Raw genomic sequence first — 288,358 nt, forward strand, 5'->3', positions numbered from 1 at the left:
AACTATGTACTATGTAGCCACTGTGCTGTGAATGGAGCTTGCAAAATGAGGTGGGGAGCACTGACATTGCTTTGCACACCACAGGCTTCATAATCACTGCACACTTGTCACACTCAATTTATAATACAGCCTCATCAATAATAAATTAATTTTAGCTAACAATAGTTGTTTATTTTATAAACTTAAAAATTAGTTATTTTTCAGAAGTAATACATTATAGAGGCAAATGTATTAAAAAATATCCAGCTTTGAATATTTTCCCTACTTTTTCAAATAGTGTTTTCAAACATAGTTTTGGTTGATCCTTCTCCATCTTCTCCTCTCCACCATCTCCCTGCCCCTCAACTCCACCTAAACCTTTCCACTTCGAGTAGTTCCCACTTCACTTTTATGTCGCATGTGCTCTACTACTCATTTTCACCTGTCTTCCTTTAGCCTTTTGGTCTCCACTCAGAAGCCAGTTTCTAGTTTTCAGGCCTCTACTCATACTCACAGATAAACACACGTATATAAAAGGCAGAAGCTAGGATTGGCATTTGAAAGAGAACACGTGTCTTTCTGAGCCAGGGTTACTTAATATAATTTTTTACAGTTTTATCCATTTTCCTGCAAACTTCAGAAATTCATTTTTCCTAACATTTAATTTTTAAAAATCTTTTTTGTGTGTTTCTCTCTCTCTCTCTCTCTCTGTATATATATATATATATATATATATATATATATATATATATTATTGACATCCTCTATACTTAAAGACAATAAACCATGATATTTCTCTCCTCTCCCCTACTTTCTCCTTCATAACTCTGCTCTCTATCATATCCCCTCCCTCTCTCCATTAGTCTCTCTTTTAATTTGATGTCATTACCATTTTTTTCCTATTATGAGGGTCTTCTATAGGTATTGCTAGGCATTACGAGGTCATGGATAATGAGGCCAATTTCTGTCCAGACAGTTGCATGTAAGAAGGTACCCTTCCTTTGACTTTTATAGTCTTTCTGCTACCTCCTTTTTGCCACCGAGGAACCTGAGCCTTGGAGGGTGTGATAGAGATGTTTCAGTGCTGGACACTCCTCCATCCCTTCTTCTCAGCACTATCATGCCTTTTGGGTCATCCTAGTGGACACCACTGTCTGAAAAGAGAAACTTCTCTAACCAGAAGTGAGAGTAGCATTAATATATGAATATAAACTTGAAGTGTAGTACTTTCAGAGCAATTTGGTGAGCATAATATATGCATTTATCCAGACAAGAGCAGGTTTTATACCCCTAAAAGCTCATGACCTCCCCTGCCATAGGCTTTTGATTAGGTTTTCAGTACCAGGCATGTATTCCCTCCCATAGAGTGGGCCTTTAGTCCAATTAGACAGCAGCTGGTTTCCCCAGAGCAGTCATGCCACTATTGCACTCATTTGTTCATTTGGCCTGTCTGGCCAAACTTGAGGCTGCCAGTGTTTACTGTTTTCACCACTGAAGACTTCTGTCTCCCATAAGGCTGCATACAGTGTAGGTTTTCCAGCTTCCAGTTGGCTGGTCTATAGGGAGAAGGTTTTCTGCTCAGCACCAGCTTGATTTCTCAGTGACTTTGCCACTCAAGCATATAAAGTCTTCAGCAATAGGGTCTTACCATCTTTTTCTCATGGGACAGCAAGGGCCTTGGCAATAGCCTGTAATGTTTTGGAGGCAACAGGGACCTCTCTGGACAACTCACTGGAAGGTATCCCATCCCTGGCACTAAAAATTTTCTAATAAAAATCTATGGCTTTTGGATGTGCCATTATTCAAGAAAGTAGGTTTTCATATGTCTTATTCAGAATACCTTGAATTTTGATTGACCTTCCCCTTTGCCCTTCTTTTACACAATTTCTTTCCCTGGCCTCGCTTAGGCCTTTCCCCTCCTTGTAATCGGTTCTTCTACTTACATATATACAATCTTTCTTATTTTTTCATAATAATGACTTTAAACATAATCACATTATATAGTTTTCTACAATCTTTCTTTATGCCCTTATTGCTCTTATTCTATGTACTTCTTTTCTTTTTCTCTCTCTCCCTCTCTTTATTTCTCCCTTCCTCCCTTCTTTCCTTTCTTTTTGTTTTGTTTTCATTTGAGACAGAGCCTCATTCTGTGGTCCAGACTGGCCTGGAACTTACTCTTCAGTGCAAACTGGTGTCAGGAACATCATTTATGTCCTTTGAGATAGGGTCTCCCAATGTCATGGAGCTTACCAATTAGGCTAAAGTTGGTCAGCCCACCCTAGGGATCCTTCTGTCTTTGCCTCTACCACTATGAGATTATAATTGCATGCCAACCCAATTGGCATTTTTATGTGTGTGCTGAGGATTTAACTTGGTATTCATAATTATGAGGCAAGTACTGCACCAACTGAACTATCTGCCCAATCACCTATTAAAATTTAATTTATAATATAAAATATTCTCAAATGAGCAACCATCACTATCTATTTGTTCTATCATGCCTTGGCCCATGTAGTTGGGGATTTTCTCATATTAGCACCAAGAAGTTAAATCACATAATCCCTTATCTCAACACCAGATTCTAACCAATAAATATAACTCTAGAGCCTTATTGTTTTTTACATAGGAGAAAATTGCACTATTTTCATAGATGTGTACATTTCTTGCATTTAGGTCTAAAGAAACTGTTCTATTTCCTGCAAGTTGGAGCTGCATTTGTAACATGACATGTAATTCTTATGATCAAAAAATAAATACTACTGCAAAAAAAAACCCCAAATCATAAAAAGACAGTCATAATTTTAACATCTGAGAAGAAGCTAATTTCACCTAGGCCTGAAAGAAAAACTTTGACAAGGTAAATACGTATTTACCTGGTATACAGATTTTCCTTTTTATTTCATTTTAAAACTTATTTGCTTTTTTATTTTTAACCTTTTTGTTTGAAACTAAGACACAGGAGCTGGAGGTGCATCTCAGTGGCATCACATGTGGGCCCCTGGGTCCAAGACTTAGCACCTAAAACCTCTAAGATACCAAGAGAGAAATGCACACGTTAGCTTAGGCCACATAGGATCAGGGTCACCAGTGCTACTATTGTATAGCCCCAAATCTTAACTTGCTGTCCAGGGGAAAGGACAGCATATGGAGCTACTGTTTCTATGGCAGCACCACTTAAAATATCAGCCCAAGGCTATTTTGTAACTAAGCTTCCTATTCTATATATAAGTAGAAGGAGTCAAAAATATTGAATAGTAATTACATACCACCATAACATTGTTATTTATTATCATTAGTAAGTATTAGGTACTATATGAAATTATATGTGCTACACGTTAAAATTTATTTATTTGAAAGAGAGAGGGACAGAGGGAAAGTGAGGACATGCCAGGGCCTTCAGCCACTGCATACAAATTCCGGATGCATGTACCCTCTTGTACATTTGACTTGCATGGGTCCTGGGAATTGATGTGGGTCCATTGGCTTTGTAAGCAAGCACCTTAAGTGCTAAGCCATCTCCCCAGCCCTGTGCTACACTTTTATATGACTGGCTGACAGTAGATTTTTTTACACTGGCTGTACCACACACAAGTAATGTGTTGTGGTTTGAATGTAAAACATCTATAGCTTCATTTGTTTGTGAATAAGCCTCATATTTTTGAGAGAGAGAGAGAGAGAGAGAGAGAGAGAATGGTGCACCAGGGCCTCCAGCCACTGCAAATGAACTCATGTGCCACCATGTGCATCTGGATTTTGTGGGTACTGGGGAATAGAACCTGGGTCTTTAGGCTTCACAGGCAAGTACCTTAACTTCTAAGCCATCACTCCAGTCCAGGTCTTGGGATTTTATAATCCAGCCCCACTTGCCAGTGTCAGCGAGCTACATCTTGCTGCTACTTCCCAGATGATGTGACACTTAGCTGTCTGTTCTTGTCCTGGTTTCCCCACCCTGATGAAACTTCTCCTTTAGACTGTAAGCTGGGAAACCTTTTCCTTCCATCTGCTTCTGTTTCAGTGTTTTATCCCAGCAATGAGATACAATGGCTAACCTGTTTATGGCAATAGGTGTATATGTTTTTTTGTGTATGTGTACACATACATGTGTGTTGTAATTACCTTCTTTTTGTCAGAACAAAGCACACAAACAAATGAAGCTGATGGGACGAAAGAGTTTTCATTTTACTCTTGTTTTACAGACTTGACAGGAAGCTTCATGATGGCAGGGAAAGATGGTAGAGCAGAGGCTGGACATTATCCCCTTGCCAACATCAGGTGGACAACACCAGTAGGAGCATGAGCTAATTACTCTGGCAAGGGAGAGCTGGATATTGCATCCAAAAGATGCCTCCAACAATACACCTCTCCTAGCAAGACTCCACCTCCCAAATTACCATCATCTGAGAATAAAATATTCAGAACACATAAGTTTATGGGGGACACCTAATCTAAACTACTACAATGTGACAAAGTGTACATGTTGAGATCAGAGGACAGTTTTGAGCTTCTGTCCTTCCTTATCACCTTTTGTGAGGGAAGGTCTCCTTTACTGCTGTGTTTACTAGGCTAGCTGGTCCATGAGCTCCCAGGGCAGTTTCCCTGTCTTTGACACCCTTTTCATCCTATGAGTGCTGGATTACAGACATTAGTACTATAGCATCTGGCTCTCTGTGGGTTCTGGTGATAGAAACTCAGTACTCATGCTTGCATGACAAGCATTTTATCCCATGAATCATCTCCACAGCCTCTCTGTGGTGTGTGTGTGTGTGTGTGTGTGTGTGTGTGTGTGTGTGTGTGTGTGTGTTAGAATGAGTAATAATAAAAGATACAGCTTCTGTAGCCAGGAGAATTTCTACTATCTCTTTCATTTTCTTTATTTCTATTCTTGCTAGAGCTTTATTCTGGGTATAGTAAGTGGGTGTCATTGTATTGTAATGGTCTTTTGTGACTTGCTGTCTATTCTTTATTTGAACCTGAGGTTAAAGACCTTGTTGTGACATTCCTAAAGCCTGGTGATCAATCCCACTATAGATGCCTTAGGCTCATTCATTACTTTAAAAATTTTGTCATTGAGGCTTATTCTTCAGTTATAATATTGGCTGGTTAAATATATTTTGTATCCTTTTTATTCTTCAAGTCAAAACTAAATGCAATACTTCTGTGATGTATTATCTGATATTAAATGTTTTTACTTTTTCTTCTTTTATGTGTTCCTTTATTTTTATTTATTTGCAAGGATAGAGAAAAAGGGGGTTAAGAATCAAGAAAGAGAGAGAAATGGAGAATAGCCATGCCAGGGCCTCCTCCTGCTGTAAACAAACATCAGATACATGCACCACCTTGTACAGCTGGCTTTATGTGGACATTAGGGAACTGAACCCAGGCTGTCAGACTTTTCAAGCAAGTGCCCCACCTGCTGAGCCATCTCTAAGGCCCTGGGTTCCTTTTTTTGGGACAAGATTTTACTTTATAGTCCAGGCTGGCCTCAGATTTGTGGTAATCCTCTTGCTTCAACCTTTGGAGTGTTGAAATTACAAGATTTAGGCACCATATCCATTTCACTGTTTTTAAAAATATTATGTATTTTCATGTATGTGCATGTGTTTGCTCACACATGTATGCATGTGCACCAGGGTCTCTTGCCTCTGTGAACAGACACCACATGATTTTGCAACCTTTTGAATCTGGCTTTATATGCATGGATTAGAATTGAACTCAGGCTGGCAGGTGTTGCACACAAGTGCCTTTAGCTGCAGAGCCATCTTTCCAGTACTCCATTTTAAGCAACAAGGTTTCCTTTTAAGATTATTCTTTAGCATCACAGTGGTATCTTCTGTGGTGAGTACACCACCAGAGGGGTTTGATCTTCTATGGTAAATATAACACTAGTAGTCACACACACAAATTGTCATCAAGAGAATGATGTGGTTGAATATCTTTTCTATTCTCTGCTCCTTCTCCAATTCAAACTTCTCATCTTCACATACTTTTCAGCAGGAGCTGCTTGGAGAGAGGTTGACCTCACTAGCATATCCCTATTTTCCTTGCAGGTTAGTAAATACTTTTTAAATGAGAAATGAAAGCATGGATGGAGTATAGGGATGCTTGACTCTTAATACATCAGGAGTTTTATGCTACTTGATTTTTGCCAAAGTTTTCCTTTCTAGTCCCTTTCCTTTGGAATTAACCTGTTTTCCATATCTTGTTGTGATATTTTCAGTTATTTTTACTGTATTTTCATTTTAATTTTGAATATTCCCATAACTTATAATATTATAAGTTATAATATAAAGTCCCATAACTTATGTTATAAATTTATAAGCATATAATAATATTTCTCCCAGTGTTTAACTCCTAAGATATCTCCTTTAGCTTATTACCAAGCCTCCCAGAGGTTATTTTCAATTCTGTTACTTATTGTGTATGCATATATATGTACAGGTATATATGTGCATATATATATAATATAATTTTTATGTAAACTAGAACACATATATCTTGTGTAGTTTATTTCTTCTTTGTTATAATAATTGCAGTCATCTGTCAGTATGTGTGAAGAGTTGGCTATAGTTCCCATGTCTTATGGATGCAAAAATCTGTGAGTGCTTAAAACTTCTACAATGACATAATTTCCTTCTCCCATACAACTTAGATCATCTCTATATTATTTATATCAAATGATATTAAAATAATTCTAATACTACATTGTCTAAGTAATGATCATTAGAAAAATATGTACATTCTTCATGCAAATGGTTTTCTTCAGAATATTGTTGGTCTATTATTGATTAAATCCATAGGTGAAGAACCAATGGATGTGGAGAGCTGACTATATAATAATAAAAAAAAATTTTATTGAGAAAACTACAGTGAAGTCAATTGATAAATACTGGTTACTTGGTAAGTGTGAAATCAGTTTCAATATTTAGAAGCCATCTGAATTCAAATTATCATATTCTCTTATCGAGCACACATTCAAATTCTTCTTTCTCCCAATTTGCAGCTGTAGTACTACATGGCTTCCCTCACTCCCATGGATGACTTTCTAACATTTCAGGACTCTTTTGTTTTTTAAACTAGACTCTAATAACTTATTTATTTATGTACATATGTGTGAGGGCACATATGTGGAGCTCAGAGAGCAACTGAGATGTCTGTGCTCCACCTCTCAGGATCTCTGGTCACCACAAACAAACTCCAGACTAGCTGGACCTTAAGCCTTGGATTCAAACACATTGGGATGGCAGATGCATGAGCCATTTTGTAAATGACTTTAACTGCTGAGCCATCTCCCCAGCACAGAGGAACTCTTCTATCTCCTGTTATTCCTCACACAAACTTACCTGATTTCACCAGGGCTTCTTCCTTTCTTTAGTTTACTACTAAGCCTAGCTGAGGTCATTTCCAGCCCTGCTATTTAATGGCTGTATCTGCTGAGAACATTCTCATCCTCTTGCAGAACTCTCAGCATGTTACCCCTCTTGACTCGCCCTCTGTGTTTCTGTGTTGGACATAAAATAAGTCGTGTTCTTGAAAGTAACCTGTGCCTCCTCAAAGTTGCATGTTCTGTTTGTCACACAGCTCAACTCAGAGCTCATAGGCTCACTTAGTCCATTTGTACTGCTATAATTGAATCCCTTAAGTAAGGAAATTTATAAGCAACAGAAGTTTATATCCCATAATTGTGAAGTTTGGGAAGCTCAAGTTCATTGTTGTTGTGTCCTCTCATGGTGCAAGGAAGGAAGGAACAAAAAGCCTAACTAGTTTTCTAGCTCTTTCACAAGGACTTTGACCTTATTCACAAGGGTAGAGTCACTTTTTTTTTTTAAATTTTTTATTTATTTATTTGAGAGTGACAGACACAGAGAGAAAGACAGATAGAGGGAGAGAGAATGGGTGCGCCAGGGCTTCCAGCCTCTGCAAACGAACTCCAGACGCGTGTGCCCCCTTGTGCATCTGGCTAACATGGGATCTGGGGAACCGAGCCTCGAACCAGGGTCCTTAGGCTTCACAGGCAAGCGCTTAACCACTAAGCCATCTCTCCAGCCCTAGAGTCACTATTTAATCACCTTCTAAATTACCCACTTCTGACACTGTCACATTGGGGTTTAGGCCTCAACATCTAAATTTGAGGCTTGTATTTTCTACCTATAGCAGAAGTTTTATCCTTACACTCACTGGCTCCCAGCACTTGATCTGTCTTCAGTCCACACTTTCCTGCAAACTACATCTTGGGAAGGAAATAACAGTCACCTTGCTGCTGATGCTGGAAGTTATGGGCATTCTTGCTCCCCACTTCACTCTCTCCTGGCTTCCTTACATTGATTCTCCACTGCTTTCCCCCTGCTGTTCTTCTCTTCCTGTGCCACCTAGCCATAGGGCTAAATGTTGGCGTCCCTCCAAAACTCATATGTTGGAACCTAGTATTCTACGTAATGTTATGAAGAGGTAGTGCTACTGGGAGCATGATTAAGTATTGAGAACTCCATACTTATGAATGAGATTAGTGCCCAAATAAAAGAGGTTGAAGGGCTGGAGAGATTGCCTAGCAGTTAAGTGCTTGCCTGTGAAACCTAAGCACCCTGGTTCAAGGCTCAATTCCTCAGGACCCACATTACCCATATGCACCAGGGAGCGCACACATTTGGAGTTCACTTTCAGTGGCTGGAGGCCCTGGTGAGCCCATTCTCTCTCTCTTTGTCTCTTTCTCTCTTCACTCTCAAATAAGTAAATAAAAATAAAAATAAATACTCTATAAAAAAGAACTTGAAGAGAGTGCTCTGGTCCCTTCCATCACGTGAAAACAACCAATTTTCACCATGACGGGGAACGGCAAGAAGGCACATCTAGGAGAACTGGGTCCCCATCAGATGCTTAGTTTGTTAGTCCCTTGATCTTAAGACTTCTCACCCTCTAAAATTATGAGCAACATTCTTTGTTGTTTATATTTCAATTAGAATATAATTATTTGTTTTAGTATCCCAAAGAAACTAAGACATTTTTAGAGTTCTTTGTTAGATTTTGGTATTTTCCTACAGTATCATTTTCTCTGGGACATTACATTCCCTCCCCCTCACCTTCAGATAGAATAATTTGCTGCTTGGCCATGACAGGGGCATGTACATCCACTAAAACTTCATTTCCTCCCTGTGCCCCTCCCTTTTATCAGGCCTGCTCCACCTACAGTGGTCCCTCATTTGGTGAAGGGTGTCAGCAGTATTCAGGTAGTTAGCTTTCATACTCACTTTGCACTCTCATATCTAATCAATATACAAGTTCATTCACTCTGTGACCAAATTTCTCTGAATTTTCTAATCCTACTGCCACAACCCCATCCAGGCTTCATCACATTTCTTCAGAGTTTCTTCAGTAGCCTTCAAACACACTTTCTATCCATCAGTTCTTGTCACTTTGTTCTCTTTTACCTTAGAACAATGATGTCCTCTACAGTGATCACTTGAAAGTACAAAACTTTACACGTCACCAGATTAAGCAAGACTCTGTAGTGGCCACCTTGTTACTTGTGGGTAAATCCCAGAGCTCCCAAGAGAACTTATCAATAGAACTTACCCTTGTGGTGTGGCCTTGACTTGGATTCTCAGGTTCCCTTCTCATCTCACTTGAAATCATGCTCCAGTTGAGCCAGTAGATTTGCCTTCCAGAGTGAAGGCTTTATTCCAGCATTTGGGACCTCTGTTGTTGGCATGGTGCTCAGCTGTCATCCTCTTTCATAATTACCTGGATCCAAAGGGCTGATCTACATGTAGGCTGCTTTCTCTGCTCAGAACAGCTTTTCAGGGTCATCTCACCTTCAGACACTCTCACAGCCTCACTTTTCTCTGCACCTTCTTGCTGCCCCTCCATCCCCTCCATAACGTGTGCACAATCAAACACCCCCAAAAGTAAAACTCAAACACTAATCTCTTAGAGTTTGCCTCCTGGGTAACTCAATTTACCAGCAGCATCTGGTCTGCATTCCTGCCTGATTCTTGCCATTCTCTTGAATACTGTTGAGTTTCTTTGAAGCTTTTCAAGGAATAGCTTCGAAAAAGCCCTTCTCTCATTTTGCTTTCCTATTTAAAAAGTTTCCCTTTTAATATTTTTTTGGCTAGCTACAACACTTACTACTTAGTACTAAAACTTATCTACTGTCGACTCTGTGAACATTTAAGTTCCTAGCACACAACAGATTCTTGTCCTTTTTCATGTGCATGTAGCATGTGTGAGTGTTCCAATGTATGGTTTCATGTGTGTATGTGTGTGTAAGGCCAGAGGTTGACATCAAATTGTTCTCTACCTTATCTATTGAGACGTAGTCTCTCACTGAATTCAGAGTGCACCAGTTCAGCTAGTGTAGCCAGCCAGCTCGCCCTGTGTATCTGCTTGTCTCTGCTTCCCAATGCTGGCATCACAGATGTCGCCATGCCAGACAGTTAGTGTATGCTAGGGCTCTAAACTCACATCTCTGTGCTTGAGCAGCAAGCGCCTTACTTACTGAGCTGTCTCCCCAGACCCATACAACAGATGCTTAAGAAACAGGGCACCTTTGCCAGAGGGTTGGCAACCTAGTGATGGGAGCTGCTGAGATGTCTTATCCACCAAAAGTAATCTTGACAATGGCTTTCCTAGATCAGCTTGATTCAAGGGGCTATTTTGCTGTTTGTTGTGTTTTCATGGCTGAGTGCTCTTTTGATAAGGACATTTTAGATATATCAATGCATTTAGTCAATAAATACAGTGTTTTTGGCCTGGATACAGTTGACTCCCTTCAAAGTGATTTCAAAGCATTATTTTTGGTCTTATATGTTTGCTAATTTTGTTTAAACTTTTCCTTGAGTTCCTGTTGGCATCACCTCTCAGTAGTTCCCATGTCCTGACTGCCATTAACAACATTCCCTTGTGATAGAGGAAATTGTGTGAACATTTTCTATATTGATTTAATGCTTCTTTTCCTATGTGTAATAACAAATGTATTTTCCAATGATTAGTAGCATCTTAGTTATTATTTTATTTTATTATTATTATTATTTTTTGGTTTTTCGAGGTAAGGTCTCACTCTAGCCCAGGCTGACCTGGAATTCACTATGGAGTCTCAGGGTGGCCTCGAACTCACGGCGATCCTCCTACCTCTGCCTCCCGAGTGCTGGGATTAAAGGCGTGCGCCACCACGCCCGGCATTAGTTATTATTTTAAAAGCAGAATTGTTGCTTGTATTTTGAGAGACACACTAATGTGAATAAAGAGGGGTCATTATGCTGTAGAAATAATAACAAGAGCTAAGAAACAGATTCAGAAAGATTTTTAAAACTTAATTAAAATATAAAAAACTCATTAGTTATCTAAAACTGTCTAAAGACCTAGCTCTGCTTCAAAAGCACTTGTCCTTCCCACTCCCAGTTGGTAGGGTGAGTGTGCTGTGCTGCCCTTGTGGGCTTAACCAGTTTGTAGAGCTGTTCTCAGGGAGGCACCTCTGTTACCCAATCCCAAGGGTATGTTTCAGTCCTTCCTGCTGTGGACATTAATGGTAAACACTTCCCCTTTAAGCACTAGCCTCCCTTCCCTCCTTCCTCTCCACCTGCCCCTTGTGGTATTTGCTGAGCACTTATTCCTTGTTCACTCCTTACATTCCTTGCCTCACTGTCTTCCACTTTTTCCTTGCACAATGATTCTATCAGTATACTTCCCCACAGGCTTAGAAGATCTTTCCTTTTCTTCTATTATAGCAAATCATGTGTTATATTACTTATAACTGTTTGACTGTCTCACTAGACAGTGAGGTACTTTGGGATACAGTGAGCTTTCTAATCTTCACAAACAGCCCTAAGCCAGTGCATAGTAATAATGGTTGTTGACCAAATAACTAATACCTTAAAAAAGCTTGTTTTTATTAATTTAAAGAAGTACTTACTCTAAGCAAATTAAACAATTAAAATTAAATTACTCTAGGAAGATGTTCATTTCTAATAATAGGCTTAATTAGAGTCACCCACTTGTGATAGTAGAAAAGACATTTAGAAAGTACAAGGCTAGTTGTGAAAGATGATTGACATATGTCTTCATTTTCAAGCAAGTGCCTTTATCCACTGAGCCAAATCTCTAGCTTGCCCTCATTTTCAAAGCAAGTACATGTTTCCCTCTACTTTATAACTATCTCTGTGTGTGGTAAGGATATAAAACTAAATGCTAAAGATACCACTAAGTCATTGACTTGTAAAAACTGTTTTTCCTAAGAAGATTAATTTTTTTCCTATAAAGAAATGCAACAAAAATTCATTATTTTATTACTCTTGATATTATTTTATCAGTAAAGATTAAATAATTAATCTAAAAAATATTTCTTGATCAGCTGGACATGTCCAGCAACATAAAATCATAGACCTATTAAGGGGGAAACTGACATTTGTTTTCAGCACCAATATATTTCTCTCTGACACTCTAATATTAACATGTGCTTAAAATTTTAAGCTAGGGTGGTGGCTCATGCATGTTATTCCAGAACTGGGAAGGCAGGAGGATCAAGGTAAATATATAATGACAGCTAGAGTAAAATATTGATATAATTTTAGGAGAATGCTTACCCAAGAAAAACAAGCAGGAGGATTGGAGGTACTGTTAAATCACAGAATAACACTTTTTGAGTTTATATTAATATATAAGGAGACTACAATAATAACTCAAGTGCAGATATAAATTTTATCTCTAGTTCAGAAGCCACAAACAAGTTATTTTTAGTAAGTATAGGGTATCAAAGACAAAGACTAAATGTTTCTCTGTGATTAGCTAGCTTCTCTCTGGTGTAATGAAGTTCACTTAACAACAGATTGATGAAACAGCAGACTGGGAGTCTGAGAGCTCAGTGTCACAGTGCACTTCTGCCTCTTAGCGATGGCGTTAGGAGATCATTTATACCTCTGGTTTTCCATTTCCGCTCATTTGTTTATTCATACAGTTGTGTATGACGTGGCTACCTGTGTACTAGGAAATTCTTTGGAGAGCAGGTAATTAATAAAAGACAAGAGGTCTCCATGGCATTTAAAGTCACCATTGAAGGACTTTTGAGAATTGGGCAGTAAATCAGGTTTGTAGGCTCAGCTGACCATCTTCAGTGGGGCTACTGAAAGTCAGTTGAAATTTTTCTTGTGTCCCTGATATTGACTGGGATGTCATGTTAAAGTTATATCCTCCATATTGTTTTTTACAATTCAGACTTCACTTTCCTCCCCTTGTTTCTTAATGGTGCAAGGAATTGAATTTAGGGTCTAGAGTCCTCTCACTTCTAAATAACTTTCATACTGCTAAAAATTATGTTTTCTAATTTTATTTTCAATATTATTGATTATTATTTTGTGGTGCTGAGGATCCAACCAAGGGCCTCACACATGCTAGCTACCACCAAGCCATCACCTATCTTATATTTTTTGTAATATGTACTTGCTCTGGAAAAAGTTAACATGCTGGAAGGTATAAGTATAAAAAATATAGTTATATTGACAAATAAGAACCATTTTTATATTTGGCATATTTTCTACTTAAAGTAGTTTTATAAGGCATGTACCTTTTTTGGTTGTTTGGGTCAAGATCTGGAATTTCAGGACATACTTTTTCACAGATATTATGAAAAACTCATAATTACCGTAACAATTTCCAACACCTATTTCAAATACTTCTTTATTAATTTGGTATGCACTTTTCAAAAGTTAATATAGGGTTGGGGAGATGGTTTAGCAGTTAAAGGTAGTTGCTTACAAAGCCTGACAGCCCAAGTTCAGTTCCCATAAAGCAGGACTCACAAAGCGACACATACATACGGAACTTGTTTACAGTGCCAAGATGCCCTGCCACGACTATACTTTCCTTTGTCTCTCCCAAGTAAATATAATAAACATTTTTACTTGGAGTACTAGTACCACAAGGGCTTATTTTAATTATGAAATAGAGTAGAAATTCAGAGTATAGATAATAATAATATGAATATCTAACAACAAACTGAGGGAAAAATGTTACAGGTATATAATTGTATCTTCCAACATATTCTTTTTTAATGTAGCCCAGACTGGCCTGGCCTGAAACTTGCTCTATTGCTGAGGCTGGCGTTTAACAGCAAATCTTCCTGCCATTACATCCCAAGGACTAGGATTATGGACATGTACTACCACATCCAGCTTAAGATTGGAAGATAGTGCTTGTATGTATATCTTTTATATTCTTGATCTCTCCTTCTATATGTATATATAATGCAACTGTAGAAAGTATATTTTATAATTTTACAGTATTGACCTCATGCTATATGTATTTCATTATAGCTTTTTCATAGGCCAGTATTAGAATTTTTTGCTATTAGCTACTTAGAGCTTTAGTTCAATAATTTTCACTTATTAGCATGTTTGTTTTCTGAATATGTACAATTTAAGTGCTGTTAAACATTCAAATACCTTATATTTACATCATAAGGAAAAATTTTGCATTGAACATTCACATATCTCTACATGAGAGTTTCTGCAAGGAATATCTTTCTGGTAAAAGTACTGGACATAGCATAAATATACTTTTATATTGCTATCTTGCTCCTTAAAGTGGTTTTTCTGTTCTATGCTCTCAACACTAACTGTATCAGCATCATTCAAGCTACTTCATCTGCCAGCTGGAAGTTGGTATCATCAAACTAAGTTTTGGACTAACGTGAATGGCTTGAAGTGGAATCTCATTTCACTTGAATTTATATTTTCTATAGTAGTAGTAGAATGAAACATCTTTTGATAGGTTTGTTGCATTTCTTCTTCTATAAATTGCTCCTATGGAAACCAATTTATAATAGCTTTTTAAATATATTTTCCATATGTCTTTCATTTACTAAGCACCTTGCAAAATCTGTTTGTTGTCATTCTTTTAACTTTGTTTATGTAATCATATGTATGTGCTTTTAAGTTTTAATGTCTCTAACAGTATAAATTATAAATTTTACATCTTGTCTTTTCCTTATTATTTTTAAAATTTTATTATTATTTATTATTTTCCTTATTAGATAAGAATAACAGAATAACATGACTGTTCAATCCATGTGGAATTTATTTTTGAATATGGTGACAGGTAGACTTTCTATCACCAGTATTATGACATTTCTTCATCCACTTGTTAGCTTTTCCTTCTCACTGATACACACATACTTCCTCTGCTTTGTGGTTGTTCTGGCCTTCCTTTGGATCTTCCATTCATCCTTTCTTATAGCTGTGGCAGTAAGATGCCTAATAATTTCTACAGCTTCATAATGAGACAATACTTCATAGGCTGTACAAGTCATGTCCTGTTTAAGGATACAAGATGAAGGAGTGGGTGAAGTCTGTAATCTAGACCCCAACTTGGTAGCTCTGACCTGTGTCTGCCAGGAAGGAGGGGCATGATTTTCTGATTCACAGGAAGACACTGTGAGCTGGGTGAACTGTGTGCTGCCAGGGCTGTATCCCTTCTTTGCCCCTAGAGGCACTGTTTCTTCCTATGGGAAACAGATACATGAGGGCTAGTACAGGCTCTGAATCAATGTCTAATTGGAAAATTCCTCCATCTTGTGTTCTTCAAAAGTGCCTTGTTTTTCTAGGCCCTTGATCTTTCTAGAAAATATATAGAAATATTGTTAAGAATTTCATCAATTTGTATTATTACTTTGTAGAGAACTGGCACCTTTATTTAATCTTCCTATTAATATGATATACCTATTTATTTATGCCTTTAATAGTGTTAAATAATTTCTTTAAAAATATATATATTTAGATGTATCCCCAAATTCTGTTTTGTTATTATATACATACATTCATACACACACACACACACTTACAATAATCTTTATGAACACTGTTTTTTAGTTAAGATGAACATTTTTTTTTAAATTTTTTATTTATTTATTTGAGAGCGACAGACACAGAGAGAAAGACAGATAGAGGAAGAGAGAGAGAATGGGCGCGCCAGGGCTTCCAGCCACTGCAAACGAACTCTAGACGCGTGCGCCCCCTTGTGCATCTGGCTAACGTGGGACCTGGGGAACCGAGCCTCGAACCGGGGTCCTTAGGCTTCACAGGCAAGCGCTTAACCGCTAAGCCATCTCTCCAGCCCAAGATGAACATTTTTTTAGACATACTGTTCAAATACTATCTTTGTTCAAAATTTATTCCACTTTTTTGGCATATTTATGGAGTAGCCTCTTCCCAGTGATTTCTAAATACTTTTAAATTAAAGCTAAATATTTTTGCTAAATGTATTCTCCTTGCCATAATTTGTCATTTTTGTTTATTCTATTTTACTTTTTTACTGAAGAAAATTTAAACTTTATGGAATCACATATGTTAACCTTCTGGGATTTATTTCATTTTCATGTTTCTCATACCAAAACTAAATAAATATCAACTTATATTTTCTTTCAAAGTTATTTTTATTTTACTTTTTAGTTCATCTGGAGTTTGTTTTGATGTTTGTTGTAATTAGTAATGTCAACTTTACTTTACAGAAAGTTAGGCAAACATTTCAGTATTATTTTATTCTCCACTGAACATTGTCTTTGTCTCAACTTTCTGCCTGTTTCCTTCATTTTCAGTTTTCTTAACTAAGGAGTTAATAAGTCTTGGGATGTTAATCAGATGACTAAACATTTTTAGAAGTTTGGCGAGTACTTTGTCCCACACAGCAGTAGTTTATAGGAGAAGGTTCCTGGCAGAGAGATCATATGCATATCCACTCAGCTCCCTGAGAGCAGAGGAGACACACACACCCAGACAGAAGTTCTCACAGACTTACATGGACAACAGATGGGTAAATGGATTGAGGCACTGAAAAGATACATTTTCTCTTAGGGTTTTATTTGAAAGGGAGGTAGGTTTTAATCTTCTGCAGGTAGTAAGTAGGTAAGCTGGGAAGTGAGGCACTGATTCACAGGAACAGGTAGGGAATATGAAAGGAGAGTCCTAGCAAAATCTGAGATACTGATTTAGTAGAGAAGTTGAGACAAGTTTAGAAACCACTTAGAAAAGGATGTACTATAGGTCCTGTATGAGGAGTTTTTATTTCATTGTTTAAAATTATATACATAGAGTCTAGGTCACATGAATTCCTCACTTACCTTCATCCATTGGCAGTTCATTTGTTATCATTTCATCTGTACCTCACTCATTTCACTCTTCCCACCACAGGATTACTATGAAGTAAATTCTAACCATTCTATCATTTCAACTATAAATATTTTATTTTTTAATTTAAAAATTATTTTATTTATTTATTTATTTATTTTGAGGTAGGGTCACACTATAGCTCACACTGACCTGGAACTCACTATGGAGTCTCAGAGTAGCCTGGAATTCATGACAATCCTCCTACCTCTGCCTCCCTGAATTGTGGGATTAAGGGCATGCACCATCATTAGTATGACTCTATAAAAGGTAACAGGTAAGGCTTGAGACAGCAGGCATGTTTACAATACCCAGCTTGAATCTGAATTTTCCCTCTTTGTAATGAATCCATAGCTCATTGTGGCAACAGTGTTGCGTGTGAATTTGTTCCAGCTGGGTTTAGATATTGGCTCTCAACTTTCCATTTATGTGACTCCAGTTAATCTCTCCACTTATCAACTCTAAATCTGCTTCCTTATTAAGAACCAAGGATTCAGAAGAACATTGTCATCCTTTTGAGAATTGTCATCAGGATGTGGTTAACAAGTCTAAAGTTATTAAGGACTTAAATGCTGGTCCAATTCTTTGTTAAAACCTTGAGAATAGATCATCTTTGTTCCAGCCTTGTCTACCATGTTCTTCCTGAGAGTTCTCTTCTTGCCAAACATATCAGTTTGATACTAATATTTTATTTCACTTGTTGGAACTCAAAGCCTGCACAATGTGTCTATAATAGGTTGCTTTTTCTCCCCTCCCCTCTCGGCTCTTCTTCTTGTCTCCTTTTTAAGTTCTTTTTTAAAATTTATTTTTGTTTATTTATTTGAGAGTTACAGACAGCGAAAGAGGGAGGGAGGGAGGAAGGGAGAGAGAGAGAGAGAGAGAGAGAGAAAGGAGAGTGGGTGCGCCAGGGCTTCTAGCCACTGCAAACGAACTCCAGACGCATGCGCCCCCTTATCTGGCTAACGTGGGTCCTGGGGAAAGGAGCCTTGAACCGGGGTCCTTAGGCTTCACAGGCAAGCACTTCACTGCTAAGCCATCTCTCCTGCCCTTGTCTCCTTTTTAAACAGAGTGTCATGTAGCCCAGGCTGGATTTAAACTTGTTATGTAGCCAGGGATGGCCTTGAACTCTTTCTTGATGCTCCTGCCTCCACCTCCCAAGTACTGAGATTACAGGAGCACACCACCAACCCCATTCTCCAGCCTCGCCTGTAAAGGTACCTACCTACCTACATACACACACACACGCACACACACACACACGCACACACACACACGAAATACTGAATACTAAGAGAATGATATTTAGGATTTTTTTCTTCCATTTAACCTTGTTGGCTCTTAGGTCTAGCATAGGTTACTTTCTGTTGTGCCTAAACTCTCTGAATCCTGCCTAGTGCAAACTCAAAAGTACTTAATAAGCACTCTGGAGACAGAGGTAGGAAGATCAGATCGTTGAGGCCATCATCTTGTGACTACATAGTGAATTCCAGGTCAGCCTGGGCTAGAACAAGACCCGACCTCGAAAACCAAAAAGAAAAAAAAAAGCATTAAAAGGCCCTTTGTCAATCAGAGGTTCAGATAACTAACAGCTACGTTGACATCAAGAGTAAAGGCAAATTTTATTTCTTCCTTCACAGAAGCCCTAACAATCACAAAAGACAACGATGCTGGCAACGTTGTGATTGCCAAACGCGCTCGCTCATCTGGAGAAATTACTCATCTCCCTACAGGGAGAACTCTGAAGAAAGTGTTTTCCTAAAAGGGGCAGCTGGGCGGTGTCCTCTTTTCCCAACGCCCCAATTTCTATTCTTAGATCTGGAGGTAGGCGGCTTTCGGTTTTCCTCTCCAGAGCTCGCAGGCTGCAGTGGCGGCCCGGACAGGCCCTGCAGGCGGCCTGGTGCCCAGGCGCATCCAGCCTGCGGTGGCCGAGGCTGGGCCAGCCGACGCGGCCACAGCCCCGGTCACGGCCACGGTCACCGTCGCGCAGGCCGTGGGCTGGGCCTGTGGGGCGGAGGCTGGGGGCGGAGCGCGCGGCGGGCCGCAGAGTCCCGGCCCGGCCCGTGCTTGGCGGGCCGCAGGCGCGCAGCGGGGACACCATGGCCACTGGCTGCGTGCTGGACGAGGAGGAAACTCTGAAGAAGTTGATAGTCAGGCTGAACAATGTCCAGGAAGGCAAGCAGATAGAAACGCTGGTTCAGATCCTGGAGGACATGCTGGTGTTCACGTACTCCGAACACGGTAATCTCTTGCCAGGGAGCCCCCATCCCTCCCTGGCTTGGCAAGCTTTCCCCTGCGCCCCTCCAAGCTGCGGAGCCCGAAAGGTCCAGCAACCTCCATCCCTGCTCCGCCTGGCCCTAGACAGAAGGAGCTGGGACTCCTGAAGTTTTCTTTTCTCCCCTCTAGAAGGAAGCTGCGGTGAATGATTTTGTCTTTCTCTCCTCTTTCCCAGCCTCCAAGCTATTTGAAGGCAAAAATTTCCACGTGTCTCTGCTGATCGTCCTGGACTCGTACATGCGAGTCGCAAGTGTGCAGCAGGTACAGAGCCTCCTACCCTTCCCAAGACACTTCTGCCTACGCGCCCTAGACTAGCTGGGCTGCCTCGTCCTTTCTGATGAATCTTTCCAATCCTCAGCCCCTGATGGCAGAGGGAAAGGGCTCCCTTGGCGTTCCGTGTCTTAGAAGAAACTTTATAAAGTGTTAGTTTATAAAGTAGATGATGGGAGGAGCAGAGTGGAAGTGACCCAGGTTTCGCCCGGTTTTGGGGGATGGGTTCATTACTGTCTCGACTATTCTAAGAATTTTCCTTATGTACAGCGTGTCCTAGATGTGATGACACTGTTGAGACTGCTTTCAGCAAGGTGGAAAAATGAACATTAGTAAAACAAGCAAATTGCAAACTCATAGCTTTTCGTTCTTTTATTTATTTATTTTTAATTTGAAAACAGAATTTTGCATTTCTTCTATGGCAGTGCACTTTGCAGTGTCCTAGGACAGTGATGGTTCATGTCCTCTTCATGTGTTCACATTTGTACTTTGCAACTGTTGTCATGTAGCATGAATGTGAAAATGGAGCTTTTAGAATTTGTGTCACAGGAAATCCAGAAATATGTGAAATACGTGGCTATGTTTTCTTTTAAAGCAAGCCTAGGTGACAGGAATGAGTTTCAGTTAAAGCACAATTAGTGGCCAAGCTTATACCTTCCCGTAGAGGTAGAGTGTTTTTTTTAGATTTGGGGAACTGAAATCTGTTTACTGTCTATATATTAAGTAATGTAGGGTAAGAGAATTGAACTTTGAAATCTGTGGATATGCAGTGAGAAAAGTTATTTTAAAAATTTTATTTATTTATTTTTAAATTACTTTAATTTAGTTAATTGATTTGAATGAGTGAAAGAGAGACAAGAGAAGCGGATAGAGACAGATTGGGCATGCCAGGGCCTTCAGCCAATGAAAGTGAACTCCAGACGCATGTGCCATCTTGTGCATCTGACTTATGTGGATCCTGGGGAATAAAACTTGGGTTCTTTGGCTTTGTAGGCAAGCACCTTAACTGCTAAGCCACTTCTCCAGCCCTATTTTTTTTTTATTTATTTATGTATGTTTGAAAGGAGAGAGAGAGACAAAATCAGAATGAGAATATGGGGGTGCCAGGGCCTTTGCCTCTGCAAACAAACTCCAGGTGCATGTGCATCATTTTGCGCATGCTTAAAATGGTGCTGGGGAATCAAACCATGGTTGTCAGGCTTTATAAGCAAGTGCATTTAACTGTGGAAACTTCTTTCCAGGCCATTTCTTTTTTAATATTCATTCCAGAGTCTTGACAAACAGAACAATTATCTCATTGTCTAAATTGATATCTTTCTGTTTCTGCTATCTCTGTATCTAGCTTTTGTGGCATGGGTGAACTATGTATCTAACTCCCCATTCCTCCACTTCCTCCTCCTTCTTCTTTCTCCTAAGTTCTCATTATGTAGCTCAAATTGGCCTAGAACTTGCTATCCTCCTGCCTCAACTTCAGGTTGCATGATACTGGGAAGAATGTGCATGTCATAACGTCTGGCTGGCTGTACGTTTTTATTTACTACACTTGATCTTAGCCAAAAGGCCGAGAAGCGATATGTACTTTTTTATTTAAAAAAATAGTTTTATTTATTTATTTGCAAGGAGGGAGGGGTGAGAGAGGATGGGTGTGCTAGGGCATCTAGTCACTGCAAACAAACTCTAGATGCATATGCCACTTTGTGCATCTGGCTTTACGTGGGTACTGCAGAACTGAACCCAGGTCATTAAACTTTACAGGCAAGTGCCCTAACCACTGAGAAATCTCTACAGCCCCTATTGTTTCTTTTATAAAGAGGCCTTTACATTTATAACACACATTACTTGTTTCAACTGTTTGTTTTACTTGTTTCAATATTTTCTTTTTCCTTTTTTTTTTGTTTCAGCCAGCAGAAATGGGATTTTTTTTATTTTTTAATTTTTATTAACATTTTCCATGATTATAAAATATATCCCATGGTAATTCCCTCCCCCCCCCACCCCCACACTTTCCCAATTGAAATTCCATTCTCCATCATATTACCTCCCCATTACAATCATTGTAATTACATATATACAATATCAACCTATTAAGTATCCTCCTCCCTTCCTTTCTCTTCCCTTTATGTCTCCTTTTTAACTTATTGGCCTCTGCTACTAAGTATTTTCATTCTCACGCAGAAGCCCAATCATCTGTAGCTAGGATCCACATATGAGGGAGAACATGTGGCGCTTAGCTTTCTGGGCCTGGGTTACCTCACTTAGTATAATCCTTTCCAGGTCCATCTAGAAATGGGATTTTTAAAGTTGTGAATTGACTTGCCTCCTAGCTCTCTCACTGTGAAAATAAGATACCCAGTAAAAATTTTGAGAGAGTAATAGGATTCTAGTGAGAATCAAATAATGTAACATTTCTGCTGGCTGCTGAATTCACAGTATTTTGCATAATCAACTAAAAGGTCTAATGGTGTGGTGCAAATACTGTGGCTATATTGAGGCACAATAGCATCAATTTTACTTATTATAGTCTTATCAAAAGTATGTGAAAAGGAGTCTCTCTCTTTTATTTACTTTTTTTTTTTTTTTACTGAGATTTTACCATTCCACTTAAAACCTTTTCCTTTAAACTTAAAACTTTTTTCTTTAAACTTTTAAACTTTTCCTTTAAACTTAAAAACTTTTCCTTTAAATTTCTTTTTATAATTACTATCATCAGTATCGATAGTATTTAGTGCATCATATATTCAATTAGCTGGAAGTGCCAAATTAAAAATTCTTGATGAATTGAAGGAATAAAAATGAGTGACTTCAGAAATAGATGTTAAGGTTTGTTCCAAGAGTAATTTAAGATAATATTCCAGACTCTGACTATTTACTTTCAAGATTGATAAAATTACCCATGCTTCTTTGTAAAAGTTCATGTTAGAGAATTGGTTGTTTGCTGTTGTGTACTTTTCTTTTCATGCCAATCAGTCTCTTGCTCCTTAATTTTACTTCTCTTTTCCTAAGCAATATAACCTTTGAAGAAGGGGAGTAAAATAAATGTAAGTGACTTAAAAGTTTCCAACCCCTTGATTCTTTTGTTAAAATATTTTATTTATTTGAGAGAAAGAGAGGAAGAGGCAGAGAGAAAGACAGGATGGGTGTGCCAGGGCCTCTAGCCACTGTAAATGAACTCCAGACACGTGCGCCCCTTGTGCATCTGGCTTATGTGGGTCCTGGAGAACCAAACTGGCATCCTTTGGCTTCACAGGCAAATGCCTTAACCGCTAAGCCATTTCCCCAGCCCTCCCTTGATTCTTTATAATTATGTATGAATAGGATACTTGAGTTCATAGAACAATGATAAAGAAAAGGGCCAGTTTAATTGCATCATAACTGCTGGGTGAGAGCTTGCTCTCTTTGAAAAATCACTGTGTCACTTGTTACCTCTGCTTAGCTGCCAGAAGTCTTGTTCAGTGTTAGGTGCTTTGTGCAGTTACCGCAGGCTTAGCTGCTTGCACCTTCTTGCAAAGTGGTTGTTGAAGCTGCAGCTTTCCTCTCACAAGCAAAACAGGCTTTCTCCTTCATTTAGCCACACAGGTATAGATATGCATTTACCATCCTATGTTATATTTTCCTTACTTGAAGTTCTTCAAAATGGTATGGTCTTAAATATATTGGTGGTGGGGGGGATTCTGTGTAGTTTAATAAAACCCAGAAATAGTTGGTTTTCTTGATAGCCTGATCATACATGCTTGTCCAGCTTACATGGAGGTATGTGTCCTATGTAAGTGTAGATAAAAGGAACTGTTGGAAATTGCTGTTTTTTTTTAAGCAATTTGAAATTATAAAAAAGGAAAAGGAAATAGGGGCTGGAGAGATGTTTCAGTGGTTAAGGCACTTGCCTGTGAAGCCTAAGGATTCACATTTGACTCTCCAAGACCCACGTAAGCCAGATGCACATGGTGATGCAAACGTGCAAGGTCGCACATGTGTATGAGGTGGCACACGTGTCTGAAGTTTGATTGCAGTGGCTAGAGAGAGACCTGGTATACCAATTCTCTCTCTCTCTCTCTCTCACTGTCTATCTCGCATAAAATAATTTAGAAAAGCTAGTCTGTAGGGATTACCTCAAAAAAAGAACAAAGGAAATAATGGAAATGTAAACAAGCTCATGATTAATATAAAATGATACAGTTAGTAGGTTTTATTATAACATAATAGATAATATTATTTAAAATTTAAAATTTGTATTTAAATATTTAAATATTTTAATATTTAAATATTGTATTTAAAATTGACTTTAAAATTATTTATTAATTTATTTATTTGAGAGCAACAGACAGAGAGAGAAAGAGGCAGATAGAGAGAGAGGGAGAATGGGTGCGCCAGGGCCTCCAGCCACTGCAAACGAACTCCAGACGTGTGCGCCCCCTTGTGCATCTGGCTAACGTGGGTCCTGGGGAATCAAGCCTCGAACCAGGGTCCTTAGGCTTCACAGGCAAGCACTTAACTGCTAAGCCATCTCTCTAGCCTAATCATACTGTATTTTACTTGACAATTTTATGTCTATATAATGTGTTTTGATCTTAATCCCTTCCCATTACCTTCCCTTGGCCTCTTTTCTGTCCCCCTTCTGCTGAGCCGAGCCCCTTCTTCTTCCCAACTAGCTCCTATTCTACTTTGGTGTTTCTGTTTTGGGTTTTCTTCTGTGTGGATGTGACTGTGCCCTGCATGGGCTCAGGCCAAGGGGGTGGATTATTTACTAATGCATATGCATCCTACTTAGTGGCATAAAATGTCTCCTGCTTCTCCATCAACCATTAACTGCCTAAAACTTTTCAGGGAGGGATGGGGCCTCACACATTCCTCCATCATCCGTGACAATGTTGATTGGCTCAGTATTGTGTGGGTCTTGTGCAGGTTATGACATTCACTGTACGGTCATGAATGTGACGGCTGTTTCATGACTGGATGACAGTGTTCAATGGCATTCTCCATCCTCTGGCTCATGCATTTTTTCTGCCCCTTTTCTGCATTGTTCCATGAGACTTGAAGGGGGTGATATAGATGAAAACAAAGGGAAAATTTTAGGGCTGGGGAGGTTATAGGTTCTAAAAGGGAGGCTACTACTTGTGTTTGGCTATAGAGAGATAGGCAGTGAATGGATTAATCTTTGGCTTAGATATAATATTTTTTTCTAGGTAAAAACTTACTAAAACTGACATCATATATAGATAGAATGTGTAAGATATACTGAAAATCCATCAATAAATTCATATTTCATGTGAAAAATGTAAAAGAGCTTAGGGGCATTTGTGGATGCTAGACCTCATTGGCCCATAGGTAGACATTGAAAGGAATTGTAAGTGGAGCCATTAAGGAATTCTCCCTCCTTCAATATTATAAAGTCCTAACTCTTCTTCCTATAATATATGTAGATTCAACGAATAAACTATTAAATTTGTCACTAATATTTGAGGTGAAGTCATTTTCTGATAGCTAAAGTCTGCATCTTTTCTTAATTCTCCATTCCAAGCCATATCATCTTCCCAATACGTAAAATGTGGATTTCTTGGGAGACATACTGTCAGGTAGTTATGTCTTGAACAAAAAGTTTTTTTTTTTCACCTATTTTTTTTTAATTTGATTTATTAATTTTCTTTTCATCAAATACAGGCAGTTTGGTACCATTGTTTAGGCTCATCTATGGTCTACCCCCTCCCATTAGACCCTCCTTGTTGATGTAAATGGGTCATGCATTGTGGAGTTAGTCCCCAGCTATTGGTATGCTAAATGTCTCTGCAAATCATGACCCAACATGTGACTCTGATGGTTCTTGCACCTAATAGTTTTTTTTTTTTTTTTTTTTTTTTTGGTTTTTCAAGGTAGGGTCTCACTCTGGTCCATGCTGACCTGGAATTAACTCTGTAGTCTCAGGGTGGCCTCGAACTCATGGCGATCCTCCTACCTCTGCTTCCCGAGTGCTGGAATTAAAGTCGTGTGCCACCATGCCCGGCTCACCTAATAGTTTTAATATGTCCTTTAAAATTCTATTTTAGTTTGCTTTGTTTTACTTAGATAATAGGCATATCTTGTTTCCTTATTCAGAAATGTCATAACTTTTTGTGTTTTTTTTGGATATAATTTTTGAAGGCATATGTAGTCTAAGTATATTGCTACTTTCATTTCTCAGTAAGTCTTTTAGTCTTATTTTAATTATTTAGAAATGGTCATATATTCCACTAAGAATGAAGAGATTCATATTTTATTGAATATGTTCTAAGGGCAGCCTTTAAAAATGTAAATATTTGCCTTTCTTGCTTTCAGGTGGGTTGGTCACTGCTATGCAAATTAATAGAAGTCTGTCCAGGTACAATGCAAAGCTTAATGGGACCCCATGACATTGGAAATGATTGGGAAGTCCTTGGTGTTCACCAGTAAGTATGACAGCTGTGTAAAAATAAACTGTATTGAACACACACACACACACACACACACACACACACATGTGCATTCACATGTTTGAGTAAATGTTTTCCATCCAGGACTATTCTGGTAAACATACATATTTGTCCTTAAATTGATGATTTATATTTTTAGAGAGCTTTAAACTTACAAATTTGAACTTGTAATTCAAGTAGCATTCAACTAATATTGGTGATAAAACTCAGGTGAGATTGTTTTAACAGCATAGTTCCATAATTATATAATTGGTTAAGTCGTAGTTTTTTGAGTTCTAGTTAAGGACTCAAACCAAGAAGAGTTTTTTTTTTTTTTAACTTTTTAATAGTAGAACTGATATAATCCAATAATTCTTAAAAAAATAGGAACTGAAAAATTAGTTCTGTGAGCACTACTTTAAAAGCTCATGTTTACTGTGTTTGACTAATATATCTATGTGTGTTCATACATGCATATTTTAGTGAACTTAAACTATGACTTTCAAGAAGAAAGAAGAGGAAATTTTTTTCAGTCCATCTGTAGCCAAATCTTGATTACTATTTTACAAACTATTTTTTTGCAGTTTCTTTTTTAGCACAGGTATCTTTTAAATATGACCATTTTCTTACCATATATATGTAAGAAATTCTTGAAGAAATAATCATTTCCAGGAAGATTCTTTTTATAGCTTAGTTTCTTGACATTTAACAAAGTCTCTTTTGCCATTAAGTTTTCTCTAAGTCTGGTATAATTTACTGAAGAGAAAACAATCATGAATGTATGTTGCTTCCAGTGATATATTTAGAAAATATGTTCTATGATAAACTCAAATTTATACCTATATATTGTTGATCAGTATTAATTACAGATACAAATTTAGATGGATTAGAGTGATGTATTTGTTCCTAGGTGAGTAAATTAGGCATATAGGTGCTAAGATGTGAGTATGTCTATCCTGGTACTTAATAATTTTGGTGTGCTCTGTAAAACTACAAGTACTTAGTGCTTATATATTGTTTCCACTTTTGATAAATATGTGTTACTCTTCTTCAGTTTCTACCATGTTAAAGGTATATTTTAGAAAAGAAACTATGCTCTCATTTTCAAATGAGTTTATGGAACTCTATCAATTAGAATATAGCATTTAATGAAAAATTACTCCAAAGTATGTATATATGTATAAAATTAGTAGCTATGACTTTAATTGTCCTTTGGTTTGAGAATTACCAACATCTCCTCTCCATAGTTTAGTTACTCTAAAGTCTCAGGGGATGCAAAAAACAAACAAACAAACAAACAAACCAGAAACAAAAACAAACCAACCAACAAAAAACCTCACCTTGTAAATTGTAGCACACCAAGTGTACAAGATAAATTTTATAACATCATTCATATATTCATCCCCCCATATTCATTGACCTTCCATTCATTATTTAGACTCAACTATAAGGTGGAGTAAATATGATTTTGAATAAGGTAAACACTGTGCTAGTTTTTTGGGAAAAAACTATTGGTAAACAATTTTACCTGCAGTCAACCCTTTTTCTCTTCAAAGTAATGAAGAGGAAATCTTTCTGAGGTGGTGAGGAAGGCACAGGGAGAGGCAGGGCTACAATCATAGATGGAGAGCTGATCCAAGATTGCAGAAGATATTTCCGGTCCTTACCTTGCAGAATGGAGCTTGAGTGACAAGCTTTTTACATCTAGATAAGGCTGTGGATGTTCTGTCTTCTCCCAAGAGTGTAAAACCTAACAACACTAGGTAGGAAAAGACTAAAGATTACATTTGGAACTGATAAACACAGAGGTGAAAATCTAATGAGCTTCACGTCAAACATTATTGATAAGTGAGTTCTAATGAGCTTCATGTCAAATACTATTGATAGGTGAGTTTCAATTTCAAGGATACAGTATTACTTTCTCTATCAAAATAATAGCAATCAATAATTTAAACATTTAAATGGATCTTAAATAAATAAAATCATCTTCACCTCTAGCTAGATATAGACATTGATTCATACTTTGTGTGTAGATTTGGATAAAAGGAGCCAATAATTGAATATGAATATTTAGATGTATGTAGGTAGTACATAACTTTTCTGTTGGGATATATAATAGTAGTTTCCTCCTAAATTTCTGTTTCATTGTTTTCCGTGATTGGGGTCAAACCCAGGGTCTTTAATATTGGAGGCAACTGTTATACCACTGAGGTACACCCCCGAGGCTCAGTAAATTTGATTAGGTTGTATCCCACCAACTTTGTTGAGATATAGTTGACAATTAAAAATGGTAAGTTTCTAATGTTTGCAACTTGAGGAGTCAGTGTACATACTCATTTGGAATGTTTGTGATAATCAAGCCAACTGGCTTTTCCTGCTATTTTATTTATATGTTTATGTTTGTGATGTTGGGGATCAAATGGGTCTTGTACATTCAAGGTAAGAGTTTTGTCACTGAGCTCCTTTCCAAGCCTTTTTAAAAATTAAAACTGACTTATGTTTGTACAAAGAAAAAACAAATGACCTTTTTAAGGAAAAAGATATGAGAGGAATAATTCCAATATAGATGAGTGAAGAATAATATCTAAATATTATTTTTGACATTGCAGCATCTCTGAGTGTAACCTTTCATTTTCATATGATTTCTGGTTTTAACTTCAGACTGATTCTTAGAATGCTGACAGTCCATCATGCCAATGTGAGCCTGTCAACAATTGGGCTGAAGGCCTTAGACCTCCTCCTAACTTCTGGTAAGTGTATCCTTTAAAAATATTTAAAATGTATTAACTGTGTCTAATTGTGATCACCAAAGGCTCATTTTGTTACTATCTATCCATTTTTTTTCTCTAGCTGTCTATGAAACATATCACTCAATACCTTGTTTTAAATATTATGTTATATAGTACTTCCAAATTTCTATTCTTAGTACTAGCTTGCCTGCCAAGTCTGGGAACCATATGTCATACTTCTACTAGTTTGGTGACCACTTATGTACTTGATATTATTATATCATTTTCCATATATACCTTTCATGTATTTTTCTTTTTTGGTTTCTCAAAGTAGGGTCTTACTCTAGCCCAGGCTGACCTGGAGTTCACTCTGTGGTTTCAGGGTGGCCTTGAACTCATGGCAATTCTTTGACCTCTGCTTTCCACATACTGGGATTAAAGGTGTGCACCACTACATCTGGCCTTTAATGTATTTTTTTTTGTAAAATGTGTTTGAAATTATGTATAATAGCAATATGAGTATACAGTATGATTTCTCAAGAGCTCATTACATGCCAGGCCTCACATGTAAAATGTTTCACATGCTTTGTAAATGTTATCCTGTCCCCACAGGCATTTTTTCATAGCTTTCTATGTGAAAAACACTGAAATGCAGAAAGGTGGCCTCAGCTACTGAGTGGTAGAATCAAGGTCTGTTTGCACATGTCAGGATTTTTTAAAAAAATTATTTATTTATTTATTTGAGAGTGACAGACACAGAGAGAAAGACAGATAGAGGGGGAGAGAGAGAATGGGCAAGCTAGGGCTTCCAGCCTCTGCAAACGAACTTCAGACGCTTGCGCCTCCTTGTGCATCTGGCTAACGTGGGACCTGGGGAACTGAGCCTCGAACTGGGGTCCTTAGGCTTCACAGGCAAGCGCTTAACCGCTAAGCCATCTCTCCAGCCCATGTCAGGATTTTTGCCTAAAGGATAATGGACCAAAATCAAGACACTTGAGAAGGCATAATAATTATGGTCATGGCTGAGATAGACACTTGTGGTCACATCAGATTCAAGAAGACCTAATATTTAAGGATAGGGATTAAGTTTTCTCAACATAGATTAGGGCATTTAAGATCGAGAGAACCATGTTTGTAGAGCAAGGCCTGAAAGTTGGATGAAAGGCTGGATAGGTAGGTGAAGATGTTGATGTCCTCATAGATCCTGATAATAAAGTACCTTAGGAGACAGAAAGAGGAAAGAAGGTTTTGAAGGGTGAGAGGTTGATAAGACCTTGGAGAGCCTTGAAATTTCTTCATACCTTTTATAAAGTATTTAATTATGTGCTAGTTTTCCTTCCTTCCTTACTTTTTTCTTCCTTCCTTCTTTCCTTTCTTCGTTCCTCCCTTTCCTTCCTCCATTTCTTCCTTGTCTCCCTCCCTCCCTCCCCCTCTCTCTCTTTCTTTCTTTCTTTCTTTCTTTCTCTCTTTCTTTCTATTTCTTTATGTCTTTATGGCCCAGAAGCCCCAGGAATTCTCCTGTCTTTGCTCCCTTAGCACTTGAGTTACAAGTTTGTATATATGACCACACTCAGCTTTTTTCCACTGGTACTGAGGATTGAATTTGGGGCCTTTGGCTTGCTGTACAAGCCTCTTACCTGCTGAACCATCTCCTCAGCCCTGTACTAACTAGGTTTATTCATTATTTATTTTAAACCTTTTTCCTTGGAAACATTTTTTTCTTGACTCATTTTTCATTTGCCAATGGTTAGAATTGGTTTATTTAAAAATAAAAGCCTTCTGATTCTAAAATATGTAGGAGTCAGCAGCAGTAGCAGAAGGCTGGGAGAATCAGCATATGTTTTGAAAAGATTAGTTAATTCTCCTGTGAGGCATTCATAATTTTTAGCCATTAGGAAAGTTATAAATGGGTTTTAAAGTTCATTTCATATACTTATTACATTTATTTACAAATAATTTTATCATCTGACTATGAATAAATTTTTAATAGATTTTGGCACACTTATTGTTATTCTATTCCTGGAGAATCTAAGACAGACTGGGCAAAATTCTTAGAATACAGATGTTCAGTCAAGACTTCCATTCATTGTAACTTTTTCTTGGATATTTATTTATTTGAGAGAGGGGGAAGGGGTGGGAAGAGAGAGAGAGAGAGAGAGAGAGAGAGAGAGAGAGAGAGAGAGAGGAGCAATATAAATGGGAATGGACACACCAGAGCCTCCTGCCACTGTAAATGAACTGCGGACACATGTACCAGCCGCTTTGGGCAGCTGGCTTCATATGGGTATTGTAGAATGGAACTTGAGCCATCAGGCTTTGCACTCAATACCTTTAACCATTGAGCAACCTCTCCAGCCCCAGTATAACTTTTTTGTAGTGGTAGAAGTGTTCTATGTCTGTTTTCCAATACCATCGTTATATTGAAATTTGAAATAAGAAAAAAAAACCTGTAGCTTAACTTAATTTAATTTAATTAATTTGAATTGAGTTTAAATAGACATGTGACTAGTGGTTACTAAATAGAACTGCTTAAGCAGATGGTTCAAAACATTTGTAGTAATAATTAAAATTTAGTGAGAGAAGTATATATCAGAAATTTAAAAAAAAAAACACCATAGAAGAGAGAAAGGCTATATGTACTTGTAGGGTTTATGACCAATTTTTGTTATCAAACTCCATGTAAACCAGGCTGGTTTGGAACTTATAATCCCACCTCAGCTCTATCCCAAAGGCTGGGATTACCAGTGTACACCACCACACCTGACCACCCTGCTTAAACTTTAATCTAGCTCTGCTATTGGGTAAAGATACTTGGGTTACTTTAACTCTTCTGTGCCACAGTTTACTGGTCTCTATAGTGGTGTTTGGATGTATGTCATGGGTTTGTGGTAGTCATCAAATGTGTTATACTAAAACCACTTCAACCAGTGATAGATGCATTTGTATTAGAAAAGTGTTTTCTACGAGGCTTGCAGTGTAGCTCAGCAGTAGTGCATTTGCTTATCATGCACAAGGATCTGTGTTCAGTCTTCAGTATTGCAAAAACCAACACACACACACACACACACTCTCTCTCTCTCTCTCTCTCTCTCTCTCTCTCTCTCTCTTATTATGAGCACTCCTATTACAGGACTGTTCTCTTTGCTGTCAGAATGGATACTATTTGTGTTGTGTCTGAAGCTATGTAGGAATGTGTGTAGAAGGGCAGCTAGTACAAGTAAAAAGGAACGTGAGAGGAAAAGCTTGGAATATAGCATATGTAGAGTTGAGACAAGGCATTGAAAAACATGGGGCTTAGAAGATAGATTTAGTATTTTGTGAAGGATCTTGTTTGTGGTGCTAAGAAATAAGAGAAAGCCTTAGATGATTCCAGCAATGAATTATTTTAGGCTTGTATGTGAATTTTAGAAAATACTACACAAGGAATAAACTGGCTTTTAGAGACCAAGACCAAGCACAGTGATTAAGCAAACATTTCTCTATTCTTTGGGAGATAAAATGAAGCTCTGCACATGATAGGGATAGAGAAGATATTTAAGAGATAACTTGAAGGACTGTGTCAATTCATTGGTTAGGCAGAGGATGGTAGATAATGGTCAGGAGAAAAAAGTTGGCTCCACAATTTTTCTCTTAAGTAACCATTAGATGATAGTATCATTGATGAAGACCAGGAACAAGGGTAGGCTAGGTTTGGGGTAGCATAAAAATATTTAGATGGTAGTGCTTAAGAGCAGAAATAAATATATTTTAGTAGTTTAGGGTAAGAGGATTAGGAATTCAAGGTTATTACCCTTAACAACATTGTGATTGTTGCGGGGTCTGCCTAGGTTATGTGACAAGAGAGAGGGAGAGAGGGTGAGAAACAAGGGGGGTGGGGAGAGACAGAGAATGAATAAACACAAGAGTACATACCAACTAACCTTCATGTAAAAGTTAACATATCAGCTGTTATTCTCTTCACAATAGGTAAAATCACTTTGCTGATACTGGATGAAGAAAGTGATGTTTTCCTGTTAATTTTTGGTGCCATGCGTACATACTCAGCCAATGATGAAGTGCAGAAGCTTGGATGCAGAGCCTTACATGTGCTGTTTGAGAGAGGTACTTAAACGTCAGGCCTTACTATGAAATGTGCATACAAAGAAAGGCATATTCCAGGAAAAGTAAATATCACTGATGAGAAAAAGACACAAAATAATCATACTACTCACTAATAAGTGACAGTTATATGTCCAGGGTAAATAAGGGGACTAATTCAGAAATGTTGCTTGCTTGTATGGAGTGAATATCATTTATGGATTATAAATCACAGTGATGTTGAAAGTCCTGGATTAATACAGGGACTTAATACTGATAAAAGGAGGTCACAAAGTGTCTCTTAGGAAGGAAAAGCCTAACATGTATATTGTAGCTTGTGTGGCTTTGAAACTGATAACAGGTTATTATGTACTTTTAGGGCTGGTTGGAACCTTTGTTTGGTCCTTCCTCCAGTTTGATGAGGAAATGGTCAGAGAGGTAAACTGCTTGCCCGAGGAGACATGGCTAGTTAGCACAAACATTGATTATTACTTGTTTTTGGAGGCCTCTTGTTGCATCATTATGAGAACCCAGGAAAAAGATTGTGTAAGAATGTCTCAGTTTGGCTCTGTAGTTCTGATGGCACCAGAAATGGGATCATGTACCTGATACTGTTCAATTCTTTTTCTTACATGCACATCAACAGCTTATAAATTATAAGAACACATTTAAGAAAAATGGATGAAAGAAAAGTGGGAAGCTAGGATAAGTTCACTCTCTCAGGTTCTATGTATTTGCAAACCAGTGGTCTAGAATTTGGATCTTTGCTTCCTATCTTGCAAAGGAAAAGATGAACATCATTGGGTGCATTTTCTTGATAAACTTCCTCAGAATCAGTCTCTGAAAGGAGATCTGGAAAAAATATCCTTCCATTTCTTCCCTGGATGAGAGGATATAAACATTTTTCAAGTAAAACAAAGTGTATGTAAGTGAATGAGACTTTGTCAAGAGTCAGAATGGCATGAGCTTGGGACTCAGCTCTGTGATAACCAGGCTTGGTAGAGAAAATAGTTTATTGCAAGTAAGAGATGAAAAGTCTTCATGGCTTTCAGGCTATCGAGAAGTGCTATATCTTGCATGTAAACTTTGGTCAGAATTGGGCAGGGAATCATTTAAAAGTATATTGTCTGGAACCTTCCCTATTGCAGTTTAGGGACTCATACAGTCTTGTTCATGAATGAGGCCTACCAACACTCTCAGTCAGTGTTGTTGGGCCATCCCAGAACATATGGGCATAGACCAGGGAATGTTAAACAAAGGAATATTAATCGAAAGATAATCAATGTTTAATGTCTATTGTGACTATAAAAGAAGGTAGAAAACAATTTTTGAATTTTCCAAGAGTATTAAGTTTACCAAGGCAATAACTTAGCTAACAAAATTAATTTTTAAGGTTACTAATAGTTAATTTGAAAAGCATAAAGATATACTATGGAAACCGTGTGGCAAAATAAACTTCTATGGCATCATTCCATAATGAAAAAAATCTTTACAATTTCACATTATGTTGTATGAGCATTCTGGTATTGAAAAAATAAGGTTGATCATGAACAGAGCTGCATTTTCTAACATTTTTGTCAGCACCATTTTTAACCAAAATAAACCAGATTTTTAAACATTTTAGAGCTACCTACCTAATAAAATGACCACAAATGAGCTATGTACCACATATGGTGTGGAGATTAAAGTATTTTCAATATGAAAATTAATGGTGAGAAGTTTTGATCTCTGATGAAAATTGTTTTCAGAGTATGTCAGTTTCTTGTCCTTTGACGAAGTCCACAACTTTTGAACGGATACATTTAGCTTACTTTTAACAATCTCCCATTAACCTCTTACTTTATCAAAAAGATCCATTGTCAATAGGTCAACATCATGAAATATCCATTTCTAATATGCTATTCTCCATGGCAACGGCTATTTTTTTTTTCTGAAATAGCCCAAAAGAAATGTCGTTTTTGAAAATGTTGGGTGACTAATACTTTTGCATTTCAAAAATGATTTTACTAGGGCAAAACTATTTTGATAGTAGTGGCTTGTTTAAAATTCTTAGGAAGATTTTTATGCAGATACACATTAAGTATATCATACATGAGGGTCTACAACCATGACTATGTCTCTGGGTAATTATTTTTATGTAATTTTTAAGCTACTCAATATTTTGTCCTTCATTTTTTAGTTTCTGAGGAACAACTAATTGAATTTGTTGAGAACAAAGATTATATGATATTACTAAGTGTATTAAAGAGTTTTAATGATGAAGAGGAAATTGTGTTTCATGTACTGCACTGCTTACATTCCCTAGCAATTCCCTGTAAGTATTCTCTATACATGCTTTCTTTGTTTGCATGTGAAAAGTTACAACATATCTACTTCTCAATGTATCTTGAAAATATTTTAAAATTTAGTCTATGGATGCTTACTATATTCATTTAATTGATTTATATTTATTTAGACTGCACTACAGAAGTTCTATGCTGAGCGCTTGAAAAATGATGTGGAGAATGTGAACATGTTCCTTTCCATTTCAGAGTCTGTAGTACAGTGAGAACAGATCAGTTCCTAGGTGGTTTTTTCCTTTCCTCATTAGAGTTCATCATACAGCAGGGGATATGGATAAGTACCTAGGTGGTTGCAATAAATTATAAGAAGAAAGTCCCAGAGTTATGAAAGTACATAGGGAGTGAGGCAGAATCTCTTCGAAGAGTCTTGCATGCTGAGGAGAGATATGTGTGCAGGGAGGTGAACAGAAGTTGTAATGCAAGTAAAGTGTTCAGGCAGTGGATATCATTAATTAAAGATCTGGGAGAGACTGAGCCAGCTGCTCAGACTTGTGATCTCAGCTGCCTGGGCTATAAAGTGAGTTCAAGGCCAACCTGAGAACTGTCACAAAATAAAATAAATATATAGGATATAGCTCAGTGGTAGAGTGTTTGCCTAGCACTTGTGAGACCTTACATTCAATACCTAATACTGAGGCAAAAAAAGATTATGGGAGCAAGAGAGAGAATAGTGCATTCCAAATGACAGAAATAGTCCAATAAATTCTGGGTTGTTGAGTATGCACATGAATGCATGTCTGTTTGTGCATGGATTCATGCACATTTCCACATATATGCTGTAATTTACTTATGGATGCAGGGATAATGCTTGGTAAAGGTAAGTGAATGAAGCTGGAGACATGGAATAAGTTCATGAAGGGCCTGAAAACACACTTGGAAGTATTTGAACTTTATTGTGATTCTTGGTTAGAATGTTAGTGATGCTTTGAAATCTAGCAACTCTTCATGAAAGACTACAAACTGGAAGAAGTTAATTTGCTACTAATGATTACTAATAAAGTAAAACATGCTTCAGATTCATCTTATTTTTTAATATATTTGAGAGAAAAGGAAAGAAAGACACATACACACAAACAGAGAGAGGGAGAGAGAGAGAGAGAGAGAGAGAGAGAGAGAGAGAGAGAGAGAGAGAGAGAGAGAGAGAGAGAGAGAAGGAAGAGGTAGGTAGAGAATGCATGCCAGAGGCTCTAGCCACTGTAAATGAACTCTAGATGTATGTACCACCTTGTGTATCTGGCTTCCGTGGGTACTGAGGAATCAAACCTGGGTTTTAGTCTTTGCAGGCAGGTGTCTTAACCAATAAACCATCTCTTCAGTCCTCTGTTTTGTTTTTGTAAGTGCACAATAATAAGTCATATTTTATGCATTACTTGTATGGCTTATGTGGGATACATGCATGTACTCAACTAGTAATGTTTTCATCTTCAAATTCATAAAGTTGTTTTGAGGATTAAGTGAGTTATGTATAATTTGAGGATCATTGACTAGCACCAGGTATATGACATGTGTATCAGAACCATCAATAGCATCATTGCACAGTATGTATTTTACATATGTATGCCATATGTTATGTATAATATGCACTCGTGGTTTCAGGTATAAAAGTCTAGTTGTCTGCAGATATATGACTTCACTTGTAATGAGATCAAAATCAGATATCCTTATAAAAATGTGACTTTCTCAGGGAACATTGTGGAAGAGGGAGTGAAAAGATTGTAAGAGCCATAGAGTGGGTAGGAATACCCTGAGGCATGGTTCCACAGTACCCTGTAGTGACTGACTGAGGCCTTCATGACTCCACAGTTATTACCAGAACTCCACGGAGGAGGGCTTGAATGATAATAGGAGTTTAATATATATATTAAAAAAATTGAAACAATGCAAACTGAAAAGTGCAATAAATACTGTTTTGTGATTGTCAAAAATGTCTTTAATGTTTATAAGAATACAGGTTCACTTTCTTTTTTTTTTTTTTTTTCTTCTTTTATGAAACAGGGCCTCAGGTGGCTCTGGGTGGCCTTAAACTCACTTTTTATTTGAGGATGATTTAAGCCTCTGATCCTCCTGCCTCTGCTCTCCAAAAGTAGGATTACCATGCTCATTTTATGTAGTCCAGGGGATGAAACCCAGAGTTTCATGCATGTGAAACACTGTACCAAGTAGGCTGCATCGTCAGTCCTGTTGCAGTCAAGTTTGAATTTCTGGCAGATATCACCTGACTAAGAGCAGCTTTTGGGAAAAAGGAGTTTATTTTGGCTTACAGACTTGATGGGAAGCTCCACGATGGCAGGGAAAATGATGGCATGAGCAGAGGGTGGACATCAGCCCTGGCCAACATAAAGTGGACAATAGAACAGGAGAATGTGCCCAACACTATCAAGGGGGAACTGGCTTTAACACCCGTAAGACCACCCCCAACAATACACTGCCTCCAAGAGGCATTCCGAACACCTAAGTTTATGGGGGACACGTGAATTAAATCTTATTCACATGGGATTAAGCACTTAAAAGTGAATTAGTTTGAAAAATAACAATGGGGAATGGCTTTGCTTTACATTTCTCTTAGTTATACCTAACAAAGTGAATATATACTTCATTATACTTTTTCTGGACTTGTTCATTATTTGTGAATCTATTTTGGGCTGGTTGCTCTTAGAATTCATTGTTTTCCACCCACATATGACATAACTTCAGCTAAAATATGTTGATTCATAATGCAAAGGTCAAAGCAAGTTTTAGCTGACAGAGAGTAAATCAAGTCTTCAACAGTGATTCTATATTAAGATTTTTGTCACTCAATTTCAGAGGAATTGATGTCTGCTGTTCTGAGTAGGGCAGGTGTAATTGCTTTAGAAGCTGTTATCTTTCATTATTGCAAGTTTAAAAATTAATTCAGTGTTTTAACATACAATTTAGCATTTAATTCTTTTTGGCTATCTAGCTACAGGTAACTGCATCCTCCTCTTTTCTCTCCTTTCTCTTCCCTCTCTCTCTGGTGCATGCACCCCTTTTTCTTCCTTCTTTTTCTCTCTTCTTTTCCCCTTCCTCTCACACACATTACAATAAAGTTTTAGATCCAGAAATAATATAATTTAAACATTAAAATAAAAATGTTTTGCATTTATTTGGTTACCTTAGCCATGCTGATTTTTTTTTTTTGCAGAAAGATTTTTCTTCTTTAGAGACTAGTCAATATTTCATTCAGAAATATTAGTGTTTTGTCCATGTAGGTTCACAGTGCAAAAATTTCCAGTGACCTCTTTCTGTTTCACTTATGTTTGTCCCTTGGTGATGTATTGTAACATATTTCTCTAGTCTTCTATCCCGTGCTACCCCATTTACCTTGAAGATTTAGAAAGTTCAAGTTTGCTGTCTCTTGTACTGGCTGTTTTACAATGGAAGAAATAGACTTAAGTTTATTTTAGCAATCCTATTATATAACACAATATTGGTTTTCTTGTGTAAGGAGATGATACGATGCAACAGCCTTTATATGGTGGCCTCATTAAGAAGTAGACTTCCAAGGTTATTTATCTGAAAACATGGATATTTTTAGACTTCTACAAAAACCTTAATTTTCACTTTTCTTATTTAATACAAAAATAAGATTAATAAGAGTTCTCTTCAGTTCCAAAGATGAGTCCTACATCCTATTACATAGCATTCAGTAGCATAGTGTTTTATAGCCATGTGATGGAACATGACATTTGCATTAGGAAATGTACTCTTATGCTAAAATATATTTGTCATCCATATAAGACTTGTTTGCATGCATATGTGAAAGGAGAAACTATTACTTTATTGGTAATTATGACTTTTAAAATATAGGCAATAATGTTGAAGTCCTCATGAGTGGCAATGTCAGGTGCTATAATATTGTGGTAGAAGCTATGAAGACATTCCCTACCAATGAAAAAATTCAAGAAGTGAGTTGCTGCTTGCTCCATAGGCTTACATTGGGTGAGTGACAATTCTTAGCTAACTCATGATCAAAATCCATGTGATGTAAGTATACATATGTATGTGTGTGTATGTTCTCTGCTGATGCATAATAACATAATGACATACATTGGTATCACAATTCATATGATGTAAGTACACATGGAATATGTGTGCTCTGTGTTGATAAATACATAATATATTGATATACATTAGGTAGGAAAGTATTGTGAATATGTGAATAGTTATGCCTTGCTTAGATAGAATTTTTTTTTCTTTTGTCTTTTAGAGGTAGGGTCTCACTCTAGCTCAGGCTGACCTGGAAATCACTCTGTAGTGTCAGGGTGGCCTCAAACTCAAGTCAATCCAACAACCTCTGCCCTTCGAGTGCTGTTATTAAAGGTGTGTGCTACCATGCCCGGTTTAGATAGAATTTTTAAAGGAAATAGTTGTTTGGTATGTATGGGAATGCTGAATCATATGTTTTGAAATTTTCTCTAAGAGTGATTTATTGCTAGGGCTACATTTAAAATATAGCCATGTAACTTTGATAATTATGAGAGAATAAGTATAACATGTAGAAAACATGAAACAGAACAAAAATTTCGTCATACAGTTTTCTAATCAGTATATTACTAGGGCTAGAAAAGCTATTTCCTGTCTTCAAAAAATTAAAACCAAAACTGACATTGATCAAGCTCAGACCCCAAAGAACCAAAGTCAGCACTGCAGAGATACCTGTACCTATGTGAGATACCTATGTGAGATGGGACACTATTCACAATAGCAAGATTATGGAATCAGCCTTGGTGCCCATTAACATCAACAGATGAATGGATAAAGAAAGTGTGGTACTTAAACAATGAAGTTACCGTGCCCTGGCTTTTTCTATAAAGGCTAATACTCTCAAGAACTTTATGTATTTAAATTTTTGCTTTCTAGTTTATACTTTCCTTTCATGTGCAGAAGCAAAAATGATTCCCATGTAATTATATGATGGTTTGAATCAGATTTCCCCATAAATTAATTTTTTTTTTTTTTTTTTTGGTTTTTCAAGGTAGGGTCTCACTCTAGCCCAGCTGACCTGGAATTCACTATGGAGTCTCAGGGTGGCCTCAAACTCATGGCAATCCTCCTACTTCTGCCTCCTGAGTGCTGGGATTAAAGGCATGTGCCACCATGCCCGGCTTGTTTTTTTTTTTTTTTGAGGTAGGGTCTCATTGTAGCTCAGCCTAACCTGGAATTCTCTATGTAGTCAGGCTGGCCTTGAACTCACAGCAATACTCCTACCTCTGCCTCCAGAGTTCTGTGATCAAAGGCATGCATCGTCATTCCTGGCTGCCCAGGTGTTTTGAATGCATGGTCCTCAGCTGATGGCAATTTGGGAGGAGCCTTGCTGGGGGAGGGGTATTCCTGGGGGCAGGCTTTGGGATGTTATAGATAGTTCATCTTTGACAGAGTTTGGCTCACTCTTAAGCTGTTGTTTTTCACCAAATGAATCATTATTCTTGCTTAGTTACTTCCATTGTCTAAGTAAGACAAATGTTGGTATCAACAAATGCTTCAAAATTTTATCAATCCCCTGAAACTATTTGAATATATATATATATATTTTATATTACTCTCAGATAGATTCATTGATTCAAATGTTACATAATTAAATGCAATTGAGTTCCATGGTTGAGAGTTCTCCTAATGTCTCACTTGACTTTTAGGTAATTTTTTCAATATTCTGGTCTTAAATGAGGTCCATGAGTCTGTGGTCAAAGCTGTGAGGAGGCACCCAGAGAACGCAGTGCTGCAGATCTCAGCGCTCAGCTGCTTGGCGCTCCTCAGTAAGTAACTTCACTCAGAAGAAAGTCCTTTTCTGTTTAACAGGCTTGGTGTTGAAGTCACAGTGTTCTTCCTGCTGGGCAAGTGCCAAATCATTGAGCTACATCTTCAGTCCCTAAAAGGGACTTCTTACCGGTGCATTTGTTAGTGTTAGTGAGTGCTAACTTTGTAGCAAGATACTCACATGCTCAGAAGAAATGTGCTGTCCTAGTGTCATTTATCTCCTAGGATACTTTCAGTGGAGCTAGCAAGTGTGTGCATCCCAGTTCACATGTGGTTCATCATAAACAAGTTAATTGCTTCAGGTTAGTCATCTAATTAATAGTGTGTCATAGTCTATTACAGTTGTTGGTACCCTCTTCCTCAGTTGATCATAGTCTGCAAGGGAGGGCAGGACCACAAGGTGTGTAATATGTTAAACACTGCTTTATGAGTAATCACGACTGCTGGTTAAGAACAACTCACTTGCTGATAACAGTCCAACACTGGACTTAGACTCTGTCATTCAAGTTGTCAGTAAATTGCATGCATATGAAAGACATATGTACATATTTATTTTTTAACTGTTTTCAAGCTGAGACCATTTTTCTGAACCAAGACTTAGAGGAAAGGAATGAGAATCAGGAGAATGCGGAGGAGGAAGAGGATAAGTTGTTTTGGCTGGAAGCCTGCTACAAAGCCTTAACGAGGCACAGAAAGAACAAGCACGTGCAGGTTGGACTCCCATGACTGTCAGTCATTCAGAACTGTGCTTTCCAATCATTTCTGTTTTGCTAAGTTTCTTCTTTTCTTCCCTGATCCAGGAGGCTGCATGCTGGGCGCTAAATAATCTCCTTATGTACCAAAGCAGTTTACACGAGAAGATTGGAGATGAAGATGGCCAGTCAGTAGTTCCAACTTCCTAGAAAATTTCAGTCCTATTTTAATGCATGTAAACTTTCATTGTTACCAACATTTTTCATGTAGGAATTTGAGTTTTAGCACTGCTGTGTATTAGTAGTGAGTATAAAATATTTTCTTTTCTTCTCTTTTTCCTGAGACAAAGTCTTACTACATAGCTCAGGGTGGCCTGGAACTCATAATGTAGCCAAAGCTAGCCTCAAACTGAGGTGATTTTCCTGCTTCAGCCTCCTGAGTCCTGAGGTCATGGGCTATACCTCCTTCCCTCTTGATATATAGCATTTTGATCTCATTGCCTTCTATATTTGAGTTTGCATTGAGGGATTTTGAACCAAGAATCATCCAGTAATTTGTAACTCATAGAAAAAGAGTCTCTCTGGCCAACCAAATGCAAATGCCATGTTAATTCAGCTCAGATGACAGAACTCACAGAACCATCTGAGACTTTCTGTCTTGGACAACTAGCCAACAGGCTGTCAGCAACACGTTAGAAACTTCTGCCCAGTTCCACTTGATGTAATGGTGTTGACCCAGCTCCTCCTGAGAGGATCATTTGAAGCTATGGACTAGGGAGGGTTCAAGGTGTTGTTCAAGCTTGAAGTCTAGGATACCCTCCCCAGGACAAAGACAGTACCAGAGCATCTCTGTGACATGTTTGTTTGTCATCACAGAACTTTTTGGCTTGATGGGAACAACTCCTACTTGCTGTTCTTTACTCTGGGGTTTTAAAATACCCATGCTTTACCTTGCAAACTTATATTGTGATACACTGCATCACAAATTCTACTGTCCAACAAGGAGAGAATTAATGGAACAGAGTCTGCTTAATTAAACATTTGCATTTTCAAAAGAAATACGACTAGGTCTTTTGAAAACTGTTAACCAGCATCAAAAAAATCCCCTAACGAAGAGTCTTTTAAGTGCTTTGGATAAGGCACACTAACATGGCATTTTATACATTTGGTTCATAGCACATAGACTCCTCAACATTCATACATCTTTCCAATAAGCACATTGCTAAGAGAAGATTTTCTTGTGATTTGAACCTCTGGATCCACTGCTTCATCAGTGTTTCATTCTCCCCCATTTTTGTTTATATGATCTTCTTTGCCTCACCTTATATTTTCCTTCCTGACACATCCTTTTTAAAAATTACCATTTGACTTTGTTGTTCCTTTGTTAATTTCTTCCTCATATCTTTCTTTGTGATTGCACCCATCTACCTCCTGTTAATAGCTTTGATTCTTTTCTTTATATTTTCTATACCTATTACATTTCAACAATGTGTGGCATTTGTGAGGCTTGCAGCAATCATATTTCAGTGATAATAGTTGATAATACTCCCCTCTCAGCCACAATTTCACTTTCCCCAGTTTCATTGACTTATAGGAAAATGTAGTCTGAAAGTACTAAATGGAAAACCACAGAAGCAATTAGTCCAACTGTTTAAAGTTGTTTCTTGTGGCAGTACAAGGAAATCCCGTGCTGTTTGCCTCATTCCTCCTGGGATGTGACTCTTCTCTGTTCACTGTCTATCCTGTGGCTAGTACCTGCTCTCAGTGACTCAGAAGCTGTCCCATGCCTCTTTACAAGCCTAGGGAGCCATCCATATTTCCTCTCTATTTACCCGCTTTTGAAGAAATATCCTTTGTTAGCATTTAGTAGACTTGAACCTAACTTTTCACTATAAAGCTATCCATATTCTAAATGGAGTTGGCATAAATAATGTGTTCATGAGCACTGAGGAGGATGCAGATAATTCTTGAGATTCCTGCTGAGACTGTGTGTGTTTGGCTCTTTTAAAGGCTCCCAGCCCACAGGGAGGTGATGCTGTCCATGCTTATGCACTCATCATCCAAAGGTGTTGTCCAGGCATCTGCAAATGCATTGTCTACTCTCTTGGAACAAAATGGTAATAGGTCCTTTTTTATATAAAGAAAAACATTTTGTAGCATATTTTCTTAAAAAAGCTATATATTTTGAAAAATTCAGATGTGTACATATATCTAGCTCACAGGGATATGTTAATAGATAATAGAATAAAGTAAGTATTTAGATATATATTCTTCTGGATCTTTATGTATATGCTCACCTACAAAATATATAGTATATTTTTGCAGAGCTTGGAATATATTATACCCATTTATAACTAACTGTATTTTGTGTTTTTTCTTGTCATGTTGATAATTATATTTTAGCACCCTATCATTTTAATGGCTATGTAAGTTTTGTTTTGTTCATTTGTTTTTTGAGGTAGGGTCTCACTCTAGCTCAGGCTGACCTGCAATTCACCATGTAGGCTTATGGTGGCCTTGAACTCATGGCGATCCTCCTACCTCTGCCTCCCAAATGCTGGGATTAAAGGCATGTGCCCCATACCCTGCTTGCTATGTAAGTTTTCCAATATATGCCTGCAGTCTGTTTTAAGAACAAGTCTCTGTCACTGGACTTCTGTCTTGGGTCCAGTGGGAATTTTTTTGATCATATAATAAACACAAGGAAATTGGTTGTTTAAAAAAATTTTTTCATTGTCCTTTATATATTTCTTTCTGTTATTTTCCTAAAGAAACTTTGTAGAAATGTGACTGAGTGGTGAAATAGTCACCACTGAAAAACCTGGTAAAATTGTCCAGTGTGATTAAGTTTTATAATTTTTCTTGAAAATAGTCCTTTGCATATAATCTTTGTGAGTGTTATGGTTCAGCATGATTAAGGAGTGAGAAATGGTTTGTATACCATTGGAAGGATTCCTGAGTGTTAAGGCTCTGCCTCAGGGTGCTTCTATACCTACCCCTATGAACAGAAGACCTTGAGGGAAAGTTCATCATGAGGTATCAGAATAGTCAGCTCTTACAGGATATTTTTAGAAGGAAAAAAAAAATTGAGAGAAACAGTGCAAGAGTAATCTGAGACTCAGTGTGGTTTTAACACCAGCCTTTAGCAGAGAACCTGAACAAAGAGAAGGAAATCAAGAAACTACCTTCTGCATGCCAATTTATATTATTATTTAGGTTAAGTATAAAACCATTTGCCTTTCTTTTCTTCCTTTTTCATCCACCTCTGGTGGCACAATTAATTCCATGGAGTGGCCAGAGCCCAGAGACAGTCAGGGCTTGGGCTCTGGGTGAAGAATCAGAATGGGAGGGGTAGGAAAGGGAGGCTATTGCTTCCATTGTGCAATCAGAGCAGCCTGCCCAGGGATTTCACTACAGCAAGCTTGAACTAAACTTTGCATGCAGCTCCTCAGAAAGGACCACATTTTCCATGTATAATCAGGGTTGTGTTGGTTTTTATTTCTTACTACTTTGAAATTCTGTACTGACACAGAAACAAACACGTCTACAGGGCAGAGACAATTTGAGTCAGTTCTTACCCTTCCTTCTTCCTCTCTTCTTTGTTCCTAATATCTGAACTAGGCTTTCCCCATAGTCATACTGTTGTTTCTTTAGTCTCCTGCTTTAGTAGCACAGTAAAAACTTGTGCAGTTTGCTCACTGACATCTTTAGTCAGTTTTCCCATGAAAGACACTTGGGAACAGTGAGTGTAGATGGATGAGTACTTGAGAAACACTCATTTGAGTCATTTGAGAAAAAGGACTGCTTTGTCAGCCAGAAGAATTGGGATCTCAGTGCAGGCCTGGAATCCTGTTTCTCAGAGACTGAGGCAGGGGGACTGTCAGTTTAAGGCTAGCTTAAGCTATATAGCAAGAACTTGTTTCTTTACCAACCCCCTCCGCCCCCCAAAGAATCAACAAATGTAAGAAACAGTGAATGGCTTGCATTTTCAAGAAGCAGATACTAATTATGCTCATCTTGTCACTGCAACATGGTATACAAGTTACTGCAGATGTTCCCCAGGGATGTGGACAATCTTAGCCGACATCTGCATGCAAAATTAGAAAAGTATGATTTTATTTCTACAAGTAATCTTGAAAATATCTTATAGTCAATTTCAGAAAAATCCTGTTGTCAAAAGGAATACACCTGAATGTTTTAGAGTTAATGCAGAAACACATTCACTCTCCTGAAGTGGCTGAAAGTGGCTGTAAAATGCTGAATCATCTTTTTGAAGAAAGGTAATGTAAAGTCATAAGCTTATGCAGAAATGGGATAATGAACCAGGTAGTATATTTTGATTTCAAGTATATATCTCAAAATTAAAAGAAAAATAATTTTGAATTATCACTGTTATTATAGACTTATTTTATCTGAACATTAAAAAAAGACTCAAAATATGGCATAAGTTTATTGTACTTCAAGCTTGGTATTAACTATTTTTTAAAAAAATAATTATGTAGTACAACTTACAGTAGCTTTTCAAATAATTGCATAAATGTAAAAGATATACAATTATAGAAAGTATTGTGCATTTTATAATTATTTCTTTGAGTTCATAACTAATATACTATTCACTACTAGTCCTTCATTGCTTATCAAAGGCCTTTCTTTACTTAGCTATTGAAGCTTTCTTTCACAACTAGTTCAAAGTGAGGAAGATTGTCTGGTTGGTAGCATAACAGGGACCATGTTTGATTATCTTAGTGGATCACGGTAGGGAGGACAAGTGCCTTACAAGACCTGCTTAATATGCAGGTGATGCTCATAGCAGTATATTGTCAGTACTTTGTATTATTTTATTAAGCCAATAAGTGTAAGGTTATTTTGCCATTATCTGAATAAATATCAAATAAAAAGAGGCTGCTTATGAAAGTGTTCTTGTAAAACATAGTTAAATTTTATAGATGTTGCAGCAAGGACTTTTGCCACTAATTTGAGCCAACTGTCTGAGGGTTAAATTTTGGGATTCTCATCTGTCAAATGGGATCATTTAAAGTTGTACCCTTATAATGTAAGAATTAAATAATTTTTGTTTTGAAGGGATTAGGATAAACCTGGTGCATTTAAAAAACTCAATAAACCATGCCTGTTAATGGTCATGTTATTAAATATGAATATAAAGGATAGAGAAAATGAATTGTGTGTAACAAATTTTACAGACTTATAAAGAATGGAGTTAAATTGTTTTAACATCGGTCCACTTAACTTTATTATGCTTATATATCATATCTTTAAGTCATAGTTCTCTTATTTAAATGTTGCATTTGACCATTTAAGTGAAATTTACATGAAACTTCATTTGGATAGTGCCTGGAGTGTGTGAACTGCTATTTATGGGGCCTAAGCTTTTATAAAGATGCTTATGATGATGGGTTTGAGACATCCATTGAATATCTCTGGCTGTTTTCACATCATGTCTCACATGTGTACAATTTCAGTGTTAGAAATTCAGAGGTAACTATGGCAAGTACTGCTTATAGTTGGTGAGACTGCTAGACAAACATAATTACAACAAAGTATGGTGAAACTTAGCACTGTGTTCTCAGCACTGTAGAGAAAGAAGGAAGAAATGCCTCTTGGCATTTCCAAAGGAGGGGAGATGTCAAAGAAAGGGTATGTTCAAACTGGGACTTTAGGATGAAGAAGAGGGAACATATCTAATGACCACAGAGCCATGTAAGAGAGGACATGGTTCAACATGAAGATTTCAGTTAACCTGGCACTGGGTGAAGCACTAGATTGTATTTAAATTCATAGTATTCCTGAAATCTAGGCAAGTGACATGAGTTCATCTATGAAAGAAAAGCTAAAATATCTTAGAGAAACCAAGACTTTAATGCAAACTAAAACTCATGAAGAACACTATATATGAAGGCTGGTGAAGTAAGTTTATAAGGAGCAACTTGCTATGAGTAAAGGACTCTTGTTTTGGTGTCAGATAAGTTTGCTGATTGGCTTTGCCACTTTCTGGTTGCACTACTTTGATATTTCCCTCCAACCAACAAGTTCTTCCAGTAAACAAGAGTAACCCCTACCTCAGGATTGGTGTCTGACATACATGCAGATCAGAACAAAGGCTTTACTTTCATAAAATTAAATAACAGGATTTCCAAGCTACTATGGATCCTAATTCTTAGATCAAAGTAGTTGAGATTAAACAACTAAAATTATGACTGCTTATATTTATAGAATTCAAATGCATTTTGTTCTCCCACACTGGTTTATGCTTGGTGTTTGGACAAGTGAATCAAGTTGTCCTTTATAATATTCATGTCAATTTTCATCTCCAGCAACACTTCCCTGGATATAATGGTTGCAGTGGTCCCCAAAATAATAACAGTTATGAAAATCCACGAGAATGCTGTATCAGTCCAGCTGGAGGCACTTCGAGCTGTCTTACATTTCATAGTACCAGGTGAATCCCAGAACTGATTATTGCAAGGGGAAAGTGTAATTTAAATGTGCATCTTGCTTTTTTGTGAAATATTAGCTTTCTGAGAAAAGTTTAAAAAGAACCAGATTCTGACAATACATTAAAATCTTTCTGCTAAATGAAAAATGAAAATATGTGAGAAAGGATCATGTATCATTGTGGTTAATTTATCAGAAAACTTTTAAAGAATATTCAGAATTTTACTGAGTAAGAAACACAATGTAAAACATGGAGCTGTTATCTCTAAGGAGAGTCTTCACTCCTATTTCTTTGCTATTTCTGTGTCCATAGTAGATGGCTTCTTTTCATACCACCTCTCTAGCTTTATTTCAATTATTTCTTTACTCTATGGTTTAATTAAATTTTCTCTACTAAAACTATTGGCCCTCATTTTACCAAGTTCCATGGCTTCCTTCACCACTACCTTTACTTCTTGTTTTCACAAACTGTGATCTTATTTTTCCTCTGAAGCCCACCACAGCACCTGCTCCTGGATCCTATCAACACATTTGAATATGGTGATGCTACTATGGGTTGAATGATGAGTGAAAGGAAAGCATGGCTGCAGTATTTTAGGAGCTTAGAAGTAGACAGGCAAATCATAATTACCTCACAGAGTGAAAAGAACTATTGTAGATAAGTGTGTAAAAGGCTATGAGAATATTGATGGAGGCACAGCTACTTTATTCCAAGGAGGTAAGTAAGATTATCTTTAATAATGAAGTGTAAGAAGAAACTCCAAGAGCACTTTCTAAGCAGAAGGAGAATATGTGTATGGTCTGGGAAGAGCAAAACTATGCTGCATAATGTTTTTCTTTGCATAAATATTTTTGAAGCGCCTAACAGACTGGCTTTTTTTTTTTTTTTTTTTACATGAGAGAATGAGAGCAAGAGAGAGAGAGAGAGAGTTGGCATGCCAGGGCCTCTACCCACTATAATTGAGCTCCAGATACATGTGCCACCTTGTGCACATGTGCAACCTTGTGGATTTGCACCACATTGTGCATCTGGCTTACATGGGACCTGGAGAGTCAAACATGGGTCCTTAGGCTTTGCAAGACTGAACTGCTGAGCCATTTCTGCAGCCCTGCATTAATTTTTGACCCCCCAAATGTTAGTATTGGTACCATATTTCCCACTGATAACGACAGTAGTGTGATATAGAGGATGATTGGAAGGAGACAAAATATAGTGAAGTTGGGTTGGAAATTTGTGACAGTCAAATGAGATCCATAGTGAAGAAGACAGTGGAAGCAGATTAGATGGATTTGAGAGATAAATGGGGTGTCACTTTTAGAGAATGATGAGGAATAAATTTTAGGGTTCTTTTTTTGTTGGCATTGTATAAATTTCCAACTTTTTTTTTTTTTTTTTTTTGAGGTCCACGTATTTTCCTGGTAAAATGAAAGAGAAACCTTCGTAAAACAATGCTTTTTGGGTGCCCAAGCCCAAAATGGCTCAGTAGTTAAAGACACTTGTCTTGTACTTTAAACAAAGCTCAGTATTAGTTTATGGCTTTATCAATTGAATCAAGAGCACTATCTGTTAACCTTTGAGACATAATTTTACTTAAAGTTTTGTTAGTTTTTAAAATTTTGTTTATAGATTGTAATAAAATGTAAAACAAACTCTTTTTGGCAATTATCTATGCTGACAGTTCCTTTCTTTAAGGATGGTAGAGTTTTAAAAGAGAGGCAAAAGATATTCAGAACCATATCTAGTAGTTAATGCAATAATATTCTTCAATGAAGAAACAAGCCTTGAATTGTTTTCTTTTATTGACTTCAGCTAACTCTGAAATAGCATTATAGTCAGTAGTGATTCCAATGGTTCTGTGTACTCATGAATGATTACAGCTTCTTTCTCCGTATGGAGATGTATAATAATAGACACATTTTACTATTTATTTTAACTTTTTATTGACATATATATCCATACATATAGGTAATATCCCATGAATATAATTTCCTCCCATCATCCTCTCTTTCCCCCTCACAACCCACCCTCTACTGAATCCCTTCTTTCCAGATAGTCTGCCTTGTATTTTGATGTTATCATTTTTTCTCTCCTGTTTTACAAATTTTGTTTAGATAGAATCAACCACTATGAGGATATTGATACCTTGGCCACTTTGTATATGGATGAGAGTATTATAAAGCACTCTTCCCCTTCCTTTAACTCTTACATTGTTTCTTCCACCTCTTCCACAATGGTCCCAAAGCCTTGGAAGGTGTGATAGAGATGTCTCACTTACTGCTGAACATCACTGTCACTTCTTCTTAGCATTTTGATGACTTTTGAGTCCCCCCAGTTGTCACCATCATCTGAAAAGAGAATCTTTTTTTTAATTTTTTAAAATTTTTAAAATTTTTATTAACATTTTCCATGATTATAAAATATATCCCATGGTAATTCCCTCCCTCCCCACCCCCGCACTTTCCCCTTTGAAATACCATTTTCCATCATATTACCTCCCCATTACTATCATTTTAATTACATATATGCAATATCAACCTATTAAGTATCCTCCTCCCTTCTTTTCTCTTCCCTTTATGTCTCCTTGAAAAGAGAATCTTTCATAATCAAAAGTGAGAGTAGCATTAATATATAGGCATAATCATAAGTATTTTAAGGGCGGTTTGGTTGACATAGTATATCCATTAAGCCAGACAACAGTAGCAGTTTCCTTCCTCGGGCTTATGACTTCCCCTAGCAATAGGTGTTTGATTAGGTGTTCAGTACCAGGCAGGAATTCCCTCCCACTCAGGGAGGAGGAGTTCAAATGCAATGCATGAGCAGATGACTTCCCCCATAACAGACATGCATGCTACCATTGCACCAATTGGTACCTTTGGCCCGACTGGCCAGCTGTAAAACTTGCAGGATGCACTGCTGGTTAAGACTATTGATGATTTTTCTCCCCCAACAGGTGGCATGGCAGCTAGTCAATAGGGAGGAGGCTTCCAGCTCAGCACCAGCTTGATTTCTAAGTGTTCTGTAGCCCCAGCATGTTGTCTTCAGCAGTAGGGTCTTACCATTTAGTTCATGTAGGCAAACAAAAGCCTTGGTAATAGCTTATATTGTTTAGGGGCATCAAGGACATTTCTGACCAACACTCCCAGAAAAGTATCCCAGGCATGGAACTAAAATTTTCATGTAGCAATATATGGCTTCTGGGTACTTCCTCCCAAACTCAATTTTTAAACATATATATTATAGTTAGCTAGAATAAAGGTGTCCATATGGTTTATTTTTTATTTTTCTTTAATTATTTTTATTTATCTTTAATTTTGATCAACCCTTATTTCACCCCTTCCTTTCCTCCACTAACAGATACATTTTATAAACATTTTAGCAAACATGCATGTTTCTCTCTTTAGTATAGGCTTAAGCATCTACTCTACTTCATGTTTGTCATTCTCTCTTTTTGTATCATACAGATGATATAACTGAGGTAGACAGATATAGAGAATTTTTAAAGATTTTAACTGATACAGCCTGACTATGGAGCAGGCACTTCTATGTACTTGTCAGGATAATGGTTCTCCTGAACAACTGTTCCAACTGAAGCACTATGTTTAGATCCTTTGAAGTCTGAGTGAGGTCATGAACCTTACCCTCAACAAGTTTGCAGTCTGTACAGCTTTAAAGACTGTTCCATGGAAAGAAAAGTCTATCCATTCTGGGTAGCAGAAGTTCATGTGAAAGGACAAAGACTCAGGTGAAAGTTATATGAATGCTCATTTGTAAGAATATAATGGACATGTTGATTGAGACTATTTCATGTGGTGTTTTAGCTGCTCTGCAGGCTTGCCTTTAGTAGTCACATCTGCTGTAGGGCAATGGCAACTTCAGAAATTAGATGGTCTTATTCACTGCAAATGTAACAGAGCTATTAATAAATACTAAAGGTGTAATGAAAGTACTATGAGAGTGGGAACTTAATAATGATAATTTTTAGCAAGTTACAATTTGTTGAGCTTCAATACTTATGAAAAATTTTTGCATACATTTACCATTTGATTTTGCATTTAGGTATGCCAGAAGAATATAGGGATGAATCTCAACGTAAGCTAAATATGGTTAGAAAACAATGTTTCAGAAGTGACATTCACAGACTTGTTCTGGCAACTTTGAACAGGGTATGTTGGATATGTGATTTCTGTCTTTATACTATTAACTAAAATGTTAAATTTGGGGAGCCAGGACTCTTAAACTTTACTTTAATATCCCATGTTTATAATGACAGCTGGAAGTCATGTGGTTAAGAACCTAGGACAATAATAGGAATGGAGGTGATAAGAGATAACACTAAGTAAAAGATAAGTGTGTCATCAACTGCAGACTTAGATAATCTTATTTTAATTTTTTTATTGTTTTCTTTTTATTTTATTTTTTTTTGAGGTAAGGTCTCACTGCTTTCTAGCCCAAGCTGACCTGAAGTTCACTATGTAGTCTCAGGCTGGCCTCAAACTCACAGAGATCCTCCTGTCTTTCCTTCCTGAGTGCTGGGATTAAAGATGTGTGCCACCATGCCTGGCTAACTGTATTTCTTTTTCTTTTTAAATTAGCAGTGACTACTTGGGTTTGCTGAATCAGAAAGAAAGTCAACAAAAGAGACAGATACGTAGATACATTTTAAGAGTGATATTATCACCTCTGGCTGCTGTTTCCTCTATCATCTCCCACCCTCTGGGGATTGCTCTTCCTTTATAGTTCTGTGATTAAAAGACTCAGTGGAAAAAGATAATACCAGGCAGAATACTGATGTCTTCTTTGACACCCTGAGCTTGATTTTATTGTTCTCCACTGAGGGAAGCTCTCAAATGCTTTGATGTGCGTTGCTTCTTCTCAGCTGTTAGTCATTTACATATGTTTAATCCTATTTACATTATTTAGTTTTACATAATGTATGTTCATATACATTATAATTAAGATATCAGTAAATTGGGCTGGAGAGATGGCTCAGCTGTTAAGACACTTGCCTGAAAAGGTTAAGGACCTAGGTTCAATTCCCTGGGACCCACATAAAGGACAGGTGGCACATGCATCTGGAGTTCCTTTGCAGCAGCTGGAGGCCCTGGTTCACCCATTCTCTCTCTCTTGCTGCCTCTTTATCTCATTATATCTCATATAAATAAATAAATAAATAAAATATTTTTAAAGTAATCACTTAATCATCATAAGTATAAAAAAGAGAGGAAGTACATTTATATTGTATAATATAAAAATATTGATAGATTTAATATAATTTATAAGTTCAGCATAAGATGAATACATTTTTTATAAAATTATGAGTGAAAATATTAAAGAAGTTCTTGGATTAATGTTTTCATGATTGAAAGATGATATTCAAAGTAATACATGGCAATGACTCCTGGGTTTACTTTGCTAAATATCATGGGTTGATAAAAGTGCATCCAAGGAGATTACCTTTAAAAATTCAGTATATAGTGAACACTATAATGTAATTGTCTGTAATATATGAGTCATTTTTCCTCAAGCATTAATATGAGTTTTGGGTAGAGTAAAAATATATGGCAAAATGGGATAAACTTAATGCCAGAAATAGGTATTGCAAGTAAGTACATGAAGCAAACTGGCCAGTACTGAGAAGAGAACATGTGATCTACCTTTCTATTATAGATCTCACATTCTGGTTGGGGAAATTAAGCCTGAAATAAAATCACATCATTACTTACTGGCTACACTAGTTTTATGAACAAATTCCAGGACCATAGAGGAAGAGGTAGTTAATTTTGTTCATGGTGAGTTGGTAAGAAGCAAGTGATATCAGAAAAGCCTTATGGATAGTGCTGATTCCAGTTATACAAGCTTTTCTAAGGATCTTGTGTATGAGTGTGATATTGTGGAAGGAGACTATAGCCTAGACATCCAGTAGGTACTGTGATGTGGAGAAAGTTGCTCTGCTGTAGGTTTTGATTTCCTTTCTCCTAATCCCAGGGGAAGGTATAGACAACTACAACTTTCCCCCTGCCAACTTCCGAGTAATGGTCCACAGCATCTTACTCAGCAGCAGGAGCTGTCATTTCAGTGAAGAGTTGAAGTCATAGAGAAGCAGAAGTCATCATATTTCCATCCAGAAAGCTCCATAGTGTTATTCCCTGAGCCTTCATGATAATTGAGAAAAAAAGACTCCAAAAGATGAAAAGTGATTACTTTGACTCTAAAAATCTGCAATTCTATGTCTCCTTCTTTTGTTTATTTCTATTTTTACGTGTGTATGAATGTGCTGTATACGTGTGTAGGCATGTGTATATACGTGTGTGTGCAGGATGCAGAGGCCAGCACTTGATGATAGGTATTTCTCTTCTGTTTATCTACCTTGTTCTTGGACACATGGGTCTCTCTCCCTGAATCCAGAGCTCTCTCATTCAACTAGACTAGCTAGCCTGTGAATCCCAGTGATCCCCTAGCTTCTCCTCTGCAGCACTGTGATTATTGGTGTGCACACCATGCCCAGCATTGAACCTGGGAACTGGGGTTTAAACCTCAGGCACTAATGCTTGGGCAGCAAGCACTTCACCCACTCACTAAGCTACCCCTCTATCCCCTGTGTCTCCTGTTTGGTAGCCAGCATTGCAGCATTTCAGGTGTTTGTAGCTCTCCACTTTCTGGGGGTAATATTTTGTTATATAGCTTGAGGCTTTTGACTAAGTTTTGCCAAGTTGAAAATAGAGTCTATATTTTTCATTCCTGGGCCAAACAATAGATGGTGAGGCAGCTTCTATCACATTCTGTTAGGTATTATGAGCTACAGTGTTTGACATGATTGTTTTCTCTGCAGAGGCCCTGGGTGACTGATGAGCAGAGGCCCTTTCTGCCCTAAAACATATATGTAGTATGTGTAGGAATTGAGCCTGTTATTTTTTTCAGACTATGAAATTTTGAGTTTTATTTTAGTTTAATTTAATTTGTCCTGATAATTCAGTGGCCATCAATTGATATTAAATAAATTAATTCTACTAATTCCAAATTATGTAATTCCATGCAAAGTTTAAAAAGCAATGAGGTGAGATTTGTAATATGCTCACAAAACTACAAATTTTGTATATGATGGTATCTCACAGGTAACTTGTTTTCTTTTACATATGTTTACATAGTTTATACATCTTTTGATGGAATTGGTATATTTCTACTTCGTTATATTTTCTCACTTCTTTTAAAAATTACTGATAATTTTATACATGTACATGATGTATTTTGATCACAATCCTTTCTCATTATTTTCTTGTGATTCTCCTCCCCTAAGTTCCTTTCCCATCACCCCTTCTTCTCTTCTTCTTTTTCAACTGGATCTTCTAGTTTGATCTCACTGTTTTTGTGCCTTCATCCATTATCCATGTTGACATTTTGATGGACCAAATATTGTATAGCTAACAACATCCACTGTGAGGTAATGAATACAATGGCCATTTGTGTCAAGAAGACAATATCCCAAGCACTCTTCCCCATTCTCTGGCTTTTACATGTTTTCTGCCACCTCTTCCACAATATTCTCTGAAACTTGGTGGGTGTGATAAACATGTCTCATTTGGTGCTAAGCACTTAACTGTTACTTCTCAGCACTTTGAGTCTTGAGTCTCCTGAGTAGTTATAACCATCTACAAAAAGCAGCTTCTGTGACTGCAAGTGAGAGCAGAACTGTTGTGTGCTGGTAGCAGTGGAAATGTTGGGTCCTGTATGCTGTGTGGGATAAAGGGGAAAGGTTTTTTTCTCTTTTCTGTCTATCACTCAATTGTTCGAGGTAGACAGCCTGCTTTTTACTGCCTTAGATATACAAGATTTTTGTAACTAGTAAGTCTATGGGCTCAAGAGTCATGATTTCTGGATCTAGATCTGGGTCTATTGCCTACAGATCATGGACCAATTAGTGTCTCAACTCTGTTAGGTATAAAATAGAGATAATAAATAGCTCTTTACTCAGGGTCATTGTGATGATTTTATGAGACATTCTAGGTAAAGTGTGAGAACACAGCTTGGCACTCAGTATGAACTCAATATATGTCAACATTATTACTATTATGTTTAAAAGTAGATTTTGACCCTTGGTAAAAAATATGAGGGAACTCATACTTTTACTCTCTCTATTTGTTTTCCCACTGAATAGCTTTATATCTATATTTGATATATTTCCTAATTTAAGTCTTTTGTCATAGTTTTTCCATTCAGCTTTTCATTATCAGAATTTCTCTTAATGCTGTATTTTCTGATATTTTAGTGTCTAGAATTTTTCTTATTGTTATCAACCTTTAATTTTGAACACCTGAAAATATAATGTGGTTGTTTGCAAAATATTGGAATGGGTCTTTCTTTCTTTATCCCTGCCTTCCTCCCTCCATCCCTTCCTTCCTTCCTTCCTTCCTTCCTTCCTTCCTTCCTTCCTTCCTTCCTTCCTTCCTTCCTTCCTTCCTTCCTTCCTTCCTTCCTTTCATTATTAATTATGAACTTTACTGTATGAACATATCGTGTGTTGCTGACACTCCCCTTATGTTATCCTCTTATTTCATCTCTTCCCCTCCCCCATTCAACTGAGGTTCCTTCTCAGTGTGATATTCACCACAGGGTCATGAATGAATCATTCATTCTCTGGTAGGGGTTAATGCCTCAGGATATTCCTTCCCTTACTCTGTGGCTCTTATGATTTTTCTGCCTTCTCTTTTTGCAGAGTTCCTGTGCCATAAATCTACTTTAGTGTTGAACTCTCTGTAACCTCTGTATTTTTGTTTTGATGAGTTATGAGTGTCCTCAGCATCTATTGCCATCTCTCTGGAGCAGCTGGTCAGGATAGCAATGAGAAAAGCACTCATGATTAAATCTTTACTTCCTCTGTGATGTGTCCCAGGCCCTGGAAGATTTATTATTTGTCTCATGCTAGGTAGTCAGCTATGTCTTCTTGATGTATTGAAGAATCTGGGTTCTCCCTAGTTTTTGCAGATTCTTGAATCGAGTGACAGCAACATGAATTAAAGGGTCAGATAAGCATAATTAATTGAGAGACTTTTTGATAAGTGTAGACACTCTTCTTGAACAAAGACTACTGTACAGGGGGCTTCTATTTGAAGTTTATGACCATCATATCCCTTAGGATTCTGACCTGGTTCTCAGTACCATATATGAACTCTGTCCCACTAAGTGGGCCTTATAGCCAATCAGAGGGAGGTTGATAATCCACATAGACTATGTGCCATTATCACCCACATGTGTACACTTTGCCTGGCATGTTGATTTTTTAGCTAGCAGGATCTCCTGCTTGTTCATGCTGTTGGTGGCTGTGATTCTCCCAGGAGCTCAGGTGGCACCTTCTAGCACTTTAAGGACTAGCCACCAAGGGACTGTCTTCCTTCTAAGTTGAAGTTCTTTGTCTGCAGCCTGAAGTTTCTTTCACAATAACAATGCAGCCTATTGCCAAAGCATTTGTTGCTGACCAGAGCTAAATGGAAGCATATTTTCTTTACTTGCAGACTGTGTAGGCACTTCACTGCATTCTAGTAGTGAGTGTTTTAGAGGAGAAGCCCATGATGACTTAAGTTTTTCCTTACTTTCATATGACTTACTAGTTTTGTCTGGCTGCCCAAAAGATTCTTTATTTTGAAATCCAAGCATTGCATAGGTGTGTATGTCTTGTCAGACTGTTTGCTTTCATATAGCAGAGTTCTCTGCTTGTTCACAATGCTTTTGACTCTTCCCCCAGCTGCTCATATAGTGTTTTCCAGAACTATATGGGCTAACCATGTGGGAACTGGTTTCCTTCCAGATTCCAGCTGGATTTCTTGATGTGCTGCATTAGCAGCAAGTAGTGTCTTCAGAAACAGGGTCTTACCTTTTACTCAGGTTGGTAATCATATGCTTTGACAGAAGCCTATCTTTTTTATGTAGGGGTGAGGGGTGGACCTCGTAGTTCTCTGATCAACAGCTCAGTGTAGGTTCTAATTGATTTCTGATATACTGTGAGTTACAAGTCTTGGTCAAATGTTTTAGGGTTAATCTTCATCCCACCATCTCCAAGGCCCTTCTTAACAAACAACCACCCCCATATTCCTGTTGAGGGTTATGTCTTTTAGTCTATGATCCAGGAGAAAGGTAACTATGGTACCAATTCATTTTTGATTTATTTTTGTGTGTATTTCTCCTCAACCTCCCATTGCTCTCTGTCTAAACCTTCCTATCCCTATTATTTTTTGTGAAAATTAAATGTGTTAATATCATGAAGTTCCTAGAAAAATGTTGGTTATACAACAAGAGCTCCATAGCCATTTAATGGATGAAATCTACTTGTTAATAGATATGTTAGAGAAAAAAACTTTAGTTTGCTGAAAATATCATAAAGAAGATGGACAAATGAATAGTTTTAAAGTTTGGGTATAATTAAGGGAAAATCAAGAGATAAGAATGTAGCAATTACACTACTATTAGTGGACTTTTTTTCTGAGTGCTTGTAATTAAGAGGGTTAGAACAAAAGTTTGCAGAAATGACGATAAGGCCTATCAAGAATGTGTACATAGTGCATGTATGCTGTTAAATTAATTTAGAAATGAAGAGAAAGTTTTAGGTTGATTGATTAAGAGAAATTTTCTCTCCCAGTAATGCTTCAGTATATCCTTTCTGATGAAACTTTTGCCCAAGACATAATTTCTTATCATCATTGTTGTTTAATAAGCCCTCACAGTGCTGAATTGTTAGGGTTGTTTCAAACAGCAGGGCCCTGAGATCAACAAACCATCCTGTAGCTTCATATTGCATGACAATTCATGCTATTTTGATAATCCCTTAAAATTTTAAAGTAGATATTCTTTCATTCCTTTTTTATGGTCCTAAGGTTCATAGAATTTAAACCCAAACCCTACTGACTCCAAAGATGATGCACTTTTATTACTCAAGTGGAAACAGTAAGATGTAAGTAGAAAATGCTGACAGGGCAAGGATGCCAAGCGAGCTGAGGGTAAGAGTGTCTTATGTACGTGATATAGGAAAGATATCCAGGATGAACAGTGGACACCATGGAAAACAAGGCCACAGAATGAGAAGCTGATCATTTTCTCACTCCCTATGGAGGGAGAACAGATGAATAAGACAATAGAGAGACATGAGGTTCTGAAGAGGGACATATTTAACTTGTTGACTAAGTACAGATACAGAAAGGTTGGAGGCAGGAATTTTGTCAAAGAAACTAAATCAGAACCTGCGGTCTGGCTCAAAGATGTCTCAGCTTTGTCCTATATTTATGTAGAGAAAAGTAGATTTGGCAATGCATATATTATGAAACAGGTACTTGTCTAACATTTCTGTGTGAAAGCTGAAACCCTGAGAAAAATACCATTATCATTTATGAAAGGCAACCTACAATTGGATATTTATATTATTGTAGAGGTTGGAAAGAAGTGTTCATGTGAGGAAAAAGAGAGATGAGCAATATAAGGGCTAGATGTATGTCACAGACATGAGAAGAGGGGTAGGTAAAATTGGTTGTAGCCTATATGCTGGTATAACTTCTTAAGAAGCAGCCTGGCCTGGAAAAAAGAATTGGAGTCTAACATAATATCCACAAATAATGTCACTCCACCTGAAGAAAATTAAGATGAAAGAAGTTAGAAAGATTTTATGATTAAAGCCTTGGGATTCGAAGACAGACATTAATGATCAAGGTTTGGGTATGGGTAATACAATTTGAACTCTTTAAAGTTTGGTGGAATGATTGTTTGAGGCATGTGACATACTTCTGATAGAGAGAGTAGACGCTCTCATAGTGCTTTCTGAGAGAAAGCATTACATTTATTTTTGTTTATCTTTATTTATTTATTTGAGAGTGACAGAGAGAGAGAAAGAGGCAGTGAGAGAGAGAGAAAGGGAGAATGGGCATGCCAGGGCTTCCAGCCACATTGCAAACAAACTCTAGACATGTGTGCCCCCTTGTGCATCTGGCTAACATGGGTTCTGGGGAATAGAGCCTCAAATGAGGGTCCTTAGGCTTCACAGGCAAGCACTTAACTGCCAAGCCATCTCTCAAGCCCAAACATTACATTTTACTTAAGTTCATAGGCTTTCAGATCAGCCATTCTTGGTTAGGTTTCTTTTTTTGTTCGTTCGTTTTTGTAATTTGAAATCTATGTGTCTCAAACTGTATAACTCTTAGAAGTTTTCCTTTCTTTCTTTCTTTCTTTCTTTCTTTCTTTCTTTCTTTCTTTCTTTCTTTCTTCTTTCCTTCCTTCCTTCCTTCCTTCCTTCCTTCCTTCCTTCCTTCCTTCCTTCCTTCCTTCCTTCTTTCCTTCTTTCTTTCTTTCTTTCTTTCTTTCTTTCTTTCTTTCTTTCTTTCTTTCTTTCTTTCTTTTCTTGTTTTGCAAATGGTAAAGATATAGGCATCAGGCTTCAATGTTGTATATACAGATATCAGTTGTTCCAACACTTTATGCTGAAGAGGCTATAATTTCTCCTGTTTTTGACAATATTAGCATTGACTTCATGAGACTGCTGTGGAATGTATGTATTTAGCACAGCACCTGGTATAGAATAAGAATTCAGTAAATGTTAAATGTTAGCTATTGTTTCAGGTAATAAATTAATAATATAGACAAAGGAATTAGACATTAATTTGTATCTGATCAGTTGAACTTGCTTTAAGTTTTATTTATTTATTTTTCTGAGATAGGGTCTCATGTATGCCAGGCTGATCTCAAATTCACTGTGTATCTAAGGATGACCTTGAACTTCTGATCTTTCTGCCTCTCTCTCATATGTGGGGGGATTACAGGCAAATTCTACCACATCCAGATTTTTTATGCAGGGCTAGAGATGGAACTCATAGGTTTGTATATGCTAAGCAAGCAGTCAATCAACTGAGCTATGTCCCCAGCATTAATTTCTGTTTTTGTAGTCCATAACTGGTCCTAACTGAGGCATATACTAAGAATTTTCAACAGTAATATTCTCATACTCCATTTGATTCTAGTTCATTGGAAATCCTGGCATTCAGAAATGTGGATTGAAACTAATGTCTTCTCTAGCACACTTTCCTGAAGTGGTAGATATGTTGTCTTTGCATGGTGCTCTGGATTCGGTGCTTCACATACTACAGATGTATCCAGATGACCAAGGTTGGTGACATTTGCATTTGGGATTTTGAATAGATATTTACAGGTCACTAACTATTGGTTGGTTATCTTTAATTTTTTCCTTTAGTTTTGAAGTTTAAAATAATTAACTTTGCTACTTTTTTTCTTTTATTCTAGAAATTCAGTGTCTGGGGTTAAGCCTTATAGGAGACTTGATTACAAAGAAGAATTTATGCACAGGAACAGGGCACCTGCTGGCAAAAATTCTGGTTTCCAGTTTACAGAGATTTAAAGATGTTTTTGAATTGCAGATTACAGTATGTACATTGTCTGGAAGGGAGCTTGGGAGCTTGTGCAGAGTTTGTTTTTAGTGTAGTTCATGTAATTCCCACTTTGCATTAATAGAATATTCTAGCTAATTAAAACCATTTATCATTTTGTAGCATTTTAATTATAGAAGGCAAAAAATTGGGTTGACTCTCTAAAGATCCAATCTTTATGAGTAGATCTCCAAAGTCAGCATGTTTTCCATTTGTCTTTCTCATAAAAATGTTAAATTTCAGTAGCTGACTTTATTGCTGAGGTTTTAGATAAATACAAGTTATTATATTGTTGTATTTCCAATGTTTGTCACTCTCTGTTTATTGCATGCTACTTGCCTCTAGTAATTTTATCCTTGGCATATCTATTGCAATGAAACAATATTGAAAATATTTTCCTCATACAATATTTAAAGCAAGATATAATAACTGTCTTTGTGAAGAATCTCAGATTTCCTAAGGTGAATTCATAGGAGAATAAGAAATTAATTGTTACTGGGCATGTGTCAGACAAACAGTCCTAGGGCTCCAGAAGTTGAAGTATTGAGTAGAGGATTGTTTGAGGCCACTACTGTGAGACCAGCCTGGGAAAAATAAATTCCATTTCTTAAAAACATTAAATGCTTTATTTTTTAATTTTTTTAATATAACAAAACAAATAGTATAGAATTTCTTCCTTGGTTGTATTTTTTTATAATAAAGTTTTAATGTTTAATGAATCATACTCCAAAAATGTTTTCTTGCTTTAATTAAAAAATATATTATTCATTTGAGAGTGATAGAGAGAAAAAAGAGTCAAATTGATAAATAGATATATAGAGAGAACCTGCATACCAGGGCCTCTAGCCACTACAAATGAGCTTGTGCATCCCGTTTGTATGGGTATTGTGGAACTGAACCTGGGTCCTTAAGATTCCCAGGCAAGTACCTTAACCAGTAAGCCATCTCTCTGTCCCCCAAAATGTTTTCTTAAATAACAGAATTGACCATATACAGTTTTACCAATAAAAGTATCCAGGCTCTAAACATTGCACAAATGTTTTCAGTAGATGAGTAATACATACAGAATGTTTTAAATAGTAAAGTGCTGAGTACACTACAGTCTTAGATTTAAACAGAAATGTATTTTATGAATCTATGTTTTATAAAGTACCTCACTGTAGTCTAATTAAAGCCATGGAAAAATTTATTAAAAGCAATACATGGTAAGGAGGTGATTTTGTGCAGGTGGGATGCTCAGGTTATGTTGGATTCGTTCATCTACACATATATTTTAAGATCTCTATATTTCAGTTATAAGGTAGTAACTAGGACGTTCATTCTGGCCTGCCAACATACTCTGTGTAGCCAGTGTAGTATCAAATGGTGTTCAGTGTGAACTAATTACCTTCTGCCCAGGAATCACTGGCTTTATAGTAGTAATTTTATAGGAATTTCTCTTGAGGCTGTAGGCTAGGTATCTATCTCTTAGAGTTAGATAAATTATAACTACTTTTGTTATCAAATATTAATATTTTTAGACCATCAGCCTCTGAAGGGTTCAAAATAATCTTATTATGGGGATGGTTTCATTCATATGCTATCATAAAATAGTAAAGAAGCCAAGCTGAACTTTTATGAATTTTTCCATGCTAAATTATAAAAAAAAGTCTCATCCTTTTAAAAACAGTGTCTGGGTGGAGAGGCCAGGTCAGCCCCGGGGACAGGCTACAGGTGACGCAGGACAGCAGTGCTATTCTTCAAAAGGGAATTGCTCTCAGAATGCATTCCTTAGAGTGCCTTCAGAGCTCTGACACATACTCTGGGCAGGAGTGAAGTCCGAAAATGCATGTTTTCTCTGAGGCAAAACCTTCAGGAGACAGCACAAAAATGTGGGAGAAATGCTGGCATCAGAGAACTGAGCTTCAGTCTTGAAACGAAAGCGCTGTTGTCTTGACTGGCTTCACTGGATGAGCAATTCTGCTGGCTCCCAGCTGCTCCGGTGCTCAGCAGAACCTGGCTGTCTCCCTGAGCTATGTTCCAGAAAGGCATCTGGAAAGGCCAGGTTTTAGGTGGAGCACGATTCTTTTTCTTCTTTGTTTGAGGTTGCTTTGCTAAGGATCATTTGTTCTCTGTGTTCTGAGAGAGGAAGGAGCCTTTCAGCATTATTTAAAGGTTTGTAGATGTCAAGTACAAACCTGAGGAAGGCATTAGGCATTAAATATACAAACTCAGCTTCATATCATGTAATTATCTGTTTTTTGTTTTTGCCTGTAACTTCTTATATCATTTACTATCACTGTTTTTATTGCTAACACTTTCAGGGGTTTCAGACAATCTTGGCAATCCTTGACTTGTCAGCATCTTTCTCCAAACTGCTGGTGCATCATTCCCTGGATTCAGTAATATTCCATCAGATGGCTTCCAGTGTTCTGGAGCAAAAGGATCAACAGGTACAAGTTTGTCCTATAGGCTAAATGTTGTCCCTTTAGTTTGCTCCAATTCTCATCTCTGTTATTTTTAGCTTCTAAACCTGTGTTGCAAGTGCTTTTCAAAACTGGCTGTGGATGATCAGCTAAAAAGTGTGATGCTGGAGAGAGCATGTGAACAGAACAACAGCATCATGGTGGAATGCTTGCTTCTTCTGGGTGCTGATGCCAACCAAGCGAAGGACACAACTTCTTTAGTGTATCGGGTAAATATCAAGGTTCCACTTTGTTTCTCCTTCCATTATCTGACCCTGCCTTTGTATAGATCCTCCTCCTCCTTCTTCTTTTTCCTTTGTGATAAAAAGAATTTTGAGATATAATTCGTATGTCATACTATTCACTTACATAATTCAGGCAGGAGTGATGACCACCCAGATGTACTAGCTACACAGGAGACTAAGATAAGAGGATCACCTGAGCCAAAAAGTTTGAAGCCAGCTGGAGCAATATAGTGAGACAGTGAGAATCCATCTCAAAATAAAGAATATAATTCAATGATTTTTGATTTAGAGTTTCATAAATATTCTAAACATTTTGGAGCATTTTAATAACCCCACAAAGATACTCCATAGCCATCAGTGGTCATTTCACATTTCTTTTCCTTCAAGCTATCTGCTTCTCCTTAGTCCCAGGCCCCAAAAATCACTTATGTACTTTCTGTGCCTTTGTATTTTCCTATCTTAAGCATTTAAAATAATATTCTTATGATTATGTGTCTGTGACCAACATTTCCTTCTCATTTTCTCAGGTATCTAGGCCTCTGGTAAATATTCTTCTATTTCAACATTTATTTGATCAATTCTTAGATTGCATGTGAGTGACATCACATTATTGTTGGCTTTTGCCTGCCATATTCCATGTCGTGATCCAAGACACATCCATTTTGTCTCAAATAACAGTTTTGGTAATTTTTGAACCTGAATAAAATTCCATTGTGCATATATGTTACATTTATGTCTATCCATCCATTGATGTGCACCCAAATTAATTCTATATCATGGTTATTATGATGCAGTTGACATGGAAGTACAGAAAAGACATCTTGATTTCATTTTCTGTGGTTAGGATGTATCTAATAGTGGAAATACTATGTCATAGGGGTAGTTTTAGTTTTAGGTTTCTGAGGAATACTCATTCTAAAAGCAGTATCCACTTGTATTCTTAGCAACAGTGTCTGAGAATTCCCTTTTTGCCATATCCTTGCTTGTTACCTTTTGTCTTTTTTTAAAAAAAATGTTTATTTTTATTTATTTGAGAGTGACAGACAGAGAGAAAGAGGGAGGGAGGGCGGGCGGGCGGGAGGGAGGGAGGGAGAGAGAGAGAGAGAGAGAGAGAGAATGGAGAATGGGCACTCCAGGGCCTCCAGCCACTGCAAACGAACTCCAGATGTGTGCGTCATCATCCTGCTGGGCATTTGAATGCATTCTTTGGGAAATGCCTCTTCAGTGTGCCTTATTATTCCATTGATCTTCACTGCAGAATCTACCATTTCATTGTACAATCACTTGTGGGCTTACATAAGAGTCCAGATTATCACCATTTCAAAGGTAATAGAATCCTATATGTGTCCTTCACTCTAACTTTTCCCTTTAGTTGTTTACCTTGTTAAGGGAATACATAACTTCAAATGTAATGTCTACAGAACCTGTTCTCCAGCCATCCTGCACACATATCACATGATTCTATTGTTCTATTCATTTTCATCTATTTTCTCTCTGTTTTTGTTTTTTGTGCCTAGAATCTTCATTCTGGACACTTGGATGTGGCCATGCAGGTTGTGTCCTGCATGCCTTCAGAGGTGTCAAACAAAACCCTTGCTTTCAGATACCCACGAAATGTTTTCTTCTTCTACCTGTTCTCTGAAGCATGCAAACATTTACCTATCTTATCACCTTCCCTCAAAATATAATCAGAATTGTCTTGTTATCTCAAACCCTCATTAAAATTTCATTCTGTAAGTTCATGATAATTATATCTCCTTTACATTAAGGTGACATATGAAAATAGAAATGTACAGTGCTCATCTTTATATTATTCAGAATATCTAATTCATTTTCTCATATATAGCCAATTTCCTTTGATATTAGCAGATATCTATTGACCTAGCACAGTACACCAGTGACAGACCAAACAAGCCATTCCACTTGTCTGTCTTGGTGATCCAGTGAGTTTACTGGGATTATTTACTCAAAGGCAGCTGTATCACCAAAAAGCCCATTGCAGCATGGGTGACAATTCATAAAGGCTTTATACATCCCTGAAACTTTTCATCCAATTTATAAGCATCTCAACTGGAGAGTCTCTCCTCAACAGTTGCATACTCATTATATTATGTTGGGGACAGGCTTTGTGAACCTTGTAAACTGTCTTAGCTTCCTTACCTTTGTAAGTTTAGTTAGATTCCTGAGTCTTAAGAGCCTCCTTCCAGGAGATAATGCTTTATTTGTGAGGAAATAACTTCACAAGAAGTAGGTATAAAATAAATGTTTACTTAAGTGCATTGCCTATTATGTTAGTCAACTTTTCCTTGTTAGAACAAAATACCTGACAAAAATCTGTTTAAGGGAGAAAGGGTTTATTTCAACTTCTAATTTCAGGTAGAGTTCATCATGGTGGGTGGCATGACAGCAGGAGTTTGAGGTAGCTGGCCACATTCAGCACAGTGAAGAAGGAAAGAGCAGTGAGTACTAATGCTCAGCCATGTCTCCCTTTTTTATGGAACAGTGTGAGAGCACTTAAAATGGGGTTTTCTACATTAATTAACATAATCAAGATCGTTCCTCACAGGTGATTCTAGGTCTTGTTAAGCTGACAATCAATATTAACCATGCATCTATATTTAAGATTTTTCTTGTACAAATTTTAGGACAACAAGGTAGTGCTGTGTCTGTTTCTAAAATCTAACATTTCTAGCAAAGCAATTATGTCATAATTTAATTGCATTATTAAATAATAGTGGGTAACTTTATGTGTGATTTAATGTGCACTATTAAATAACTAAGTTTTTGAACTAGCTTATTTTTTAAAGTTTTACTTTATTTGACTTCCCACTTTGTATTTGCGTCTGTTTGTTACCTGTAAGTTTTAACTTGGTGCTTTATAGCAACCAGCATGACATACATCATTAGGTATTGGTATTAGGGCCAAATAAAGAATCAAATTATTTAAATTTGGTGAAAAATTGTTTAAAAAGAAAACTTTGTTTTAGGGCTGGAGAGATGGCTTAGCAGATAAGCGCTTGCCTGTGAAGCCTAAAGACCCCGGTTTGAGGCTTGAGTCCCCAGGACCCACGTTAGCCAGATGCACAAGGGGGCGCAAGAGTCTGGAGTTCATTTGCAGTGGCTGGAGGCCCTGGCAAATCCATTCTCTCTCTGCCTCTTTCTCTGTTGCTCTCAAGTAAATAAATAAACAAAAAATTAAAAAGACCTTTGTTTTATTTTATTTGTTTCAGAGAGAGAGAGAGAGAAAGAAAGAGAGAGAGAGAGAGAGAGAGAGAGAGAGGGAGAGAGAGAGAGAGAGAATGAGTGCATCAGGGTATTCAGCTGCTGCAAACAAACTCCAGATGCATGCGCCACCTTGTGCATCTGGCTCACTTGAATCCTGGGGAATTGGACCTGGGTCCTTTGGCTTTGTAGGCAAGTGCCTTAACTGCTAAGCCATCTCTCTAGCTCTTAGTGAATTTTTTTTTTAACATAGAAAAAAGTTTTGTCCTTTATTAAAATTAATTGAATTTTTCATTAATAATTTAATATGACTTTATTTATATCTTTTATATACAAATCACATCATTAATATTATCTGGACATGCCAAAGATCTAAAAGAAACTTCCATTTCCTAGTTTTGTTAGGGAGATAGCATAATGAAAAGTTTTCCATGCCATTATATCATATTCTACATAGAAAATGGTCTTTCCTCTTCTCTTAATTGATCTGAAATTTCTGTGCAAAAGAGTTTGTGTTTTATTTCTGTTCTTACATCATTTTGGACTTTGACTTCATGCATTTGTTTCTATCTTCTCTTCTTCAAATCAGACTTTCATGCCCAAGGCTGTAGTTCAGTTGTGGAGCATTTGTTTACCATGCATGAGACCCTGGATTTGATTTCTTGTACCACAATAATAATGACAATAATAATAACTATGATAATAAAACTAAGTAAATTAAAAAATAAATATTCTAAATCCATGGATTACATATTACATTTATAGAATTAATTGTAATTGTCAGAGGTATTATATATTGGATACATAATTATTATGTAGGCAGATTTATTGAATAAGAAAATAGAATCATTTGTTCATTTACCAAGTGGTTGCATGACTAAAAGCTATTCAGAACAAAGATAGAATTAATGCATTGGATTTTCTAAGAATATAATATTTTACTATGTATGATTGATGGAGAAGAATATGTAAGATTAATAATTGGCATGAAAAAACATGAGAAAGACTGAGAATAGCACTCACCACACTATGGTAGGAATTAAGTCTTTTCACAATCTCATTCTCAACGGGAAATTATTGAATTTATGGCGGTTTCATCTCTGTGACACTAATTTTACTTTATTTTCTCTCCCTTTTTTTGGAGACATAATGTCGTGTAGTGCTAGCTGACTGTGATTTTGAACTTCTAGTCCTCCTGTCTCCATTTCCCTGGTGCTAGGATTTCAGGTGTGCACTACTTTGTGTGATTTATGGAAATGCTGGGATTGAACCTAAAGCCTCATACAGGCTAGGTTAGCACTCTACCATCTGAGCTACCACCCCAGCCCATTATTTTATTTTCTCAGTCATTTCATGAGGTGTTTTGCCTTATTTTATTTCAACTTAAATTCAAGGTGTAAAGAAAAATCACACCATGATCTTTCCCAAAGGGTTTACTTATGCTTCCTTTTTAAAAACTAGGTATGTGAGAAAGAGAGCAGCCCTAAATTGGTGGAATTATTGCTGAATAGTGGATGTCGTGAGCAAGATGTACGGAAAGCACTGACAGTAAGCATCCAGAAAGGTGACAGCCAGGTCATCAGTTTGCTCTTGAAGAGGCTTGCCTTGGATTTGGCCAACAATAGCATTTGCCTTGGAGGCTTTTGCATGGGAAAAATTGAACCTTCTTGGCTTGGTCCTTTATTTCCAGATAAGACATCAAATTTAAGAAAACAAACAAGTAAGTATCTATAAGAATATTGTATACAATTTTGAGTTTTAGCATATTATTGTTAATAGTTTGAAATGCTGTATATTGAGTAAGTGGTTAGGTAAATGCCATGAAGGCACTCTGCCACTAAGCTACTATGGTAATACTAACTATTGAAAGCATGGGAAAGTCAATGTCAGTTTTGTCCACTATCACAATCTTAGCATCTATACTTTGCATGTAATGTGCAATCATGAGATAGTTATATTGGGAAAGAAATGCTGGTAGTATATGACATTGAAAAGCATATGTAATAGCAAATATTTCACACAGTATTGATAGGAATTTCACCAGTTTTTTAAGGATATTTGGCAGTATTCACTGATTAATATTTTTAGTTTATATACACAATTTTTCCTCACACTCTCCTTTGTCCAGTCTCCCCCACCCTCTACACCAAAACCCCTCTTCTTGAGAGCTTGTTTGGAGGTTTGGAGCACAGCTATTCACATACTCTTGACTGAAGATGGATTGTCCTCTATTTGGGGAATGTCATCGTCTTCGACCATGCATGCAGCTTTGAGAGGGAAGTACATAGTGCAATGAAGGAGGAAAGGGACACCTGCCTAGCCAGCCAGCCAGATTAGCTGAATAAACAATCAGTAGTGTGACAGATGACATAGCCAGATCACCCTCGCATCCCAAACCCCTCTTTAAAACTAGTCTCTCTTTAATTTTTAAAACTGATGTATAAATTATACATTTGTATAGGGACATGTAGATTTAGACTCAGCAATATATGTTTGTATATACTTGATACAGACATTCCTTGTGTACAGGGAAGCCTGTATAAGAATGTACATAAAATTATAACATTAACAGATTTTTCAGAGAAATACTTAAATGGATCATATAATTTGAATGCCTTGCAATCTCTTGGGGAAAAAAGCACATGTAGCTAACCTAAATGTACTTGGAAAAGTCATTATCTGGGTATGGTGGTACATACCTAGAGTCCAGCACACTTGAGGCTAGAGCAGGAGGATCATATGTTTAAGGTTACTCATGACTACATTTTACATTAGCCTGGGCAATATAGTGAAGAGTCACAAACCTATTTTAGAAAATAATTTATGAGGAAATAAGAAAGTTTATTATTAAGTGAGAAAATGGGCACAAAGCTATTTTAAGCATAACAATGTTTTGAATTGTTGAAAATTCTACTGAAATATGTTAGTCTTATAATTGTGAATATTAAAGCATTATATCAGGAAAATAATTCTATGAATGGGCTCCTTGGCTGGATCTGAGACTGTGGAAATTAATGAGACTCTACTGGTACTATGTTTCATCACATTGACCACTCTCATTCCAACAACCTGATTACTTGTATCTCTAATTTTTGTTTTATTTTATATTTCCTTTTCTTCTTCCTTTTCTCCTTCCCTCCCTTCTTTTCTTATTATTTTTCCAGGGTGTTTCTATTTAGAGCAATATGGCCTTGAAGTTATGGCAGTCCTCTTGCATGTCCTTCTAAATACTAGGAGTATAGGCATGTGCTACCATGCTTAGTTTTGTTTTCTGGTTTCTGATGGAGAATGACTGTGGTTTAGGATTGAGATAGTATTCCCTGTGTTCCCTTTGTTCTACATGAACTTCTTACAATTTTCAAGTCTTATGTAATTAAAAAATACCAATGCCATTTGACTGATTGGAAGGTATAACTATGATTTCACTGACAGTTAATTTGGCCAAGGAAAATTTTGAATTGATAACTTAAATGTATTTTAGGTACTGTATTAGTCACACTGTAGATATAACATGAGCTATGAAAGTAATATTTTAGAAACATGTAGGTTGTATGTAAGACAATGATGACTCTGCAAGTACATTTCTTCATAGTAAAGCATAATATAAAATTGAATGAGAATTTGAGAATATTTACTTTAAAATTTCATCATAGGAGGAGTTAGCAAGTTTTATCATTTAGCATCTTCTATGTTCTAGGCATAGTGTTAAATTATAATTCTGTGCTGAATATGTTGTCATCTTCACCTCATAAGTCAGGTGGCTGGTAATTGAGAGCTTATATACTTTTCAAGTGGCATTACTATGATTTGAACACAAACTATTTGGACCTTTCCTGGATCTAGGTAGTTTCATAGTAACTCATATTTGCCATTTATACCCAAGTGGTAGGCAAATGCTGATATTTAAAAAATTTAGTCTGCCACCTGGCAGTGTCCTTATATATTATTGACTTTGGAAGAAAGTATAACAATTATTTAGAAGGAAACTGGATAAGACATATTCATGTTTGTGTAATTTATTTTTTTGTTTGTTTTTCAAGTTAGGGTCTCAATCTAGCCTAGGCTGACCTAGAATTCACTGTATATTCTCAGGGTGGCCTCGAACTCATGGCGATCCTCCTACCTCTGCCTTTTGAGTGCTGGAATTAAAGGCTTGCGCCACCAGGCCCAGCTTAATTGTTTTTTTTTTTAAGTACCATTCTACTTCTTTGTTTTTAGATATAGGATCATTACTAGCAAGAACCGTGCTCCGATATCAGAAGAAAAGTGCTATGGATGAAGCAGCAGCCTCAGACAGTGATGTCAACTATCCTGATGATGTTCTTCAGAAATTTGATGACTGGATCTTCATTCCTGACTCTTCTGTGGACAGTGTGTTTGGCCAAAGCGATGATCTGGATAGTGAAGGTATTTATTGTAAAACACAGGTCTCTTTATTGTTTGCATGGATACCCTGGCATTGGAACTCAGACTCAATGCTGCTTTAATTCACTCAAAAAACCTTGGGTAAAAATATGTTTAAAGTTAAGTAAGAGTTACACTTCCTGACTCCAAATAAAACAGGGATTCAAGTGTCTATGTAATTCCAAGTGCAGATCAGAGTACCTGGTTAACAGCAGATCTGACCATGATACTGACTGGGACAGCAATACACATCCCTTCATTGACTAGTGTTTTTGTGGCTTGTCTAAGAGCCTTACCCTTATGATGGTCATGATGTCAGCTCTGAAGGGTTTTAAATAGGATGGGAATAAAAAGTAAGGGATCCAGATGGTGCTTGGCAAATGGGAAGCAATGAAGAAAAAATAGTTCTTTCCTTTGTTAAGGGTGATACAATACTAATACTTCAATAACTCATCTGAAATAAATTTAAAAGATTGATATAAGAAGATAATACACTAAGAACCATAAATAATGTATTTATTTATTTATTTATTTTTCTTTTTTTCTTATTTATTTGTTAATTAGTTTTGTAATCAGTGAAATACAGTCAAGTTGGTACCATTGTTAGGCTTGTCCATGTCCTACCCCTTCTCCCTGGCCCCTCCTTGTTGAGATATATGGGTCATGCTTTGTGGAGTTAGCCGAGAGTTATGGTTGGAGAAACGTCTCTGAGTATCATGACCCAACATGTGGCTCTGACATTCTTTCCACCCCCACTTCTGCAAAATTTCCCTGAACCATATTGGGTTCATTTTTGGTCTGCTTCAGTGATGAGGTGTTGGGAGCCTCTGTGTCTGGATATCTGAGTTGGTAGGAGTTGATTATTCTCTGTGTTGATCTCCTTCACCCTTGTGCTGGTGCCCAGTTCACCAAGAAAACAACACCCTTGCTTGTTTTGCCAATTATTCTTAGTTTAGGTTGGGGCCTTTTTGAGATATGATGGGGTGGTTCTCTCCTTAGGATCTGCGTCTATCTGAGAAAGAGAAGCAGATTCTCCAATGGAGAGCAAAATTAGTACCAGACAAGTGGGATAACCCTTATTTTTTCATAGACAATTTAATAGGTGTAGACCCTCTTGTAGCCCACGATTGGTGGTAGCTTGATAATGGAGAGCAGGCTTATGTTTGGATATGGTTCTGACTTGTTTCCCAGCTCTAGCTATGGGTCCTGTACCACTGAGGGGATCAGTTAGCCAAATCAAGAGCAGTTGGTTTCCCACCATGGCTGTGTGCCACTATTGCACTTGTGTGAGCATCATGGCAGGTTATTTGCTGCTAAGTAGGCTAGACAATGAGTTGCTTGGACAGATATTGGTCATTTTTCCCCAGTCACCCATGTAGCAACTTCTGGCACCAGACATGCTGTCTGAGGACTGACTCACTTCCAGCTTCCAGCCATGCCATTCCATTTTACGTGTCAACCTCATATGGTATCTTCATCAGTAGGGTCTTACCACTAACCTTTGGTGGGTAATCAAGTACTCTGACAGAAATCTATTTTTCTTTTAGGAAAGCTTGTAGGTCTCACTGGTCAAAAGCTCATTGTGGATGATAGCCACATGGTGATACTGGGAGTTACAGGACTGTACCCACTAAGAGAAAGAAGAAAAAGATAACTAATATAAAAGAGTTAGAGAGGAGAGGGAGAGAAACAGAGAGAGGGCAGTAGAAGATTAAGGTCAGTCTTCACTGTACCTTCTCTAATGCCTTGTGGCTGTTCTCTCTAAGGGCCTGGCGAAGGTACAACCATTTGGTCTGCCTTTTAGGATGTAGAATTTTATGGTACCATTGCTGTTTAGGTCTATATTTGTGTCCCCACCCCCTCCATTGCCCTCCTCTCCCTACCTACCCACCCTATTGTCTAGTCCTTGAGGTGCTTGCTGGGTATGTCAGCAACTTGGGTAGATTCAGGTTAGGTGCTGTAGATGAGTGAGACTATGTGGTGATTATATTTCTGTGATTAGGTAAATTCACTGAGAGTGATCTGTTCCAGGTTCAAACATTTTTCCTTAAATTTCATTCTGTCATTTTGTCTTACTGCTGTGTATACCATTGTGTAGATATACCACATCTTAGTTATCCATTCTACTAGTGATGAACATCTGGGTTGATTCCAACTCTTAGCTATTACTAATTGAGCTACTATAAACATGGTTGAGCAAATCTCTCTGGACTGAGGTTTGAAGGTTTTAGGGTACATTCCCACTAAGGGAATAACTGGGTCTGTTGGTAACTCTATAGTCACCTTTTTTAGGAGTCTCTGTATTGTTTTCCAAAGTGGTTGTACCATCTTACATTCCCACCAACAGTAGATGAGGATTCCTATTTCTCCACATCCTCACCAGCATTTATTTTCATTTGATTTTTTTTTAAATCCTGACTAGACTCATTTTACAGATAGAAGTTCCTTTATTTTTTTAATAATTTTTTTTTGATTTTTAATTTATTTATTTGAGAGCGACAGACACAGAGAGAAAGACAGATAGAGGGAGAGAGAGAGAATGGGCGCGCCAGGGCTTCCAGCCTCTGCAAACGAACTCCAGATGTGTGTGCCCCCTTGTGCATCTGGCTAACGTGGGACCTGGGGAACCGAGCCTTGAACCGGGGTCCTTAGGCTTCACAGGCAAGCGCTTAACCACTAAGCCATCTCTCCAGCCCTCATTTGATTTTTTGATGTTTGCTATCCTTATTGGGGTAAGGTGGAATCTCATAGTTGTTTTAATTTGCATTTTAATTTGCATTGATGATTAGGGATGATGAACATTTTCTTAAGTGTGTGTTTGCCATTTGTATTTCTTCCTCTGTGAACTGCCTGTAGAGCTCTTTGCTACATTTTGTGAGTGGGGTATTTGACTTTTTACTGTTGAGATTTTTGAGTTCTTTGTAGATTCTAGAGATTAGGCCTCTGTCAGTTGGTACAAGTATTTATGACAACCCTACAGCCAACATAATACTAAATGGTGAAAAATGTGAAGCTTTTCAACTAAATTCAGGAAGGAAAACAAGGGTGTCCACTATCCCCACTTTTATTTAATATAGTACTGGAAGTCTTAGCCATAGAAATAAGGCAAGGATACACATAAAAGGAATACAGATTAGAAAGGAAGAGATCAAATTATCATTATTTGCAGATGATTTGATTCTAAAGACTCTAAAGACTCTACAAGCAAAATGTTAGAGCTGATAAACACTTTTAGCAACATATCAGGGTATAAAATAAGTACACAGAAATCAGTATCCTTCTTATATACTGACAACAAACATGCAGAGAATGGAATCAGGAAATCTCTTCCATTCACAATTGCCTCAAAAATAAATAAACAAATAAAGTACCTTGGAATAAACTTAACCAGGGAAATGAAGTATCTCTACAATGAGAACTTTAAAACAATCATCTCTAATCCTATTAATTTTTGGTTCTTCTCTCTTTCTTCTGGTCAAATTTGCTAAGGGTTTATCAATCTTGTTTTTCCTTTCAAAGAACCAACTCCAACTCTTTGTTTCATTGATTCTTTGGATTTTTTTTTTTTTTGCGGGGGGTTCCTATTTCATTAATTTCTGCCCTAATCTTTATTATTTCTTTCCATCTACTGCTTTTTGCTTTGCCTTGTTCTTTTTTTTACCAACGCCTTAAAGTGAAGCATCAAATTGTTTACTTGTAAACTTTCTAATTTTTTTTTGTTGTTGTTTTTTGTTTTTTTGAGGTAGGGTTTCACACTAGCCCAGGCTGACCTGGATTTGGCTATGGAGTCTCAGGGTGGCCTTGAACTCACAGCGATCCTCCTACCTTTTCTCCTGAGTCCTGGGATTAAAGGCCTAATTTCTTAATATAGGTACTAAGCTATAAATTTCTTTCTTAGGACTGCCTTCATTGTGTCCCAAAAGTTTTGGTATGTTGTATTCTCATCATCATTTGATTCTATGAATTTATTTATTTCCTTTTTGATTTCTTCAATGACCCATTCATCATTCTATAGTATACTGTTTAGTCTCCATGAATTTCTCTATGCTCTGTCGATTTTCTTCTTGGTGATTTGCAGTTTGATCCCAATGTGGTCAGATAGAGCACAAAGAATTATTTCAATTTCCCTGTATTTCTTGATATTTGCTTTGTGTCCTAATATATAGTCTATTTTAGTTAATGTTCCATGTACTGCTGAGAAAAATGGATATCCTATAGCACTTGTAGTATTTTGTTTTTGGAGCTGTTATAAGCAGACCATTTTTCTGATCTCTTTTGCTTGGGCACATTATTTCTGTTAGATATAGAAAACTGCTGATTTTGTATTCTGCTACTTTGATGAAAGTGTTTATTATTAGTAAGATGTGTTGTAAATATTTTTTGGGTATATTAAGTATGGCATCACATAATCTCCAAAGAAGGATAATTTTTATTTTCTATTTATATTGAATTTTACTTTCTATTTATATTGAAGGGACATTTTTCATTAATGTATTCTAATTGAAATCTTTCAGTGATTAAGTCATGGTATTTGAGAAAGCAAAAAGAAAATGGTTTTCCCACATACCATGTTTTGAGTCAAGATATTATTATAAATCAACTTTACTGAGATATTATGTGTATAAAATAAGGTATATTCTTGTAAGTATACTGTTTGGATTTGAAAACTAATATGTTCATGTAGTTACTATCAAGTTATGCTTTATTTCTGTACAGCAATAAAATTCCATTATATATTGTCTCAGAAAAATCCATTTCTCCTTTGGACAAAACTTACTCTGCTTTCATGCACTGTAATTTAAATTTGTGTTTTCCTTCACTTCATATAAATATAACCATATAGTATGTACTTTTGCATCTGGCTATTTTCCAGTAGTACTACCATGTTATACTCCCACATGATATTTTCATGGATTTGGTTGCAGTATATCTTTTTCAACATTTTTTTATCAACCAATTTTATTTTTGGCACTGTATTAAAGGTAGTCTTAATTCATCCAAGATTAATAAATTTCCCTATTGACCAATGCTATTCATATATTTTCAAGCTTTTAAACTTTTAAAAAATTTATTAATTTGCAAGTAAAGAGAGAGAGAGGGAGAGAGAGAGAGAGCAAGAGCACAAATAGGTGAGACAGGGCCTCAAACTGATACAGATGAACTCCTTGTGCCTTTACCACTTGGTGCATCTGGCTTTTCATGGGTATTGAGGAATTGAATCTGTGTGATTATGCAGGCAAGTGCCTTAACTCCAGGTCTATTTTCATGTTTTTTTGTTTAATATATTTACTTTGAAAAATATATATTTCAATATTTTTCTCTTAATTGGGTTATCTTATTATTATATTATCAGTTTTCTACATATTCTCTTTTAATTTTTTAATTTTATTGGTTTATTTTTATTTATTGTTTTATAAGCGACAGAGAGAAAAAGAGGCAGAGAGAGAGAGAAAGGGGGGGGGATGGATGCATCAGGGCCTCCAGCCACTGCAAAAGAATTCCAGGCACATGCACCCCATTGTGCATCTGGCTTATGTGGTTCCTGGGGAATTGAACCTGGGTCCTTAGGTTTTGCAGGCAAGTACCTTCACCACTAAGCCATTTACCAAGCCCAAGTTTTCTATATATTCTTGATGTGCACATGAAAGATGTATATATTGAAAATACTTTCTACCATAGTTTGTTTCCTTATTCATGGCATCTTTCAAAGAGCAGAGTTTTAAAATCATATATATATATATATACATACATACACACACATTACACACACACACACACACACACACACACACACACACACACACATGCTTTGAATGTTATCTTATTTAGAAAATCTTTTCTCTTTTAAAACTTTTTATTTGTTATTATTGACAAGTTCCCTAATTATAGACAATAAACCATAATAATTCCCTCCTCCTCTCGTTTCTTCTTCATCATATACCCTCCCCCTCAGTCTCTCTTTTATTTTGATGCCATCATCTTTTTCTCCTATTATAAAGGTCTTGTGTAGGTAGTGCCATGAACTGTGAGGTCATGGATATCCAGGCCATTTTCTGTCTGGAATAGTACATTGTAAGAAGACCTACTACTGTCCCTTTGGCTCTTACATTCTTTCTGCCACCTCTTCCACAAAGGACCCTCGGCCTTGGATGGTTTGACAGGGGTGTCCCAGTGCTGAGCACTCCTCTGTCACTTCTCAGCACTGTGGTGCCATTGAGTCAGCCCAGATGTCACAGCCAAAAGCAAGAGTAGCATTTATATACTGGTATGAACATTAAGAAAAGTGCTTACCAGGCAGTTTGGTGAGCACAATATATGTATTTAGCCAGACACCAGCAGGTGTTACACCCCTAGGGCTCATGACTTCCCCCATCACAAGTTTTCAATATCAGACATATATTTCCTCCCATGGAGCAGGCCTCCAGTCCCATTAGAGAGCTGTTGGTTTCCCCCATAACAGATATGCCACTATTGCACTTCTTGGCACATTAGGCCTGGCTGGCCTAAAAAATCTTTTCCTCCCCTACATTTGCGATGATCTTCTCTTGTATTCCATCTTCCAAGTATCAAAATCTTAGCTTATATACATAGACTTATAATTAATTCAAGTCAATTTTTCAAAAAATATTTTACTTATTTAATTATGTGTGTATGTGTGTGTGTGAGGGGGGACTGATTGAGAATGGATGCTTGAGGGCTTTTAGCCACTGTAAATGAACTCTAGACACATGTGCCACCTTGTGCATCTGGCTTTATGTGGGTGTTGGAGAATCAAACTTTATGTGACTTTGCTGGCAAGTGATTTAACTGCTAAGCCATCTCTCCAGCCCTCAGTTGATTTTTATGTATAGTGCTAATGAAGGCTAGTAATTTTTTTTTCTACATAGATGTCCAGATGTTTCAATATTATTCGTTGAAAATTTTATATTTTCTTATTGCATTAATAGCAGCTTTATTAAATTTCTTTGACCATCCTACATGTATCTATTTTAGCACTATTTATCTATGCTATTGCGTTATATCTTACCTTTTGCCAGTTCTGGATTGCTTTGATTATCTTTGGTCTTGAAATTAGTAATTATAAATCCTTTGGTATTCTGTTCAAATTTGTCCTCACTATTCTAGTTTCTTTGAATTTATATATGTATAATTTATATATATATAATTTATATATGTATTCAATTAATTTTATACTTCTGTATTTGGATTTAATATATATGGACAAAATAATGTATTGATTATTTTAACATACTATTATATATTTGCTTATTCTTTTCTAGTTAGGCTTTGTTTGTTAGTTTTGTTTTGTTTATGTTTTTCAAAGTAGGGTTTTGCTGTAGCCCAGGCTGACCTGGAATTCACTATGTAGTCTCAGTGTGACCACTCACAGTGATTCCTCCTACCTCTGCTTCCCAAGTGCTGTGATTAAAGGCATGTGCCACCACACCCAGCTTATCCTTTTCTAATTTATATGTCTTTTCGTCTTCTTTTTCTTCTTGAATTTTCTTGGACCATTAGTCCATACTGAATATAAGTGGGAAGATAAGACATCATTCCCTGGATCCAAAACTTCAGGGGAAAGTATGCAGTCTCTCAGAATTAGGTACACTTATGTTTATAGTTTTTTTTTTGAAGAGATCATTCATTAAATTGAAGTCTACTTACTTGTTGAGTCTTTTTGTCACCAATGGCTAATGTGTTTTAGAAAAATTCTTTTGGGGTCCTATTGCAATTTTTACAATCTCTTTATTTTTATAACATGATAAATTAGATTGGCCATTTTTCTAAGAGCAACCTAAATTTAAATTCTTTGGGTAACTCTCACTTAGCATTAGTAAATTATGATTTATTTAGTATAGAATTTTCTGTTCTAAAAATTTAAGTAATTTTGCACTTATGAGGGATATTGGCTTATGGTTTTGTTTCCTTATAATCATGAGAATGTTGTTTACATCTTGAATTGGGAAGTATTCCCAACTCTGTTTTCTGGAAGTTTATGTAGAGGTATTAGTTGCTTCTTTAATATCTGGTATAATTCACCAGTAAAGCACATTTAAATTTGAAATTTTGAGGCAAGAAGAGGAAGGGTTAAATTATAAATTTAGTAACTTGAATAGATTTTTAGTTACTTTTATTATTTTAGTTCACAAGTAAGTTTTAGTAACATGACTTTGAAAGTAGACATCCATTTCACATCCATTGCCAGGTTATTGGATATATTCAGAATAATTCTCATTAATAATTGAAGAATCTTTAGTCATATCTTCTCTTCTAGTTTTGTCATTGGTAATTTGTATCTTTTTAAAAAAAATTAGATATTCAAGATTTATACATTTAATTTTTGTCAGAGTAGAACTTTTGTTTCATTGATGTTTTTCTGTACTTTGTATATTTTCATTAACTTGTTTTATTTTATTTATTTATTTTTGCTTTTGGTGTGGTCTCTCTCTAGCCAAGGCTGGCCTGGAATTCACTATGTAGTCTCAGACTGGCCTTGAACTCACCCAGCTTTTCCTACTTCTGCCTCCTGGGTGCTGGGATTAAAGGCATGAACCACAATACCTGGCTTGCTTTATTTTTTGTATACACATGTTTGTGTATGTGTAATGAAGTATGTGTAGAATGACGTATGCACATGGCACCCAATGCTCTTACCTGTCATAGTGTACATTTTCTTGCAGGTGTGGCAGACAGGGTGGAATGTTGGATGGTCCAATTCACTATCCTTCTTTTATTTTATTTCATTTTAGGAGCTGGAGTTTCTTACTAATCCTGGAGCTTTCTGTTTAGCTGTTTATGTGGGTCTTGGGCATTGAACTGGAGTAGTCTCCTACATTTCTTCAGGCCCTCATTATTTGCTTAGGAAGTGCTTTAAGTCACTTCTTGTTGATCTCCACCTCCTTATTTCAGAAAAGCCATCACACTTCCATTATATTCCTCATGCCTGTGGTTGTGGCTATTGAATTACTTCCAGGCAGAAGGCTAGGGTGATAAGAGAACTCATATACTTTATTTCCTTTCTTTCATTTATTGTACATTCCTGTACTTTTTGCCCAGTGTTGACTCATATTTTGTTTACTATAGTTTATTTGGTTTTCTTGGTGGTTATGAAGGTTAAGTGTATATTTTTAACTTTTGAAATATACTTCATAAAATACTTGGGCCATAGGAGCATGCACACTGAACATGTTTCTTACCACTGAGGTATATTCCCAGCCCTTCTGGTATTTCTTTTCTTTTTTTTTTTTTTTTAATTTTTTATTTATTTATTTGAGAGTGACAGACACAGAGAGAAAGACAGATAGAGGGAGAGAGAGAGAATGGGCGCACCAGGGCTTCCAGCCTCTGCAAACAAACTCCAGATGCGTGCGCCCCCTTGTGCATCTGGCTAACGTGGGACCTGGGGAACCGAGCCTCGAACCGGGGTCCTTAGGCTTCACAGGCAAGCTCTTAACTGCTAAGCCATCTCTCCAGCCCTGGTATTTCTTTTTCAAGTAAAAATATTAGAAATGTTATTGTAAAAATCAATGACAAATACACTATGTTGCTTATTTAAACAATATGCTAATCAATTTTCACAAACATATACATTTTAAGAATGTATGTTTACATTATGAAAATGTAATATTATTTAAAAATTAAATTATGAATTCTATTTTATTAAAATTTTTAAACACAAAGTAATTTCAATATGAGGTCAATAAAACTTTTTAAAGATTTTTTTATTTTTATTTATTTATTTGAGAGCAACAGAGAGAAAGAGGGAGAGAGAGAGAGAGAGAGAGAGAGAGAGAGAGAGAGGGAGGGAGAGAAAGAGAGAGAGAATGGCACGCCAGGGCCTCCAGCCATTGCAAATGAACTCCAGACGTGTGCACCCCCTTATGCATCTGGCTTATGTGGGTCCTGGGGAATCGAGCCTCAAACTGGGGTTCTTAGTCTTCACAGGCAAGTGCTTAACTGCTAAGCAATCTTACCAGCCTGGTCAATAAAATTTTGATATTAAACTAGAGAGTTAATGTTTATATCAAGATTTATATGACAAATTCTGAAGTAGATTTTTCATTTTGTACATTCATTTTATAATTTACTTTTAGCATGTAAAATTAATATTTTTCCAAGATAAAGAGTAGAAGTTAAAAATCTTATGAGCAATTTTTACAAATACTTCTTCAATATTTATCCTTATAAGTATGATTTTTGTTCACATATAATTTTTGACTAGTCATATTGGTTCTCACATCTTATTTCATTAAATGATTGCTGCCCAGCAGGGCTAGTATTGTAGCTCAGTGATTCAGTGCTTTTCTAGAATTCATTAGGCCTTTCAATCAATCTCTATTTCTACCAAAAGAAGTTCCTGAAAGACTAATTCCAACTAAACCCATTGTTTCCATTTTAATATCAATTAATAAAATATATCATGAAATATGAAATTAAAATAGAATTAGTTAATATTCTTAAATGTCAAATAATTCAAAATGTTATCATAGTATTTGAAGCCAGATTTTAAAATACTGTAAGAAAATTTTAGTGTAATGGGGAAAACACTGATCATAATTTTTTGCACATGTTCTCTCCTTTCTAAGTATAGCTATCACACATGTTTAATATAGTGTATGATTTCCTAGGATTATTCCTCTTGGACAAGGAGCAACTCTAAAGCATGGATTTGTTGTTTACTGTTTGTCATTATCCAATACTTATTCAATGTCTAGTTTGTAACAGATATTCAAAAATATTTTTGGAAGAAGAAAAATGTAGTTGAATTTTTAAAATGAAAAGCCAGCATAGTTTATTACCTTTATTATCATATTGCAAAGGGTTTTCATTGTGAAATTACTATTAATATGAAAATATTTTTAAACTTTCATGATTGAGTTATGTTCATATTATGATTTTGTCAGCTTAGCTTTTCTTACTTTCATGTTATTTGTCATTTCAAATTAGGAAGTGAAAATTCATTTCTTGTGAAAAGAAAGTCAAATTCAGTTAGTGCAGGAGAATTTTGCAGAGATCCTACCTTGCAGCACTACTCTCCAAATTTGCAAAGGCATTCTAATTCACTGGTAAGTTAAATTGTGTTTATGTTTGGGTCCTGATATTCCCTTGATAAGTAAATTTAAGTTTCATTACCTTATATGCAAATGTGTATATTAAATATTAAATAATTTAATAATTAAAAATTTTCATTTTTATGGAGGCCAGGATAGGTCTATGCCTACTGGTGTAGCTAGGTCCTATGAATCACATTAGCTAGAAATGTGAAGGTCATTTATAAGGAACCAGAGAAGAGACTGAAGGGTACCAAACAAAATGGAATAACATATATTATATGTTACACACACAAACAGAGCTATCTCTATGTATTTATATATTGAGAATCATGCAATTTTATGGAAACCATTATTTCTTGCTTGTTTGGTTTGATGTGCAATGATAGAAAGGCTGTGGCACATTTCCACAAGGTGTTGGATAGTTCTAAGTGATAGCAGCAGGGCTACTGAATTGTCAGGTTCACTTGGAAAGATCTAGGGTAACCTATGTTTTAATTTTGGTCATAATTTAGTATAAAACTTTATAAAATATGTGATTCTATTCGTTATAAAAGTAGCCTTTTGGATATCATAGTTAACTATGTTAAATAGCTATCTCACTTTATCTGTTGCATTGTTATTAAAAACAGCTCAATAACCACCTTTTAATCTATGGGTTCTCTTTCTGGGGCTGTTATTACTAATTGCCTGCAATCTGAAATTTTTAATTGGAAAGCAATTTGGTTGAAAATTTAAAAAATCAAAGTATACTGTATTTTCAGATTCAATCCTTTCATATATATGAGCTCAAATTTATTTAGAACTGGGAAAATGAAAAGCATACTATATGTATACCATATGCTTTCAAAAACTCCATGTTGAAATATATAACATGTTATTCCTCATTCTAGCCATTCTATAATACAATAGAATACCAGAACTTTTCTATTCATTTTCTGTGTAACTTTATAGTCACTTATTGATCTCTTCTCTGCTTCCCCCAGTCTCTGATAATAACTATTTTATTCTTTATTTCTATGGGTTCAACTTTGTGTGTGGTGGGGTGTGGTCTATATGTGGAGTATGCTCATATGTGTGTGGAGGCCAGAAGAGAAGGTTGTAGGTTCTCATCTATTGTTCATCCATGTATTTCCTTGAGACAGTCTCTGAACCCAGAGCTACAGTTTTCATGAGCTCCAGTGATTCTCTGGTCTCTGTTTCCATAGCACTAGGGTTACAGGCACACATAGCTATGCCTACCTGTTTACATGGGTACTCAGGAATTAAACTCTGGTAGTCTCAGACCTTTTCAAGCAACCTTCATGCTTGCACAGAAAATGCTCTTAACCCCTAAGCCATCTCTATAGGATCAAATTTTTCTATAGGATCTGTATTTCTATATATATTATTTGATTAATTTATAATACATATATGAATTGTGTTGTCATGCTGCACCCTGTAAATAATTATCATATATCAATTATAAATGAAAAGAGTTTGAACAAGGGGTTAAGAGATGGCTCAGCAGTTAAGCACATGTTCTTTCTGAGCATGAGGGCTGAGGAAGGCTGAAACTGTTGAAGTCAGAATCTGCAGATCCTTCAAAAAGCAGATGGCTGTGTCCACATGCATATGTGACCCCATTCTAACGAGGACAGCAGAGTTGAGGGAATGTCTGGGACTGTGAGAACAGCAAGCCCTGGTATTAGTAAGAGACTGACTCTAGTTAAACAAGTATAGGCAAAGGAGTGATAAAGTGGGTCATTTAATATTCTCCTGTGACTACCACAGGCGAGCAATAGGGTACCTGAAGGGCACATACAAGGGGATAAACTACACACACTTATACGCACCACATTACACAGGTACACAGTAAAAATAAAACCAAAATGAGTTATTTTATGTTACTTCTATAATTAGTCATTTATTTATTGCATGTTTGTGTGTGTGTGTGTGTGTGTGTGTGTGTGTGTACACATGCATGTATGATATGCTGGCATCTCTTGCCACTGCAAACAGAAAACCAGATGTTTAAAGCATTTTTTGTAAACATGTTTATGTAACTTGCTAGAGAATTGAACCTAGGCTGGGAGGGTTGGCAGGCAAGCACCTTTAGTGTCTGAAAGACCTGCCGCATAGTTCTATATCATAAGATGGATAGAATGAAGGACTATAGGCAAATAGGTTCAGTTTGGCAACAGTGTTTGGGTATGGCAGTTCTTATTTACTTTGATTGGCTGATAATTTGATTGTGTGTAGCTTTTAGTCTCACCCTGTCTACTTTTCAGTTTCCTTAATTTTTAAAAAGGAGAGGATGTGGTAGGATATGTCGGTAAGCCCAACACTTAGAAGACTAAGGCTGGAGGGTCACAAATGCAAGGCAATATAGAACTACATAATGACACCCTATTTTTTTTTTAAAAGCAACAAAATTTTAAAAAAGATAATGAAGCAAAGGTGAGGGGCTAGAAACATTTTAAAGTCATGTTAGCACAAAAATGGGTTGTTTAATCTTCATGATTAGTTTCTTCATTTGTTTTTGACCATTTCTTTCCTCCATATCTGTAAACCCCATTAATTCTACTAACATTTTTGTAGCATCCATATAAAATAATCTCTTCTCAAAAAGCAACAAATGATACCAATGTTATTATTTGTCAAATAGGGTCCTATTTTTGATCAAGAAGACTTACTGAAGCAAAAACGAAAAATACTGTCTTCAGATGATTCACACAGTAAGTACTTGGAAGTAATGATAAAAAAAATAGCTATTTTGGGTATAATACAAAGCTTTTCTTAATTCTCTCTGATTATTTAAGTTTTCTTAGTTACAATTTCAAACTGCATAATCACACATATTTACCCAGTGATCCAAGGAGCTATAGAAAAGTTTACAAATTAAAAATTTTACCTTTCTTTGTTTTTTTTTGAGGTAGTGTCTTGCTCTAGCACAGGCTGACCTGGAATTCACTATGTAGTCTCAGGGTGGCCTTGAACTCATGGGAATCTCCTACTTCTGCCTCCCAAGTGCTGGGATTAAAGGTGTGCACCACCACACCTGGCTTTAAAATTTTACCTTTTTGTGAATATTGTTAACTCATGGTTTTTTAAGTGAGTTTTCTGAAATGTAAATAGTCTTCTCATGAGTGTTTCTCTTTGTCTCTTCAGTACTTGCTTTGTTGTTTTACCCAAGTTGGTTAGGTATTTTTATTTGCTGTCTATCTCTGCCATTGGAATGTGAACATGATTGTCTACTAAACATTTCTATGTCTGCAAGAGATCCCTTAATGTCTGCTCAGTAAACTTTCACCAAGTGCATTTTAAACTGTATTCTTATACTTCCCTTATTATTATTCTTTTTGACAAAAGGATCTTCAAAACTTCAATCCCAAATGAGGAATTCAGACAGCATTTCTTCCCTGGCTTCTGAGAGAGAACATATTACATCATTAGACCTTTCAGCCAATGAACTCCAAGACATTGATGCCCTCAGCCAGAGATGCTGTATCACTGGCCACCTGGAGCATCTGACAAAGCTGGAGCTTCATCAGAATGCACTCACAGGCTTCCCACAACTGCTCTGTGAAGTAAATCAAGTTCACCTTGTCACTCACAGCACCCTAGGTGGCTAATGCATGCTTAAGTCTACCAGAAGCAGGGTCTACCTCTGGGTCAACGGGCAACAATCACCCTATTCTTTTGAGTTTCATGCTTGTGTATAACTAGTGCTCAAGACATCTCAGGCAGCAGAATGGAGACCTATTGAAAATGAGCTCTATGTCTGGTCCCAAGGGCATAGGGTTATGTTAACGTCTATCAAAACTACATACTATCTCTTGCCTCAATTATTTTAATCTAGCGAGATAATTCTCAGTAATTACTTAAGAATGAGATTGAGATGGTTCAATGATTAAAGGCACTCACTTGCAAAGCCTGTTGGCCTATAAATGACTACTTCCACAGTCTGATCTAATCTGTATCACAGGGTGGAACAGGTCCTAAGAGGCAGCATTTTAAGAGGTGGTATTCATTTATTACATCATTATTATATTGCTTATCTCTGAAATTCTTGGTTTGATATTTGCTAAGGCCAGTTTTCCTTATTTCTTGCTCTTTGCAGAAGTACTTTACAAAAAAGGTATATTATCCTTTTCCTGTGAACCTGCTTTGGACAGTTACTTATTATATTTTTCTTGGATTTCATCTATGCTATAGCAATAGGAGGCCAATAAAAATACTGCTGATCTGTTCTGGATTGTGTTTTCAATGAAAAAAATTCTTGATGATTCTAGTTACCAGTATCATAGAAGGCAGAAATAGTAGCCAAACTTGTTTCTCAAATGGTTCATTTTAGAATTTTAACATATTTTCTTTTCAGACTCTAAAGTGTCTGACACATTTGGATTTGCACAGTAATAAACTTACATCGTTTCCCTCTTACTTGTTGAAAATGACTTGTATCACCAACCTTGATGCCTCTCGAAATGACATCGGACCTTTCATAGTTTTAGACTCCACAGTGAAGTGCCCATCCCTGAAACAGCTGAACCTGTCATACAACCAGCTCTCTGCTACTCCTGAGAACCTTGCTGATGTGGTGGAGAAGCTCGAACAGCTTATTTTAGAAGGGTGAGAAGAGAATTGATAAAGATAGAAGGCTTCCCTTGCATTGGGCTTTCTAGAGTTGGAAAAGTATACTGACATTTTTATATTAAGGAATTTCAGCAAAAATATAATAGAATAGGTAGGGATAAGTAATGCATTTTTGACAATTGTAATTTTTACAACCAATTTTAAAATTAATAAATCCACTTTGAAATTGTGATTTGAAGGTGAATTAATTTTTTTCTTTAAATAATATTAGTTCATTAATTTTAATCCTGTTTTGTTTTTTAAAACCAGAAATAAAATATCTGGGATAAGTTCTCCTTTGAACCTAAAGGAACTGAAGATTTTAAACCTTAATAAAAACCACATTTCATCCCTGCCTGACAACTTTTTTGAAGCTTGTCCCAAAGCGGAGAGTTTCAGTGCCAGAATGAACTATCTAGGTAAGTGTTGTATATGAATCTTGTCCTCATCAGACCTCCCAACCCATAGAACACAGGCCAGTTGTGGACACTTTAGGAGTGAATTTCAAAGTGGTATTATCCCAGAGTCCTATATATACAGTTAGCAGGTTGGTGGTGACATGAGCGTCAGTCCAGGAGCAGACATAGGGAAAATGTGCCTGCATATGTAAGTGAAAAAGTCAACCTATAGAGGTCTTGCACTTATCTTCTTATTGCTGGCACAAAACGCCTGGCCTGTAGCAGCTAATAGGCAGAAAGTTTTTTTTTTTTTTCCTTCCTTTTTTTCTTTTAAAGTTTGGCTTACTATCTCAAGGAGAAGCTTCATGATAACAGAGTAAAGATTTTAAAGTAGACATTGGACATTACCCTCTTGACATCAGGTGGACAATAGTAGCAGCAGGAAAGCGAGTCATTAATTATTAATTGGCAAGGGAGATCTGGCTATAACAATGCTAAGCTCACTCTGAGAAACATCCCTCTTCCAGTATGGCTCCACTTCCCAAATTTCTATCAGCTGTAGAGCAATCAATCATTGTGGTGGGCATCTGACCCAAACCTCCATGAAGGGTTGCCTATTGTTCCATTCCAAATGATTTGTGGTTGCCAGGCATTAGAGAGGAGGGAAGAATGACTAGAAAGAACACAGAGGATGTGTGTAGAGGATGGTAGACATGTGCTACTTGTCACAATCCATAAATATGAAACACAGGAATGAACCCTAAACAAGGGTAGTGATGGATGGTAATGACATGCCAATACTGAATCATTTTTGAACCAGTGAAGTTAATGTATATTCATTTAGTTCTAATTCTTTGGAAGACATTATTCCATACTTAGTAGGAACAAAAAAAAAAAAAAAACAGTCCTAACATTATTTAGTAATAGTATAATGTTTGACCTTATTTTAAAATGTTCTAATTTGTGAAACTTTCAGAATTATATAATGATAAAAGGCCTTGTTAATTTCCATAGTATTCCTCCTTTTTCTTTTCTCTCCTCCTGGATATTGACCATGTTTAACCTTTAATCTGATACTGCAGATAAAAGGATGCATGCAATGGTTAGCAGAGCAAACCATCGTCCATAAGGAACTAACATCTAAAGTTTGAGTAAATCATTAAAATGATGGCACAAATAAAATTAATTGGATATTATGCTAAATATTGTGGAATAGTTTCAAGATTCTCTGGTGGTAACTTAGGGGAATGGATTTAGATTATAGAATCAGGGAACTTTTCTTTGTCTAACTTTTTTAGAACATTTAAGCTACAAGAAGGAAAGAAAGTCACTTCTGGAAAGATCACCTGAAAGAACTGAGGTTTAGTTAGTCAATATGCCATCTTTTATTGGACAAAAGTAGGTATGACATCAGCCTCATAATTGAGGAAATAGATTTCTGGGATATGTTCAGGGATATTCTGTTAATGGAGTAGTTACAAAAGCTTAGATTGTTCTCAGGTCAAAATCTACTTTGTCAGTTCTGTTAGAAAGTTTTTCCTTAGTGAATAAAACACATGAGAATTCATAATATTGGCTCCCAGTTGCATAAGTTATACTTTACAGTCAATTATCCCTGCTGTGGTGGGCCTATCAATAGGCAGCACATAAAGGCAGAGCATGTGCTAGGGAAGGATGCTTACCTCATGGAGGATGGGAAGTGAAAACAGGAACAGGAAAGGCCAGGATTCCAATGTCCTTTCAGTCATCTAACTTCCTTCTTTAGCTAACCTGCTGAAGGTCTTATCACCTCCCCATAGTGCCACAAGCTAGTGACTAACTCCTTCCACTCACAGACCTTTGAGAACATTCAAGATCCAAATTATAATAACACTAAAAGCCTTAATGGTTTGAGGAGTGAGCCAGTGGAGGACATTTGAGTTCACTATTAAAAATAACCCTGTATGAAGTGAAGTTTTTGTTCTGTGCTTTTCCATATAGCATCTAACCCACAAGGTAATTAATTCTTCTCTTAATTTTTTTGTCACAAATACACTTTGGAAATTTAGATATAATATGAATTTTTAGTACTTCCTAGGAAGATAGCTCCTAGCAGTATCTTATAATATTTTGATCTGGGAGAATATTCTATATAAATATAATCCATATTTTAACCTTGAAAATGTTAAGAGGTTATTTCTCAAGCTATTTTCACAAAGTCATTGGCTTGTAGATCACAAAATCTATATCTAAAATTGTAAAGGATCTTAGTTTATCTGGGCTAGCCACACCTATTCTTAGATGTGACGTTAACTGCCTAGTTTGGCAAGTTTCCCTGTTTTCTTTAGAACTTTACTTCTGCAGATACTTCATGCTGAATTTTCTTCTTGAAAATTCATAAAATATTCCAAAATATTGTAAACATTGAGACAGATTTATATTATTTACCTTAAGATCATACAACTAGAGAACGCTTTTCTGAAGCAGGATTCATCCTTGTTACTGAGGAGACTATAGGAGATGCTGACAGAAGTAGTCCCACCCTCACACTATGTTATTAGTTAGCAAAGCATTCTAAGGTGGGGAATTTATCTATGTCATATGTTCTTATACAATTTAAAATGAATATTCTAATAATGTTTACTTTATGTATGTTGGGTAGATGAATTAATTTAGTTGCTTAAATGTTTTTAGATTAATTTTCTTATAGTATTCTATTGTTTAGTAGCTATGTTGTTATTTTGTTAAGTAAATTTGTTTTATGCTCTCAGGGTGAAAATAGAAAGTAAACAAAGTGATGTGTCATTGGTAACTTTCTTTTTGAGTTTAACAGAAATGTGGTTAAAGTGATTGAAAGTTCATTATCTCATTTTAATTTTCTTTCAGCTGCTATGCCTTTTTTACCTTCTTCTATAACAAGCCTAAAATTATCTCAAAACAAGTTTACAAACATTCCAGATACAATTTTAATCCTACCACAGTAAGTTTATTGTTATTTTAATTTTCAAGCCATATAAGCTACAGCAGTACCTTTAGAACTGAGGTTTTAAGTTAAGTATATAAACAAATTATTTCTAAGCCTACTTTATTAATTGATGACATTATGACTGCTTTATTTTCACTACACAAAGATAAATCATCCAACTTTACATTCATTTATGCAGCTATTATATAGAAATAATCCATGATTAATTAATTAATTGCTGCATACTCAGTTAAATGAATGCTAGCATAATTCACACATTCTAATTTTTCATAGAGGTTAATATATTGCCAAAACTCTGTTAAGTTTGAAATTTTCCTATGTTTAAATGACATTTTCAGTAAGAATTTATGAGAATTTATGTAGTTCCTAATCTGGCAGGGTGGAGGTGGTATAGGTTGGAAAATTGGTTGATTTCTTTGGAAACAAAAGCTTCATGTTAATGATAAATTAAGACATTAGAATTTAAATGTGTTATCATTTTAAATATTGTTCTAATTGGGTCATGCAATATAAACCAAATTCTTCAGCATATATGTGTATATATATACACAAGTAAGCTAATAGTAAATACAAACTTTCCACAAAAGGTGACAGAGAAATGAGTTAAATCTAACTTTAGAATGTGTCAGATCCTGTTCTAACTGCTCAAAGTGGGCCATCTCCTTCATCTATGTAATAACTTTGTGATTACTTTGTGGTTATTTCAAATTTATAATCTCATTTGAGGATAAATTCTCTGGAGTCATAGTTCTTTAACACTGCTTGCTTCAACTTTAGACTTAATTCTTAGATATATGCTCCCATCAAATATACATAATCTCATTTTAATATAATATACACTTGAGGGCTGGAGAGATGGCTTAGTAGTTAAGACACTTGCCTGCAAAGCCAAAGGACCACATAAGCCAGATGCACAAGGTCGCACATGCGTCTGGAGTTCATTTGCAGTGGCTGGAGGCCCTGGCATGCCTGTTCTCTCTCTCTCTTTCTGTCTCCCTCTCAAATAAATAAAGTAAAAATAAATAGAAATAAATATATACTTGAAAATGTATTTGAAGGCCAAATATCAATAAAATTTGAGTAGTAAATGTTATGACATTAAGCAACATTCTTCCCAGAGAATTTAAACTATGATCCAGCACCTAATTACAGAATGCCTTGGGTCCATCCTTAAGTATCTTACCAGTCTTTGCATATATGTCTTCAATTTTCTTTTATTTCACAAATAACCATATAATTTGCTACATTAGAGTCTGTGGCTAAAAAGATGTTGGTTCAGAAAAGAATTGTGATTCTTCACATGTCCCAAATGTACTGTTTGTTAGATATACAGCATTATCTCCAATTCAAATTCCTTTCTAGCTTTGTATGCATTTTAACAAGATAACTGGTGCAAAACAGAGTACACTTTTATATAAAAACACAGGTATTGCTTTGAGGACCTGAAGTTTGGCATAGCAGATGGTTCTGCTATGTTAGCTTAGAACTACTTCATTAAGCCTCAAATATGCTTGATGGAAAGAGGTCTGTATAAATGGGAAAGTCCTTAGTGGCTGACTGCTGTTATGCTTCCTACACTCATGCATTCATCCTGCACGCCTGAACAGCAACCCTGGGTGAAGACATTGCTGATCATGCTATGTGTCATGAACCTGTTTGTTAAGCACTGGTTCTTCTTTCATTTGAAGAATGGCATTTTTACCTGCCTGAAAATTTCTTTACTAATTCAGTTTTGTAATCATATGTATATAAATATAGTACATATTTATAGATTATCATATGAGGTTTCTACATATTATGTACATGTGATATTTAAACAAGGGTAAATATCTTTGTTGCCTGTAAATGTTATTTGTTTTTATGAAAGTATTCATAATCCTTTCTTATGACTTAAAAAAATATTCAGTACATTGTGCTACCTGGTCATCTTATTGTTCTTGATGGTGTCTATTAATTTAACCTTCATCCTGGTAAGACATGCCTTTCATTTTTCCTCACCAATTTATACTTGTATATGTAAGTACATATTCATATTTGTAATGTGAAAATATTAGCCTTTAAGTTATTTCTTATTCTTTATTCAGTGATAATTATTTGTGATTTTGTTTCATATATTTTCAAAATTCTCATTTGGTTTCATTATGATGTTCTGTTGTTCTAGCTTACGGTCCTTGGATATGAGCCACAATAACATAGAACTTCTGCCAGGTCCCACACATTGGAAATCTCTGAACTTAAGGGAACTCATATTTAGCTATAACCAGATTAGCATCTTGGACTTGAGTGAAAAAGCACACACATGGGCTAGAGTAGAGAAATTGCATCTCTCTCATAATAAACTGAAAGAGGTAAGGGGTTTTATTTGCTTGAAGTTATAGGCAATTAAAAATGTGCTCCATAGTTTATATTACAAATTTTCATCTAAAATTTGTTACTTGATTCTACCCTGTTGTAAGTAGGTATAGTAAAAGCTCAACCCCACTCTCCACAAAACCAATAAAATAAAAAGCCCAAAACACTCTTGTGCTATATTTGTACAAGAATTGTACGAACCATATGTCTAATTGTGCGTTGTATGATGTTCCAAGTATGTCCTTGCCACTGCCTTTTCAGTCTGGCAGCCAACGCTCAATCCTCTGCACTTCCAAGCTTTGATGCTCCATGTATTGCCGCTATTTTCTTTCTTTTCCTACATGGTTAGATTTCTGCATTCTTCCACTGTGTTAACTCTCTTGCAAATAGTCAGTCTTACTTCATTTCTGTGGTTATGAGTCTGAAATTCATTATCTACATGTCTCAGAAAATATTTTTCTTGTCAGCTTCAATTTTATTGCCAATAAAACAACAACTAAATATGTCTTCTAGTTCAAGATTCATAATTACTGGAATTACTAGAGCTTTTTGTTTCTTTTCTTTCCAGCAAGTGAATTTTTCCCATTATAAATTAAATGTAGATTGCTTAAAACTTACAATAGATAGATATCTGGGTCTGTAGTACTTGCCTAGAATGTCCAAGGCCCAAGATTCAATAACTAAAAACAAAAAACAAACAAACAAACAAAAAAACCCAAAAAAAAAACACCTGGAACAGAAAATTAAATTTCTTAGTAGGATTTTAAGAATGGCAAGTTGTATATAAGGTAGTAATGACTATATTTTTGTGGTTTACTAAGGACATAAGCTATGTGAAGGCACAGAATCTGACTTCATGTAAAATATGATTTGGATGATAATGTATAATAGACTTGGACTGTAAAGAACTTATTTATTTATTTTTACTATCTATTTACTTGAGAGTGACAGAGAGAGAGAGAGAGAGAGAGAGAGAGAGAGAGAGAGAGAGAGAGAGAGAGAGAATGGGAGTGCCAGCGCTTCCAGCCACTGCAAACGAACTCCAGACACATGCACCCCTTTATGCATCTGGCTAACGTGGGTCCTGTGGTATTGAGCCTCAAACCAGCGTCCTTAGGCTTCACAGGCGAGCGCTTAACTGCTAAGCCATCTCTCCAGCCCTAACTTCTCTGTTTTTACTCTGGTGAGGAGATGAAGTATTTTACAGAGAGAGGTTGAACTTTGAAGTTATAAATAAGTCACAAAATTTTGGAGGGTACTTTATATGTATTTTTGCTTTTGTGTTTTGAACATGTGTAGTGAAAACTAAGACAAATGTTTGGAACATTTTTGGAACTTTGTTGCTGATGAAACCCGAGCCCTTTCTTATTTCTTATTATCTTGTTTCTTAGATGAATTTCTTCCTTCCTAACAACAGTTTTTATTTGACCCCTTCTTTTTTTTTTCTTTTTATTTCATCAAGATTCCTCCTGAGATTGGTTTTCTTGAAAATCTGACATCATTTGATGTTAGTTACAACTTGGAGCTAAGATCCTTTCCCAATGAAATGGGGAAATTGAGCAAAATATGGGATCTTCCTTTGGATGAATTGCATCTCAATTTTGATTTTAAATATATAGGTTGTAAAGCCAAAGACATCATAAGGTTAGATGACTTATTTTCATTGATCATCATTAAATTTGTTTCAGATGTCCTCTTTGTGATCCTAGTTAAAATTTAGAAAAAAATGAATATTATTGGTTAACATTCATATTGTATATGCTGCATGATTTTCATTTAATATATGTATGTTGTGATTGCAGAGATTTTATTTTTATAAATTCCTTATAGCCCAGGTAATGCTGAGGGAATATCTTCTCATGCCTGTTATTCTTTCCAATAGAAGTGGGCTCTAGAAGGTGATAGGTCTTACTATGTATTTGTTCTCATTATCAATCATCAATCTAAAGAAATTTGGGGCCAGAAAGATGCCTTAGCAGTTAGTGCACTGTCTACAAAGCCAAAGGACCTTGGGTTGATTCTACAAGACCCATGCAAGCCAGATAATCAAAGTGGCACATGCATCTGGAGTTCATTTCCAGTAGCTGGAGGACCTGGCATGCCCATTCTCTTTCTGTCCTTCTCTGTCTTCCTCTTTATTTCAAATAAATAAATAAAAATAAAATATTCAAAAAAAGAAATGTATCAGACTATAATGACTTCCTACACTGCATACCATATATAAAATAGTTAATTTATTCCATTATAAGCTGAAGTATTTTAGTTATAAATATAATATAAAATTACTTGTCTTTGGCTTTTGCAGATTATTTCTGAAATCTCCAGATTTCACTCTTTCTAGTCATTATTTTTTAAAATATTTTATTTGGTCCAGAGTGATGGCTTAGTGGCTAAGCCATTTGCCTGCAAAGCCAAAGAACCCAGGTACAGTTACCCAGGACCCACATAGGCCAGATGTGCTTGATATTTTAAGCACTTCAAATATCTTTGAAAATGGATTTTATTGCACTTGCTGTTCTTTCACTATGTTATTCTTTCTATCCTATTACCTACTCTCACAAGGCTTAACTCATGATAAAACTTGTGTGTTATATAGGCCTCTGCTCAATGGAAGCTTCTCAATATGTCCTTGACTTGACTGTATATCCTCAAAGGCAAGAACCAAGGTACCTATCAGAGGGCCTGAGACACAGTGGGATAGCTGATAGATGAATAAATAGTGATTGACACCTTCCCCATTCTCTTCTGCTAATTTAAGCATATTAAGTTAATCTATAATTAACTTTTTATAAGAAAGGGTTGTGTTTTTTTTAAAATTATTTATTTATTTATTTGAGAGCGACAGACACAGAGAGAAAGACAGGTAGAGGGAGAGAGAGAGAATGGGCGCGCCAGGGCTTCCAGCCACTGCAAACGAACTCCAGACGCGTGCGCCCCCTTGTGCATCTGGCTAACGTGGGACCTGGGGAACCGAGCCTCGAACCGGGGTCCTTAGGCTTCACAGGCAAGCGCTTAACCGCTAAGCCATCTCTCCAGCCCAAGGGTTGTGTTTTTGAACCCTTGGGCTTGACTTAGAAAGAATAGAGTTCATCCACTTTCTGTTCTAATGTTATTGCCCAGTTTTTCTTCTCAACAGCTCACATGCCATTTAATTCTTATGCAAGCGGTAGGCCTCATTGTCTATATAACATTCTATATAATGAAGCCACTCTGTAACTAATTTATGTGTTTAACAATTTCAGAAAAACACAAACAACTGGAACAGTTTATGAATTATAGTCATCATTTTTTTTTAATTTAGAGAGAGAGAGAGAGACAGAGACAGAGAGGAGAGAGAGAAAATTGGAGCACCAGGGCCTCAGCCACTGAAACTGAACTCCATATGCTTGTATCACCTAGTGGGCATGTGAAAGCTTATGCTTGCCTCAACTTTGTGTGTCTGGCTAACTTGGGATCTGGAGAGTGGAGCATGGGTCCTTTGGTTCACAGGCAAGCATCTTAACCACTAAGCCATCTCTCCATCCCTAGTTATCATTTCTTTTTAAAAAAAAGAATGAGTTTTTATTCAGAGTCATAAAAATTTCTATTTGGATTCTATGCCACTATAGAATTTATACTTTATAACTTTTAGAATTTTAATGTGCTATTTACTTGTGCATTATAACTAGCATTACAAATATATGTTTACATTTTGATTATTTTGGGTAATAATGTAGCATGTCATATTTGGTAAGGCTATCAAATATTGACTTTTCTGAAATCACAAAACATGTGCCTTAATAGTGTAATAAAATGTATGTGCAGTTAGTTATATGGTATATGCAATCTCTTGCTTTTTTATAAATAAAACATTCACTGCTATCTAAATCACTAATTTACTATTAAGCAGTTTGTTATTTAGATTTTTCTTCTTTCAAATACCAGGTTTCTTCAACAGCGATTAAAAAAGTCTGTACCTTATAATCGAATGAAACTTATGATTGTGGGAAATACTGGGAGTGGTAAAACCACCTTATTGCAACAATTAATGAAAATCAAGAAATCAGACCTTGGAATGCAGGGTGCAACAGTTGGCATAGATGTGAAAGACTGGCTTATCCATATAAAAGGCAAAAGAAAGAAGGACCTTGTTCTAAATGTGTGGGACTTTGCAGGTATTGGGTTCACTAAGTATTTCTATCTTCACTTTTAGCTTTTACTAGGAGTTTCAAAACTAGGTTTTCTGGTCTAATATAACAAAGAACTGGTAGATCCTAGGAAAATATTCCAAACTCATTTACTGATAATTTTATCGTTGTCACCAGAATGGATATGTTTATGGAAAGAAGTGTGATAAACCAGTAGGAGTCCTTGAAGCTAATTACTTAGTTGGCAGTTAATAGGGATTGTAAAAGATATGTCACTGGAAAAATCCTAAAATAACCTGCTAAATATTGTCTGTTAATTGCTTATCTCTTAAAACATGAATTTCCCTCAACAGTTCTTAAGAGTTTCATACTCTACTGGATGAGCTAGCCATACAGACACTCCATACATTTTTTTTTTTTAAGCTTCTTGCCTATTATATGCAAGGCCTAAAACCTTCTTGAACTTTTTGTAGGTCGTGAGGAATTCTACAGTACTCATCCTCACTTCATGACACAGCGGGCATTGTACCTTGCTGTCTATGACCTCAGCAAAGGGCAGGCAGAAGTGGATGCTATGAAGCCCTGGCTCTTCAACATAAAGGTGATCTGTTCTAATTATAGAGAAATAGAAGAGAATCTTCACTTTATTTTTTCATTTATTTTGTGTGCACAAAGTAATTTATTTTGTGCAAACAGTTGCTCTATCTAGTCTTCAAAAAGTTTTTTTTTTTTTCAAAGTTAGAAGTACTATTTCACTTACTTTCTTGTTGCTGGGACTAAGTACTTGACCTGAGGTAGCTCAGTGAAGGTAAGAATTTATTTCAGTGTGAAGTTTTGTTGGTAAGTTTCATAATTGTAGGAACAGCATGGCAGGAGCAGATAGAATGTATCACATCTTCACATTAGCAATAATGAAGAGGCAAGAGAAGGAGGGCTGCAGTGGAGTTGGACAGGAAACACCTCAAGACCTAATCCTAGTGATGTACTTCTTCCATCAAGGATCTACCTCCTATACAGCTTCTACATCCTTTCAGAACCATGCCACTAACTAGGAACTAAGTATTTAAATACTCAAGACACATCAGTGTGTTTGTCGGGGGGGTCATTTTTTCATTCAAACCACCACATTCTACCCCTGGCTCCATACATGCATGGACATCTCATGCAAAGTGCATTCGCTCCATCTTCAAAAGCCTCCATAGTTTTGACCAGCACCAACACTGTTCAAAAGTCCAAAGTCCAAAGCCTCATTGAGAGGTAAGGCAATCTCTTCAGTATGAACCCTGTATAATCAAAGCATAAATTACACACTTCCTGCATATAATGGTACAGAGTAAGCATTTTCGTTCCAAGATGGGAGAATGGGAGCATAGCATGGAAAGTTTGGACCAACAATCAGAAATGCAAGCATCAAATCTGCAGCTCCATATCTGGTGTCTGCAACTTGTGGTGAAATCACCTGGACTTGGAGAGGTTTGGATACCCTTCTTGTGGTACTGCCTGTAACCTCTCTCCTGAGCATAATCTTCCCCATGCTCTTCCTACTAATGTTTTAGAGTTCCAGCATCACTAACATCCTGGTATCTCCATTGTAACCTATGTTTGATTTTCTCAGTTTCACACAATGGACTCAGAGGGTTTTCTTGAAGAGACTTGAGCCCTCCTCCCTTTACTTAGCCTCAGCAGCTCAGGGAAACTATAGTGCAATCAATAGCCTTCATTTCTTGCATATTTCATGCTTTTAAAACTAGTACTACATGGATAATGTCACCAAGATTTTTAGCCATGTGTGTTAGGAGCCTGACCTTGAGGAACAATGACCTTCTTCATGCCCTTGCCTTTTTAAAGAAGTTGCTTTTTATAACTTGAACATCCAGTAGGATGTGACTTGTCTTCATTACTTCTTTGCTATTGTCCCAGTGCAGAGCAGTTGGCTGATTATTAATCCTGCTCATCTCTTTTTTACAACTGTAGCAGAAGCTGCTTCAGTCTCTGGGTCTGAGATACTCTATTTGCTTACCTTATTTCCTGGGCCAACTTTATATTTTTCCTATCTTCCTTCTCTGTATTTTCTCTCTCTTTCATTGTAGGTCTGAACTAATGAAGCAAAGAAATATCAAATTACAGACCCAAAGCTTTTCTGTTTTGAAATTTCTTCTGCTAACCATAGTAATCCATTATTTTTAAGGCTAACTTTATTCAAGTTCTCAGGACATGGGCATAATGCAGCTTGTCTTTTTTGAAGAATATCACATGAACTGTTGCTAACCCAGTTCTTGATAGTCATCTCTCTAAATCCTCATGAGCCAAGGCATTACAGTCCACATTTCTCTCTTCATTCTGATCTTTCAAACTTCCCTCAGAATGGCCTATAAAGCTCTGTTTACAGCACTGTAAATAAGGCTTCTCTATTTCAAAGTTCTAAATCATTCCTATTCTTATGACAAACTAGTTCCAAAACATGAAGAATTATATGGCCAGGTTTATCACATCAATGGCCCTGCTTCTCAGTACCATTTTTTTTTTTTGTATCAGTTGCTTTCTCTTTACTGGAGCAAAATACCCAATCGGAAGCAGCTCACAGAGGGAAAGGGCTTATTTTAGTTCACAGTTTCAAGGAGAAGCTCTTCATGGTGGAGAACAGTATGCCAGGAGCAGGAAGTCTGTTTCACATTATTATATCATCAGAGAGGATGTTATCAAGAATGATGAGTGCTTAATGCTCAGTTCCGTAACTCAGAAAATAGGAAGCTTTTAGCTAAGTATTAGCTTTATTTCTCAGTGTCCTAAAACTGGAGCATGCACTGTCTTCACAATAGGGTCATACTATCCAGTACTGGAGGGCAACTAAGAGCATTAGCAATAGCTCTTATTGTTGTGAGGGCCTTGGGGACTCCACAACCAAACTCCCTAGGAAGCATCCTACCCCAACACTAGGATTTTTTTCTGAAACAATTTATAGGCTTCTCAGTGCAACATTACATTATCCACCACTGCAGGATTCTTATGCCCAGGACTTCTCTTTTGTGACACACACACACATATATATATACACACATACACATACACATACACATGCACACACATACACACACACACACACATATGTATATATATTTGTGATATATATATGTGTGTGTATCACAAATATATATACATATATATATATGTGTGTGTGTGTGTATATATGTATGTATATACAAATATATGTTTGTTTTGTTTTGTTTCTTTAAGGTACAAATGTATATTTGCTTGTTTTTTTTATTTCTTTAAGGTAGAGTCTCATTGTAGCTCAGGCTGACTTGGAATTCACTATGTAGTCTTAGGGTGGCCTTGATCTCATGGCAATCCTCCTACCTCTGCCTCCTGAGTGCTGAGATAAAAGGTGTACACTACCACACCCAGTGTAATTATATTTTTTGATAGCCAACAAAGATGTAGGTTTCCATATGACTTATTCATGACATCTGTAATTTTGTTTCATACTCTACACTGCCCCTCCTCTCTTTTATTCCCTTCATTTGACCCAATTTAGACCTTTATTGGAGGAAGGTAGAAGGGCAAGAGTACACATACACAAGAGAGAGGGGAAGGGAAGGGAACAAGACCTCCATTCCTGTGATAGCACCACATGAGCATTCTGAGGGTTTGTCCTAGTCCGCTCATAATGGCCCCATCTCTCTGTACTGCTGCATTGCAGCATTATGTTTCCAATACATATACTTGGGAGGAACATGCAAATCTTAGCATAAAGAATACATAGTGCTGTTTTTTTGTTCTGAAATCTAAGATTCTCATTACTGCTTAGTTGACCTTCATAAACAAAATATTAGTCAACTTTTTGCTGCAGTAAAATACTTGATTAGGGCTGGAGAGATGGCTTAGCGGTTAAGCGCTTGCCTGTGAAGCCTAAGGACCCCGGTTCGAGGCTCGGTTCCCCAGGTCCCACGTTAGCCAGATGCACAAGGGGGCGCACGCGTCTGGAGTTCGTTTGCAGAGGCTAGAAGCCCTGGCGCGTCCATTCTCTCTCTCTCCCTCTATCTGTCTTTCTCTCTGTGTCTGTCGCTCTCAAATAAATAAATTAAAAAAAATTAAAAAAAAATACTTGATTAAAAAATCAGTTTAAAGAAGGAAGGGTTCACTTTGTTTAAACCCTTAAGCACCTGGCCACATTCAACAAAGTGAGGAAGCAAAAAGCTATGAAAACTAGTGCTCAGCTATCTTCTTACACAGTCCAAGAACCCATCCCATGAGATGGTGCTACCCGGAATTAGGGTGGGTTCTCTCTCCTAATCTCATCTAAATTAGAAAATCCCTCAAATACATGGGCACACAGTGGTTTCCATGGTGATTCTAAATCCTATTAAGTTGAAAATTAGAGAGTAACCATCATAAATTATCCATCCTAATCAACTTGAGGCTTAAACACAACACTTTTAAGTCAACTTTACATCTGTTTGTCTTCATAGGCTCTTGGCCATCTCAATTCAAAAATGCATCCAGTTTTCTATCAAAAATTGAGTATAAGTGTAAATTACTATGAGACTGAGACAAACTGTAAACCCCTAATACATCAAAAAAAAAAAAAATACAAGTTACCTTCTTTCAACATGCATTGGCACAAAGTAAACCTTCCTAGTCCAATATGGAAGAATGGGGACATAACAAGGAATAACCAGACCAGAGCAAGACCAAAACCCATCAGGGAAAACTCCAAATCTTGAAGCTCCATGGCTGACATATCAGATTTCTGATGGCATCATCTGGGTCCAAAGGGCATGGCTAGCTCCCCCAGCTGTGCTGCTCTTGAAGCAGCACCACTCCCAAGATGCAGCTTTCTTCAGCAGGCATTCTATGTTCTGGCATCACCAACATCCAGGAATCTCCCTTGCAACTTCCAGTTCACCTTCCACCTCAGCACTTCATGTGGTGGCCTCCACAGAGCCCCATTTCAGAGACTCCAGTCTGGCAACAAATTGTCTGGTTTTATCAGTTCTCTGGAGTGATATTCCATGATCCCTTCAATCTTACACCCTTCATGCCTCCAAAATCATTACCACATGGACAAAGCTACTAAGTTTTTTTGCCAGCTTGGAATCAAGCCTGGTCCTCTTGGAACACAGCTGTGGAGGACTCTTTAGGCATTTTAGGCTAGCCTGGGAGAAACATTTCCCTAGTGGGAGTTAGATGGGTGTGTCTGAGCAGGGAACCTCCTAAGTTTAGGCTTTTGTTCTTAATGTGAATTTGGAATTTTATAAGATGGAGCTTTATCAATTGGGTTTTGACTTTATCATACCTTTCCTATTATCTCAGTGTTCCATAGGGGTCTTCTCTTCCATTGTACTGATCTCTTTAGCAACCATATATACCTTCTCAGCAGTAACCTGAATGTTATCCTGTCTTGAGATTTCTTCCCTGTATTAGTTAGGATTCTCTAGAGGAACAGAACTGCTTGAATGAATTATATTAAAAAGGGAATTTACTGGAATAGCAGTTGCAGGCCGGAGAATCAAGGAATCCAGTAGCTGCTCAGTCCATGTAGTCAGATGCCTCAGCAGTCCCAACCCAGCACTGAAGACCTGTAGGCTTCCCGAGGAGCTGCTAGTTTTCAATCCATATAGGTCTTCAGTTGGCGCTGGTCTTTAATCCATGCTGGAAGGCAGCAAGCAGCTTTGGCAGCCAAGTGCAAAGAAGGGGCTCTTTTCACCCTGAGGTTCCTTATATAAAGTTCTCATCTGAGAGGGCTCACTTGCATTGGAGCAAGGGCTCACTCTGGTGGAAGGACTTCCTCTTTCAGTTAATCCTTCTTGAAAGTAACCTCAGAGACCCACCCAAAAAGGATTTCTGTGAATTACTAAACAGATCAAGTTTACAACACCTTAACAATCACAAGTCCATCCCTTGTCATTTTTGACACCAAACTGTATCTCCTTACATCATACTTAATTTCCAAATGAAAACAGAGTAATTGACTCATAATTTCACCTAACATCTGGTATAACTATCCCATGTACAAGCAGAAACACAAAATCTCCCTCCAACACAAATAAAGGTTCTTTTAGGAATGCTTAGTCTCTAATATAATAGGTCTAATATAAGTTCAATAACAGTTAGCTAGTGATATAATCTCGATATTGGTGTAGATATATACAAACACTCTTATCAAGGTAGGACAGAAACATTGCAACTACAGTCCTCGTCTTTGTAACTGGTCACATGGCCTTGACTGGTATTTGTAACTACCTTCTTCTACTACCCATTCTGTATTCCCTCCACCTTCAGAAAGCACCTCAGCAGGTCTTGATGGAGTGGTGACAAATACCTTCATTCCTTAAGGATATGGGCCATTTATCACACTACCTCAATTGGGTTGTTGCATTGATAACAGGGCATGGTAACACCATGAGATACCCTAAAGGACCTCCTGCACTCCATACATACTCTTCCTTACCTCCATTGTAGAGGAGCAGTCCAACTTCCCCCTGGTAGTCTGGATAAATCATACCTGCTAACACTGTAACTCTTTTCTTAGCCTGTTGATTGGAGGGCATCAGGAGCTCAAAATGGCCAGGGGGAAGTTTTAGCTTCTAGTTCAATGGAAAGTTCTTTATGCCTCCTGTCAAAGCACATCCCCTTCTGGCACCAAGACCTGTAGGACAGCAGAGCATAATGTGGGAATAGGAAGCAACAATTTAGCTAAGGGGGTACTTGGCATGATGGTAAGTGGGACTATTCTCATTTCCAGCCCTCGATTCTTAGACCCTTGAATCTGGGCTATAGGAGAAACAGTACAATATATAGGATGCTTATTCAGAGCATATACAGCCTGCTAGAGGACACTCCTCCAGCCCTCCAAGCTACTGCCACCTATTTGGCACTGTAGCTATTTCATTAAAAGGCCATTCCACTGTTCTATCAAACCAGCTGCTTCAGATGGTGAAGCACATGGTAAGACCAGTGAATTCCATGATCATGAACCCAGGGCCATACTTCCTTGGCTGTGATGTGAGTTCCTTGGTCACAAATAATTTTGTGTGGAATACCATAATGGTGGATTAGGCATTCTGTAAGTCCACATATGGTAGTTTTGGCCAAAGCACTATGTGCAGGAAAGGTAAATGCATACCCTGAGTAAGTGTCTATTCCAGTAAGGACAAAACACTGCCCTTTCAATGATGGAAAAGGTCCAATGTAGTCATTGCCATTAAGTTGCTGGCTGGTCACCTTGAGGAATACTACCATACTGGGGGCTCATAGTTGGTCTCTGCTGCTGGAAAACTTGGCACTCAGCAGCACCTGTAGCCAGGTCAGTGAAAGTCCATGTTGTTGGGCCCATACATAACCTGCATCTCTGCCACCATGGCCACTTTGTTCATGGACCCATAGGTCAATAACAGGGATGGCTGAGTAAAGAAGTTGACCACTATCCACAGAACAGGTCAGCTTATCTACTTAATTAATAGTCATCCTCTGATGAGGTCACCTTCTGATGAGCTTTTTGCCCATTCAGAGAGCTCTGTCTACATCCACTATCCCCAAATGTCCTTCTCACCAATTTTCCAGCTGTGCTCCTTCCAGTTCTGGACCATCCAACCAAACCATTGGCCACAGCCCATGAATCAGTGTATAACAGCACATCTGGCCATTTTTTCTTCCAAGCAAAATGCACAACCATGTGCACTGCCCAAAGTTCTGCTCATTGTGAAGAACTCCCTTCATCATAGTCCTTCAGAGTTGTCCCAGAAAGGGGTGACAGTGCTGCAGCTGTCCACTTCTGGGAGGTGCCTGCATAATATGATGAACCATTTGTATACTATGTCCTTGTCCTCTCCTCCTCAATCAGTTTATCATAGGGCCCACTCTCCTGTTCCTGTTGTCTCCCTGATATAGCCCAGGGGGTGATGTTCACCTTCTGTTTATACCATCATTTTCTCCTGCCATTGTGGATCTTCCCCTTGAGGCTGTAAGCCAAAATACCCCCCCCACTCCCCCCCCCCCCCTGAAGCTGTTCTTCTTTGGGTGATTTCTGCCAGCAATGTGTTTCTGAACCAGGAACTTCCTCAGCTTAGGCTTTCTTTCTTAATGTGAACTTGGAATTTTACAAGATGGAGCTTTATCAATGGGGTTTTGACTTTAGCACACCTTTCCTGTTGCCCTAGTGTTCCACAGGGGGCTTCTCTTCCATTGTACTGATCTCTTTCACAATTACAAATACCTTCTCAGCAGTAACCTGAATGTTATCTTGCCTTGAGATTTCTTCCCCTAAACAAAGTAGTCCCTTACGTTTAAATTCAGTGTCATCATCATTCAAGTCCTCAGGACACAGCAGAATACAGCCAGTTTCTTTGATGGTATGTAATATAGACTATCTCTACCCCAGAGCCTGACAGACCTCTTCTTTCTCTCTGAAACTTTGTTAAGCTAGGTCTCCACTATCTGCATTCCTCTCAGCATTCTTGTCTTCTAAGCTCCCACCAAAACGGTCCATTAAATTCTGCTTTTAGTTTTCAAGGAACTTTCTAGCCCAAAGTTCCAAATTCTTCCACATTCTTTCTGAAAAGTAGTTACAAAGGCCTAACAAATGACATGATAAAGTTTATCACAGCAATGACACTATTCTTGGTGTCAATTTTCTATATTAGTCAACTCTTCATTGCTGTGACAAAATTCCTGACAAAAATTATTTTAAGGGAGAAAGGGTCTATTTCTGCTTTTACTTCCAGGTAGCAGTCCATTATGCCCAGGAAGGGATGTTGGAAGGAGGTTGAGGCAGCTGGCCATCGTCAGCCCAGTGAGGGAACAGGGAAAGATGAGTGCTGAATGTAAGCTAACTTTGTTCTTTTATACAGTTCAAGAACCCAAACCATGGAATGGTGCTGCCTACCGTTAGATTAGATCCTCTTAGCACAATTTATTTAATACAGAAAATCTGACATTCCAGGTTTCTGTTTCCATGGTGAGTCTCACTCCTGTCAAGTTGGCAAATAGAGATTAGCCACCATAGCTTATTTCCACAGCAATGTAAACAGAAAGGGCTTAACCAAATACAAGAGTGGTTTGTGTCTGTTTCTGTAGGCTCGTGCTTCCTCTTCCCCTGTGATTCTTGTGGGCACACATTTGGATATTTCTGATGAGAAACAGCGGAAAGCCTGCATAGGCAAAATCACCAAAGAACTCTTAAATAAACGAGGATTCCCTGCAATCCGAGATTATCACTTTGTGAATGCTACTGAGGAATCTGATGCTTTGGCAAAACTTCGGAAAACCATCATAAATGAGAGTCTTAATTTCAAGGTGATGTGATTTATATCTATTGTAGGCTAGTAGATAAATATAGTTTATCTCACATTATGGTACTGCTTCACTGAGGATCCTGTAACTTTTTCCCATTTATATAAATTACAAATAAAGTATAAATAAGTAGCTTTTGAAATTAAAGATTTTTAACAATTATGAACTATGGAAAGTTCACAACTTTAAGATAATTGCTCTCTTCTCAAGATTTCTGACACTTTTAAGCAGCACTTACATTGAGTTTTGAGGTTGGTTTGTCCAGCACACTGTGTGTTTAGAGCTAGCTCATTCTTGTTGCACTGGTCTTGTTTTCTCTGTGGCTGGTCTATGATGTGATGCCCCAACAGCCTGCTTCCTCCACCACGAAGAAACTCCCTTTCAAAACAGTAAGTCTAAAGTAAACCATTTCCCTCTATAAATGATTTATAGTTGTGTGTTTTGTTCCAATAACTAGAAGGTAACTGCTATATTTGAATTTCAGCAATGTTTATATAATTACTTAGTTCGTGAAAACTATCTTTTTCTTTTAAGGACTTATGTTTAAAATTCCCAAAGTTCTCTTCTGGTAAGCCAAAATGTTTCTAAAATGTGAGCAAGTTGGTCACCAGGCAGAAGACTCTTTTAAAATACTTACAGGTCAAAGAAATCTTTCCTAGGTGCCCGAAAACATTCTGGATGATTTTGTACAATGAGCACATGATGACTCTTACTGAGGGTCTGTTGGCTCAGCTCATTAGCACTAATGATGAAGGTCATGTTATATAACTAGAGTCCTGTTTGGCCCAGGCAGCCTTAGCATAATTACTTACATTGCTCCATTGCATTCTTAAACACATTCCAGTTTGGATGATAAATGATGAGCTCATCCTGGTTATAACTGCGTGTTGCCCATAGTGCTAAGTTCTTCCACATTTTCACAGATTCATTCCTGTCTCAAACTTAGTGGGCCATTTATCAATGTGTTGTGTTGGGTTTTGTAGAGCCCAGAGAAAGAATGTGCATGCTTGTTGTTTCAACCCATTTATTAGTTGCTACAATGTTTTCCAGATTGGTAATAATATTTTATGTAATAAGAATGGTTTTATGTAGTTGAAGATTTTTTAAATTTTCTTTTAGGACTTACAGAGTAAGGCTATTGTTTAAAAAAGTCAAATATACAAGATTTAATTATTAATGTAGTTTAGAGTTTAGTTTGTTTTTGATACTTATGTCTAAAGGTTTGATTATACTTAAACTAATACTTCACTTTTAGTCCTTGTTAACAAAACATGTATCATCAATTTTCAAAGATGTGTTTGGAAGATGAAGTTTTTTTAAAGAAGTTTTGTTTATTTGAGAGTGACAGAGAGAGAAAGAGTGAGAGAAAAAGAGAGAGAGAGAGAGAGAGAGAGAGAGAGAGAGAGAGAGAGAGAGAGAGAGAGAGAATGGGCACACCAGGGCCTCCAGCCACTGCAAACAAACTCCAAACACATGGGCCCACTTGTGCATCTGGCTAACTTGGGTCCTGAGGAATCGAGCAGGGTCCAACCAGGGTCCTTAGGCTTCACAGGCAAGAGCTTAACCACTAAGCAATCTCTCAAACCCGAGTTTGTTTTTAAGAAGGCTAAATTTAGTTGTAGCAGAGCCAAATGATGAGGTGGTTGGTTCATTAATTTGGGTTAATGCTGATTTTGTTTAAAAGCAAGATAGTACCACTAATCAAAAAGACTGGGTTTCTTCTGATACTTATAAATGAACTTTGAAGACAGTTCTATACAAGGAAACAAATAATTAAAAAAAAAACACTTTGTTAAAGGGCAGCCTTGTTTAAAGAGACATGTGTTGCTAATGGATGCTTTCTTCAGGCATATTGGTTTGAGAACCTACTGGATTACTTGGTAGAATAGTGGTGCTTTCAGAAGGCCAGGCCAGGAAGGCTGCTGTGAGGAAAATGTCTTCTCTCTGAGGGCAGCAGCCCATCTTCAAATGGTAGCTTTTAATCTGCTAGAGGTCATTCGTGTTTTCCTTTTATCTTAGCTCTTCTCTGATCTCCCTTTGTGTTTATGAATATGCCAGTAAACACTCTAGAGAAGTTCATTTTTTTCTCAGCTGGTGGTGACCCAGTAATTAAGGTGAGAGGAGACACTGGAAAAAGCTGCAGTCAGTACAAACAATACACTTTCAGTGCTGTCCTGTGGGTTCAACCAGGCATCCCTTTGTAAACCTGTGACCCAGCCCCAGAAAGCCCTTTCTACTTAATTTGTTTTCTGTGAAACATTCATTTATTTCTGTATGTCAGTTTTCTTGGGTTAAAACATAAACTTCCAATTGAAGTTCCAAGTCATCTTAATTTATAAATAATGAAGAGATATGAACATTAGTACTAGGTAAGGGTAAAGATTATATAAAATAATTTTTAAAATGACAGTTGCAGAATAATATGGAACTAATGTTTATAGGTGCTGAAATCAGGCTCCTAAATGTTCTTGATGCAAATGAGAGAAGAATAAGTTACACTTTTGTTTTTGTATATGCTGGAAAGGGTCTAGTTTCTATGTGTAGTAAATTTAATAATTGAAGTAGAAATTCTGATAGGTGAAAACAATGCAGGATTTTTCAGAGGTGTTGAAATGGGGAGAGTGTTCCCCCTGCTGGTTCTTAAAAGCATTTAGTCACTTTTGTTAAAGTTGACTAGGGCAGGCATTTCTGGCTTCTTCATACTTCTTCATGCCTCTCAATTATGACTAGAGTTACATTTCTCTATAAAATCAGAAATTCAAGAAAATATGAAAAGTATGTCTATTTTGGAAAGTCTCATGAGACCATTCTTTGAAAACCTTTTACTACATGTTCCTCAACAAGTAGACAATGGTTAGATTCCTATGCAGCACAGTAGTGGTCTTTCTGTCAGGCCAAAATCTTTGGCATTTACTTAAGTTTTCCCTAGTTAAAGGTTCTATAAGAAAGCAGAACTTAGATGAGACGATTTTGCCTCCAGATTTCTCTATTGATATTTGAAGTTTAACAACCTATATTTCTAAATAACATAAAATTTGATATTTTACCTAGTCTATTTTTACCTAAGAAAGTGATGTTCAAAAGCTCTTTTAACATTTACTGATATCTTACACTGACATGTCTATTGCATGTTATCTTAATGCTTGAGGAAACAAAATCATTCTTTTATGGTTAGTGACTTATCTTTGTTTTTGCAATAAAATGTATGGACAACTCGATAAATATTTTTATGCTATTTTATTTGATATTTTTCTCTAAGTAATTCGTGATTTGATTTTCTTCTATTTCATTTTACATTCATTACCATTTAGATTATTTTTGCATCATATTTCAATTTTATTGAAGATGCTTCTTTCTATGAAAACCATTATTATGGAATCTATCAACTGACAAATACATGATTTAAGTAGAGTTTTCACCTTGTCATTGTAATTTCATAGATCCGAGATCAGCCTGTTGTTGGGCAGCTCATTCCAGATTGCTACGTAGAACTTGAGAAAATCATTTTATCTGAGCGTAAATATGTGCCAATTGAATTTCCCATAATTGACCAGAAACGTTTATTACAACTAGTGAAAGAAAATCAGCTACAGTTGGATGAAAATGAACTTCCCCATGCCATTCATTTCCTTAATGAATCAGGTATGTGTACTTGTATTACGATACTGAGTCAAGGTAATTTGTAAATATTTATCTGTATCTTATATATAATTTATACTAACATGTAAGAGAGAATCAGCAAACTCTTAAGTTAGGATAGCAGCTTTATCTTTTTGGAAGATCACTTATGCATGAATTTTGAATCATATATCAGTTGATAAGTTTACAAACAACTCAAGGACAATTCAGGGAAGAATCCTTGAGCAAGAACTAAGATATAGGTTCTCTGGCTGGTGAAATTGCTCAGTGGTTAAGGTGCTTGTCTGTAAAGCCAACGGCCTGGGTTTGATTCCCTAGTATCCACATAAAGCCAGATGTACAAGTGGTGAATATCTGGAGTTTATTTGAAGTGGCTGGAGACCCTGGTGTACCCATTCCCTCTCTCTTTCTCTCTACTTCTCTCTGCTTGAAAATAAATAAAAATATTTTGAAAAGATATAGGTTCACAAATATGACTTTGCTATTTTGGAGATTCTAAATTCTGAGCTATCCACATTCTTTCATGGTATCAAATGAATTTAGTATGTGTGGAAGTTACTTTTATATGGCAATGTGAATTATTATAGTAGTTTAACTGGGCCACTTGGATAGTTGAAGGCTGGCTGACTTGATGTGGTTCCTGGGTTATACATCTTGCTCTTTGCATCGCATTTTGATCCAAACACATGCGTGCTATTGCTGTCCTCCATGTTTAGCTTGCTAAAAGTGTCAGCTCACTTCGACTATCAGCCTCAGTACTAGAAAGCTGTTTTTGATACCTGTATTTTGCTGTATGAAACCTTCTTCATATGGATTATCATCTCTTCCTTCCCCCATGATTCTTAAGTCCGATATGCTGAGATATGTTGTTCTCATTCATATTGAGGATAAAATATTTCTTTGTTCTATACATAGAGAAAGTAAAAAAAGGAAATTATGACTTTTTCTTTGTTTTTTTTGAGGCAGGGTCTTACTCTAGCTCATCCTGACTGGAACTCATTCTGTATCTCAGGCTGGCCTCAAAGTCATGGTGCTCATCCTACCTCAGCCTCTTAAGTGGTTAGATTGTAGTACTGAGCCACCATGCCTGGATTATGAATTTGTATTTATTTAATAAACATTTGATTTTCTATGCATACCACTACTTCAAATATGCTTGTAAATGATCAGGTTGAATAGCTCAAAAATACTTCTTTTTAATATTGAGACTTTGAGATCTGGGCAATTGGGGCACAGATAGGTCCATTTCTGCCATTAGCTATGCTCATGGTTCTGTAAGATGAGGTAGTTGGATTAGATTCTAATGAAGCTCACTGATATTTAAATAATTTAGATTCAATATTTCACTTTTATTACAGGGGTCCTTCTTCATTTTCAAGACCCGGCACTTCAGTTAAGTGACTTATATTTTGTGGAACCCAAGTGGCTGTGCAAAGTCATGGCGCAGGTTGGTATTTTCCATTCTGGTGGTTAGGGTTGTTGTGATTGAAGAGCAGAGTTGGTGACACCGAGCATGGAACACTCAGGGAAGAAACTACAGTTAACGTAGAAAACTGCATACTAGTTCACATACACAACTGCTAAAGAGCTTCCTGAAAGATGGGCAGCATCTTAGAGTTCACATTCATGACTTTGTTTCCAAGGCACATACAAATACCTAAGCCTTTAGTAGACCCTGGTGGTTGATTTCTTCAGTTGAATAAAGCTTTGTGAAAAATCTTTGGAGAAAATATGTTCAAGAAAGTTGTGAAACGCAAGAAGAAGCTGGGCATGGTGGTGCGTGTTTGTCACCCCAGCACTGGGGAAGTGGAGACCACAGGATCAGCGGCACTCCTAGGCTAGTCTCAGCTATGTCGTGAGTTTCAGACCAGCCTGGGCTACATGACCGCATGGAGGAGACTTGTCTGAGATTCAAATATTTACACCTTCACAGCTGGGGCTGGAGAGATGGCATAATTGGTTAAGCTACTTGCCTACAAAGCCTAAGGACTCGTGTTCTTATCTCCAGATCCCACACAAGCACAAGGTTGCACATGCCCACTAGGTGGCGCAAGCATCTGGAATTCAATTTCAGTGGTTGAGGCCTTGGCATGCCAATTCTCTCTCTCTAAAAAATAAAAATAAACAAATAAATAAAAGAAAAAAAACCTATGGCTTAAGGCAGCTATGCATATATTCTCCATTCATATTATATACACAAAGTAATTTTCTCCTAATAATCCATTACCAATGAGTTTATATCAATTAGTTATAATAACCCTTTTCTGGAAGTTTTTGCCAATCCAAGCAAAGCACACTACTCAGAATTTCCCAGACAATTTCTGTATTACGCATTGTACCATTTTTTGTCCCTAACTAGACATATATTAGCTCTCTCCTTCCAAATTTGACAAGTAAAAAGCTATCTTTTGCCACATAGTGCCAAGTAGTTTGGTTACCACAGCTGAGGACCATTGTGCACTGAGAACTCAGGAATGTCCCTTCCAGCAAGTATACCCATTGGCAAGATTTTATTGAGAAGCATAATTTATAGTTTTGCATGTAGCTCCCTGAGTTTTCTAACGTGTGTGTGTGTGTGTGTGTGTATGTATGTATGTATATATGTATATATATGTATATATGTGTGTGTGTGTATATATATATATATATATTCAATGAGAAAGAAACATCTCTTTCATTTAAACCATAATGCTAACTAAATTCCTGTAATCTTAAATGCTAGTTGCTAAAGCCATCTAAGAATAAAAAGGGAGATATTTTGAAGAAGGAACTCAGTTGATGATAGTCTTATACCATCGAATTTGAGAGAGTATATGTTAATATTAGTAATTAGCATTTAATCATAATGTGTGTTTTTAATAGTGTATATTTTAAATTTGATTTTAATTCTCTTGGACATAGGCCATGGAAACTGAATTTCTGCTTGATGATGGAACCAGTGGGTCAAAAGCACATACTCTAGATAGCTTTGTGTTACCTCTAAGTACATTTTAGCTTCCTCACATATTTTCATTTTCTTGAAATTTATTTATCTATTTGCAAACAGAGAGAGGTAGAGAGAAGAGAGATAGACAAAGAGAGAAAGAATGGGCAAACCAGAGCCTCCAGCTACTGAAAAAAAAAAAAATTACAGGTTCATGTGCCACTTTGTGTATCTGGCTTTATGTGGGTACTGGGGAATTGAACCAGGTTGTTGGGCTTTATAGGCAAGTGTCTTAACTGATGAGCCATTTCTCCAGCCTCATCTTCATGTCTTTATCTTTATAAATTTTTAAAAAAATTTTATCTATTTTTTTATTTATTTGAGAGCAACAGACAGAGAAAGAGGCAGAGAGAGAGAGAGAGAGAGAGAAAGAGAGAGAGAGAGAGAGGGAGAGAGAGAGAGAATGGGTACGCCAGGGCCTCCAGCCACTGCAAACAAACTCCAGATGCATGAGCCCCCTTGTGAATCTGGCTAATGTGGGTCCTGGGGAATTGAGCCTCGAACCGGGGTCCGTAGGCTTCACAGGCAAGCGCTTAACTGCTAAGCCATCTCTCCAGCCCTGTCTTTACATTTTTAAAAATAATGAAAATAATACTTTCTTATACATTCTTTTCTTAGTTCAGTATAACTAAATGGTAGCTCTAAATGGTAGCTGTTAGCTTTATACTTAGTGGTAATTTATATTTGATCTATTTGGTAACTGAAGGCATGCAAATTCAAATTTTGGAAATTAAAAAAATATATTATCCAAACTATACAGATATCATGATGTACATGCTGGAGACTGTGGCAGGTATAGAATCAAATAAAAAAATTGAGGAAGGTACATTTTGTTTAGCAAAGGGAGTTTATACTTACCCAGTAGAATTTTTTTCCAAGTAGTGATCCATAGCAGTGAGAAACTCCAAATAGACAAGGCAATGATAAAATTGCTCCCAACAGTGACATGTAACTCTGAAACATCTAAAGTTGCTCACTTAGGGATGATGTCAGGGTGAACATATCTTACAGAGTAGAATAAGATAGAACTTTGCATCACAGTTACATTTTGTTTCTTAAATGAAAATAACATTCATGAAGATTGTAGGAATAATTAAATTGTAACTTCATGAAAGTTCTTCTCATTATCATATTACCATGCTAATATAAGTGAATTTAATTTTTGTATCAGGGTCTCACTGTATAGATCAGGATGATCTAGAACAAACTATGTATCCCAAGATGACTTTACAAATCACTGTGTAGTCCAGGTAGAACTTTGTGGCAATCCTCCTGTTTCAACCTCCCAACTGCTGGGATTCTAGGCGTGAATCTTTATGGCTGGATTTTAAAGTGACATATTAAATTAAGAATTAAAACAATTCAGTATGCCATGAAAGATTTAAAGTGTCAGTAAAAAGTGATAATTCAAATTTCCTTTGAACTTAATAAATGACATCACTTTAATCTTTGCTAGTAAATATGTCATTATCACTTGTGTTTAAAGGAAACAAAAAGTATAAATAACCCAGTGAAACCAGGAGTAAATTTGTTTGACATTGATCAGAAAAAAATAAATAAAGGTATTCACTTTCACAGATCCTCCAGACAAGTTCAGGAACACTGTCTTGGGGCAGGGAGGTGTAATAAACCCTCTTACTCTGTCTGCTCTGAGTTGTTGAGTCACTGAACTTATTAAAGAATATTCTGCCAAGGTAGGGGGAAACTTAACAAAGCACATTTCGTTGTGTGATAAAATAAATATGAAAGAGACCTATTGAATTAGTCAGGTGGAGTTTGACAAGCTTGCATTGTGATTTAATCTTAATAAAATATACCTGAAAATACGGAGGAAACTTCTATTTCCTTAAGAAGGCATATAAATTAGCCATATGCGCTCACAGACTGAAGGGATGTTAGGAGGTCTTTTGAAGATGATGAAATTAAGCTGATGTTTCAGATTTAATTGCTATGTAAAACTTGGCAGCTTCAGACATTTTAAGCATTTATTATGTCCCACTGTTCTGTGGGCTGACCTGGTACTGGCTCAGGTCATTCACCTCTTCGCTGAACTTTACTGAAGTTCAGAAATGTTACAGCTACATTTTGGATTACACTGGAGCGCCCCCATGTGGCCTCTCCCGTGGCTAAACTGGGCTTTCCTCTGGCAAGGTCATCACAAGGTGGCATACTGTCAAGAGAAGGGAAGAAAACCTTGACAGTTCTCTTAAAGTCTGGGATCCGCATTGATCGAATGCCAGTTCTACTTCATTCCAGTAACCCGCGCTTCCACATACCCAGGACAAAGGGAAGAAAAGAAATGCCATCTTTTGATGGCTTGAATAGTACAGAGGTATAGGGAGATACAAAACTGTTTGAACCCACCTTTGGAAATATCCAGTGCAAAAGTGGTAGCACAGTAAAAACCTATTAGAAAATCATTCTTATAAGAAGAACAAATTGTAGTAAGTAGATAATAATAGCTAGCATGTAAGAGCTATGTGCTTTTAAAGATGATCTCACATTTATAGCAACTTTTCATGGTCACTTTGTTAGCTCCTGTGTTCTAGTCGGGTAAGAAGATGGGCAGAGATTAAAGGTTCACTTACAGAAGCAGGTAGAGTTAGGATTTCCAGACAAGTAGTTGGACTCCAATTTCTGTACACTCAAATCATGAATAAAATTATCTAATCAAATTTCACTCTGTCCACAATATTCAGCATCTATCATGTTCCAGATGTTCCGGTACAGGGTTTGTGTGGTCATAGGGCTGACATTCAAACAAACAATAGACACTTAATGTGATATGTGGTATAGAATGCTATGAACAATATATAGTAAATCTGTAACAGCCTATCTCTCTCTCTCTCTCTCTCTCTCTCTCTCTCTCTCTCTCTCTCTCTGCCATATGAGTGATCGGGCACTGCTGTAAATTTATAAGCTGAGAGAAGCCTCATCTGGCGAGTTTTATGATAAAGATTTCCATTGTACTGGCTCAGTCACTGCTACAGACATTGGTTCATTATACATATTAAATAAAATATAAGTCTTTGGGCCTAAGAGTGCTATAATCTAATATCTCACTTGAACATTAACAAAATAATGCTTACACCTACTTAGGGAATCTTTAAACATTATAAATCTACTAAGGAAAATTAGGCATAAACCTCTCTTAATAATAGATAAAATAAATTGAATATGTCCATAATTATAGGTAGCATGGGGCTTACCACATGCTAAAATTGTCATATGTACTTTGGAATTTTTACATATGCCATTTTCATTTTTATTTATTTTTATTTATTTATTTTGGTTTTTCGAGGTAGGGTCTCACTCTGGTCCAGGCTGACCTGGAATTAACTCTGTAGTCTCAGGGTGGCCTCGAACTCACGGCGATCCTCCTGCCTCTGCCTCCCGAGTGCTGGGATTAAAGGCGTGCGCCACCACGCCCGGCTTCATTTTCATTTTTATTATCTCATTTTACAGAGAAGGATCTGCTTTACTTTTTAAACAGGCAGATACTTTTCCCGAGGTCACACAGCCAGTAGCAAAGCCTGAATTTGGACCCAGGTTTGGCATCCAGATTCAGATTCTCAGCTGACGCAGTGACAGTTGGCACTGGCAGCGTCCTGCACTCGCCGGGTTGCATATTCAGACTAGGTTCTCACTCTTCCTCCCGACTTGCTGACCCAGACTTGACCGGTAGAATGAAGCCACATGGGTTAGTTATTGCACCTTTCTTCCTGTGGATGTAAGGCCTCCAGTCATGTACTTGAAAAGTGATTATTTCTACTGCACACCTGGGAGGATAATGTATTAGTGATAAGACAGCACTATAAAACGTGGAAAATCTTGCTAGTCATTGGTTTCAAATTCTGACCTTACTCAACTCCCTTTAATTTTCTTAACTAAATTATTTTCTGATGCCCCATTGGGCTTCTAGACTGTCTGGCTTCTAGAAAAATTCTGTCCATGTTGTACTGGCCAAGTTGTCCTTAAAATGTTCATGGGTCAAAAAGATATGGAGTGCTTTAAATGTGAACATTTCAAAAAAATGAATCCCTATGATTTTTTATGAGTTTAAATCTTTTAGATTTTGACAGTAAAAGTGGAAGGCTATCCAAAACATCCAAAAGGAATTATTTCACGTAGAGATGTGGAAAAATTTCTTTCAAAGAAAAAGCGATTTCCAAGGAATTACATGACCCAGTACTTTAAACTCTTGGAAAAATTCCAGATTGCCTTGCCGTTAGGAGAAGAATATTTGTTGGTTCCAAGCAGGTAATATAAACTTTAAAAATTAAATTTTTAGAAATTTACTTTATGTTTTATAATTGTCAAATTAACTTTGTTCTATAGTAGATGTACTAAATATTTTTTGCTTCTTTTGTAATCTTTCTATTAATGTATAGTGTATATTTTTAAAAGAAAAATTCACATTTAACACTTTAAATAAATAGCACATTTGTTTACATGTAATTGCGATTTGGCTTAACAATGCTCAAATTAATTAAGAAAGGCTCATAGTGATTCGGGCAGTATGTGTATGCATGTTTCTGTCTGAGTGTTCTTACTCAGACATAGTTATTGTTTTAAGGAAGACAGTGCTTGTCAACAGAGTTTTAAAAGAATTTGTGGTATCACAGTGGAGGCTCATGTACTATATTTATTATATTAGTTATATTAAGGAAATGTTTCTTATTGCTTTAAAAGCAACTGGGGAATGTTATGAAGTAATACATTGAAAGTATAATGATATTGATGGGTAGATGGAAATTGTAAATATAGATACATACTATTTTCCTAAACATTTTTCATTGTGTAATATGAATATCTTTTAATGCATAATTAACTAAAATAATATATTAGTATATGTCAGATTGTTAAAAAAATATGTTCCCACTATATCTGAGCATGCATTTGAGTTGATTAAATAATTGTTGAGATTTTTATGTGGATGAGCAATCGGAAGAGAAATTACCCAAAAGGGTGCTGTATACCTTCACTGACTTCAAGCAGTAAGAAGCTTTGGTCAATATCATTGGGCATATACTGACATTCTTTTTTCTTAAGTTTATCTGACCACAGACCTGTGATAGAACTTCCTCATTGTGAGAACTCTGAAATTATCATTCGGCTATATGAAATGCCCTATTTTCCAATGGGATTTTGGTCAAGACTAATCAATCGATTACTTGAAATTTCTCCTTTCATGCTTTCAGGGAGAGGTATGTATTTAACAAAACAATATTTAAAGAAACTAGGAAGAAAACACAAAGTAATATGGCATTTTCCTTCAGAGTTTATTTGCTTAGAAGATAATTGAATTGAACAAGTAAGCTCATAAGACATTAGAGTGCTCAATACATGAACACACCTCAACTGGTTGGGAAGAATTTGTTGGGAAGAAAAAGCTTCAGTTTTTATTTCATACATATTTCCAACAGCTATGAATATGTACTCCCCAAAACTCAGCAAATGAGAAGCAATAATTTCAAAAGGACAGATTACTAGCAGTCATTGGATTAAATGTTCACAGAGATGAAAAGACAGCAGCCCAGAAATGACCACTGCAGAGTGAAGGAGTTTCACTTAACAAGTATAGCAGGTGCTGGCCATTCAGGGGAGGGTTATTATGTTCCTGGTCTCTTGCCAAATTCTCTAGAGATTTGCAGAAAGGAATAACAAGCTTTTCATTCTAGAATAAAAAGTTGTTTTATACTCCAACAGGAAAAAAGATTTTTTTTTTTGAAAAGATGATTTGTATGTTACTGGTTTCTGAGATAAATCTCATCTTGCCTGTAATCAATCAACACATAGGTGGTTATAGTTCATTTAAAAGTTCAGGAATGAGGGTTGGAGGGATGGCTTAGTGGTTAAGGCATTTGTCTGCAAAGCCAAAAGACCCAGGTTTGATGCCCTAGGACCCATATTAGCCAGATGCACAATGGGACACATGAGTCTGGTGCACCCATTCTCTCTCTTTCTCCCTGTTTCTCTGTAAAATAAATAAGTAAAAATAAAATATTAAAAGGAATGGCTTTAATATAGCATAAGTTACTTTTAGGCAGTTATAAAAACTTATTCATAATTATCTCTATTCATGGATTAATCATGTTACATTACTTAGCAGCCTGAACCTGAGATGTATGTAAGTTGGGTCATATGTGGGCATTATATGTACATTATTGAGATGTTAAATATATAGTATTTAATATATTTATGGAAAAGTATTCATACAATTCAAAGAGCCAATATTTATTTTCAAAAATTTATGTGTTGTTGTTGCTTGTGAATGGTTTTTCCCCTTTAATATATAAAACAATTAATAATTAATGGATATATATGGATCCCTTTAAACTTCCTTCAGATCGAGCACTTCGCCCAAACAGAATGTACTGGCGACAAGGTATCTACTTGAATTGGTCTCCTGAAGCTTATTGCCTGGTAGGATCTGAAGTCTTAGATAATCACCCTGAAAGTTTCTTGAAAATTACAGTTCCATCTTGTAGGAAAGGTAAGAAAGTTAATTCAAGCCATGAACTATACTGGTAAGGAAGTCTAAGCTTAAAAACAGCAATAACTTTCTAGAGCCATGGCATGTGGCACTTTCCTGTTGTTCCAGCTATGTGGGAGTCTATAGGAGGATAATTTGAGCCCAAGAGTTCAAGACAAGCCTACAGAATTCAGCAGGGACCTGTTTCAAAAAAACACAAACAAATCAATCAACTAAACCAGCAAAGAACAAACCTCAACAACTTTCCCACTCCTGCTTGATAGCTTTATATTACCAGTAAGACTGCTGAGCTCACTTTTAAATTTTTTGTCATTAAATTTTTTTAATTTATTTTTAGTTTACAAAATAATTTTCATATACTTATATCATTACATTTTGCTTATATGCCTACATTAATATCTTGTATTCATACTCCACCCATCTTTTAAAATTTTTTTATTACTAGTTATGTACACAGTGTATATATAGTCATGTTGGTACCATCATTAGCTACCTCCCTGTCCTCTCCCTCCACAGGGACCCTCCTTATTGGGGAATGTGGGTCGTGCATTGTGGGGTTAGCCATCAGTTATGGGTCAGAGGCAATGTCTTTGTGCATAGTGACCCAACATATGGCTCTAACCATCTTTCTGCCCCCTCTTCTACAAATTTCCCTGAGCCATGTTGGGTTCCTATGGGGTCTACTTCAGTGACAAGGTCTTGGGAGCCTTTGTGTCACTGGATATCTGGTTTGGTAGGAGCTGAGTTTCCCTTTGTCTGTCTCCTTCACTCTTGTGCTGGCACTAGGTTTACCAAGAAAGCCGCACTCTTGCTCATTTTCCCAGTTACTCTATGGTTTCAGATGGGATGCTATTGAGGTGTGATGGGCTGATTCTCTCCTCAGGTTCTGCATACATCTGAAAAAGAGAAGCAAATTCTCCAATTCCCTGTCCAGTTCTTTGCCCCACTTTGTGAGTGGGTTGTTTAACTTTTTATTGTTTAGGTTTTGAGTTCTTTGTAGATTATAGAAATTAGGCCTCTGTCAGTTGTATATCCATCAAAATTTTTCTCCCATTCTGTGGATAATCTACTGACTCTTCTTATTGTATATTTGCCTGTGAAAAAACATTTCAGATTTGTGAGATCCCAGTGGTTGAGTGATTGTTTATGTTCCTAAGTTACTGGGGTTTTGTTCAGGAAGTCTTTTCCCATTTCTAAATCATGGAAAGTTCCCCCTATTTTTCTTCTAGTAGTAACCAAGTTTCTGGTCTTATACTGAGGTCTTTGATCCATTTGGACTTGATTTTTGTGCATGGCGAGACATGTGCATCAAGTTTCATTTTCCTGAATATGGTTGTCTAGTTTGTCCAGCACCATTTGTTGAAGATGCTGTCTTTTTTCCAGCCTATATTTTAGGGCTTTTATCAAATATCAAGTAGCTGTAGTTAACTGACTCAAAGTCCAGGTCCTGGATTCTGTTCCATTGGTTTATAATCTTGTCTTTATGCCAGTATCATGCTGTTTTTATTACCATGGCTTTGTAATATAGCTTTAGATCAGGTATGGTGATGCCTCCAGAAGTGTTTCTTTTCTTGAGGATATGCTTGGATATCTGAGGCCTTCTGCCATTTCATATGAATTTTGAGATCATTTTTTATGTCTCTGTGAAGAAGAAGGTTGGGATTAAAAAAAATTTTTTTTTGGTTTATTTTTATTTATTTATTTGAGAGCGACAGACAGAGAGAGACAGAGAGAGAGAGAGAATGGGCATGCCAAGGCTTCCAGCCACTGCAGATGAATTCCAGATGCGTGCACCCCCGTGTACATCTGGCTAACGTGGTTCCTGGGGAATCAAGCCTCAAACCAGGGTCCTTAGGCTCCATAGGCAAATGCTTAACTGCTAAGCCATCTCTCCAGCCCAAATGTTGGGATTTGTATTGGTACTGTATTTAATCTTTATGTTGCCTTTGGTAAGATTGCCATGTTCACAAGGTTAATTCTGCCTGTCCAGGAGTTTGGGAAGTCTTTCCATTTTCTCAAGTCCTCCTCAATTTCTTCCTTTTCTTTTTGAGTGTTTTATGTTTTCATTGTATTAGTTAATGTTATTCCAAGGTATTTTATTTTTTGCTGTTGCTATTTAAAATGGGACAATGTCACTTATTTCTTTCTCTGTATCTTTGTCTTTTGCATATGGAAAGGCCACAGATTTTTGTGCATTGAGTTTGTATCCTGCTACTTTGCTAAAGGAATTACTCACTTTTAAGAGTTTGGTATTAGGGTGATACTAGCTTCACAGAAGGAGTTAGGGAGCTTTCTCTCTTCTCTGATTGTGTGGCACAGTTTGAGAAAGATTGGTTTTATTTCTTCCATAAAGTTTTGATAGAATTCAGCTGAGAAGCCATCTGGTCCTGGACTCTTCTTTTGGGGGATGTTTTTGACTACCCTTTCAATCTCAGTGGTTGTGATAGTATTGTTTAGAGATTATTCTGCTCTGAGTTTAGCTTTGGCAGGTAGTATGTGTCCAGGAATTCATCCATTTCCTCTATGTTATCCAGTACTGTGGAGTAGAGGTTTTTGAAATTAGTCCTGATGATTCTCCCAACTTCAATTACATCTGTTGTGATCTCTCCTTTTTCATTTCTAATTTTGTGTGTCTCTCTTTTTTTTTTTTTGCTTGATTAAATTGGCCAGGTGTTTATCAATCTTGTTTATTTTTTCAAAGAACCATCTGTTTGTTTCACCAGTGTTCTTAGTCTCCAAGTCATTAATTTCTGCTCTGATCTTATTATATCTTTCTGTCTGGAGCTTTTTGGGTTGGATTCTTCTTGGTTTTCCAGTACCTTTAGATGGATGGCTAGGTTATTGATTTGGGATCTGTCTTTGTTATGAAGGTGTTTAGTGCTGTGAATTTTCCCCTGAGTATTGTCTTCATTGTGTCTGATAAGTTTTGCTGTACTGTGTTCTCATTGTCATTCATTTCTAGAAATTTTGCAATTCATTTTTTTTGGTCAACCACCCATTTATTGTTTAAAAGTGTGATATTCAGTTTCCAGGAGCTGATGGGATTCTTGGTGGGTCTTTTGTTGTTAATCTCTAGCAATACAGCATTGTGATCTGATATCATGCAAGGAATGATGTTGATCTTCCTAAATATATGGAAGCAAGCTTTATGAACCAGTATATGTTCTATTTTAGAGAAGGTTCCATAGGCTGCTGAGAAGAATGTGTAATCTTTGGATTTGGGGTAGAATGTTCTGTAGATGTTCATTAGATCTAATTGATCTATGTTTTTGTTGAGCTCTCTCACTTCCCTGTTAATTTTCTGTTTGGATGACCTATCTATTACTAATAGTGGAGTATTGAAGTTACCATCTATGATTGTGCTGGTGGTTATTTCTTTTTGGTGTCAAGTAAGTTTTGTTTTATGAATTGTGGTGCATTTTTGACTGGTGCATAAAGATTAATGATTGTGATATCCTCTGGTTTGACATTCCCTTGATAAGTAGAAAGTGGCCTTCTCTGTCTTTTTGATTACTTTTGCTTTGCAGTCTATTTAATCTGATATTAGTATAGCTATGCCTGCTTGTTTCTTATTTCCATTTGCTTGGAATATCATTTTCCACCCTTTCACCCTGAGGTTTCTGTCTTTAGTGGTGAGATGGATTTCTAGAAGACATCAGAATAAGGGGTCTAATTTTCTGATCCATCCTGTTAGCTTATGTCTCTTGATGGGCGAATTAAGGCCATTGATATTTAGGGTAATGACTGTGAAGTTTGATTTAATCCCTGCCATACCGTGGTGGTTTATGTGGTTTGGTATTTTCTTGGATGTGGTGGTTATTTTTGTGCCTTCTCTGAATTTGGTTATTGTGATCTGCTTCTTGTAGGTACTTTAGGTTTATTATTTGATTCTTCTGGGTGGAGAATTTCCTGAAGTACTCTCTGCAGGTTTGGCTTTGTGTTCATATAATTATAAAGCTGAGTTTTATTATGGAAAGTTTTTCTTTCGCCATCTATTATGAGGGATACTTGTGCTGGATAGAGTAGCTTGGTTTGGAAGTCATAGGTTCTTAGACTTTTCACTGTTCTATTCTAGGTCCTTCTGGCTTTCAGGTTTTCTATTGAGAAATCTGAAGTAATTCTGATGGAGCTACCTTTATATTTTGTCTTCCAGTTGTGAGTTTCTATCTTCCACATGGCTGACTCTATTCTTGAGAGCTTTGATTGGGGTTTGTGCTTGCCTAATTTGGTTTGTATTTTCTACTACTTTTTAATGTATAGTTTCTATACCTCTGTTAAGTTCACTTTTCACATCATTTTCTGATTTTCTTAATGCTTCTTGGAATTCATCCTTGCATTTCTTTATGTCTTTATTGAGCTTAGCCAGCTGATTATTGAGGTCCTCTTTTTTTTCCTCTTCTCCTTCAGATCATTTAACTGTTTTTGGAACCCTTCCTTGTTATCTATTAGCTTTAGTCTAGCGAGGACAGCATTCATACAATTATTGGACCTTTGTTGCTTTTCTGAAAGTTCTGCTATTTGGTTGGCCAGGGTTGCGTAGCTTGTATCTTCATTTTGGAGTTCTGATCCTAATGTCTCTTCTATGTTTTGATTAGAGACATCCATTGTGCGCCTGGGTGATCTTATTGGATTTATTTGCATTTGATTTTTCATGATTTTCATTTTGCACTCTGCTCTGCCCATCGCAACGTAGGAGTCTTATTTAATTTAATTTAGGAAGCTGTAGTCTATACACTTGAAGTGTCTTCAGTGATTATTCCCTTTTATGTTTGCTTCCACTAGGCTTCTGATGGCAATGGGGCCTGCCCTCTCAGAGACAAGGAGCCCATGAGGCTCTGGTGGGGGCCCAGAGGCCTGATGTAGGGGTTTGTTGTTCGGTGATTCAAGATATAGGACTCTGTGGTCAGGCGGCCTGAGGGGACATGGGGTAGGGGGGAAATGGGACAAAGGAGACTGGTGTTGTGGCTGGGATGCGTGGGGGGGGGGGTGAGAATGCTTGCTGGTTCTGTGATGCTGAAGGGTGGGTCCCTTGGGACCCTGTAGCTGGGGGCAGATGAGACTGCCAGGTTCTGTGACAGTGCAGGGTGTGGATATGAGCACAGAGGCAGTGGTGTGTGGAGGTCCCTGGAGGCAGCTGGGGGAGCACTAGCCTGCTGACTTGGGTCCAGAGAGGGAGGTGGGGGATGGCAGCAAGTGGGACTGTGTGCGTAGGTAACTGGGGTACCCTAGCCTGCTGGCCTGGGTCAGTGCACTGGTTGGGGGTCAGTGACAGTGTGTAGGACGGTTTTCTTACGTGGAGGTCCGCTGGGGGAACACTAGCCTGCTGGCCTCCATCTGCACATGGGGGTGGGTGGGCAGGAAAGTTCTCCTGTGGAGCTCTGTGGTGGTGGGCATGCTTGGGGCGCAGAGCACTAGCCTGCTGGTCTGGGTCCTGCACAGGGCTGGGCGCTGTGACAAGTGGGAAGGCATTTGTGTGGGTGGAAGTCCCGTGGGGGAACATTAGCCTTCTGGACAGGGTCTGTGCATGGGGGTGGGGGCAGTGGTCAGTGGAACGGTGTTCATGCTTGTGGAGGTCCCGGGTGAACACTGGCCTGCTGGCCTGGGTCCATGCATGGGGGTGGGGGGCAGGGGTGAGTGGGATGACCACGTGTGTGGAGGCCACGGCCTGCGTTCCCTTGCCTACATTAGTACAGGAGGAAACTGTGGCTGGGACTATGGCTAGGATGGCTGTTCAAGGGGATGGGGGACTGGTGAGCTACCCCAGAGCATGGGAACCTCCAGGTTTCCTTTTGTGCTCCTCCACAACATCCCACTGGAGGTCTATCAGAGTCTTCTCACCCCTAGAAGACCCAATGAACCCTCAGTGTCTTGCCGTTCCTTCCCTGGGAGGTGCAGTGCTGTTAGGCAGACACCATCTTGACCAGAAATCTCTCCACCGATCTTGCTGATTACTTGCTATGACTAAAATAATTCCCCTTCAACTTACATTCATATATATATATATATATATATATTCATATTCACACACATATATATAATTTTTTCTAGTCCTGTGAAGTTACATCTTATATAAATATAAGAGACAATATGCATTCGTAAGAGTTTTAGACCTCTTTTTTAGTCTGGTTAAGACGGTATATCAAATGTCACTGGAATTTGTGTGTGTGTGTGTGTGTGTGTGTGTGTGTATTTAAACTTAGATTCTATATATGGTAGAAAATATGTGAATATGTTATTTTTGCATTTCTTCCCCCACTACCTTCTCTTGCTTTTCCTTTCCCTCTCTTTGGTCTTCTTTCTCTTTCCATCTGAGTCTTTCAGCTTTTTTTTTTTTTTTAGTTTTTTGAAGCAGGGTCTCTGGCCCAGGCTGATCTGGAATTCACTATGGAGTCTCAGGGTGGCCTTGAACTCACGGTGATCCTCCTACCTCTGCCTCCTGAGTCCTGGGAGTAAAGGCGTGTACCACCATGCTCGGCTTCTGAGTCTTTCAGCTTTTATCTCATATACACATATATTCATACATGTATGTTTATATATAAACACAAATCCTACATATGTGAGAAAACATGCCTTTCTGAATCTGGCTTATTTGGATTTACATGGTGATCTCTATTTCTATCCATTTTTTTTCTGGTGACAGTTTCATTCTTTCTAAAAGAAAAAACATATTCATTTATTTATATATTTATTTGAGAGAGGGAGAGAGAAAGAGACAGAGAAAGAGAAAGCATGGGTATGCCAAGGCCTCCTGTTACTGCAAATTAACTGTAGAAATATGCAGCACTTTATGCATCTGGATTTATGTGGGTACTGGGGAATCAAACCTGGCTCCTTGGGCTATATAAGCAAGAGCCTTTAACCAGTGAACAATCTTTCCAGCCCCTCATTCCTCCCTATAGCCAATAAGTCTCCATTATGTGCAGGCCTGTGTGTGTATGACACATTTTATTATATTTAAAAAAATTGTAGTTGCTTATTTGCAAAATCACATGCACATATATGTGTGCACACACGTGTGTGTGTGCATGTGCACTTGTGAGTGCATGTGCATGGGTGGTCAGGAAATTGAACCCAGCTTAGGCTTTTAGACTTCACAATCAAGAAACTTTAACCACTGGCTAATGTTCTCAGCCTCAGTCCCATTTTCTTTATCCATTCAACTGCTGATAAACATTGAAGCCAGTTACATATCTTAGCTGTTGTAATCAGTGCAGTGACAGAAATGGATGTTCAGGTATCTTTATGATATGCTGACTTAAATTACTTGGGGTATGTACTCAAGGGTAATATAGCTAGGTCATATGGTAGATTTATTTTTAGGTTTCTGAAGAACCTCCATACCAATTTCAACAGTGACTGCACCAGATTAAATTCCCACCAGAAATACATAAGGAACCTTCTTGTACTACATCCTCTTCAGCATTTGCGCTATTTGTTTTCTTGAAGATAGCCATTCTGACTGTGATGAGATGGAATCTCAAAGCAGTTTAGTCTTCCCAACACTCCCTCATCTATACCCTTGGGGGTGGCTAATGTTCTAGCTGGGGAAGAAAGGGGTTGGGCAAAGCATCAGAAGACTGTAATCTGTACACATAGAACTGTCTTTGTATTTCCAGGACCTGCTAAACATTAACCACATGCTGGAGTTTTGCAGCCCTGTATGTCAGGTTGACTGGAGTTTCAGAGTTCTATTTATTTATTCATATGTATACACACACAAACACACACACACACACACATACACACACACACACACACACACATATATACATATACATATATATAGACAACTTCTATACTTACAGACAACAAATGATCTTATTTCCCTCCTCACCCCCGCTTTCCCCTTCATAACTTTTCCCTCCCCCACTTTCTCCTTAATAGCTCTGGTCTCCATCATATCCCCGTCCCTTCTCCATTAGTCTCTTTTAATTTGATGCCATCATCTTTTTCACCTATTATGATGGTCTTGTGTACTTATGGCTAGGCACTGCTAGGTAATAGATATCAAGGCCAATTTCTGTCCAGATTGTTGTATATGAGGAGTGGTACCCTTCCTTTGCCCTTATATTCTTTCTGCCACCTCTTCCACAATGGACCCTGAACATTGAAAGGTGTGAGATGTTTCAGTGTTGAACACTCCTTTGTCCCATCTTCTCAGCACTAAATTGCCTTTTGGGTCATCCTAGTGGTTATCACTATCTGAAAAGAGAAGCTTCTCTAGCCAGAAGTAATATTAGCATTACTATATGAATATGAATCTTAAGTGTAGTTCTTTTAGGGCAGTTTGGTGAGAGTAATATATGCATTTGTCCAGACAAGAGCAGACTTTATATCCTTAAGGCTGTTGGCTCCCCTGCCATAGGCTTTTGATTAGGTTTTCAGTACCAGGCATGTATTCCTTCCCATAGAGTCAGTCCAATTAGAGAGCAGTTGGTTTCCCTCAGAGAAGACATGCCACTATTGCACTTGTTCATTCATTTGGCCTGTATGGCTAAATTTGAGGCTTCCAGTGTCCACTGTTTTCACCACTGATGACTTATGTCTTCCATAAGGCTGTATATAGTACAGCATTTTCCAGCGTTCAGTTGGCTGAGCTACAGGGAGAAGGATTTTCTGCTCAGCATCAGCTTGACTTATCAGTGATTTTGCCACTCAGGCATGTGAAGTCTTCAGCAATAGGGTCTTACCATCTCTTTTTCATAGGAAACTAGGGGTCTTAGCAATAGCCTATAGTGTTTTGGAGGCAGCAATGACCTCCCTGGTCAACAACTCACTGAAAGGCATCCCATCTCTGGCACTGATAATTTTCTAGTACCAATCTATGGCTTCTTGATGTGCTGTTTTTCAAGGAAGTAGATTTTCATATGTATTATTCAGAATACCTTGAATTTTGATTGCCCCTCCCCCCACCCTTCTTTTATACAATCTCTTCCCCTGACCTAGTGTAGGCTTTTCCCCTCCATGTAAACTGTTCTTTGTCTACTTACATATATACAATACCATTCCCTAAAGTCCTTCCCTTTTCTCCCTCCCTTATAGACTTTTTCTAGCTTATGGACTGCTGCTACAGCTTTTTGGTTCCAGCTTATACACAATTTATAAATTTATGTCTAAGATTAACATATGAGAGAGAACATGAGATATTTGGCTTTCTGGGCCTCACTTATACTAAGTGGTTACCTCACTTAGTATTATCCTTTCTAGATCCACCCATTTCCTTTCAGATTGCATTTTCCTTTATTGCCAAATAGAACTCCATTGTGTAGATGTACCACATCTTTATTATCCATTCATCTGTGGATGGACATCTAGGCTGGTTCTATTTCCTAGCTATTGTGAATAGAGCAGCAATAAAAATGGTCATGTAAGAATCGCTAAGGTAGTGAGCAAAATCATTAGGATATATGCCTAGGAGTGCTATAGCTGGGTCATATGATAAATCTATTTTTAGCTACCTCAAGAACTTCCACACTGATTTCCACAATGGCTGTACCAGATTACATTCCCACCAACAAAGGTAGAAGGGTTTCTCTTTTACCTCATCCTCACCAACATTTATTGTCATTTGCTTTCTTGAATGTAGCCATTCTGACAGGAGAGAGATGGAATCTCAAGGTAGTTTTAATTTGCATTTCCTTGATGACTAAGGATGTAGAACACTTTTTTAGATCTGTATATGCCATCTGTATTTCTTCCAATGAGAACTCTCTATTTAGTTCCATAGCCCATTTTTTGATTGGGTTGTTTGATTTCTTATTGTTCTGTTTTTTTTGAGTTCTTTGTATATTCTGGATATTAGTCCGCTGTCAGATGTGTAGCTGGCAAAGATTTTCTTCCATTCTTTAGGTTGTCTTTTTGCTGTATTCACAGTGTCCTATGCTGTGCAAAAGCTTTGTAATTTCATGAGATCCCAGTGGTTGATTAGTGGTATTTATTTTCTGGGCAATTGGGGTTTTATTCAGAAAGTCATTACCTGTGCCAATATGTTGAACAGTTTCCCCTACCTTTTTCTCTATCAATTTCAGAGTTTCAGGTCTGATATTGAGGTACCTGACCCACTTGGATTTGATTCCTGTGCATGGAGAAAGACAAGGATCTATTTTCCTCTTCCTACATATAGATATCCAGTTTTTCCAGCACCACTTGTTGAAGAGGCTGTCTTTTCTTCAGTGAATATTTTTGGCATTTTTGTAAATATCAGATGGCTGCAGCTGCCTGGATTAACATCTGGGTCTTCTATTCTGTTCCATTGATCTACATGTCTGTCTTTGTGCTAATACCATGCTGTTTTTATTACTATGGCTTTGTATATAGCTTAAAATCAGGTATGGTGGTACCACCAGCCTTATTTTTGTTGCTGAAAATCATTATAGGTATGCAAGGTTTTTTCTGGTTCCAAATGAATTTTAGGATTGTTTTCTCTATTTCTGTGAAGAATGTCATTCGAATTTTAATGGGGATTGCATTAAATGTGTAGATTGCTTTTGGTGTGATTGACATTTTTACAATTTTGATTCTTCCAATCCAAGAACATGAACTTTCTTTCCATTTCCTTGTGTTCTTTCACCTGAGTGTTTTAAAGTTCTCATTGTAGAGATCCTTCACTTCATTGGTTAAGTTTATTCCAAGGTGCTTTTTTTTTTTTTTTTGAAGCAATTGTGAATGGGAGAGATTTCATGATTTCATACTCCACGTGTTTATTTTTAGTATATGGGAAAGCTACTGATTTCTGTGTATTTATTTTGTATCCTACTACATTGCTAAAAGTGTTTATCAGCTCTAACAGTTTGCTGGTAGAGTTTTTAGGGTCTTTTATATATAGAATCATATCATCTGCAAATAGAGATAAGTTGATCTCTTTCTTTCTAATTTATCTCCCTTTTATGAGTGTCTCTTGCCTTATTGCTATAAGACTTCTAGTACTATACTAAATTAAAGTGGGGACAGTCTATACCCTTGTTTTGTTCCTGAATTTGGTGGAAAAGCTTCTAGTTTTTCTCCATTTAGTATTATGTTGGCTGTAGGGTTGTCATAAATAGCTTTTATTATGTTGAGATATGTTCCTTCTATTCCCACTTTCTGTAATACTTTTACCATGAAAGGATGTTGGATTTTTTCAAATGCCTTTTCTGCATCTACTGAGATGATCATGTGATTTTTGTCCTTCAGACCCTTTATATGATGTATTACATTTACCAATTTATATATATTGAAACATCCCTGCATCCCTGGGATAAAGCCAACTTGGTCAGGCTGAATAAACTTTTTGATATATTCTTGTATTGTGTTTGCCAATATTTTCTTCAGAGTTTTTTTTTTTTTTTTTTTCGAGGTAGGGTCTCACTCTGGTCCAAGCTGACCTGGAATTAACTCTGTCATCTCAGGGTGGCCTTGAACTCATGGCAATCCTCCTACCTCTGCCTCCCGAGTGCTGGGATTAAAGGCATGCGCCACAATGCCCAGCTTGTTCAGAATTTTTGCGTCTATGTTCATGAGGGAGATTGGTCTGCAATTTTCCTTATTTGTTCTGTCTTTGTCTATTTTTGGTATGAGAGTGATGCTGGCTTCTTAGAAGGAGTTTGGTAGAATTCCTTCCTTTTCTATTTTATGGAAAAGTTTGAGAAGTAGTGGTATTAGTTCTACCATGAAGGTCTGATAAAATTCAACAGTGAATCCATCTGGGCCTGGACTTTTTTTAGTTGGGAGACTTTTGATAACTGTTTGGATCTTTGTACTTGTTATACATCTATTTAAATGGTTTATCTCATCTAGATTTAATTTTGGTAGGTCATATGAATCAAGGAAATCATCCATTTCTTTTAGATTTTCAAAGTTAGGAGCATATATATTCTTAAAAATGCCCTCATAATTTTCTGAATATCTTTGGTATCTGTTGTAATGCTGCATTTTTCATCTCTAATCCTATTAATTTTTGTCTCATCTCTCTTCTGGTAATTTGCTATGGGTTTTTCAGTCTTGTTTATCCTTTCAATGAACTGACTCTTTGTTTCATTGATTCTTTGGATTGGTTTTTGGGTTTCTATTTCATTAATATCTGCCCTGATCTTCATTATTTCTTTCCTGCTACTGATTTTTGGTTTGCCTTATTCTTCTTTTTCTGAGGCCTTAAGGTGAAACATTAAATTGTTTATTTATGAACTCTATAATTTCTTAAGATAGGCACTTAGAGCTATAAATTTCCCTCTTATGACTGCCTTCCTTGTGTCCCAAAAGTTTTGGTATTTTGTATTATCAACATCATTTGATTCTATGAATTTATTGATTTCCTTTTTGATTCTTCAGTGACCCATTGATCATTCAATATTATACTGTTTAGTCTCCATGAGTTTCTGTATGCTCTGTAACTTTTCTTGTTGCTGATTTTCAGCTTATTCCTGTTGTGGTCAGGTAGGTTATAAAGGATTATTTCAATTTTCCTATATTTGTTGTGGTCTATTTTAGAAAATGTTTCATGTGCTGCTGAGAAAAGTATATACACCACAGCATTTGGATGGAATGTTTTGTAGATATCTGTTAGGTCCATTTGTTCCATGACATCATTTAATTCAGATGTCTCTCTGTTTTTTGCTGGTATGACCTGTCAATTGATGAGAGTGAGGTATTGAAGTCACCACTACAATTGTTTTATCTACAATTGATGTTATCCATGACCTTAAGTCTAACAGTGTTTGATGAAACTTGGAGATTCCATGTTAGGTAACATATGTTTAGTATTGAAATGTCCTGTTGGAGTGTTCCTTTAATCAGTATAAAGTGACCTTTCTTATCTTTCATCACTAATGTTGGTTTGAAGTCTATCCTGTCAGATATTAGAATAGCAACCCCTGCTAGTTTCCCATGCCCATTTGATTGAAATCCTGTTTTCCATCCTTTCGCCCTAAGACAGTGTCTATTTTTTATTGAGGGATGAGTTTCCTGGAGGTAACAAATGGCAGGATCCTGACTTTTAATCCAGTCTGCAAGCCTGTGTTTTGGTTGGTATATTTTCTTTTTTGCTGAATAGAATTTTATTGTGTATGTATATGACATGTTCATTATACAATCAACTGGTGGTCATCTGGGTTGATTTCAGTTTTTAGCTATTGTGAATTGAGCAGCCGTTACCATGTTAAACAAATATTTCTGCAGTTAAGAATGGAGCCTTTAGGGTAGATGCCCCATACAAGAATAATTAGATCAAATGGTAGCTCTATTGTTATCTTTCCTAAGTGTCTCCATATTGATTTCCATAGCAGTTGAGTTTGTATTCCCACCAGCAGTGAATGAGGGTTCCTCTTTCCTCATATCCTTGCCAACATTTATTATCATTTGATATTTTATGGATGGCATCTTTTGTGGACTAAGTTGGAATCCCATAGTTGTTTTAATTTACATTTCCCTGATGGTTAAAGATATTGAAAGTTTTCATAAATATTAGTCATTTGTATTTCTTCCATTTAGAATTCCCTATACAGTTCTCTGCCCTACCTCCTTTTATTTTATTAGTTTTGTACTCAGTGAAAACAGTCAAGTTGGTACATTGTTAGCCTCCTCCCCCCTCCAGCCTGGACCCTCCTTGTTGGGGTATATGGGTCATTCCCCGTTTCTGACCTTTTATTTAATTTTTTGAGTTATTTGTAGACTCTAGATAATAGGCCTCTGTCAGTGGTATAGCTAGTGAATATTTTCTCTCATTCTGTGGGTAGTTTGCTGGCTCTGCTTATGTTTGTTTATATGTACAAAAGCTTTTTAGCTTCATGAGTTTCCACTGATTGTGTGATTGATTAAATTCCTGGGCTACTGAGGTGTTGTTCAGGAAGTCTTTCCCCTGTCCTATATCATGGAAAGTTCACCCTATTTTTTCTTCTGGGAAATTAAGAGTTTCAGGTCCTATGTTGAGGTTTTTATCTGTTTGGAGTTGATTTTTATGCATGGTAAAAGGAGAGGGTCTGGTTTCATTTTTCTATATGTGACTATCCAACTTGACCAGCACTGTTTGTTGAAGATGCTGATCTTTCTTCAGTGAATGCTGCTGGCTCCTTTGTATCAAGGGGCTATAGTTGTTTGAACTAAGGGCTGGGCTCCCAATTCCGTTCCATTGATCTATATGTCTGTTTTTATGCCACACTTTTTACTGTGGCTTTGTAGCTTTAGCTTGGGTATGGTGAGGATAATTTTGGATATCTGAGGTGTGCTGCCATTCTATATGAATTGCTGTATTACTTTTTCTGTCTCCGCGAAGAATGATGCTAAGATTTTCATTGGTATTATGTTGGATTGCCATTTTCACAATATTAATTCATCACCTATCCAAGAATGTGGCAGGTCTTTCCATCTTCTCATGTCCTCCTCAATTTATTTCTTGAATGCTTTTGTATTTTCAGTATATATGAATTTTACCTCCTTGGTTAGTGTTATTCCAAGATATTTGACTTTTTGTTGCTATTGAAAATGAGACAGCCTTGTGGATTTCATTCTCTGTATATTTTTCTTAAGCATATATGAAGGCTACTGATTTTTGTGTGTTGATTTTCTAGAGTTCTAAGTCAGCAGTCAACCCTGTGGCAGATAGGTGACTAGAGGAGTTGATCTCAAGGTGAAGGCAATAAAACTCCAGAGTTCTCAGATCTTGGGACCACTGAGTGTAATCTAGGTACTTTGGTCTTAACACTTTACTATCTGGGTTGAGCTTCTGACTGCCTGAACTTTTTGGCTTATCATCATCAACCCTTTTGTTCTTCAGAGTTCTGTCCTGTGTCTGTCAATCACTTTGGGATCATGATAGGTTGAATTCAGGCTCTCTGACCTATGATTATTCTCTGTTCTCAGTACCTCAGCATTGCTCTGGCTTAATCAGTAATAGAGCTTCATCACTTTCTACCTGGTCATATAGGGTGATGATAAAGATTCCTCCCTCACCCCTACTGTGTTAGCAAGACCTTAAACTTGAATTCAACTCTGTGAGATTCCCAGAAAATATCTGGGAAAAGAGTGAGGCCAGATGTGAGGTTATGTATCCTCAGATATTTAGCCTGATTTGTTGCTATTATAATATTTTTATTTGAAAATATTTATATATAAAAGAAATATCATCTCTGTTTAGGCATCCTTCATAGCAAATGTTATTAATTATGTAGGAGTTTTGATTTTTAGCTGGTGGGAGTCTTCAGCCAGACTTTTGAGTAAGAGGCTCCTTTACTTTTCCAGGTCCCTATAATTTCCCTTTTTGGTCTACCTTACAATCATTCCCTTTGTACATTTCTTAAGTCCTTCTTCTCCTTGTCCCTTTGGAATAGAATCTATGTTGTCTTATCCCAAACCTTCATCATATCACAAGGAGGCAGCCTTGAATCTGACATCTTACCTAGAAGTCTCTTCTTTGAATTATGCAGGCTGTATTCTTTTGGGCCAAGTGGTGGACCACATTGATTCTCTCATGGAAGAATGGTTTCCTGGATTGCTAGAGATTGATATTTGTGGTGAAGGAGAAACTCTGTTAAAGAAATGGGCATTATATAGTTTTAATGATGGTGAAGAACATCAAAAGATCCTCCTTGATGACTTGATGAAGAAAGCAGAAGAAGGTATGCTTTGATACAATTTACAAAATTTAAAGATACATTTCACTAGTGTTGAGATGATGTTCATGTGTAAACATTATTTTATCCATGTGTATGCTACATTGTATTAGAATGATAGCTAAGAAAAAATATATTATATTTAATATTAATAAGATCTTGTATCCTATGTTTTAAAAATACTGACTTGAGGGGTTTGAATACTGACTCTTTGCATATCATAATCTCATGTATGAAATAAGAATCTAAGCAAACCCACACCATAGGATTGTTAAGATGAAAATTCAGCAACTTTTAGATAACATTTTTGCCATATAATGGCTTTGTAGATGTGGCATAAAGAGAATAAATAACTTAAAAGGCAGATGTCATGCAGTTTATGGCAACTTTGAGTTACACTACCTAGAAAACAAACCTAGGAATGTGCTTTAACATGCTAAGTCATTCATATTAACCATTTTCTTCAACATTTGGGACAGATAAAATATAAAGGAATGAATAAAAATGATTCAAAATATGTGACTTTTTAAAAAGCCAAATCACATATGAACATCATTAATTTCTTTTTCAATTTTTTAAATACTTTGCAGGAGATCTTCTAGTAAATCCAGATCAGCCAAGGTTCACTATTCCAATATCTCAAATTGCTCCTGACTTGATTTTGGCTGACCTGCCTAGAAATATCATGCTGAATAATGATGAGTTGGAATTTGAGCAAGCTCCAGAGTTTCTACTAGGTAATGGTTTTGAAAATAAAAGGCAGGGTGTAATTTTCTTCTTACAGAGTAGAAAGCATTCTAATGTCTTAATCATATCTTTAAACCTTCCTCTACTTGATGTAATGATTTTCACTTAGTATGATATGTTTTAAAGCTGTACCATATTAAAGGTCTGGAATCTACTTTGTATACACTCATGTAGGTTAGGAGATGAGGACAGTACTGTCAGGAAGCATAGATATTTCTGAAATATGTCCTTGAACTTTCTCTACTCCTCAGGGAAGGGAGACAGACATGAGGTCTTCAGCTGAAGAAAGTAGCCATTTTTCATGTCAAAACAACAATTATAGGAAGAGCATGTCTAGTTATCACAGAAGCTTTACTGCCTTTATGACAATGTAGAATTATCATAAATATTCATAAATTTTGGAATAATAATCTAAAGCATTAAATTGGTAACATATATAACTTCTGTTTGTTATTTTGATTTTGATATTCCAAACATTTCCCATTACTTGACTGTACCCATGAATTCAATCAGAAAATTTTGGCAGGACCTTTTGAGAAACATTGGATTCAAGTAGCATCTTTAGGTTTTCACTAAAAGATGAACTTTTAGTGATCTTATTCCAATAGGCATATTTCTAGTCTGTCATTGGGTATTCATTTTAAGCCTAAAATATCTTAAAGATGCTTTGTAAGATTGACAAGGTGGAAAACTTTGTATATATAATTGCTTTTAGAAATAAATGGTCATGCTGAGTGTGGTGGCTCACACCTTTAATCCCAGCACTCAGGAGGCAGAGGTAGTCTGAGGCTACCGAGAGCAAATTCCAGGTCAGGCTGAGCTAGATGGAGACCTTACCTCAAACAAACAAACAAAATGGAAATAAATGGTCATATATGTGAGTACCACATCTGATGTGATACTATTCCATAGAATACTGGCGTGGCTCCTTTTGAATAACAACTAATATTCTTATAATACCTCTGATGTATTCAGCTCAGCTTTCTGTTTAACTCTTTTAAAATATATGTGCTTAGCTCATTGGTTAAAAGTACTCACTACTTAAGCATGCAGGCCTTTTGGGTCAGAGACAGAGAGAAAAACGCCCCAGAACCCATGTATGGGGAGAGACTGAGAATCACTTGGGCTTGTTGACCAGTGGCACTCACCCTGGGTTGAGGGAGAGAAGCTGTCTCAGGGAAAGACATAGAGTGACAAGAGGACAGCTCTCATTCTGACTGCTGCTCGCATGTGCACAGTGAACATTTGCATACCCGTGTGCATACATCACACGTCACATACCACACAATACCACATTCACAGTCTACATGCACACATGGAAAAAAATGGTTTATATTTATGGGATATTGGGCTGGAAAGATGGCTTAGTGGTTAAGGCACATATGCATGCTTTTTATATGTACACATAATGGAATCCATATAAAATTATCAAAATCTGCTTTATCTCATATACTTACCAATTTTTTGTGGTGAGAATACCTAAAGCTTAGCTTCTTAGCAATTTTCAAGTATATGATATAGCGTTAATTATAGGGTAATACCTTCAAGTTCTGAACATTCTGGGAAGACACTGAGAAGACTAGAGAGAATTTGGTGGATTTAATGTAAAGTATTTCAAGAACATTTTGATGGTGCTTTATGAAGTTGTGAAGTATTTGTTATTATTATGTGTTTATACTTAGTTTGAATTAAAATAGCATGGTGAGAATAACTAATATCTATTTTGAACATGGCATATAAAGCCAAATTAACTCCTTTCAACATTTACTATTCATGTTTATTTGAAAGCTTAGCATGTATTTAAATACTTTGGAAATCTGGCCACAGTGATAATGGTAACACAAATGCCATATTTCCAATGCTGTTTCTCCATCTTAACCAATACCAGGCTTACTAATGATTCAAGGTTACAAGTGAGTAGCAGATGCAATGTATCCTTTCTCTGAAGGCAATCTTTGTCAAACAAATCTTGTCATGACACTTGTCTTGACATGGTTTTCTGATCAGCAGATACAAGTTTTGATCAGTGTACATGGAAATATTATTCACTAAGGCTACATTTTTACATGAATGTGTGTATACATGTTTGTAGGTATGTGGGTCCACATTCACATGTGTACATATGGAGTCCAGAGGTAGTCAAGGGTCTTCCTTGTTATTTGGGTAAACTAGCTAGCTATGGAGCTTAAAGTATCTACTGAGTACTGGAGGATGATGTGGGAGAAAGACAAGATTATTAAGAGATTAATAATTAAGATTATGTTTAAAATATACTAGAAATATACTTACGTAAATAGGCTATTTAATTGTTGCATACATTGTCTTTGAATAAAAATGATGAAAGGGGCTGGAGAGATGGTTTAGTGGTTAAGCACTTACCTGTGAAGCCTAAAGAACCTGGTTCAAGGCTTTATTCCCAAGGATCCATGTTAGCCAGATGCACAAGGGGGTGTATATGTCTGGAGTTTGTTTGCAGTGGCTAGAGCTCCTGGCACACTCATTCTCTCTCTCTCTCTCTCTCTCTCCCCCTGTCTGTCACTCTCAAATAAATAAATAAAAATAAAAAAATAATGTATGATGATACAGGGCTACTATAGATGTCTTTAAAATACACAGTTAGCTAGATTTCCCATATATTTATAACTTTACCTCTCAGAAATAACACATTTTAACATTGTTATATTTACTAGCAGAATTTTTGTATTCACTGACTTGCATGTATGCAGTGGCTACATCTCAAGGCCATATGTAAAACCATAAATATTGTATGAATAATATTTATAATGTCAGTGTAAAGTAATAATCTATGGAAATGACCCTAGCTAGTGTCTCAGGATTTGATTTCTCAATATGTTATGGGTCTTGTCGTCCTGACAACTCCCCAGAGGCAAAGGTAGTGCAGTACGTGAGATCACCAAGGAAGGTTGGTAGCAAGGGCATTGGTGGAAGGTACAAGGCATGTTCAGGACAGTAAAATGAGTCCCATTTGTCAAAAGTAGTTATTATCAGTCCTGGTTTCACATTACTGACTCTGGGACAACTTTAAAAAAATCTGACTCTTTTGGGATTAATTTGATTATAATGCTTGAGTTCAGACATTAGTGTTTTTTAATGTTTTATTTTTATTTATTTATTAGAGAGAGAGAGAATGGACATGCCAGGGCCTCCAGCCCCTGTGTGCACCATCTTGTCCATTTGGCTTACGTGGGTACTGGGGAATCTAACCTGGGTCCTTTGGTTTTGCAGGCAAGCACCTTAACCGCTAAGCCATGTCTCCAGCCCAGACATTAGTGATTTTTAGAAGACTCCTCAGGACTCAAGCTGTGCAGGAATAAAAGTAGAGAAGAGATTTTGGACTATTCTACCACTATAGAGCTACATTTGTACTTGGTTTAATAGGCATGGTAAAATTTGATTTTGAGCAGGAGAGGGCTAAAATCAAAGTAAAATGATGTTTTTCCAGAGAGAGAATAAGTTGGAGTAAATAAACTAAAAACATCCCTCTTCAAGCCTAGGTAGAGGCATTAAGGACACGAAAAGAGAAAAGCAGCAGAAATGGGTAGAAATATATGTATGTGAAAGAGGCCATTTAGAAGTGGGGTAGGGCATGGGGGCAAAGACTTCTTTTAACTCCAGAATGATTTTGAAGGAATCTTGTTTTCTTAAAACACATTTTACTTTTATTTATTTGAGAAATAGAAAGAGGGAGAGAGAGGGAGAGAGGGGGAGAGAGGGAGAGAAAATGGGCCACGAGGACCTCCAGCTTCTGCAAACAAACTCCAGATGCATGCTACACCTTGTGCATCTGGCTTATGTGGGTCCTGGGGAATTTAACTGAGGTCCTTTGGCATTGCAGGCAAGTGCATTCACCACTAAGACACCTCTACAGCCCCCAATAAACTTGTTTTATTTCTATCAGTTAGAGAGGATGAATGAAAAATGTTCAGGCAAAAAAATCCCCTGTTGCTTCTTATAAAAAATAAAAATTAAAAAAACCCTTTTTATTTATGTATTTGATGAGAGAGAGAGAAGTGTTGCACAAGGGCCTTCAGCCACTGCAATAAAACTTCAGACGCCTGTGCCATATTGTGTGCTTGTACAACCTTGCATGCTTGTGTCACCTTGTGCATCTGGCTCCTGTGAGACCTGGAGAGTTGATGATCCTTAGGCCTTGCTGGCAAGTGCCTTAACCGGTAAGCCATCTCTCCAGCCCTACCCTGTAGCTTTGATAAGCGATGATTGAGGGTTGGAGGAGCAAGCCACTAGAAGTCTCCAACACACACTGGGACATAGTAGGATAGTGTTTAGGAAGTAGGTTGTGTCTACTAGTGAATATGTGAACACTGTTCATGTATGGAAACATGAAGCCAAAGGTGTGGGTGAGGAGCTATGCAGACCACTTGCAAATAGAGGCAGGATGTGTGGGGACAGAATCTTCAGAAAAATCTTAGCTTGTTGAGTAGAAGGAAGGTGCAGCATTAAAATAAGGTAGAAGTAGGGGACTATGATAACGATATTGTCTATATGTTCAGGGTTGTTAATAAAATGTTAAATAGAATATAAAAAGAGGTTGATTTAATAAGCAAGTGAGTGAAGAATTTCTTAAAATATGTAAAAGATGTACAATATTAGATATAATTTGTTTTTTTTCTGTTTGAAAGAATGACATTCTCTATAATTTCTGTTCAAAAGGTGATGGGAGTTTTGGGTCAGTTTATCGAGCAGCCTATGCAGGAGAGGAAGTGGCTGTGAAGATTTTTAATAAACACACATCACTTAGGCTGTTAAGACAAGTAAGAGAGCTAATATTACTGTAATATTAAGTCATACACTGTTACTGTCTTAGAACTTTTATTTTGCATGTTCTTACCAAAATGTGAAATAATGGCATTTCCCTCAAAAGTTTGAGGTTTAACAATGAAATCCTTTATTGATTCTTTGTGGAGTTAAAGCTTTTATTTCTTCTGTTACATGGCAAACAAAAGTAGTTTAAAAAAATCCTTCAACTTTGATATTTAAATCTTATATAAAGTTGTGGGGGAGTACTTACATTTCTTCTATTGCTTTATAACATTTACCCTCAAAATAAGCACCATGGGCCAGTTTCTGTGTCTTTCCTGGGTTATTGTTCAGAATGTGTGATCTGGGACCTGCGGGAGGCATAGTCTGCCCTTATCCTCCATAACAGACAGACTGCTAGCTGCTTCTACTAGCATCTTTAAGTGTAGCAGGCTCCTGATTCAATTTGTGATTTCTGTAGAATATTCATTTCTCATCTTCTAATTACAAAGATGTTTTTTTTCAGTGAACATGGGAAATTGGTTATTAAAATACTATATTGATGACTGAATATAAGAAAATGCATTCTTTGCAGTTGCAGGATTGTTTGCGCAAGTTTTTATTCCCTAAACAGAAGCTTTCAATGGCCAAACATGGTTTATGCATAGCTTTTAATTTTGAGTTACACAGGCAGGTGTCACCCAGGCCCCTGAGACTATAATAAACACTGAAGTGAGGAAGGCTTTCCTCTGCAGGTGCTTAACTTGATTCCTTCCTTTCTGCCGACTGAAGCACTATCTGTCTGTTCATAGTCTCTTGGAGATTTCTAGATCTTTTTGATCTGCCTTGTATCTCTTCCTTGCTTAGAAATATTCTGTGAGTTTCATCAGATAAATCACCCTGTTTCCATTTGAAAAGTTAAGAATCATAGAAGAATCTCACTATAATGTTGATTTAACCCAGGGTTCTTCATACTACCTTTAACTTCTCAACATTAGTTTTATTTTCTCAGGACAACAACTCTTATTGTAGTGAGATCGCTCTATCCTCTACAATTACATCACACACACACACACACACACACACATCATAAGCAACACGAAAGTAATTTCATATAATAAAGTCTAGAAAAATGATAGATTTTTAGAAAATAATAATTTTCAACTGATTTACTGAAACTGTAAGGAGGCTATTTAGAAAACATTTTAATATGGAATTCAAACATAATGATGTCATTAAGGAGAGGTCATGTCATGCAAGACATGGTTTGGAGAAAGAACTATCCAAGCTATAAGGCATTTCTACTTCTTTTGCTGCTGGGGATAGCTTTAGGAAGGGATAGGCTGAGATGGGCCCTTGAGGAAGTAGTAGCTTGAGCTCACGTCTGATTGTCAAGAAGCCTTCAGCACTATGAAGGAAGGGATTTCAAGGGAGAGGCATTAGCATAGGCCAAGATGCAGTGGCCAGGATGAACTGGCATGTGCTAGAGGCTGAAGAAACCCTAATGTGCCTGAAGGATGGTGATGAAGAGAGGGTAAAGGCCTGAAAGGGCAGCCTGGGGTTAGGTAAAGTTAGGTTATGAGGACAAGGAAGTACAAGGCATTAGAAATTATTGAGTTCAAAGATATTATGTGTTTTTGTGGAGTTAACCATGTATCCCCAAGAAACTTCATGAAATCAGAGGGTATACTTTCTCTCTCAAACCGACTGAGGTTAACTTAGTGGTACATGTTCAGGGTTGAGGTAGTCTGTGGCTAACTGGAAGCTAGTAGATATGTCTTTACCTGTTAGTATGACTATGTATGTATCATGTGTCTGCATTCAATGTTATTATAAAAGTAGAACAAAAGGATAGTTTAAAAATGTAATTCAAATAAAAATTTCAAACTTGGCCCCAGCGTGGTGGTGCACGCCTTTAATCCCAGCACTCAGGAGGCAGGGGTAGGAGGATCGCCATGAGTTCGAGGCCACCCTGAGACTACATAGTGAATTCCAGGTCAGCCTGGGCCAGAGTGAGACCCTACCTCAAAAAAAACAAAAATAAACAAATAAAAAAATTCAAACTTAACTGTTTATTATTGAAAATAGTGAGAGTTAAAATAAAAACACTCAAAGAAGAAAGAAAAGTCTTCAATAATCCAGTCACCCAGAGAAAACTGTTGCTATAGAGTTTAGGCAGTTAAGGAAGGAAGGGGATATTGGTGATGCATGACTCATATGTTCTGGGATTCTGGACTTTTGCAGGAGCTGGTGGTGCTCTGTCACCTCCACCATCCCAGCTTAATATCTCTGCTGGCAGCTGGGATACGTCCTCGGATGTTGGTGATGGAGTTGGCCTCCAAGGGTTCTTTGGATCGCCTGCTTCAGCAGGACAAAGCCAGCCTCACCAGGACCCTCCAGCACAGGATTGCACTGCATGTGGCTGATGGCTTGAGGTAATTAGGTAATGCTTTGTATTCAATAATAAATGTGTTCCTGAACTCACCCTGGCCCCTGAGAACACCACTTCCTGGTAGCATTCTGAAAACAGTTTTGATGAAGACTATAATTCCTTTGATTATATTCTGTGATTTCTTACCACGATAGTGAGAGCATGAATAGGCTCATACTTCGTGGTAGTAGCATTTAAACCCAGGAGTGAGTCCTGTTCAAGCTCAGGATCTTAACCTGGAACTGACCTCTCCTAAAATTAGTAAGTTAGGTTTCTAAGTATCTAGGAAAGTGCAGACTAGATAATCTATTAAGGAAAGATCAGTCCATGCTTCTGACAAGTTCTTTGGTTTGACTGTCATGTGTTTCAGGGTCACATCCAATCCTATAGCTGAACACTAGATGGAGCCGTCAAAAGACAGTAATCCACAGTAGAAAGGCCATGCCTTTGAAAGCAAGAAGACTGGGATAAATCCTTACTTACCCACTTAGCAACTATGCGTTTTACCTTCCCGAGTTTCTTAGTTTTCAGTATATAAACCATGAGAAATGCTTAGTGCATACAGTTATGTGGCCTTTAGTAATAAAATACTTTTGAATTGAGCTCTTTGTGTCCCTTCCTCCTCTTCTCCCTTCCCTAACCCACAGTTTTGCTTGGGAGTCATCCTTCATTCTTCCTTATCTCACACCTAATCCTTTCACGGATCTTTCTGGCTCTGCTACTAAACATATCTTCATGCAGCCACTTGCACAGATTCCTTCATACCACTTGAGTTTTCTGTCATTTGACTTTCAAAGGATATTTGATTCATAATATTTATTCTCTTATATAAAAGAGTGGTATAAAGTCTCATTTCCAAATAGATTAAATGACAAAATTATACAAAAAGTTTATGCATACTTTATAACCTTAAGGTTTTATTTGAGAATGTAAAAGTACAAAGTAGAATGGTCTTGAGTGCCCAGAACAAAACAGTACGATGGATGAATGAGTTCATAGAGTTTTAATCTTAAGGTAGTGAAAATATAGAAAGACCATGCTGATTTCTTAGAAGTCAATTTCTTGAAAAGTCCAAACCTAAACTTCTAAGAAAGGTTTAGTGCTTAAATATTTTTCCATTCATGGGTAAGCGTCTACTTTCTCTTGCCAAGAGAAGAACGCTTAAGTTACAGAAAGGATAATTAGTTTTAAGAAGTCAGCCATTTTGTAAACTTCAGATATCAAAATAGATTTTGATATATAAACAGATTTTGTGACATGATAGTGTCTCTATTTCTGTAACTGTTTCCCATGGACTAGCTAAGCAGTGTAATTAATGTTTCCCTAAATGTGGTTACTTGGAAGTGAGAACTGCCTAATAACAATTAAGCACTTGGTATTTAAAGAGGGGAAAATATTAAACTTTGAACTGAGTATGTAGCCTTCCTATCTCTATGTTTTCTTTTTATACAATAGTCTGTAACTTAATTTGAAAGTTTAATTGCCCTTCATTAGTCTTTTAATAAATAGTTCTACCCAATTACAGGAAAGGATTTTGTAGAAGAGGTATAAGCTGGACATTGGTCATTTGTCTATAAGTCAGTAAAAACTAATGTCCTATTTTTGATAATTAATAAGAATAATCTTTGAGGTCCAGCAGTTAGTACTAAGTGGTGTGCTGTTTCTCCCTAGCTGCTTTTAGGATTTTCTCTTTGGTGTCAATGTTTAGATAATATGTCTTAATGTCATTGTTTAGATAATATGATAATATATCTTGGAGAGTTTCTCCTTTGGTTCAGTCTGTTTGGAGTTCTGTTGGCTTCTTGTATCTTGATGGACCTTTCTTTAAAGAGACTGGGGAAGTTTTCTTCAATTATTTTGTTAAATAAGTTCTCCATGCCTTTGGGCTGAAATTCTTCTCCTTCTGGTATTCCAATGATTCTGATATTAGGACGTTTAAGTGTATCCCACAATTCCTTCATGTTCTGTTTGCAGGAACTTTTGAACTTACTGAAGTTTTTGAACTCTCAAACTGTTTCTTCCATCTTGTCTTCCAGATCAGAGTTTCTATCTTCCACTTCACTGTCTCTGTTCTTGAGAGCCTCTAGAGAGTTTTTGGCTTGTTCAGTTAAGTTTGCATTTTCTACTACTTTTCTATGTATCATATCCATCGCTCTGTCAAGCTCCCTTTTCACATCATTTTCTGATTTTCTTGATGATTCTGGGAATTCATCCCTGCATTTCTTTATGTCTTCATTTAGTATGGTCAGCTGATTTTTAAGGTCCTCTTTTTTTCACTCTCCCTCAAAACTCTTAGGTCTCTTTTAACTTCTTCAAATCTCTTATCAAATTGTTCTAACTTAGTGATGGTAGCATCAACACGATTATTGGTTCTTTGTTGCTTTCCTGCAAGTTCTACCAGTAGGTTGGTCAGGGTTGCATTGCTCATAACTTCAATTTGATGTTCTGATCCTAGTTACTCTTCTATGTTTTGGTTAGATGTATTCATTGTAGGACTGGGTAGTCTAACTGGGTTCTCTTGCATTTGATTTTTCTTTTGCGCTGTGGTCTGCCCATGACAGTGTATGGGCAGGTAGGTGGGTGGATGAGCATGGGCTCTAGCACAATGGGAATCTGAGGCAGCCTGGGGCAGTTGTCAGGTAGCCTGGGCTTTGGCTCCCACTTGCCAAAGCTGCCTATCTACTACGTGACAGGGTGCCAAAGTTGCCTGAATTCTGAAGTGGTAATGCGCCAAAGCTGCTTGCATTCAAGCTTGGAGGAGTACTGAGGTACAAAGCCCTGAAGCAGCCCAAACTCTGGCTGGGAACCCTGGGACCCAGAAACAGTCTTCGCTCCCCCACCACAGGAGAATGTAGGATGGGGGGCATGGCAGACAGGTAGGAGAGGGCACCTGAGCTGGCGAAAGCGAGAGACACTCTGGGCTTGTGTGGCAATTGCTGTGGGACTGGGCTTGCTGAACAGTAGTGTGGGCAAGTGTGCAGAGCAACTTAAGCTTCCTCACACAGGGATCGATCTGTGCGCGTGATCTGGGTGCAGAAGTGGGTGCGGCGGCGGCAGGGTGCAGGACTGAGATGGCAGGTTGTGGGTCTGCTGAGGTGGGCCCGGGTCCCTGGCGGTGGGTGTGGAGTCGCGGTGGTGGGCACACAACTGCAGAGGGGCATCGCAGGGCCATGGTGGCGGGTCGTGGGGTGTTGGCGGTGGGGCGCGATGGCTATTTGGTGTTAGGGGTGGTCTACCCACCTGCGAGGGGATCCATGATTCACTGTTCCCCCCCCCGTGCCCTCCCACTGATAAGAAGTCCCAGAAAACCCTTAATGTCTTGCCTTTCTTTCCCTGGGATTTGCAGGGCAGCTAGGTAGTCGCCATCTTGGCCGGCAAAAGTATCCCTCATAAGAGATGGTGAAAGAAAAACTTTCCATGACAAAACTCAGCTTTACAATTATATGAACACAAAACCAAACCTACAAAGAGTATTTCAGGAAATTCTCCATAAAGAAGAAACAAATAACCAACCTCAAATGCCTACAAGAAGCGGATCACAACAACCAAACCCAGAGTAGGCACAAAAATATACAAATCCCATGAAAACATGAACACATATCTACCACCACAATATGGCAGGGATCAAATCAAATCTCACAGTCATTACCCTAAATATTAATGGCCTTAATTCACCCATCAAGAGACACAAGCTAACAGGATGGATCAAAAAACTTAGACCCCTCAATCTGTTGCCTTCAAGAAACCCACGTCATCACTAAAGACAGACACATCCTCAAGGTAAAGGGGTGGAAGACAATATTCCAAGCAAATGGGAAGAAGAAACAAGCAGGTGTAGCTATATTAATATCAGATAAAACAGACTTCAAACCAAATATTATCAAAAAAGACAAAGAAGGCTATTTCCTACTCATCAAGGGAACGATCCATCAAGAGAATATTACAATCATAAATTTGTATGTACCAAACACAGGAGCACCACAGTTTGTAAAACAAAACCTACTTGACAATAAAACAAAAATAACCACCAACACCATCATAGCTGGGGACTTCAATACACCATTACCAGTATAGACAGATCATCCAAACAGAAACTCAACAGGGAAGTAAGAGAGCTCAACAAAACCGTAGAGCACTTAGACCTAACAGACATCTACAGAACTTTCCATCCCAAATCCACAGACTACACATTCTTCTCAGCAGCCCATGGAACATTCTCTAAAATAGACCATATGCTGGGTCACAAAGACTGCCTCCACATATTTAGGAAGATTGACATAATTCCCTGCATGATATCAGAACACAATGCTATATTGCTAGAGATCAACAACAAAAGACCCACCAAGAATCCCAATGGCACCTGGAAACTGAACAGCACACTTTTAAACAATAAATGGATAGTGGATGAAATAAAAAAAAGGAAATTGCAAAATTCCTGGTACTTAATGACAATGAGAACACATCATACCAAGACTTATGGAACACAATGAAGGCAGTCCTCGGGAAAATTCATAGCACTCAATGCCTTCATAAAAAGACAAAAAGATCCCAAATCAATAACCTAACCATCCACCTAAAGGCACTGGAAAAACAAGAAAAATCCAACCCAAAGAGCTCCAGAAGGAAAGAAATAATTAAAATTAGAGCAGAAATTACCAAGGAAACAATTAAGACAATTGACAAAACAAAGAGCTGGTTCTTTGAAAAAATAAACAAGATTGACAACCCCCTGGCCAATTTGATCAAGCAAAAAAGGAGAAGCTTCAAATTAACAAAATTCAAAATGAAAAAGGAGAGATCACAACAGACATAAGTGAAATTGGGAGAATCATCAGGACTTATTTTAAAAACCTCTACTCCACAAAACTGGATAATGTGGAGGAGATGGATAAATTCCTGGATGCCGACCATCCTATCAAAGCTAAACTCAGAACAGATTAATCACCTCAATGAACCCATCACACTCATGGAGATTGAAAAAGTAATAAAAAACCAACCTCCCCCAAAAGAAGAGTCCAGGACCAGATGGCTTATCAGCTGAATTCTATCAAACCTTCATGGGAGAAATCAAACCAATCTTCCTTAAACTGTGCCAAACAATTGAAGAACAGGGAAAGATATCCAACTCCTTTTATGAAGCTAGTATCACCCTAATTTCAAAACCAGGCAGAGATGCCATAAGAAAAGAAAACTACTGGCCTATTTCCCTAATGAACTTAGATGCAAAAATCCTGAACAAAATCCTTGCAAACTGAATCCAACAACACATCAAAAACATTATCCACTTTGACCAAGTGGGATTCATCCCAGGAACACAAGGGTGGTTCAACATATGGAAATCTGTCAATGTAATACACCACATAAATAACTAATATCTCTCCAAGCAACTCATGGTCTAACCTACTTAGCAACAAATAACTGGTTGTGATGCCCACACAAGTGCAATAGTGGCACACAGCCATGGTGGGGATCCAACTCTCTTGATTTGTCTAACTGATCCTCTCAGCGGTACAGGACCCATAGCTGGAGCTGGGAAACAAGTCACAATGATATTCAAACATAAACCCTCTCTCCCATATCAAGCTACTATCAATCATGAGCTACAAGAGGGCCTACACCTATTAAACTCTCTATTAAAAAAAAGTATGTGTTATTTCATTTGTCATGGAACTAATTTACTCTCCATTGGAGAATCTGCTTCTCTTTTTCAGATAGATGCAGATCTTAAGGAGAGAGTCACCCCATCATATCTCAAAAGACCCCCAGCTGGAACTAAGGAAAATTAGCAAAACAAGCAATGGTGCTCTTTTCCTGATGAACCAGATACCAGCACAAGGGGGAAGGAGACCGACACAGAAAAAAATCAACTCCTACCAAATCAGAGAGCCAGAGCCTCAGAGGCCCCCAACACCTCATCACTGAAGCAGACCAAAAATGAACCTAACATGGCTCAGGGAAATTTTGTGGAAGAGGGGGCGGAAAGAATGTCAGAGCCACATGTTGGGTCAGAATATGCAGAGACATTTATCATACCAATAACTGTGGGCTAACTCCACAAAGCATGACCCATATCCCTCAACAAGGAGGGGCCAATGGGGAGGGGGTAGGTCATGGATGAGCTTAATAATGGTACCAAACTGCCTGTATTTGCTGAATAGAAAACTAAAATAAATAAATAAATAAATAAATAAATAAATAAATAAATAAATAAAAGAGCATCTAAAACTAAAAATAAATATAAAAATACACAAATGGCTAAGTTTATGTGTTTCAGGTAAAAATTCAACTTGTTAATTTTAACATTACTGTTATACCTGAAACAAAATTATGTGATTTTTGGGTAAAGTAAAGAATGTTTAAGTAAAGCATTTATGTTAAAAAATATTTGAAAAATACTCATTTGTATACAGTGTTTTAATTATGGCTGAGTTATTGTCAGGAAGGCATGATTTATACTTATTTTGATTTCAAAAGCAAAAGCTATTTTACAATTCTAAGATATTCAAGTTGTAAATTAAACTTAAATTCTATACATGTACATTATAAATTCCCCAGATAATCTTTATGTTTTAGTGACATTGTTTTAATTGTCACTACATATATATATGCTATTCCAAAGTATTTTGAAAGTGTCTGTGTTCTATTTTCATTGGGAAATAGGCATGCATTATGAAGGTTCTGGATACTTTTCCATGATGTGTGACTTAGCTTTGACTTTTTTTTATCCTTAATCTCCTGCCTTTCATCAAGAATAGTTAATGGGCTTTTAGTAAGCCCTTAGTAAACTTTCCTTCTAAGCTTATTACTTATTATTAAGGTCAACTCCATTAGTGCATTAACCTAAAATATGTATACCAAAATGGACCAGCTTAATGTCAAATGTCCTGAGTACATCCTGGATGAGAGAACCTTACTTGATGAAGTTGATATGCTCACACTAGCCATTATCCAAGGAAAAGTTCAATGTGTCATAGCTTTTCTGCTTCTACTCTCCAGCAATGATGGGTACTACATAGTGAAGTAAATATTTATTGATACAACATGAACCAAAGCCAAAAACACAAGGAAAAGATTTAAAATTGCCTCCCTATGGGAAAATATTCTCTCAATAAATGTCATACTATATCTGTGAGATAAAGGAAACAAAAAAGAAAGAATTGAGGGAAATCAGAAGTTTAAATAGGTATAAGGCCAGTTCATGACACTTTTATTAGTTGTTAGGAAATGGTGAGATCTCTGACCAGGGACAAAGAATGGATGAGATCAAAACATCATGTTTTATATTAACTAGTTTTTATTACTTGCTTTGATTACCAAATATAGTTACTTTTATAACAGGTCAGGCTTTGAATCCTGACATCATCCTCATACAAATGGTAGTTTATTTATCCTAACTTTTGGTTCAATGATTCTTTGTTAACTGTAACATATAACACAATTAATTGTATTGTGAATTGTATCATCAAACAGATCTAGAAGTTTATATAGTTACAAAAATATTCTCCAAAATTTTAATGAAAAATAAATAGGTGATAGACTATTAAAAGCTACAAGAAACCAAACTTCTATATAGTTTTAAGAAGGGCAAATAAATGAAGATAACAACAAATCCCAATGGACTCTTACTGTACTTTCTTTCTTCCTCTTTTCCCCTCATCTTCTTACTATGTTTTTCTATTTCTTTTCTTTTCTTTTTTTATTTTTATTTATTTATTTATTTTTAAAATTTATTTATTTATTTATTTGAGAGAGACAGACACAGAGAGAAAGACAGATAGAGGGAGAGAGAGAGAATGGGCGCACCAGGGCTTCCAGCCTCTGCAAATGAACTCCAGATGTGTGCGCCCCCTTGTGCATCTGGCTAACATGGGACTTGGAGAACTGAGCCTCGAACCAGGGTCCTTAGGCTTCACAGGCAAGCACTTAACCACTAAGGCATCTCTCCAGCCCCTTTTTTTTTTAAATTTTTTTGAGAGAAGTTCTCACTTATAACCTAGACTGGCCTTGAACTCTCATCTCAGTCTCATGTTTGCCTCCTGAGTGTTGGATTATAGGCATTAATCTCAGCCCAGCTAATATATTTCCATTTTAATAATAAACTACTCATTTGATAATCAATTAATTCAGAATACCTTTTCAGTAACTGTAATGGTATATTAAAGTCTGTAATATTTGTTGGTGACATGGTTGTTTTTAAACTTTAAATCTTGGTCACCAGGTTTGATGACACTGATTTTTTATTATTTTTGTAAGAAACATATCTTTTGTAATATTGGATTTTTAAAAGTAAAATTTTTGTCATGGTTATCTGTCAGTTGATAGGAGTAGGGTATTGAAGTTGCCTACTTCTATTGTGCTAGGGTTAGTCTGTGACTTATATCTAACAGTGTTTGTTTAATGAAATTGGATGCACCTGATTTTGGTGTATATGTGTTTAAAATTATAATGTCTTCTTGTTGGATTGTTTCCTTAACCAGCATAAAGTGACCTTTCTTATCTCTTCTAACAACTGTTCATTTAAAGTCTATCCTGACAGATATTGGAAGAGCAATACCAGATTGTATCCTGTGTCTACTTGCTTAAAGCACCATTTTCTGCTCTTTCACCTTAAGGTAGCATCTGTATTTTATAAAGAGGTGAATTTTATAGAAGCAAAAAATAGAAGGATCCTGCCTCTTAATTCATTCTGTTACTCTGTGTCATTCCATTGGGGAATTGAAATAATTTATAGTTATTATTGAAATGTATTTATTAATTCCCATCATTCTTCTTGTTTTTTGTAGTACTTAGTGTTTTTCAATTCCTTTCTTGCATTGACTCAATATTCAACCATAGTCTATTCTTTCCTGTGGCCTCATGTAAATATTGCTTTTCCTTCTCTTTAATCTGAAGGATTCCTTAAGTTCTTTTCTCTAGAGTGGGCTTAGTGGTCATGGATTCTTTAGTCTGTTTTAAACATGTGAACTTTTTCTTTATCTTTAAATTATAATGGATAGATTTGCTGGGTATAGTAGTCTGGATTGGCAGCTGTCTTTCAGAACTTGGAATACATCATTTAAATATCTCTTTGCTTTTAAAGTTTCTTTTGAGAAAAGTATTGTTGCTTTCTGATACCTGTCTTGATAAGTGAGTTATTGCTTTTCCCTTGATGCTTTCAGTATATTTTCATTGGTTTATATACTTAGTAGTTTAATTATAATATGATGAGGGGAGATTCTTTTCTAGTTTTATTTGTTTGCTATTCTACATTCCTCCAATGTCTGTATTGGAATATATTTTCCTAATTTTGGGAATTTTTTGAATGATTTATTGAAAATACTTACTATGCATTTATATTGAAATTATTCTGTGCTTTGAATTCTTAGATTTGAACTCATCTTGAAGGTCTGGACATGACTGTTCATACCTTTTTAAAAAAATATATTATTTTATTTATTTATTTAATTTATTATGAGAGAGAGAAGAAATAATGGGTGTGCCAAGGCCAGTTCAGACATAGGTACTACCTTGTGCATCTGGCTTATGTGGATATTGGTAAGTCAAACCTGGGTCCTGAGGCTTCACAGGCAAATTCCTCTCCAGCCCCTCATACCTTCTTATAACTTGATTTATTTTTACTTGTTGGAATGATCCAAACCCTTTACTTGGTTTTCAAGCTCAGATACTCTGTCCTCTCCATGATATATTCCACTGGTGAGGGTTTTCTAGAGTTTTTAGCTTAACTTTCTGTGACTTACATTTTTACATTTCCAATTGGTTTTGCTTCAGTTTTTCTATTTCCTTACTCTTATCTATTGACCTGCTTGTTTCATTCACTTGCTTTTTTCTGTTTTCTTTTGGGATCCTTCAAGAGTTTCTTGTCTTGTTTGATTCCTTTGAGCATACTTATAATCATTCTTTTGAGTAATCTTTCTGGAATTTTGTGTATTTCATTATTACTAGGGGCCATTTCTCTGTTGACCAGTCTGGAACAGATTCACCCCAAGAGGCTTTGTAGGAATTGCACCTGGTTTAATGAATTTCTTTACAGATCTTGTTTCCGGCTGTAGAAGAGCATACTGTGTTTTAGCTTGTCTTCTTTTACTTCCTAAGTTTCTTTGGTGAGACTTCCATTCTACTATCTTAACTGGAAGTCTGCAATATTAATTTTTTTATGTTTTAATTTCTTTGTGAAATATCTTTCAACTTTAAAGGTAACATAAGGTTTGGTATGTTTATATAAAATATATTGCATATTCAGGGAAATTCTGACATAATTACTATACCTTAATCATATTTCAAAGTGGTTTCTTGTATATTTTCTGGCAGATATCTCCACTCAGCCATGATTATATACCGTGACCTGAAGCCCCACAATGTGCTCCTTTTTACTCTCTATCCCAATGCAGCCATCATTGCAAAGATCGCAGACTATGGGATTGCACAGTACTGCTGTAGAATGGGGATAAAAACGTCAGAGGGCACCCCAGGTAGGCAATGCATTTTCTTAAGTCTCTCCTTAAAATGGATTCCCAGGGTCCTCAGATGTGAGTTCAGGAGTGTGAAAAGAAAAGTGTAACTTGTAATATGAATAGATGTTTATTCTTCTTTTTAAAATATTTTATTTTTTATTTACTTATTTGAGAGGGAGAGAGATACAGAAATAGGCAGGTAGAGGGAGAATGGGCATGTCAGGGCCTCCAGCCCTGTAAACAAACTCCAGATGCATGTGCCCCCTTGTACATCTGGCTTATGTGGGTTCTGGAGAATCAAACCAAAGTCCTTTGGCTTTGCAGGCAAGTGTTTTAACCACTAAGCCATCTCTCCATCCCCAGATGTTTATTCTTTATATATGATGATCATTACTGTTGCCGTCAGGTTTGCATTGCTGGTAGAGATCACCCAACCAAGAGCAGCTCCTTGAAAAAAGAGGTTTATTTTGGCTTACAGGCTGGAGGGGAAGCTCCACAATGGCAGAGGAAAACGGTGATATGAACAGAGGGTAGACATCACCATCTGGCCAACATAAGGTAGACAATAGCAACAGGAGAGTGTGCCAAACACTGATAGGGGGAAACTGGCTATAACATCTATAAGCCTGCCCCCAATAATACACTGCTTCCAGGAAGTGTTAGTTCCCAAATCTCAATCAGCTAACATTCAGAAAACCTAAGTTTATGGGGACACCTGAATCAAACCACTACAATTACATAAACATTTTTATTGTTCTTTTTGTAGATTAACAAAAAATTAAACTTGTAGTTTTTCAGGAGAAAATTTTAGTAAAGAGGAGAGGATATCTGATGTCAAGTTAGATTTTAATTTTTTTTTTTGTAAGAGAAAGAGGTAGACAGAGAGAAACAGTGTGTGTGTGTGTGGGGGGGGTCACCACAGCCTCCTGCAACTGCAGACAAACTCCAGATGTATATATTACTTTGTACATCTGGCTTTATGTGGGTACTGGGGAGCTGAAGCCAGTCAATCATGCTTTGTAACCAAGAACCTTTAACTACTGAGCCATCTATCCAGAACTCACATTACATATTTTTATTTATTTATTTATTTATTTGACAGAGAGAGAGAGAGAGAGAGAGAGAGAGAGAGAGAGAGAGACAGAGAAAGAGAAAGAATGGGTGTGCCAGGGTCTCCAGCCACTGCAAATAAACTCTAGACACATACACCCCCTTGTGCATCTGGCTAACGTGGGTCCTGGGGAATTGAACTTGGGTCCTTTGGCTGTGCAGGCAAGTGCCTTAACTGCTAAGCAGTCCCTCCAGCTCTCAAGTTATGTTTTTAAAACCTAGACTGATTTATTTATTTATTTATTTATTCATTCATTCATTTATTTGATAAAGAGTGAGAGAAATAGGCAGAAAGTAAAAGAGAATGGGAACACCCAGGCCTCTAGCCAGTGCAAATGAACTCCAGTCATATGTGCCACCTTGTACATGTGGCTTATATGAGTCCTGGGGAATTGAACCTGGGTTCTTTGGCTTTGCAGACAAGGACCTTAACTGCTAAGCCATCTCTCCAGCCCCAAAGCTAGACATTTTAATTATCTTTAAATAATATGTCAATAGTAAAAGTTAACACAAAAGCTTTAGTCTTGGTTCTGTGACAACTGAAAATGTGGAAAATCAAACTCAGATTTAAAAATATTTTTCATAACTCTGAAACTCAACTCTCAAAACTCAAGATTTAAAAAAAAATATTATTCATTTGCCAGTTGAGAGAGAGAGGTAAAGAGAGAGAGAGAGAAAAAAAAATTGGCACACCAGGGCTTCTTGCCACTGCAAATGAACTTCAGATGCATCTGACATTTTGTGCATGTGGCTTTATGTGGGTGCCGGGGAAATATAACCAGGGCCATCATACTTTCAAGCAAATGCCTTCAACCACTGAGCCATCTCTCCAGCCTACGTTTTTTAAATAAATAATTTTACCTGTTTTTTATTAAGGTCTCTTTTTCTGACATTCTGTGAGTATACATATTTCATCACTGAAATACATCCCTGTTTGAGTTCAGTGGCTAATTCTGACTTGACCAAGGATGATGTAATTGTTGGACAGGAGCATCAATATTAATTCTTTCATATCTGGAAAGTCAGTATTCCTAAACATTTTTGGCTTTGTAAGTTTTACATGCAAGATTTTACGTGGGCTGTTTTTGGTTGTACTGTTTCTGGTACAAACATACAACCTTCTTCTATAAAGGTTTTCATATGACATGTAGGGCTTTCAACATAGAACTTCAGTTGTGCTGTGTAAATCATAAGTTATTGCTTCAATATGTAAAAACAGTGTGTTTTTCTACTTAGTTCAGCACAGTATGATGAGTCATGGTAACTATGGGGAATGAAATGTGCTCACTCTTGATGCTATTTCATCCTTAACCTCTAGGAGTCCTGGGCAGTCTTGGCTTATCTGGGATTTTAGTGCTGCTTTTTAGAGTCACTCCCAATCCTCTTCTGCCATACCTATTTTAGTGACCTCACTACTACTACTATTAGCCCCTCTGCTGCTGGTGGAGATCCATTCCCTATGCCCTGTTATATCATTGCATTTTCTCAATATGAGTCTCATCTCAATGTTTACCCATGGACATCCCTTTTCCCCCTAATTGCCTCAACACCCTTAGTTTTCTACTTTCAGGTTTATCAGTCTCTGGTTACTAAGAAACAACCACAGCACCAGGGATCTGCACATGCTGCTGTCTTTCAAATTTTGATTTGAAAAGGGATTCAGGGACTATAGTTGCTTATTTATAAATAAGGCTTTTGGAAACTTGATATCTTGATGATGAAGCTTAATTCAAACAACATGACTAAGCTAGAAGAAAGGACATTAGAGGATGTCTCTAGGCAAAGGTCCCAGTTTGTTTTCCTCTCCTACAACCTATGAACTCAAATAAGCAAAGGGCCCCAGATTTCTCAGGTTCCAATGCTTGGTTGTAATTTTGCTCCAAATAGGCATTTTCCAGTTTATTTTTGTGTCCCTGAATTTTGGAAGTAAGCATACATTCTCCTATGTAGTTCAGAGTGTGTATTTGTAGCTGAGAATCTTTTCACTTAATAATTTAAATAAATCTGTAATGTCTAATTTTAATAACATATATATGGAGAAAGATGACAAGAAAAAACAAGGCCTGATTCCTTCTCTTCTGCTCACTGCCCTCCCAGACACATGAATTATCTTATTATAGCCTAAAGTTCTGTTGACTATTTCTTTATTTATTGTTAGAGCACTTATAATTATCCCTAGTAATTCAATAATGGCCAAAATAATTACTATTTCTTGAGCACTTGCTGTGTTCCATGCTGCATGGCCAGCTACATTAGAGGTACAATCTCTTATCCTTATATCACATCTATAAATTTGCTATTATTTTTCATTTACAAAAAGATAAAATTATGAGTAAGATAATGTTTCCAAGTAATGGCCAGCATGCTAATTCAATCTAAATGAGAACTTCATCCAGATGTATTTGGCTAAAATTATTTAAAAGTGTATGTGTGTGTGTGTGTGTGTGTGTGTGTGTGTGTGTGTGTGTCAGAGAGAGAGAGAATGAGAAAGATGTTAGTGACTTTTGTTGCTGCAAATGAATGCCTGACTTTACATGGTTAACATGGCTGGCTGAGGAATTGAACCTTTGCTGGCTGGCTTTATAAGCAAGCACCTTTAACTACTGATGAATCTCCTCAGCCTCATACTTAGTTTTATTTAAATCCTATACTCTACCTTCTAGGTCTCATGCAACTTTGACATGTGCTTGAAGATTATTAACTATTCAACCTTAATTACAAAACCAGAAAATATAAACAATAGAGCCATGAGTAGCAAATGATGTTAATTACAGGCTTGAAATAAACCAATATTTCCACCAAGAAAAATGGACACAAACATGACTTTCTTTTGGAATATTTGTTCATTTTTTGATGTGATACCAAAGTGGGCTAATTACTTAGTAAAGGGCTGTAGATTATCCTTCTCTATCCTGTGAACAAGACTGTGAGACTGTGTTTTCATGGGGAAGGCACTCTTCCTTTGCAGCTTTCTGTGCTTACTAGAGCAGTGGATCTCTACAGGCACTACTCATGTACTTTGGGCTGTTCTTTCCCATTTCTCTCCTTAGTGGTGTAGGCCAATCAGCAGCTAATCCAGTTCAACTTGCTTCACACTCAGAGCATTTCATTTTTACTATCTGATTTTCTGATTTTTGTCAAAACTTTCCTAAAACTCCAAGCCAAATGAATGTTCCTGATTCCTTATAATCTGTAATGTCTAATTTTAATAACATATATATGGAGAAAGATGACAAGAAAAAACAAGGCCTGATTCCTTCTCTTCTGCTCACTGCCCTCCCAGACACATGAATTATCTTATTATAGCCTAAAGTTCTGTTGACTATTTCTTTATTTATTGTTAGAGCACTTATAATTATCCCTAAACTCTGGCCTAAATTAGCATTAACAACACCTATCACTACTACTGCTACCATTACCAAATGTGTCCTTGCCCCAAATCATGCTGCTCCCTGGGAAGAAAAACGTTCCTCTCATCTGAGTTTTATCTACATTTTCCCTTTGGTGGATCTTTCTATTAATGTTACATCTTTTAATCTTATAATTTCTAGTGAAATGAAAGAGCATATATTTATTATATATTTTTGTATATGTTTTATATTAACCTCAACTGAAGTGCCTTCACCCTGGGTGTCATGGGAGTATCAGAGTTATGGTTGTCTCCAAAGGACAGTGAGAGGACACAGTCTTTAAGAGCATGAATACCTGTGCCTGGCTTGTGCTTAGCATTTTGCATGAGTTTATTATGTCATCTAATCTTCATGATGCTCTGATATTGGTCAGGTTGGTATTCCTAGTCTACAGATAAGGGAACTCAATGGAGAAAAATTTAAAAATACTTGTAAGGTAGTACAAGATGCAAACCAAAGCAGCATAAGATCAGAAATTGTGGCCTAGCACCATCACAGTCCAAAGTAGAAACATTTCATCCACTGACAAGGACACATTGCCATGTCAGGTCCATGTATACTTGTAAAGGTAAATATGGGGCAGGTGATTTCATCATTAAATGACTTGAAGAGTTCCAGCCTGTGATGAGTACAGAGTTCAGTGGACTAAATGCTTCTGGATATCGTCAGGTCAGTCAACAGCCACAAAATGCACAGTCTATGGACATATAAAATCTTATTTCTGTATGTACTATTCTGTATATACTATTACTGGTAGAGCTAGGCTCAACTCATACTCTTCTGAAAGTAAAAAACAAATATGCCTGGTACCACATGGCATATCCTCAAGCTCAATATATTTCTTATTGTCTTGTCTGTCTCTTTTTAAATTTAATCATTATTTTGGCTAACATGTGGGCTTCTCTAAAAAATTTCTTTTAAAAATAAATTTTAAACAATAAATCCTAATTCAATTATTTTTTAAAATGATTCCTTTTCAAAATTTTTATATATTTATTTTCAAGGAGAGAGAGAGAGAGAAAGAGAGAATGGGCATGGCAGGGCCTCTAGCCACTGCAAACAAACTCCAGATGCATGTGCCCCTTGTGTATCTGGCTTACATGGGTCCTGGGGGAATTGAACCTGGGTCATTTGGCTTTGCAGGCAAATGCCTTAACCACTAAATAATTTCTCTAGCCCATAATTCAGTTATTTTAACATAATAATTTTTATGGTAATTCTACAGAGGAAAATTATACTTACTGTATATTATTGTATCTATGCTGCTGGCAGTGATTTATTAACATGTACAAAGTACTGAATTGAATAATTTGAGGTGCTCATCAATAAATTTTTAATTAAATCAAGGACACTAGTAATTCACTGGATGAACATAAAGAACCATGTAAAAGGAATAGTAATTAAGGTGCTTTCTCATGATATGAATAATATTATGTTAACATATTGAGAATAATGTCATTGAAGACATGGATTCTGAAAGGGAGAAGGTGAAATTGAAAATATTTACATATTGAAGTAAATATTTCTTTCTTTATACTCATGATTATCTTCCTTAATGTTTTTTGAATCATTGTGAAAAAAAAAATCCAGTATTCTGTGCAGCTCTCCTCTGTGAGTAGAAGTCTAGAGAAAAAAAGAAAAAAAAACCACTTATAAATAAACATGTATATTGGATGAGAATCAAGAAATTAGAAAGCTTCTCAAGTCTCTTTCTATTTTATGATCCTTTGAGTCCAAATTCTACTAGTGCATTTACCAATGAAAGAAATACACTGGACATTTAATAGTCCTTGAATAGAACCTTGATATAATAGATAACCCAGTTAGTGTGCTGTATGTATAATAAGTAATTGAAAAAGATTTAAATCAGCCTCCAAAATCCCTTTTAAATTCTAAGAAGATAATTATTAAAGATTGTCAATAAGCTCATATGCAGGTGTCTTGTGATTTCAAGCACCCTTGACTATGATTATATCTGTTACTTTAAAACACTTCTGAAGGGTGTATATTATTTATAAAATGTTGTCTGTTGACTGCTGATACTTGTGCATATCAAATGAAATATTCAGAAAAGCTTCTGTAAAATGCTATAGCAATTTTAATTCAAGGTATTTTGTCCTGTTTATGTCATGTCACAATTACACTTTATTGAAACTATGTTTTAGAAATCAATTACATTCACAATTCATTAGCTTAGGGCATAAAAAGTGGCAGTCTGGTTATATAGATGTGTTTGCTTTCCTGGCTAGCATAAAATTGGCAAGAACATCAGCTTCAATTAGGAAAGGTTTATTTTGTACCACAGTTTCACAGGTTTCAGTCGCTGGTTGGCTTATGCCATTGATTTGGCCTGAAGTGAGGTGAGCTACTGTGGGAAGCATGTGGCATAGCGAGCTGCTCTCATGGCAGTCAGAAGCAGAATGAGGTGAGAGAGGGACAGAGAGGCTTGAGGCTAGATGCACTCTCAAACAGTGACCTGCTTTGTCCAATCATGCCCCACTTCCTGTAACCGCCACCACTTCTCAATAGTCAGTTCAGTTATAAATCCAGCAATGGATTAATCCATTGATGAGGCTAGAGCCCTTATAATCTCTGTCTTTTTGATTCCCCATGTCCTTCCACCTTGCTGAAGAAATGCTCAGCTTTACCTACTTAGAACTGCTTCTGAATTCAGTCCTTTCCTGGAAGGCTGTGAACTCATACATTGTATCATCCTGGTTGCACATTTACATTATAAAAAACACATATGTTCATTGCAAAACAATCTTAAACTATTGACCAGGAAATAAAATATACACAATCAGGGCTGAGGAGATGGCTAAGAGGAAAAATACACTTACTTCTCAAACCTGAGGACTTGAGTTTTATCTTCATGTATAAAAACAAAAAGCCCCACACTGTGGTAGGCTTCTGTAATCCCAGATGACTACGAGATGGGAAACGGAGTCATGGTAATTGCCTAGAAGCACACTGGCCAGCTAAGCTGGCAAGGAGCAAGTGCCACAGTAAAGAAGGAGGAGGAAAAGAAGAAGGAAGAGGAGGGGAGATAGAGATTCTGCCCCCATGAGATGGGGAGGTGATGATCAACACCCTAATGTCCTCAGATCTCTACATGTGTGGCACAAGTGTACATGCACTCATAATCACACACACAAAATCATTCTTATATTTTTATAACTTATTTTATACATTAATTATGTATGTTTTCACTGATTTTCATTTTGAAAACATTTTAACCTGCCCAAACTTAAAAGGATAATACAACATATATGGCTCTACCCAACGTATAGATTCACTCATCATAAATGTATTGCTCACTTGTTCTCTTTTCTTCTATTCTCTTCATATGTGAATATAAATCTTTGAGGTGAAGTCAGAGATACCATGTTATACCAATATGAAATATACTGACATGTATATTTTTAGTATAATTAATTCAGCTTATTTTCCCATACATTTGATAACTGTCTTCCCACAATTATATTTCAGATTTTCTTTTAAGTTATTTTATAGTATATCATGTTAAAATGATTTTTAATTTGCTATATAGAATGTATTATTGTGCTATTTTTTATGGTTGGATCTTTTAATATTTTTAATTTTTATTTATTTATGTGAAAGCAGAGAGAGATGCAGAGAAGAGAGACAGACAGAATTGACACACCAGGGCCTCAAGGCACTATATAAATTAACTCCAGATGCAAGTGTCACCTTGTGCATCTGGCTCATGTGGGCACTGGGAAATTAAACTCCAGTTGTTAGGCTTTACAGTCAAGCACCTTGATTCCTGAGCTATCTCTCCAGCCCTTTTAATTATTTTCACTATTTTGAAATGATGTTAAAATTGCCAACTTTTTCATGAAGAATTGAAGGTGATTTTCTTGTGGGATAAAAGGTTTATTGCTTTTCCAAAGAATTTCAGGCATAAGACTAAGAGGACTTTGATTTTTTCAGTTAACTAATGAATCGAGTGACTCATTCTGTGGTAGTGGGGATTGAACCCAGGGACTCCTGCATGTTAGGCAAGTGCCCTGGCACTGCTTACTACTCCAATTCTTTTTGTATTAATGGACAAAAGTGATATAGGCATTTTCTTTTATAATGGTTAATTCTTTAATTATGAATCCCAAATCAATAAGTCATTATTATTTGTCCTTATTACAGTTTAGAGTAATCTTACTGAAGATTAAAGATCTTATAATAGGATTGTATCATAATTATAGAGAAGCATATTAAAGACTGAAATATCTTATTATGTTTCCAGATTGATCTTGGGGGGCATTATCCTAGGATACGCCTATTTACTGATCTGATCAAGGTTATTTCTCACAGAGGAGAAAATGGCCTGGTTTAATACTTATCTTATGGATCCTCTCTTTTGTCAGATGGCTCAAGTATGAGCCCTGGTGTTGTTCATATTCATTGTTACATCTGCTTCTTTTCAGGATTCCGTGCACCTGAAGTTGCCAGAGGAAATGTCATTTATAATCAACAAGCTGACGTTTATTCATTTGGCTTGCTTCTCTATGACATTTTGACAACAGGAAGTAGAATAGCAGAGGGTTTAAAGTTTCCAAATGAGTTTGATGAATTAGCAATACAAGGAAAATTACCTGGTAAGTTCTATTCTTTCTGCAACACATATTTTTTCTTAAGGTCAGCATTTTCATTTTGAAGCTATATAATTCATCACAGCTGATAACTTTGGTTTCATGCATGGATATTCTTAAATACCGTAATTTAGTAATAAAATCACATGAAAAAGCAAGGAGTTTTATGATTATCAAAATCCAGTTAGTATTGGTGTATTTTGTATTATATATTGAAGAACACTTAGGGAAGAAAAACTACCATTAGAACTCCAAATTTGATGATTTCTAGTTCTGATAAAAGTTGCTTTGTGTCAGCCGGGCGTGGTGGCGCACGCCTTTAATCCCAGCACTCGGGAGGCAGAGATAGGAGGATCACCGAGAGTTCGAGGCCACCCTGAGACTCCATGGCGAATTCCAGGTCAGCCTGAGCCAGAGTGAGACCCTACCTCGAAAAACCAAAAAAAAAAAAAAAAGTTGCTTTGTGTCCACTAGCCTGGAGTATTTTCATTTTCTTAAAGCAAAATAATTCATTTGCATGAATGATAGCTTGAATTGTTTCCAGTAATAACCTTTTGCAATATGTATTAGTAAGAATTTGTAAATGAGTATATAATGAGATTTAAATCTCATTGTTCATCATATCTCATTGCTTCAAGAAGTCTATGACTTTGTCATTCATCCTGTGATTCTTAGGTTATTTCCTACTTCAAAGTATTTTTTAAAGTTTATTTAGCTGATTCTCATATTTTCTGCTTTTCTTCTAATCTAAGAAACACTCTTGACTGTGTACAGAGCCATGAATAGGGAACATGAAACTTACTACCCAAGGCATTTTTAAAGACTGGCAAAGGGAAATTTATTATTCCTCAAGTAACCCTCAGATGCCACTTGGCCATCTTCCTTAGTTCACCAGTTAACTTTCCATTTTAAACATCCTGGCCTCTATTCTGAATGACATTTCTCTTATGTTCACAAAACAACAGTGTGGACACAAGAAGGTCACTGCTTACTTTGAGTATTAAAATAAAAAAGTATGGATACATCATGTGTTGGCACCCCCTTTTCCCTTATTTCTGCCCTCATTCCACTGTAGCCCCTCCTCAGTGGGGTTGCAAGAATTCTTTATGGGGCTGTGGGTTGCATTGTGGGAGCAGTAGTCAGTTGTTGGGGGAAGGGATGCCTCTGGACATGATGTCTCAACCTGTGACTCTTACAATATTTCTACCCTCTCTTCCACAAATTTCTCTGAGCCTTGGTGGGTGAGTTTTAAGTCTACTTCACTTATGAACTCTTAGGAGCTTCTAGATCTCTGCTGTGGTAGGTGGTGAGTATCCTCAGGGTCTGTCTCCATCCTGGCAATGATTATCAGGTTCAGCATGGAAGCAGAATTCTTGCTCATCTTCCCAACTCCTAACAGGGTACGAATGCATGATGTACCTATGCAAAATATGTTGTTAAGAATAATAATTATTTATTTATTTACTAATATCATTATAAAAATAGTATTTCTAAAGAAGCCATTTATTATATGAGCCAAGCTGGTTTCAAAGGCTTGACAACATGCAGGTATGGAATACATAATCTATTCACTTGGTAAGTGTATTTCTTTTCAAAATTATTTTTGGAAGTTTTAATCTTTTATTTTATATATATATATATATATATAATAAAAAAAAATATATATATATATAATATATGGACAACTTCTATACTTACAAACAACAAATCATGATATTTCCCTCTCCTCTCCTACTTTCCCCTTCATAACTCTGCTCTCTGTCATATCTCCTCTCTTTGTCCATTAGTCTCTCCTTTAATTTGGTGTCTTCATCCTTTTCTCCTATTATAAGGGCCTTGGGTAGGTATTGCTAGGTACTGAGTGGTCATGGATATCGAGGCCCATTTCTGTCCAGACTGTTGTATATAAGGAGTGGTACCCTTCCTTTGGTTTGTACATTCTTTCCACCATGTCTTCCACAGTGGACCCTGAACCTTGAAGGGTGTAAGATGTTTCAGTGCTGGACACTCCTCCATCCTTTCTTCTCAGCACTATGTTGCCTTTTGGGTCATCCCAGTGGTCATTGCCATCTGAAAAGAGGAGCTTTTCTAACAAGAATTGAGAGGAGCATTAATATATGAATATGAACATTAAATGTAGTGCTTTCAGGGAAATTGGTAAGCATAATACATGCATTTATCCAGACAAGAGTAGGTTTTATACCCCTAAGTCTCATGACCTCCCTTGCCGTAGGCTATTTTTTAATTTTTTTTTGTTGTTGTTGTTTATTTGAGAGTGACAGACAGAGAGAAAAAGAGGCAGAGAGAGAGAGGAGAGTGGGCATGCCAGGACTTCCAGCCACTGCAAAGAACTCTAGATGTGTGCGCCCCCTTGTGCATCTGGATAACGTGGGTCCTGGGGAATTGAGCCTTGAACTGGTGTCCTTAGGCTTCACAGGCAAGCACTTAACCACTAAGCCACCTCTCCAGCCTGCCGTCAGCTTTTTATTAGGTTTTTAGTACCAGGCATGTATCCCCTCCGATAGAGTGGGCCTTCAGTGCAATTAAAGAGCAGTTGGTTTCCCCTACAGCAGAAATGCTACTCTTGCACTCATTCAGTCACATGGCCTGTCTGGCCAAACTTGAGGCTTCCAGTGTCCACTGTTTTCATTGCTGATGATTTCTGTCTCCCATAAGGCTGCATACACTACAGCTTTATCCAACTGTCAGTTGGCTGGTGTACAGAGAAAAGGTTTTCTGCTCAGCTCCAGCTTGATTTCTCAGTGCCTTTGCCACTCAGGCATGTGACATCTTCAGCAATATTATTTTACTATCTCTTTCTCATAGGAAACCAAGGGCCTTTGCAATAGCTTGTAATGTTTTAGAAGCAACAGGGATCTCCCTGGCCTACAAATCACTGGAAGGTATTCCATCCCTGGCACTGAAAATTTTGAAATAACAATCTATGACTTCTGGATGTGCTGTTATTCAAGAAAGTAGATTTCATATGTATTATTCAGAGTATCTTGAGTTTTTATTGACCCTTCCCCCACCCTTCCTTTATAGAAACTCTTCCCCTGACTTAGTTTAGGCCATTCCCCGCCCTGTAATCTGTTCTTCTGTAGAATATATATACAATACCATCACCTTAAGACCTTCCTTCTACTCCCTCCTTTGTAGCCTTTTTCTAGCTTATGGGCCTCTGCTATTGATTTTTGGTTCTAGCTCACACATAGGTCTATACACATATGAGAGAGAGCATGTGACAGTTGGTTTTATGGGACCTGGTTATGTCCTTTAGTATAATCCTTTCCAGATTCATCCATTTCCCTGCAAATTTTGTAATTTCATTTTTCTTTGCTACCGAATAGAGCTCCATTGTGCAACTGTACCACATCTTTATTATCCATTCATCTGTGGATGGACATATAGGCTGGTTCCATTTCCTAGCTATTGTGAGTGGAAAGGTAATAAACGTGGTTGTGCAAGTATCTCTAAGGTAGTGAGAAGAATAATTAGGACATATACCTAGGAGTGCTACAGCTGGATCATATGGTAAATCTATTTCTAGTGGTCTCAAGAACCTCCACACTGATTTCCACAATGGCTGTATCAGATTACCTTCCCACTAACAGTGTAGAAGGGTTCCCCTTTTATTGCATCCTTACTAACATGTATTGTCATTTGTTTTCTTAATGGTAGCCATTATGACAGGAGAGAGATGGAATTTCAAAGTAGTTTAAATTTGCTTTCTCCTGATAGCTAAGTATGTAGAACACTGTTTTAGATGTTTATATGCCATCTGTACTTCCTCTGGTGGGAACTCTCTCTTTAGTTCCATAGCCCATTTTTTAATTGGGTTTGATTTCTTACTGTTTGGCTTTTTGAGTTCTTTCTATGTTCTTGATATTAATCCTCTGTCAGATGTGTAGCTGGCAAATATTAGGTTGTCTCATTTCTCTATTCACCATGTCCTCTGATGTACAGAAGTTTTGTAATTTCATGAGATCCCAGTGGGTGATTAGTGGTTTTATTTCCTGAGCAATTGGGGTTACATTCAGAAAGTCCTTGCCAATGCCAATATGTTGAAGGGTTTCCCCTAACTTTTCTTCTAGCAATTTCAGAGTTTCATGTCTGATATTAAGGTCTCTGATCCATTTGGATTTCATTCTTGTGCATGGAGAAAGACAAGGGTCTATTTTCATCCTTCTTCATATAGATATCCAGTATTCCAAGCACCAATTTTGAAGAGGCTGTCTTTTCTCCAGTGAATATTTTTGGAATTAAAAATAATCAGATGGCTATAGTTGGTGGATTAACATCTGGGTCCTGTATTCTGTTCCATTGATCCACATGTCTGTCTTTGTGCCAATACCATGCTATTTTTGTTACTATGGCTTTGTAATATAGCTTAAAATTGGGTATGGTGATACTACCAGCCTTATTTTTGTTGCTCAAATTGTTTTGGCTGTTCGAGGTTTTTTGTGCTTCAAAATGAATTTTTGGATTTTTTTAATATTTCTGTAAAAAAAATGCCATTGGAATTTTATTGGGGATTGCATTAAGTGTGTAGATAGCTTTTGGTAAGATTGGCATTTTCACAATATTTGATTCTTCTAATCCAAGATCATGGGATGTCTTTCCATTTTTGTGTCTTCTGCAATTCCTCGCTTGAGTGTTTTAAATTTCTCATTGTAGAGATACTTCATTTCCTTGGTTAAGTTTATTCCAAGGTACTTTATTTATTTATTTATTTACTTTTTGAGGCAATTGTGAATGGGAGAGATTCCTTGATTTCATCCTCCATTGTTAGTATATAGGAAAGCTACTGATTTCTGTGTACTTATTTTTTATCCTGCTATGTTGCTAAAAGTGTTTATCAGCTCTAACAGTTTGCTAGTATAGGCTTTAGGGTCTTCTATGTATAGAATCATATCATCTACAAATAATGGTAATTTGATCTATTCCTTTCCAATTTGTATTCCTTTTATGTGTGTCCTTGCCTTATTGTTATGGCTAAGACTTCCAGTACTATATTAAATAAAGTGGGGACAGTGGACACCCTTGTCTTTTTCTTGACTTTACAGAAAAACTTCCAGTTTTTCTCCATTTAGTATTATGTTGGCTGTAGGTTTGTCATAGATACCTTTTATTATGTTGAAATATGTTCTATCCCAAGTTTCTGTAATACTTTTACTATGAAAGGATGTTGGATTTTGTCGAAAGCCTTTTCTGCATCTATTGAAATGATTATGTGATTTTTGTCCTTCAGACCATTTATATGATGCATTACATTTATAAATGCATGTATGTTGAACCATCCTTGCATTGCTGGGATAAAGACAACTTGGTCAGGTTGAATAATCTTTTTGATATATTCTTGTATTCTGTTTGCCAATATTTTGTTCAGAATTTTTGCATCTCTGTTCATGATGGAGATTGGTTTGTAATTTTCCTTTTTTATACTGTCTTTGTCTGGTTTTGGTATGAGGGTGATGCTGGCTTCATAGAAGGAGTTTGGTAGAATTCTTTCCTTCTCTATTTTATGGAAAAGTTTGAGAAACAGTGGTGTTAGTTCTTCTATGGAGGTCTGGTAAAATTCAGCAGTAAATCCATCTGGGCCTGGGTATTTTTTTTACCTGGGAGACTTTTTATAACTTCTTGGAGCTCTATACTTGTTAAAGGTATATTTAAATGGTTTATCTTATCTTGATTTAATTTTGGTAGGTCATATGAATCAAGGAAGTCATCCATTTCTTTCAGATTTTCAAGGTTAGAGGCACATATATTCTTAAAGCATATCCTCATAATTTTCTGAATTTCTTTGGTATCTGTTGTAGTGGTGCCTTTTTCATCTCTAGTCCTATTAATTTTTGCTCTTCTCTCTTTCTTCTGGTTAAATTTGCTAAGGGTTTATCAATCTTGTTTATCCTTTCAAGTAACTAATTCTTTGTTTCATTGATTCTTTTGATTGTTTTTTTTTTTTTTTTTTTGGTTTCCATTTCATTAACTTCTACCCTGATCTTTATTATTTCTTTCCTTCTACTGATTTTTGGTTTGCCTTGTTCTTCTTTTTCTGAGGCCTTAAAGTGAAGCATTAAATTGTTTACTTGTGAACTCTCTAATTTCTTAATATAGGCACTTAGAGCTATAAATTTCCCTCTTAGAACTGCCTTCATTGTGTCTCAAAGGTTTTGGTATGTTGTAGTCTCATCATCATTTAATTCTACAATTTATTGATTTCCTTTGTGATCTCTTCAATGGTCCATTCATCATTCAGTAGTGTACTGTTTGGTCTCCATGAGTTTCTGTATGCTCTGTAGCTTTTTGTACTGCTTATCTGCAGTTTAATCTCATTTTGATCAGATACTACAAGGGATAATTCCAACTTTCCTATATTTGTTGAGATTTGCTTTATGTCCTAATATATGGTTTATTTTAGAGAATTTTTCATGTGTTGCTGAGAAAAAATGTAGAGTTTGCAGCATTTTGGAAGGAATGTTCTATAAATATCTGTTAGGTCCATTTGTTCCATGACATCATTTAATTCTGATGACTCTCTGTTTATTTTTTGATGGGATGACCTGTCAATTGATGAGAGTGGGTTATTGAAGTCACCCACTACAATTGTGTTAACTACCATTGATGTTATCTGTGACCTGAAGTCTAATAGTGTTTTTTGTTTTTTGATGAAACTGGAAGCCCCTATGTTAGGTGCATATATGTTTAGGATTGTAATGTCCTCCTGTTGGAGTGTTCCATTAATCTTTATAAAATGACTATCTTTCCTCACTGATGTTGGTTTGAAGTTTATCCTGTCAAATATTAGGATAGCAACCCCTATGTGTTTCCATGCCCATTTGCTTGAAATACCATTTTTCATCCTTTCACCCTAAGGCAGTGTCTGTCTTTCATTGAGAGATGAGTTTCCCAGAGGCAACAAATGGCAGGATCCTGCCTTTTAATCTAGTCTGCAAGCCTGTGTCTTTTGGTTGGTACATTGAGGCCATTGATATTAAGAGTTATTTTTGGAAGGTATTATTTATTCTTGCCATTCTTAGTTAGTAGTGTTCTCTGTTTTCCCTTTACTCACTTGTTTTAACTATTATTTGAGTATGGTTTATTTTTCCTATTTCCTTCTGTGTGTGTTTTGCTTTTGCTTCAGTGTGAAGAATTCCTTCAAGTATTTTATGTAGAGCTTTTTTAGTTGTCATAAATTCCTTTAGCCTGTTTGTATTGTTGAATGTCCTTATTTTTCCATCAATTTAGACAGATAGCTCTGCATGATAAAGTAATCTTGGTTGACAGTTTTTATCTTTCAATAATGACAGAAGCAAAAGTCAAAGGCCCTTTAAATATGAAAGCATCAACCCCCAAATGTAGTTTATTTGAAAGTGGTAATGCTAAACAAAAATATATAACCCATAACCTGCCCTGACATGGAAACAGAGATTAGCTCTTCCAATGCAGGTTTATGTACCTGTTTTTTTTTTTTTTTTTTGTCAGTCAGCCTTTTTACATTTTGGCAGGGAGACTTCCAATCTCAACAATGCTGAGTGCCCACTTTGATACCTCTGTGTTGTGCTGTGGAGCTGGAGTTCGATCAGCTGTGCAGACTGCACTGCCGCTGGGGACTGAATGTAGGAAGTTTGCAGTTCTGATGGTTGGGGATGGGAGAGTTCAGACTCCTGGAGTTGCTCGTGCAGATCCACCGATATGCCTTTCAGTAGCTCCTTAGCTGATCTTTAGATTTCTTAACTTTACAAGGGATGATGAAATTGAAAAATCCCCTTGTTTGGTCTCTGCTGGTGCTGCTGCTTGGTGTGCCTGGCAGGGCAGGGTGGTGCCATGCAGGTGCATGGGTCCTGCAGATCAGTGATCTGCAAGTGCCTCAATGGGATTCTGGCTGTTTTCCTCCTTCCTGGTGGATCTTGGTCTCTCCAGCTTCTCCACTGTATCTAAGAATAACCTATACTTCTTCACTTTTCAAAAGAAGGGTATATTTTGCTGGGGTTTTGCTTAAATCCCTCTCTAGGCTGTTTTGGTGTGGCTCCTATGCCACCATTTTACCAAGAAGTCTCTTTTTAAAAATTTATCAAGTATATACTTTACATGGACACATCATATGTTGGTACAATCATTTCCCTCCTCCCTGTCTCCATTTTGCTGAGTACTCTCCTCACTGAGGTTGCTGGTATTCTCCATAGGGTAGCATGCTATGAGTTGTGAGAGCAGCAATCAGACATTGTTTGTGTGTGTGTATGTTGGGGGTAATGCCTCTTGATATGCCATCTCAACTTGTGGCTCTTACAATCTTTCCGGCCCCTCTTCTGCAAAACTCCCTGAGCCATGATGGGTAAGTTTTAAGTTTACTTCAGTGATGAGTGATGAGCTCTTTGGAGCCTCTTGTTCTCTACTTTGTAGGTATTTAGTATCCTCAGGGACTTTCTTCTTCACTCTGGTGCTGATTATCAGGTTCACCATGGAAGCAGCACTCTTGCTTATCTCCCCACGTCTTCTGTGGTTTTACCTGGGCACTGGCTTGTGCCAAGGCTGGTTTATCTCCTCAGTTCTTACTACCTTCTGAAAAAGAAAAACAGATTCTCTAATATAAAATGAGGTCAGCATCGGTTAACAAAGTTTAAGTTATTAATTTAGAGAGATTTTGATGGATGTAGCTTTTCTTTTGGCCAAAGACTAGTGGGATCTTGTCATTGGAGACCATAATATTGGTCTCCATAGGATTCTGACCATGTTCCCAGTCCCAGACAAGGATTCCTTTCCACTGAGTGAATCTCTTAGCCAATCAGAAAGCCATTGGTTACCCTCCAGGGTTGATTGTCACCATTTCACAGTTGTGCACATCTTGTCAGGCTGGTTGCTTTTGAATAGCAGTGTATCCTGCTTGCTCACAATATTGTTGGCTACTTTCCTCAAGTATCTCATGTAACACTTTTCAGCACTAAACAGGCTAACCATTTCAGGATTAACTCTCTTCTAGATTCCAGTCCGGTCTCTTGGGTATAATGTGGTATCTTCACAAACAGAGTCTTACCTTTTCCCTCAGGTGTGTATTCAAGTGCTTTGACAGAAGCCTGTCTGGTTTTGGGGACCTCATAGGTCTTTCTGATTAACAGCTCAAAGTGGTTAGCAACCAATTTATGGTACTAAGATTTATAGGCCAGAGCCAAATGTTTTAAGCTTAGGTTTCATCCAACCTTACCTATAACCCTTCTTACCAGATGACCCCCCCCCCCGCATACTCCTGTTGAGAATACATCTTTTAGTCTACTATCCAGGAGAAAGGTTTCTATGGTACCAATTCATTTTGAATTTAGTGTGTATCTCCCCCAAACCTCCCATTCTCCTCCCTCCCAAATACTTCCATCTTTATTGTCTGGTTCTTGGCTTGCCTGTATATCTTTTTATCACACACACACACACACACACACTAAACAACTTTTTTTGAGGGGGTGTGGCATGATCTGGCTTTGACCTTGTTTTGTAGCCATGTGGGCCTTGACTCTAAATCCTTCTGTCTCCACCTCTCAATTGTTACAATTATAGGTATGAAAACATCTTTTTAAATATCTATTTGGAGATAAGTTAACACAGTTAATTTTGTTCTATGTAAATACATAGTGAATTTATGATAATGGAAGCTTTTTATTTTGATCTATACTCATATATATTGAGACTAAGTACACAACTTTTCCCTTGTTTAATATGCTCTGTGATTTTCTTTGTTTTAGATCCAGTTAAAGAATATGGTTGCGCCCCATGGCCAAAGGTTGAGAAGTTAATTAAAAAGTGTTTGAAAGAAAATCCTCAAGAAAGGCCTACTTCTGCCCAGGTATACTTGTACTAAAAATTTATTAATATTTTGTGCATAATGTCATATATGTGTGTGTGCCTGTGTGTGTATGCGTATAATTTTCAGAAGTTTATATGCAGACACACACAAATTATAATATACATGTATAGTTTATAAATATACATTAGCATACACATATATGCATATATATATATATATATATATATATATATTTTTTTTTTTTTTTTTTCCTTCTGTGAAATGCATTTTCAATATTTTGTCCAATTTATATTTGATTATTCTCCCACCAATCACCTTTCTTTGGCTGGTATATGCATTGTGAGTATATGCACATGTGTAAGCAGATGTGTGCATGCCCTTTGTGCATGTTTGGGGAGGCTAGAGGAGGACATTGGGTGTTACCCTTCCACATCATTCCCTTGAGTTGGAAACTCTGAATAGCCATTTCATTTGGGGGGCTGGGGTAGGTCAGGTTGACTGACCAGTAATTCTCAGTGATTCTCTAGTCTCTAATCCTATAGGGCTGGGGTTAAAAGCAGGCATGGTGATGCCTAATATTTTATGTGAGTGCTAAGAATTGAACTCAGGCCCTCTCAGGCTTTCATATTTGTGGAACAAGTGTTTTTACCAGCTGGGCCATCTCTCCAACCCCTACCTAAAGATATCCTACTAGTTATTTCTTGATTACCAGTGTCATAAATTTATTTTTTTGCTTTTGTGTGTCTTATATCATTTGTTTTCTTGGGTGGTACTTCAGGGTGGCCTTGAATTTATGGCAATCCTCCTTCCTGAGTGCTGGGATTAAAGGCATGTGCCACCATGCCTGGCTTCATTTGGGTATCTTTTAATGAAGACAATTACTTGTTTTAACTATGGATAATTTTAATAATTCTTTTAATACTTAATATTTTTAGATCCTGTTTTAAGGAATTCTTTCTTCAATGGTCATAACAATATTTGCCTATGGTTTCTCCAAAAATTAAAGTTTGCTTTTATCATTTAAGTTCTTAATCCATCTAGAAATCAGTTTTCTAGTTTCATTTATTAGTTTCTCCTTCTTATTCATCTTATTTGATTTGACAAACATCCACACCCACACACAGTCTGTCTTAAACACACACACACACACACACACACACACACTGTGCTTTATTGAAGATATATAGTCATATCCATACCCAAATTTCTTCCCTCAACTTATCCATTTTTCCTGTTTTCCCCATTTATTTTTCACATCTAGGAATGTTTTAATTCTTAGACTTCCTTCTATATAAAATTTAAAATCCCTTTGGCTAATCTTCAAATTGGTGTAAACCTAATTTTTAGCTTGAGTATCTCTTTATTTATTTATTTATTTACTTATTTTACCTCTAAGCTGTTGTGATTCTGGTTTACAAATGCTCTTTAGAACAATCTTGCCAAAAGCAATGCCTCAGGGGCATTTCCCCCAAGCCCTTTTATCTGTATGGTTCCAACACAGTTTTCCCTTAAGTCAATGATGGTGGGATGGTAGACAGCCTCATTTTTTTTTTTCTTTCTGGTTCTTACTTGTACTGAAAATGTAGTCCCAGAGGGCCCCAACTTTGTGGCTACAGACTGGTTTAGACTTTAACTTCTGTTCTTGGGCTCCATGAGGCATCTGAACTATATAGCTGTTTTGTCTCAGTAGAAAAATGCCTTCAGCACAAACCTGATTTTAAAATTTAACTAATCTCTCTGGTTTTCTTCTCCTTATAATTTGGTCTGGTATTTACTTACTATATTATCACATTTTCAAAGTTTTAAATGCATTAAAAAACTGTTCCACATTTTAGTAGTTTGTAGCTAGAAGTTTGGTTTTCTGCATATTTCCTGAGAGATCTTGCCGTGTTTTATTTATTTTTTAAATATGTATTTTATTTGCAAGCAGAGATAAAGAGATTGAAGAGAGATAGTTGGAGAGAATGGGTGTGCCAGGGCTTTCAGCCACTGCAAAGGATGCATGTGCCACTTTGTGCATCTGGTTTTACATGGGTCCTGGGGGATCAAACCCAGGTCATTAGGCTTTGCAGGCAAGCTCCTTAACTGCTGAGCCATTTCTCCAGCCCCTCTTGCTATGTTTTAAACTTATATACATTTGAATAGAACAAGATAAAGATTGCCTTTATGTTTTGGCAATATGCTGATTTTATATCATAATTAATTTTTAAGTTTTATTCAGATTTATGTGTCTTAATCAGCAATAGCTCACTGTGAATCATGGAACTTTCAATAATTACCTCATCTACTTAACTTACTTGTTTTGTGTTGCTTGTTTTATTTTGAGGCAGAGTCATTCTTGCTATACTGACATTGAATTATCTCTACCTCTTGAGTTCTGGCATTGCAGGCCTGAGTCACCATGCCCATCAAGCTTGCCTGCTTTTTAGTGTAGGTAATCCTAGTGATGTTTACATGAACTTTTGATTCATTTCTCATTTTCTATAGCTTAATTTCTGTTTCTTTTTCCTCTTTCTATATTGAGGTATGCTTCCTCTGTATTTTATAGAATATATAACCCCAATTAAAAATATTAGTTATGGGCTGGAGAGATGGCTTAGCGGTTAAGCGCTTGCCTGTGAAGCCTAAGGACCCTGGTTCTAGGCTTGGTTCCCCAGGTCCCACGTTAGCCAGATGCACAAGGGGGCGCACGCGTCTGGAGTTCATTTGCAGTGGCTGGAAGCCCTGGCGCGCCCATTCTCTCTCTCTCCCTCTATCTGTCTTTCTCTCTGTCTGTCGCTCTCAAATAAATAAAAAATGAGCAAAAAATATTAAAAAAAATATTAGTTATGCATATAGTGTGTATATAGCCACGATGGTGCCATCCTTAGCCTTCTCCCTGTTGCCTGCCCCCCTGAGGATTGTGAGTGTTGCATTGTGGCGGTGACCATCAGTTATGGGGGAGAGGCAATGCCTGTGTGCATAATGACTGAGGTTATGGCTCTAACAATCTTTCCAACCCCTCTTACATGAATTTCCCATATTGGGTTCATTTTAGGTCTATTTCAGTGATGAGGTCGTGGAAGTCTGTGTCTCTAGATATCTGATTTGTTAGGAGTTGAGTGTTCTCTGTGTCTGTCTCCTTCACCCTTGTGCTGATACCAGGTTCACTGAGATCTTGGTATCTTGCTCATTACCCCACTAACTATGGCTTCACATGGTGCCCTGGTGGGGTGCAATGGGCTGATTCTCTCCTCAGGTTCTGCACCCACCTGAAAAAGTGAAGCAAATTTTCCAATGGAGAGTGAGGTCAATACAAGATACATGGATACCCATTCTTATTTTAGAGAGAATTAAATAGGTGTGGGCCCTCTTGTAGCCCACCATTGGTGGAAGCTTGATATTGGAGAGTGGGCTCATTTTTTGGATGTGGTTCTGATTTGTTTTCCCATTCCAGGTATGGGTTCCATTCCACTGAGCAGATCTGTTAGCCAAATCAAGAGCAGTTGGTAACCCACCATGGCTGTGTGCCACTATTGCACTTGTGTGAGCATCACGTCAGATTGATTGCTGCTGAGTAGCTTAGTAACCCTAAATTTTTAAAGTATATTGCACTGTAGAAAAGCTTAGATGTAGTATTTATCTTTAAACACAGTGGGTACTGAGCAAGGTAGATACACTCATAACCTTCATTAAATGAAATATGGGAGAAAGCAGCCTTCTTGGGGAGTATCATGGATGGCATGCTCTTACAGCTCTTCCACCAGAACCAGCAACTGGTTCTGCTTTCTTGCAGTGTATTGTGTCTTCTGCACTCTAGTGATTGAAGAAAAATATAGATCTTTCCTAAATTCTCTTTCCAGTAATTGAAACTTTTACTCCCTACAATGAGTAGAAGCTATCGAAGCTATATTCTGTTACTGGCCTGTTTTTCTCCTAATTGATTAATAAACGACTCCTGAGTGCTAATATATTGTTCAATGAACATGAATTTTAATTTTCCAGTTTAAAGAAATATACTATACATTCCAAAGAGTATACATCATACAGAGTTTAAAACCATGTCTGTTTATAAATTTAATTTTGTCTGTTAATTTGATCTGTTAATCTTAATGATCTAGGTTGGTCAGTTTAACTAAAACATTTAGGTTTTGCTTGATTGAGCTACATTAATTATATTTAGTTTAAGTGGAAATGTGATAATTTGATGAGTGTTTTTTGTTATTTTTCAACTTTTCAGGTCTTTGACATTTTGAATTCGGCTGAATTAATTTGTCTCATGAGACATATTTTAATACCTAAAAACATTACTGTTGAATGCTTAGTTGCAACAAACCCTACCAGCAAGAACGCAAGCATTTGGCTGGGCTGTGGGCACACTGACAATGGTCAGCTCTCTTTTCTTGACTTAAACACAGAAGGATACAACCATGAGGTAAATCTAAATACTATTTATATATTTTTTTTAGAAAATAGATCCTGTGCTAATTAAAAATTACTCTGGAAGAAATATTATAAGAGCCACTATAGGAGTGTTTTTAAATTACCTTTCTTTTAGAAGAAATATACTGATATAAAGCTGGTTTGTTTACTTTGAAAAATCACAGTATCTATTTGTCTTAGGTCAGGGTCTACAGGAACACAACTCAACAGGACTGCTTGTTTAAGTGACTTCAGGAGTCAGAAGTTTGGAAGGAAGTATGAAAAGCAGAAGGGGCAGAAAAGGAGGCTCAAACATTTGTTTTCTGAGGAAGTTGAACTTCAGGCTGTTTTCACTATATCTCTGGAGTTGGGACTAGCACCATAGAGTGTCCACTGCACAGGGGAACAGATTCTTACTGGGTGTCTACCACATAAGGGGCCACATTTTCATGCAGTTGGCTATTATGTGCGCAGAGGTATTTCTGGGCCAGACAACACCCCTCAGTTACCTGAGCTGTTTGTGGCCAATGCTCTCACTAGTAGAGGGGATAAGTAATGGAGCAGGGCATGGCTCCTTCAAGAAGGATCAATAAATTATGTTGGCAAACTGATGAATTACTGAGTGAAAAAGTAACCTGATAGTTAACTTGGGCTAAAATAAATATTGTATATAAAATTATGCTTTAAATTAAACAGTCCTCTTATTTTCCTTTGATATACTGAGATTGATACTGAAAAATGACTTTTAATTTTTTAGAATAGTTTTAAAAATTTTATTTATCTATTTACTTGACAGAGAAAGAGGGAGAGAGAATGGGCACATCAGGGCCTTCAGCCACTGCAAACGAACTCCAGACACATGTGCACCCTTGTGCATCTAGCTAACGTGGCTCCTGGGGAATCAAATTTGGGTCCTTTGGCTTTGCCGTCAAATGCCTTAACCACTAAGCCATACTCCAGCTCGATTTTTAATTTTAGTTTCAGATGTATTCTAGACAGGAAAGTTATTCCCCAGGTAAATAATATATTATTGAAAACTCAATACAATAGGCATTGCTTATAAAAGTAAATAAAAGTAATAAGATTTAAGTATACAGACAACAAAATATTTTCATTTTATACAGGATATAGTAACTTAAAACAAGCTATATTTCATTTTCTTGGTAGGAAGTTACAGATAGCAGAATACTTTGCTTGGCTTTGGTGCATCTTTCTGCTGAAAAAGAGAATTGGATTGTGTGCGGAACACAGTCTGGTGTTCTTCTGGCCATCAATACTGAAGATGAGACAAAGAGACATACCCTTGAAAAGATGTCTGATTCTGTTACTTGTTTGTATTACAATTTATTCTGCAAGCAGAGGTAAAGTTGTTAATTAATTAAAAGAAAAATATATAATTGTGAGATGACTTGTGTGAAAACTTGTTATATTAACAAATATTTTTACCTAGTTTTCATTGGTTTGTTGATATTAATAGGGATCATGAGAGGACTTATTATTTTTCTAGATACAGATTTAACTGGGGCAGTTAAAAATAGGCCAATCATTTTTTCTTGCTACTACCTCAGCTGTGCCTCTCCCTCAGGGCAAGAAATCTTGGTTGGGGTCTCATCAAAGATGAATGTTCACTTGTACTCTCTTTGAATACATACACAAATATATTTCCAGCTGCATGAGTATCATACCGAACACTAGTTATATAACTACCACATAAGAAAACAATTTAATACATTAAAAATTTGGTAGGTAGTAAAGGTAAAAATGACTAACCTATATAATTTATTGGGATCTTATCACAAAGAAATGTACGTGGGCATGTGATCTACCACTGAGCTATACATAGCCCAAAGCAATGTATCTAGCAGAATTTCAGAGATGAAATTCTTATTTAGAACATCGTTTGGTATTATAAATATTTAGAATAATCTCTAGAAGCCATTCAGATTGTATAAAACATTCTTCTCTGGTACTGGAAAAAAAAAGATTTAATAATGTGGAACACAGTTTTTGGTACCTAACCTATAAACAGCACTGGTTATTTTAGAGTTGAAATTATTTGCATACTGTTACAGAAAAAAAGTCACTGGAGGGCTGGAGGGATGGCTTAGTAGGTAAGACATTTGCCTGCAAAGCCAAAGGACCCAGGTTCAATTCCCCAGGACCCACATTAGCCAGATGCACAAGGGGGCCCATGCATCTAGAGTTCGTCTGCAGTGGTTGGAGGCCCTGGCATACCCATTCTCTCTCTCTCTCTCCCCCTTTCTTTGTCAAAGAAATAAAAATAAAATATTTTTTAAAAATCACGGGATGTTATCAAATAGGTAAGGAAGATTCATTGAAAGCTATGACAATAGATGATAGAATCCAAACCTAATTTCACTTAAACAGAAGGAGGGAGTGTTTTGAACATGTGGACTGTGGAGAAGCTACAGCTCTGAAAAATTTATCAGATGCCTTTGTGGGTGGTGATGGGTTAATAATATCATTCTACCTGCCTTTGCTGATTGTCCCTTATTGAAGGTGGGTCCTTACTTTTCCCCCAATTGGGAGAAGGGACATATCTCTCTTGATGATTACATATCAAAAAGATAGTAAAAGTTTTCTTATAATAAAAGTGGGCAAGAGCCAGGGAATAGATTTGTATCTCAAAGGAGCAAATCAAGAATTTATAATTGCAAGTTTAACAATGTCAGTACTCTAAAAGAAGGGAGATCAGAAGTCTGTAGTCAGAAAGAATGGTAAAGTTAATGAAGCTAGGGAGACATTAATATCATTTTACTTAGTAAAAGTGTTATTTTGTAACTATTTGGCTATTTTCCCTTTTAGCAAGCAAAAAAATTTTCTTCTGGTGGGAACTGCTGATGGTAATTTAGCAATTTTTGAAGACAAGACTGTTAAGGTAAAGGTTAAATTATTTTACATAAAAATTTATTTTAAGTTTTTGTTTTATGTATCTCTTCCCCCTCACATTAAACGTTTAAAAGTTTCTTGATAACATACATTCTGCTTTGCATCATTTTCTAGCTTCATAAATATTGCACATAATAATTCTCTGAAAACATTTGCTGATGGATTATACAATTTACATGCATGAACTAAAGGAAACAGGAACCAAAATCTCATTTGCAATGAGATGAATGAAGATAACTCAATTTGTAAGACTGTGGCAGACATTCATTCTCAATATACTGTAGAAAAAACAACAAAGGTACTTAAATTTGAAACCTGGCTTGCTCTAGGTAGCAGCTGGTGGCATAGTTCAGCAGATCACATGTTAACGTACAGAATGTCTTGAGCTCAATACCAATACCCAGCATATCTCTCTCTCTCATACACACACACACACACCTGGCACACCATTAACTTTTTTTTTTAATCCTCTAAGAAATCAATTCACTTTCTGTTCTCCAGATTTTCATTTAACTATTCTTTTATCTGTAGTTGTTCTGTTTATTCAATTTCTGCCTACTCATACATCATACATTTACCCAAGAGATACAAAGTAGAGCATGATCACTGAATTATTTCTTGTAAAATTCTTGCCTGAAATAAAGGAAGTTGGTTATGAAGATTACATTTTGAATTATACTTTAATTGAACTCTTTTTTTTTTTTTTTTTTTTTAGTTAGGGTCTCATTCTAGCACAGGCTGACTTGGAATGCACTTTGTAGTGTCAGGGTGAGTTCATGGCAATCATCCTACCTCTGACTCCCAAGTGCTGGGATTAAAGGCATGTGCTACCATGCCCAGCAGAAATTGAACTTTATTTTTAGAGAAGCATTGAAAGCTGTATCTGAATTTTTATTTTACTATCTCTGTTTTAAATGGAAAGTGCTTTGGTAGAGTAAAAAAAGTATGGTGTTTCATTACATAGATGCTCAGTTTGATAAGTTTCTCTCTCTGGCAAAGTGTAAAGGAACTGCTCCCTTGAAGATACTACGTGTGGGGGATATCAGCACACCACTAATGTGCTTGACTGAGTCCACAAATTCATCTGAAAGAAACATCATGTGGGGAGGATGTGGCACAAAGGTTTTCTCACTTTCTAGTGATTTCACTATTCAGAAACTCATTGAGACAAGGACAAATTCAATGTAAGTTTTCTTTCTATGTAATTAATTTACCATTTATTTATGTTGATAATTAATACTCAGTAATGCTACTCATAATCCATTTTAAAATAATTTGAAATACATAATTTATTTGATTACTATCAAATTGAACATTTCATTAAAATTTTAGAGAGTTTAAACCATCAGCAGAACATTAAAATATTACTTTGTGTAATGACTTTTGGGTTAAAGTATGTGAATTGATTATAGTTCTATAGAATTTATCAATTTCATTTTTAAAAGAAACCATCATATGCTTCAAATTATATGTTTAGAATTAGAAGACAATAAATATATTATTTCAGCAAAGCCATGGATTTTATATAGGCTATTTTTGGACAATTATATTAAGAAATAATTATTGAAAACAGATTGTAATGATAGTTATTTGTGAGTTTGACAATAACTATCAAAACTTTAGCTGAGTTAATGATATTAGTTTCAAACAAGAATAAAAAGAAGTATCAACTTTAGTCTAATTTATTGTTCTAATTCTTAACTTGTATCTTAGCTAAACTTGTTTTTTTCCCCTTTTGTTATGTTCCTCAGTGTAAATCAGTATATAGGATGGGTATAAAAGTGAAAATCAGGGCTGGAGAGATGGCTTAGCGGTTAAGCGCTTGCCTGTGAAGCCTAAGGACCCCGGTTCAAGGCTCGGTTCCCCAGGTCCCACGTTGGCCAGATTCACAAGGGGGCGCACGCGTCTGGAGTTCATTAGCAGTGGCTGGAAGCCCTGACATGCCCATTCTCTCTCTCTCCCTCTATGTGTCTTTCTCTCTGTGTCTGTCGCTCTCAAACAAATAAAATAAATTTTTTTTTTTAAAAAGTGAAAATCATAGTTCAAATACTGGTTTTGCCATCTATGGTTTTACATAGTTGCATAACAGCCCCTTAAACATTCAGTCTGCTCTTACTTTAAATAAGAAAATTAGTATAATAAATAACATAATCCTTAGTACCTGGTAAGCTCTCAATAAATGTGAACTATTAATATGATTGTTATTAGCATTTATTCACAAATCTCCATTTCAGGGTATATACTTTTTTAGTATCTCTGTTTTAAATGGAAAGTGCTTTGGTAGAGTAAAAAAAGTATGGTGTTTCATAGTTATATAGTTTTCCAAGATTGAAATTTGGGATTAATCCTTTAGGAGAATATTCTAGTTTCCAATAGTCATCTAGTTTCCCAAGATTGGCATGTATAAGTAATCCTCCACTATTTTGTTTTTTGTTCACTTAACCATTCACCTTTTCTAATTGTCTCTCAAACCCTGGTAGTTTTCAGTGTTTCCTCCACTGTAACCATGGACCAGACTCTTCTCTGTTATGTGTGATATGCGAACAGTGGCATTTCTCTACCAAGTTCTCAATATTGCATCATACTCTCTCTTTCAATCTCTTCTCAGCATTGTAGACAAAAGTACTGTTCAAAATGCAACCCTATTTGATACCACTCTCCAGCTAAAGATTTTTTGGTGGCTTCCCTTTGTATCTTACATGAAGCCCTCACCTACCATCATCTTCATGTTTAATTCTTGTTTAATGTTATAATTCACATATTACAGTTTTCTCTGTGCTTTACCAAAACTATAATTTTTACCATTCTTAAAGATAACCTGCTTTCTTTAACCACTAGTATGAATATGGTTGATTTCTGTTTGGATGCCTGCTACCAAGTTTGTGTGGTTACCCTGATTCAGCATATGTACTTTGTGTCTCTATCATTACATCTGTCATTTTCATTTACTGTATGTTTGATAAGAACTATAGGATTATATTTATACCTGTGGGGGGAAGGAATGAATGGTCTATTTAATTGGTCAGGGAAGAATTCCAGAGACCTGACAATGAGGTGAAACCTTAAAGGTTATCCATGGGCTTGCCATGCAGATGGGGTACTCACTAACCAATCATTTATGAAATATTTACAGAGCCAAAGATCTTGAAATATTTGAAAATGCTTAACATTTCCTTTTATTTTCCCCATCTTTTTCTATAACTTTAAATCACTAATTCTTAATTTTCCAAATATTTGTAACAAAGAATTTGTTTCATCATACAAATATTACAGATAGGGCTGGAGAGATTAGTGGTTAAGAAGCCTAAGGACTCAGGTTTAATTCTGCAGTACTTAGAGAAGCCAGAAGCACAAGGTGGTGCATGTGTCTGGAGTTTGTTTGCAATGGTTGGAGGACTTGGTATGTCCGTTCTCTCTCTACATCTGCCCCTCTCACTCTCTCTCTTAAATAAGTAAATAAATGGGATGATAATACCTTTAGAAGATAAGCTACATTATAAAATTATATAATATAGAACTATAAATAGTTATAGTTTTTATTTTATTAGCAAGTGAAGCTAATATGTTAACCAAAAATAAGTAAAGTAAGTTAAATATTGAATTCAGCATTTTGAGAAGAACATGAGATAAAGAAGAATATGAGATAATTGCAGTACTCTAGCTTATTTATTTCTTAAAATAGTGTTGGCTTTGCACATCATTAATAACTAATACAAGGTCTATCATGTCTTTTCTGAATTTCTTTTTTTGCTCTAGGTTTTCTTATGCAGCTTTCAGTGATTCCAACATCATAGCAGTGGTGGTAGACACAGTTCTCTATATTGCCAAGAAAAACAGCCCTGTGGTGGAAGTGTGGGATAAGAAGACAGAAAAACTCTGTGAACTGATAGACTGTGTGCACTTTTTAAAGTAAATTCATTTGTTAAAATGATCAAAATTTCTGTTTTATGTCAGGTTGTACAGAAAAGGGAACTGTGTCCAAATAGAAAAAAATTAAAAATATAGAAAGAGAGTTGTTAATTCTTTTAGAACCATCTTCTACTAATGTTTAAATTTTATTTTTGGAAAATAAAATGATAGGGATAAAGTACATATATTTGCTTTAAAGAATAATCTCTAATGAAAAAAGTCATTAATGAAAATACCCATGCTAGATTCACTCTTTGTTTTATATCTAGTTGTGACATGGCACCGAACATTATTACATATAGAAATGATAAGCCAAAGTACATTGTACTTTGAAGAAACTGGTCATCAAATGAGGAAAATAAATGTAGGAAAACTTGCTGAGTAAGGAAGGAGGAACAAGGTAGAGACAAGAATGAGTTGCTCCCTTGCCCTGCAAAGGAACCACCCGTAGCACACTAAGGCCACCACTTATAGCCAGTATCAAGAAAGAGAACCATTGCCAACCCATTTCCTTGTTATGTAGTAGGTTTTGTTTTTTTCATCTTACTGTATAAATTTGTTACACTCAGGAGAACATTTTAAATGATGCATTAACTCCATAAAACAAGACTTCAAAGTTTACTTTCATAGAGTAATTTTTATAGTTTTCCCTTTGAATTTTGAGAAGACAAGTTTGGAAGGGTCAACAGCACCCCTTAGTCCCTCAGAATTGTTTATGTTCTTTCATTTCTGGATACATTTCATATTTGATATGAAATAGATTGTTCATTGACCCAAGGGAAATGTTTTGCATGCAACTGACTATAATCATAGATTCCCCTGATACTTCTCGACTTTATAGGAATCTTTGAAACTAATTCTTTTATTTATACTGTGCAAATCCATTCTCTTTTACTGAATTATAGTTACTTATACAATTGGTATCCATCTTATTTATTTGACAATAACCCTTATTTTTGAGAGCTTACATTTCAAGTAATGTACCTTTTTGCATTCTGTGTTTAACTAAGTTACTTTTGTATAGACTTAATAATACATAATGCATACCATCAGCCCTTAGTTTTCTCAAGCTGTTCATCCACAAGTCCATCCAAACCTGAATCAAAGTGAAGCTGGGTCTCACACTTGTGTCTATATAGGGTCTTTTTCTTCTCAAATGTCCTGAATAATACAGTACAACTGCTATTTCTATTGTGATTGTGTTAGGTATTATAAGTAAATGATTAGAGATGATTTAAAGTGCACAAGCTGATGTGCATATGTTTTGTGCAAATACTAGATTGTTTTATATAAAGAAACTTATATAAGGTAACTGTCATTTTGGGAACTGAAGGAGGGGGGTCTTGGAACCTGTGCCCCCAATCTGAGAGGTGTCTCTATCATTATATATTCACAATTTGAAATGCTAATGTAGATACATTATGTGTTGATACATCTCACATATCTTTTATGTGTGATTCAACTGCTAATGTATACTGTGTTTTGGCTCCAGGGACATAATGGTCAATATGAACAAGGAATCAAAGCATAAGATGTCTTATCTTGGGAGAGTGAAAGCCCTCTGCCTTCAGAAGAACACAGCTCTCTGGATAGGAACTGGAGGAGGCCACATCTTACTCCTGGATCTTTCAACTCGACAACTTATACGTGTCATTAACAACTTTTGTGATTCCATTAGAGTCATGGTACCAGCACAGCTAGGCAAGTTTCTTTCCTTTAGTTTTGTCTGAATCTGCTAAAATTTTAGATGTATGGCATTTTTTAAAGAATAATTTCCCACTGTCATTTTGAGTATCTTAGAAGTTCACAGAATAATAAGTTCTGAAAAAGGTCATTTGAAAATTGAACAGAATCACTGTTTTTGTTCCATGAGAGAAGTGAGTAACTTCAAATGAGTAATCAATTTGGGTCTTACTTTTTTTCACTTTTATCTAAAGCAATTATGGAAAATAGTGCCAACTATATTTCAGTTTTTAATCAAATAAGTCAAAGAAAATATTTACTTTGATCATATTCTAAGCTTTTCACCATTGTCAAAGAACCTTATTTTGTCATTTGATGAAGATGTTTATATTCCCATAAAATATATACTGAATTCCATTACTGATAAATATTGAGGAATAATAAACTTTTTACAAGTTTTCATGTCTACTTTTGCTCCTACAGTTCCATTTAGACATGAAAAAGTCTTGACACTATATGGAGTATATTTTTCACATAAGAATGTTTCAGTTTCTTCCTTTGATTAATAATTTGATTTAGAAAACAAGAATCATATCTGATGTAAAACTGATCCCAAGGTATCACTATAAGATCTAGTTCTGCAAAAGTGGAGCACATGGAACATATGAAATGAGAAATTAAATGTTTGGCCAGGGAAAGAAGATATTAAGGAGGAGCAGTTATTGATCCTGCCTCTTTACCTACTTTTCCTCCTGTCTGTCAGACTTGCACAGAAAGTGCTAGAATTAAAGGCTTTTTGTGATTGAGTATGTATCCACAAAACCAGTATGGCGGATCACAATGAGTTTTATCCCTAGCTGTATTCTACCAACAATGTTATATTCTCAACTTTGATTTTTATATATTTTGAGTATATAATGCTTAGTCATTAGTGAAATTATAATGACATTTGAGTGGCTTGTAATTGATTTTAAGGTAGAGGTACTTTAAATATACACAGGCTATTGGTGCTTTATTTATCTTTCTAGTCTCTAATTATCACTGGCTAGATGAGCACCCAGTGTCTTTTGTCTCACAGTTCTCCATTTTACCCAAGGGATTTACATGAAGCATTTTTTGTTTGTCTTCTTGTTTAACCATACTCAGTTATAAATGATAGCTCATGTGTGTTTAAACCTCAGAGAAGCCAACAGTTATTAAATTTTCTTTAGGCTTTTGTAATACATCATTTGAATAACATTGGTAATAGTTGCTGTTTATTTTTATTAATTTAGTATCTTTACTAGAACATAAGCTCTACATAGACTGAATAGGTTTGTGTATTTTTGTTCATCCCTTTATCCCCTGGAACTAACATAGGGGATTTTGATGAATTTTGTCAAATCAATTAGTGAATGACTCAAGAATAAAATATATTCTTAGCATATTCGTCCAATTCACTACCCAAGTCTTCATATTTATGCCTTATAATAACCAAAGCACTTTCTTAGATCTACCATATTTAATGTAATAACTTTGGAATAGATTAAAGTATAAATATTAAACTCATATTATAAGCAGGTTAAACAACTTACTCAGATTTATATAATTAAGTGTCACATATTTTCTTCCTTAAAAAAATTGTTCATCCCCTTGGAGAGAATTTTAGCCATGGTAATTGAGGTGTCACCTAAAAAGTATCACTGTAAATTTAGTTCCAATGCATTTGTGTCTTAAAATATGGGCAATTGTACTTTTTCCAATCCAGTTTAATTTATTGTACTAACAGAAAACTCCTATATTTTGTTTTGATGAAGGAAGCCTTAAAAATGTCTTGCTGGTTTTGGGGTATAAGCGGAAAAGTACTGAAGGTACTCAACAACAAAAAGGTAACATTAAATAGGATGCTGTATGCCAGAGAGTGCCTGGACATTAATGATGACAGCATACTCTCTTTGTAAATATATAGTAAATATAACATGAATGCATTCATCCATTTCAATTGGTACTTTCTTTACAATGTAAATAATTTATATACTTTTTCCAAAATTAAACTTCAGTGATTTAGAAATGTTAAATGTTTATAATTTTCAGGTGAAATGAATATAAAAATTATCCAAAAATGAGACCTTAAGTTAAACTAAATGTGAACCTTTTCTTACAATTAGCCTTTATCCCTATGAACTCTAATATTGAACAATATTTGAAATAGCTCCAGCAAACAAAATGAAAGGTCAAATTCAATATACATTTATTTATGAGAGAGAGAAAGAATGAATAAATGAATGGATGTACCAGGGCCTCCTGCCACTGCATAAAAAATCCAGACATACACACTACTTTGTACATCTGGTGTTACATTGATACTGGAGAATTGAACCCCAGCTTTGTAATAAAGCCCCCCTCACTAGCCATCTCTCTAGCCTCCAAGAATAGATTTTTTTAATAAATAGCAATAATTCAGTAGATTTTTCATAGCTGTATTTATATATATATACATTTGTTTAAATCAGCTATATGTAAATGAACAGAATATAAATATTTTATAGTGGACTGTTGAAATATAATTTCTTTTTTTCTTATAGAAATACAATATTGCTTGTCTATATGGGACATCAATCTTCCACATGAAGTACAAAATCTAGGAAAACACATTGAAGTGAGGACAGAATTAACTGAAAAAATGAGAAGAACATCTTTTGAATAAGAGCCTAGCACAGATATCTCTGCCATTGAATTTAAGATTTGTTTCCCTCTCATTTAAATACTTCTTTAACAATGTTTACATTGAAAAGGGTATTTTCACTCTTATAAATAGCTTGTATGTATATGAAGGAATGTTTATATGTTTTATGTTTAATTTATGTATATGTAAAAATAGTTACCAATGAAAGTGTGTTCCTAAAAGCTATTTAAAATACAGTGCTTTATTGCATATATATTATAATTAATTTGGTGGATTAACCAAAAGAAATCTATAAAGTATTTAATTTCAGTATTCATAATAAAATTTGCAATGTTACCATAATAGTTTTACTATCTATACTGAAGATGGACTATTTTAAATTCTTGTTTAGGATGGGACTATTATTTACTTACTATCTGTAAATTCTTGAGAGTAGAAGTAATATATTTGTACCATTTCCTCTAATACAGTCTTTCTCACATTGCTTTTAAGCACATTACTATATATGCTTGTAACTTCTCAGATTTATTTAAATAAAAGCTTTTCGTAGACCTGAATTCTTTTTGTTGCTGATGTAAATGAACTGAATAAAACTTTGTCTAAAGAAGTTCTTAAACCTGCTAAGAAGAAAACATGAAATATGGGCAAAGTCCTGGTGTCCAGGAAATACATAGAAACTCTCTCTTGTCCTGTGTTCTTTGCTTCCATCTTTGAATGTGGATACCCTAATTTTTCTTTTCTTTTCTTTTTTTTTTAATTTTTATTAACATTTTCCATGATTATAAAATATATCCCATGGTAATTCCCTCCCTCCTCACCCCCACACTTTCCCGTTTGAAATTCCATTCTCAATCATATTACCTCCCCATTACAATCATTGTAATTACATATATACAATATCAACCTATTAAGTATCCTCCTCCCTTCCTTTCTCCACCCTTTATGTCTCCTTTTCAACTTACTGGCCTCTGCTACTAAGTATTTTCATTCTCACACAGAAGCCCAGTCATCTGTAGCTAGGATCCCCATATGAGAGAGAACATGTGGCACTTGGCTTTCTGGGCCTGGGTTACCTGACTTAGTATAATACTTTCCAGGTCCATCCATTTTTCTGCAAATTTCATAACTTCATTTTTCTTTACCGCTGAGTAGAACTCCATTGTATAAATGTACCACATCTTCATTATCCACTCATCTGTTGAGGGACATCTAGGCTCGTTCCATTTCCCAGCTATTATAAATTGAGCAGCAATAAACATGGTTGAGCATGTACTTCTAAGGAAATGAGATGAGTCCTTTGGATATATGCCTAGGAGTGCTATAGCTGGGTCATATGGTAGATCAATCTCTAGCTGCTTTAGGAACCTCCACACTGTTTTCCACAATGGCTGGACCAGATTGCATTCCCACCAGCAGTGCAGAAGGGTTCCTTTTTTTCCACATCCCCGCCAACATTTATGATCATTTGTTTTCATGATGGTGGCCAATCTGACAGGAGTGAGATGGAATCTCAATGTAGTTTTAATCTGCATTTCCCTGATGACTAGTGACGTAGAACATTTTTTTAGGTGCTTATATGCCATTCGTATTTCTTCCTTTGAGAACTCTCTATTTAGCTCCTTAGCCCATTTTTTGATTGGCTTGTTTGATTCCTTATTGGTTAACTTTTTGAGTTCTTTGTATATCCTAGATATTAATCCTCTATCAGATATATAGCTGGCGAAGATTTTTTCCCATTCTGTAGGTTGCCTCTTTGCTTTTTTCACTGTGCCCTTTGCGGTGCAAAATCTTTGTAATTTCATGAGGTCCCAGTGATTAATTTGTGGTTTTATTGCCTGAGCAATTGGGGTTGTATTCAGAAAGTCTTTGCCAAGACCAATATGTTGAAGGGTTTCCCCTACTTTTTCCTCTAGCAGTTTCAAAGTTTCCGGTCTGATGTTAAGGTCTTTAATCCATTTGGACTTAATTCTTGTGCATGGCGAGAGAGAAGAATCTATTTTCATTCTTCTGCAGATATTTATCCAGTTTTCAAAACACCATTTGCTGAAGAGGCTGTCTCTTCTCCAATGAGTATTTTTGGCATTTTTATCGAATATCAGGTGGCTATAGCTACTTGGGCTTACATCTGGGTCCTCTATTCTGTTCCACTGATCTACATGTCTGTTTTTGTGCCAGTACCATGCTGTTTTTGTTACTATGGCTCTGTAGTATAAGGTTAAAATCAGGTATGGTGATACCACCAGCCTCTTTTTTGTTGCTCAGTATTATTTTAGATATTCGAGGTTTTTTGTGATTCCAAATGAATGTTTGGATTGTTTTTTCTATTTCCATTAAGAAAGCCTTTGGAATTTTGATAGGGATTGCATTAACTGTGTAGATTGCTTTAGGTAAGATTGCCATTTTCACGATATTGATTCTTCCAAGCCAGGAACAAGGGATGTTTCTCCACTTTCTAGTGTCTTCTGCAATTTCTCGCTTGAGTGTTTTAAAGTTCTCATTGTATAGATTCTTTACTTCCTTGGTTAGGTTTATTCCAAGGTATTTTATTTTTTTTGATGCAATTGTGAATGGGAGTGATTCTCTGATTTCATCCTCTGTGTGTTTGTTGTTAGCATATACGAAGGCTACTGATTTCTGTGTATTTATTTTGTATCCTGCTACATTACTGTAGGTTTTGATCAGCTCTAACAGCTTGCTAGTAGAGTCTTTAGGGTCCTTTATGTATAGAATCATGTCATCTGCAAATAATGATAACTTGATTTCTTCCTTTCCAATTTGTATCCCTTTTATGTGTGTCTCTTGCCTTATTGCTATGGCTAAGACTTCCAAAACTATATTAAATAGAAGTGGAGACAGTAGACACCCTTGTCTTGTTCCTGATTTTAGTGGAAAAGCTTCCACTTTTTCCCCATTTAGTAATATGTTGGCTGTAGGCTTGTCATAAATAGCCTTTATTATATTGAGATATGTTCCTTCTATTCCCAGTCTCTGTAGGACTTTTATCATGAAGGGATGTTGGATTTTGTCAAATGCTTTCTCTGCATCTAATGAGATGATCATGTGATTTTTGTCCTTCAACCCATTTATGTAATGTATTACATTTATAGATTTGCGTATGTTGAACCATCCCTGCATCTCTGTGATAAAGCCTACTTGGTCAGGGTGAATGATCTTTTTGATATACTCTTGTATTCTGTTTGCCAATATTTTGTTGAGAATTTTTGCATCTATGTTCATGAGGGAGATTGGTCTGTAATTTTCTTTTTTTGTTCTATCTTTGCCTGGTTTTGGTATCAGGGTGATGCTGGCCTCATAGAAGGAGTTTGGTATGATTCCTTCTTTTTCTATTTCCTGGAAAAGCTTAAGAAGCAATGGTGTTAGCTCTTCCTTAAAAGTCTGGTAAAATTCAGCAGTGAATCCATCTGGGCCTGGGCTTTTTTTAGTTGGGAGATTATTGATAACTGCTCGGATCTCCATGTTTGTTATAGTTCTATTTAAGTGATTAATCTCATTTTGATTTAATTTAGGTAGGTCATATAGATCAAGGAAATCATCCATTTCTTTCAGATTTTCATACTTTGTGGAGTATATGCTTTTATAGTATGTCCCTATAATTTTTTGAATTTCTCTGGAATCTGTTGTGATGTTACCTTGTTCATCTCTGATTTTATTAATTTGTGTCTCTTCTCTCTTTCTTTTGGTCAGATTTGCTAAGGGTTTATCAATCTTGTTTATCCTTTCAAAGAACCAACTCTTTGTTTCATTAATTCTTTGGATTGTTCTTTTTGTTTCTATTTCATTAATTTCTGCCCTAATTTTTATTATTTCTTCCCGTCTACTACTTTTTGGTTTGCCTTGTTCTTCTTTTTCCAAGGCTTTAAGGCGAAGCATTAGGTCGTTTACTTGCGACCTTTCTAATTTCTTAATATAGGCACTTAAGGCTATAAATTTACCTCTTAGAACTGCCTTCATTGTGTCCCAGAGATTTTGGTATGTTGTGTTCTCATTATCATTTGACTCTATAAATTTTTTGATTTCCTTTTTGATTTCTTCATTGACCCACTCATCATTTAGTAGTGTATTGTTTAGTTTCCATGATTTTGTGTATGCTCTATAGCCTTTCTTGCTACTGATTTGTAGTTTAATTCCATTGTGGTCAGATAGAATGCAAGGAATTATTTCAATTTTCCTGAATTTGTTAAGATTTGCTTTGTGTCCTAATATATGGTCTATTTTAGAGAATGTTCCATGTGCTGCTGAAAAGAATGTATATTCTGCAGCCTTTGGATGAAATGTCCTGTATATATCTGTTAGGTCCATTCCTTCTATGACCTCATTTAGTTCAGATGCCTCTCTGTTTATTCTTTCCCTGGATGACCTGTCAATTGATGAGAGTGGGGTGTTAAAGTCACCCACCACCACTGTGTTTGGTGTTATCTGTGACCTTAGTTCTAATAGTGTTTGTTTGACGAATTTGGGAGCCCCCATGTTAGGTACATATATGTTTAGGATTGTAATGTCCTCCTGTTGGAGTGTGCCCTTAATCAATATAAAGTGACCTTCCTTATCTTTTTTGACTAACGTCGGACTAAAGTCTACCCTGTCTGATATTACGATAGCAACCCCTGCTTGTTTTCTAGGCCCATTTGCTTGAAACACCGTCTTCCAACCTTTCACCCTAAGATAATGTCTATCCTTTGTAGAAAGGTGAGTTTCTTGGAGACAACAAATTGTAGGATCCTGCTTTTTAACCCAGTCTGCAAATCTATGTCTTTTCGTTGGGGCATTGAGACCGTTAATATTAAGAGATATTATTGAAAGGTGTGTATTTATGTTTGCCATTTGTGTGTGTGTGTGTGTGTGTGTTACTTGTTCTACCTGTGCTCTCTTCTGTTAACTGGTATTTGAGTATAGCTGGTTTTTTCTAGGTTCCTTATATGTGTGCTTTTCCTTTTGTTCAGCATGGAGGATTCTATCAAGTATTTTCTGTAGAGCTGGTTTTGTCTTCAGATACTCCTTTAACCTGCTTTTGTCATGGAATGTCTTTATTTCTCCATCTATTTGGATGGATAACTTTGCAGGATAAAGTAACCTTGGTTGACAGTTGTTATCTTTCAGAACTTGGAATATATCACTCCAAGCCCTTCTGGCTTTAAAAGTTTGTGTTGAATAATCTGCTGTAATCCTGATGGGCTTGCTTTTGTAGGTAACTTGATTTTTCTCTCTAACTGCTTTCAATATTTTTTCTTTGGTTTGTGTGTTTGGAAGTTTGAGTATAATGTGGCGAGGAGAGTTTCTTTCTGGGTTTTGTCTGGCTGGGGTTCTAAAGGCTTCCTGTATCTGTATTGGCACCTCTTTCCCAATTTGGGGAAAATTTTCCTCTATGATTTTGTTGAAGATGCCTACTATGCCTCTGGGGTGGAGTTCTTCTCCTTCTACTATGCCCTGAATTCTTATATTGGATCTTTTCATAGTGTCCCGAATATCTTGAAATTCCCACTCATACTTTTCTATAAGTTTGTCTTTCTCTTTGTTGGACTGCATTAGGTCTGCCACCTGATCTTCTAGCTTAGATATTCTGTCCTCTCCCTCATCCATCCTACTGGTGAGATTTTCTACAGAGTTTTTTATTTCATTAACTGTGTTCTTCATTGCTAGTAATTCTGACTGGTTTTTCTTTATTATTTCTATTTCCCTATTTATGTCTTGTATTGCCTTCTTTATTTCATTAAATTGGTGTCCTGCCTCTTCTTTGGTTCCTTTGATTTCCTCTTTGATTTCTTCTTTGATTGTTTTCATGTGTTCTTTGACCTCTTTGAACATATTTATAATTATTCTTTTGAACCCTTTCTCAGGCATTTCCTCTAACTCTTTCTCACTGGAGGACATTTCTGATGCATTAATACTTTTAGGTGGATTTATATCGTCTTGCTTTTTAGTGTTTCTTGTGTTATAATGTATATATTTTTGCATCTTGGATTAAGTTAATGCTTGGATTTTCTAGCTAGCTGTGTATTCTTAGCTGTATCAATTGATTTGATGTAATATATTTTCAGGGTAGGACCTTAAGGTATTAGGTGTGGCTCTTAAGACTCTCAGAGTATCTACAAAGATGTTCTTAGGGGTTGAGTTTCCCTGCTATAGGATTATTCAAGCAGGCTGAGTGGAATAAAATACTGGTAGATTCTAAAATTTAACTAAACACTGTACACATTCAATCAAAAATAGCCCTGAGTATGTATGCAAGAGTAGTTATTATAATGACCAGATCCTCTATCAACAAAGAGGTTTAGATTTCTGGTCTGTTGAGGTATCCAAGTCAGCTTGTGCCCAAGTGAGACCCTTCCCTGGTGCAATCCCAGTTACCTTGGGTGATTGTGGTCTCAGTCAAGTTGCTGCCTGGGTCGTCGGGCTGCTGTTCTGATTTCTGGAGCTGGGCACTTGCTTTTCCTACGGGGCAAACTGAGCCGCTGCTGCTGCCTCTGCTGCTGTTGTAGCAGCCACCCCCGGAGTCACCACCGCTGCTGAAGCTGCCGCTGCCGTGTCCACCGCTGCTGCTCACCCCGAAGCCGCTGCTGCGGGATCTGCCGCCGCTGCCGCTCCTGGGTCCGCTGCTGCTGGGGCCACTGGTACCAGTGCTGGAGCCGCTGAAGTTGCTGCCGAACTCTGCTCCTGCTTGGGTCCTGCTGTCAGCCCAAGTTGGCGTGGCCGGTCCCCGGGCCGCTGCTGTGTTCGCTGGAGCTGGGTTCAGGTGGTGGGGGAGGGGAGGGAGCCGGCTGCTCTCGTTGTATCGCTGTTCCACGTGTGCTTCTACCTCGCGGTCTGCTCTTCCCTCCGTTGCTCGCTGACGCTCTGCCCTCACGTTTCCCGAGTTGCGGAGAGCGCGGTGTGGGGGGAAAATCCCGCACCTGGCTTGTCCTGTGGCTCGAGCCGAGCGTCCGGCGGCTTTCTGCCGCTCCGCGGCTGTGGCGGGTGGCCGAGCCGCCCCGGAGCCGCTGTTCCCGCCTGGGCAGGCTCTGGATGCTCTGGAACTCTTCTACTTCTCCACTGCCGCCTCAATTTCCTATACACCTCACTTTTTAGTAAAAGTGTGTATTTTGCTGAGTTTTTTTGGTCTTTTTCCCCCCTAGGCTGCTTTGGTATGGTACCTACGCCGCCATCTTAACCGGAAGTCTGAGGTGCATTTTGACAAGGTTCTTGGAACCTGATAAACTCTTTTCTGACACAGTAGAAGCACACAGGAGTGTATGTCCCTAACTGGAATTAACTATGTAGTCTCAGGGTGGCCTCGAACTCCCGGTGATCCTCCTACTCCTGCCTCCCTAGTGCTGGGATGCCCCTAATTTTTCTTATTGGCATAGATATACTGCTCATTCATCAAGTGGTATGTTTACAGCTTTGAGTTGAGGCTCATGAAACTGGCTACTTGCTTCTTACCTTAGGTTTGTGAACCCTACACATTCTATATTATTTAGATGTAAATGATAAACACCACTTCCAGAATTATAGAATGCCACAACTACCACCATGACCATAGGGAGAAATATGTAACTTACTTTTCAGCTTGTTGAATAAGGAATTTAGCTGTGATGGGCATAACCAGCTGCTCACCCAGTCATCTGAATTAGACATAATTTTGTCAAAATGTTTTCTGTCAGTAGGAGTGTCATAAGCAAGTCCAGAGGTTCTTACTGAATATTTTTGGGATATTTATTTTAATAAATTTACTGACAGTCTCCATAAATACATACAGTGTATATTTGTCATAATCTCCTCCCTTTGTTCTTGATTCCCCTGCCACTGAAGGCCTTTTATTCCCAACTATTCTCTCTTCTACTTTGACATTGTTATGTTTTGACCTCCTTTATTATGGGCCCTTATATTATACAGATCTTGTGTAGGTAACGATGGCTGCTGTGATGTCATGAATGCACTGATTATTATTATTATTATTATTTTTGTTCTGGAAGTTACAGAGAACTTCTCCTTATCCTTTGGCTTTTATGTGCTATTTCCTCCCATGGATCAGGCTTCAAATTCATTCACAGAGCTGTTGGTCACCCACATTACAGACACACCCTTATTGCACTAGTGGGCATGCCTTGCCTGGTTGGCCAGTTCTGAAGCTCTTGGACTCCACTACTAGATAATAAGTTCTTGTGTGATAAATTCTTCCAAACTATTTGAAACTATTTCCAGTTCTATTAAAGGCAACGGGGTCAGCTCATTAGAGACTCTTGAGATTGGGCCTATTGACAGTTCCCCTTAGAAGAAAGGGTGTGGAGAAGGTCATTAGACCTCCACCTGAGATCTCAGGTGTCCTGTGCCAGCTGTATGCAATGATGCAGGAGGTCTCATGGCCTCAAAGAGAGAGGATATATAGGCAAGTGATCAGGGAACAGAGAACTCCACATAAGTGGCCATGGGGAGGACAGAATCCATACAGAAATGAGACTGTATGGTGGCATAGCTGCTTGGGGTGTCCATGCTGGAGGAGTCTCCATGAAGGTAATCTCAACATGGGAAGCTCTAAGCAGCCATGGGGAGGTCATCATTTATGCTAGATTGAGACTTCTCAGTGGTACGGCTATTTTGGGCTCCGCATTCCTATAAGTAACTTACAGATCTTCCTGATCTGTAAATAAGGAAGTCTGTTACACTCACTGTTTCATCAAAAATGGTTTGGGTGTAATAGTAATTTGGTCTATCATCTGAGTATTATCTAACATGAATAAACATGTGTTGTTGCCTTCCCAGCAAAATAGTTTCACATAATGCTGCTGATGACTTTTCTCCTTGAGCAGGTTGCATAGCAGTTTCCAGCACTATGAAATAGAACTGGCAGGGAGGGTGGCTACCAGATCATTTCCAGCTTGATTTCTCAGTGTCTTACATCTGAAGCATGTGGTGTCTTAATCTTACTATCTAATTCTGGTGGGCAATCAAGAACCTTGACAACAGCCTGTATTGTTTTGGAGGTTTTAGATGTCTTCTTGTGGAACATTTAGATTCAGTTTTCTGAAGTACAAATAATTGCTCTGTACTAAAACACAAACAAGACCTTAGAACAACTGCTTCAAGACAATATTTATAAAGTTATTTTAAATCTTTTCTGATTATAGCCCTTAGGTAAACTACTAACCATTATCTGAAGTGAACTTTTAATCTTGACAGAAACTATTTTTATGTAGAAATTTCAAATATAGAGCTCTCTGAATCTAATTCTGGCCAGCACTGTACTGACTGTGTACAAACTAAAACCAAAAGGAAAAGTATTTTTATCAGAACAGTGAAATGTGTTGATGAAACAGAGGTACTAAAAACAATAATAAAAGGTTCCATAGTAAAAGTGAACTTTCAGATGTTCATGTATATGAGGAGAGTCCCAACTCTTTGGTATGTAGTCATCACCTACATAGCCTAACAACTAATCTGCAAACAAATGCTTTGAGACAGAAGCAGTGCATTAGAATCTGACATCTCTAGACTCCATTCCTTTCATTTATTTTTATTTATTTAGTAGAGAGAGGGAAAGAGTAAAGGAGAGAATGAGAAAGGGCACACCAGGGCCTCTAGCCACTGCAAATGAACTCTAGATGCATGTGCCACCATGTGCATCTGGCTTACATAGGTACTGGGGAATCAAACCTCGGTTCTTAGGTTTCACAGGTAAGCACCTTAACCACTAAACCAACTCTCTATCCCTCCATCCTTTGTTCTTATCCTTTTTTTCCATCAGCATGTCCTTGTTTATGATGACAAGGTGCTGTACTTGGTTCTTTCTAATTTGTCAAGGCTTTTGGAGTACTCTTAGTATTTGTTTTTTAAGCAAAAGGCAGGGGAGAGCCTAACCCACAGGTTTGCTCTCTTAACATACTTCAAGTGCCCCTTAATTCCTAACCTTACCTGGGAATCTCAGCCTAAGACACAGAGTAAACAGAAGGAAATAATATCCATGTCTGCTAGCATCCATCCACCCCTACTCCATGATAACTGGTCTGGAATCCTAAACTCAGCAGACCTGGGCTTTGCTGTATTTATGCATTTTGACATAGAGGTAGTGTTATATAAAAGTGAAAGATAATATAAATATTCTACTAGACATACTATGGGAAAGACTACCTGTGCAGAAAAGGGGGGATATGAGAAGAGGAACAGGTGGAAAAGAAGAGGAAGGAGGAGGGGAAAAAGAAACCTTAGTATTCAAATGGAGTTTTCAGAATGAACCGGCATCAGTCTCAATAGTAAGAAAAGTTCTCTAGTGCAAGGAATGCATGTGTACTATTTTTTTGAGTATAAACTTTTTAAAAAAAGTATACTGAAATTTGTGGTAATTTCCTCTCCCTGATTACTTGATTCTAGTTATAGGAGACACATGAGTGGAAATGCAAGATAAATGTATTCTTATTTGATATAGTATTTTATAAAAAGTTACAAGGTTAATGAACTTCTTAGGGCATACGGAAGAAAATAGAGATGTTTCAAATGATAAATTTATCTTACAAGTTAAGAAACAAATGGAATCTATGTATATGTGTATGACAAGGGATTCCTTCATTTAATTAGAAAATAACCCCGAATAATGCAAAGCCTTTTCTATCATTATTTCCAAAAAGTATATTTAGTGGAAATGAAAATCACTAAAATTACCTTCAGAGTTAGTTTACTAAGCAAAGAAAGAAAGATAAAGGTAGGAAGGGAAGGAGGGAAGGAGAGAGGAAGTGCAAGAGAGGCTATGAAGTTAAAAGATCTTGCTCTAAGTACTGGATTGATCATGTACTAGCTCAGAAAACTGAAGCAAGTTGGCCAACTAGTCAGAGAACCATTTTCCTGTCCACAAAATGGCAAGAGTACATGTTTCTGTCTTCCAAAGAGAATGGTGCGGGATTAAGGTTGAAGCATCGAGAATAGGTCTTCTGACTCTCAATTTAAACTCTCACCCTGTTCTTTCATAGCAACCAGGTAAAATCATTGTGTAACATGTCAAGAGCTGCACCTAGGAGTGGGCCCAATTATCTGTGACAAGAATAGCTTGAGGAAATAATAACTCTTGGTCTACAGATTGAACTAAAAGCATCTCTGTAACTAGTCTGTGAAGATCAGATGTATAACATTGGCCACATATCCCTACTTGAGAGAAGGTTGCAATTATTTTTATTCTGCATTTCTCCTCAGTATCCTGGCAAGAAAAACAATTGACAACAGACTATTTTCTCCATGAATTTGCTTTTCAAAAGCAGTCAATTTTTATGCCTCAACCCCTTGTATCTTGGCTTGGGTTGCCTTTCATGTGGTGGGCAGCTATTTCTTTAGTACTATGTGCATTATTACAGTCATGGATCTTTGGCAGCTACTCTTGCAAAATATCAATGGTAAATCTACAGGTGCCAAAGTTTGTCTAATGTGTGAAAAAACTAATGTAGGCCTGACGAGAATCTGCTACCAAGGCACAGATCTACATTTCTTTAACTAAAACCCTTAAACATATATTGCTAGTGAAATGACCATAACCTCGTGTGCATGTAATTGCCTTCTTATCTGTCCCATTGTCACTTAGTGATCTGTTTTTCTCTACCATCTTGGTTTAAGTTCCATGTCAGCCTGTAACAGTAGGGGGGTTTCCTTATACTATCAAGAAAAAATTTATCTGGTGTTATGAGTCATCAGTCACTGAAGTGTGTACTAATTGCAGTTGTTAGTGATATTGACTGCTTTGTTAAGATAAAGATCAGCCCAATTGATAACATCCATGATTTTTCTACTCCAGTGAACTGCCCACAGCTGCTGAGTTGATAGTGCATTCTGGATTCTAAGTTGGGTACTGTTTCATACAGCAGAGGGGATAGGCAGTGCTCTGATTGTTTCAAAATTGTTGGATGGTTTGCAGTAGCAGTGACAGCAGAAGAGGGGCATTGAGGTTTAAGATCTGCTCTTGTAGTACAACATAATAACCTTTTCTGTATATAACTTCCATAGATTATATGCTATTGTAGGTAGGCAGACAATCTCAGGGTTGGAAGTCATCAACAGGACAGACCCCACCTTACAATCAAAGGGAGCAAGCTAGAAGTATCAAAGCTATGGCCCCCTTGAAGAGTCTAGTCAGTGGAGCTTGTTTATCACCTGGTCAAGAGACCTACTCCTCACCTTAAGACATACTACAGAGATGGAAAGAAGATTTATCCATTAATGAGATAATATACTCATGCCTCCAGAAGCCTCCCTTTGATGTAGTTGCTCACAGGCTATTGCTTCTAATCCCACCCACTTTTCTGAGGTTTTTTTTTGGTCTCCTTTTTAGATGTTAGTGGAAATCTGTAGCATGCTTACCCTGACACTCTGGGTTTTTTTCACCCTTTTCTCAATAAATCTCATTTACTTTGCTCACTCCTTGTAGTCCAGGTGTCTGTTGTTTTATGGTAGTAAGACAAAGAGCTCTACAGTAAGAAAATTTGTAACATAAGATCCTCCACCTCTGCCGCCCTGTTCATTTCATCTGCTTCATGCTTATTCCTGCTTCTTAGTGCAATACCTCTAGCACAAGATTACTTGAGAGTTGTTTCACATCAAGTTATTTTTTGTTATAATTTTTTAATGTTTATTTTTATTAACAAGATGTTTCACATGGATACATCATTTGTTGGCACCCTATTTTCCCTCATCCCTGCCCCCATGCCACTGGGGAATCTCCTCAGTAGGGTTGCAGGTATTCTCCATAGGGTTGTAGTTTATGCATTGTGGGAGCAGTAGTCATTTGTTTTGTGGGGGAGAGAATGTCTCTGGGCATGATGTCTCAATCTGTGGGTCTTACAATCTTTTTGCCCACTCTTCTGCAAAATTCCCTGAGCTGTGGTGGGTGAGTTAAGTCTACTTCAGTGATGAGCTCTTAGGAGCCTCTGGATCTCTGCTTTGGTAGGTGTTGAATATCCTCAGGGTCTGTCTCCTGAACCCTGGTGCTGATTATCAGGAACAGCATGGAAGCAGCACTCTTGCTCACCTCCCCATTTCCTCTGTGGTTAGAGCTGTAGCTTGGCTGATGTGTGAGGGGTAGTTTATCTCCTCTGGTCTCACTTCCTTCTGAGAAAGAACAGATGCTCCAAGGTAAAGTGAAGTCAGCATAGTTTAAATGGGATAAATATTATTAATTTAGGGAGATTTTGATGTATGTTACCCCGCTTTTAACCAGACTACTCAGAGCTTGACACTAGAGAACAGAAAACAATCTTTGTCTCTATAGGATTCTGATCTAGCTCCTAATTCCAGATATGGGTTCCTTTACACTGAATGAATTTCTTAGCCAATCAGAAAGCTGTTGGTTATCCACTGAGGCTGTATGCCACTATGGCACTGGCATTTATATTGTGTCAGTGTGTTTGCTTCTGAGTAGTTTAGACCTCTGGTTGTCAGACTATTCCAGCACTAGATCGACTGTCTGGGGACTGGGGCTTTCTTCTGAATTCCATCCAGGTCTCTCCATGCTCTGTGTCAGCAGCCCATGGTGTCTTCAGCAATAGGGTCTTAGCTTTTGCCTCAGGCTGCTAGTCAAGTGCTTTGATAGAAGGCTGTCTTGATTTGGGGACCTCGGAAGTCTCGCCAATCAACAGCTCAATATGGGTAGCAACCAATTTCTGCTACTGGAAGGCTAGAGACAGAAAAAGCTTTTTTTCTTTTAAGCTTAGGCTTCCTCCCACCCTCACCAGAGCCCCACTTTTCAGATGTTCCCTCTTTACTCCTTCTGAGGGTTATACCTTTTAGGCAATCTCCAAGAATAAAGGTTTCTATGGTATTGGCTCATTTTTTATTTAATTTTGTATTTGTTTCCTCCCCTCCACACCCCTTCCCCCCCTCCACCCAAACCCTTCTATTCCTATTATCTGTGCCTTCAGTTGCCTATCAGGTATGACAGAAAATCAAGAAGGCCCAGGTTAGGAACCACAGGTAGGTGACACCATGTGGCATTTCTCTTTCTGTGACTGTGTAAGCTCACTGAGTGTAATCTGTTACAGGTCTGTACATTTTTTTCTACAAATTTCATTGTATTGTTTTTTTTTAATTTATTTATTTACATGAGAGACTGGGAGAGAGAGGCAGACACAGACAGAATGGGCATGCTAGGCCTTCAGCCACTGAAAACAAACTCCAGACATATGTGCCACCTTGTGCATATGGCTTATGTGGGTCCTCGGGAGTCAAACTGTGGTCCTTTGGCTTTGCAAGCAAATATCTTAACTGCTAAGTCATCTCTCCAGCCCATCTTTTAATAATTTTTTCTTTTTTAATTAATTGATTTATTTACTTGAGAGAGTGAGCAAGAGAGAGAGAAAGACACACACACACACACACACACACACACACACACACACACACACACAGAGAGAGAGAGAGAGAGAGAGAGAGAGAGAGAGAGAGAGAGAGAAAGTGAATGTCATTGGATTTTTCTTTCTTGCTGCTGAGTAGAATTCCATTGTGTATATGTCCCATAACTTTGTGATCCAATCATCCAATGATGGACATATGGGTTAATTCCAGTTCTTAGCTATAATGAATTGAGCAGCTATAAGTATGGTTAAGCAAATATCTCTGTATTGATGCATGGATCATTTAGGATAAATGCCCAGTAAGGGTTGGTAGCTTAATGTTCATCCTTTGCAGAGATCTCCAAAGATTTCCATAGTGGTTGTACAAGTTTATATTCCCACCAATTCTTTCAGTGCTTCCCCACATCCTTGCCAACATTTGTCATTGTTATATATATATTTTTTAATAATAGCTATCCCTACTGGAGCAAAGTGGAATCTAATGGTTATTTTAATTTGCATTTCCCTAATGGTTAGGCATGTTGAACATTTTCTTAAGTATGCGTTAGCCATTTGTAATTCTTCCTCTGAGAACTCTCTTGTCAGATATCTGCCCCAATTTTGGAGTTGGTTGTTTGATTTGTTTGTTTATTGTTTACTTTTATTGAGTTCTTTCTAGATTCTAGATATTAGGCTTCTGTCAGGGGGTAGCTGGTGAAGATTTTCTCTCATTCAGAGTGTAATCTATTGGCTCTGCTAATGGTGTGTTTGTGCAAAAACATTTTTAGCTTCATGAGATCCCAGTGGCTGAGTGATTGTTTAATTTCCTGGCCTACTGGGGTTTTGTGTAGGATATCTCTCCCCACTCCTATTTTGGGAAGAGTGATTTCTATTTATTCTTCCAGTAGGAGAAGAGTTTCATGTCTTATATTGAGGTCTTTACTCCATTTGGACTTGATTTTTGTGTATGGAGAGATGAGTGGGTCTAGTTTCATTTTTCTACACATGGCCATCCAATTTGTCCAGCACCATTTGCTGAAGATGCTGTCTTTTCATTAGTCTACCTTGCTGGCTCCTTTGTAAAAGATCAAGTAGCTGTAGTTATTTGACCTAAGGTCTAAATCTCTACTTCTATTCCATTAGTCTATGTTTTTGTTCTTATGCTATTACCATGCTGTTTTTGTTACTATGGATTTTGAGATCATTTTTTTTTCAATATCTGTGAAGAATCATGCTGATATTTTTATTGGTATTGCCTTAAATCTGTATGTTACTTTTGTCAGTATTGTCATTTTCACAATATTAATTCTACCTACCCAGGAGCAAGGGAGGTTTTTTCATCTTCCCAATTCCTCCTCAATGTCTTTCTTGAGTTTTTGCAAGTTTTCATTATATAGGTCTTTCACATCCTTGTTTAGTGTTATTCCAAGGTATTTAATTTTTGTTGTTGTTCTTGCTATTAAAAATGGGACAGCTTCACTGATTTCTTTTTCTGTATATTGGTCCTTTGCATATAGAAAGTCTACTGACTTTTGTGCATTGATTTTGTATCCTACAACTTTACTGAAGGAATTTATCACCTTTAGATGTTTTGAGACGGAGACATTCAGGTCATTTATGTATAGGATCATATCATTTGCAAATAGGGCTAACTTGACTTCTTCCTTTCCAATTTGAATCCATTTTATTTCTTTCTAATGTCTTACTTCCTGGGTTAATGCTTCTAGTACTCTGTTGAAAAGCAGTGGTGAGAGTGGGTACCCCTGTCTTATTCCTGATCTCAGTGAGAACTCCTTGAGTCTTTCCCCATTAAGTATTATTTGGGCTTTGATGCTTTATATATAGCCTTCATTTTGTTGAGATATAAACCCACCATATGTATTCTTTCCAGCATTTTGATCATGACATGGTGTTATATTTTTACATAGGCCTTCTTTGCATAAATTGAGATGATCATGTGGTTCTTATGGTTATGTTTATTTATGTGGTATATTAAGTTGACTGATTTCCATATGTTGAACCATCCCTGCATTGTTGGATGAAGCCTATTGATCAAGGTGGATGGATAATGCTTTGGATGTGTTGTTGAATTAAGTATGCAAGGATTTTGTTCAGGATCTTTGCATCTAAATTCATCAGGGATGTAGGCATATAGTTTTCTTCTCTTGTTCCATCTCGGTCTGGCTTTGGTATTAGGGTGATGCTATTGTCATAAAAGGAGTTGGGGAGGATATCTTGGTCTCTGATTATGCAAAACAGTTTGAGAAAAATTGATTTCAGTTCCTCCATGAAGGTTTGATAGAATTCAGCTGAGAAGCTATCTGGTCCTTGACTTTTCTTTTGGGGTTTTTGTTTTTTATTTGTTTTGGTTTTTCTTTGAGGTAGGTTGATAACTTTTTCAGTCTTCATGGATGTGATAGGTTTGTTTAGATTAATCTACTCTGAGTTTAGCTTGGGTAGGTGGTATGTGTCTAGGAATTCTTCTAGATTATTCAATTTTGTGGAATAGATATTTTGAAAGTATGCCCTGATGATTCTTCCAATTTAATTGATTTCTGTTGTGATCTCTTTTCATTTCTAATTTTGTTAATTTTAGAGGTCTCCTTTTTTAACTTGATCAATTTGGCTAGGGGTTTGTCAATTTTGCTTATTTATTCAAAGAACCAGCTCTTTGTTTCTTCAGTTTTTAAAACTATTTTCTTAGTTTCCAATTCATTAATTTCTGTTCTTATCTTGATTATTTCTTTTTGTATGTAGCTCTTAGGGTTGGATTCTTCTTGTTTTTCCAGTGCCTTTAGGTGGACTGTTAAGTTATTAATTTGGGAATTCTCTTTCTTTGATATGAAGGAATTTAGCACTATAAATTTTCCCATTGAACAACCTTCATTGTGTCCCATAAGTTTTGGTAGGTTGTGTTTTCATTATCATTCAATTCTATGATTTATTTTTTTTAAAAAGTTTATTTATTTATTTGCAATCAGAGAGAGATAGAGAGGAGATGGACAAAGAGAAATGGATGTTCCAGTGCCTGTAGCCACTGCAAATGAACTCCAGATGCATGTGCCCCCTTGTGCATCTGACTTATGTGGGCACTGGGGAATTGAACATAGATCCTTTGTCTTTGCAGGTAAGTGCCTTAACTGCTAAGCCATCTCTCCAACCCCCCCAATTCTATGAATACTATAATTTCTTTTTTGATTTGTTCCACAGCCTGTTCATTTTTAAAAAGTGTGTTGTTTAACCTCTAGTAGCTGGTGGAGTTCTTGATATGTCTCTTGTTAATTTCTAGCTTTAAAGCGTTGTAATCTGATATAATGCAGGCAGTTACTTCAATTTTCCTGAATTTATGGTGTTGGTGTATATTTCTGGTTTGTTGTCAAGTAGATTTTGTCTTATAAACTGTGATGTGCCTGTGTTAGATGCATATAGATTTATGTTTGTGATGTTCTCATGTTGGATCATTCCCTTGATGAGTAAGAAGTGCCCTTCTTTGTCCTTTTTGGTTTCTTTTGGCTTGAAGATTATTTTATCAGATATTAACAGAGCAAGACCCACTTGTTTTTTGTTTCCATTTGCTTGGAATATCATTTTCCATCCTTTCACCCTGAGGAGGTGCCTATCTTTACTGGTAAGGTAGGTTTTTTGAAGACAGAGATAGAAGGGTCCACTTTTTTGATCCACCCTGATAACTTATACTGGTAAGGTAGGTTTTTTGAAGACAGAGATAGAAGGGTCCACTTTTTTGATCCACCCTGATAACTTATGTCTTTGGATGGGTGAGTTAAAACCATTAATATTTAAGTTTATTACTGTGAGATTCAAATTGATTCCTGCCATGATGAGGTACTTTATGCTCTTTTGGTGCCTCCTTGTGTTTTGTACTTTTTTGAGCCTGGTCTATTTTTGGATATTGTGATGTTCTTATTGGCTCTTGAGATTAGTTGTTTGACTCTTCTGTGTGGAGTATTCCATGAAGTATTCTCTGTTGGTTTGGCTTTGTGTTTATATTAACTATAGAGTTGACATTTTTCCTGGACTCTTTTCCTTTAAACATCTATTATGAGGGACTTCCTTCCCCCCCCCCCCGCACCCCCCTCCCCCCACTTGCTGGGTAGAGTAGCTTGTGTTGGAAGCCATAATTTTTGAGATTTTGAAGTGTTCCATTCCAGGCTCTTCTGGCTTTCAGGTTTTCCATTGAGAAATCTGAGGTAATCCTGATGGGATTGTCTTTGTATGTAGTGAATTGTTTCTCTCTCCCTGCTTTTAGCACTCTCTCTTTATTTTCATTGTTAAGAATTTTAACTGTGATGTGCCTTGGACAATTTCTTATTTGGTTCTGTCTGTTTGGTGTTCTGTGGGCTTCTTGTATCTGGATGGGCCTCTCTTTGAGAGGCTGAGAAATTTTTCTTCAATAATTTTGTGTTCTCTATGCTTCTGTCCTGGATTTTCTCTCCTTCTGATATACCCATGATCAAGATGTTTGGTCATTTTAGGGTATCCCACAGTCCCCTCATACTCTATTCACTTGATATTTTGAAGTTAGCAAAGTTTTTGGCCTCCCAATTGATTTCTTCTCTTTTGTCTTCCCAGTCAGAGGTTCTATCTTCCACATGAGTGACTCTGTTAATGAGGGGTTCTAGAAAGGTTTTTATAAGATCTATTTGATTTTTGTTTTCTGTTGTGTTATTTTGCATTGTTTCCATCTCTTTTCTGATGTCTGATTTTCTGATTTTCTGATTTCTGATTTTCCTGATGCTTCCTGGAACACATTCTTGCATTTGACCAAGTCTTCATTAAGCTTAATCAATCAGTTCTTGAGATCTTCTTTTTCTTGATTTACCTTCAATTCAATCATATCTCTTTTGAGGGTTCTAACATTTTCTTAATGAAATTAAGCCTTCTGTCAAAAGTTGAATGATTGAGTGCTCTAAGAGACAATTCTGTTCAGTTTCATTGATATGATTATTGGTTTTTTGATGGTTTGCTTCCACTTCAATGATTCTTTTGTTTGGGCTCTCATTGGTGTTTTAATTTTGGGATTGAATTTCTTTTGATTTCTCTATGATTTCATTGGAGACTCCAACTATTGGACTAGAAATCCTTGGTGGAAATCTCTTAGTTTTCTGACTTTCATTGGCTTTTTTGCATGTGGTTTATCCATTTGGGGGACACACTTCATTCTATTGAGGAGGAAGTAAGTTTTTATCTTTGTAGGATCTTCAGAAGCTGTTCTGTTTTAAATGTGCATGCTGGTGTACAATGCTATTATAACCACAGATGCACAGATTGCAGAGATTGCAGGTACATCAAAGGTACCTGGGGAACTGGTAGCTCTGGCCTACTCATCCCACTTGCACTTACTCTTCAGCACAAGGGAATCCCAGTTTGGGAACCATGCATCAGGAAGCTGGAGAGCCAGAGGCAATAGGCCTGCTCCTACAGTAGCCCGTACACTCTATGACTCAGGGGAATAGGGATGTGAGTACCCAGTCAGAATACCAGAGCAAAAAGCCTGTTTCCACAGCCCCCACATGGACCAGGCCTCCCAAGCCAGGCACAGCGGGACCTACAGTGACTAACAAACTTGGAGGAGCCAGGGAATCTGGCCTACTGACTGGGCATTATATGTACCCTCTGGTAGGCACCAGATGGTCATGGTATCTGGGACTTGGGGACCCAGGAGCACTTTGATCAGGAAGGCAGAGCAAGGAGCCTGCTTTGACAGCAAGCTCACCCAGTCTAAGCAGCCCCAAGTCAGCTACAGGGCAGATCTACTGGGACCAGGAATCTTGGAGGAGGCCCGCAAAACAGAGATCTGGCCTACTTACTCAACACCTGCCACACACACCCTCCCTTACATAAGGTTTTGTACAAATTTCTCAATAGTCCTTTTTTTCTATCAGTAAGAAATTACAAAATATCTTTGTGCCTGAGCAAAGTATGGAGTCTCTTTCACATGTAATAACCTGTGTATTTAGCAAAAAGAATTTTATGCCAAAGATAAATAAAAGCTTTAGCCACATAAAAAAGAATATTTTCATTGATATCTACTTCAAAAGTAAGCACAAGTGGAACTGACATAAGCTAGTACTATAAGTGCATTGTCATGTTAAGCTTTTAAGCTTACTCAATCACATTGTCATTAACCACTCTCAAATTTTTTATATACTTAGTGTTCCATAAAGATAATTAATATGAGTCAATTACAGAGAAACAAGATGTCTTTTGTCCATTGACTGCTGACGTTTTTACTTTCTACTTCGTCTTTTTTGGGTTATTTTCTTTCCATTGGAGAAAATGGCTTCCCAGGTGTCACTGAGTGTTTAAACAACATCAAGTAAATCAGTGTATACTTATTTCCAATGTTTTAATATAAATAGAAAAATAGCATTTTAAATATTCTTATGGAAAGTGTAAGGAAATATTTATTTAATTTTCAATTACTAGTTAGAACCCTTTTGTCCAAAACCATTGAGAGAAAAAATTCTTCCTTGTAAATATACATTGTCAACATATGTTTCCCTCCCCCTTTCATTTTATGTATCATAATAAAGAAGTTGGGAGTAAGGTGCTGGGCTACTTGGTCTGCTTCTACCTCTTATTGAAACCCATGTTCTTTAATGACTCTATCAAAGTCCCCACAAGTAAGAAATGCATAACAGATTCTGTGAGCAGTATTTTGTCAGATCCTCATAATGCATAACCTCTTAGTGACTTTTGGTGTTTTATGTTTGTTGATAAAAGGAGGGAGAATTTTGAAGCTTGAAGCTCACAGTTGGAGCAAATCTTCTGTATTTCTTGAGCAATTCACTGAGGCCCTACATTATCATTAGGATGGTGGTGATCAGGAAGGTTAGTAAATTTGCAGTCCATCACACTAATTCCTCAAGTATCTATTCACATCAATTTAGTGAAAACTTGGAGAAACTGATTTGTATTAAGAAAAATGATGGCAATAAAAATTGTCTTTGGTTTAATTTCCAGTAACACAGTAATGATCTGGTAAAGTCTGCCTCCTCAAAATGAAAAACAAAATTGACAAGAAAAGAAGACAAAAGATTAAAGCAAACTTCTAAAGTTATGAAAATTCTGGTAGATGTTATGAAATGGTGCCAAAATCAAAGTTTGGGGAAACACCAAAATAGAAGTAAAGCTCAAAATAGTATTTTCTTGTGAGTCTTTGCTGAATGTGGGGAACATGAACTTCCATATTGCTAGCCTTGCAAAAGTGAGAAGGTAGAAAAAAGTTCATAATGAACTGTAAGATTAACAGTTAAATATACAGGGCCACTGAAGAATTCAACCCAGTATGAGAACCTACTGTAAACCTGCCCACACTCTGCTTACCAGGGGTAGTAAGACCTAGGGAAAGCCCACAGACCATTCCTTTGGGGCTGCATCCCAAACTGACATCTATTGAAAAAAAATATGTAAAAGTCTTATTAACACACATTAATTATGTACAATAGAGTTCAGTGTGGTACTTCTATATGTGTAGATAGCACATATTGATCAAGTCCAACCTTTTTCCCTACCATTTGATTTCTAGTAACTACTCTTCTAAGAAGATTTTAGCTTCTACATTTGAGAGAGACCAAACAGTGTTTGTGTTTCTTTGTCTAGTTTGTGTTTGTGTCTGGCTTCTTGCATTTAGCATAATGTCCTCCAATCCTATCCATTTGGTTGCACTAATGGGATTTCATTCTTATCTGTGGTCAATACGCATGTGCTCCACAAAGTCTTCCTCCATCTACCTGGTCTGGTTCCCTATCTTGGCTATTTTGGCAATGGCACAGTAAACATGGGTGTGTGGCTATCTCTTTGTTATTTCACTTCCATTACATATATTTTGAGAAATGAAATAACTAGGTAATGTAGTCCCTGAATGTAGGGCTCCCCACCACCCCTGCAGGTAATGCTGAGGAAGGACCAGGCCTGCTGGTTCCTCCCAAGTGGTTGAGGAAGAGGATGAGTGTCAAGGGCCTGGAACATACCACCAAGCCAGGAGTCTTGTTGCAAGAGGAACTCCCTTTATTGTTACAAGAAGTTGCTTATATAATGTTGAAAAGGACAGTGGAGATTTGAGGATTGGGGGAGAGGTAAGGGCTAATAGTAAACCGCGACTTTTGAAATGATTGGTCCCACGTGTGAGCGTGGGAATTTCAACTCCTATGTGGAAGTGGCAGGCCAGAAGCCATTAGGCGTCTTGCTGAGTCATAGCTGGCCAGAGACAGATTGCCAAACTTTAGCTAGGCTTAAGAAGTTCCACTAGGCCTCACACCCGGGCCTTTCAAGGCCCAACACATGAAGTTTTAGTCTTTAAATGACTCACTATATTGTCCTAAATGATGGTGGTCTAACTCACATTCTTGATAATGATTTGTGAGTTCCCTTTTCTTCAAGTTCTAGGCAGTATTTGTTCTTTTGTGGCTGCTTTTCTTTTCTTCATAAGAGCTATTCAAAATGAGTTGAGATGATATTGCATTGTGATTTTGATTTGCATTTTCCTGATGTGTTTGTCGCAGCACTTTTTAAAAGATTTTCTGAATTTCACATATGTATATTTTTTCTAGGAATAAAGCCTCTGTCTGGTAATTAGTTGGCAGATGTCTTCTCCAATTCTGTAACTTCTCTCTTTTCTTGATTGATTATTTCCTTGGCTGTATGGAAGCTTCCTAATGTAATATAATTCCATTTGTCAACTTTTGATTTTGTTTACTGGATTTTGGGGGCTCTGTCAAATAAATCTTTGATTTGACTAATGCCTTGAAGTACCCCTTATTTTTTGTATCTTTTTTTAATTTTGAGAGAGAGAGAGGGAGAGAGAAAGAGCACAAGGGTGAGGGGCATGGGAGGATTCGTGTGCCAGGGCCTCAGCCCCTGCAATCAAACTTCAAACACTTGTGCTACCTACTTGGCATGTGTGACCTTGCACTTGCCTGACCTTTGTGCATCTGGCTTACATGGGATGTGAAGAGTCAAACGTGGGTCCTTAGGCCTCTCAGGCAAGTGCCTTAACCACTAATCCATCTCTCCAGCCTTCCTTATTTTTTATAATTGTTGTACACACCAGGCTTTACACACACACACACACACACACACAGAGAGAGAGAGAGAGAGAGAGAGAGAGAGAGAATGAATGAATGAATGAATGAGAATGACCATTCCATGGCCTATTGCCATTGTAATTTTACTTCAGATGCACCTGCCACTTTGTGCATCTTTTGCTATATGGGTACTGGGGAATTAAACCTGGGTTTTCAAGCTTTGCAAGCAAGTGCCTTTAAGCACTGAGCTATATCTCGAGACCTGACTTTTTTCTATTGAATTTTGTATATCTCCTTTTCTAGTAGAATGTATTTCCTCACATGTTTCTATTTTATATTATCATATAAATAAATAATAAAATATGTAAATAATAATATTTCTTTCAGTCTTGGTTGTGTATTTCTTTAAATAGCACTTGTAAGTCTTGTTATGAAGATAATAAATATGTTAGATTTTGCTTCTTTTAAGACATGTTAGAAACTGATGAAGAAATTGATGCATGTTCCAATCATATTAGAAACTTATGAAGGAAAAATTAATGAACTAAACAAATCAAAAAATATTAAAAAAATGTTTTACTTATTTATTTGAGAGAGTGAGAGTAACAGAAAGAGTCAGAAGAGAGAAAGAAAGAGAGTGAGAAAAACAGTGAAAATGGGCAGGCCAGGGCCTCTAGCCACTACAAACATCAGATGCATATGTCATCTTATATATTTGGCTTACATGGGGACTAAGAAACTGAACTTGGGTCTGTGGCTTTGCAGGTAAGTGCCTTAACCACTAAGCAATCTCCCAAGCCCCCAAAACCCCAAAATATTTTTTTTTTTATATAATGTAGCATGAGTAAGAAAAGCAAAGAGTCTTGTAAGGTATATTAAAAAAATATAATGTCTTATTAGAGTGTCTCAAAAAGAGGAAAAATAGGGAAAATGTCTATTTCAAGAGAAGAGTAGTTAGACTTCAACAGTTCTGGGTGTTTCCTATCAAACCATGACATTGTAGGACTTTGAATTGGGATAAGCAAATTTATTTACAGAGACAACATCTCTTGTGAATCCAGGGCTTGCTGATTCAGCTAGTCTAATAAGCTATTGTGCCACAGGGACACCATCTTCACTTCCCAAGCACTGGGATTGCAGGAGGCTGTGAAGTCCACTAAGCATTTATATGGGTGATACAAATCTGAACTCCACTGCTCATATTATTTTGCCAGCAATTTACAGAGTCATTTCTCCTGCTCCTATTTTTTTCTTTATTTATACCATAGTAATTGAATGAAAATTTACTTTGTTTTGATACTTTCTTTCACATAATCTATTTTAATTTACTGTTGCAATAAGGTTTGCATTACTGGTAGAAATCACTTGACCAAGAGCAGCTTGTAGGACAAAAAGGATTTTGGCTTACAGACTCTAAAGGAAGCTCCATGCAAAGCAACTGCTTAATCACTTGGCTATATAATCTTCAGTTTTTATTCTGAGACAGACATTTTTTGATAAAGCTGTTCTTGATTTTACTTGTTAGCTTAGACAGATTTTCACATGGGATCTGCCTGTCTTAGTCTCTCAAGTAGCAGGAATACTGTCTTATACCTCTAGGTCCAGCTTATATATTTCTCCCCCTACATTTCACATGTGGCAAGACTTAGGCAACACTTATTTTTATAGATTTAACTACTTTTGTTTCACAAAAGGAACTCCTGTTCCATCCTTGATTCATTTAGAATTAATTTCCATGTAAGGTGAGAGATAAAGATCTAGTTTTCTTTTTTTTTTTTCTACATTTAGATGACCTATTTTACCAGCACCATTTGCTGAAGGTGCTGTCATCTCTGCAATGATTTTTGTAACTTTGTCAAAAATCAGGAAGCTATAGTTACATAGACTTATACTTGTATCTTCTATTCTAGTCTATTCCATTGATATACAGGTTGGTTTTGTGCCTAGTACCACACTATTTCCATTATTATGTTTTGTAGTATAACTTGAAATGAGGTATGGTATTACTTTCAGCAGTGTGTGTGTGTGTGTGTGTGTGTGTGTGTGTGTGTGTGTATAGATGACATTATTTTTGGCTATCTGGGGAATTTGGAGCCTCTATATGAATTTTAAGATTATTTTTTCTATTTCTGTGTTGAATGGAATTTTGATTGAGATTATGTGGAATCTATTATATATATATGAAGGGGGGGTGCCATGGTATTAAGCCTCTGCAAATGATCTCCAAACACATGCTGCCACTTGTGCATCTGACTTATGTGGGTCCTGGGGAATTGAACCTGGGTCCTTTTGATTTGCCAGAAAGTACTTTAACTGCTAAGCCAGCCTGTGTTCATCAATTTCTTAATATCAGTGTTTTACAGTTTCATTACAAAAGTCTTTTACTTCCCTGGCTAGAGATATTCCAAGGTATTCAATATTTTGTGCCTATTGTGATTGTACTGTTTTTCTGATTTTCTTATTAATATGTTTGTCATTGTTAGACAGTAAAACTATTGATTTTTTGAATTAATTTTATATACTTCTACTTTACTGAAAGTGTTTATCAGCTTCAAGCACTATATGAACTAGAAGTGGACAGAGTCAACACCTCTGCGTTGTTATAGACCTCAGTGGGAATGCTTTGAGTATTTCTCTATTTATCATGTTGTTGGTGATAGGTTTCTTATATACATAGTGTTTATTTTTTCTTATATTTTTATTTATTTATTTGAAAGACAGAGAGAGTGTGCAGGGGCAAAACAAGGCCTCTTGCCACTGCAAATGAACTCCAGGTGCATGCACCACTTTGTGCATCTGGCTTTATAGGGTTCTGGGGAAGTGAATCTAGTTCATCAGGCTTTGCAAACAAGTGCTATTAACTCCTGAGACATCACTTCATCCTTATAGTATATATTAAATAAGGTATGTTCCCCCTATCCTAGTCTCCCCAGTGTTTTTAACATACAGGGCTGATGAATTTTGATAAAATATTTTCTACATCTATTGAGATGATCATGTGATTTCTCTCCTTGAGTCTATTTATGTGATGTATCTTCATCTATTTATTTACACACACTGAACCACCTCTGCATCTGTGGAATAAAGCTGAGTTGATCTGAGTGAATGATATTTTTCTTAAGTCTTTAATTTGGCTTGCAAATATTTTATTGAAAATATTTCCATCTATGTTCTTTTTTAAAATTCTTGTATTTATTTATTTGATGGGGGAAGAGGCAGGAAGAGAGAAAGAGAGAGCATGGGTATGCCAGGGCATCCTGCCACTGCAAAAGAACTCAAGATGCATGGGCCACCTTGTGCATCTGGCTTACATGGGTCCTGGGGAATATAACCTGGGTCCTTTGGCTTTACAAGCAAGGGCTTTAATGGCTAAACCATTTCTCCAGTCCACATCTATGTTCTTAATGGATGTATAATTTTTTTTTTGTCTATGTGGTTTTGTTATTAGTGTAATACTTGCTGTGTAGAAGGATTTAAGGAGTATGCCATCCTTTTCTATTTTATGGAACAGTTTGAGGGATGATAGTTTCAGATCTTCTTTAAAGGTCTGGTAGAAGTTCTGTAGTGAACACACCTTCATCTGTCCTCATTTTTTTTTTTTTTCTGAGAGATCTTTTTAATTACCAGTTCAATCTCATGACTTGTTATAGGACTATTTAAATTGTTTATCTCACTTCAGTTTAACTTTGGTAAGCCACATGTATTTAGAAGTTAATCCATTTTCTGATTTGTTGGAAAGTGTGTTTATAAAGTTATTGCCTTATGATTTTTCAAATTTTGTTGAATAAGCATTTGTCAATATTGTTTATTTGTTTCAAAGAACTGTTTCATTAATTCTATTGTTTTTCTTTCAATATCAACCATTGCTCCTACCCTAATCATTTCTCTTTGTTGGTTTTTTTTATGTTTGTTTAAGGCCTACAGGTACATCATTAAGTTATTTATTTAAGATCTTTGTGTTTTTGTAAAGTTGGCAATTTGAGCCATAAATTCCCTCTTACGACTGCTTTTATTGTATCATGTAGGCTTTGGTATGTTTTGTTTTCATTTTCATTCAGTTCTAAGAACATGTTTCTTTTTAAATTTAAATGATTTATTAATTATTCAATAGTGTTTGGTTTAATCTTCAGGAGTTTATATATTTTCTATAATTACTCTTATTAATTTCTAGCTATATTGCATTGTGGTTGGATAAAATACAGGGAGTTATTTCAGTTTTCTTAAATTCTTGACACTTGCTTTGAGTCCAATTATGCAATTTATTTTATAGAAATTTTCAATGGGTACTGATAAGCATGTATTGAATGTAGTGCTTGGATGAAATGTTTTGTAAGTGTCTGTTAGGCCCACTTGACATCATTGTTTCTCTACTTATTTTTTGTTGAGATGATTTGTCTATCTATCTATGGGGTGCTGAAGTTGTCCCCTTCCACTTCTGTCTTGAGATTATTATTGACTTTAGTAAAATTTGTTTTATAAAGTTAGATACACCTATGATTGATGCATAATAGGTGCATCTGTTGTTTAGAAATACACTGTCTTCTTGGGGAATTATTCCCTTAATTACTACTTTGAACTTGCCTTTTTACTTTTTTTTTTTAATTTTTGTTGTTTATTTGAGACTGACAGAGAGAAAGAGGGGGAGAGAGAGAGAGAATGGGAGAGAATGGGCGCGCCAGGGCTTCCAGCCGCTGCAAACGAACTCCAGACTCGTGCGCCCCCTTGTGCATCTGGTTAACCTGGATCCTGGGGAATCGAGCCTCGAACGGTCCTTAGGCTTCACAGGCAAGCGCTTAACCGCTAAGCCATCTCTCCAGCCCATGAACTTGCCTTTTTAAAATAATCTCTTTTGAGGGCCATCTCTCCAGCCCATGAACTTGCCTTTTTAAAATAATCTCTTTTGAGGGTTGGAGAGATGGCTTAGCGGTTAAGCGCTTGCCTGTGAAGCCTAAGGACGGTTCGAGGCTCGATTCCCCAGGACCCATGTCAGCCAGATGCACAACGGGGCACATGCATCTGGAGTTCGTTTACAGTGGCTGGAGTCTCTGATGTGCCCATTCTCTCTCTATATATCTGTCTTTCTCTCTGTGTTGCTCTCAAATAAATAAATAAACATAAACAACAAATTTAAAAAAGTCTCTTTTGATTAGTTTTTGTTTGTAGTCTATTTTCTCCTGAAACCAACAATTTCTTATCAGCTGCAGTCTGGGGGAACAGTAAACTAAGGGAAAACCTGGCACCTGAATTCACCAATAGGCAGCAGCTTGGGATACTGAGTGGGCCATGGAAAAAATCTGGTACCTGAACCCATCAATGGCCAAGCAACAGGAGCACAGGGGGAACAGAGATGGTGGTAGAGAAGAGTTGGCACTAGAATACACCAATGACCGTCCGGTGTCAGTCCAGGAAATGGAGAGGGTGCTAAAGAGAAATTGGTGAGAAGCCAACAACTGAAATAAAAAAATAAATAAATAAAAAAAAACATCATCCTGCAGGAGTTCAGCTAACAGAGAAAAGCAACAGAGAAAAGCTGGAACTCTACCCATGAACAGGCAACATGTGAGATTTCAGCAAGCAAAGGGCACTGAAGAAAAGCCAGCATCTGAACTTACTAGTGAGGAACACTTGGGAACCTGTAGAACAGAGAAACTGCTGAATAAAAGCCACACCTGAACTCAGCAATGGCTGACTGTGAGAGCCTAACGTACAATAACTTAAACAACAAATAATGAATGCAAAATAAGAAAAGAGCAAAAGTCTAATTAAAGATTTAAAAATTTAAAAAAAGAACAAAATGGAAAAAAAATTACAAAGATGAAAAGCAAGTGGAAAATGGAATGTAAAAGGACACCACAGACCTGGTTAAACATCCTCCTGTGTAGCCCTTGCCTTTAGGCACACATAATGGAGGCCACCACCTAAGTTTATCTTCCTGACAGATAAAGAAGTTCCAGGAATCCTTATCAAAGGACTTATTGCAAAATGCAGGTGTTTTCTGTTATCTAAGGAATGGGATGACCCCTCTGTGCAATGTACCATGACCTTCCCATACCTCTCTGTTTCTAAATTCCTTTGGGTTTACATAGCATAGAATGTTTCTTGCCTCAGTTCCGCCTAGGTGACCTATGTAATGAATACCTTGTGACATTTTTTGTAATGACCCCCTTGTTTGACAGTAACTTAATGTAACTTTGTGGTTTAGCTTCCAGCCTGTTTTTGCAATGAACATCTAATAATTTTCTCCAATTAAAGCTGACACTCCCACAGTTACGGGCTGCATCCTGAGATCTTAACCTCTGGGGTATAGCCCTGATGTACCAGTTTCTTTCCTTTTTCTTTCTCTCTCTCTTTCTTTTTAAATTTTATTTATTTATTATATATAGAGAGAATGGGTGCACCAGGGACTCCAGCCACTGCAAATGAACTCCAGATGTGTGCACCCCTTGTGCATCTGGCTAACATGGGTCCTGGGGAATCGAACCTGGGTCCTTTGACTTTGCAGGCAAATGCCTTAACTGCTAAGCCATCCCTCCAGCCCCTTTTTCTTTTTTCTTTTCTTTCTTTTTTACCTCACAAAACTTTGCCATACATTCTGAGAGTCATTAGTCTTAGTTGTGTGACACTGGCCCCATAACACCAAAAAGAAGAAAAGCAGGGGTAAATGATCCAATTAAAATTTTGTAAAGGGCTGCCAGGGACAGAAAGAAGGAAGATTAAAAATTAAATATTGAAAAGGAGAAGAAATAGGTGGCATAAAAGATAATGTGAAAAACATTTATACATAAATACTAAAACCAAGCAGGTATATTCAAAATAGTGTTGTTTAAAGGAAAAACACCAAAATCATATAAATAATTCACATGTTTCCTTTCTGCAAAGGCAGTCAGTTGTGGTTCAGAAATGAGTTCTCAGAGTATAAGGATCAGATATTTCTCAGAATCTTGCTATTCATGCTTTGGAGAGAGCTTAGGCAGTGTCCTGTCTGCTTCTTAGTTTCCCCTTTGTGTTGCTGGCTTTGTAACCAGAGGGCATAATTTGTTGTAGTGCCAGTTGTAATTGTTCCTGGTTGCCACATTGGCCTTGGCTGGGTTGGGCTGGGCGGGGCAGAACACTGAGTTTCTACTAGCAGTGATTTAGTCTGGTTTGGTTTTTCATGCTCTTTCCCTTAGGTGTTCTGAGGCTGCTCACTTTGTTTCAGATTTGGCTCTCTGGAAATTTTGATTATGTCTGCTCAGGGTGATGGGTCGGGGAGATAATGAGCTCTTCAGCAGGGTAGTGGTAGGTCCCAGGTGCCTCTACTACTCCTGCATGCAAGTAATCACATCAACTACTCTTTTATTGCTTCTGGAGTGATCATAACTTGCTTTGTAAATTGATGATACATTATGGGGAGCCATTTCTGATCAGTTTTGTATCTCAGACTGGCCTCTAACCTGCTTAGCACTCTTTATTCAGTTTCTCTCTGAGTCATACCAGTTCTCTAGGCCAGCAATCACTGGAGCAGTTATTGATTTTGTGGAAGGTTCTCAGAGACACAAAATTATAATTTTAATAACCTTTGATTCTGAAACCAATAACTTTTTCTTGTTTTAGTTTTTCAAGGTAGGGTCTCACTCTAGCCTGGGCTGACATGGAATTCATTATATATTCTCAGGAACTCATGATGTTCCCCTCCTCAGCCTCCTGAGTGATGGGATTAAAGGCGTGCACCACCGCACCCAGTTTAAAACCAATAATTTTTTGTTTTGTTTTGTTTTCCCAGGTAGGTTCTCACTCTAGCTCAGGCTGACCTGGAATTCACTATGTAGTCTCAGGGTGGCCTTGAACTCATGGTGATTCTCCTACCTCTGCTTCCCAGTGCTGGGATTAAAGGTATGCACCACCACACCCGGCAAAACAAATAACTTTTAAGATGACTTCTTGTACTATGCTGTGGACTATGTGTTGGCTGAACAGAGATTCCTCAGTAGTGTGTGCTCTTTAGATTTTGGGTACCCTGTCTATTGAGGCTATATTTCTTCATGGGCTGGGAAAGCTGTGGTTTCTCATACTTTCTTTTGCTCTATCACTTCTCTTTGCCACAATGCCAAAATGAGTGTTGATCAGGTGCTCTTTTCTCATGTTCTTTTCCCTTTTCTAAATGGTCTGGGTTTTTCAAGTCTTGGTTCATGGTTTAGTGCCTTCTCAGCTCAAACTCGCCACAAAAGGTAGCTGCTCTCCTACTGGTATGACTGCTTTCTGGTGAAACTGGTGCTAGCTAAGTAAATTATAGTAAGAGTAGACATTGAGAAGACAGCAATAAAAACTCACTGTCTTGGGATCATCTACCTTGACCTATTTAAGAACTACTTAAGTTATAAATTTATGTTTTATAACTATTCATTGATAACACTTTTGTAATATAATTATTCACGCATATATCTCAATTAAAAAGAAATTGTATTAATTTAATTCAACTGAAGTAAAATTTTCAAGGAAGTAATCTTCATCAGTTTTAGTCTTTGGATTTCCTTAGCCAGTCAAGTGTTAGTAAAGCATATAGTTTAGTAGGTATGAAAGGTTCATAGAGAATGGCATAAGCCATTTATTAACACTTAATAACATCACATCATACCTTCATACATACATATATTCAGGGTTGCCATACAAACAAAGACTAATCATACAACACAACTCTGAAATTTGAGCACAGAACCTTGCAAATTGAATATGGAACAGAAGTATTGCAAGAGTGGTGGAGATGATGAATAAGAAAAGCATGGTGGCAATGACTTTCTAATGCTTCATTTAAACTTCGTTACATGGAAACATTTCACAGGCAGATTTGAATGCTGATACAAAATTCAAATGAGATGGTGGGTTCATCTCTATTGTCAGGAATGCTGCAACTATAGGCTAGATGAAAACAGACAGAGATGTGGTTTTAGACAGTGCTGTGGGATATAAGTTTGAGATCAAGGTGCTTGGTAGGATTTATCCCTTCTGAAGGTTGCGAGGGGACAATACAATAGTTTTCATCCTCTGTCTGTGGATTTTACCCAGCTGTCTTCTCCCTGGTCTACTCTTATTATAATACACCAGTATGTAGCATAAAGGGCACCCTAATATCCTCACCTTGATTTATTTAGTACTGAGCTATACTACCTCCACATAGCTTTACATTTTGTGATCCTAAGGATGATGATTTTTGCCATATATTTTGTTTGATGGGAGCAAAATTCTGAACACAACACCATTATTTGACACAAAAGAGAGTAAGAACTGACTATTGTACTGGTCACATTGAGAATGCTCAGAAAACATCCATATTCAGAAGCTATAGAAGAGGACAGAACCAAGAAGGAAAGAGCTTAAAGGCAATGATCAGAGAATATTTAAATAAAATGGTAGAACTTTCAATGAGGACAATGAGGATTTATCTGGAGCAAATGAACTTGGTGATGAAGTTATATAATTAAATCATTTTTTAGAACAGTTTCTTATAGAAATAAACTAGAGGCTGACTGAGGTGGAGAAAGGAGAACATGCATTGAGAATATAAATAAACAGTGAACACTATATATCAGAGGAGAAAGATGCAAGGAAGTGATGTGATGGCTGTAGAGGTAATTGTGTGGGACAAATGATAGTGACAACTTCATACATGCCTGAAGACTGACCACAAGAAACCATTTCAGTGATAAAAATACAGGGACAACACAGAAGCAGAGCTGTTATCAGGAATGAGGCTTTCTCTCAACCCATTTATTATGAGAAGGCTAATGTTAAAATTCCTCTTAAAATGTTCATCAAGAAAGTGGATATGACAGCTGTGCAAATCACCACCTTTGTAATATCCTGTTCAGACGCCAGGCAAAATTTCTTGTTTACTCTCATAAAACTACTATTTGAAAGTCTTTTCCAACATTGTTAGTTTTCTGTACCTACCAAGTACTACTTTAAGGAAATGTTAAATAAGAGGTGATATATTATTGCCAAATTATATTGTCTCTACATAATGTCAAATATTATATAGGTTTCCAAAAATCACATAAATTTAATATTTTTTAAACATGCATTTTATTCTCTTCTCTGTAAATAAAACTTTAAATATGACAAAATTGTTGTAATCTTCAGATATTCACCTTTCAAATATTAGGTCACAATGTACATAATAATAGGGAACATCTTGTTCGGTAATCCAAACAGACACTGTTTAACATTTTCTCTGTTTCCTTCTGGTTCAAACCTTATATCAACACAGTGTCTTGGACATACTGATGATATTGTCCTTTCAGCAGCTGACCTTTCTCTGAAAGTGAGCATCAAGTACACAGACAATTAAGCCACATACTATTAAATCATGAAAGAGACACTTAACTATTGTTCTTTTGATGGACATGATTTTAAGATATGAACAATAAATAGTTTCATACTACCAAATGAGTTTACCTTATTGATACCATATTGCAAAATAAAGTGCTTATTATTGCTTAAGAAGCAACCTTGTGAGAAAATTTAGAATAAAATGAATCTACTTCCCTTTTAATAGTATAATTTAATATTTGGCAAAATGATGGTATTTATTAATATATATATTTTTCTGCTTCAATGATAACAATCATAGAATCCCACAAATCTGAAGCCCAAACTTCTATAGGGTATTATAAATAAAACATAAGTCCACAAATGTAAAGATATTGGCAAAGATGTTATAATCTGGAATTTTTGCTTTCCTGTGAACCAGATTTTATTCACAACTATTAAAATTATAGAAAAAAATATATGAACCATTATTAAAATGTATTTTCCCCTATTAAGCAAGTTTGATAATATCAAAGTCTGCAACCATTTGCCTTTTGTAAAAACTTGTTGAAGAAACACAATTAGATGGAAAATTGAGTTACTAAAGCTAAAATCTACAAAGATTCTTCTGAAGGAAAATGTATTATGGCATGTAGGAATGTATGCTAATGACAAAATCCATCACTGGAACCCAAATTTTAATAAAGTGCACATTGTTTAATTAAAAAATTTTTTGTTTATTTTCATTTATTTATTTGAGAGCAACAGGCATAGAGAAAAAGAGGCAGATAGAGAGAGATAGAGAGAGAATGGGCACACCAGGGCCTCCAGCCACTGCAAGTGAACTCCAGACACATGTGCCCCCTTGTGCATCTGGCTAACGTGAGTGCTGGGGAATTGAGCCTCGAACCAGGGTCCTTAGGCTTCACAGGCAAGCATTTAACTGCTAAGTCATCTCTCCAGCCCTAAATTGCACATTTTTAATAAACTTTTTAAATTTAGGTTTTAATTTTAATAAAGGGCATATTCTATGGGTACTTCAGCAGAGAGTACTCCAAGAAACATACATAGCAAGGCCACAACACAGCAATACCAGGTGGATTGTGAGGTCCAGAAACCTCGGAGAAGTCTCTGAGATTATAGAGAAGAAAGAGAAAAAAGGAAGGACATAAATCTGGTGTTGGAGACTGATGGAATGGAGCCTTTGTAAGCTTTATTTGTTTGCTTGTTTTTTTAAGGCTTGGGAGTAAACCCAGGTCCTTGTAAATGCTAGGCAAATGCTTTACCACTAAGATATATCCACAGTCTTTGTCTCTCTTTCTGGCTTAGTCTGGCCTTCAATTTGCCATGCATCCCAGGATAGAGTCAAACTCACAATTCTCTTGTCTCTATCTCACAAATGCTAGGGTGACAGGCTTACTCCACCATGCCTGGCTGACATGAGTTTTACTCAAGAAAAAAGCATATGAATCAATTTACACATGGTCTTCTCTGTTCAATGTTTTGGATAAGCAGAGAAACTGGCTGGAAGCCCATCTTATTCTAGTTGAGAGATGATGGTGTTATTAATGAAGGTGATAAGATTTGATTACATACTAGATGCATTTTAAAGGAAATTTAATATGATTTTATATAGGCAAATGATAGAAAGAGAAATCAAAAATGACTTTGAATTTTAGAGCAAGATAAATGTCTTAGTTAACGGAAAAAGTTGCCAATGAGGTGGTAATCACACTGGACGATTCACAATAAGGAAAGGGTGGTTCTGGATTTTCACATTGGACATGTAGACTTCCAGTTGCCCCACGTGAAGACCTGTAATTTATGTCTGAAGGTCAAGGAGTCCAGGCTATGTAGAAACACTATGAAATTTTAAGTGGACAAATGATATTTAAACTCATTGAATTTGAATAAAACCCTAAAAGCAATTAGTGTGTCATGGGATGGAACAAAAAAAGAAGATTACAAGTTTGAATATTAACTACCTCATGTTAGGAGGTCCTACAGATGAGAAGGAACCAGCAGAGGAGTCTTTGAAGGCAAATGATACAGAAAAAAAAAAAAAACTCAACAAATTACCAAAGTCAAAATATATCAAGAAGGAGGTCTGTCTGATAGCTAAAAGCAACATTCCTGAAAAGTTAAAGAAATTGGACTGAAACTGACTATCGTGTTCCTTGTAGGGGATGTTAATGCTCTTGTCTATGGCACAATATTTGGAATGAGAAAGTGATAGCTAGAGAGCACTGTGAGTTTCTGAGACAGTAAGGACTCAAAATTTGGAGTCAATGAGCACAGGCCTGTTGCGAATTTAACCACTCTATGAGGTGCAGAGAGATGTAAGGGTCATAAATACAACATTAAAAATAATAGTTTTGTCAAAACATCATCCACACACTGTAACATTGTATTTATTTTGGATTTGGACAAGTAGCAATATCCATTTTACTTTTGAGAATAACTCAGAAGAGATAAACCTTGGAGGTAGAGCTGGTGATGAATGAATTTTTGGGTGAAAATTTCAGTAAGATTGAAAATAATGGCACCAACTGAGAGGAAGGAAGAAAAGAAGTGTTGAGTACTAGCGGAGATAGAAAATATGAAACAGAATGGCACACAAGAAAAGGTAAAGGAAACTGAACTTTAGCCTGAGTATGTAATTTTGCTCCATCATGATCACCTGGATGGTCATGTAGAAGGTAGGAAAGAGTGTGATTAAAGCCATGGTTGGGCAACTACAAGTTTAGAGAGGACTAAAAAAGTGAGGCTTTATATGAGACAATAATGATAATGATTGTCCTCATAAATTAATCTAAGTATAGTTAAGCTGGGTGCAAGAGAGATTGAGAGAATTTCAGTATTGATGATATAAAGTTTAGTAGAAGTCATCTAGAAGGCAAGAAGTCATTTAAAAGGTTTAGAATCTTTGAAACTGCATGGACTTTGTCCATAATGAATTTTCCAACTGGAACCCTCCGCTGTTCTTCCTGTCTAAGTCATATCTACTTCCCTGAGCCCCATCATTAACCCACTATCTCCATGAAACTTTCTGTAAATCTCTCAAGTGGAAAGCAGTCTGAGCTTCTTTGAGGAGCCCTCACAACTCACCTTCTGTTCTGGGTCCTTCTATTGTCATGCACTGTCTTACATGAGGCTCCACTTTTCCCAACAGTCCCTGAGTAAATTATGCTTCATTCTACTCTTCTGTATATCAGAGCCTACTGTTAAGCACATAGTAGAATAATTATTTTAGAACAATGATCTGAAAAATGGGTTCTCTGGGACTCAGTCTTCAAAATGAAGTCATATAATAAAGAACAGAATAGCACAAATGATAGTGTTATTGTCTCAAAGGGCAATGTTCCCTCTTCACTATAGAGAACGCCTCTTAATTTAGTCTTCACTCATTTGTAAGTTATTGAAATAATCAGAGCTGATTTAGAAATCAGTCTTTTTCTCCTTCACGGGAAATTCCCTGCTTTAGCACTAATGTGATCATGTTTACACAGTCTCTGCAGGGGGCTGTGGGGCGGGGGAGGGAGGAACAGATGATGCTGCTGAAAGGTGTTGAGAATTGCATGGCTGTCAGTAAATAAATAACCTTAAACAGGCTGTTTTGTTTAACATTTTTTAATCTTTTGGATTCTATTCCTTTTCAAAATAATCTAAGGGCATAGTTGGTAGACTAAGGAGCCAGGACGGGGCAAGGACCAGGTCTGTAAATGTTATCGTTTCTTTTAGACCTGTTAAAAAATGAGTACACAAAAGGAGAGTAAAGGGAGTCCAGGTCACTTTTTTTTCTTCTTACCTCAACATTTGCTGCTTTTCTGGGGACAACAAGCTAATGTCTGTTTACCCATCAGTTACTGTAGTATCTCCTTGGTAGCAGTTGGAAGTAGATGAAAAGCAAATGACAGGATCATTCTATGGAATTGACCTTCCAGCGATCAAATCCATCCCATAGCACTCGAGACACCCTCACTGTTCTCTCTCCACTGAGAGGATCAAAGCGGACCTCTTACATCCTAAATGGAGTTTACTACAGATGTAACTACTGGATATCCCTTTCTATTTAATTTTATTTCTATCATTGTTCTTTCCTTATATCCTCATTTTCATATATTTTCTATCTATTTATGTGTCTGATTGTGAAGTGCATAATAACAAGGTATCATTAGGGTACCAGACATTCTTTTGAATAATAAAGTTGTTGTGATTATGATTCACCTGTATGCTTCAGTGTAACTGTGCCTATACCTATGTGATAATTACACATTTCTCTAAGGAAATGACTATGAACATATTGATAAGCAAAGGGCTCTTTGTTTCAAGACAGGTTAATGTTTAAAATACATCACATTGTCAAAAGAAAGACAGTTATGATATTGAATCACAATATTTGTGTTCCTTGAGGTATTGCAACTCCCATGATGATTGATAGGACATAGATGAAGGGATGCCTTTGACATGTTTGACCATTAATCCTAAGGCTTTTAGTTCCTGAGTTTGCTGTTTGCACAGCCGGCAGAAGGCTTGTACTGGGGTTGGCATGAGCTACTCTTGGACCAAGATAGAAGATGTCATAGAAATAAGACACTAACGTGACCAGCAGCAGATTTCATATTTGGCTTGCTGGGATATTTACCTATCTTGCCATCACCAAGCTTGCCATGCCCAACCTGATCCCAGAGCCAATACTGAGAGGAAATATAAACCCACAGGCTAGAAGCATCCTGCAGGGCCTGATTCTTCAGCATGAGCAGTCACTGTTTCTAGGTCCCAAACCACCACCATGAAGCCAATCTTTCTTCCTTTTGCTGTGGCTCTTTGCATATTTTGCAAAGGTAAGGTATTTATTTAAAGAATTTTCTCAACTTTATAGGGCCATATATATTTCCTATAATGTATAGTATTCTTACTTCAAGGATTCTTCTCCTTGGTAAATCTTTTTTTATACTTCAGAATAGGATAGTATGTAGGAATACCAGAATTTTAAGATAGTGGTGTTAATTCAGCATTCAGAAGCCTACAGAATAGGATAGTATGTACAAATACCAGAATTTTAAGTTAGTGGTGTTAATTCAGCTTTAACAAGCCTACCTTAGAGGTATGTGTATTTTTGGATTTCTGTTTATAACTCATTTTCACTACTATTTATGCTTTGATAATAAATTTTTGAGTCTACAATGCCATTGCATCTAAAAATCTACAATGATAGTCACAGTGTTCATAAATCATGAAAGTTATCACCAATTAAAGGACTGGCCCATCATGCAAACAAAATTTTACAAGGAAAACATTTTGTAAACTAACCAATTTCCTAGATCTTTAAGAATGCTAATTAACTTGTGAGACTAATTGAAAGGCAAGGACATGGCTAATTTTGATAAGATTAAATATTCAGCAAAATTAAGTATTTAAAAGTCAATGTATTTGTTACATGTTAATTCTGTGAAAAGAGTAGAAAAAAGATCTAGTAGTCATAAGCAAAAGGCTTGCAAAATGATATATTTTTGTATTTAAAACTGTTTTCAAAGTTTGGAGATAGAACACAAAGCACATATTTTATTCTCCTATATGAAACCAAAATATAGAGGGTGACAATTATTTGTTGATAATGAAAACATTTATATTCTTAACATAATTACTTGAGTCTGATAGAACATTTGAAATCATTAATAATAATAATGACTTAGGGCTGGAGAGGTGGCTTGATGGTTAAGGCACTTGCCTGCAAAGCCAAAGGATCCCAGTTTGACTCTCCAGGACCCACGTAAGCCAGATGCACAAGGGGGCGAATGCATCTGGAGTTTATTTGCAGTGGCTGGAGGCCCTGGCGTGCCCATTCTCTCTCTCTCTCTTCCCCCTCCCTCTTTCTCTCAAATAAGTGAATAAAATATATTTTAAAAAATAATAATGAGGCTGGAGAGATGGCTTAGCGGTTAAGTGCTTGCCTGTGAAGCCTAAGGATCCCGGTTCGAGGCTCGGTTCCCCAGGTTCCACGTTAGCCAGATGCACAAGGGGGCGCACGCAAATATTTTGAAAATAATAAATACTGTGTGGTTCATTAAGAAATTGGAAGTGGGTTGAGGATATAGCTCCTTGGTAGCATAATTGGCTAGCATGTGTGAGGCATCCCAAGAACCACAAAAATTATGCAAATTACAAACAAAAATATATTGTGTGCACTATAAGAACAAATATGTAGCAAAACACTACAAACATTATGTAAGTCATTATTATTTTTTTTGAATTTTTTTGAATTTTTTTTTTATTTTTTGAGAGCGACAGACACGGAGAGAAAGACAGATAGAGGGAGAGAGAGAGAGAATGGGCGCACCAGGCCCTGTTTCTCAGTAAAGGATTAGGACAGTATCTTTTAGAAGTTGATCTTTGTGAGATCATGATCTGTTTGGAACTTTCTTTTGGAAACAGGAAATTACCCTCTTAACTTCTGTGATTGAGTTGCTGTGCTGGTCGTGGACTCGTGATTCAAGGATAGGGTTTGTTAATGCGTGCTTTCATGCTGTGTTTATGCCAAAAGTTCATGTCTGTTTAAGTTTGAGAAAGTGCATCCTTCATTGAGATAGTTCCAGGCTCTATGTCTGCTTCGGGTTGGATTTTCTGTCTCCTCACTTCAGTTTGACATCAGGCTGTGCATCCTATTGGACTGTGTCTGCTGGGTTAAGCTCTGATTCTTACTGTTGTCAAGTCTTCCCTAAGAGAGTACTGCTCATCCATTTGGGGAAGCACTTATGTTCCAAGTGAGACTCTGAGGGCTACCTGACTGGCAAAGTAAAATAAGAAAGAATCTGTTCATCAGTTTTTTGATATCTCCATATAATCTAAGAGGATCTGAGGACAAACTTACTGCAAGCTACATTTTAGATAGAATTTTCCAGATATTTCAGCAACCAAGAAATTGTTATTTCTCATAAAAAATCATTTCTGTTGACTCTGAATTATATTGACAACTTATTTCTTCATAGCCTTTGGCTAAATATATTTGTGAATACTTGCTTGTGCAATCTCGTATATTTTGGTTTTGACATTAGTGTGTCAGAACACGCAAGATGCCTTTTATTTTGTACTAGTGCTGTTTGTGGTCTGTCTTAATTTCTACTTTTATGCATGTTTGGGGTGTTAGTCCTGGGTTTTCCAAACAATTGCAACTTTCAAAAGTTTCTTAGACAGACCATGTGCTTTGACTTTTATATGAATAATATGGACTTGGGATTTAATAATTTTCCAAAATTATAAAACATATAGAAGCAATAAAAATAATCCCAAGTATGTACACAGAATTCTATTGTCATTCAGTACTTTATTTTACACAGCTTTTAAGAATGTTATTTCGGGCTGGAGAGATGGCTTAGCGGTTAAGCGCTTGCCTGTGAAGCCTAAGGACCCTGGTTCGAGGCTTGGTTCCCCAGCACCCACGTTAGCCAGATGCACAAGGGGGCGCACGCGTCTGGAGTTCGTTTGCAGTGGCTGGAAGCCCTGGCGCACCCATTCTCAATCTCTCTCTCTCTCTGTCTCTTTCTCTCTCTCTATCACTCTCAAATAAATTAATAAAAAATGAACAAAAAAAATAAAGAAAAAGAATGTTATTTGGAGACCAATATTTACACATATTTTATAGAAGAATTTTTATCTCTAAACATAAGTATTTTTATGTAATTTAGGCTAGTTATTTAGCCAGTATTCATTAAAATGTTGAGAATTGATATTGATCATTTTATTTGCTTTCTAAAATTTCTTAAGACTGTAAAAGGAATGTGTAAATAGATTTAAGGTTTTATGTTTTTACATTTTTGTGGATATATCAGGTTTTATTTTATCTTTCAAGATGAATTCACAAGAGACCCTTTTAATTAAAGTTGATGCATGTATCACTAGTTATCATAGATACCCATGGATGATTATTACTGTTGTTTTCCTGCCAATCAAAATGAAGAACAAATCACCAATTAAGTCAGTCTGAGGTGTCAAGTGCTGTCAGAATTGCAGGACTTACATAAAACAACATGTGGTTCTCTGCTGTGTCATAATCAGAGCTGCTTTAGCCTGTGTGCTACTGTTACTGCTTTCAAACGAAGAATTTTACCCCAGTGAGCAGTCTCCTTGGTGTTCCTCCCAGGTGACATAGGCAGAGGAAAGACATCTTCTGGGCCTTATTTCTTAGCTTGGGATTTTGAGATCCTGGAGAAGCTGAATATGGAATGATAACATTGGGATGTTGAGGATTTGGGTTTAGGACACACTTTAAAGGGACTACTTGAAAAAAAAAAAAGTGTTCTGTCCAATCCAATCATTATCTTTAGATATTTTAGTCTACAAAATAGTAAAGTTCACTGTCAGACTTTACACACATGCATCATTGAATTTTCCTCACTATTTTCCACTAATTTTTGTCTGTTTTGCAGCATCTGGTCTTAATGGTAAGTGTGGAGACTAAATGTGCTTATTCTAGCACTATAGAGAACAATTGAATTCTGTATTTTGAATGTTTAGGCAAAAATCTTTACATTAAAATTCTGTTTTTTTAATTTTCTCAATTTGTCTTTATCATCAATACTATGATTACAATGATAAATTGTTTTAATGACTTAAAATTTTATTAAAATATTATACTGGGCTTCATTATGACATTTTCATACAGGTAGATAATAGATTTTGTTCATATTCACCCCATTACACTCTCTTGTCCTCCTCCCACTGATCCCTTTCCTGACCCAAATGGTCCTTCATTCTCCTTTCATGACTTTTTTTGGTGATCCAGTGAATATAACCAGAGTTTCTTACAGAAGCATGGGTGAGGGTGCTTTAATAGGAGCATGGGGAACTTTCCAGTGGATACAAGACTGAAAAAAATCACCACACCTCTCCATGTCACTATTAATGGCTAATAGACCTCAGGGAGATGTGAGACTCTCTTGCCTAGCTACCTTTAGTTGTCTATAAATCCTCAGGAAAGACGGGTGGGGGGTGTCATGAGCTATTCTACTACCTACCATGCACTGCTGATGGGCCCAGTCTTGTGCAGGCAACCACAGCTATTGACAATTTAAGAGCACAATAGACATGTCATGTCCAGGAGTCAGTGTTTCACAGCATTTTTCCTCATAATCTGTCCCTTATATTCCTTCTTTATGTCTTCTGCAGTGTTAGCTGAGACTTGGAGGGGGTGGTACAAATATTCTATTTAGGGCTGAATCTTCATAGTCACTTATTCTCAGCATTTTGACCCATTATGATTCTCTGTATTTACTGCTGTCCATTGCATAAAACAATTCTCTGACCCAAACTGATTGTAGAACTAATTTTTGGGCATAAGTGTAACCATTTAGAAGGCAAATTGACAGGCATTTTGTGTCCATTTAGCAAAACAATAGCAATAGCTTCCCTACTAGGGTCTATGATCTTCCCAGACTCAGTATAATGACATTTTTGCCTGCATAAATTTATAATGTAAAATGCTCTGGGGATCCAGATGAAGAGTTTCTCTGCTGAAAAGTTTATATCAAATCACAATTCATTTTCTATATCAGGATCATCTCTTTAAATTGCATGTTCAGTTTGACAAATAGCATAAAACAAGATTTCTAAACATTTAATGGTCTTTGAGGTTTTGCTGTGGAAAAAATTATTTTTTTAAAGTGAAACATAGACATATTTTTTTTTATTGATCCTTGTAACATTCTAGTTTTTCATTAGCTGGGGACATTTTGCCTTTTGATATTAAAAAGAAGGGCTAATTGAGATTTGGTTTTGGTGACATGGACTTGTATGGAATTAATGTTGGTAGTTTTGAATAAGGAAACAGTGGTGACAAAGAAATAGGCATCAATGTAAAATTTGTTCAGGGATGGGATTATCACTGAGCAGGTTATATCATTCAAAGCAAGGAGTAATAAGATGTCTTCAAATACTCTGTGGTGACCATGTTTCCATTTCAGCAGCCGCCAGTGCCAACACAAGGAACAGGGCTATGCTTGGGTTTGGACTTGGACTAGGCACCTCCACAAATTTGGGATTTGATGTGGGGACGTCTGATAAAAAGGGATCCGAAGTCAGTGGAGCTTATGCAAATGAAAAGAGTGGTGGACCTTCTAGAGGTAACATTGTAGTCTTTGGACTTGATGATTATAGCTGGAGCAATCCAGTTGAGATTTGTACTTTATGCTTTAAAATTAATTAAAATAAGTTGCGAAAAGTACTTTTCTTCGGTATATCTAATTGGTAGAAATTCAGTGAAGACTAAAGTTTTGATTTTTCTTTTACTTGGAACTATGTCTTCTGGTTAGGGGAGGGAGGCTTGGATTTGGATTTTCTGGCTTAATGTCTTTGATACCAGGAGTATTAGTAACAAAGTATGTTACAGACTCAGTGAGTTTCTTTGGAGTATACCCTTCTGGTAATTTGGATATTGATATCTTATACCTGTACCTAAAGCTTTCTGAATCATAAAACATTTTCTGTATCATCTGTGATGTTCATTTTGCATTCTGCAGGTGACACTAATTTGAGAAGAGAAAACAAATTCACTGAAAGTAGCTCTGGAAGGCTGACATCTAATCTGCATGCTTCTTATGGAGCGAACCTCGGCCTGGGTAGACTGGGAGGTGGCTTTTCTTTGGGGGCTAAACTCCCAGGCTTGGGACTACTTGTCGCTAGTCCAGGTATTTAGCCCACTCTCAGTTTCTAAGATATCCAACTGACTTTAAAATATGTATTACATTACAGAGCAGCAACATATTTGCTTTTATGTGCATAGGAAGGGAGAGGTCTTTTGATTTAGGTTTCTTTATTTCTCTTAATCACATCTTGATTTTCTGAGAGATAATACTTCATCTTCTTATTATTCCAGTTCTGTAAGTGGTAGAGGAAGGAAGTGTATGACTTAATTTTGATTTTGGACTTGGTTTCAACTCAGTTTAGTGACAAGACTTTAGCAAACAAAATAATGCAGTTTATGTGTTGATATTTAATTGGTATGAATAAAAAGTTTGGATGCTAAAATACTGAACTATGTTCTGATGACCATGGCTTCACTTCCATAGGTGCCAATCTTGTCAACAAAGTGATTAAGAATTTGTTTGAGGAGATAGGACCTCGTTATCTCAAACTTGACAAGGACTTACTTGGAGGGCTTAGAATTGATGGAAGTGCCTCAGTTAGTAAAATTATGCAGTTTATCCAGTGAAATTTAAATTATTTTAACATTTACACCATTGTTCTTCTAGCATCATGTTTCTCTCCTAGTAGATATAGGACCTACGGAAAGAAGTCTAGAGCTAAAATTCATTCTTTGGTTTTTTGAATATCTGGGCATATGAATTTGAAAACAATAGCTTTAGTATTAATAGAAGTAAAGCTCTTTGAGAATCTAGGTCCAGAGGTATGGTGGCTAATAATCAATGCTTATAGATAGAATTCATTATATCATAATGCTTTTTCAATAAGACCTGCTGAAAGGAGAGGGAAAGATGTGTTTGAAGTGATTATGGCTCTATAAATTTTTGTCAATGTTCATAGTAGTATAGGCTTTGATGGAAATAGAGTAGGTAATTATGGAAGCTCTAGGTTCGCTACAGCCACCAGGATTGTATCTACTGATAGTCAATGTTTATATGCAGGGCAATTTTGAGTGATGATTTACAGGAAAGTTATGCTTGTGACTATAATTTTATATTTAGCAGGTGGATCAAATAAAACAAATGGGCTTTACTCTTCAGGTGGTGTCTCTAAAGACTCAAGAGTGAGTTTGGGGTCATCTGATCAAGACAGACCTGGAAGTGGTAGGGATGGACAGAGTAACAGTGGATCATCAGGGACTGGACACTTGGGTGTTGAATTTGGTGTCAGTGCCTCAGGTATTTTATCCTGAATTCTTTTCTCAAGAACTTTCTATTAAATTCCCCTTCCTTTTTTCATTTAAGCAAATTTTGGATTTTTATTTGGAGGCAGCACTTGGTTTTTTGACCTGAAGATTAGGCATGAAGAAAGGTTACAGTTTACTTTTGTTTTGGAGTTTTTTTTTCACATCAATTTTATCATCATGAGCATAGTAAATATAAAATAGCTTACTCAAGAATCTTGTTTCAGTGTTGATATTTAATTTTGTTTGAATAAAGATTTTGAATCCTAGATTTACTGAACACAGTTCTAGTGGCAATCCTTTGACTTTTCACAGGTGGTTCCACCAGTACAAAACATGGTAACAAGGGCACACTTGACAAATTGGATTCTCTGAAAACAGGCAAAGAAGTGTTTGGAAGGAAAGACTATGATTCCAGCGTATCAGGTAGTCTAATCATGCAGGGAATACCATGCAATTAATTTGAAGATTGACACTAGTGTTTCATGACCACTACATTTCTCTTCCATTGATAAAGTCTGGGTATTTGATATATGACCCAGGAAACCCACAGGTAGCTGAAATCAGTCTTTGTCTTTGGATGCCTGGTCATATGAATTTGCTGACAATAGCCTTAGTATGCATGGAAGAAAGGTACTGGAGAATCTAGATGCAGAGGTATTGTGGTAGATAATTGATTTGATTTTGATACATAGAATTTATTGTGTCATAAACATAGTAGAATATGGTCTACTGAAAAACTTTAACATTTATATAGAAGGGTTAGTGTTCCTAGAGAGGTGAATATCATGGAGATTTGGAATTTACTATAGAGGCATTTGGTAAAAGGAATTTGGGGATAAGTGGACTGAGGAAATGACTAGCGTCAGATCTGTTGGGTAGAACTGGATACATGAGTCTCGGCTAAGATGCTTCTAACAGGTATTCTAATGACCTGGACTCACTAAGAGGAATTGAAATAGATTTCAGACTTCCATGCATCCTTAGACTTGTGTCATTATTTCAATAAAAGACCTGGTTTCTCTCAGTTTTGGAAGTGTAGAAGGATAAGTGTTGATAAATTTACACTGTTTGTGGTTCAAATCAGTTTTTGTCAATGGTCATATTGGTGTAGACTTTAATGGAACTGGAGTAAGTGATACTGGAGGCTTTAAATTCTCTAGAATCTGTAGTAATTCTAGTTTCTGATAGTCAATATCTATGCAGGATAGTTCTGAGTAATAATACACAGTGGAAATCATGCTTATGACTGTAATTTTATATTTAGCAGGTGACTCAACTAAAACAAATGGGTTTGACTCTTCAGGTGGTAACACTGGAGACTCAACACTCAGTCTGGGGTCATCTGATCAAAAAAGACCTGGAGTCAATGGAAGTGGTAGGGTTGGAGAGAGTAACAGTGAATCATCAGAGACTGGACACCTGAATGGTGAATTTGGTACTGTTGTCTCAGGTATCTCATCCTGGATTCTTTTACTGAGAATATCATATTGATTTCTTTTTCCTTATTTCTTTTTAGTAATATTCTGGTTTCTATTTGGAGGTAACACTTTCTTTTTGGTTCTTGAGATTGTGGAGGAATATTATAGCTTAATGCTATCTTGGACTATGTTTTAATCTGTTTGATGACAATATCATTCATAAGCATAAAATAATTTACTCAATAATTTGATTTCAGTGGCTTATGCCCTCATATTTAATTTATCTGAATAAAATTTTCAAATGCTAGACTTATTGTACGTGTACTAGTGGCAGTCCTTTGACCTTGCATAGATGAGGCCAGTAGTAGAAAACATGGGAACTGGGCTGGAGAGATGGCTTAGCGGTTAAGCGCTTGCCTGTGAAGCCTAAGGACCCCGGTTTGAGGCTCGGTTCCCCAGGTCCCATGTTAGCCAGATGCACAAGGGGGCGCACGCGTCTGGAGTTCGTTTGCAGAGGCTGGAAGCCCTGGCATGCCCATTCTCTCTATCTCCCTCTACCTGTCTTTCTCTCTCTGTCTGTCGCTCTCAAATAAATAAATAAATAAAAATATATATAAAAAAAAAGAAAACATGGGAACTGGGATAACCTAGCCAAATTGGTCTCAATGATCTGAAATGAGTTCAAAGAATTATTTGGGACTAATGAATCTGATTACAGAGGCTCAAGTGGTATAATCATATAGAGTGTACATAAAATCTAAATTGATTTGAGCATTGACACAATGATTTTATTAGTATTTTATTTCTCTCTCAGTGACAAGATTTGGGTATTTGATATAGGACCTAGGGAGCAAACAAAAGGTTAAAGCTGAAATTAGACTTTGGTTTATCAGTGTCTGGTCATATGAATTTTGAGACAATGGCCTTCAAGTAAAGGTATCTGAGATCCTAGGTCCAGACACTTCTTGGCTGATATTTAATTTCTATGCATAGATTTAATTTTATCACGAAGTTTGCTGAATCTGGCCTGGTGAGAAACTTTTATAAAATATGTATTTATAAAACAGAGAGAGAGAGAGGGAGAGAAAGGGAGAGAGAGAGAGAGAGAGAGAATGAACAAGTACGCATGCCAATGTCTCTTACCACTACAAATGAGTTACACTGCATGGACCACTTTGTGCATTTATTTGTGCTTTATATGGCTAGTGGAGAACCAAACCTGAGTTGGCAGGCTTTATAAGCAAGCATGTTTCATTGTTGAGGCATCTTCCCAGCTCCAAAACTTGAGACATTCCTGTATAAGTGATAGTTTGGCAAGTGTGGTGAACACAATGAAGACTTGGAATTTATTATAGGGACATATTGTAAAAGGAACTTGGGAATAAGGGGACTGAGGAAATATCCAGCATCAGATCTCCTGGATAGAACTGGATACACGAGTCTCAGCTGAGATGCTTGTAGCAGGGATTCTACTATCCTGGACTCATTAAGAGGAATTGAAATAGATCCAACTTTCATGCATCCTTAGGCTTGTGTTGTTTTTCAAAAAAAAAAAAAAAAAAAAAGGAGATACCTGGTTTCCCTCAGTTTTGGAAGTGGAGAGGGAAAAGGTTGGATGTCTTTATAGGGACTGTGGTTCAAATCATTTCTATCAATGGTCACTATGGTGTAGACTTTGGTGGAAATACAGTAGGTGATCCTGAAGGCTCTAAGTGGTCTAGAATCTTCATGAACATACTTTTTCTTAATCAGTGTTTATGAATAGGGAAGTTTTGAGTGACAATACATAGTGAAAGTCATGTTTTGCCTGTAATTTTATATTTATCAGGTGATTCAAGTGAAACAAATGGGCTTGACTCTTCAGGTAGTAACCCCAGAGACCCAAGAGTCAGTCTGGTGTCATCTGATCAAGAACAACCTGGAGTTGGTGGAAGTGGTAGGGATGGAGAGAGTAACAATGAATCCTCAGGATCTGGATACCTGAGTGGTGGAGTTGGTACCAGTGCCTCAGGTATCTTCTGCTGGATTCCTTTCCTTAGAACTTCATACTCATTTCCTTTTTCCTTATTTCTTTTAATCACATTTTGATTTTCCATTAGGATCCAGCACTTTGTCTTCTGGTTCTGGGAATGGAGAAAGGAAGGTTGCAGCTGGATTTGGTTCTTCTGGCGTAATTGAGTTTGGTGACGTTGGCCTTAGTGGTCCAGGTACCTGTGATTGTAGACACAATGTTTCCAGATCTACTTCTGTGGCTTAAGAATTGAGCGTGTTTTCTGAATAGGAAGTCAGGATACTATAATGCCTTTTAAAATGAGATTGATAATTATAATTATTCGTAATGAAAGATTAGAAACAAGCCAGAATCATGAATTCTTGTTGCTAATTTAACTGTGGTCAAGCAAAAGTCTTTTAACCTATGTTGGCATGTAAAGACCATGCTTTTATGGATGTTAACATATTGGTGTGAATTTTCTCTGTTTTTAACAAAGTGATTTTTAGTTTGCTATAGAAAGTAGAATAGCTGCTGTTGTATTTGGCTTAATCATTATAACCTGTGACTAGGTGCAATGTCTTAAGAGTTCTTTGCAGATTCATTTCTGAGATGCATAACCAAAGCTTTTCCTTTTGAAAATCTCATAAAATAACATTCACATTTAAAGAAAACATTAGGCTGAGTGGTTTTACAAGCTGTACTTGTGAAATTAATATTTGTAACTGATAGGTGACTTATTTTGATTCCTATTGAGAATTAGTAGACAGGAGGCTGCTACTTGTGAAATGAGTATTCAGGAAAGTCTTCAGGATTAATTTTTATAAATGAATGGTAGTGCTAATAATGTGTGTTTCTAATGTGAAATCTAAATAGCAGGATACAGTACGTAATGTAATATTTGTTTACTTGGCTTCGGAATGGCTACTAATGAATCTGCTCTAAAAAGGCTTTGTCATACAGGAATACAAAAAAAGAATTTTGATGGTGCTTCACCTTTGGATATCACTTTTTTAAAGCCAACACTTAAGTGGAACTAATAAAATTAAACTTTTCTTCATTGTCACTGATTTTGTTTAATTGATTTTGGCTCACTGAATCTTTGGATCTCCTTATTTGTTGTCGTCAGCTCAGATATTCCCATTTGGTTTCTGTTGCTGAGAACTTTATTAAGAAATAATATCTGTTTTTTAAGCAGAGTTTGTTAAAAGCCTTAACAGATTTAAACATGGCATTAAGGACATGGAGAGTTGCCTAGGGAAAGGACAGTGCACTCACATGGGTGGGCCTGAGCTTCTTGAGAGAGAATCACATACATGTCTTTATAATAGCAATGTATATGTTTTTTGTGGCTTTTGTAGTTACATTGTTCAAATGGCTTACAGAATTATATAACGTGTTCAGGCAAACTTAGTATTAACTATGAAAATTTTCTTAATTAAAGGAGATCTTAAGGCATTTTCTGAAGTTTGTTTGGATAGCATTACTGGCTGATAAGATAAAACTATAGGCCAGTTGGTCAAATAATCCTTTACTATAGGTAGGGCTGTAGGTAGGATTCTCTTGATTCTTAGCCAGCAGTGGTAAAGGGCTCCTCTCCTTTCCTCTGCCCTGTTAATTTTACCTGTCTCCCTCTTATGACTTCATTTTCCTTTGAAACACTGATTTCTTAATCTTAAGGCTGATGATGGCTAAAGTTTACTTTTCTGGAGCTTCTTAAGATGGATGTGGAAGTAAACCTTTTCTATCCAGGGATCACAAGTCTCAACCTTTTTGATCTAAGATGAACATGGGAAGGTCCAAACTTGGAGATCAGAGGATCATCACTCCACAGGACTCTGGAGGAAAAATATGTCATTACTCAAGACATCAAACTGCATGAAGAACAAAACATACCTCACCTTGTTATGCATATCCTCAGATTAGCACCAAATAAATGAGGACCTTTGTCCACAATGAACTGCCTGAGAACCATAATGCCAAGTGCATTATTAGAAATTAAGGCAGCATCTGACACTCCTTTAATTTGTGTAGGCATATATTAGAGGACTGAGACACAGTACCCAAGTTATCAGGTATAATATTTGCACAGGATTCCCCCTGTGCTGATGCCAGAGTATCAAGGGTCATCTGCTTGTTAGTGTGGCTGTCCTCATCATTTCTACTTCTTATTTTAGGAATGAAATCCCTGTATTGTTAAAGGCCTTTTGCCTATATTTAGTTAGTGATTCTATGTGCCCCATTACATCTTCTTTTATGGGAATGAAAATGGAAACTAAATGTCCATACCAGTAAAATCACAGATCTTATCCACCTATATTGAAAGGTAGTAAGAGTTGTATGTCAGTTTATAATTTTCATCCAGTGTCCTGGCACTGAAGGGTATCCTAATGTACATTTTCCAATCCCCCCTAAAATAATCAGAAATTGCTATCACAAAGGTATTTAGTGCAAATAGAAGCAAGCAAGATTGGTCTCTAACTCCAATAAGTAGCAAACCAATTACTCTTAATATTATGGTTGGATTATAGCTGATGGCAGGGATCCATCCTTACAGTCAGGTAAGGTTTCCATACTGTCATGTGAATGTGTCTGTTAACACTAAAGGAACCAAGTGACTGAATTGTTTCCTCCCCACCCACAGGGGTGACCCATACATATTCAGCTAAATCCCTAAATGCCCTTCCTTATGTCTCTGATTATCTGGTAAAACCCTGGGGACTACAGAGCAGAGGCATGCAAGTGGAGTTTAGGAATAGGCCATCCTTTGGAGTTAGTTTCTGCTACAGAAAAATATTTCCTGTGACCTTATTCTTATATCTTTACCAATTTTCCCTGACCCTTTAGACTGAACCATTTTTATTCCTGTTATTGAACACTCCAGAAGCCAAGTTTAAAAGTAGATTTTGTGATATTCTGGGAGCCCAAAAGTCTGTTTTTGAAGCTTCTTCCCAACGTCTAGAAATCCTTTAAAAAATCTTTAAAAATTATCTTCAATTATAGCCAATTTAATAAAAAACATAATTTATTTTTACAAAATATGTTTTTATTGTCTATAAGCCATTGTAATATATTGCAGCCTTCTGGTTTTTCCATTGTCTGTCCATTCCAATTTTGGAGCAATCTTTTACTTTTAGAATAAAACTGTTTACCCCTTAAAATCCTTGCCCATCCAAAAGCATTCTAACATTTTTTCCCAAAATATATTTTTTATGCCTAAAACTTTCCATATCTCTTTTTCTTACTTGATAGTTATTTTTTTTTATTTTCTTTAAAGTTTCTGGACTTTGAAAAGTAATTCCAAAAAAGTAAAATGATTACATTTTAATAGAAACCCAGGGAGCTGTATTCAAACAAAAAAAATCAAGGACATTGTATCTTAAACATTTGTTATAAATATAGGCTAAACATGTTAGCAGTGCTGGAGATATTTCTATCTGCTTTTTATTAATAATAATTAATAAATATATTTATTTATCTATTTCTTCACTTGTCTTTGTAATTTTTTGGTACATAGTCTTATTATGTAGTTTTTGGTTTTCTTGTCCTTGCTATATATACCAATCAATCTGGCCTCAAACTCATGGTAATCTTCCTACCTCAACCTCTTAAGTGTTGGGATTACATGCATCTGCCTCTATAACTCACTTTAATAAAGTTATCTTTTGTTAAAATACACAGCCCTTTGGCAATATTGGGGACAAAACATAGGAACTCACACCTACTAAGCAAGTGCTCTACAATTGAGTTACAATTTCAGCTCAATATGTTTAAATCAACTTATTTGTTGGATTTTTTAAAAAGTCTCATGAACTAAAAATACTTTGGACTATAGGTGAGTGCTTACTTCTTTGTAAGCCAATTTGGTGCTATCAAAATGATTACAAGCATATGCACACATATAGACAATACACATAACTTCAGTGTAAATAAAACAAAGTAAAGCCCATGACTTTATGGCTTTAATTTAGATTTATTATTAGTCAGGCTTTTTAAAGGCTACTGTAGGCTGTGTGTTAGGTGAATGATCCATTCCCAAAAGAGCAAATGTGATAATCTATAAGTTGAGATGGGAATCAGAGTTATAATAGAAGGAGACTTCAGGCTGTAAAAGCAATGTGGCAAAACAGTGCCAGGAAAGAAGTCAGCATAAATCCCTTTACCCAAGGCCGTCAGCTCCTCAGGAAACACAATAAGGTAGGGAGCACTTATAGGAAAGTTCCAGGGCCAAGAAAGAAGGAACCAAAGCATGGTGTATGTAGAAACAACTATTCTTATCATGTTTTGGGGCCTGAATGTCCTGCTTAATAAGGTTTGCTATTCTGGCTATCACCTCAGAATCAGTTCACCCCACATGAGCTGTTGTAGATATTGTTGGATCAATCCTTGTAATGTAGTGTTGTCCTCTTGGATACTGTGTATTATACCATCTGAACACAGGAATGGACTATGGGAAAGTTTATAGAAAATTTCCATCTTTGGTGCCACTAACTGGGTCACTGGCCAGAAGGCACACAAAGAATCAGAGTGGAAAATAAATGGCAAACCAAAGTAAAGATGTTGAGCAGGCAAGTGGCAGTCAAGGAAATGCACCTTAATTCCTGAGTATCTCCTGTGTGGGCCTCCATGGAAGAATTCCAGTAAGAGTGGGAAACTTTCACTGCTGCCTAGAACAGCCTGAGGAGTTCCTCTTAAAGACCTCTCAAGGAAAGGGGGTATCTATCTGCAAAAGAACTTCTCTATTAGCCAGTATGAAATAGCTATAACAGATTTAAACACAGATAGAGACAGACTTTGGAAAACAGGAAAAGGAAAGTTCACATTCATAGGTGGTTTCTAAAGAGACCATAGCCAGAATTTATGACCTCTTAACTCCTATATTTCTACTCTGAATTATTTACCAATATGAGTTTTTTTTTTCTACCATTTATGTGCCAAATTTGGTAACTTGAAATTTGTACTCTCAGTAAGATGTGCCTTTGTCACACATCTACTTAGCAGATTTCATATTTCCAGGTATATGAGGAACACTCTTGCTCAACAGAAGTTTTGAATGGAACCTACATATCCCCAATGCAAAATCATTAAAAATGGAAGCAAGTTTGATTGAAAAGCAGGATAAGATGCTTACAGTCCTACCTACTTGATCTTTTTCTTTCCTTGGACAAAATTTTAAGATGATATATCTGGAGTAGAGAAAATTATATATATATATATATATATATATATATATATATATATATATATATATGGCATTTAATTTCATTATAGAAGTTGAATCTATGAAAGTTTATATATCAAAGTATTAAAAATCATGTTGTCCCAAGAATAGTAACACATGGAAAACATCTTAATCATTTTATATTAAAATAGGTACCACAAGCTCATTGGAAGACAGGACATCTGAATCATACAACAATGCAGGTAATCTGGCTTTTGAATTTGGGTTTTCAAAATGTGTGTATACACACATAAGTTCAAAATGTTCTGTTATCTTGTTTACTGTTATTGTGTTTATAATATTGAACTTGTAAGTGCTTCTTGAGTATAAAGTTTGGGTAATCAATAAAATACAGTAGTTCATGATTAAGAGAAAAATGTAGAAGAATTTTTATACTATATATACTTCAACATGTTGGATACATATTTTTAAAATATTGTTCTGTACAGTTTACTTAATGAGAGGCCATGAACAGCATTATGATAAAATTTTAAAAATTCTGCCAAGATGCCAACTTAAAAAATTATTTATTTTCTTTATTAGAGAGAGAGAGAGAATGGGTGTAGCAGGGCCTTCAGCCACTGCAAACAAACTCCAGACACATGTGCCACCTAGTGCATCTGGCTTTCGTGGGTCCTGGGGAATTGAACCTGGGTCCTTTGGTTTAGCAAGCGCCTTAACCACTAAGCTGTCTCTCCAGCCTTGAAATGCCAACTTTTGCTATCATTGTCATCATTATTTTTAGGCCTTATCCTGAGATTTATTATATTCTTACTTACATAAAAGTGACATTTGAAATAAATAATCACAGGAAGTTAAATTTCAAGGTACACAGATTTCTATTTTAATTCTAGAAAATTACATTTTACCTGTAGAAATGTTTAAGGTATTAATATTGCATAATAATATTACATATGGACTGGTTGAATAAAATATTGGACTTGTTTGTATCATATTTCAATCTTTTATTTTTGAAGTAGCAAAAATAGTTCTCCAAGGGATGCAACATGTTAGTAACTGCACTTTACCCAAAATGAATGACTTCCATGATTTTGAACACATAATTGATTGTTTCTCGAAAATGATATGACTACAGAGGTAATAATGTTTGTACTTTGGCAAACCACAATTACTAAATTCAAATTTATATATTCAGGATGATGAAACTCACTGATGGCTTTTAATACCATCATCTAAATTCTCTTATAAAAGTTTCTACAACTTGTATATTTTAAATCAATGTGTAATACATACTCTGCATTATTTTGAATAGAGAAAGGATCCCATGTTCCAGAAGCAACTCCAGAATACTCAAAATCTAATGCAGTTTTTGGTGAGTAAGTGTGGCTCTGATACCCATTTCTATTTGGTTTACTTTTGGGAGTTTATTTATTTGAGAGAGAGAGAGAACGAGAGAGAATGTGAGAGAATAGGTGTGCCAGTGCCTTTAGCCACTGCAAACAATCTCCAGATGCAAGCACCACTTCGTGCATCTAGCTTACATGGGTCCTGGGGAATTGAACCTAGGTCTTTTAGCTTTGCTGGCTAGTGCCTTAACCACTAAGCCATCTCTCCAGCCCTCCATTCATATTTGTATATTCAACCCCAGGATTCCCATCACCTACTTATCATTGCAGGATTGAATGACACCACATTTATGATATATTTTGTAATGTACACAAGTGCAGCATAGATGTACTAACATATGTTCCTGTGCACAATACATACTTTTATGTAAGTTCATGCATATAAATGGAACTAATAAATTTTTTGTATTCATTTGGCATAAATGGTAGCTCATTCACACATTTATGTCAAGAAAAACAATCAATTGAACCACAACTTCCCTCAATGTATTCCTTCCCATATAAGACATAATCTGGATGTCTTCAGTAATGTTTGGTTTAAGTCAGATTTGAAAATCTTCAGTATTCCAAAGGAATTCTGTCACTACTTTTTGTTTCATTTCGTGCAGTGGTTAGAGAAAAGCCAGCATTTTTATGGCTGTGCAAATAGAACCTGTCATGAGATTGTTTTTTCTGCACATGAATGTAAGAAATGATTGGAAGGGATGCTTACTATTCTCAATAATCATGGCTTTCTCCTCTGACTGCTTCACAGGTGAAACTTCCACATGGGGTAACGGAAACCATAGGGCTTTTAATGGCTGCATCTTTTCCTTTGAGTCTGCATGCACATATACTTTCTGTCGTGACTGTACTGAATCCGGAGGAGGAGATTTCAATATTGAGATCAAAAGGAACAATAATAATGAGATTGAAGAAATTAATGCTCTGATCGACAATATCGGTGTTTCTATTTTGGGAGATGCTGTTTTTGTTAACAATGAAAGGTAAATAACAGAATGCATTGTTTCTAAGTGCTATATAATAATTTCTAGTAACATGAGCATAGAAAAAACATGTTAAATAGGGAATTTATACTACTCTTCCTATTTTGTGGCTTGTCTATAATTAAATTTAAAATAGTGACTGTTATATTACCATTCTAAATATTCATTTATGGGGCAATATGAATGTTCTACAAGGCTTCTGGAAAAACAGTGTTGTTTCATTGACATAGTGAATCATAAATACAAACCTGAAGCTTTATAATTAAAGCAGCAATTTAGAACTTGAAGGGAAAGCTTCTTTGAGTATTTCCCAGGATGAGAAACTGTGCCATGATATTCTATTTGTGAACATTACAAATACTTTTTATCTTTTTTTTTAATGACACCCAAATGAAGTTATGTGTTCATTTCTCCAAAACACCAGGGGCATAATACTTATTTTCCTAAAATGTCCTTTTACATAATGCTATTTTCACTTTTTGAAAAGATTTACTTTTTGTACATTTCAGGGCACAGATTCCATTCAACAACAAGATGATCTACATTAGAAAACAAGGGGAACACAGTGTTCTGAGAAGCAGGAGAAAAGTCCTGTCTCTCATGTGGGGCAAAAATATGCTCGTGGTAAGTATACATAGCAGTATCTTTAAAACTTTTGCCATTTGTTTTTGGCTTCAGTTTACTAATAAACATAAATAATGAAACACTTTATGAGGAAAATAAAAGCTAAGACTGGTTAAGGAATATTTGTATACTTACCATGTTAAGCATTATTTTATTTAATAATCAAAGTAGCTTGAAACATATAATATTACATGTACAATTGTGTATCAGAACATTCAGGTGGAGGAAAGTTAATCTCTAAAGATGCATAGTAAATGATGGAGTCAGAATCTGTTTTAAGTTCTAAAGGCAAGTTTGTTTTTTCAGAAAGTCACTATACTACATGTATAGTGACTATCTTACATAGTATTACATAGGAGGAGACCCTGTATTTAGGAAGATTTTATCTTAAGGAATTTTAAATATTTTGTAAAAATATCAATATTTATTTTTAAAGCTCACTCTTCACAGCCAATATACAACATGTGGACTTTGTGGTAACTTCAATAGCACTCCAGGTAAGATCTTATGGATTACTAATTAAGCTACTCTTCAAAATAAAATTACAAAGTACTTTTTCATATTGGATAAATTTAATGACAATTTGCATTTGTCTTAAGAATGAGAGACTATTAAAATTAAAACAGTTACATGGCCAAGACACTATGAAATTTAAAATAATGTGCCTATGCAAATAAATATCTTGAAATAAATAATGCTTTCACTTAAAGGTGAAAATATCAATGAGCACATTGCCAATAGTAAAATTCCTGAAGACTGCCCCAGTGCTTCTGTCAAGAGCTATGAAGTCTGTACAGATGGAACACAGGTAAGAAATAATTCTAGGTTCCATTGAAAGACCCCCAGAGGGAGACCTTCACTCAAGTCTTGAGATAGCACGCACCCAAATACACACGGGAGACCAAACTTGCTGCAAAAGCATGAGGCTTTATTCGGGAAACCAGAGCTCTGGGGTCAACACGTATCTCATGCAGGAGACAGAGGAGTCGACCCTGAGCCCTATTGGGTGTTTCTTTTTATAGGGTTTTTAGCAAGGAAGGGAAAGGGGTGGGGGGTTCACAAGGGTATTTGCCAAGCTTGTACAGTTATGTCTACATATCTTACTTGTGCATAACCAGAGTTTAAGTCCTTGGTCAGGCTGTCTTGGGAAACTATTTTATTATTTTGGTTTTTCTCAAAACTGTATTTTTGTTTATCCTCTTCCCAGGGCATAAAGTTTAGGTTGACCCGACCAACCCATACCTTGGGCCACCCGCAGCCTATCTTTTAGCCTATTTTTGATTTACTCCTGAATATACAGTTCAGGCTGTCCCCTACCTGTAGCAACCAGCTATTTCTTCACCAAGTTTACTTTAAAATTTTCCATCCTGCCTTTCATTTCCCACTTCTTTTTCTGAATAGTTCTAATCCTAGAATTTTTAATCTGTATGGCATTCCAATCAATCTCTATGATTTTATTTGAGGAACTTTAAACAAACTTATTTTAAGTAAACTTTATCTATGACAACAGGAACGTATGGTGTAAACAGTCTATTCCCCTTTTATTTCTCCCTCTCATGGGAAGACACTCTAATTGCTTTAGGGGACTGGGTTGAAGACATCAGATCATTTATTACTTCCTGCTGAATGGGACACGAAGTGGAGACTTGTTGCAGTTAGAGAGTCTCTCCCAGAGAGGGGAACTATTTTAATGGACCCCAGAGTGTAGGAAGATAATCTTGAAAGAGAACTTTGAAAGAAAGAATAAAAGTAAGGAGTTACTGAGAAGTGAGCACACAGCAAACTGGTCTTTTTGTAGGTTGAGGGAATCCAGGTAGACAGGCTTGGATCGTCTCAGGACCATCTGAGGATGAGCTGGCTGAGATTTTCTTTCAGAACTGTTCATTAAATGGCACAGTAGGTATTTAACATGGCTTGTAAAACAGATGAGATGTTAGCAGAGTTATCAGAAACATATACACAACATTTAATCTTGATAATAAAGAGCTATTGGGTGCCATTAAAGGCTATACAAATATATATATATAATTTTGGTCTCAGAACTTATTTATATATTTTAGATTTGAAAATAACCCTTTGAACATCTATAGTTGTTATTCTTTATTATAGAATTAGAACTGTGGGGAAAAGATATTTTAATGTTTGTTTGTTTCCCCTCTTGAATAGCTCTTGTATTACTTAATAGGCCATTCATATATTTAAGCTATTTTTTATCTTTGGTTATACATTTCTCTCTGAGTGTTTAAGACCTTGTAGATAGCCAAAAGTTAATTAAGGATTAATTTTGGAGGTCATTAATGGCTCTCCAAAGAGACTTTAGGGACACAGGAGTAGCCCCATAGCTTACTGGTGTCTTTTGCTTGTTAGGATGAGTCAGGGCCATGCTGGCCAAGTAGTTTTCCCTTCTTTGGGAAGTCAGGAGGACTGATTGCTCCTCAATTGTGTCTCTCCTGTTTCACACTGTACACCAGTTTTGTTTGGGTCTCCATATCCTCCCTGCTCAGGAAGACAGGTGACTTACCAGGGGGCCAGTGTAGAAGGGTCCCATCATCTCCAGTGGACTCATGACATGGGAGCACAGGCCAAAATATTGACACTTTTTACTCTGATGATTCCAATTGGCTTTGGCTTCTACATAGGTGATTAACACACTTAGAAAGGAAGTTACACCAGCCTGGATGTATGTACATATAGAGCACATTTAATTGCTGAAATAGACTTAACTAAAGAATGGCACAGGGCTTCTAAAATCATTTTGTCCTATCTTTAAAATTTTTGTTGTACTGTGGTAGCATAAGCCATATATCTGAGGTATAGAAAGTAGGCACAGCTCACATTTTAAATATTTAACATTTATAAATATAGGCAGAACCTGTTACCAGTCTTGAAAACAGTACCAGTTGATTTACAAACTTAACTTATTTAAACTAGAAAACAAGTAAGACAGTATAAGGTCTTAGCACCTGTGTGAAAACATCTTTGATTAGTTCAGATACCTGTGTGGGTACAAATTACCCAGACAACATTGGAAACAGAACCATGAAGCTTGAATTTTTTTTCCCTTTTTTCTCAGATAAGGACCATTGTTTGAGCATGAGGCTGTGCTCTAAAGTAGGGAATATGTCTTAAGGGTTAATTTTGTTATAAGCACTGGACTTAAGATGCCAAAATTGAGACAGTTACTTTACATACAACAGAGTAGAATCTGGTCTTTTCTGAGCCCAAACAGCTAGCTAAATATTAATATAAGCCTTGATAAATCTTGAAAGAAAAAACATTATTTGACAACCAATGATTTTGGCTTAAACTTGATAGCTATTGATTTCATGCACCATAGAAATTTTTATTAACATAAAACAATTTTATGTTTTACCCATGACTTAAATTTGATAAAGCTTAAGCAAGATATCCCAACATACTTTAGCCTGAAAATTTCTTTTTTTTACACCCACATACCTTTATTTACATACTTTAACATTCTGATCTAAGTACCACTCAAAAGGCATTTTTAACAAGCACTCTATGTCCCAACATTGAAAAATTCCTTCCCAGTTTCTTTCTTTTTGGGGCATTCGTGAACCCAACATCCTCTTTCCTTGCAATACGTACATTGATCCTTCTCAAGGGGCTCCCTAAAGCCCTCAGGTTCCTTTTTCCTTGTGTGTCTGTTGCCCAGTTACCCTGGCTGTCTAGGCCTTCCTGATCCTGATGCTCTTTTTTTTTTTTTCTTCCTATCACTGTAGCCAATATCCTACTTACGTTCCTTTCTTGTCTCCTTTCCCATTTATTTTCTCTCTCTTCTGCTTCCTTTCTTTCTCTGTCTTTCTTTTCGTCCTTTGTCTCTCTTGTATGATAAACCTTTTTAGCTTCCTTAATTATGTCTGTCAAAGCTAGATCTTGTAAACCCTCCAGATGTTGTAATTTCTTTTTAATGTCTGGAGCGGACTGCCCTATATATGTCATTGTTATTGCTGCCTGTTGACCCAGAGAAGTAGGGTCAAAAGGAGTATATCTCCAGTGAGCCTTCATCAAGCGTTCTAAAAATACAGAGGGAGTTTACCTTAGCCAGATTCGTGGGGCGGCAGGCAGCCCCCCTGAGACCTGCCATCAGAGCCTGGCAGTAGACTGTCAGTCGCTCCCTACCTTCTGCTGAGTTGTAATTCCATTCAGGTTGGGTGAGAGGGAATCCTGCATCAATCTCATTTGGGAGCTGGGTAGGCTGTTCATTTGGGCTGGGGACATGCTAGGGTCAGGGGAGGACCAAAGGCTCGTAGGGGCAGGGCCACGGTGGAATCAGGTCCTTCGGTACTTCGAGCCCTCCGGCTTCTAACCCTGCAGCGGGCCCATCTCCTCCTCCCTCGGGTAAAGCTGGAGTGAATAGAGCAGGGGGGGTAAGGTGGGGAAGATGGAATCAGGGCAGAGGGCCACTCGGGAGGGTCCTCTATTTCAGGATATATTTTGGGCTGAGCCAAGGGGTCCGGGGCCATTCAGCTTGGCTTTCTTGTGGCTTGTTGGGCCACTGCCAGGACTCGGGAGCCTGACTGTGGCGGGGGGTGGATCCAGGGCTTGACCCACACGGGGGATCTGTCATTAGGCTCTCCCAGACCACGATGTATGGCTGTTGATCTGGGTGAGAATGTGGTCCCTTCTGAAAAACAATATTCTTAACAGCAGAAATAATAGATCAAATGCTCCCTCTGGCAGCCACTCAGAAGAGCAGAAAGTCTGCTATTTACCTTTTTTAATTTCTACAGACAAGTTATGAGCCCTACTTCTAACTTCAGAGAAATGAGATACCATCCTAGTCAGGGGGGTCATCACAGTCTGTCCCATAATTAGAAACAAGAGTCCACAAACAAACACAAAATAGATACTGACAAAAAGAAACCAAAAACCATGATGCCTCCGATGTGTCCAGAACAGAAAACCAAATGCAGTTTCAGATGGAAGGTGCCTCCGTGGTTTCTCCTGAAGGCAAAATACACAATCTTCCTTCACCAGATAGGAGACTGCCAGGCCACCCTGACTCTTCTCAGATCCCGGGGCATCCCCCAGGATTGCAGCCTGTCGTCCTGCCAACCACCATTGTCAGGTCCTCACGGTCCCGAACAACAGCTGCCCAAACCGAAAGTAAAACAGATCAGAGCAACAGAAATCACAGAAATCACTTAGACAAACACTCAGACAAGGGGCGCCGCAGACATTTACATTGTCCAAGGGAGTCTCTGGAGTCCTGGGTAGACGTGCAAATCCCTGATGAGCCCCCAATTGAAAGACCCCCCCAGAGGGAGACTTTCACTCAAGTCTTGAGATAGCACGCACCCAAAGACACATGGGAGACCAAACTTGCTGCAAAAGCATGAGGCTTTATTCGGGAAACCAGAGCTCTGGGGTCGACACGTATCTCATGCAGGAGACAGAGGAGTCGACCCTGAGCCCTATTGGGTGTTTCTTTTTATAGGGTTTTTAGCAAGGAAGGGAAAGGGGTGGGGGGTTCACAAGGGTATTTGCCAAGCTTGTACAGTTATGTCTACATATCTTACTTGTACATAACCAGAGTTTAAGTCCTTGGTCAGGCTGTCTTGGGAAACTATTTTATTATTTTGGTTTTTCTCAAAACTGTATTTTTGTTTATCCTCTTCCCAGGGCATAAAGTTTAGGTTGACCCGACCAACCCATACCTTGGGCCACCCGCAGCCTATCTTTTAGCCTATTTTTGATTTACTCCTGAATATACAGTTCAGGCTGTCCCCTACCTGTAGCAACCAGCTATTTCTTCACCAAGTTTACTTTAAAATTTTCCATCCTGCCTTTCACCATCCAGTGGTAATTTTTTAATGACTTTTAATTTTCTTTAAATAAATTTGTATGTTTATTTTAAGATATACAATATGATGTCATATGATGCATACAGAGCATGAAAAAATTATTGGAGTGGGGAAAGGTAACATATCCACTATATCACATAGTTATAGTTTTTATGTGGAAAGAACACTTAAAATCTACTCATTTAGCCTATTTTACATGACACAGTTGTAGTACTACAGTCTTTATGTTGTACATGAGATCTCTGGAATTTTTCAAACTGCATATGCCTACCGTATTTCCCCTGGCATAAGTCTTCCTACTCCCTTATTCACCTTGTAGCCACTGTTTCCTTCTCTACATGTTTTTCACTTTTTGTATGATTTCTCATATAAAGGAGATAATACCTTCTTTAAATTATTTCAGTTAGCATGTCTTTCAATCCCATACATTTTGTAGCAATGACAATACTATCTTCTTGATTCAGAGCTAATTTTCCACTGTGTATATATGCCAGTTTCTTCATCTCTTTTCTTGCCTGTGTATGCTTAGGTAATTTTCTTATCTTGGCTGAATATTGCATGAGTACTGCAATGCAGATATCTTCATGAGGGTGAAGCCACTCTCTTTGGCTTTCTGTATCATATTCCCATTTTTTCTTCAGAAACCTCTGTATAGTTTTCCATAGTGACTGTCCAGGTTTACCAAAATAGTTAAAAGCTTCCTTTTATGCAATGCTTCCTTATACTTGTATAGTCTGTATTAACAAACGGGCTTTGGTTCACATTTACTGATTAATGATGTTGAAGTGAAGATATTTCTCTTCTGTGCTGTAGTTTCCCACAAGCTCCCACTCCATTATGTGGCTTCTTCCTCTTTCTGTTTTCTTAAGTTTTAAGATTCCTTTTAGTGTAACAGACATTCTAGATAAATCTAAGTATGCCAATATTTGAAGTTATCACACAGAGGTGTGAAATGCTAGAGATGAAGCATTGCTTTAGGCATCACTTTAGCAACAATACTACATATACTTTAGAACTTTAGGGTTGGGGATAGGGCTTAGTCAGTAAAGCACTCGTGCAGATATGGGATCCTGAGTTGGGATTCCTAGCACTCATATAAAAGCTAGTTGTGGTGGTCATGCATCTCTTACCTCCTAGGCTTATTGGCTGACTAGTTTAGCCAAATTGGTGAGCTCTAGGTTCAGTGAAACTGTCTTTAAAAATAAGGTGGAGAACAATTAAATAAACACCTGACATCAACTTCTAGCCTCTTTGTGTATCCTTTCACACACTTGTGCTAATATGCATACACACACACACACACACACGTGTTAAAAAAAATCCATCAGCTTGGCACACTCTCTTGTTCCTGTTGTCCACCTGATGTTGGCCAGAGGGTGATGTCCACCCTCTGCTCATGCCATCGTTTTCCCCTGCCATCATGGAGCTTCCCCTCAAGCCTGTAAGCCAAAATAAACCTCTTTTTCCCACAAAAAAAATCCATCAGTGTTTAAGAGCCTGAATTTTTATGGAAACAAAATAAATTTCTGTGTTCTTTTCACAAAATTCATGTTATTGACTTTTTTCTTATGCTTTACTAAGACACCATACTCTGTTTCATAGTATTGTAACAAAATTATTGGAACCTACTTTGAACAATGTGAGAAGGTTTCCAAATTACTCAATGAGTACAAGACAATCTGCATTGATGAGTATTGCCGACATGGAGGCAAGAATTCTACTTGTGACACTTACTCAGAACTGAGCCGCCTCTGTGCATCAGATGGTCCTAGTGCCTTTCAACACTGGAGAGATGATTCTGATGTGGTTTGTGGTAGGTGTTTTAAATTCTGTTGTTGGTCATGAATGAATAAATTTCTATGACACTTTTAAGGTTAAGTTATATTTCAAAGTAATTGTATTAAATAAATTTTAGCACCAGAAAGGATGTTAGAGTAAAAGAATCTCATCTAACATGTGCCTATGAAAACATTAAGGTTTAGTTTCATGATATAATTTGCCTTGTTCCAGTGCTTTTTATTAAGATCTTAATTAAGTATTTTGTAGTTATTAGTGAAGAGTAAGGTGTAAAATATCACTTCTATACAAATAACTAGGGCTGGAAAGATCTCTCAGTTGTTAAGTATGCTTCCACACAAGCATGAAGGCCTACGGGGCCCTGAGGCAGCCTGAATTAAAATTTCCAAAACCCATGTTAAACCACTGAACATTTGTAACAGAGTTCCAGAACAGAGACCCTGGAATTTTCTGAGCTAGTGAAAATATGTCAAACTCCAGAATTAGTAAGAGACTCCAGCTCAAACCAGAATAAAGCAGAAGAGTGGTGAAGATGAACACCTGACATTTCCTTCTGGCTACTGCCGTTGAGCACAGCCTGCCATGGACAAGGGCGTGGGCCACTGAATGGACAAATACGCATGCACGTGGTACATACCAGATCATATACTCAGGACGAAACCTGGAAAGTTTTAAAAACTATATTGAGTATTATGGTTTTATTCCAGAAGATTATTGAAGTGAAAATTTAAGCTTCATGTAAGCATATTTTATACTTATGATTAATCCCTAGAGTATAAACAGAATGTCAAATACCATTTATGATAAAATAAAATTATATAAATTTTACATTTCCTCTAAATTAAATATATAATGAAATAATGCATGAGAAATGACATAATTTAGGTCTGTGAAGTACCTTAAAGATGAATTTGTCTTTTGAAAGTCAGACTCATAGTGTCTTTTGAAAAGCTCCTTAGGATGTAAAATATTTGCCCCTTTAATTTTCCTTTAATTTATATATAATACATTTTTTTTTCTGTATTTCTACAGAAAAGCATACTTGCCCAGAAAAACATATCTACAAAGAATGTGGACCCTCAAATCCTCCAACTTGCTCTAATGTAGCACCTTTTCAAGACAGTGAATGTGTGAGTGGCTGCACCTGTGCAGAAGGTAAGATACCTACGCCAGTGTTAACTCCTAACAGCTGGAACAAAGACCAAGTATAGTGCTGTCTTATTTGCAAGAATATATTACAGTAATAAAACTACTTCCAATCAATTCTAGTAGCCCACAGAAGAGGATCAGAGAGAATTGCAAAGCCATGTAATTTTTTAAATCTCTTATTACCTCGGTACCTATTCTATTCTGTAGCCTTATGTTGGGTTTAATAGGACTTGGCTCTACTGAGCAGTAATTTAGGCTCAGAAAATTTGGGGATATATTTTTAATGGTTCAATTGATAAGTAATTGCTTATACAGTAAATTACCATTTTCAGTTCATGTTGAAACTTGCCCAGAAATAGTGCTGGAGCAGCTGCTGTTGATAGATACATATTGACCAATCCACTGATGCTTATGTGACTTTAAGATTGCATTCTTGGGCTGAAGAGATGGCTTAGCAGTTAAGCGCTTGCCTGTGAAGCCTAAGGACCCCGGTTCGAGGCTCGGTTCCCCAGGTCCCACGTTAGCCAGATGCACAAGGGGGCGCACGCGTCTGGAGTTCGTTTGCAGTGGCTGGAAGCCCTGGAGCGCCCATTCTCTCTCTCCCTCTATCTGTTTTTCTCTCTGTGTCTGTCGCTCTCAAATAAATAAATAAATAAATAATTTAAAAAAAAAGATTTCATTCTTATAATGTATTCCAGGTTACCTTTTGGATGATATTGGACAGAAAGGAAAATGTGTATTAAAGGAAAAATGTCCCTGTGAATCTAATGGAAAAGTGTATCAGCCAGGAGAAGTTCGGGAAGGGCCTTGTGGTTCTCAGTGGTATGTCTCTGCTTTTTGTCTACATGTTATTGATGATGAAACAATATCAGTTTTTATAAGCCCATAATGTTTTATATTTTTAAAAAAATCCTAAAATGCACTCTAAAGATGAAATTTTGAGAAATAGGCCACAGCAGTGTTGTTTTTTTTTTTTTGTAAGTCATAGTGAATTTTTAATTATAAAATATATGACCATTCTGTATGCTTTTGAAAAAAAATGTTATTTATGTTTGAATAGTGAATCATCTGATACTTGCAAACAGAAAGCAAAGGAAGTTACAAGTTTGATTTTCAATAATAAATTATAATAATATTGAGCTAGAGAAACAGTTTAGTGGTTAAAGTGCTTACCTACAAAGCCAAAAGACTTACATTCCATTCCCCAGGACCCACATAAGCCAGATGCACAAGGTGATGCATGCATCTGTAGTTAGTTTGCAGCAGTTAAAGGCCCAGGCATGCCCATTTTCTCTCTCTCTTCTTCTTTCTCTATCTCTCTAAAATTAATAAAATGATTTAAAAATTATAACAATGCTAATTCTTTCAAAAATGTTTAATAAAATACATAATTAGAAATATTTTTCAAATATGTACATATATATGCACATATATATCCTGCATATATATGTGTAATCTAATATATGTATTAGATAAAAATAAGTAATATTAATTGTAGTGAATTTTAATGTGCCAAAAGTTAGCATAGATTAAACACAAGATTTCAAAGCACTTTCCTAGGTATATATTATGCCCTTGTAGATAAATAGTTTTTTGTAATACAATATTCACTCTATAAATGGGAAATGCTTTGTTACTATTGTAATAACCATAATTATAGGCAGTCATTGCTGTGATTTATAAAATTCCTACAATATGCTAAGAGAAATATAATGTGAGCCACAAATGTTATCCACATATATAATCAACCATTTTAATTAACATATTTTAGAAAGTAAATAAAGTTAGAGTTAATTTGAATAGTATTATATACATCATAACTCAATACATTCAAAATATCATTTCATCTTGAAATTAATATAAAAGTTAATGAGATATTTTACAATATTTTTGTTTCTCTTCAAAGTGTATACTTTATATTTATAGTACATATCAGTTTGAAGCACCTGGATTTACTTATTTTTTTAATGTAGTTTCTATGGATTCAGACTCAGGTGCTCACACTTAAACTGTAAGCACTATACCACTGAGCCACCTCCTGAGTCCTGAAAGAGTTCAAAGCTCAATAGCTCTATATCTGTGTTGTATTGGAAAACACACATCTATAATGTGGCTTGAGGCAAATGTTTTAGTGTTAATATTGCAGTGTATTTCATGTAGATAAGTACCTGAAATCCAGTTTACATGTTTTATTACAAAAGTTATAATTTTTAGTCAAAGAAAGAGAAGCCTCATATTTCTATCAGGATACCAACATCCATGAGACTTTATCAGAGCTATTGTTGGGTAGGGAATGTACTAGTGAAATGGAAATAAATGTCTTAGCTTAAGATATCGTATTTTAATGTGTGTTTATATACTGTAGAGAAAAATGATCACTGACATTAACATCAACATTGCATTAACAGCACATGCCAAGATGCAAAGTGGTCCTGCACTGATGATCTATGTCCTGGAAGATGTAAGGTAGAAGGAAGTTTAGTTACCACTTTTGATGGCAATAAGTTCAACCATCCAGGAAACTGTCACTTCTTGGCTATCCATGTACGTAATTTTCTAGAGTATTAAAAAAAAAGAAAGGAAACTGATTTTGATACAATGCTTTTTTCAATCTCAACACAATTTTATATTGAATTTCAATTTTAAGAAATAAGGAACAAACAACCGTCCAATTACTGATTACATACTTTCATACCAGTTTTCTGTGAGCATTGTTTCATAGTGACATTGATGATAATTGCTATCAACACTGATGGAATATTGCCGACTTTCCTTGAAAGCTTCTTACTAAAATAAAACCAGACAAGTAAAAGCTTCTCATTCACTCACACAGTCTTCTAAGTACACTGAAAAAAAATGTTTCACCCTTCTATTTTTCTGTGTACATGTTCACTAGTCCCTTACACAAAATGACCTCTTACATTCCTTGAAACACTTCCCTTTTTCATCATTATTCCTTTAAGCTTAGTTTTAGCTTTACAATAATACCAGTAGGATGGAGACTATACTTACATTTATATTCTCCTTAGTAGTACAATTTAAGTAATATGAATTATTGTAAAAAAAGTAATTCTATTTTTTAGCTTTTGCCTTCAGTTGATGGAAGAAAAGAAATTGTATTTAATCTCTTAGGTAGGAAAGAAGATGAATAGAATTTGTGAATTCTAGAGTGAGAGAAATGGGTTAATGCCCAGTAGTCTATAAAATGAAGTTTCTGCTACTGATTTTTATTTTCCAAGATAAAGCATACCCATTGCCTACCAAGCATAAACTTTTTGCTTTCTTCCTGTGTTCCTCCTACTTTAATCCATGAGGACTGATGATGGGAAATTAAAGAGAAAAGGAAATATGCTAAACACATACAAAATGTGTGCTTATGATGGATTGTCAGTTCCTAGAATTTAAAATGAGAGCTGGAAGTCTCATGAAGTATGACATATCTTACATTACAGATTTTCAAATTAAAGTCCACTTACATAGGATTATACAAACATAGCAGCATATTCAAGGAATAAAAATCTATGCTACCCTACATTCCTCATAATCCCTACAAGGCATTACAATCTGCATAGAAAGAACATTAAAAAATGACAGTAAGAATCCAGCAGCTGTACAGAGCATAGATTATGTGAGGTCTGTTTTCCATCTACCGTGTACTTGCCTCCGCCTGTGGTAGGTAGCACTGGGGATAAACTAGTTTTCTGCCTTCTGAAAAGACTGACCACAGAAACTGCACAAAGTTCAAACATGCATTGTGAATAAGTCACATAGTAATAGTGTATGAGAATTATATTTTAATGGATATGTTGATTTATTTATTTTTTTTTTCTTACAGAACAAAGATTTGTCTGTTAGCGTTGTGCTTCACCCATGTGCAAATGGTCAGACAGGATCCTGTTTAAATAGCGTTAAAATTCTCTTGAATTCTGTAAGTACTTAGCAACCTAAAATTTAGTCAGAGTAAAATTAGATCAAGTACTTCACAAATTAAGAATTAATTAATTAAGAAATTAAGAATTTTTGAGTTTAAAGAAGAAACATTTTATTATGTAAATCAAAAATACAAGTTAGAGGCCAGGCATGGTATTTCATGTAGATAAGTACCTGTATACATCTTTAACCCCAGCATTTGGGAGGCAGAGGTAGGAGGATCATCGTGGGTTTAAGGCCACCCTGAGACTACATAGTGTATTCCAGGTCAGCCTGAGCTACAGTGACACCCTACCTAGAAAAGCCAAAACCAAAACCAAACCAATACAAAACAAAAACAAACAAAAAAACAAGTCAGGTTTAGATAAAAAGTAAATTTCCTGGAAGAGTTGTATTGTGTCAAAGTGCTAAGTATGCCAAAACTGCCATGAAGATATTTGCATGCTAACTGCAGATTGATCTTAAATGCTCATTGTATATTCATTGCATATGTGCCCTTTCTCTCTCTTTCTGCCCCCTTTTCTCTCTCCCAAATATATAAACAAAATATTTTAAAAGGGGAAGACTATTCTAGAACTTGGTACTTACAAACTATCTCTTTCTTGGGTTTGTTTCCTCAACCATAATTAGAGAATGAGGACTCCTTTCTAGTTGGTATGGGAAACATGAGGCAAATGATAAGAAAGCTTTAAAATATCCACCCTAGCAGGGCATGGTGGCACATGCCTTTAATCTCAGCATTAAGGATGCAGAGGTAGGAGGATTGCTGTGAGTTCGAGGCCACCCTGAGACTACATAGTGAATCCCAGGTCAGTCTGAGATAGAGTGAGAGCCTGCCTTAAAAAACTAAAAACTAAAACTAAAAATAAATCCATCCTGTACATATTTATAAATTAACCCTGTAGATTTAAATATGTTTTATTGGCACAAAATTCAGTATCATGTAGAATATTAACAGTATTTCAAATTAATATGAAGTAACAAATATTTTAAATATTAGTCTGTTTCAGGTAACAGGATTGTATTCCATAGTGATGGAACAGTCACAATTGATGGGGTTAGAGTTCAAGGTTACTACTCTTCTGGTAAGTTCAATAACAGCATTTAAAACAAGTATAAATGTATTTATTAAATTTCTGAAGTTATTACATTTTCTGTCTTAATAGTTTTTAAAGGGTATTTGAAGATATAAACTAACATACAAATTACTCTTTTATAGATAGCCTACAGATCTTCAATAGTACTTCTTTATATCTTCAAGCCGTACTGTACTCTCAACTAAAGATTCAAGTACAAATCGCCCCTGCAATGCAATTGTATGTTTCCATGCCTCACGACAAATTCACTGACACTGTAGGTAAGCTCTCTGGGTAAACTATGATTTCTGAGGATCAAACATAACCATCATTTATTGAATTTATCATTGTGTCTCTGTTATTGAAAGTAAGCTATTAAGCATTTAAAATAAATCATATCTTCCATATTATAATAAAATACTTCTATTTTGTTTTTATTGCAAAGATATACATCACAAAATCTATTACCAGAAGATTTTGCAACAATTCTTACATTTAAATATTTCAAATTGAAGCTTTTGTTTAATGAAACTTAATATTATACTTTGTATCCATTTACATTACTGACCTAGACTTGTTTGATATATAAGCTTTACAATGTTATTTCAAATGAAAGTGACATCATTACTTGTCTTTCTGATACAGCACATGGTCACTTATTTTACTGAGGTTTTTCTATCATAAAGACTAATAGCTACATATGTTCAAGAATATAAACAACTGGGCTAGAGTGAGACCCCACCTCAAAAAACTAACTAGCTAACTAACTATCTAACTAACTAAATAAGTAAAACAATGATAGACAGTCTTACAAAGAGATACACATGTACAAATAGTTACATCCTGTGAGACACATTTTTACTTGAGAAGGTAACACATAGGAAACAATTGTAACTTGCAGCTCAAAATTTTGCAAGTAAGGGAGAAACATAGCCATGAATGTGACAAGTTACAGGGATTAACAGCAAAAACAGCATTGATGGCAAATGGTGTTTCAGTACTCTGGAAATTCTGTGACAGATTTGATTGAAATCTTAAAATTTACTTTGATGTGTCAATATTAAACAAAACTATTCTCAGTTAGTTCCTACAAATTTTAATTACAGCAAAGGACTGAAGTGATGATATGAATTCAACATGTTAACTGAATGTCATCTTAAACCTTGTTCTGCTTACAGGGCTGTGTGGTTCCTACAACAACAAGGCCGAAGATGATTTCATGTCAAGTCAGAATATACTGGAGACTACATCCCAAGCATTTGCTAATTCTTGGGAAATGATGTCCTGTGATAAGGGAAGCCCATCTTCATGTGTGAGCATTGAAACAGGTGAGAGTCATTGAGTATTGATCTCTGTACTTAGAACTGACTTAAGCTGAGAGTAATGTAACTAAACCATATACCTGTGGCTTTAACTGGTATTTGCGATGTTGGCCCAATTTTAGGTGAAACAGTGGAGAAGTAGTCTGGCTGCATCTCGCTGCTGAGTATATTTCTCGAAAACTCATCTTTCATTGATGGGTTATCTCTGTTGTCTTTCCTTATAGCTTCTCTTCCATCATTACAGAATAATGGGATTAGAGGAGGTGTTAGGGATTATCTAGTTGATTCAATCTTCTTTAGTTTAATAATAAATGATTATTGATTAAAACAGCAATTCACCCAAAGTAATAAGCCCCTTGCTCAGTGCTCACAAGCCTAACAGTTTGTACTACATGGTGGTACTGACAGGACTGAGTGTCCTTCAGCTTTCTCTTAGACTTTCAAAATATTAGGTTGATATTCCATATGATTTTATAAATTCATGAAATGCACAGGTATAGGCATTATCTATATTAGTCTAGATATTGATTATTGATCCCAGGGATGGTATACTTATTCTTTTTTTCTCTTTTTTGTTTTGTGTTTTTATTTATTTATTTATTTATTTGAGAGTGACAGACACAGAGAGAAAGACAGGTAGAGGGAGAGAGAGAGAATGGGCGCGCCAGGGCTTCCAGCCTCTGCAAACGAACTCCAGACACGTGCGCCCCCTTGTGCAACTGGCTAACGTGGGACCTGGGGAACCGAGCCTCGAACTGGGGTCCTTAGGCTTCACAGGCAAGCGCTTAACCACTAAGCCGTCTCTCCAGCCCGGTATACTTATTCTTGATCACAGATGAAGGTAAATCCAAATATTTGAGAGTCAAGTCATACTTTGAATGTTCTAGTAGTGTTGAGTTTCATGAATGCTTTATTACTTCTTTCAAAAATAAGGAATGATTTGGAAGCTAATGTAAAATATATTAATTTGTTTTTTTTTCTAAATTGTTCTTTGAATTTAAAACAAGTAGTCAGATCAATTGCTAAGGTAATTCCAATTGAAATGTCTACTAATATTGAAAAATGATGATAATAAAGTTATTGTAAACATGGTAACCCATATTTTGGGGGGTTGGTAATTATATTAATTCCTCTGGGCATAGCAATAAAATGATTTTGTGAATATATAGAGTGTGTCTCATTAGTTGCCAGCCAGTTAAGGTTTAGAAGAAAACATGCTGCTGCTTTGCAGTAACATATAAATGAATTATTTAATGTTTTTTCTTTGAATTAGTCACATAAAAGAAGATGGATGTGAACTTTAAAAAAATACTAGAAATAGTTTCTTAAAAAGTATAGTAATAACTTGTTACTGATTTGTTCAGAAGTTTGGAAATGATTCATTTCAATGTCTTTGCAGTAAATTTGACTTTATTGTTGAAAACAATTAAGAAATACATTCACCAATTTTGTGAATTTTCTTTTTATTAACATCCTAAGGCTAGTTAAAAAAGCACAATTAATGTATTTGGATTATTGATACTGGTCATCCTAATATGTGACCTTTAGAAAAGCTAATGTATAATATATGTGTTACATATTGTAACATTATATATAAAGAGACACCTAAAGTTATAATCTGGTTTTCTAGTTCACATATTTTATATGTGTATGTGTGTGAGTGTGAGGTGCATGCATGTGTATACTGTTTGTATGTATGTGAAAGCAAGCTGTGGAGGTCAGCTGTCTCCCTCTATGACTATTCTTCTTCTTCTTCTTTTTTTTTTTTTTGTTTTGTTTTTTTGAGGTAGGGTCTCACTCTGCCCCAGGCTGACCTGGAATTTACTATGTAGTCTCAGGGTGGCCTCAAACTCATGGTGATGTCCTATCTCTCTGCCTCCCGAGTACTGGGATTAAAGGTGTGCACCATTATGCCCGGCTTTATTCCCTTATTTTTGAGGTATGGTATATCCCTGAATATAGCATTCACCTGATTAATCTAGACTACCTAGCTAGAAAGCTTTAATGATTCTTTTGTCTCTCTGTCTCCAGCACTAAGACTGCAGGTGTGCATCACACCCAGCTTTTATGTGGTTGCTGAGGATCCAAATTCCTCATGCTTGTGTATGAAGTACTTGCCCAGTGAGTCATTGTCCCAGCCTTAAGAAAAAGTATAAATGAAGTAACACAAAAACCTAAAACTAATAAAATTTTGTCTAACAGGCAAAATATGTAAGAGGTTTCTAATGATACCATGCCTTTTAAATATATTACTTATTTATGACAGAGAGAGCGAGAGAGAACAAGAGAGAGAGTGAGAGCAAGAGAGAGAGCAAGAGCAAGAGAGAGAGAGAGAGAGAGAGAGAGAGAGAGAGAGAGAGAGCGAGCAAGCACGTCAGGGCCTCTAGCCACAGCAAATTAGCTCCAGACACGTGCGCCACCATGTGCATTTGGTTTACATGGGTAATGAGAAATCAAACCTGGGTCCTTGGGCTTTGCAGGCAAGCACCTTGACTATTAGGCAATTTTTCCATGCCCCTGCTTTTTTTCAAAAAATAACTACAACAAATGAAATTTTTTATAGCAGTTACCTTAAAAATAAAAATTTCTTGGGCTGGAGAGATGGCTTAGTGGTTAAGCGCTTGCCTGTGAAGCCTAAGGACCCCAGTTCGAGGCTCGGTTCCCCAGGTCCCAAGTTAGCCAGATGCACAAGGGGGTGCACGCGTTTGGAGTTTGTTTGCAGAGGCTGGAAGCCCTGGCATGCCCATTCTCTCTCTCTCCCTCTGTCTTTCTCTCTGTGTCTGTTGCTCTCAAATAAATAAATAAAAAATTTAAAAAAATGTCTTAATAAAAATAAAATTCTGCTGAACTTTTTCTCTTAATTAAAGAAATTATAATGATATTGATACTAATTTGGGATACGTTAACTTTTTTTCCCAGAAAAGTTTGCTGAAAGTTCCTGTGGAATTCTTCTTGACTCAAGTGGACCTTTTGCTTCCTGCCATCCAATTGTGAACCCCAAATTCTATCATGAGGTGTGTGCAAATCTAACATTATCAGCTTTTTCTGACAAATAATTTACTGATTTTGACAAAGGCATGTAGAGCTTAACTACCACTGCTAATAGGTTAAGTTATATGCTTAAAATGAACATTAAGATTAATTTATTCAAGTATAGAAATGCCAACAAAACTACTATTAAAATAATCAAAAGTGAAGAGAATCTTGAATTCTTTATTTTGTAAGTTCTTTGGTAAATAGTTTAGTGACTAATTGGCTATTTTCAGTATTAAAAAAAAAACTTTCTAAATATGTTGAAGTTCAATTTTTTCAGGGTATTGAAGTTGCTACAAGTTAAATGGTTAGACTCAGTTATTCTTGTTCTTCTACATGATTTCTAGAAGTGATAATTACTCTTTCTTACTTGAAAGGAATGTAAAAAATACACTTGCTCTTGTGAAAACAGCCAGGACTGCCTGTGCACAGTTTTAGGCAACTATGTGAAAGCTTGTGCTGAGAAGGAGACATCCATTGTAGGCTGGAGAACTGGTTTGTGTGGTAAGTGGAAGGCCACCCAGAGGCCCCACCTTCCCTTCAACTTCCCTGTACTTACTGGTGTGTGGGGGGTGCTCACACAGGCATTTTGTATCCAATTATTTTTGAAAATGAATTTAAATTATTGAGCAATTCTTGAATGTTGATATCTTGATTTGTTTTTTATTTAGCATATTTGCATAAAAAGAACAAAGTCGATATGTGTTTATGTTCAGTTATTGTATGCTGAAATTTAAATGATGCTCTGGATGCTACTTCATTTTCCTTAATATTATAATATTATTTTGAGAAAATCTATAAGTTAATGGCTCAACTATATTTTTTAAAATAGTAATTGTACTCTTTGAATATGACTTCATAAAAATACTCGATTTACCAAAAGGAAAGAGCAACAAGCTATATTTGGGTACATGCCTGTTATTCTAGCAGTTGGGAGGCTAAAGGCAGGAAGATTGCTATGAGTTTATGGTCAGCTTGGACCACATGAGTTCCCGGACAACTTGAGCAACAAAGTAACTATATGTGTCAAAAAATTAAAACAAACCCATCAAACTGTGTAGAATTGCATTTCTTGAAGACACACTTAACATCTCTTAACCCAGATCCAGTTATCAGTAAGGTCTGTCATGTCCCCGACATAATTTCTTCACATCTCTAAATCTCTACTGCCAAACACTTTGTTCAAGAAAGCTTTTTTTTTTTTTTTTTTTTTAAATTTAATTTATTAGTTTTCTTTTCAGCAAATACAGGCAGTTTGGTACCATTGTTTAGGCTCATCCATGATCTACCCCCTCCCAATGGACCCTCCTTGTTGATGTAAATGGGTCGTGCATTGTGGAGTTAGCCCACAGTTATTGGTACGATAAATATCTCTGCATATCATGACCCAACATGTGACTCTAACATTCTTTCCGCCCTTCTTCCGCAAAATTTCCCTGAGCCATGTTGGGTTCATTTTTGGTCTGCTTCAGTGCTGAGGTGTTGGGGGCCTCTGAGGCTCTGGCTCTCTGATTTGGTAGGAGTTGATTTTTCTCTGTGTTGGTCTCCTTCCCCTTTGTGCTGGTATCTGGTTCATCAGGAAAACAGCACCCTTGCTTGTTTCACCAGTTGTCCTTAGTTTCAGTCGGGCCCCTTTTGAGGTATGTTGGGGCAGCTCTCTCCTTAGGATCTGCATCTATCTGGAAAAGAGAAGCAGATTCTCCAATGGAGAGTAAGTTAGCACCCGTAAAATTGAGATAACAATTAATTTTTTGATAGAGAGTTTGATAGGCATAGGCCCTCTTGTAGCCCATGATTGATGGTAGCTTGATATTGGAGAGTGGGCTTGTGTTTGGGTATGGTTCTGACTTGTTTCCCAGCTCCAGCTATGGGTCTGGTACCACTGAGGGTATCAGTTAGCCAAATCAAGAGCAGTTGGTTCCCCACCATGGCTGTGTGCCACTATTGCACTTGTGTGGGCATCACATCAGGTTATTTGTTGCTAATTAGGTTAGACCATGAGTTGCTTGGACAGATATTGGTCATTTCCTCCAGTCGCCCATGTAGCACCTTCTGGCACTAGACACGCTGACTGTCTGGGGACTGACTATATCCTGGCTTCCATCCATGCCATTCCATTTTACGTGTCAGCTGCGTATGGAGTCTTCAGAAAGCCTTTTTTTTTCTTGTGGGTGACTCAAGTGACCTCCTTCAGTGTCTACCACTGATTTCCTCTAATCCACAGTTAGTAATCAGAGTAGTCTTTAAAATAAAGCCAAATTATCTGTGATATTCCCATGTAAGCAAAATCAATGGCTTCTCCTAGCTCTAAGACTAAAGACCAACATTTTAAGAAGATTCTATAGTGCTATTGGATTCTTTCTGTCTCTAGGCTTATAGGTCCTTTCCTTTTATTTATTCTTTCAGAGAATCATTCTGAATTCCAATGTAGGTGATGGTCCAAAAATAAATTACCCTCTCTGGGCTTCATTCCCCTTATTCCGCTACCCTTTCTCTGCTCAGGAAGGATGTCAGCTATATACAAGATGGTGCCCATCTTGCTTCCCAGATCACATCCTGTGATTAACCTTCTAGAAGAACAGAAGTCACATGACAGCTTGTGCTGTGTATACGTCCAGTGGATTTTGTCTCCGGCAGTCTTTAAATAGAGTCTTGACACTGACTAAAAAACATGTAAAATTAATGACCTTTTTCTAAATATGAATGCATATATATTCACTATGTTGTTTTGTGTTTATGCTCACAGAACTGTCATGTCCACCTGGCCTGGTGTTCAAGTACAACGTGAAATCCTGCAATACTTCTTGCCGATCATTGTCAGAGAGAGACAGAAGCTGTGATATAGAAGATATTCCAGTTGATGGATGCACTTGCCCTGATGGAATGTACCAGAATAGTGAAGGAAACTGTGTTCTGAAATCTCATTGTGACTGCTATGTAAATAATGAAGTTGTGCAACCAGGAAAACTTATCCATATTGATGACAATAAATGGTATGGAGTCCACATTTGCACTTGTCACGATATGACATTGATGTTAAGGGACTCTGTTCTCTTCACTGAAAGATTCATTATGAAGTTTTCCTTAGATCTGCTATGTTTTTCCCTGCTACCTCATTTTTGGTCTGTTTATTGCTTCTTTTATTCTGCAGCTCTTTATTGGTTTTTAAATTATTTATTTGAGGGAGGGAGGGAGGGAGGGAGGGGGAGAGAGAGAGAGAGAGAGAGAGAGAGAGAGAGGCAGATTCAGAGAGAATGGGCATGACAGGGCATCCAGCCACTGCAAATGAACTCCAGACACGTGCACCACTTTGTATAACTGGTTTATGTGGGTCCTGCAGAATTGAACCTGGGTCCTTTGGCTTTGTAGGCAAGTACCTTAACTACTAAGGCATCTCTCCAGCCCTTGTTTAGTTTTCTGATGTAGGGTCTCACTATAACCTTTACCCTCTTGGAACTCTTAGCCCAAGGATGGCCTTGAACTCACAGTGATTTTAGCCCTCCAAATGCTTGGATAAAAGGTATGCACCACCACTTATGGCTACCTCTTTTATTCTGAAGGGCTTACAGTGTCATAGTGACAGTGGATGATTCATCCTACTCTGGTCTGAACATTAGTAGAAAGACATTCTGGTAGCTCCTGTAAACAGAGAATGTTATTTATATTCAGAATGTTTTCTAGCTGCCTCGTTGCTGGATTCATTCAGTACATATTTAAATAACTACTGTGTGCTAGGGTTTGTATTGAGTACACATTATCTTGTACTTACTCAGTAATTAAGCAGTGTTGTTAAAAGGCTGATTGTTACTGTGATCTCATAAGGGCAGGGCCAGCCATGTTCTGAGGTGTTAAGGAAAACTTCCCAGAGGAGGCTGGCACTAGAATTGTCCTGAAGCCTTAATTTTTTTCCCAGATAAAATCTGTGCATGGAGAATGCTTTCTTGTGCCCAGAATGTGCTCATATAGAAAATATTTAAAACATGCCTTCCATGTTTGGGTTTGCATGGGATTGAGCTAGAAATATAGCCAGACCATATCCCAAAATTCATATAGTTTCTAAAAAGCTTAAAAATTTTGGTAAAAGTAATTTAACCATGTTTTAAATTTCATACACAGAATATTTTTCTCTATAGTTTTTAGAGGAATCAAGTTATTGTTTAATGAAATGTAGGCTAGGACCCCAAAAGTATGGTATCTTTCACCATCACCTAATCTAGACGCTCCCCATGTCTTGCTGGCACTACTGAGCTGGAAGTGTTGTTGTCCTCTGTGTTCTCTTCTTCCTGCTCTGGTGAGGGGAGGTTAAGCAAGCTCAGATCTGGAAATGACTGTCAAGTGCCTCAAGAATAGAAACAGGGGCTGGAGAGATGGCTTAGTGGTTAAGCGCTTGCCTGTGAAGCCTAAGGACCCTGGTTCGAGGCTCGGTTCCTCAGGTCCCACGTTAGTCAGATGCACAAGGGGGCGCACGCGTCTGGAATTCGTTTGCAGAGACTGGAGGCCCTGGCATGCCCATTCTCTCTCTCTCCCCCTATCTATCTTTCTCTCTATGTCTGCCGCTCTCAAATAAATAAATAAATATTGAACAAAAAGAATAGATGAAAGAATAGAAACACTTGGAATTCATCTTAGATCATCCCAAACTTGGCCCCAACCTTTTTTTTTTTCAATATTTTTTATTAACAGCTTCCATGATTATAAAAAATATCCCATGGTAATACCCTCCCTACCCCCAATTTCCCCTTTGAAACTCCATTCTCTATCATATACCCCCTCCCCATCTCAATCAGTCTCTCTTTTAATTTGATGTCATGATCTTTTCTTCCTATTATAATGGTCTTGTGTAGTGTCAGGCACTGTGAGGTCATGGATATCCAGGCCATTTTGTGTCTGGGGGAGCACGTTGTAAGGAGTCCTACCCTTACCCAACCTATTTTTTTTTTAGTACATTCCCACACTGAACATGCTGCTTTTCATCTAATGTAGCCATAGATTTGTGGAGACATACCATGTTCATTCTGATGTCAGTGTTGGATCTGCTCACAGAATCACATCCTGCAGGGAAACTTCCCCTGAAGTTTGCTTTGACATCCAGACAACTTTGTTCATTCCTGTGATGTTTACAAGGCTATATCTTAGAATTTTGTAAATTTTATGCATCTTATTGGGATTGAGTGCAATCTGCCTGCATGTCCTTAAGATTTTATGCTTACATATATGATATGAACTGTATGGTTTTTCTTTTATTTTCAGTGTCTGTCGCAATGGAATTCTTCATTGCCAAACACCTCTTGATTTAACCCTACGTAAGTAAATTTTGTTGTAGTGATGGCGTTGTTTGTTTTCTTCTTTCTTTGCTTTCTTCTTGAGGCTTGGTTTTGTTATGTAACCCATACAATTCAGAGCAACTCTTCTGCCTCAGCTTACTGAGTGCTAGAGTTACAGGCATCCACCACCCCTCCTCTTTCTGTATAAGTGTTGCTAAAGTGGCTAAAACAGATCAAGAGGCCCTGATTAACAACAGCTTCTGTCCTGCAGAAAACTGTTCTGGTGGGGCTGAGTACATAGACTGCAAGGACCCCAAGGCACAGAGAAGGGCTGACAAAACATGCAGCACACGGAATATACCTGCACTTGATGTATGTAACAAGACTCTGGAGTGTGGCCTTTAAAACAATTGATTTCTTTCAAGGTAGAAGGAAACTAAAACTTATAAGCAAAAATGATTAGATCAAATGTATGTGCATAGTGTGTGCATGTGTATATCCTGTTTTGAGTTGTCATACATTATCCCCTTTTACAGTTGGTGTGTTTGGACAGTTAACTTAATGCTAATGTGGCCTGGTTACAGCAGTGTCTCAAAGAGTGTATTATCTACTTTTTCCCATAGGGGGACTTGCCTTGCAAACGTGGGTGCTACTGTCCAGTAGGAATGGTTCGAAACTCCAAGGGGAAATGTGTCTTTCCTGATGACTGCCCATGCTCTTTTGGGGAACAAGAATATGAACAAGGAAGTGTAACTTCAGTTGGCTGCAATAAATGGTGCATAAAGAGGATATCCAGTTTTATTTGTATTTTAATATTTAAAAATAAATAGTTTTGTTTTTCATGAGAAAAAGTAATTCATACCTATGGATATTTGAAAAAAAATAATAGCCAGCTTGTTACCAAAATACAATATTAAAAAACTATAGCAACATGTATAATGGACATCACAGCATAGAATGAAGACAGCTAAAAAATTCAAATAAAAGATAAGCATAAAATGTTTCTTTCAAACACAATCAGAATATATGAACCCTGAAACAAATAATTAGCACACTCATGTTTCTCTTTTTAGTACTTGCATAAAGGGGGCTTGGAACTGTACCCAAAATGAATGCCAAACAACTTGCCATATCTATGGGGAAGGACATGTGAGAACATTTGATGGAGAAAGTTATAGCTTTGATGGTCTCTGCCAGTATACATTCCTTGAGGTAATTATGGGCATATATTATAGTAATTGTTCTAGTTTTTTAAAAATTATTTATCCATTTGTACATGAGTTCTGAGGAATTTATTTTTAAAATGGGAGTTTTATTTTTTTAAAGGCCCCTTGTATATTTTCAAAGGAAGGATTAGATATATTCCATTTTAATTTTGATTCTAGAGGCTGTGCTGAAATTGCTCTCCTGTCTCATATATTAGATTTGTTACTGTGGGAATTCCTTAACTTTGTGTTGTTTATATTTCTGTCATTATAACATGTACATGGAAATAGCCTCTTCTTGAAACCACATGAAAGCACACATGAAATTCTCAGTAAAATGTGTATTGTTATTCTAACAATACCACAACTACAATAACTGCTAGAATTTTATAAGTGCTCCTTTGCCAAGAAAATTTTTATAATTTATTTTACTTGATCATTACAATGATACTGTTATCATTACTATAATGCACATAAAGAAACTGAAGTTAAAAAGTATTAAACCACTTAAGTTACTAAAAATAGATGTCACATTTAAACATTTAAATAACTCTGATTTCAGAGCTTATTCTATTTAAAATAACTAAGGTACTTTCTAAGTAACATCTAATGCATAAAGTGTAGACTTTTTATTTTTGCATTAACTTTTATTATCATTTTTATATAAATCAATGAAGATAAATAGACACCTTTAGAAATTTATAGAAAAAAATAAATCATTACATTTATATTATTTTAGCACTTAAGTATCTTTGGTATAAACCTAAACTTTTGTGGAATTAAAGAAATTAACTTTTATCCAAAGCAAGTGAACTATATTGGACTTGGCCATGGCTGTCCAGCCATCAGTACAGTCAGACCATTGTTCTGTGGATGTTTCAAGCCTGATATATGCCTTACTGAGGTGATCACTATCTAAGAAGTATTGGCCTGACAGAGAACACAACAGAGCTGTATGTCTCTGGTATACGTAAACTATTCTAATTTAATCTTTCAAGGATTATTGTGGTCAAGAAAATGGCACATTTCGCATTTTAACTGAGAGTGTCCCATGCTGTGAAAATGGGCTTACGTGCTCAAGAAAAATCATAGTTGCTTTTCAGGTACAGTACTATTTTTCTTTATTTACTTTCCCTCTCAAATTATGAGTTTCCAAAAGAAACTATTATTGTAAGTCTTTCTTTTAACTTATAGGATCAGAACATCATCTTGCAAGATGGTAAAGTAACTGCAGCCAAATCTGCTGAAAGCAAGGACTGTGCACTCAGTGTTAACTCTTACTCTGTTCACACTGTTGGCCTGTATTTGATCCTGAAACTCATGAATGGAATAATCCTGATTTGGGATAAATACACAAAAATATCTGTGATACTGGATCCACGCTGGCAGGTATGCATGTCTCACACAAGTTTCTCATGAGAAGGCCAGACCGTTGCTGTTACTGCAATGTAGAGGTAGCTCTACACATGCAAACAATGAGGAGCTTCTGGGCTCTCAGTTATAGTAATGAGCCCATAGTGTCTTTCCAACTTTATTATGAAATATAGAATGTAGTCAGACATGATCATGATCAAATCTGGTGGAAGAGTAAATGCAAGGTTTGAGGTATTCTTCTTTAACCATACTTGGTTATTTGAGATGATCACATGACATGATTTGGAGGTAATTATATATTATGAATTAAATATATAACTTTTATCAAATATTCTCAGAACCTAAGAACATATGCATAATAATTAATTTGAAACACAAATATAACTATTTTTCATTCTTAAGAGTTTCTTTCTACTTGATAATAGAAGATAAATAATTTTGTTATGGGGTACCTTTTACTAAATGAGAGCAGAATCCTACCCAAATTTCTTCCAAAATTTGGAATTTAACATAATACAGTACATAGATTTGTAATAGAGTATATTATTGTTATGTCTTATGTCTATCTTAACTATCATCTATCAATCTATCTATCCATTTATCATCTGTATCTTACTATGTCCCTAGTACAATGGATTCCTTTTCATTTAGTTTATTTTTTGCATGTGTGTGGGTATGTTTTGTGTGTGTGTATGTGTTCATGCATGTGTGAGTACACATTTGTATGGAAGTGTGTGTGCTCTTGTGGAAGCACTGGTCCATGCACATTCCAGACCAACTGAGCCATTTCTCAGTCATACAACTGATTTTTTTAAAAAATATTTTAAAGTTTTCATTTATTATTTGAGAGAGAGAGAGAGAAAGAGAGAGAGAGAAAGAGAGAGAGAGAAAGAGAGAATGGGCATACCAGGGCTTCTAAGCCCTGCAAATGAATTCCAGATGCAGGCATCACCTTGTGCATCTGACTTACATGGGTCCTGAGGAATTGAACCTGGATCCTTTGGCTTTGCAGGCAAGCACTTTAACTGTTAAGCTAAATCTCCAGCCCCACACTTGATTCTTAAATTACCCTCTCTGATCAACACAGGGCAAAGTGTGTGGTCTCTGTGGAAACAACAATGGTGATGTCAAGGATGATTTCACAACGAGGTACTCATCAGTAGCCTCTGGAGCACTGGAGTTTGGAAACCACTGGAAAACAAGTCAGGAATGTTCAGATACCGTAACCCAAACTTTCCCATGTGACTCAAACCCATACTGCAAAGCTTGGGCTGTGAAGAAGTGTGAGATCATCAGAGACAGCACCTTCAGGGACTGCCATAGCAAGGTAGTGCCACACTGAGAGCAGTGATTTCAGTGGGTTTCCTCTCAGACACTCATGAGCTGTGCTCTGCCTAGGTGGACCCCAGTACTTACTATGATGCCTGTATTGAAGAAGCCTGCTCATGTGACATGGAGGGCAAGTATTTGGGCTTCTGTACGGCTGTGGCAACATATGCAGAGGCATGCAATGCAGCTGGTGTCTGTGTCTCGTGGAGAAGGCCAAATCTCTGTCGTAAGTGAAGTGCACATGTCAGTGTTTCTGTGAAAAAGGCATTAGATAGAACTTCTTTCTTAAACAGTCTTTCCATATTTCCCATAAAATATGTGTTCTTGAACCTAGAAGGTATTGAAAACATCTCAATATGTTTATGATGGCCAAAATACCTAACTTTAAAAAGTCACTCTTGGCATAGCACCTCATGTTCAATTTTAAAACTTCTGTGCTCACAGAGAAAAACTGAACATGGAAGAAAAATGTAATGTTTCTTCCTCATATATCAGTGGATGTTGAGTCTTGTAGATTTATATATCATGCAGCTCATACATTTTATTTCACTGAAACATTTATAGTCTAATTGACAATGAACTATACAGTGAATATAAAATGAATCTTTAAATACATGCAACATGATGACTTTAATAGAAGTCAGTTACCATTTTCCTTCTAGGCAAGATGCTATGAGAGAGAAGATGATGCATGAGAAGCATCACAGTAGAATGCACATTGCCCTTAGCTTGCAGTGGTTAGCAGTCCACTGACCTGCTGAATTACCTCCTGGGAGAATGGTTCCATATCTAAAGAGCTTAGTTTTCGGATATATTTTAAATGATGTTTATTTATTTGCAAACGCAGAGAGAAAGAGTTGGAATGCCATAGTCTCTGGTCACTGCAAATGAACTCCAGATACATGCATCACTTTGTGCATATGGCCATACATGGCTACTGGGAAATTGAAGCAGGTTCATTACACTTTGCAGGCAAGCACCTTAAGCATTGATATTTCCAGCCCTCAGATTTTTTTGTTTGTTTGTTTGTTTTTTGAGACCAGGCCTCACACTTGTAGCCCAGACTGTTCAGAAATCACCCTATAGCTCAGGCTCTCTTGCCTCTGCCTCCAAGTGCTGGGATTGCAGACATTATCCACCACACCCAGTAGGTTTTGCAGTATTTTTTTTTTCTACAACTTAAGCTTGTCCAGTAAACCTATGCATCTAGATGCTGACCTAAAATATTTCTAAACACAGTGAGTACCTCTCCCCTTCTTGCCAGCCTTGATATGAGAGGTAAAAGGAAAGAGGTTGTCAGTCCAAGCTACCCCTTGGCATACTATTTGGCCTTTATGTAGACTTAAAAATTCCAGAGGAATCTGATATGACAGAATGGTATATTTTCTGGGATGTTATCCTTAGTGCCATACAGGATCCCTTTTTCAAATCCTTTGTAAAGTGAAAATCATCATGTGAGGAATGAAGGTAATCTGATATCATTTGACTCTAGCTGTCTACTGTGACTATTATAATGCACCTGGGGAATGCAGCTGGCACTATGAACCTTGCGGTACAGTGACTGCAAAAACCTGCAAAGATCAGGTCATTGGCAAAAAGTTTTCTGCACTTTTAGAAGGTAAGACATCTTTGAAGAATGTCCACAAAGTTGAAAATATTATATTCATGTTTTAAAACTAGACAAGTTGATTTCTACTAATTTCATATCTTACATTTTATAATTTAATGCACTATTTTTATTTATTTTTACAATTTTCTATTTTAAACATTCCTAATATAATCATTTTCTTTAGATGCTAATCCTCTATTTATTGGGGGTGAGAAAAGGGGAGTGAAAACAGAGATATGTTTCTGCTCTCATGTGATAAGCAGTTGTCTAGAAGACAGCACGAAATACTATCTTGCTTGAGTAGATACCACTGATTTCATGAAGTCTCACACTTTAATATCATCCTAGAGAGAAAGAAATTATCAGAAAAATGGCACAGAAATTTTTGAAAGGACACGTCTGTCAATCTATGGCCTTGAGATATGATAGCTCATTTTGGTGAGATTTCTGTTGCAAAAACACATTCACATTCAAGGAAACATTGTCACAGCCTGGTTTATATTCACATCACCAAAGTACCAAGTCATTTAAGAGAATGCTGGGACATATTTTAGAAGAAACTTAAATTGATCAAAATCTGTCAGTTCTTAGTTGGATATTTGGCTGAACAAGGATCTCAATCCTGTTTCCATTATGAGTGTGGCATATTGCTGGCATCCATTTCAATGCATGGACTCATTCAAGGATGTGCAAAAGTATATAATGAGTATGATGAGTTTTGGTACATAGAGATGAACTGTTGGTTACTTTCAGGTTGCTATGCCAAGTGCCCAGAAAATGCACCCTATCTGGATGAGAACACCATGCGATGTGTCCCATTATCTGACTGCAGCTGCTTCTATAATGACGTTATTCCAGCAGGAGGGGTTGTTGAAGATGACTGTGGAAGAACATGGTACATTGACTTTCCAATAAGCAATTTGATTTATTTTTTAACTTTTTAATTTAGGAGTACAAGCAAAAAAAAAAAAAAAGTGTGTGCGTGTGTGTGTGTGTGTGTGTGTATAAGTTTTAGTTCTATCATTTCTAAATGAAAAAAAGATTTAGGTTTAAATTTTGATCAGTGATATTTAATTATTTTGTGTTTTCATAAAATTCACAAAACAATCAATGATTTGTTAAATGCTATGCTTAACAAGGAGAAATGTGACTTTAATTCTGTTGGTGTAAGATCACTTTTTCAGCTTTCAAGCTTGGAGGCCAATAAGGTTGTAATAGAAACATGATAATCATCACATAATGTGGTTGAAGCTGATAATTTTGTCAGAACTAACTACCTAGCTTGAACACCACCATTACTTAGGTCTCTTCAGTGAACTTACAAGGAAAAAATAATACATAAAAAAAAATGAGCAGTTGAAGTAATTGTATGATATCAGGGAAGCAATTACTTACTCTTTTCTTGGATGTGTTTGATTTTCAATTCAAAATATTTGTTGTCTTAAATCTATGAAATGAGTGTCATTAGGAGTCAAAAAATCAAATTTATTTTTCCTATTTAAATTTACTTTCAGTTATTGCATTGCTGGGGAGCTAGAATGCATTGGTGAGTACTGACATTTTATTCTACCTCATTTAGAAATGGAGAGATAAGACATTTTTTTAATTTAATTTTTTTGTTTATTTTTATTTATTCATTTGAGAATGACAGACAGAGAGAAAAACAGATAGATAGATAGATAGAGAGAGAGAGAGAGAGAGAGAGAGAGAGAGAGAGAGAGAGAGAGAGAGAATGGGCATGCCAGGGTCTTCAGCCACTGCAAAGGAGCTCCAGACACCTGCTCCCCCTTGTGCATCTGGCTAACCTAGGTCCTGGGGAATCAAGCCTCATACCAGGGTCCTTAGGCTTCACAGGCAAGTGCTTAACCACTAAACCATCTCTCCAGCCCAAGACATTCTTTATCGACCATCAACAAAAGGGGAATTACTTGGGCTGGAGGGATGGCTTAGCAGTTAAGTGCTTTCCTGTGAAGCCTAAGGACCCCGGTTCGAGGCTCGGTTCCTCAGGTCCCATGCTAGCCAGATGCACAAGGGGGCGCACGCGTCTGGAGTTCGTTTGCAGAGGCTGGAAGCCCGGGCGCGCCCATTCTCTCTCTCTCCCTCTATCTGCCTTTCTCTCTGTGTCTGCCGCTCTCAAATAAAAAAAAAAAAAAAAAAAAAAACAAGGGGGAATTACTTTATGATGCCTCTTAATGCCTTCTGGGGACTGGCACCATTTCTTGCTTGTGTGGTGAACTCAGGGATAATCACACTCAAAGCCAGTGCCACAAGGGCATTTTGAGTAACTTTCAGCTGGAGTGATGGCTGATAGGCAGGAGCATTTTCCCTACTGTGTTTGTACATGACGTCTGCAGGTTCGGGAAACTGAGGGAGTGAAGAGGCATCAGTGAAAGCACTTGAATAGAGAGTTGGAGATGAGAGTGTGGAGTTACATAGAAAGTAATAAGTATTCGAGGAATTTGAGATTGATCAGGAATAAGACATATGTTACAAATAAGTCTTTGGTTTAGAGAATGTGAATTAGTGATAGAGGTCTTGCCCAGCATGTGAATGGAATGGCTCTGCCTGGATTCAATTCTCAGTGTCAGGAAACAAAAAGAAAAAAATTCTCAATATGTTTCAAAATGGTACAGAAGCTATTTTTTTTGAATTAGTAATTATAAGACATAAAGTAAAAGTAAGACTCAAGACTTATAAACAACTTGAGATATAGTAGTTATTTTCTATTTCTTCCAATAATAGTAATAGTAATTTATAATTTCAGAAACTCCTCCTACAAATTCAACACCATCAGGTAAAATTATAATTTTATGTTAAGTGTATATATCTGATATTTTTGTAGATAACACATCACAATTTCATACAAATTTGAGTGAATAAAATATTCTGGCAAATTAGATAACATAAAATTTTAAACTGAAATTGTTACTGGAAAATATCAGAATGTTGTTTAATTGTGTTTCAATGAGTTAAGTTAGAAAAATATATTCTATGCTACTTAAATACCATCAACTGAAGTTTGACATTTTTAGATAATAAATAAGTGGCAATAGGGAATGCACTGATCTCTTATGAATTAAATATTTTTAAATTATGATCACACTGAGGGATAATTTAAAAACATGAAAATAAAGTTAATCATATATTTGTATTAAAGAGTACTGGTAATCTGTGTTCATATAAGAGAATCTGGACGAAATGTGGTCTAACTTTGAGACTGTAAATTTACTGGCAATTTCAATACTATTGTAGTTTCAATAATATGCTTGCACAATTCTGTCATGTAATTTAGGAGGAATTTCATTTCCTTTTGATTGCTCTTTGGAGATTTTGATAATTGAGGGATTTGAAGTCTAATGGCCTGAGAATTTAAAATTTGATAACTTTCTCTAAAATGCTGTTCAGATTATGGTTATTGTCAGGTACTTCCTGATCTTCAGTTGTCATGCCAGGTTTCAGACCTGTACCTCTAGGTCCAGAAATAGAACTCATACAATTCCCATGAGGTTTAGTTAAGTGGTAAATGTCACATAGTAGCTATTATTAGTGCAATTATACTATGTAACATTGTCTATATTGATTTGTATAAAAGTTGTTTTGCCATTTAACATTTACATACAATTTCAGAACTTTTAATTTTAGCATGTCTTGAATTAAATTCCCTCGCAAAAATTATTCAACTAACCTGTTTTCATAACTAATGTGTTCCCTGAACAGTTTCTACTGCAACAGCATCTTTCATATCAAGCACATCAGCAGGTAAATGAAATAATGTGGCCCTTACTGTTTTCATTAGTGAGTTAACAGCAAAGAGAATTTGAAATTCAAAGATTCTAGAGCTTGTCTCCAGTTGTTTAGTCCCCATTTGTTCATTTCATGAGTAGTCATGCTAAGGGCTTCCATCTGATCATGCTACTGGTGAAAAATACTACCCTCCTCAAAGTTCCACATACTACTCACAAGGAGAAAGGAGCTATGCTAGTAATTCTATTTTATATTTTTGAAAATAATCTGTAAAAATTTCATAACACCAATGTAGCAGACAGATTCAGGTTCGCTGAGATAAACTTCCAGACCAGGCATAGTTATGCAGGAAGGGATTTATTGGAGCTTACCGATCCAGGGGAAGTTCCATAATGGCAGAAGAAGCTGGCCTGCTTTCACAGGCCCAAGCAGACAGAGAGAAGCACAAGCCTAAAAACCAAAGCCACAGCACACTTCAGGAACTCCAGCTAGGCACACTTTGCACATCTTTAGATTGAAACCTGAAAGCCACTACTATACCTTAAGATCCACCCAGTGACACTGCCTACAGATAGGTGGCTGCAAATCAGATGCAAACTACAAACAACAAAAAAAACTGAATATATTGGGGGCCATCTATTCAAACTACCACAATCAAGGAAATTTTACTTAAATTGGACTGTTTATAATTAAATAAGTGCCTAGCAGAGTACAAAGGCATACCAAAATGTGTAAAGATCTAATAAATGAGACTAGATTTTATATGCACGTGTATGTATATGTATATAATTTCAAAGCTCGTCTGTCAATATCATTGTAATATTTACTTCAAATATTTGTCTCTTTCTGTGCATAGCAGTCACACTGGTTACCAGTAGCTCAAGCACATGTAAGCAATGTCCTTCTCTAAAGAAGACTTAATCAACAAGGGTTTTAGGACCAACTACATAGTTATGCAAATTACAACAACTTCCTTCTGTTGTGTTGTGCCTTTGCAGTAAAATAGTTGGAGAAAGTGCATATGTTTTCTATTTCTTTTCAAAGAATGTGTTTGAGAAAAATTGGGGGAGAAATTTTCTAATATTTTGTTTTTGATTTATGTATGTTAAAACTTTATTTTCTCTTAGTGATAAAACTTCTCTGAAACACTAATTTCAATTTGATCCATGTTGTATCTCAAAACCAATTTTTCCTCCATGAAAAACTAATTTTTCAATCGGTTCCTCAAATTTAGGAACATCTATTCCAACATTTAAATATAAAGCACTGAAATAAAGAGTAGGTAAATCATAGGCTTTGTAAATTACCAATAAAGTTTTGTATGTAAGAAACTTGTATGTTACAACTGACATTGATTTGAGTACAGTTTTGAACTAGTCAGGTATGAATTTTCCTCCAACCATTCAGTTTCTTATCCTACCTACCTAAAGTTTAACATCTCTCAGTAGGTTTGAGTGCCTTGAATATAAATGAGAATATGAAAAAACAATCAAACCAAGCCCATGGAAATATGACTTTACATCTTATTTCTTTTTTTTTGTGTACTCACCGTCTTTCATTTAAATGTTAATTTTCTTTATCTATAATGTATATATAATATATATATATCTTTATATATAATATATATAAATATATAAATTTAAATGTTCATTTTCTTTATATATTATATATATTATTATTAATAATAATTGATGATAATTATTATTAATATATATTATATATAATATATAAATAAATAAATATAAATATATATAATATATATAAAGAAAATGAACATTTAAATATATATATTTAAATAAACATTTAAATATATATATTTAAATAAACATTTAAATATATATATATGTATATATATATATATATATATATACATACATATATATACACACAAAACACCCTTTATTGATTTGCACTTTCAAATTGACCCTTGTCCTGAAGATCATCTTTGTATACTTAAGGCCTCCTCCCACAACCGTAGAACCATTTCTTTCTCTTGTTATTCATTAATTCACCTATTCTTAAATGAGTAATTTCCTGAAGCCACTTCCCATGCTTTTCCATCTTTATATCCAAAATTATGTATAGTATAAAACTATGCAATGATAGTAAGCAAATATTTATAGAAGGAATGGATAACTTGTCCATGTTGAAATTTTGTTACTCAGCTTTTGTATTTTGAAATAGAGTTATGGGTGAAGGTTGGATTATTAGTTGAATAGTAGTAACACTGACATAACTATTCATTGGAGATGACCTTTCTTCTGTAGAATACAAATACTTATTATAAGACCTAGATTAGTTTCTATTATAAATCTATATAATATAGAATTATTAATGTAATTTTTAATAGTTTATAACCTTAGTATCATATGTATTTGATAATTTATCTTATATAAAATGAGTACTGGAAATTAAAAATAAAATATATATTAAAGCATTAACCATTATAGCATGTAATATTATTAAAAATATGCACAATATACTTTTTTTTATTTTTCAAGGTAGGGTCTCATTAGTGTTCAGGCTGATCTGAAATTCACCATGTAGTCTCAGGGTGGCCTCCAACTCATGAAGATCCTCCTACCTCTGCCTCCTGAGTGCTGGGATTAAAGGCGTGCATCATGCCTGGCTCTTTTTTCTTTTTTTTTTTTTGTTTTTTGTTTTTTCGACAAGGTACATTTTCCTGTAAAACTTTGTAGATTATTGTATATCATTAACAACAACAAATTTTATAACTTTTGGAAAGGCTGAAATATTGCAATATGTTTTTCTGAATTCTGTAATCATGATTTATTTCCCAAGACCAACAGCAATTTCATTCCAAACATTTTTCAGAATTGTTTCATACTCATGGTAGAGCAGTTTTTCTCATGACATTATCTAGACCCAAACAATGGAAACAAAGGACTGCATTTCTAATACTCAGTTTGGTTTGGTTTCAAAGATGCATGAGCTGAATTTGTTCCATAATTATCATTTAGTTAATCATCTGTTAAAATTTAGAAACTTGTGACCACTTAAATAAAAATGATATTGACTTTTTAGTTAATTCCAGAGGTATGCAGGTATCCTGAGTAATTTGCATAACTATCGAATAAATTATTACAATAGAATGCCAATAGGCAGATGTTATTTCACACTAAACTCCCAGAGGCAAAGTTTTTTCACTTAAATAATGGATTCCTTTTGCTTACTTCTTTAGCATTAACATTTGAACAGTCTTCAACTTTATTTTTTCAACACTTGCCATTGTAAAACAAACAAACAAACAAACAAACAAACAAACAAAAAACAAAAAACTTTTCTCTTTAGACAGAAGATAATAACATTACTGACCAGGATTTTTTTGTTGTTGTTTTGTTTTTTTGAAGGAGGATCTCACTGTAACCCATTGTCAGAGTCACTTCGAACTCACAGCGATCCTCCTACCTCTGCCTCCTGAGTACTAGGATTACTAGAGGTGCTTTCTTTTATTTATTTATTTATTTATTTATTTATTTATTTATTTATTTATTTATTTATTTATTTATTTGAGAGCGACAGACACAGAGAGAAAGACAGGTAGAGGGAGAGAGAGAGAATGGGCGCGCCAGGGCTTCCAGCCTCTGCAAACGAACTCCAGACGCGTGCGCCCCCTTGTACATCTGGCTAACGTGGGACCTGGGGAACCGAGCCTTGAACCGGGGTCTTTAGGCTTCACAGGCAAGAGCTTAACCGCTAAGCCATCTCTCCAGCCCATGACCAGGATTTTTGTGATGAAATTTAGATGAAAAATGTGTCTACACTATAAACTATAAAAATCGCATTGATTTCTTCATTTTACATTTCATAAATTGAAACCCTAATGTAGAGCTAATTATAATGAAGATTGACTAGATTTTTATCTATAGACTTCATTTAATATTAGACTTTTCATTTTTTACTCTGCAAATATTTAATTTCTGAAATTTCAGTAGATATTTCATGAAATGTATTATTAATAAGTAAATGCTATATTAGTACTCATGAATCCTAAATTTATTGCAATTTATACATTATATTATATGTTTGTCATGGAATACCTTAGCAAATCTTTTTTTTGTTGGTTATTTTTATTTATTTATTTGAGAATGACAGACAGAGAGAGAAAGAGGCAGATAGAGAGAGAATGGGCACGCCAGGGCCTCCAGCCACTGCAAATGAACTCCAGATGCATGCACCCCCTTATGCATCTGGCTTACATGGGACCTGGGGAATTGATCCTCAAACCAGGGTCCTTAAGCTTCACAAGCAAAGGCTTGACCACTAAGCCATCTCTCCATCCCCTACCTTAGCAAATCTTATCATCTCTGATGAAGTACTAGAGCTCTCAATAGATCCTGTCCCATGATTTTAATGGTGAAATGATATAAGAACCTTGAATAATGTTATAACCAGTGTTATAAGGATCTTAATGAATAGGAGTGTGGGATATCATTCAACGATGTCAAAGTTTCTTTTAACTTCATTGCCAATAAAGCCAGTAATTATAATTGATATTACTCTAAAATGGAGACAAAAGTAATATAAATTTTTAAATTATTTTCTTTAAGTATTTTATATTTTATTTACTTATTTGGGATTGAGAGAGAGAGAGTGAGAGAGAGTGGCAGCTAGAGAGAATGGGATTGCAGGGCCTTTAGCCACTGCAAGCCAACTCCAGATGCATCTGCCCCCTTGTGCATATGGCTTATGTGGGTCCTGGGGAACTGAACCGGAGTCCTTAGGCTTTGCAGGCAAGATCCTTACCTGCTAAGCCATTTATTTCATCAGCCCTTTAAATTATATTCTTATAAAAGTTGTTCATTTGTGCCACAAATTATGTGGGCATACAAAAATTTAGCCTAATAATCCTAATGAATATGAAATAATTATAAAATTTCTAATAATTATATCTTTTAACATTTATTAATAATGTATAGGTATCTTATTATGTTGCTGGAATAAGCTACCTCCCAGATAAATTGAAACATTGAAAATTTTGGCTGTTAAATTTTCATTTTAAAATAATTATTAATGTAAAGAAGATTTAATTCCTAGCTCCTCACCTAGTATTCCACATCTTTTCTGGGGCTTTCTTCATATCCTATGCAATAAATGAGACCTTCAAAACCATTCAAATAATAATGAGCTGTAGATCTACCCAAAATATGTGGTTTGAACTTTTGGCTACAACGTTGGTCATCTTTGTGTTGACACTAGTAACTCAGTAACCATCAACTTCAACCAGTGAATATGAATGCTAAGACTGAGCCTAACAGTTTCAGAATAACCTGGTGTTTCTGAATCTTAACAAGTGTAAGTAATGACAGGCCAATTTCCAACTGACTTAGGAACCATAATAATCCATATACCACTTAAAATCTCAGCAATGCTTGCTCTGTGTTATTCATAGTTTGATAGCTTTTGAAATTTTAAAATAGAAAAAGACCAAGTCTATTCTTCTAATATTTTTTTGTTTTACTTGTAAAAGTAACACATTTTCACTTATGGTCTATCAATATTTTTATTTATTTATTTATTTGACAGAGAGAAAGAGGAAGAGAGCAAAAGAGAGAATGGGGATGCCAGGGCCTCTAGCCACTGCAAACGAACTCCAGACACATGCCCCACTTTGTGCTTCTGGCTAACATGGGTCCTGGGTAATCGAATATGGGTCCTTTGGCTTTGCAGGCAAATGTCTTAACTGTTAAGCCATCCCTCCAGCCCCCTCCAATATTTTTAAAACTTTTTTCTAAGTTTACCTAATAAGCATCTTTTGAAGTATTGCTTTTGGACACTTTAAAGAAAAAAATGAGGTATTTTTGTGAACAGTTACACACACCATAGGATTGGATATTACATCTGGTTTATTTTACCAACATTGAGGCTTTTCAAGTTGAAAAATACTTCACAAATTGTGAAGAATCCATAACTATGTAAATCCATACTACATAAAAATGGATCTAGGTTTATAGGCTTTAAAATAAGTATTTAGTTTTTATTAATAGTAAAGATTTTTGTTATGAATATAGTATGCATCAACTAAAAATTTAGATTCTAAATGAAAATCTAATATTTTCAAATAAAAGCCAGCTAGAAGTATTCATCCAATTTTTTTTTTAATTTTATTTATTTATTTATTTATTTGAGAGTTACAGACACAGGGAGAAAGACAGATAGAGGGAGAGAGAGAGAATGGGCGTGCCAGGGCTTCCAGCCTCTGCAAACGAACTCCAGACGCGTGCGCCCCTTTGTGCATCTGGCTAACGTGGGTCCTGGGGAATCGAGCCTCGAACCAGGGTTCTTAGGCTTCACAGGCAAGCACTTTAACTGCTAAGCCATCTCTCCAGCCCTACAATAGACACTTCTTAAAGAAGAAATATATACTCAAAATTGGATGAATACGGGGCTCACACGTCTGGAGTTCATTTGCAGTGGCTGGAAGCCCTGGCGTGCCCATTCTCTCTCTGTGTCCCTATCTGCCTCTTTATCTCTCTGTCACTTTCGAATAAATAAATAAAAATAATTTTTAAAAAGATGTTTCTATTATAGACAGGAAGAGTTTCTTCTTATACATGAGGAGCTGTCTCACTCAGAAATTTTGACTTGTATTTCTAGTACTATACTTTCACAGCATATTCATCCTTTTGAGTTGAATTTAAAGGATTAGTTTTATAGATTAAGTTAATGCTTTTATGCTTGGTTTTAAATTCAATATAAAGTCCTATAAGTCTTGAAACAAAATGGTAAATTCATTTTAAGAATGAGCCTAGTTTTTAGCTTTGAAGCTTGCTTGCTAGAAAGTATGTATTTGATCAACTATCAAACAAACTGTGATCTTAGAAACTGATGTAGGATTTCATCATTATGATTTTTTTGCTGTTGTTGAGATAGGTCCACTCTCACAGTGTAGCCCAGGCCAGGCTGGAACTCATGACCCTCCCACCTCTACCGTCAGTGCTAGAACCCAGGCACACATGTTGCATGTGTTTCATTAACATGGGAATATAAAACATTTTCTTGATGGATACAAAGAAGCATCCCAGAAAACTTTTAAGCACAAGAGAAGGAATATTGAAAGCTTATTGATACCCAGGATATATGTATATCTATATAACCAATATATTTTCAAACATGTGCATATAGGCATATATGTAAAATATAAGCATCTGGAAACATATGCATCATTTTGATTTTTTAATATAAATAATATAGTTGGAAAATATAATTTCTATACAAGATGCAACTATGTATTCTTTTCTATACAGTAATTGCTTTCAATTGCTGAGAAATGACTGATCAGCCATTTTGATGAGCATGTTATTTATAGAAAGAAAATTATGCAGCCATGGGATTTTTTCCCCTTAAAATTGATGAAATTTGATCTAAAATTAATGTTTTTTAGGCAATACTGTTTTAAATACATGCTTATATTGCCTCATTTGACACAGTCAACTGAGACATGTGCTGTTTACTTACCTTTAGTTAAAAGTGAGTGGCTCATAGAAAGTAAGTGTCCAGGTGACTTGTTAAAACATGGTATAGAAAGAATGAAGATCCAGTATATATTTTAGACTCCTAATGTCCTAATATCTCTGTTTTGATGTTTTAAAAAGAAAACAAAGTTGAGTTTATTTAAACCCTTTATTGAATTAGCAACATGTCATTTCAAATTCCAGTATGAATTTTTATATAACTAATCAGATACCTTTTAATTCAGTTTCTATTACAGTAATAGTTTTATTGACCACTTGGAATAAAATGTATTTTTAAAAAATGGTTGAGACCCTGTTTTAAATAAACAAAATAAAAAAAGTGGACTATGTTACGTAACAACAATACATAAACAGATGTCTTCTATTAGTCTCTTTCATTCTCTCCATGATACATTATGTTACATACCGACTTTGTTCATATGCTGTGCTTATCCTTGCCTAGCATCATCAAGGGAATGAGAGGATTGTCAAGGCTGCTGTGGAGAAGCAGCCAAGTAGAGAGGAATGCAGAGTCAGATAAAAAAGAATGTGAGCTCCTTTGATCCTTCCTGGCGTAATGACCCACGTTAAATTCATTGAGCACCGGGACATTAATTTTCTCATCTGTTAAGTAGTAAAATAATTATATTTACTTATATTATCTGAGAAAACAATCAAATCATAGAACAGTTTAGTAGAAGATTAAAGACTCAGTAGGATTTTATCAAATAATTTACTAGGTGAGATTAAATTTTAGTTTTGCTTAACATTTTTCATTGATACCACAATGCCTCCAAAATTAAAGCCAATTTCCAGAAAAAAAAAAAAAGTATTTTCCAAAGGCGGTTAAGGTTTTGTGATGTTTAGTATTTAAAACAGGAATGTTATACCTTTATAAGCTTTCAGATACATTTTAAATAAAATGGAATCAACTGATTAAAAATAGCCACACATTTTTCCCTATAGGATAAGTGATGCTTAAAGGGACTGACAAAACTTAGAAATGGGTAGAGAAATAATTGGGATATTGTTAACTTTTTTTTTTAATTTAATTTATTAGTTTTCTTTTCAGCAAATACAGGCCATTTGGTACCATTGTTTAGGTTCATCCATGATCTACCCTCTCCCAATGGACCCTCCTTGTTGATGTAAATGGGTCGTGAATTGTGGAGTTAGCCACAGTTATTGGTATGATAAATGTCTCTGCATATCATGACCCAACATGTGACTCTGACATTCTTTCCACCCCTCTTCAGCAAAATTTCCCTGAGCCATGTTGGGTTCATTTTTGGTCTGCTTCAGTGCTGAGGTGTTGGGGGCCTCTGAAGCTCTGGCTCTCTGATTTGGTAGGAGTTGATTTTTCTCTGCGTTGGTCTCCTTCCCCTTTGTGCTGGTATCTGGTTCATCAGGAAAACAGCACCCTTGCTTGTTTTGCCAATTTTCTTTAGTTTCAGTCGGGCCGCTTTTGAGGTATGTTGGGGCAGCTCTCTCCTTAGGATCTGCATCTATCTGAAAAAGAGAAGCAGATTCTCCAATGGAGAGTAAGTTAGCACCTGGAAAATTGAGATAACACTTACTTTTTTGATAGAGAGTTTAATAGATGTAGGCCCTCTTGTAGCCCATGATTGATGGTAGCTTGATATTGGAGAGTGTGCTTATGTTTGGATATGGTTCTGACTTGTTTTCCAGCTCCAGCTATGGGTCTGGTACCACTGAGGGGATCAGTTAGCCAAATCAAGAGCAGTTGGTTCCCCACCATGGCTGTGTGCCACTATTGCACTTGTGTGGGCATCACATCAGGTTATTCGTTGTTAATTAGGTTAGACCATGAGTTGCTTGGACAGATATTGGTCCCTTCCCCCAGTCACCCCTGTAGCACCTTCTGGCACTAGGCATGCTGACTGTCTGGGGACTGACTCTCTCCTGGATTCCAGCCATGCCGTTCAATTTTACGTGTCAGCTGCGTATGGAGTCTTCAGCAATAGGGTCTTACCACTGACCTTTGGTGGGTCATCAAGTACTCTGACAAAAGTCTGTCATTGTTTTAGGAAAACCTGTAGGTTTCTTTGATCAAAAGCTCATTGTGGATGATAGCCTCATGCTGGATGAGGTTCAAAAATAACTGCGCATAGTCACCTTGGAAGCATTTAGGGTGCAGCACAGTACTGGTATTAGAACCTGTGTGAAGGAAGCTGTTCCCATTATGGTCCTTGATACACTGGCTGTAAAGAAGCTGATACACAATAATTCTCAGTTCAAGCACTGGAAATCATTGAAAATTAATGGTTATAGATAATAAGAATGCTCATGCCTTATCAATTTTGGTAATTAAGCCATGAAGTACAATGCATCCTTTTTATTGCTGTATCAACAATTTCAGACATACATCTTCTGAAGTTCACTCGTGGGAAAAGGGAGCTAGCTATATCATGTTAGCCTCATTGGTATGTACCCAATCTGTGACTAGTTTAGATAATCCTGACAACCCTGGTGAGAGGTTCTCCTGGTCTGTTTGAGGCACTTTGCCATATTAGCCATATCCATGACCAAGAAAGGCCTGCATATATGACCTTTACTCATGCAAATGCAAAGCTCTGTGTGCTTTACTACCTGTTGTATGCACTGCGATTCCTTTCAATCCATATTGGTTGCAGTATATACACATGCAAATTTGGGAGATTTGTTTCTATGTATTATGATAATTTTGCTTTTAACAAAATATGATTGTCTTCCATTTGAAAGTGCTCAACTTGGCATCACTGGGATTCCATAAGGGTTAAGTCAATACCAGGTACAGTGTCCAGAGCAGAATCTTCTGGAGTAT

General features: G+C 36.7%; 1 protein-coding gene across 2 annotated transcripts; it reads left to right on the forward strand.

Moving 5' to 3' along the window:
• Window positions 1–19,207: 19,207 nt before the first annotated feature.
• On the forward strand, window positions 19,208–188,515 carry Lrrk2 (leucine rich repeat kinase 2). Of its 2 annotated transcripts, XM_004662176.2 has the most exons (51): window positions 19,208–19,364; window positions 19,576–19,661; window positions 25,977–26,086; window positions 28,751–28,839; window positions 32,785–32,919; window positions 35,075–35,209; window positions 39,066–39,197; window positions 40,892–41,011; window positions 41,584–41,723; window positions 41,813–41,892; window positions 43,715–43,821; window positions 45,855–45,984; window positions 48,037–48,161; window positions 52,215–52,321; window positions 61,148–61,292; window positions 61,428–61,567; window positions 63,874–64,002; window positions 64,074–64,244; window positions 68,943–69,201; window positions 71,700–71,888; window positions 82,833–82,951; window positions 85,584–85,653; window positions 86,288–86,505; window positions 87,297–87,547; window positions 87,821–87,969; window positions 90,814–90,907; window positions 93,075–93,261; window positions 94,728–94,909; window positions 97,190–97,419; window positions 97,866–97,993; window positions 106,468–106,686; window positions 110,124–110,325; window positions 111,681–111,769; window positions 117,378–117,565; window positions 118,358–118,512; window positions 119,655–119,801; window positions 135,197–135,388; window positions 135,973–136,119; window positions 140,822–140,922; window positions 143,153–143,343; window positions 153,648–153,808; window positions 162,756–162,926; window positions 172,652–172,752; window positions 176,933–177,127; window positions 178,282–178,475; window positions 179,941–180,013; window positions 181,024–181,208; window positions 183,781–183,933; window positions 185,426–185,634; window positions 187,413–187,484; window positions 188,181–188,515. In XM_004662176.2, exons 1-51 carry the CDS (start codon window positions 19,223–19,225, stop codon window positions 188,300–188,302), a joined length of 7,566 nt encoding a protein of 2,521 aa, XP_004662233.2. In that variant the 5' UTR covers window positions 19,208–19,222; the 3' UTR covers window positions 188,303–188,515. The 2 variants fall into 2 exon arrangements, with proteins under 2 accessions (XP_004662233.2, XP_045007962.1); XM_045152027.1 differs by lacking the exon at window positions 183,781–183,933.
• Window positions 188,516–288,358: the final 99,843 nt, after the last annotated feature.

This window comes from Jaculus jaculus, chromosome 6, assembly GCF_020740685.1.
Source record: "Jaculus jaculus isolate mJacJac1 chromosome 6, mJacJac1.mat.Y.cur, whole genome shotgun sequence".
Classification (NCBI taxonomy): Eukaryota; Metazoa; Chordata; class Mammalia; order Rodentia; family Dipodidae; genus Jaculus; species Jaculus jaculus.

Excerpts from the sequence above, each read along its gene's own strand:
- Lrrk2 (XM_004662176.2), top strand. The coding sequence starts at position 19,223 with ATGGCCACTGGCTGCGTGCTGGACGAGGAGGAAACTCTGAAGAAGTTG. Across the intron at positions 32,920-35,074 it reads ACATGTGCTGTTTGAGAGAG|TTTCTGAGGAACAACTAATT; the intron begins GTACTTAAACGT and ends TTCATTTTTTAG. Across the intron at positions 93,262-94,727 it reads CTCATAATAAACTGAAAGAG|ATTCCTCCTGAGATTGGTTT; the intron begins GTAAGGGGTTTT and ends TATTTCATCAAG.